Raw genomic sequence first — 279,195 nt, forward strand, 5'->3', positions numbered from 1 at the left:
TGGGATGTAATGATTCTGCCACTCAGGCCTGCCAGCACAGTCATGTCCAAGCAGCTACCTGTCCTCCACACACTGAAGGAGGAAGAGCAAAAAACTGGAACCAGTATAAGACAATAGGCTCCCTGTGTGATTTAGAATCCTATACAATTAAGGTTCAAAGTCACACAGCTAATTTCCACACATATACTCTAGTCAAGAATTTAACCTGAAAGTGCATGGGAATTAAAAGGTGGAAGTAATGTGAGGAACATAGCTGGCGCACACACACAAACACGCCACATCCCAACCCCAAGTGGGAGCAATGTATGGAAAACTTCTGCTTAAAGGTTGTAGCTGCATTCTGTTCCAGTGACGTGCATACACTCCTGGCAGGAAGCGGCAGCTGCCAGCAGGCGAGGTAACCCCTTATTTGGCCTTTTTGCTTAGAGGTAGAGCATAAGATCAAAGGGTTATTTCAGCCAATCCTAGTTATGATTAGGTAACTAGTATCCTATCTGTCTCTTTCACAACATACTATGTAATCATGCCAAGTAAATAAAAGAGCTCTCAGGGCATTGCCTGTAGGCTCCGCTGGCTCGGACATCCACTGTTGATTCCTTTGTTCTTTCTCTAAGGCAATTAGCCTTCCTTTGTTCCGTAATCACCCACATTTGGTGCCCGAACAGGGACATCGCCTGAGGCAATCAAAGCATCTCACCTTGCCTGACAAGGGCTCCAGACACATGTTCGCATCCTCTTTGGATCACGGTGACTATTACTAGTTAAAAATGGGAAACACTCTTACAGCACTTCAAACTCAACATAAAAGGGACTTGATTTATTTGCTCCATAAAGAAGGTCACCATGATGTATCTGCTTCAGTAGAGGATTTAATGAAAGAAATAAGTACTTATTGTCCATGGTATCTGGTAGGAGGTAGCTTTAAGCTTTCAGATTGGGATAACATTGGGAATAAACTTCATGAAGACCCTGTTGCTCCAGTTAAAGTCCTCCATACATGGCATTTTTGCTGGGATGTGATTTAAAAGATCATGAACACTTTGTTAGCCCAGTCTTTAGCTAACCTTCCAACAGCCCCTCAGATTTTGCCACACTCTAAGCCACCAGATCGCCATGAAAATAGAAACAATCATCTTTCCTATGCAGCTCCTGCTGCTCTTTCGATGGCCCCTTCTTCCCTTTCTCCTCCCCCCTCCTCCCCCCACTCATTCAGCTATGCAGCAGATGTTATCTGATGTTATGGCCCAAGGGAACCCAGAAGATGTTGCTGCCACCCTCCCCCTTATGTCTGCTTGTCCTGTGGTTCGTAACAATCAGGGACACCATGTTCATGTAAGTCTTCCCCTTGCCATGTTTAAAGAGTTGAAAAAAAGTGTAGTTGAAAACAGTCTCCATAGCAGTTTTACTCTTGGGTTGGTTGATGGCTTACGAGGAAATGGAAATCATATTCTAGCTGATTGGAAAGTCTTGGTTAAAGCAATGCTCACTCCTGTGCAATATGTATTATTCATGCAGGAATGGAGAGACACTGCTGCCGTTCTGGCCTTGAATAATTTACAAAACACTATTGCTGTGTCTGCAGATATGCTAAATGGAGATGGACTCTTTGTCACCATGGCACAGCAGATTACCATCCCTAAGAGGGGATTGGCACAAGTGGCTGACATTGTTAGAGGAGCCTGGTTAAAAATCCCAGACAAAGGTGCCCCTTTAGGGTCTTTTGCCAATTTGCACCAGGGTCCTACAGAGGACTATATGTCTTTCATTAATGAATTGCAAAGAGCGATTGAACGGCAGGTGGAGAATACTGAGGCTGCTGTTATTTTGATGAAACAGCTGGTGTTTAAAAATGCTAGCATGGATTGTAAAATGGCCCTTCAGGCTATTTACAATAAACCAGAGACTGACATTGCTGCCATGCTAGAATTATGTCAGAATATTGGGACAGAAACTCACAAGACACAGCTTTTGGCCACAGCCATGGCTACCTCCTTGAACCCCATCTGAGATTGTAAATGTTTTTCCTGTGGCAAGGAAGGGCACTTCAGACAGGAATGTAGATCAACCCCCCAAAATAATAAACACCCTTCTAAAAAATGCCCCCGGTGTCCGAAAGGTTATCACTGGGCAAGTCTGTTCTAACATCAGGAAACTCCAAGTCGGTTGGACCTCCATCCCCGGGTCAAGTGGGGGGAACTCAGTGAATTCTTCCCCAGTTCAAGAAATCCAACCTGCTACTGTTAAAAGTGCCAGTCATGATTTGATCACAGCCAAAGAGGTCGGCTATCAATTCCCTCTAGCTGTCTGCAAAGTCAAAACAGCACATCATGGACCGATACCCAAAGATACTGTGGGTCTCATTCTCCCCTGCTCTAGCATCTCTGCACGGGGTTTATTTGTTGTACCAGACGTCATTTATGGGTATTATGAAGGACCTCTAACAATTCAAACCTGGTCTAATATACCGCACGTCCTTCCTGCGGGTGATCTATCGCTCAATTGTTGTTGTTTCCATTAACACATATGGGTCCTTCTACTAGCCCTTGTAGTGGGTGTTTTGGTTCTACTCAAGTTGCTGACTTAACTACCATCAAACACTCACAGCCCCGATTCCCTCTTAAAATGGGATAGTTTGTCCTTAATAGCCTGATTGATATGGGAGCTGACGTTACCGTTACTGCAAAGAAAGACTGGCCAGAAAGCTATCCGACCCAGCCAGTGCATGACATTGGGGGAGTTGGAGGTTATGAGCAAGCCCAGAAAAGCATTCAGCCCATTGTTCTGGAAAGTCTAGGTGACTCTCCTAGACAAGTCACAATCATTCCTTACATTCTGCCTATTCCCTTTTCCATCTGGGGTCGGGATCTCTTGAAAAAGATTGATGCAAAATTGCAGACAACTTTATAATACAGACCTCTACGCAATCTGACACAGCCTTGTCATTAACATGGCTCCCTGGATCACCTATCTGGGTTGATCAATGGCCACTGTCTAAAGAAAAGCTCCACATAGTGGAGGCCTTAGTTAAGGAACAATTCGATCAAGGACATATAGAGTATTCCACCATAACAGAGTTGCGGGATTACCAGGATGCACTAGACCTCCCAAACCTGTCAATCTCCTCCAATTGTTGAATTCAGTTTTGTTTACACATATACATTCTTTAAATTGTTTTTTTAATATTTCACATTACATAATCTTCACATGCATATTCATTTCATTTCATTCCCAACATGTTACAAGCTCTTTCATGTTTTGTAGGTCCCAGTACCTTAGTTAAACTGTCTGCAATATTCTTTTCTGTTTCACAGTAAATCAGTTTAATCATTCCATTTTCAATACTTTGTTTTACATTTTGATATCGTATATCAGTGTGCTTAGACCTGTTTTTTTATATTCAGAGAAGTTGCCATCTGAATTACAGCTTGGTTATCCTCAAACACTGTTATTGGATCTTGTAAATCTATCCCTAGATCCTGTGCTAATTATTTATAGTAAACAAGGTCAGTACATAGTTCTGATAATGCAGCATATTCTGACTCAGCAGATGACAGTGATATAAACTTTTGTCTTGCTGTTTTCCAATTTACTAAACTTTCACCTAAATGAACTGTCATGCCTGATGTAGACCTTGTTATGATATCATTTCCATAATTTGCATCAGCGTATGCTGTTATAGTCAACTCTCCCTTTGGTTCTAAATATAACTGTTTGTTTTGTGTTTCTTTTAAATATCTTAATACTCTGTCAGCAGCTTGCCAATGTTTTTCGTTTGGCTTGCTTACATTTCTTGACAATAAATTTACTGCTATAGATATATCTGGTCTTGACCATCTACTTAGGTATAACAGACTACCTATCAAAGATCTATATAAATCAATATCACATTCAGGACGTTACATTTTCTTTTTCAAATTCCACATTCATTGGAGTGATGGCACCATGTTGTATTGCTTTAATAGCTTCATTATTTTATTTCTCTGAGCTATTTTGAATCCTTTTGCATATCTTTTTATTTCTACTCCTAAGTAGTTGCTATTATCACCCAAGTCCCTTAAATTAGAGTTTTTCTTTAGCATTTGGATTATGTTATTTGCAGATTTCTCATCCTTTGTAAATATGGCAATGTCATCAACAAATACCAATATAATAGCTTGTTCATCCCTTTTTATAAGTAGACATGGATCTACTTTCCCTTTTAAGAATCTATTATCTTTGAGTGTTTTAGATAAATGCTGATTCCATTCATATCCACTCTGCCTCAATCCATATAAACTCTTTTTCAATAGCCAACGGTTACCTTTTTTTTCCAATGCTAGGTGGTATCTTCATATATATTGTGTGTTGCAAATCAGCATATAGGTAAGCTGTTTCTATATCTATATGCCTAGAGACTAGGTTGTGTTTGGCAGCATATGTTAACACGAATCTCAAGGTTTCTGGCCTTAAAGCCAGGGCAAATACCTGATCGTAATCATTTGAAGTCTGAGAATATCCTTTTGCAACTAACCTTGCTCTATATCTTAAATTACCATCAGCATCAACTTTCTTCTTAAATATCCATCTGCACCCAATAATTTTACAGTTAGCAGGTTCCTCAATTTCCTCATATACTTTTAATTGCTTCAGAGATTTTAACTCCTTATCTAATGCTTCTTTCCATTTTTCTTGCTCAATCTTTGACATATTGCAAATATCTTCATAAGTTTCAGGCTCTGCTACGTTAAGACAATAATAAGTTTCTGGTTGATATCTATCTGGAGGTCTATGCTCCCTGGCTGATCTCCTAGGCAATTCTCTCTCCTCCTCAGGAGTTTCCCTCTCCTCTGAGGTAGAAGGGATTTCACTATCTGGCTGTGGTTCAACAGGTTCTGTCTCTTTCTTGATCACCTCTTCTGGCTGTGAGTTTTCCTCATCATCACCTTCCCCATTCTCCTGCATATCTGGTGTGTGGATGATGGTTTCTGGAGGTAAATTAATTTTGTCCCAATAAGCATGTTCATTAAATGAGGCACTGCTGCTAATTATTATTTTGTTTGTGTTGGGTAAACCAAATCTATATGCTTGTCTATTTTGTTGGTAACCCAAGAAATACATTAGCTTAGCCTTCCTATCACCTTTTCTTCTAGTCTATTTAGGGATATGTACCCATGCAGGTGACCCAAATACATGCAGAAATTTTAAATTTGGTTTTCTCCCTGTCCAGATAGTATATGGAATATTATTTATGCCACTGTGCCAAAGTATATTCAAATAAAGTTTGCACAAAGAATAGCCTTCAGAATATCGTTCTGAAAGTTTACTTCCTCTTATCATAGCCTCAGCCATGTTTTGAAGTGTTTGACCTCTTCTCTCTATGAATGCATTTTGTGTTGGAGTATAAGGAGCAGATTTCCTATGAGTAATCCCATGCTTTCTCAAAATTGACTGGAACTTTGCATTTGTAAATTCAGTTCCATTATCTGTCTGTATCTGCTTAACTTTTCTGCCTCTCTTTCTTTCCACAAACTTCAACCATTTTTCAAATTCAATGTGTGTTGAGCTTTTATCCTTCATTGAGTAGCAGAAACCAAATCTAGATTTCTGATCTTGGATTGAAAGGATATACTTTGCTCCTCCTAAAGATGCACGTTTAGGTCCTATTAAATCCATTGATACTAAGTCTAAAATATTGCCAACTTGTATATTACTGTGTTTTTTAGTAGGAGCACATTTACTTTTAGCTAATTGACAAGCTTGGCAGTTTATGTACTTATCACATTGCTTTAAATTTACTCCAATTGAGTTTTCTATTGTCTTACATAATGTCTTATAGTTAGCATGACGTAATCTCAAATGACACAAGTGAATACAATCCTTATGTGGGCATACATTTTCATAGACATTATTAGCATTTACACTGTTCAACCTATATAGATTGTTTCTAATATAGCAAGTCAGCTTTTCGTTATTTTCACTAGTAATTGCACATTTACTCTTATAGAATGTGCTAGTAAAGCCTTCTTTAGCTAATGAGCTAACTGATAGTAATTTATGTTTTAGCTTTGGCACATATATTACATCAATTGGCTGTTTTAAACACGGTAATTTTACTTTATCTTTGCCCATAATTTTGGCACTTATATCATCAGCCAAAAATACTTGCTGATTAAATACTGTTTGAAAATTGAATATCAGCTTCTTATCCTTACACATGTTTGCCGTTGCCCCTGAGTCAACAATCCATTCTTCATTGTGGTGTTTGGTGTTATAAATAGTCTCTGTCGGATGTGATGCATCTTTATCATGTTGTGGCTGTTTTCTTTCTCTCTTCTTAAATTTACAATTTTTAATCAGATGTCGTCTGGAACCACAGGCAAAGCATCACCTTCCAGGTTGAATATTTGCAGCTGTGACCTCTTCCTCCCCAATTTCTCTCAGCTTGTTTCTATGATTAGAAGGTTTGGAGTCACGTAGTTGCAAGTTATGTTTCCTATTCTATTCCTCCTCCATAAGCCTACTGGTTACAATCAATACTGTCAGTTCAGCTTGTGGAAGAACCTCTAAATTGGATACAAATTGGTCATATGTTTTGTCTAGTGAAGAGAGAATTATGAAAGCTTCTTGTAGCTCTGTAAAGACTATATTTTTCTCTCTTAAGTCCATGATCATTGTTTTCATTAGCTCTAAATGTTGTAACATACTCCCACCAGTTTGTAATCTGGTACGAAATAGCTTTCTTGCAATTTGGATTTGGCTTCCAACGCTGACTCTTACAAAGAGTCCCCTTAAATCCTCCTATGCTTGCTTTGCAGAAGTTTGGCCTCTAAGATGGATTAGGAGACGGTCTTCTAGAGTCAACCCAATTATTGCAAGTGCTTTACAATTCTGTACCTTGTTTTCATCATTTAGCACAGCTGGGGGATTCTCTACTATGTCCCACAATGACTCTTTCTGGAGAAGTAGTTGGACTTTCTGCTGCCAAGTGGAGTAGTTTTCTCCATTTAGTTTCTTAATACTCAGTCCTGACATTAATATTTCACTTGCTATTTTCATAGACTGTAGACAAAGCTGTTTTTACTCACTTCTGCTGCTTGTACTCTTCTTGGCTCCTTTCTTCTGGATTTTTCTCAGGTCAACAATCTCTTTACTAGCTTCCTGGGCATATACCTGGGTGTATACCTGGGCCCATAACCATTGACAGAGTTGCGGTATTACCAGGATGCATCAGGTGGCGCTAACCAAAAGAACTTCCCTGAGAGATGAAGACGCCAAGCAATAAAGCAGTGTTGATAGCAGAATAGTTGTATTATTTACAGGATATATACATACACATACAGCTTAGTCCTTATTTCCAGTCCCAAAGTCATACACAGCAGCTTCCACAGAGTTCAATGTATAAATCAGAGTCAAAGTCCTTATAAATTAGTTCAGCAGTCAAATACCATATGTTCAGTCCAGTAGCCAGAGTTCTTCTTCCAATATACAGCACAAAGACACAGCTTCTTCCAGGATACTCCAGCACAGCAACACAACGACACCAACCCATACCACCACAGTGTGTGTGTGCTAGGTCTGCTAGCTTTATCCCAGGGTTAGCCAATCCTGGGATTGCTCTCTCAGCTGTTACAATTTACTCAGCTGGATAAATTCTAGCTTTGCTTGTTTCTTTAGTAATGATCCTTACAAATACTTATTGAATAGTACAAAACTGTATTTAACAATTCCTCCAGGTTTCATCCAAACCTGTCACACCAGTCCATGGAAAACCCCCCATTTTCACCATCAAAAAGAAATCTGGGAAGTGAAATTTGCTACATGACCTTCGGAAGTTAACAAGCACATTCAGCCTATGGGCCCTTTACAATGCGGCTTACCTAATCCAAATTTGATACCCCAACACTACGAGTTAATGATAGTGGATCTCAAGGACTGTTTCTTCACTATTCCTCTAGCACCACAAGACAGGGAAAAAGTTCCCTTTACGGTCCCTGTGTACAACAATTCCCAACCTACTCAAAGATGTCAGTGCAAAGTCTTGCCTCAGGGAAAGTTGAATTCCCTGACTTTATGTCAACATTTTGTGGATCTAGCCCTACAGCAATTTCACTTGGAGCATCCTGAATTGCTTGTATATCATTACAGGAATGACATTTTGGTGGCTGAGCAATCCCTCCCCACTACTATTTTGATTCTCTAGCTAACTTAGAGAAAAAAGGCCTTCACATAGCTCCAGAAAAGATGCAAACCACACCTCAGTTTCTTTATCTAGGGCACAAACTGTTGCAAGCTACATCTTCTCCATTCTTACCAGAACTAAAAACTCCATCTCAATTTACATTAGTGCAGTTGCAACAGTTCCTTGGGCACTTAAATTGGGCTCATCCATTTTTCTGCTCATGAATTGCAACCTTTGTTTAATGCACTCCAGGGGCATCAATCTCCTGCTGACTCCATACCCATCACCAAGGTTATGAAACATGCCATACATCAAATTAATGCAGGCTTGCAATGTACCATGGCCAACCACATTCCTTCTTTTGCTTCCTTGCAGCTGGTTATCTTGAACACTCCCCAACTGCCTACTGGGTTGTTCTGTAGCCCGGAGTCTGACAAGGCCATTTCTGTAGCAGAATGGCTGTATTTATCCAACACTCCTCCCTGAAATGTTTATTCTAAATGTGATTACAGACCTTGTAATCAAAGAGCGCCATCATGTCAAACAACTCACAGGCTGGGATCTTCTGTGTTGTTACTTACCTATTTCCAAAGCTGACCATGATCATTTAATGACTACATCTTAAAGAATTGATGTGCTTCTGTCCTCAACTATAGCCAACCATTTTGGCACACAAGGCTTGACTGCCTTATTGGTTCACATGGGATTGGCAAACACACTGAAAGGATGAAAGAATGAAGAGGAAGGCCATATCAGTTCTGCACCCAGCCGTCTGTTTTGTGTTTTATTCTGCACTGGAGTAGACATAGGCGGTCAGAGGTGGTAAATGTGCTTGGACCAGGTGGGGTCACGGACTTCTAGCTGCAAATAATAACAGGTACGTTTGCATTCCTCCCACAGGAATTTTCAGTCCTCTTTATATTTCAGCACCCTGGGCCAAAGCCCTGGCTGTCCCACTCTAGTTGTGGCTCTACTTCTCTGGATCTCCAAGCAGGTTACAAATTTCAGTATAAACAGGACTGGAAGAGAATATTTTTTTTTGGCTTTAATATCTGGATGGTCACCCATCTCCCAAATGACATTGGGGCATCAGGGTGTTTGTACATGTACTGTGCTTGCTCTGGCTATATGTGGTGCATAATACTTGTTTAGGAAGAGGTGCACACAATCTACATTTGGTGTATGCAATCTACATTGTCACACATGTAATTTTCCAGTTGTTATACAAGGGGCCACTCTATGTGATGTCACAAGAATCCATCCCCTGTGACATCACAAGGATCTTTCCACCTCTGACCTCACGTTTTGGCCCTGCAACCCTGTACCTCTGATCTCATAATATAATAAGCAGTCCAATTTAAAGAGACATCTCCAAAGGACTGTCAGACTTGTAAATGAAGAGCCTAAAATCACCAAACTACTTTACTGCTCTTCTGCTGTTTGGATTGGAGCTTAGGTGTTTTGTTTGTTTGTTTGTCTTTTGTTTTAAAGTTTGGCTGAATCCCTGCATCTGCTTCTATGCAAAGGCAAGGAACCAAAAAAGTGACAGAAGCAACAAAGATTAGATAAAGTAGAAACATGATAGGCTGCATAGCTTTACTATGAACCATCCTTTCTTTGGTGTCCTCATTTTCTGTGCACAAGCCTAATTTGGATGAAGTCACTTGATCAAAGAAACGTTATGCATGAGAGACCATGCATATCACTATCCCTGTGATTTATAATATATGATCTCTACATGAAGGACTGTAAATAAGTAAGTGCAATATGAACTGGAATGCAAACAGGTTGCGGAGGAATAAATGAAAAAATTGGTTAAATTCATTACACACACACACACACACACACACACACTCTTACACAGTGGTGCCTCGCAGAGCGATTGCTCCATTTTACGATGAAATCGCTTTGCGATGGACTTTTTGCCATCACAAGAGCGATCGCTTTGCGATGGCCCCTATGGGGAAAATTTGCTTTGGGATGATCGCAAGGAAGCACTTCCCCGCGAGCAGCCCAAGGCCCCGCCGCTCAGCTGTTCCAAAAAGCGGGCTTTGGACTGATCGCGGAGAAGCGCTTCCCTGTGAGCAGCCCAAGGCCCCACCGATCAGGAGGGGGAAGCGGGGGTGCTCCAGATTGGCGCCTCGGGAGGAGGGAGGGAAGGAGGGGCGAAGGGCCTGGCCCCGATCCCCGCACGCACCCCCGGGGTGCTGAGCCAGAGAGCCCTTGCGGCGGGAGGCACTGCAAAGGAGGAGGTGCCCGACTGGGATCAGGGCAGCAGCGGCTGGACGGGGGGCGGTGTGCCAGAGACCCCCTCCTCACCCCATCTGCGCCCTGGGAGAGCCCCGCCAAGGAGACCGGGCATCTGGGGCTAGCTGGCTGGCGGTGGGTGGCGCGCCCCTTCCCGCCCAGGCAGCTGCCTGCCTCTGAGCCCTCCTCCTGCCACTCACTGTCCAAGGCAGACAAACCCTGGAGGCCTTCCTTGCTGCACTCAGGGAGCGTGGCCGCGTCCACATCGACCCGTCGGGCACCGCGGGCAGGAGGGGGGCGGAGGCAGAGGCCAGAGCCAAGTGCCTTGGGCAGCCGATGCCATCTGCGGGGCCGGCCCTGGAAAGGCTCACTCATCCGGGGCTGGCTGGCTGGTGGTGGAATTTTGCTTTGCCATGATCGGTTCCCTGCTTGGGGAATCGATCATAGCAAAGCAATGCTTTTTAAACAGTTGATCGGCAGTTTCAAAATGGCCACCCACTGTTTTCTGGGATGGATACCTCGCTTAAGAGGCACCAGAAATGGCCGCCCCATGGAGGTTCTTCACTTAAAGGTGAGGTTTTAGCCCATAGGAACGCATTAATCGCGTTTTAATGCATTTCTATGGGCTTTTTCTTTTCGCTTTCATATTGCACTTACTTATTTACAGACTATGGAGGAATTCAAATTCCAGCTCAAGACTGAAGAATTTAAAACCCTGGGCCTGAGTAAATAAATCTGTCAATTTTGGTTTCATTGACATTCACTTCTTTACAAATCTTTCCATCTTCAATATGATGGAACATCTGCAAGCCCTGTCTTTCTTGTGGTTTCTATCTATTATTCATTTAGCTTTAGCAACATTTATGACAGAAAGAGGTGTTGGATCTTTTAAAAAAAAACAATCACACTCAACCTTAAGTGTTGCACTTCTTAAAAGTTCCCATGAACATTCTGTTTTCTTTAAATGGTTGACTGAACGAGGTAATTGCTCTAGATAATATATTTAATCTGGATGCTTCTTGGGACTGGAATGACTCTACTGCAATCTTTGATTAATATACAGTGGTGCCTCGTAAGACAAAATTAATCTGTTCCATGGTTAACGCTGTCTTGCAAAAATTTTGTTTTGCAAAGCAAGTTTTCCCATAGGAATCCATTGAAATTTAATTAATGTGTTCCTATGGGGGAAAAAAGTCAGAAAAAGGTCACTTACCAGGTAGTAAGACCGAGTAGACCGAGTCCCGCTCCTCCTTGGTAGCCCCAGAACAGCCTCACACAGCTCACACAGTATGTGAGCAGAGCGCTGAACAGCTGACCATCGGGAACCAGCAAGAGGTGGCAGCCATTTTGGAGAGGCAGCAGCCATTTTGAGAGGCAGCAGCCATGTGGTCGCATCTCAAAATGGCTGCCATCTCTCCAAAATGGCTGCCACCTCTTTGCTGGTTCCCAAAGATCAGCTGTTCCATGCTAGAGTCTGGCTGTTCCCGGGCTACTGAGGAGGAGTGGGGCTCGGTCTACTCGGTCTTACTACCAGGTAAGTGACAATTTTCTGACTTTTCCCCCCATAGGAACTCATTAATTAAATTTCAATGGAAAACCCACCTCGCAAGACGAAAAATATTGCAAAAATATTGCAAAAATTGGGAGAGAGTGAGGAAACATTCCTGATGTGAGGTAGTGATCAAAGAAAGGATCCCGGTGTCCTCCCTCCCCCAGCAGATTTCCTCCGACAGATAACCCATTCTTGCTATCCCCATGTTGGTGTTCCAAAAGAAACATGGGATACCTGTGGGTCTGTATTTTTATTTCACATATATAGCATATGTCATCCTCTCTGTCCCTTGCTCCATTTTATCTTCACAACCAGCCCGTGATACTGGTTAGGCTGAGAGAGTATGCGACATGCCGAAGGTCACCAACAGAACTTCCCAGCTGAATGGGGATTTGCACCTGTATCTCTCAGGCCTTAGTCAGACACAATGACCACTCTGCCCCACTGGCTTACCTTAATGTCTAACTTTGGCCCTTAAAGGAAGCACACAAAAATGCATTCTTGCTCTGTGACAAAATCCCTTGCATGGCAGCTGTGTGCAATATAGAGGCTTGGCCCTCTCTGTAAGAAGCATTGTTTGTGTGGAGGAAGCAGAACCCATGGGTCCAGCTATCAATCCTGCAACAAGAGGAATGGATCAGTTGTGCAAATGCCTGGAAGAGAGGGCTTCACCCTCTATTCAGTGTGGCAAGGGTGATGAGAAAATCTGAACCATTGCTTACAGTGAAACCCATTACTTCCAGGCGAACTCCACTTGCAAATTAAAATGCAGAGGTTTGCAGTTAGGCATCTCCATCCTGTGGCCTACACAAGATGGCCGCCATCACCTCCACCGTCTCAAGACTTGCTCTTGGGCAAGTGGCTTGTTTTGCTACCAGTACCAGTGCATGGCGCATGAGCGTACGGGCAGCCTCCTGCTCTGCCCAGCCAATAAAAACAGATAATAGCATTGAGTGGTACATTAGATAACCCCTTATCCAAGCTCACACCCAAGATTCCTCAGAATATAGAATCTTTCAAAAGTTTGTCACGGGTTTTTATGTTTCAGTCAGTTAATAAATTCATCTTATAAAATGTGGAAACAGGGTGGTGTTTTGCATGTGTTAATTCATGGATGTTTTCTAGAGAATTTCTTTTCCCACCCGCCCTGCAAAGCTGGATTTATTTCCAGCTACTTCTGTTTTCCTTGAGGGAACTTTGAAACTCTATATTGCTACTTTTCATGTTTTTTTATTTGCCCTTTGGAACAATAAAAGCTCAAAGGTTCATAAATATGCATTCTGTAAATGTATTATGCTGACAAAGTGTTGCTCAGATAGCTGCTTTTTGCCTTCAGGGAATGAATAAGTTTACAGCATGCTTAAAAAAATGGAGGGAAGGAAAAAGGGGAAGGGAATGAGAGCTGTGTCAGCGCAGGGGTGGAAAATGGAGCAAAATTATCTCTTGGATGCACACAGAAGAGCCAAAAATAAAATTAAAAGGTTGATGTCAAGGCAATGCAAGGAGAACAGGTGTTATTTCCTAATGGTCTGGTGTCATGGTTGTTGTTTGTGCTTAACTACAAATTATTTCCATTCAAAGGCCCTACTCAGTTGAGTCATGATAAAAAAAAAGAATAACCACCCTAATTTAACATCTTTAATTTTCCCATGAAGTTTTCAGAAAACCTCCCTTTATCCCAGTCGGAGAACAGGTTTTCAAAAAACACTCGCAGTCATTAAGGTTCATTCCCCACAGACTGCAAACCAGTGCTTCCCCACTCAGTGTGGAGAATATGTCTCAGGGAACTTTGGGGAAGCTTGTCCTCATTGCAAGAGGATGTTGGGACAAATGGGAAGATAGGATTTCCTTTACCAGTCTCTTTCCATTCCCTCCCTAAAAGACTCCTAGCCTGAAATTACTGGTGTTCCTTGGTAATGAATGGCAAAGTGATGGTTGATTTCAGTGATCATATTCCTGATTACTGGGCAGTTAAAATGGATTATTATGCTGGAAATCTTTACAACATTATAATTCAGCTAAAAGCTGATTGGCTAGCTCAGTGAGTTAAGTATCCGGCTTCGGAGCCAGAGGTTAGGAGTTCATTTCTGCACTGTGCCTCCTGGGAGAAAAGCCAGCCTGTGTGGCTTTGGGCAAGCTGCATAGTCCCAGGAAATCCAGAAAAGTATTCTGGATTACAATCTACAAATCCCCTAGCCAGTATGGTCACTGAGTTTGTTGGCTGGGAGATTCTGGAACTTACAGTCCAAATAGTTTTTTCCTGACCTCTAGATAGATCAATGGGCTGATCTGATATAAACATACCACAGAACATTCGTACATTTGGTACAAATATACCATAAAAATAAAATATGATTGTTCTATTATGGTGTTAAGAGAACAGCATGTTCAGTAGGGATATGCAAGGGGAAAAACTTTTGCTTTCATTTCAGGTTTTTTTCAGGGAGGGTCCTCTTTCATTTTTTGATCCATTAGGGTACCTGGTCTTTCAATAAAACAAGAAAAAGCTGACTTTCATATGCTCTTGTTTCAGTGTTCCTCATTCAAATCTCTGGCATTTGACAGAGGTAAGCCCTAAAAAACCCTCAAAACGACTCCAAAGAATCAGGAACAAGGTAACAGACAATCCTTTACTCTGAAAGCAGGCAACCCAACAATAGTGCTTGAGAAACAAGAATCATCCTCAGACCTATGCAGGAAGTACTTTGCTTCACATATCATCCTAGTCATCATAATCAGCAAGAAACATTACAGATGAGAATGAGAAGCATCATCAGATTCATCAGATGTCATCATCATCATTCATCAGATCTATGACCTTCTAAATGAAGAAAAACAAATAAAACCCAGCGGTTTCATTATCCGCTCTTTAGGAATTTATTTATTTATTTATTTATTTATTTATTTATTTATTTATTTATTTATTTATTTATTTATTTATTTATTTACAATATTTTTTAGCCGCACCATTGCCAGTGGCTTCTAATCTCTTGCGTTTCTGAGTCTCTCTATCATAAAACCATGTTCTTGGTAAACAGATAAAAAGAACATCTGTGTTTTCCCTGTTCATGTTAACCAAAAGTCCCACCCTTAATGCTTAAGCCTTGCTTGGTCATGTTTAAAGCACAGAGAGCCCACACATGTTGAAGGGAGCACCACAAGCCCTGACCCTTTCCATCATCTCGTTAGTCACAGAAACATTACTGCCTGAAAAGGAGGAGGCTGGTATCCTCTTCATGTGAGCCAAATGTTCTTGCTAATCTGGATTGGCTACCTGGATTCAGCAGCCTCCCCATCTTCGGACAGTTACATTTCAGTGGCCAGTATCCTGGTCACTGAAATGCAACTATCTGAATGACACCACTGGCAGGAGCAGATTGCTTCTCATTAAAGGATTCCTTTTTTAAAAAAAAATTATGGGATGTATGTGACTTGTGTAAAATGAAACAAAGTTGATTACACCACAGATTGAAGGACTTCTTCAGTTAGAGGCAATCTGCTGCTACCAGTAGCATCACTTTCATTTTGCAGGTGGAGCACCACAACAGGACACTGGCTTGTTGGCCTATGGTTAAAGAGATAATGAAGGGGTTAACACACTCTCCTCAATATATGTGAGTTTCACATGCAGAAGCGTGACCAAATAGGATATCAAGGGGGTGCACCTAGTAACATTCCCCCTCACATGCGCTAATTGAGAAGTTTGAAGAAGTGAGGTTCCTGCTTATGCAGAGAACCTCCACATGAGAGAGAGAAAACCTAGAAAACTGGGTGTCTTGCTCACGTTGACCTTTTCCATTTTAGACTCCTTTGTAAATGTACATAAAAATTGGCAATGGAGGGAGGAGAACGAGGCACCCCCCCCCAAGCCTGTTGACAAACTGGAATCCTTTAACAACTGAATAAGGCTACTGTTAAGTTCATTTGGATGTTCTTTCATAACTATTGGGACTGCTTCACAAGATAAAAACTCAAAACCCCCAAAGAACCAGCAGATCGCACACATTCCAAAACTCTGTAATCATAAGATGTCCTCACAAGCCGAACATCTCTAGTCCAAGTCCTTTAGTGTATCTTCCTCCTTCTCCAACTGCTTAACAGCGTAATGTTGTACGCCGCCCAGAAGCCACTGGTAATGGTGCAGCTAAAAAATATTGTAAATAAAATAAATAAAATAAATAAATAACAATACAAAATTTAAAGAAATAAGGTTCCTGCTTTTGCAGAGAATCTCCACATGAGAGAGAGAAAACCTAGAAGCCACTGGTAATGGTGCGGCTAAAAAATATTGTAAATAAAATAAATTAAATAAATTAACAATACAAAGCTTCTTTCATATTTCTCCTCACTTTTGAGCACAGGTAGGAACTCTTTAGCAGCTGTGCAAAAATCATTTACTGGCATGTTTGCAAATTAGGGGATGTGAACTTAGATGTTTATCTGTAAACATAGCACACTAAAAGAGATGGAGAACACCTATTTCTTGGAGGTAATTAACAAATCTCTGTAACAAAAAAGGCAATCTGTGATACACACATAAACACATACAGAGGATAGGAAAGGGGAAATCGGTCATCTTCACATTCTCCCCCATTTTTTGCAAGATCCTGCTGTCTTAAATATAATATTTGCTAATTTTTGTAAATTCTTCAAAAATAAGGGGAATAAAAATGTTACCCATCAGTATTGGCTAGATTCTATAGACAGGACGAGTTAATTCCAACAGGGGTAGGTCCATATTGTAGTTACTTACCATATATCTATTAAAGATGAGGAGTCCCTCTGAAAAAAAGATGTGGCTATCCCAATTCAGCACTGATATGGTTGAATACACAAGAATTTGGGCAGAGATTTTTAAGAGTCAAGCCTTCTGAATAAACAGATTGTGAAGAGGACATAAGCCTGAACGCTCCTGTCACCGAGCTGTCATGCTCTGGCCCAGGGCCCAAAACTGCTTCCCAGCCAGTTCACTGCTGGAAAATAAACAGAGACAAGCCACTCTTAGGAGACCTGGACTGAAATAGAGGTTCTGCTGTTAGAGGTGGTAACAGAAATTCGGGGAGGGGGACATTAGGGGGGAGAAGAGAGGTGGTTTATCCCTGGCATCTGGCAGATATAAAAGCTGCCTTGCTGACAGTAGGGCAGAATCCCAAAGAGAGAAAATGCTGCAGGAATTTGGTGAATAGGTGACCGGGACACCTGGGGAAGAGGAAGACAGTCTAGAGAGGAAGGAGCCTGAGGTGACATTCAGGGACTGTTCTCCAGGACTTACTAGCAGAGAAGTTCACTGAGGAAGAACCAGTGCCCCCCGGGGAGTGCAGCCATATTTATAAGGAGGACCACTGGACAGGTGGAAAAGAGAGGAAAAAAATCAAGCGTAAGTCAATAAATATCTATGAACAAGCAACTGACTCTATGTTAAACAATCAATAAAAGTGGTATTTGACCTGGAATGTCCACTGCGAAACAATTACAAAGAACAAAACAAAATTATGTGGCTTGTGTGAACTGCAAGAGAGAGAGAACTTTTTCCATTCAGTTCCTTTCCAACACTGGCAACTCCATTTACATTAGATGCTGATCAGAATCCTGTTGTCTATGTATTCACCAAGCATTAAGTACAATGGCTTAAATCATTACTGCAAATTACTCCTAGCTAAGGTGTTGCCACTTGTATTTGTTGTTGCACAACTGGCATGTTATGCAAAACAAGGGCCAGCTCCTTAAATAGCAGCACTTCACTTTCTTGGTTTACACTGTTACATTCGTGTTGGCATACATAAGCAGTACAGATTCTGACCTGTGTTTCTCTTTTCATATCCTCACCCATTTGTCAGAAACACAGGAAGCTGTCTTATCCTGGCTTGGACCCAGGGACCCAGAGGTGCTTAGGATGGCAGAGATAATGAAATCTGACAGGGTATATTTGCTAACTTGTAAAATTGATAAGCACATAATTGGCTATATAAATAATACATGGTTTCATATTCCATTCCATGTTGTTATACTCAATGTCACAATTGTTTTAGGGATAAAATTAATAAATTGAGTAAATATGTTAAGGACCTGTTAAGTGACTGCAAAATGGATCTAAGGCTGGAGTGGATAAAGTGTAGCACTTCAAATACTGTCAGCTCCATCAGCCTTAGCCAGCTTAGCCAGCAATGAGGAAAGCTGGGAAACAGTGCAACAATGCCGCCTATATTTTGGGATTACCACAATTTGCGGACCCCTGCTATAAGCCTTTCTAAAACATGCTCTAGGAATATGTCTGTGAAGATCCTCAGTCATCCAGGTGAGGTTATCTGGAAGTTAAGTCATGGCAACTGGACTTCTTTCTTATTAGGTTGAAACATTTTGCTACTCATTCAAGTAGCTTCTTCAGTCTGAGGAGACTTGATAGGAAACCTCTCCTCAGACTGAAGAAGCTACCTGGATGAGCAGTGAAATGTTTCAGCCTAATAAGAAAGAAGTCCAGTTGCCATGACTTATAGATGCTCTACGAATGTGGTCCAGATATTCTGAGGAGAAAATGTGTAACGTGTGTATCCACCAAAGCTTAATGTATAAAGTCATCCAAGACCTGGACTTAGAGGAGGGCAATGACACTAAATAAAAGACCCAGGATGCAAAAAAAGAAAGAAAGAAAGAAAAGAAAAGAAAAAAGAAAGAAAGAAAGAAAGAAAGAAATAAGAAAAGAAAAGAAAAAGGCTTTCTTTTATGTAATTTGTTTTCTTTGTGCAATTGGCAAAAGAGAGCTTCTCTAACACAAATAAGCCACATGTAGAAAAGAGAAGTACCGCTTCTCAGCCTTTTGGCTAAGATCAAGTGTAGTATCTGTTCTTATTAGTTTAATATCTGATACACATTCTTCTGTACATAATAGTTATTCTAGAATAGATTTTTTATGTTCATATTGCAAAAATTAATTGCAAAAGTAGTAGATATGAATATTGATGTGATAAAAATAACGGATCACACACTGATGAAAGTAAAGAAAGACTATAGAGAAGCTAGAAGATGGAGAATAGACTCCAATATTTTTCAGTATACAGAGGTTGTGGATAGAGTTAAGAAAGAATGGCCGGATATATGGTCAATCAATGAAGCAGGTGGCAATAAAATAGGAGTGTTATGGGACACTATGAAAGTATTTATGAGAGGAATTGTAATAAGAGAATTCTGTAGTTTAAAAAAAGCAAGAGAAGAAAATATATATATATAAATAGAAGAATCATTAAAGGATTTAGAAAGTAAATATTTTAGAGATAGAATAAAAAATTGTTGGAGATTCAAGCAAAAAGAAAAGAATTAGAAAGTGTAGAGTTAGAAAAGCTCCAGAGGGACTTGATATATGCTAAGAGGAATTTATTTGAATATAGTAATAAAAATTCAAAACCTCTAGCTATAATATTCCAGACTAAAAGGTCAAAAAATATCGTTGGAGTGATTAGAGATAAAACGGAAAAGAAATGTAGCCTAATGAAAGAAAAAATAAAAAATGCTACAGGAATTCTATCAAAATTTATATAAAGGTAACAGTGCATCAAAAGAAGATATAGAAAATTATATTAATATTTGAGAATGTGGAATATGACAAGATGACTACAGAATTGATAACCAAGAAGAAGAAGAAGAAGAAGAAGAAGAAGAAGAAGAAGAAGAAGAAGAAGAAGAAGAAGAAGAAGAAGAAGAAGAATGCAGGAGGTCCCGTTTGTGGTGGTGGGGAACACAGTTAAACTATATTTTAGTTTCTGTGTTATATGTTTCTGTGTATAATTATAGAAAATAAAACAAATATTTAAAAAAAGAAAAGAGAAGTATACAAACATTTCATGCTACTTTTGTGTTCCCTTTTTTGTGAAAATTTTCAGTGCCCTTTCAGCTTGTCTGCCCAATTGCCTAAGAAATATTTTTACCCAAACTTGTCACGAGGGCCCTCAGCAGCCAGTCAGAATATCTCAGAGGAGCAGGAATTTTGAATCTGTAAAGGGCCTGAGATTGAGTGAGGAACACTCTCTGCAGGGCTGCTGCAGATTGATCCTGGTGGGCTGCCTTCATTTCTTTCTTTCTTTCTTTCTTTCTTTCTTTCTTTCTTTCTTTCTTTCTTTCTTTCTTTCTTTCTTTCTTTCTTTGCTGCTGCCTGCTGGAGTCAAAGAAGAGAAGGTATCAAGTGCTAAAGAGAAAATTCCCTGTATTCCAGTACTTTTGGTCAAGAGGAGGGCTTTGTATTTTTTGCCTTTATTTGCTTGGTTGCTTTCCCTGGTTTTTTTTTTGGGGGGGGGGAACCAGGCTGTATGCATGCATTTATTTTGCTCTTTTTCCCCCTGTGGGACAGGTGGTGCTTTTTCTGGTTGACTGACAATTTAAAAATTGTTATTTGCCATAAGTTAGAGCTCACCTGACCGCACCTGATAGTTATTTTGATTATTTGGTTTATTTACTTTGTATTTATTCTATTAAGGGCTATATTTTGTTAGGCTTGGTGGAAATTATTTTGTTACTTTCTTTGGAGGTTGTATGGGCCGGGGGTGTGTGGATTTTGTGATGCTGTCAGTGTGCCACTGGGCTATGTGGGTCAAGATTGTTATTGGTTGAGCACAGCTTGGATCCTTTCTCTCTTGGTGTTGTGCTGTTGTTGGCTGCTTTGGCAAGCAGGTATCCCTGTGTGCGAGACTATGAGTGCCTGCCTGCCTGCATGCTTCCTTATATTTTTTTTTTCCTACTGCGCTGCCCAAGCCTAAAGAGTCTGTTGTGTGTGCCAGGTGAATGGCACTGGTACTGAACTAAGACTGCTGTTTTCTCTTTTCTAATTTTTGGGGAGCTCGATTGCTTTTGGATTGAGGAATGGGGAAAATCAACAGGGAAATTCAAAAGAGGTTTCCCTTACATGTAAAATGGAAGAACTGGTAAACAAAAAATTAGAAAAATGAAGGGGGCATTCCCCCAAGAACCTGAAACGAAACCAATATGACTTCTTTTGTTTTTTAAACCAGTGAGATGGGAGATCTTAAATAAAAAGCGAAAGAAGCTCATCTGATTTACAGGGAGATGTGAGATTGAGATTGAGCTTCTGCCTTCCTGCAATCACTCATGCGTCATGTTCTCAGGAACTTCATGTTCATTTTTTAAATGGCATTTTTATTTACCATAGCAAAGTGCAGCAAGCTAGTGCTGAGCTTGTGGCTTTTAAACCACAGCAACTATTCTGGAAGCTCATGTTTAGGTAAAAATAGAAAAGTTGCATTTATTGCATCAGGAAATGTATCCAGAGGTCATGCAGAAGAAAAATCCCACACTTGATTTAAAAACTGCTTTCCACTAGTGAATGTATCCTTGTATGTCTTTTGGAAAATATAGTGGGGTCTTGACTTGAGAACTTAATCTGTATTGGAAGGTGGTTCTCAAGTCAAAAAGTCTGTAGGTCAAGTCTCCATTGACCTACAGTGCATTGAAAACCGATTAATCCCATAACAGGCCGTTTTTGTTCCATTTTGGTTTTTTTCTGGTCTGTAAGTCAAATCTCAGTCTGCAAGTCAAACCTAAATTTTGCGGCCAGAGAAGTCTGTAACTCAAAAAGTCTAAGTCAAGCCGTCTGTAAGTCAATCAAGGGTCCACTGTAGTTTCTGTGTCACCCAGTCCCTTGAACAAAACAGAAAGAAATCAATTTACATATTACTAAATGGTTATGTAGGGAAGACCAGGCAGCCAAATACCTAAACCACTGAGCTATACAACCAGCTAGCTGTAGGGAAAACAAGAGGGAACAATAGGCCGATGCCCTAGGACTATCTATATTTCTGTCACTCTCACTGAATTGAACTTACTTGTTGTCATGGTATAGATTATTAAGGTTAAAATGTGAATTACGAATGGGATATGTAGTTATGGAAAGTTGTACAAAGAATCCATAATGGTTCTGTGTTAGCATGATTTTGTGCCATGAGAATGTTTTCTCCACGAGGTGAATGGAAAGTTCCATGTAAGCAGCCTTGTCCTGAGATGATAAGGAACCAAGACACAACACTCTTGTTTGGATCAAGACCCAAGACAAGGAGATGGGAAAACAACACCTGTACTTCTCATGGGAATTGGAGGTGTGGTGAGAAGAGACTGTCCTTTACACCTATTGGTTAACATCTTGGAAGAACGAAGAAGAAGGGCGGTGCCAATAATGAAGAGAATGGAGGATGTGGACAGGAGAGATTTGATTTTAGACCTGAGAATTAGGAACTAGAATGGAGGATTGAGTTCCAGAAGCCAGTTTTTATTGTTTTGCTAAGATGTAGTTTAGAGAGAGTGTTACGCTTCTGGCGCAGAGTAAATGAAGACACTTTACCAGTTCTTCTTTGACGGTTATATTTACATATATGTACACTTATATACAGGCAGGTCTCTACAGCACATCTAGAAGTCTTCACACAGTCCGACAGCATGCGTGGCAGAAAATCACATCAGAAGAAGAGAACATATCACAGACACAGTCCATATTTATACATAATCTTGTCTCTGTCCAGTCCAATCGGGTTCCAAGTGACCTCATCTCTGCACCTGGGCTCTTTCTGGTTTCACCTCATTGCATCAGCTTAGGATGATTCAGCTTTTCTCTCATCTGCACATAATGGCAGCTCGTTAATGAAACATATATGGGTTCAGGCCTATAAAATTCTATACCCTGACAGAGAGAATAAAGGAGGAGGGCTATGCCTTGCCCGCATTCCAAGCAGCTTTTTAGAATTTTACAGTGGTGCCTCACTTAACAATTGCCCCGCTCTACAACGAAATCGCTTGAAGATTGATGTTTTAAATGGGTCTTTTTGTTTAACGATGATCGGTTCCCTGCTTCAGGAACCGATTTTCGCTTTACGATGATCAAAGACAGCTGATCGTCGGGTTTCAAAATGGCCGTCAGCTGCTTAAAATGGCTCTCCACTGTGTTTTTGGATGGATTCCTCGCTTTACAGGCAGCGAAAATGGCCGCCCCTATGGAGGATCTTCGCTGGACTGTGAGTTTTCAGCCCATTGGAATGCACTGAGGGGTTTTCAATGCATTTCAATGGGCTTTTTTATTTCGCTTTATGACGTTTTCGCTCTATAGCGATTTTGCTGGAATGAATTAATGTTGTTAAGCGAGGCACCACTGTATTTCATTTTTGCTAGATGGAATTAGTTAAGATTCTAACTGCAATATCTTATGGAAATGTAACTTATGCTTTGCTTATGCAACAAACTGAATATCTCTGAATACTTTATTTTTCTAATAAAACAATTATTCTTAAAATCTTAAGTTTGGTCTCTTGAACAGCAAATCTGCTGAGCCTGCTTCCAGAATAATAGTGAGGCCACAGAGTGCTACAGAGTCCTTTTTTACCTGAGCTTTGTTCATCCTGGCAGACTCCAAAGCTCATGATTTTATCTTTGTTTTTTCTCTCTTAATTACTTACAAGAACAGACTTGTGGAAAGGGGTTTGTATCACGTCCTGGTTGGATCACCCAGACTCTTCTCAGCTAATTAGGATATGCCTGGACTCTCTCTGTTCAGGCATCAAGAATCCTTTTAGGGGATCTTGGCGCTGACACTTGTTACCTGCATTGCTTCTTATCACATGGGGCTTCTTTTCTCTGGCCCGTGCAGAAAGAAGCATGGCACAGCACATCTTTCCAATTTGAAGGAGGGGGTTTGTAGTTTGTTCCGTCTGGAGAGGGGCAATTTCCAGAGGCCGTACACCCCTCATCTTGGATGCTGCAGCCCCTTCCATATCCTTCCCCCATCCCAAAATGTATTTTAAAAAATATTGAAAAAAGCTCCCTCACACCCTCGAGTGAACCCATGGAAAATTTTGCTTAGTTCTTTGTCGGCTTGCTGGTAAGTGTACAGCAAAATTGTCCTTGTTGTTTTGGGGGATTCTGGGAGGGTGTGGGGTGATGTACTTGGACAGTGGAGGAGTCGTATGCGATCTGTGCTTTCTCCACCCTTGGTTTAGTAGCCCCACTGTTAGTAGAGGAAACGGCTCAAAATGCACTAGCATCCTGCTGATGTCCCTCTGTGAGTCTCATGAGAAGAGCCAGCCTAACTGTGTAGACTCAGAACATATCCAGAAATGGTAAGCAATGTCTGAGTGCTCTATACATAGAAAACCTTGGAGACAGTTTTGTGGTCCATAATTATTTTTATTAGAATAGCCAAGACAGATCTAGGATATTTTGTGCTCCAGGCAAAGAACAGGATCGTGATCCCCTAAACACACACATTCCATATATCAAAGCTGACCAGGTTACTTATTTTGACACTGATGAAGCCACCTGCCCTTGTTAAGGGCAAACACCCACTTACAGAGTTCAGGACTTATTGTCTCCAGCGTCTTGTTACTACCACCCTTTACTGTGCCTAATAGTAGGGCCAACCCTGAGGGCAGCACTGTATTTAATCATGCAAACAGTCTAGAGTAGTACAGCCAAACTGAAGTTTACCACCTCTTCTCCTGTTCGCAAGAGTAAAACTAGACCTCTGTGCAGGCCCCCAGTTTGGTTCAGAGCCAGACTTGGGGCTTTGGAATAAATCTGATTTGTGTCCCATCCCATTTTACCTATGTCACAGATCTCAATTTATTTGTAGTTTTAGACCACCAGCCTCCAGTGGTCACTGTGCCAAATTTCAGACATTTTTTTTTAAAAAGAAAACTTGGAGCAATTTGTGCCCCGTCCAATCTGATTTTGTGCGAAATACAAATCCATTTGAAAATTCATTTCATATTTCGTCCATTCCACTTGGATGAAGACCTTCTACAAATCCATCCATGCGGATTTGATTAGTAGTTTGGGCTTCGGCTGAAGCTGCGCAGTCCAAAGTGATGTACAGTGGTGCCTCGCTTAACAATTGCCTCGTTGAACGACGAAACCACTATACGATGACTGTTTTGCAATCACTTTTGTGATCACAAAACCATGTTTTAATAGGCAAAATCCGCTTTGCGACGATTGGTTCCCTGCTTCGGGAACTGATTCTTCGCATTATGACATTTTTAAAACAGCTGATCAGCAGCTTCAAAATGGCTGCCCGCTGTGTAAAATGGCTCCCCGCTGTGTTTTGGGACGGATTCCTCGCTATACAGGCATCGAAAATGGCTGCCCCTGTGGAGGATCTTTGCTGGACGGTGAGTTTTTCAGCCCATTGAAACGCATTGAATGGGTTTTCAATGCGTTTCAATTGGGTTTTTTTATTTCACTTAACGAGGATTTCGCTCTACAGCGATTTCGCTGGAATGGATTATCCTTCTTAAGCGAAGCACCACTGTATATAATATGTGGTATGTGTGTTTTGTTGTTTAATAGTACTGAGCCCAGGAACCAGGAAGAGAACTCCAACTGTATACCCACTCTGTATCTCAAGAAAAATATTCTACCTCCTTCCTCAAACAGTGCTGTACTGCAGGAGAAAAACTGATACAAACACCCAAAAGTGGGCTTATGTTTGCAGCCTGACTGTATCCAGAATGGGATTTAAGGCTCCTTAATTCCTCTTGGCAAACTACTTGCATGAGCAAGTCACATTACAGGAATCTGACGTGAAAACATATTCATTTGGGAGCAAATGCTTTGGATGATTTTTAAAAATGTATCACTGATAAAGGGAAGTAAGTACACAGGTCTGCATGCCCGATCTTTTATGCCAATCTTGTCTAGCAAAGCACAATTGACAATCATTTTCCTTTCTTTTTATCCATTGTTAGGAATTTTTTTCCAACAGAATAAGTGTTTCTTAATCAAAAGAATGGGTTCCACGCAGCCCTTAACTTCAAAGGAGAGCTTTTCTCCCTCCCCCCCTCTTCTTTTTTTTAAAAAAACAATTACACTATCAAAGACTTATTCTCTGCCGAATCAAAGGTGAATCTCTGGAACAATCCTTCCGGGATTCAGATGAAAAATGGGGCCTATATGTTGGCCAGAAGAATCTGAAGCAATCAATTTTGGCTGTGTGAGGGGAGGAAAAGAAAACATTGGTCCACACAGACTTCCCTTGATGCACAAGCTCACAGATCTCAGTGTTCACTTTCCATTATCCGTTGGGCCTAGTAGACCAGTAAACCTAGGGATGTGACCAAGTTTTTGCTGAGGGGGAAGGGAACACTTGTCAGAGCTGATTAAGAAGGCATGGAAGGAAACAACCTTGTGTGTGCCCTGAATTCCTTTCTTAAGAGGCAAGGTGAGCCACGTAAATATTTGAAAGGAGTTTCGTTGTTTTATGGCAGTTAAAACAAGTGTAATAACAGTGACCAAGGCAAAAGTATCTGATGAGAATCTTAGGATGTCAAAGCTGGTTATTGAAGAGTTCCCTTCTGATCAACCTGCACGTGTTTGTCACAACTACACACTGGCATGATAGGGCTCTCCTCACCCACCCAAAAAGATGGCGGAGACCCTTCCAGGCATTTCCTTAAATAGCATGCATTGCATGAGTTGCAGGTTCCCATCCTAGAAGCTCGGTATACTTTCCCTTTGTAAGAGCTGAGACAGATTTTTACAAATACTATGGATGCAGGGAGATGAATATGTTTGGGGATCAGGAAAGGGGGAAAGAAGTTACAGAAACAAAAGGGCTGTATTAAACCCCAAATGCTAAGCTACTTGAATTGTATCTACAAACTGTTTTTATTTTTTTATCTTTTGCCATGTTATTTGAACATTTCTCTTTAGGTTAAAAGGGAGGGTTTACAATGCGCTCGTTATAAGCTGTTTATAGAAGCTGTTTTTAATGGTTTCAGAATGGGTTGTACATTTTGCTTTTTGCTTTTTCCCCCCTTTTTAAAGTATTCCTTGTGCACATTGGGCAATGTGCTTTAACATTAAAGCAGCCTTCTCCAGATTGATGTTCTTCAGATGCTGCTAAAGGACAGCTCCCATCATCCCCAACCAATTCGCCCAGGTTGGCTGAGGTTGATTTTAAAGAAAAATCTGCTTTAAAAGTACACATTTTCATATAAGCTACTCCTAATGCATACATTGTTAGACAAAGCCCACTGGCAGATAATGCCTCTGTCAGGATCCACTGTTGATGGACAAAATCTTTTTTTCGACAAAGAAGCACCAGCTTGCCCCCTCCCCAATGGGCTTTGGCATAGGTCAGGTGATATTTGCATGGCTGCTTGACTCAGCCAGCCCCCACTTCCTAAACTCTGACTACTGTATTTTTTTGGTTGCAGATTGCCGTTCTCTATGGCTATGTCTTTTGGATGCTGGTGCCTCTTCTGCCTCACTTTTTATAACATTGCCTGTTAGAGTCGGCTACAGAGCATGAAACCATGTTTATTTTGCTTACTTACTGTTGATTCTGAAAACAGTCTTTCCCATCTATGGGTTTTGCAGGTTCATTTTGTTTTACTCCTGCGGATCAACGAGGACTCATTGGGACATTTTTTTTTGTGTGTGTGAAGAGTCTTCTCTAATAGTATCTGGTTTTCCATATTGCTTCCAGTAATCTGCCTCCTTTGCAGTTTTTCGATTGGAGAACTGCAATGCAGCTCCTGGAAACCTCAAAGGAGTGGTGGTTCATTTGTTAAGTACATCACAGACCCCCCCCTTCCCAGCAACACACCCATATTGTTTAATGTTTCCAAAAGCCAGTTGTTAAAAACTGAAGTGGACTTCTAACTACTTCTGGATGCATTTTTGTGTTTCCTGGCACTTCTGTTGGTCTGTGCATCCTTCAGGCATCCTCAATTTTTCAGGGGGTAGAATACTGGTACCCCAGACCCACTCACGTTGCCCAAACTTTGATCGAGGCCACTAATTTCAGTCCTCAGCTCTAAAATGCCAGAATTTTAATCTTTATTAGTGCTGAATGTAGGTTGCTACCTTTTTATTTTTCCTAAGTAGTGCCTCTTTCTTTACAAATATAGAGTGGGCAGATATAATTTGGCATTCTCCATATTGATAATAGTTGTATCTACTGAGTTTGGACCGTGCAAATGCGTGAAAAAATGTGTTCTTGTTTGTTTTGGAAGAAACTGGGATGGAAAGAATCTGATGGTTGGGGTTTTTTTTAGAAATCAAACAAGGGAGAAAGTGAACCTGACAGATGTTTCTCTCTGTACTGACTGTCCAATCAGCTTCTCTATATGTACTGGTGGGAGGGGCACCATTTGCCTCCCACCTCTGGCAGCACTAGGTCTTGGGCCAGCCCTCTGTCCTAGTTAAAATCTTTCTATTCTTACTAAGAGCTGGGCATTTCTTTATATTCTTAGTAAGAGCTGAGCATTATGTTGATGAATAAGCTTGGGTGCCAGACCATTTTTAGAAGAAAGGAAACTCAGGCTTTTGATCTGTGCAGTAAACTGTATGTTCTGAGTTTAGACTGCAGGAAAATGTGCTATGATCTAAAGAAGCGCAGTCAGTAGATCAAAGTTGAACCTCAGCGATTCATTATGGACCAGCTCAAGTAATTCTCACCTCTTAAAGCTGTCTGGGCTTGGGACTACTGCTGGTTAAATTAGATCTGTAATCTATTTAGTTTTATTGCTGCTGACATTTTAAAAGAAGAAGGAGAAGGAGAAGAAGAAAGCAACCTTCCTAAACTGAAACAAGGCCAGTGAAAGCAAAAGTTCACCCCAGTCGGGTACAACCATTCAAACCCTTAGCTGACTGCCGCCGGTAATAAGTGTGTGCAGAGGGAGTCTTTACTAGTATTGTCTATGTAGGGGATTCCTTAATCTTGTAGGTAAAGTTGTAATTAGGAAAAGGACAATCTGAACAGATGGCGTTGTTTAATATACTCATTAATGATGTGGAAACAGAGGGTGAACAATTTGCAAGTGACATAATTATTTAGGATAGATATAATTAGATGAAAATGGGTCTTTAAAGCCAAATGAATGGTTGGATGGCATAATGGCCAATGTGGGGGTGGGAGAAGGAGATCATTATTAAATTAATTTAAAGTGGTGTATATTTAAAAAAATTAAGTTGAACTACTTGCAGGAAGTGCTGAGGGCTACACCCTTATGAAAGTAAAGACACAAACACTGTACCACTTGATTTTGTTTACTTTTAGGGCCAGTTTCAAATGGAACACTGGGAATTTTTTAAACATATGTGCAAAGTCTGGTAGTGCCTGCCAAGTAACCTAGACACCCTCTTTGGGGTATCTAGGTATACCTTTTTTTAAACATCTGGGATAAATCAAAGTTAAATAAGACCCTAACTTAAGATCTGTGATTTGGGTTGTTGTTGTTTAGTCAGTAAGTCATGTCCAACTCTTTGTGACCCCATGGACCAGAGCACGCCAGGCCCTCCTGTCTTCCACTGCCTATTGGAGTTTGGTCAAATTCATGTTGATAGCTTCTATGACACTGTCCAACCATCTCATCCTCTGTCGTCCCCTTCTCCTCTTTCCTTCACATTTTCCTAACATCAGGCTCTTTTCCAGGGACTCTTCTCTTCTCATGAGATGGCCAAAGTATTGGAGCTTCAGCTCCAGGATCTGTCCTTCCAGTGAGCACTCAGGGTTGATTTCCTTCAGAATTGATAGGTTTGATCTCCTTGCAGTCCAGGGGGACTCCCAAGAGTCTCCTCCAGCACCACAGTTCAAAAGCATCAATTCTTCGGCAGTCAGCCATCCTTAGAGTCCAGCTCTCACTACATCGCTACTGGAAAAACGATAGCTTTGACTGTGAGGACCTTTTGTTGGCAAGGTGATGTCTCTGCTTTTTAAGATGTTGTCTAGGTTTGTCATCGCTTTCCTCCTAAGAAGCAGGTGTCTTTTAATTCCGTGGCTGCTGTCACCATCTGCAGTGATCATGGAGCCCAGGAAAGTAAAATCTGTCACTGCCTCCATCTCTTCCACTTCTATTTGCCAGGAGGTGATGGGACCAGTGGCCATGATCTTAGGGTTTTTATTTTTTTGATATTGAGCTTCAGACTATTTTTTGCGCTCTCCTCTTTCACCCTCATTAAGAGGTTCTTTAATTCCTCCTCACTTTCTGCCATCAGAGTGGTATCATCTTCATATCTGAGGTTGTTGATATTTCTTCCGGCAATCTTGATTCTGGCTTGGGATTCATCTAGTCCAGCTTTTCACATGATGTATTCTCCATATAAATTAAATAAGCTGGGGGACAATTTACAGCCTTGTTGTACTCCTTTCCCAATTTTGAACCAATCAGTTGTTCCATATCCAGTTCTAACTGTTGCTTCCTGTCCCACGTATAGGTTTCTCAGGGGATAGATAAGGTGGTCAGGCACTCCCATTTCTTTAAGGACTTGCCATAGTTTGCTGTGGTCCACACAGTCAAAGGCTTTTGCATAGTCAATGAAGCAGAAGTAGATGTTTTTCGGGAACTCTCTGGCTTTCTCCATAATCCAGCGTGCTTTGTGTAGCAGCCATTAACACAGCAAATATTTGGAGACAGAACACACTACAGATGTACTGTACTCTAGTGTAAGTTATTCCCTCATATCAGTGAACATGTGATATGACAGTTTGGGAATGGAAACTAGTTCTATATAGATTCTTAAAATCTACGCTTTTCAGCATCCTGCCCCTGCCCCCAAACAAAACAAAACAAAACAAACAAAAAGAGCCATGAGCTCCTTGTGCAAAAGCCAAAATTGAGGGTAATACTAGACCAGTGGTTCTTAACCTTTGTTACTCGGATGCTTTTGAACTGCAACTCCCAGAAACCCCAGTCAGGACAGCTGGTGGTGAAGGCTTCTGGGAGTTGCAGTCCAAAACTCCTGAGTAACCCAAGGTTAAGAACCAGTGTACTAGACCACTGAAGCTTCAGAAAACAAGCTAGCTTTCAAGTTCTGTAGCTCTTTAAACCTTGGTGGAGGTGACATGGACAGAAAAGTCTTGAAATGAACAATGACATTTACATCCCCTGAGATGAAACCCAACACTTTAAGCTGGTACTGCAAGGCCACAGTCTCCATTTGGGGCTTTAAATATGAGACTGTACCCTTAATATCTATCCAAAATTATTTTCGATTTTTCTATTATTTTCCAATCTGAAGTTCTGCAATACCCAGCCTGATGAAATATCTTGTCCATTTTTGAGATTTTTGAGAGATCTAATAAAGGCATTACCCACCCTTGGTCTTAGAGTCTTTCTTATCAAACCACAAATTATGTTTTCATGGATATTTGTGGGGAAACTGTGACAGTCAAAATAGGTTATGCAGTCAATACATGCTCGCAGTGAATACATATATTCTTAGAGTTGGGATTTGCAGAAGGTAGGTCAAAATCTACTGGTAATCACTACATGGTTTTCTGCGATCAGCAAGGATTTCTGACTACCAGTTGTTCAGCAAAAGCTGAATGATTTCCTTTGCAGTGGAAATCTAAAAAAAAAATTACAAAATGGGGTGACTAGAAATAGATTTTTGGATAAAAGGACTGTGGATTCTGTTCAGTTCTAGTATGTTAGCCTCTTTAATTCTAAATGTATGTAATAATGGTTTAATTCTAAGCTCATTTCTTTTATTCCACTCCACAATTGGTAAATTTTAGACATCTAGTTAAAAAAAACCCATAGAGTGGATTTCATACATTTTGAGCCCACTCATGCCAGCATTAGAAAAGGATCCATTGACCTATATCGTGACTAGGGAGGCTGTTCCCCTTCAGATGTTGTTGGATTGCAATTCCCATTATCCCTAGTTATTTGTTGTATCAACTAGGGCTGACTGGAACTACAGTCAAACAGTGTCTGGAGGGCCACACTTGCCCCAGACCTTCTCTATGGTGGTGATATAGAATGAATCCTGTTCCACCAACATGAAAAAAAAGTGTTGCAGAGTTTTGAATTTCTGGTTAAATTCCTCTAGCGGTGAAGCAGAACTGCAGGGATTCACAGAGCAGAATAAGGTTCAAGTTCCCCAGATTAGTTCACTCATTTTTATCATCAACTGGCACTTACAGTCTCAATTAAAATAAATAAATAAATACATACATACATACATACATACATACATACATAAACTCACTCTGAGACATTAACAGCAGAAAAAAACATGTTTCATTTACTTACAGTTGAACATATCTACAGCAAAACTAACAAACATGACTGTTCTTAGCAACAGGCCTCATCAGACTCATGACTTCAACAGACTGATAGAGAGGGAATGAGGTCTTAGCAGAGAGGCATGGCTCCCTTTGAATTCAAAAGCTGGGAAGAAACAATTGGTTAGTGCTAGATAGATAGTTACTCCAGCCCAGAAATGTCCCTCTTAGCCACATCTACCAGAAGCAATGTGCGAGGAGAAACAGAAAACCTCCAACAACAAGCAGCTGCTGGATTCCTAAAATGTAAATAGAAAAAGGGTCACTTAGATAACAATAAGAAAACTTGATTAGTATAGGTAGCTGTTGTGGAGATAACAGCCAACTTTCCATTGTCTGTGAGAGCTGCCTAAGAAGAAAACACCTAGTATATCAAAGTTTATCTACCATGGAAATTTGAAACTATTTTGATTCTGGAACATTACTCTGATTGAGAATTCAGAGGAAAATAACTGAAGAGGCTCTTCCTTTGAAACAGGAGTAGTAACTTCTGTTTATTCAAACTTCTTTGAATAGCCCGAAACTGGTGAAGACTGGTGGAATGAACTTAAGGTTGCAGAAATGAGAAATTCTGTGAAACCAAAACTGTCATTCTTCCTTTTGTGGAAGTTTCTCCCTGAAAAGAGGGGCCAGCTGGGATCATGTCAGGGTTATGGGTCTTGCTACTTGGGTAACCTTGGGTAAGTTGCGCAATTCTAGAGCTCCACAGGAAGGAGGGACTGGTAAACAATCTGAAAGTTCTTTGTAGCTAGAGAACCTGGAGGGGGTTGCCAAACATCAGGAATGACTTGATTGCACCTAATTAATTAAAGCTGTGGATAAAGAATGAGGACCTCATTCTTTAAGTCCGGCTGCCAAGAGTGAGAGGGCTTAGTTGTGGACAATACCTGAAATATAACACATTTATTTCTTCATTAAAAGGTTTGTGTTTTTCCTTTGAGAAGCAACAGCACTCATTCTGCCAAAGCAGCTCATAAGATATCAGCTTTGAAGAGGCGACAACTAAGAAAACAAAATAAAAATCAAATGATTCTCCTCAAGTCAGCTTTCCTTCTGTTTGTAACCTTGAATACTGCAGGAAAAACAGAACAAAATAAAAATTTGCTCCCTCCCACCCTTATCAGACGGGAGCTGCAATTCAAAGGGCTGTTCTAAGCATTAGTGTAAAACTGAAAATAAAGCAGCACTATCCTGCCATCCCAGGCACAAGCTGGAGCAGAAGTTCTTGCTGTCCCTCCTGAATCTCTGGTGTGTCAACTGATTCTACAAGAAATCCTTTAATTAAGTCAATCATTCTTTTTTTTCTGCCCCTCTGTTGTTTGCCCATGTCCAATAGCACATGGTTATTAGTAGCATTATACCTTCTTTATGGGTAAATATCTGTATTTAGCAAGCCCCTCTGCTTTCTGTGTTCCTGTGAAGAGGAAAGCAATTGCCTTCTGAATTCCGCAAAGGCACGACTAAGAGGAAGCTAACAGGCCAATGCCTGGCTACAAATAAGGATGGAGGCAGGACCAGCAAGAGTGGGTGGGGAACAGGCAGAGCCCAGAGAATTAGTGACCCATTTGCCTTAATACATGAATCTCCACATATTTGCTTCTGAAACATTATCTCAATAGCTAGAATTCTAAATTATGTATGCTGGAGTAAGTCACATGGTGCAAATTCCTGCTAGTTAAGAAGTTGAGGCCTGTATCCCTAATTGCTGTATCCCTAGTTGCATGACATGGCACACGATGAAAGATACAGCAAGATCCTCATATCTGCTTGATCAATATCGACTGATTCACTTATCCACAGTCTGAAAATACTAACAATATTAAATGACAAAACCTACAAATACAGGTTTTTAAGATGTGATTATCATCCTGGCCACAAGAGGACACCAAACACTATGTTATACAGGTACGCTAATGTCATTTCATCCAGTTTCCCAGGAGCTCGAGGCAGCCTCCCTACAGAGTAGCGTTGTACTTGTACAACTCAGAGCTGGACTGGCTAGCGAGGCAGAGGGAGGGATGCTAACCTAAGTCAAACTGCGTCCTAGGAGAGGTTTCCCATCTCCTGCCATTCCTGACTTCTGTCTAGTCCCTTCTTCGACATTCCCAGGCAAACAAAGAAATGGATTCTTAATGGTCTTTGAAAAAAAGCTACAGAATCTTTGAGATTGCATGTGTGTGAGGTGGGGAGGGAAGGAGGAAGAGAGACAAAGGCGCTAGCTAGGTGTGAATGTTTCCGGGTTAGGTCTTCAGTCTTCAGCACAGAAATGAGAGAAGATTTAAACTTGGTTTGTTCTCATGGAGGTTCTGATACCCAGTAAAGATGAAACTACATTTTAGAACTGACAAGACACTACGAGAAAGTGCAGGCCTCAGAAAGACCTAACCCTGAAACATTCATTGTCGTCGTTTAGTCCTTTAGTCGTGTCTGACTCTTCGTGACCCCATGGACCAGAGCACGCCAGGCCCTCCTATCTTCCACTGCCTCCCAGAGTTGTGTCAAATTCATGTTGGTTGCTTCGCAGACACTGTCCAGCCATCTCATCCTCGGTCGTCCCCTTCTCCTCTTGCCATCACACTTTCCTAACATCAATGTTTTTTCCAAGGAGTCTTCTCTTCTCATGAGATGGCCAAAGTACTGGAGCCTCAGCTTCAGGATCTGTCCTTCCAGGGTTGATTTCCTTTAGAATTGATAGTGGAGAGTTCCGACTAAGCGTAATCCATCTGGAGTAGGAAATGGCAATGCCACTCCAGTATCTTTGCCAAGAACGCCCCATAATCAGAAACATTCATACCTAGCTCAAAAGTATTTATGGCTGACATAGAATAACAATGTAACGCTTCTCCTTTGCCCAACCAACTTTTTGATGTAACAAATGGCCCACCATTGGAATGCTTGTAGGAGGAAGCCAGCATTGATTGTTGTAACTTTCACAAGTGATTCACAGTACAGTGGTGCCTCGCTTAACAGGCACCCCGTTTAACGACGAAATTGCATACCGATGAACTTTTTGCGATCACTTTTGCGATCGCATTGCGATGTTTTAAATGGAGAAAACTCGCTTTGCGATGATCGGTACCCTGTTTTGCTTACCGATTATCGCAAAGCGATGATTTTCCCCCAGCTGATCGGCGGTTCCAAAATGGCCGCTGGGTAAAAAAAATGGCCGTCTGCTGTGTTTAGGGATGGATTCCTCGCTTACCGGGCAGCGAAAAGGGCCACCGTATGGATCTTCACTTAAAGGTCCGTTTTAAGCCCATAGGAATGCATTGAAGGGTTTCAATGCATTCCTATGGGCTTTTTAAAATTGCATAGCAATGAAATCTCTTTGCAGCGATTTTTGCTGCAACGATTAACGTCGCTATGCAAGGCACCACTGTATTGAAGGCCATATATCAGGGCCCAGGAAGAAGATACATCAACATACCAATAGATAAGGGGAAATGGATACTCTTGTCACCAGACTTTCAGGCACATCTAGGGCTCAGGTCAAGGAGAGATGGAGGCACAATTTGAATATCTACATGTAACCAATGGATTAGCATAGTTGGTAATTACCCAATGAGGGACTGGATCCAAAGTTGGGGTACAACTGACCAATGTAATTATAGCATTTTATGGCTCTTTGTCTGCATCATTATAAAATGTATGTACTCTATATGTTCGGGATCTTCTCTGCTTTTAAGGGAAGTCCCAACTGACCTTTCTTGTTCTTGGCTATCTAAAATAAAATTGGACCTTTGCTCCAGCTGTTGCGTCTATGCCTGATTCCTTGCCGGAAAACCGAAACCTAAAATTAGCCGGTAACAGTTCCATTGAGATAAAAATTATATGTACAGTGGAGTCCTGGGCCCAATAGATTATGTTAGATATAAACAATGCTTTTCTCTGTCTGCGGGGTCAGGTGGGGCTTGGAATTGATCCCCCGCAGTGGTAATTCATTCCAGCAATTGGCACTGTTGGACTTGTGTTGGCCTATGTAAGTAACATGATTCTGGCCAATAACTTAAACTTAAAATTCTGTAAGAAAGTCACTGTTATCCCCGTATTACAGATAGGAGGAATGAGGCTTGACACAAATGTCTCGTTCCAGTTAAAATGCGTAAAACAACCATGTCCTTCTTCACTTGAAAAGAGAAAGAGTACTTTACTTTTAGCACATTACTTGCCTTGCATAAATCTTCTGGTGGGTCCAGATCTACCTTCTGTCCATCCCTACTGTCTGATAGATCAGGATACAGTGCAAAACAAGCAAGCAAGCAAACAAAACAAAACAAAAATCACTATTGAGCCAATGATGTGAGTCAAGGCTTTTGAAGGTCAACCCAACCACCATGGCACTCAGATACTGTTCGTGGAAACCGAGGAGCCTTAGAAAGAGCCTCCGGTGCCAAATCATATGTTCCAACTAAAGCACCCTATGTTCCAGCACACTCCTCATGCATTTTGTGGATGCACTTATGTCTACCTCAATTAATGCTGTGCCTTCCAGATGAGTATGTTGGTAATGGATGATTGGAATTGTAGTCTAGCCATCTGAAGGTCCCCATCTTAAGACCACTCACTTAGGTACACACATAGACTTATGCTATACACACTTTTTATTTTGCTAATGACAATTATTTTAGGAGCATTTTAAAACAAGGCACAATTGTAGCATAGCAAAAAATGGTCCCACTATGCCTCCTGCAATGGACAGCCATCCTACCAGACACATAAATTGTTTCAAAGGAATAATGGATCTCCAAGGACTCTTTCATGGATTAAGTGTCGAGAATGAAATATTGTATTTTGACTTTGGTAGGAGATTAAATAATAGTGAATATAAAAGACAATAACTGTGATCTCTGAAAAATATCCAATTAATTTTACTGCCACCTCAACCTCCTAACCACTTTAAGCTGATTTCTATAGGACATTAGGATTTCAAACATACAATCAAACAAAATTTGAAACATATATATTAACTGTACAATTGCGCTTTAAGTGTATAGTAAAGGCAATAAAATCAGACTTGTTTTTTATTTGAAAGAAGTCCATTTATAGGAGTTTTAGGAGCAGAAAAATTATTTATCTTTTTGAGAGAGGGACTTGCAGGGGGCTGAAAGCCTACATTGGAGGGTTGCATCCTACTGTATTTTAATATAAACAAGTAAGATGACAGAAGTGCTATACATAAGAAGACAAAAACAGACAAAAAATTAAGGAAAGAATTGGAAGTACATGAAACAATGTAATCATACCGAAATAACTGAATGTTTGGATGCTTCTTAAAGGCAGGAGCAAATGTTTGCTATCAATTCATTCCAAGCAATGGGAGTTAAAGAGGGAGGGCAGGGCAGCTGAGAAAGACAAGTGGAAATCTGATGATTTGAGGCTGTGTTTTTATTGTTTTGCAGAAGCAATGAAAAAGGAAGCTTCTAGTCCTTAGGATTATGCATTTATGCATGAAAGTTCACGAATAGTGCCTGATGAAAATTCAGGGATCAAAGCATTAGAGCAGGGTGGAATCTTTTGCCCCTAAGTTGTTTTGCAAATACAACTTCCATATATGTGACCGGGCAAAGATTTACTACGCCAAGAGTAGCTTTTTAGTGCAATCCGTATAGGTCTTTGCAAAAGACATGACAATGTAAATGGATATACTGTAATCTATAAAAGTGACATCATTGGGAGTGGCGTAGAGTTTAAATTTGCTAGGTATAGAAATTAAAGTATATCTGTGAAGTATTATTTTCTTTATAATTCCCTTACCTTCCACAAGAAATGCAGCATTTTCAAGAGTAAGGTCCATCAGTGGCCATTAAAAAGGAAGGTTCATAATTTTTCCATATAGACCAATGTTGGGGATGACCAAAAATCTCAATGCCCTATTTGTGATCTCTCAGAGCCTCTTGGTTTTCTGCACTGGAAACAGAATGTTGGAAATGAAGCTCACATTCATTTGTGCACTTACCTGAGGGCAAATGGACAAGTGAATGCCCACTGGACTTACTTCTGAGTAGACATGCATCAGATTTTAGTGCAGATGGACTTCCATCTGATTCAGCAAGGTGGAGAATTTTAAGCACTGAAGGCACTTTTGTTTTGCATATTTTAATCTGCAGTATTTCCTCATCCCTTTCCCCTTTTTAAGAAAAAAAAGTCATGTATTTAGCTGAACTTCTTTTACACTATTAAGGGTGAAAACCTGCAATGTTTTGCATCTGAACAGTAGTGGGAAGCACAGCAAAGGCAACCAGTGGGCTTATTCACAGGTAAGCAGCGAGCTCATTTAGCATCAGTAAGAGAAACGTTGCTAATTATATCTGCCTTCAGTCTTCACGTTAGGCATCTTATCACAAAGAGCCTGAATTTATTCTATGGTTGGGATTTGATTTACAGGGCTAGCAGCGAGACTGACAATAGAAATCAAACTGCACATTGGTTTCTCAACACTCCAGGCAAGTGGGTCAATGCTTCCGATTGGTTGTCCCAAGAGAGAAGTAAAGCGTAGCAGGGGGAGGACTTATTGTGGTGTAGTACACCCGTGCTAGCAGTTGGATCAATAGCCTCTATCAGCAGGGCTCTATTTAATGAAGCCTGAACTGGAGGCACAGGCCTTGCTAACAGCTGCAAGTTAACACCGATACCAATAGAAACGGCCTGCAAGTCCAAATAATTGCTTCATTCTTTCCCCCTCCCCGCTCCAAAGAGATTTATGAAGATATTGTATTGTGTGCATAAGGCAACTGGCTGTAAAACTCTGAAGAACTTTAGGAGGAAACTCTCAGGTCATAGGAAGGCCAGCGAAATACAGCAACAAGGCAGCAGCCTAGCTGTGCCATTTTCCCCTTTTCCTTTCCATATAGTCAATAATCTTGTGAAGTTGTCAGGGACAATGTGATTCACGTTTATCTTCTAGGACACAATGCAGAGACTCACAAATATGGGAACAGCAGTTGTTAGTCTGGGACCCTTTCTTTGCTGGTGGTGGCCATTTCCTCCTAGAATGCCCCTGGAAGAAATAAATGCCTGGGTGTTCTGGAGAAAATGTTGGCTGCAAGGAAAGATGGCAGGTCAGTTCTTTTGACTGCTACCTCCGCTACAGATAGTGACCAAAATGTGTAAAAGTGAAAAGATTAACAAATAAGGAAGAACGTCATGAAATGGATGAAGCTCAAATGAAGAGGCATCAAAGAACAACCTGTTAAATAAATATCAGACTGAATTAACCTGTTTCAATTACTTACTTCAAATGACATGTGTGCCCATAGAACCTCTGAGGATCTCAGCTCTCAATCACATGCAATTAGTAGAAAAACCCAGCTTTGTATGGGGTCAGGAACTCTTCAGTTCCCTATCACAAAATGTTCTTTTCTCACCCTACCAGCACCTTTTTCTTTCATGTTAGTCTTTATCTTCCTCCACCATGGCGCTTATTCAGCCTTTCCCTCTGATCACTCCCTCCCTGTGATTTACTTAGTAGAAGTCATCTTTTTCTTTGTCTTAGCTGTTGGAGAGTTTGAGGATAGTGCAGAAGAAAGCACAGAAGAAAGCACTATCTGGAGCCGAGTAGGGACTACCTAGAGAAATTAATTTCCCACACCTGTCTACAATTTCATTCCTCTTCTGTTCAGATTTAGCACCTAGTGGCCAACAGTGGTACTAAAACTATATACAGATTTTAATTAACTGAAATAGATGAACATCTCCTAAATCCCCTTAGTGTTTGTGCCAGATTGTAGTTTTGGAGTTATGGCGGAAACACACACTCACAACATGTGTGTGCACACAGAAGCACTTTTTTCATTACAGGAAGCTTTTGCCAAGAAGTTGGGATAAAACAGTGTTGACAAAAATATTTTACCACCTTTTTTGTCAACATGAACAAAGGTGTGACTGAATATCTGAATGGGAGTGAATATCACCATCCACACACATCTGATGGGTACTGACTACTCTTTTATTTAGCAGCTGCTATATATGAAGATACAGTATTTCCTTGGATAAATGACAGTCATCTTAAAGGGATGATAGAAATGGATCTTTAAAATATATATGGTGCTCATTAATAACTCTAAATAATCAGCTTAACTTTCAGCTAAGCATATCTTTCAGCTAAGCACTTATGTAAACCTTGAAAAACAGAAAAAATCGGTAAAGCTTTTTAAATTTACTCTATATTTAATTTGTGCATCCTTTATATTATTGTACAACATAAAGAGTACAATCCTTGTGTACAGTGGGTACAGAAAGCACATATCAAAATAAAAAACTTCACAAAGATAGAAATATAACAGTGCTGCAATAATACTGAATATAAGTTGAAAGAAATTTATACATATTTTGGTTATTAAGCAATACATTCATTCCCAAGAATAAGCATTCTTAACATGAACAATGGTTTGGTTAAAATAAATATAGGAAATGTTGGCAGTAATATCTACACATAATGTGGAGCCTAGAATAGTACATTCCATTAGTGCCAAGCAAAAAATTAAGGCATTCATGAAGGAATAATTGTTACATACAAGTTTACACTGTTGGAAATGCTTGTCCTAAACGATACAGCAATCGAATGAGCAGTTGTTTCATTTTTAGCAGGAAGCATCATAGGTTCATGTTTTATTGGGATACTGCTTGCAGCTAGATAAAATAAAATCTCAGTGAAAAGATTCCCACTCCTGGTTTCTTTTGGTCTTCTTCCCCAACACTTCAACTTATTACTCTGGAAGGAAATAGATTAAATATCAACCCCAGCCCCTGACTGCCAACTAGCCCCTAAAATACTGTATGTTCATGTAATAATTATCATGGGGGGGGGAACACTTTGAGCACACATCAAGCTGGTTTGTAGGGGGAAAGTTATGGGATCCAAATTTCTTTTTAGCTTTACAGGATACATGCTAGGAGGAAAGGTGAAATATTGACTTGCAATTCATTCCACTTTCTACAGTAAGTACAAGTAGTCCCATGTTGCTCCACAGGTCTTTCAAAGTAGGAATTTCCCTAGGGCATGGGCAGGGAACATGTGGCCTTTCAGGTGGTGACCTGCAATTCCCCACAGTCCAACATCTGGAGGACCTCCCATTCTTCAGACCTGTCTTCAGAGATGCATGTTAGCAACTAAGGGGTAGTAATGCTGGCACGGAAAGCTCCCACTGTACCAACCTTGAATATACAATGTCATCCTATTTACATTATCAGACTGGTGCAGGAGGTAATGACTAATGAAGAAGATTATTGCTTTTCCAGCTTCACATCAGTGTGCAGTGGGACTTTTGTATCATCTCATGGGTGCTTCTGAGTCCTCAGAGAGGAAGGTTGTACTGGCAAGCAGAAGGGATGATTAGGCAGGACAAGATTCAGTACAATATGTTTCTGTTGTATAGCAAACCATTTGCCACTGCCTAATACCTGTGTGGCACTGATGCCTATTCTCTTCTTCCTGATAGGATATAAGCTAGCTTCATTTCCAGCCCCCCATTAGCACGTGTATGAAACAACAGTAAGATTCTTTTGCTTGTTTATGAACTCAGCTCAACTTATTAAACACTATATACATTATCAGGAGTGCATACATTCTTATAAAAGTACTTTTGCTTTGCATATAAATCATCTTAATAATCTTCAGAATTACAACTAACACCATCTCCTTCTAGAAATAACACTTTTGCAATAAGGGACAAATTGGATTTTTTTAAAAAATTCAGGAGTCATCCCTACAGAAGGTGTGTTGTTTACTTCCATGCTAAACATACAAAGGGCATGACTGCTGGAGTGCTTGATGGTGAAAATCATGCTCCTTTGTTCAGTTTATCAGCTTTCCTTCCAAAAACCTTTAAAATGCTGTAAACGAGGAAGGGTGTAGGGGAGTGGAGAAACGTTCACAATGACTTAAAAAACCACACCCCCACAGTAATATTAGGTAATGAAGGTTAAACCGTTACAGTTAAAAACATCTCACAAGTACTCCTTTTTATAATTAGAGTGCTTCTTAATAGCATCATTTACCTGGGAAACAAGCCTTCAGCCAACCAGTCATATCCCAACTGCAATTGGGATAAAGACACAGACAGATGGCACATTTCTGTCCTATTCTTGCTTTATAGAGCTAAGGGTTGTGAAGCCAGAAGGGTGAAATCAGCTACATATACCATGTTGACACAACCCTCTGCTGTGGAAGCTCTTGTACTAAGCAATCTTGGCAAGGAGGTTCTAGTTCTACTTGAGATCCCATATAGGTAGGGTAGGGCTGCAGTAGCCATAGTGCAACAGGCCAATAACAACATCAGCACCAGAGATTCATATGATTTTGCTTATACTGCATAATTTTATGATAAGGAATATAACATTAGAAAAACCTTAACATTCCAGGGGATTTGTGAAATCTGTTGTGATTAATATTTATGAAGAAATACTGACAGAGAGGGACACAGAGAGTGAAATTCAACTGCAGTTGCTGCTGAACTAAAATTCCCATCATCCGTCACCACTCAATGTACTGGCTGCAGCCAATGGGAGTTACAGTCCAAAACATATAGTTGGCTATGTTTCCCATCCCTGCTGAATGGTGCCTTTTAACTGTTACCTCTTTGCAGAAATTGGATGTAAGTTACTATCTCACACTCCCATTCATGGTCAACTTGCACACTTTTGACACTTCACAAAACCTGCAGAAATCTGACTAAACCTCTATGTACATCATTACTTAGAATTACAATATAAGGCTTTTCCATTCCAGAGTAAATATTATTTCAGGCCCAAGAAATGGAGAAGGATCTTGGGCGCCAGGACACATCATCCAACTGATAATGAATTTTACTTTGGGATATTTTAAACACTAACAGACACTACAAAAATGAGTGCCTCTTTTTGTACCCACAGCTAATTTTTTTCTAGAAACAAAACAAGTACAAAACATATAATGTATTATTCACGAAGCAAATGCAATACAGAAACTTATCAATGCCTGGCTGCCACATGGATTGTTTACTGCCAGGAGGCTTACCTGTGTGCAGTCACAACAAATTTTCTGCACCACCAGTGTGCATGAAGGTTAAAAGAAAAGCTATGTGCTGGGACTGATCCACAACATGCTATTAAACTGTCACACCTATGCAACTTCAAGCATCTTCCAAATGACAACCAGATTTATAAAGTGTGCTTCAGGCACAAATGCATTGTTCTCCCATAAACATCTAAACTGAACTAAGTCTCACACAGAAATTAATTCAGCAGGGCTTGTGTATAACACTATAGTCTATAATGGCTTGGCTATGAGCTATACTTGATGATAGGTATAGATTTGGGGAATAATCCAACAAGAGTCGAAGGCAATGTGCAAATCCAGCATTCTTTCCTACTCACCTAGTAAGTTAAAAAGCAAGGCACTACATAATACAAATTCTGAAAAACAAATTGCAAGGTTGAGTTAAGATAACTTACAAAGACATAGAAACAAACAGCTGGCCAATATATTTTTTCCAGTGTTGGATGATTTCCTACAAATAAAACTCAGAATTTTCACATTCAGCAACTGAATGTTCAGCAGCCAATGAAATATTTCTATCTACACTATCTTGACAATCAAAACTGTAACCTGTAAAACTCTTTTTTTAAAAAATGTATTAATTAATTGCCTTGGGAAGGGAGAAAGGCAAAAAATAAATTGGCTAATGGACAATAAACTCACTAATTGTGCTGATTCAGCACTGCTATAAATTATTAAAAACAAAGAACAAATTCAACAGTTTTGTTTATAGAAGTCTAACAGCTCTGTTCACAAATACATTTTCAACTGTGATATGTAGAACTAATTACTGAAAACATATAAAACATTAGAATTTTTTCTACATATATATTGCAAGTATTACCAGTTTCTATTCTACTTATAGTTTTTGAAAGTATTTTATTTTTTTAAAGTAAGTAGTATTAAATTATAAGCTCTGTGACAAAATTGTTCGATACATTCATTGCATGTAACTATATTTAAGGCAACAGGCAAACAGAAAAAATGTGGAGGAGTATTTATTTGTACAACAACACTTGAAAGTTTCCAGGGTGTTTATCTTCTTCTTGAGTTGCCAGGGTTTTTTTTAGCTAGTTGCAGTGTGTGCATGCATACGTTTAGCTAAATCATAAACGTAGGTAATATCTGGTCGCTTCTCCGGATCCGGGTTGATGCACATATTGACTAATTGCCGTAGCTAAAAAAAGAAAAGAAAAAAATTAACTAGAGAAAGAAAAGAAGGAAAAATGCACCCTATGGCAAAGTCTTTGCTCTTCCCACTTTTTAAACCATCAATACTGTAAAAGTACATTAGAGTGGCAGTAACAGTGTTCTCTGGGTCACAGAATTTACTACATCATTTGTTAGGTACCTTCAACCGGAGTAGTCTTAACTTGTCTCACTGAACTCTAGTATTTATCTAATGAGCTAAATATCTTCTAATAAACAAGTGCAAGATTCACACAAAGACCACAATCCAAAACAAGTTAATTGTGGTTTTTGTTGTGCTTAAGGACATCTAACTCTATGATAGCTTTGTATTTCAATCAGCTGATTTCCCCCTCCAATTCTCTTAGCAAGAATAAGCTATAATTGCATCATGTGATTGATCCAAATTATTTTACATATGGACAACACACACTGAACAAACACAGAAATTAGTTCCACTCTTAAATGGCAATGGTGTGCCTTTTTATTATTTATTTATTAATTAGAAATACTTATCAATTGCTTTTCCATTCAATAAGATTCACAAAGCAATGATTAAAAATAGATTTTTTAAAAAATTTAAAAGCCACTTTCAAGAACCAATGCCCGTAATAAGTAACACAAATGTTGGTTATTTGACAGAAGCTCATCAAGGATGAGCATGACTTCTCCTATAGAGAAACCCCCATCTCATGTACTCATCAACGTAGCACCTCAAGGGTAAAAATAGGACATGCAAGAAGGCTTCCATTGAAGGTTCCAAATTCTGTGCAGGCTCATAATTTCAATCATTTCGTAGTGTAATGTTGAAAGGGACTATTATACCTGCCTCTAAACAGTGGAGGAGGGATATCACATGGTTTTGGTACTACCCTGTGTTGTGGGAGAGGAAGTGAAGACAATTCATACAGGAGTGTGTGTTTGTATATATAAAATAAAACACATGAGACATAGGGAAATGTCAGAAGAGCTCTCTATTCCCCCCCCCAAAGTGAACAATATTTACTGTTTATTTATACATTTATACCAGCAGTATATACTATAATGAAGATGTCAAAGGTGCATCAGCAACAGAATGAAAATTGGTTCCTGATTGGGGTAGCCGATTTCTGCTGAGCAAACAGTACAGAGGAAAGGCAGATGAGAACTTTGCTCCTGTTTTTAATATCTTGCAAAAAGCACTACATAAAACCCAAGGATCACAGCTAAACTATTTCCTAGAAATGGAACAGAGATCTGGAGTGGAAGCCATGAACTTTCTCAGTAACTGAGTACAAAGCAGTGCATGCAGGCTCCTTGTAAATCTTTCTAAATAGCCTCTCTGAAGCTTTTTGCCAAAGTAAAATAATAGTCCCTTTCTTACCGTCCAAAGGCATGTTATCATCATGAAGCACTTTCTATGTACAAAACCCATAGTAGCAACATGTCATTTTGGAAGATGTGTGGTAAGACAACAAATGGCCTCTTGCTGAACGGGGTGATACAGGACTGCTTTCCTCACCTGTTGTCAGAACTATCTATTTCCACAAAGTGAGGAAACTGTCCTATTATCGTGGAGCTAGTAGCATTCATCACATATGCTTGATCTGGGGAGAGAGATGCTAATGTGAATTAGACTGAGCTGAGATGTCAGGATAACGCTATATTCTAGGTGGGATAGCAATATATTCCTGTCAGGTATGGGGTGAGCAGCATGCACTGCAGAAGGCAGTAGACTGGGACGGAACCTAAGTGGGAGAGTGTGCTCTTGTTCCATTCCCAAGCAACACACTCCTTCAGCTTTGCTTATTCTCCTTAACCTTCTCTGTGAACTTAGCACAATGACAGTATTTTGCCTGGAGCTTAGCCTGGCAGTGGGTAGCAGCAGGATGCTTTTCTTTTCCTTCCAACCCCCTTGCCTTTTTCTTACTAACAGGTTTGTCAATCTCCAAGTAGGGCAGAGGAAAGAAAAGTGTCCCTCAACTCATAAAGAGGGACCAAACACCCTCCAAACAAACATACCATAGTTATCCTTAGCGATGGAATTTTTGGATTTTATGGACTACAAAATACCATGATTCTCCATTATGGGAGTTCTATCTATCTTGTAGATACTTTACAAACATGAGTAAATTAATGTTTGTGAAAGCAAAGAACTCTTATTTAAAGCAGGAAGAAGCACTGCCCATTCCAAAGCAAGAAGTACTCATGTCACCTCATGTACTGTAATTCTTCATTTCCAGAAGTGCTGCATTGTAAACTTGCTAATAAGCAAAATGACCCAGTGATCCTTTCTGGACCACAAATTGTGGTAATTTCTAGTATTTTAATTTGTTTTTAATTTTTCCCCAAGCTCTTTTTAAAAGATGCTAATGAAAATCAACCCTGAGTGCTCACTGGAAGGACAGGTGCTGAAGCTGAGGCTCCAATACTTTGGCCATCTCATGAGAAGAGAAGACTCCCTGGAAAAGACCCTGATGTTGGGAAAGTGTGAAGGCAGGAGGAGAAGGGGACGACAGAGGACGAGATGGTTGGACAGTGTCATCGAAGCAAACAACATGAATTTGATCCAACTCCGGGAGGCAGTGGGAGACAGGAGGGCCTGGCGTGCTCTGGTCCATGGGGTCACGAAGAGCTGGACATGACTTAACAACTAAACAACAACAACAACAACATTGAAAATCTGGTGGCTTCATGAACATATGAAGCTAACTCCTTCTGAGCCACCCACCAGCCATCTAAGAACAGTATTGTCTCCTCCCCTGGTTCCCAACCTTGGGTAATCTAGGTGTTCTTGGACTGCAACTCCCAGAAACCCTTGCCAGCACAGCTGGTGGTGAAGGCTTCTGAGTGCAGGCCAAGAACACCCGTATTACCCAAGGTTGGGTACAACTGGTCTACTCCAAAGCCTTTTTGGGCGTAAAACTAAATTATATTCATACATATCCCAATGAGCAAACAGGCAAGGAAAGCAAATTGAGGAGGAGGAAAAAGCACTCCTGACCCCTTCTGTCTCTGGTTCTTCTGTCTTCCTGCCCATGGGGAATGATGAGTTTGAAGGAGAGAACCTTCTATTTTTTTGTGGATCCTGCCCATGTGAATTAGAACCCCATTTCCCCTCTGATTCACATGGAGACCCCTTGGATAAATAACAATACAATTCATTCATTTCCCTCCCAAGTGCAGGAAGATGCCAAAATGACCACGGAGGAGCAAGGACTTACCCTCCGCTTGTGTATTCGCTTAAAACAGCAAAAACAAAACAAACAAACAAAAAACACACATGCTACAACAGGGCTTCTGCCTTTCTAGACATGTTATGCCAGAACTAGAATGAATATGACTTCAGATCTGATAAATAGGCAGACAGACAATATGTAAAAAATTGTTTATAGTGATAAGTAAATAGATAGATCTAGATTCTGGATCTTTCCTATATCCCCATGTGGTATCCCCATCTCAGCTAGCTAGCTACTTTGCTGAGTCAGGTTCCTAGCAGCAGAGTCAAAGGTCATGGGCTGAATTTCCCACCAGGCCTCCTGGGCATAGAGTCAGTCTATATGGCTTTGGATAACTTACATGGCCGCAGAGCACCCCATGAAGATGAAAATGAGTTCTCTATATCAAGAAAACCATGGAAAGAGTCACCCTAGATCAGAATTGATTTGAAAGTACATAATCATTATTTTTAGGGATGGGATTTTTGCTGGACTACAAAAATGCCACAATTTTCAATTCCAGGAGTTCAACCTATCTAATAAACACCTGAATGTGATGCAACTGGAAGGAAGATCTGAATGGGAAGGTTTTAAGGTTTAGTTATACTTAGCTTTGCCCCATCCGTACTAGCTGCCAGCTTTCTTTCTGATCACCTGGACTTAACTAAGCCTCAAAGTTTTCCAGTTAGGCCTATCTTCCAAGTGCATCACCATTCAGGCATTTGTAAGGTGTCTGCAAGGCAGGTCAAACTCCCAGAATGAAGAATTATGATATCTGGAGTCCAGAAAATCTGAAAATTCCATCCCTAACTACTATCTCACTAGATTTCTCCAGAAACAGGGCTCGCCATACTTGAAATGAGAAAGCACTATGCCCCTTTCCTTCTTTGTGTCATTACTGAATGTGCTATATAGTGAGGGTCTGTGAGAGTGTGTGTGTGATTGTTATATTATTATAGTGATTCCTTTATTATTTATATTCTAGTGATTTACCATTCCTTTCGTTTGTATACAATAAACCTAAGTTTTTATTTTGAAATCATACTTTGGCCTGAAGCTTTATTTGAGGGAATGGTTGGTGGCAGTGGAAACGAAGAGTGATTGAGTGTGACGTAACGGCCCCTTTGTGAGGTAGCAGGAGGCTGTTACAGTTAGTATTTCCAAGCTTCATCAAAAACAAGCCTTACAATATCAGAATGCTTTATATAACTGGGTGCCAGTTATTGGCCACCACATAAACACCAGATATTGCTACCTCTCTTCTGTTCTGACAAGTATCGCTGTGTAAGATAGCAGTTAATGCTGAAGAATTCTGAGATATCCATTTTGAATTTTATTATACCGTATTTCAAATCGGAAGAACGTTTTGCTTCAAAGACTGAGCTGGACCAGCAACAAGAAGGTGAACTCCAAGGTAAATTTTGCATGGAAAAGGATCAGGCAGTAAAACTAGCAGTCCTGTAATACTGCAATACAAATCTATGGTACAACCATACCAGTGAGCATTCTCCTATACAATCCTCTTGAAGGGGATACTGCAGAGGCAGAAAAGGAAAAGAAAGGGAATCCCTTTTCCAATGAATAAACTTTACAACAGTGGTTCTTAACGTGGGCGATAATGCCCCCCAGGGGGCGATTTCATTTTTCAGGGGGGCGGTAGAACGAAAAGGGGCGGTGTGGGGGCGCTGGAGCAGAAAGGGGGCGGTAGGGGGGCGCTGGAGCGAGCCAAACCTGTGAAGATGGCTGCAGCCTTTTTACAGTGTCCATGAATATATATTTTCCTCCAATCTTAATTTAGTTTCAGAGTTTTCATCTTGAAATTTTTAGTTCCTGCATTTGTTTTTATGCCCTTTTAATATTTCTTTTTGCGACTTAAAATTCACTTGCAACTAAATCATTAAATGCTACCTTTTTTGGACATTTCATTTTCTTGCAATTGAATTTTGTTTTCAGGGGTCATTGGATTTAAGTGTCTTAAATAAATAAATAAATAAATAAATAAACAAACAAACAAATAAATAAATAAATATATCATCACTGCGGGGAGGGGGGGCAATGATAACTTCCTCAATGGCTCAAGGGGGCGTTTCTTTCAAAAAGGTTAAGAACCACTGCTTTACAACATTGGGAGCTTTATAGGTTTTCCTTGCTGCCAGGGCCAGGGGGAGGGGAAAGATGAGCAACGAGAGACATGATACAAGTTTGTTAAAGAGCATGCTGCATACAGTAAGGGAGGGCAAATTATGGGCATCCAGACACTGCTGGACTGCAGAGCCCATTGAGGGTACTGTTGGGAGTCGCAGTCAAATAACGTCCAAAGATCTGTACCCCAAAGATAGAGGGAATGGTTCCCTCCAGGGACCTCAGAGAAAGACACAAGTTGGGGCAATACAGTGAAACTCTACAATGGAAAAGCCTGAAAGATTTAAGGAAGTACACCTTCATGTGGCACATAATTAGCTTACAGAACTTTCTGCTGAAACTGTGGAGAGGGCATCACTTCAAAGGAGGCAACAACAAAAGAGAGGTACCTTCTTGAGCTAGTACAGCTCAGTGGGTTGGAGCATCTGGCTGAGGAGTAAGAGGCTAGGAGTTTGAATCCTCACGTGACTCCCAAATCACACAAACCATGCGTGGCAGGCAGGATTATATGCCCTGCCACTTGTGTGGCCTTGGACAAGCTGCACAGTTCCAGAGTGCCCCCAGAAGCCTGGCCAACCACTTTTTTAAAAATTCATTTTTTCTATTGGGCCAAAGAAAGGTCATAGGGAAGGGGATTTGGAATAAGGTACTGGGGTAAATTAAAAAATACAGAATTATGTACACTTTATGCCTAGAAAGGCTGAGATGGTTGCCATCAGTTGGAATCAACTTGACAATACATTATATTATCCTCATGTCTTGCCTGCAGGGGTCTCTGAATTCTTGACCTTAAGGGTTATCCAGTATTGTTATTTAATATAAGGATATCTATATTAATAATCAAGTGTTCTGCCTTGCAGAATTCAAAAGATCTCTTAAGTAGAAACCTACTTTAGTCTGCAGAACTGAAGTAATATGACTGATAGAAAGAATATTATAGCAAAAGAATGAGGAACAGCAAAAAATTGGGGGGGGGGGAATCTCATTATCATCCCATTCTTCTGCATCATCAGAAAAAAAAGGTCCTAGAGGGAACTGTTCCAGAGCCTTACGGTAAAGGAATTCTCATTTGGAATTGTGAGACAACTTTAAGATCTAGTATGTTTATGTGCTTTAAGTCTTTGCATAGCATCTGTACATTTATGGAGTCAGTGGCAGTTTTGGATAATGTTAATGCTTTTACTAAAATTATAATAAACGGACAAGAAACACCATATTACAGGTAACATATACATTTCCAGAACACTAACTTTATAATTTGTCATCTCATCATAGACATTTAAACAAAATCAAAATGAGAATACATACATGCAAACACCAATTTGGAGCTGTAGTACGAAATCTCTGTAGTAACTAACAACTTTTGTGTACTGAAATGCAACCTATTGAAGTGCTAGAGAAAGTTTAGAACATACTAAGTGTTCTGAAGCATTTCTGAAAACATTGCTACTACAAGAGGCAATGGCAAAAAACCCACAGAATTTGGATGGTGGAAAAGTTCAGAAAAAGGAAAATGCAGGGCCATCACAACCAAGAACAATGAATGTGACACATGAAGAGGGATTTGTGTACATCAAACAGGTGTATGAACATAGATATTTATTCTTATTCAAGTATATTTAAATGTGTTTACTCAATTCACTGCCAACCTAGCAGTTCGAAAGCATGTAAAAATGCAAGTAGATAAATAGGTATCACCTCAATGGGAAGGTAACGGCGTTCCGTGTCTAGTCGTGCTGGCCACGTGACCACGGAAACTGTCTTCGGACAAACACTGGCTCTATGGCTTGGAAACAGGGATGAGCACCGTGCCCTAGAGTCGGACACGACTGGACTAAATGTCAAGGGGAATCTTTACTCAATGCACGCAGAAAGAAGCATGTAAGCCCACACACCCCTAACACTGCTTCACAGGAAAAGCAACAGATGTGACAGAGCAACAGAAAAAACAACAGAGACATCTCTACTATGTTAAGTCTCATGATGCCTTGGAAAGACAGCTATGAAGGAAGCAGAAGATATCCTAAAAGTCCAAGGATGAATACACTATGGTATTTCCAATTACTATGTACAGATGTAAAAACTGGATAGTGAAGAAAGCTGACAGGAAAAGTTAATTTGAAATGTGATGTTGTAGAAGAGTTTTGAGGACACCATGTACCGCCAGAAATGCAAACAAATGGTTCAAATCAAGCTGGAACTCTCTCTAGAAGCACAAAAAGAGAGCTAAACTGAGGTTATGCGACTTTGTGCATATCAGGAGAAGACAAGACTCACTGGAAAAGACAATAATGTTGGGAAGAGTTGAAGATAGCAGAAACAAAGCAAGCCCAAATAAGAGATGAACTGACTCAATAAGACACAGACTTCAGTTTGCAAGAGCTGAGCAAGGCTCTTGATGATAGGATTTATTGGAGATCACTAATTCATAGAGTCACTGTAAATCAGAAGTGACTGGATGCCACACAACAACATTCACGTCGAACCTATATGTACCCAGTTCCCTATAATGCCAGTTCAAATGAAGAAAACAGTTCAAACAAAATCAATTTATAGTGAAATTATTCAAAAGCAAATAAAATTTATCTCAAGGGTACTATTTTGTGATGATGATTTTCATTTTCTTTTTTTTATAAGGGTCCAGTATGAAAATAGAAGCTCATGCAAAGCAATTTTATACCTTTATCAAATTTATTTGCATAACATTTTAAAACTGGATTTCATTGTTCATTGATCCTTGACTCAACTGCTCAACTGAATGCACTATTCAACCTGGATAATGGATATTTTCTCAGAGGAGTATTTGGGATGCTGCTGCAGTCTGTCAGATATACTTTAGACTATTTTTTTCTTTTGTAGCACTAAGATGGTTTAATACTTTCAAAATTAAAACTATATTGTTAGAGGCAAGAGGACAAAATAGTCAAATTAGTTTCCTTTGAAAAACCATTTTATACCAGATATGATTTCAGAGTGAGAAACTGTTCAAACCAACAATAAATTCTTTGTTATCACTACTTAATATGTCACTTCTTTCATTAAGAAAGGATTTTCATCCTTATAACAGATAACACAGTTTGCTCTTTGTACAGCTGCTGTATTGCAAAATGATTCTAAAAATAGCGGATGTTACAGTAAACCTGCTTGTGACTTTCTTCTGCCTTCTCCAAAATTTGAAACTATGCAGACAAAATTAATAAATAAAAAAGGTGCAATCTATTTCCTGTTGCCAGTACCAAGACCTTCTATTGGGGCTGGACTTTGATATTTGCCCCTTGGCTGAGAATCCATATATCCTACTTCACACTTAGCTGCAGTGAAGTAGCCCTCCAGGCAGGCCGACTTCAACGAACCACTAGTGGTATCATCATTAAAATCCTGCTGAAGGTCACCATGGCAACCGCCTGCTGAGGCTTCACTGCTGCACTCGGCATCTCCTAATCAGCTACCATGTGAAATGCAAATTCAGACAGTCTGAAAATTAGTCAAGAAGAATAGAGGATGAGGATGCAGATACGTGAAATATTCATGCGCTTTGCAGAAAAGGGAAGACAGCATGAATGACACAACAAAGAACGGCCCCTGACATTCTTGCTATCATTTTGCATTATTGTTCACACCCGACTGTATTCCTAGGCTCCCGGTTCTGAAGTGCCGTAGTTATATTGCACAAAAATGTAATAATTAAAAATGGCCACCGGGAAAAAAAAACACCAGTTAATTGGGAAAACTGTATTAAGGATATGTTACACACACTAGCAGATAACATTATCTCCACCTCATAACATCTTTCCAATCCTCCTAGAAAGCACAGACACACACATACAGAGTAGTTGAGCTGTCACCAGAACAAACAAACAAATACCCTACATGAATCGTCATACTATATGACAAAGACTTTTTTAAAGACCCAAAATTTCTGGACTGCAATCTTTTATTAATAATCAAAATCTTGAAAAGCAAGAGGATTCAAGGTTTCAAATTACACATTACTGTACTCTCCATTCTGTAAGCAGCGCAAGGCTTTAATACTTACAAAACGCATTTCAAAGAGGATGTTTACGTGCATTTCAACATAATATTTAATTCATGTACACTGAATTAGACTAAGTTGCTGTAGCCTCTTTGTTGGCTTGGAGCTGGCATATTTTTACCTTCTTCAAACTTTAGAATATTTCCCTACCTGATAAGCAAGTCACACATATTTGGACATATATGCACTCCCCTATATCAGAGAGACATGCATATACTCTCTGTATGTATTAATTAACAGGTATGTCTTTTATACACAGTTATTCAGCATTTGCTGTTCACACAATCTTCAGGACTGAAATAAAATGAATGATCACTAGAACAAGTCTGTCGCTGGAAGAACTGCAATATATTCTTTATATATTGAACCATGCACCATAACGTTTCCATGCAAGGGGCACAGTTTAATGATATGGAGTGGCCACTATAAATACTGGAATCCCATCTTCCTACCTTCTCCTTGTGCGCACACAGAGGTGAACAACAGCACTGCATCAAGAGATCCACAGAATGGGAGGGGCGAAGACTTCCTATTCCCTGTATAGCCCTCCTGTTTATCAAGGAACATGGGCTTGTATATCTGTGTATGCATCTGTGCAAACACACTGAGGAAAGAAGAGTTGCTATTCCTTAAGCATCTGGAGTTATGCCAGTGCAGAATGGATCATACTGGTAGTGTTCCTCCAATAAGGAAAACAATTTGCAACTGAATTCTCAGTTAGAAAAATCATGTTTTTAACATTTATTTATTTATTACGTTTACAACCTGCCTTTCCACTAAGAGACTGCACTCTAGATGGCTAGCAAACTTTTTAAAAAAACATATATCCTTTATTGGACAGAAGGGGGCACATAGAACCCTGGATTCTCTTCTTTCAGCTACCTTTGACTACACCCAAGCACTTTATCACAGTAAGGATAATTAGTTATCACAAGATCACAGAATTAACTCAGAGAACACCACACAGCTGTACATAAAATTCTATTTATTCTATAGCAAGGACAACTTTAAGCTATTCCTCACCTATATTACAGTTTGAATTTTAATCTCTAGCAAAAGATAGAAGCACTCTAAGTATGTATCACATCAGAACAGTTTCTTTCAAAACAAGTATATTTAAATATCTATGCATCAAACCTGCAGCCATACTGAAAAATAACAGATAAGATGCATACACTGCCGCACTGTTTAATCTTTGTACAAATAAGGAGAGCATGAGGAACTTCTCTTGCAGACATTGTGCTGGAATGCACCTGTATGGTGGATTGTGCCCCACGCCCCAATTTAAGTTGGCAGCTTGTTAACAAGAGAAGTCCCATTCACTGTGCAGCATCTGTTCTCATCTCTCTACTTTTACTTGGTCCAACAAAAGTGAAGTTACTTACTTCTTCTGAGTAGTGATCCGATGGAAGGGGTGGGTAGTCACACTGTTCTATTTTTTTACATAAGGAATACAAATTCATTTTGTCACCATAGAATGGACTCTGTAGTGCAGCCATCTATATACATGTGGAGAGAGGAAAATTACAAATATACTTTAGTGGGAGTGGGTGATGTTTCGTGTGTTTGTGTGTTTATGTGGAAGGGAAGGTATTAACTCAAGAAATTAAAAGTTCTACAATCTACCTTTCATTCAGGTAGGACCAAACTAAGGTACCATTTGCTTAGGCCGGAAGACAGATTACACAATACACAGCTGCCTAAATAAGCAGATAATCTCTTGTCCCAACTGCTTGTTTGCTGCTCTGTCCTCATAGTCACTGCACTTGCTCAAATGAAAAATCAAGTTTGCTCTTCTAAGTGATATATGCAGAATGTTTTCCTAATATTATAGTGAGTTTATAACTTATATGTGAAAATTAACCAAAAGTTATTTCTGCACTGATATTATTCTTCATACATTTTGGCTTTTTTGTATGTTTCAAATTCCCTACATTAAAAGAAACTAAGTATACTTCTGCACTAAATATTGTAAATAAAATAAAATGATCAGTGTCTAAAAAAGCGTGTACTACTTTGTCCTCTGCACTCTAGGTTTGCATTTCTCAATACAGTATCCCCCCCACCCAAAAGATATGGAAGTATTTCTGAAGTAAAGAGGAGCTTCAATCTGCATGGTAATCTTCTGCTTGAAGTAAAATATTATGGTTCTCATTGGGGTTGCACACTCGGGGTACCCCTGAAGTTGTTTCTTAGACCCTGCACATATTCATCCTAAATTTATTTATTTGGATATTTGCAAACTTCATCAAAGGGAATCAGATAGTAAACAATAAATAATATCAAAATTGGTCATATAGGCACAAGATGCAAAACATACAATGCAACACAACAGAACAGCATTAAAGGGGTCATTTATGTTTCCAGAGAGTGATACATGAAACATTAATATATGTACCACAAAAAGCCAACACAACATTTGTATTTGATACCATAAAACTACCTGTTTACTGCCCACCTTGCTTCCAGGACTTTGGGTGGCTCTGAATTTAAAAATGACACTTGTGGAAGAAACATCTATTGATGTACCACAAAAAATGTTTAAAGGTTGTATACATTTTCTCGTTACTTTGAATCTTTTTTTCTTGTTGCAGTTATTCTGAATCCCACCTGCTTTTCTAGAAACTAAAAGATGCTGAACAATTCATTTGACTGGATATGAAGCTGCTTTTCAGATCATTGGTCTACCTAGCTCAGCACTTTTTACAGTGACTGGCTGCAGTTCCTCATAGTTTCAGTCTTGGATGTTTTCCATTGCTACCTGAATCTGATGGGAACCTAACCTACATACTCCTATATGCCAAGTACATGATTCACCACAGAGTTACTGCCATTCCTAAGCAGATACTTTCCTTGATGGTATGATAGATTTTAGCATTTTCCTCACTGTGTCTAATCTTTCTGCTGATTTCAGAAATGTTTAATTCCTTCGGTTTACAAATATAAAGGTAAAGGTAAAGGTTCCCCTTGACAATTTTTTTTTTGTCCAGTCATGTCCGACTCTAGGGGGCGGCGCTCATCCCGCTCTTCAAGCCATAGAGCCAGCGCTTTGTCCGAAGACAATCTTTCCGTGGTCACATGGCCAGTGTGATTTAGACACGGAATGCTGTTTACCTTCCCACCGAGATGGTACCTATTTATCTACTCGCATTTGCATGCTTTCGAACCGCTAGGTTGGCGGGAGCTGGGACAAGCAACGGGCGCTCACTCCGTCGCGTGGATTCGATCTTACGACTGCCGGATCTTCTGACCCTGCAGCACAGGCTTCTGCGGTTTAGCCCACAGCGCCACCACAAATATACATTATTATTTTATACCATTTGACTTCTTAAAATTTATGGCCCATTCTCCTTCCATTTCACCATGTCCTTAGTGAAATATGAGAACATCAGTGACTAAATTCAAGGCAGACAACTGCCTCTTTAAAAGTGGACAGTGGCTGAAATTTTGCCCAGAAATGTGTGCACAACATCCAAATAAAATGAAACACATATAATGTATGTATTATTTGATAATTTTTTTAAAAAAAGCTTTAAAATATCATCAGTTCATGTTATGTTTATTTCAAGACAATGTTAGCAGCTGACATTTCAAAGGCAAACAAATATTGCAATGAGATTGGTAACTTTAAAAGGATTTGTAGAAAAATGCTCACACTGCCTCCCAAACTCCTTAAATCTCTGAACCAGAGCAGCATGAGCACTGCTTGGAGAGCAGCGCTGCCCCAAAGTCAGTCACCCTTTTCTACATGTGCTAATAAGTTTGATTTTGGAAGGACAATGTGTACATTCCCTAGACAGGCAGAGTGTGTGTGAAACACGCTAGTCCATGCTGTGCTACTCAGTGAGCTTCAGCAGGGACAGGACAAGCTGAAAATGGCTCTCATCTGTCTTGTGGTCTTCCAGATAGAACATTAACTCCTTCACCACTGAAAAGGCTATCCATTTCAGCAGTGCTATATCATTAAGAATCTGGAAAGGAAAATTTCAAAATAAATGCAGATGAATGCAGCAATTTTCTAGCAAGGATATCAAAAACCATCATAGTGGTACAGACTAATTGGATATCATAAATACTGTATTCTGTTATTAAAATCCCTAAGAGCATAGGGATTAAGCTTCTTAGAAAAAGCAGTTTTCCAATCCTATTGTTCCCCACATTAAATCTTGAAACAACGTAATTCATGCATTTTCCCCCTTTAAGCATGACCAAAATCAAAGCCAAAAATCCTAACAACAGAACCTCTACGCATGCAAAAAAATTCAAAATAAATGCAGAGATCGTCAGTGTTGGTACACTAGGTGTTCATTAAAAAGTACTTTTGTTTGAACGCTGCAGAGTGCTAAAGAAGAAAAAAAGAAAAAGAAAAGAAGGAAAAGCTGAATGTCCCCTAAGGAGTTAAAACAGGAATACTATATTTTCATGCATCTCCTGCTTTGACAGATGAAAAATGTCAACTGTCCTGTTTTTATTTTCAAGCTTTTGCACTATTCATCTGGTTCATTAGTGCATCTCGCTGCTGCCCCTGACAGCTGCTCGCCCTCTCCTCCCAGCAGCTGAATTTTTCAGGCTAATTTGATCCTCCACACTGAGACGATCGCTAGAATGATTGACTTGCTCCCTGACCTCCAGGGTCTGACTTTCCTGATTAGTATTCTGGGGGTGTCTGCGGGACGAAAGCCCACTGTCTGTCTTCAGGGCTGGTGGCAATGTGTGCTCTCTCCCTCGCTCACTCGCTCTTACTCACTCTCTTTTTTGGGGGGGAGGACTGTAAGCCACCAACCTACGACCCTGTACGGATGCAATTGCTCTGCTGAACAATAAAGGAAATGTGTAAAACCTACTTTTCCATGTTAAGGTCCATGTAGCAAAAGCATGGCATCTTGATTTTAATTAGTAGTCTACCTTGTTGCATATTAATTAAAACTATACTGATTAGAGAATGTTTGGGGTAGTTTTTTTAATAGCTTAGGAAGATTTGAAAGTCTAATTTCCTGACTATAAAATGAACCTTTAAAAAATTCCTAGTAGCAAGGAAAGCCAGTAACTGTTATTACATTGTAAATAATATGCCATAGCATAGCAAGGAATGGAAAAGATGGGATGGTAAGTGTAGTTGAAAATACCAGAAAATTACCAGAAATTAACAGTCAAATGAAATGTATACTGAAAGAAGATTTGCTGGAAAGGTCACATAGACTTTTATCTTGATCTCATGAACATGCTCCAAGTTTTCCTACCATTAATTTGAAGAGAATGAACAAATAGAAATAATATTAAGTTAATTACAACCTTTAAAAAAGCATTTTATGTTAAACACACTGAATTAAAAGTGAGAAGTAAAAATCCACTCCCTAGCATAGTTGATCTAAATTACTCATAGTTTGTGAGACACACTGTTTATTCACAAAAGTATAGGAGGTGAAATCCAAATTCCCCAGATTAACCAGTTATCAGGCCTACAAGTATTTTGTTTTTGTTAGAGATAACCAGGCCAACTAGATTATTTCAACGTTCAGGAGCAACAGATGAAAGAATTTCAAGGAAGCAAAATATGTAGACTGCCAAATAAAATTGGACAGAGTGTTCTTTAGTGATGGTAGTGGCGGTGGGGAATAGCTCCTTACAGCCAATAACCAAAACATTTGCACCATTTTATATGTCAATACAATTTTTGTGATTATTCTGTTGCCCAGCAAGTATGGTTGATAAGCCCAATCCTTGGCCTGTTTACTAAATAAGCATGCCTGAAGAGTGCTCTTAGTAGATATGAAACTTCACAGCAATGTAATACTTCTACTACAAAAAGACAAATTACATTTTATATGACCCAACAAATAAGTCTTAATTAATTGCAAAACACATTAATATCACATTTCAGTGTTAACTGACAAAAATAAAAAGTCACTTCTTATGACAAAGCATGATTGTTAACTGCATGGATTACACAATTTTGCTAACAGCAGTGCCATAAGATTCCATTCCACTAGTAATAACAGCATTAGGGGATTCAGAAAATTTCTAACTCAAGCTCTAAGGAATTCTATTTGCTAACAAAACAAAACTTGATAACTGTCTGAAAATTTATGTTCTACCAAATGTTGATGCAATCTACGGAGTTATTTCAGCCAAGAGATCTTCTGAATTCAAAATTTCACCATTTTAATTTGACAAATTTAGAGCTATTATAGATAAGAAATTTAAAGCACAAACATTTGAATTCAGGTACTTTCCTAACCTTTTGTATGCTGATTGTTTTAAAACTACATTAGTTTATGTGACTTAAAATATCAAATACCCTGTTTTCCCAAAAATAAGACCTAATGTGAAAATAAGCCCTAGTATGATTTTCAGAACGCTCGTAATATAAACCCTACCCCCAAAATAAGCCCCAGTTAAGTGAAATCCCGTCCTCCACCATTGTGCAGCAACTAGAAGATGACATGACTGTATTTAAATAAATGTAGATTGTTGAACATGAAAAAAAAAATAAAACATCCCCTGAAAATAAGCCCTAATGTGTTTTTTTTAGGGGGGGGGGCAAAAATTAATAGAAGATCCTGTCTTATTTTCAGGGAAACACAGTACACAAGTATACTTGCAAAGTCATTTCTTGATGTCTGCTAAGGAAGCAGTATTAGGTATTTCCTAATGAAGAACTGGGACTTAGTCCTGATTTTTTTTTTAAAAAAAGAAAAAGCAATCCAAGCGTTCACATGAAAATTTTAAATTTTAAAAAAAGGCAGCTAAAATTGCACCTGTTCTTAGGGTTAAAATACACCAAGCATCATCTCTGGGCTGCTAAAGGAGTGTGTATGAGATATATAATTTTGGCACTCTGCTGGTTTTTCTAAAAGCAGAAAGGAAATGTTTGTCTTGGGACATAAATAGGTAATTAAAAAAAACTCCCAGTCCTGCACTAGCAGGTGTTTATCCTGATGGAGAGCTTTGCTTAGTTCTGCTGGATCATGGAGGCAGGTGGTTTGTTACTTCACCTGGATGCTTTTGAGCTGAAAGATTCTCACTAGACAGCATTTGGGGAACTGCTGAAAAGCCCAATGGGTGAAACTTTAGAGCAGCTGCATACATCCTCTAGGATTTGGCTGAACTGGGTTATCTTCTTGATTTCTGTATAATTAACGTTCAGTCTATAGAACAGGGTGGCACCATAATTAGCACATACAAGAGCAAATGAAGGAATACCTGGTCACAGTATTATTTTCCCACAGTTCCGTCTGGAGGCAGGTTTGCTGGATACTAATTAATCCAACAGTGAACTTGTGTTTTTAAGAGTTGTAAACATTTTGACAGCTCCTTAAGCACTTCTTACAAAGCAGAACAGCACTTGTTTAATACTGGCCATCAATTTTAATCAGGAATTCTCAGCAAAGTTTCAGATTGCTATTTTTTTTAAGTCTCAGTGTTTTTAAATCATTACGAAGTCAGGAGCATAGCTGTTGTTAGTTCTGCTACAAACTTGGTATATTCAGTGATAATGTTTTTATTTAGACCTTTTGTTTTGAAAGAGCTAGCCTTGGTACTGAATGCACAGTACTAAGGCTGTGATCTCAGAACAGATACTTTCTACATAAGAGAATGATCTATTCTGAGGTGAAGTATCCAGCAAAGTTATCTCACAGATTTTAATCAAACTGGATTGTTCCCTGAGAAATAAGTGTATATTTTATCATGCACAGTTCTTAAAAGTCAAGCTTCTGTTTAACACAAATACACACCTAAGTGAACAACAGAACAAAAATTAGCAAGAAGATCTTCAGATAGTTACAGAAACACTTTGAAATAGAGTGCACACAAAAATTTAGGCTTTATGAAGTTGCTAATATTACCTCATACAATAGACATCCTAGGGACCAAATGTCAGATTTGAAGTTATATCCATTTTCATGGATTCTTTCTGGAGACATGTAATAAGGTGTTCCCACTATAACAAAAAGAAAGATAAACAAATACGTAAAACACAATATTTTCAATTAGAATACATTCAAATATTTGGACTGAAAGCTATGCAAGTGACAATTAGATCCAGGTATAAAATACAGAAATATGACCAAACATGGCAGTGTTTTATGTTCACATAAACTTGCACAACTTACAGCATTATTTCAAATATTTTGAGTTTTATTTTCTAACTTTAACTTTCACTCTGAATAGTTTAAAATAAAATAAAAAATTTAAACTTTCCAAAATTTCAAGTTTCATCTCACATGATTCAATCAGTAACTGAGAGAGTTATATTAAATACTGTGTTTCCCCCAAAATAAGACAGGGTCTTCTATTAATTTCTGCTCCAAAAACACATTAGGGGGTGTTTTTTTTTTTTTCATGTACAACAATCTACATTTATTCAAATACCATGTCATCTTCTTCTGGTTGCTGCACAATGGTGGAGGGCGGGGTTTCATTTAACTGGGGCTTATTTTTGGGGTAGGGCTTATATTACAAGCATCCTGAAAAATCATACTAGGGCTCATTTTCAGGGAAACAGTAACACTAATGTTGCAGTTATAAAATTGATAGAACATTTTACTTTACCAGCATACATAATACATCTACTCATTTGAGAATACAAATTATACCACAGCTGTATACCTCATTTACTGAAAATACACACAATACACTGTATACATGAGATACCCTATTCATTTTTTGTCTTCAAAGGCTTCATAGGTGATTATCAGTTAAGAAACAGCATGTGGATTTTATTATACTCAAGTGTTGCCTTTAAAGAAAAAGAGTAATGACTTACTCAATCTGCAGAATATTTAAATTCAGCAAAAACAAAAACAAAAATCTCAATAAGTTTTTAATATGAATTGTGTTTTTTCAAAAAAGTCTGGCACCATCATTTTATTAACTCAAAAGGTAATAAATAAAACAAAGAACACTTCCCCCGTCTAGAAGGAGGAAGTTATTCTTTTTTGAATGTTATGGGATAGGGCATTTCTTAAACATGTAATTACAAGTAATTGAAATAATGGGATCAAGGAGAGGTGCACTATGGAAAAGCAAACTTCAGTAAGGCCAACAGCAGCCCTATGGGCTTCTTCACATGGGGCAGTTTTCAATATAACATATAAATTATTTCTTTTGATGGGCTGCACACTTCAGATTCCTTATTCATGTGCTTACAGCAAAACAAACACTGCCACCATGTTTCAGAAGTGAAACTGTCTATATTTTCCTAAGTGGATTCCATCTCTGAATTCAAAGGATGACAGGCAGTAACTAACAAACAAATACATTCTTGTAGGTAGAACTCATTTCCAAGTAAATGAGTTTAGGACTGAAAAAAAAACCCTGAATAGCAGGGCTCAGTAGATTAGAACACAAAAACCTTACAGTAACAGACTGAAATTCTACTGAACAAAAATTCTATACATCTGTTTTAATATAGCTAACTCTTATATATGCTTTAATTTCACTCACAACCCAGTGTTCTCTTGTTTCTTCCTATAATCTGACATTTTTAAGCTTGTTTTTGTTTCTCCCAGTATCCCAGCACTCACTCAGCCCAGCATTCCTTCCTACCCATGGAAACTGAGTTTCCTATTGAGAACTTTGGAGGACAACGATTTCATAGTTACAGTTCGCTAAATTATTACAGTCCAAAGGAGAATTATTTCAGCCTATACTATTTCTAAGACTTGTTTATGTCAAAAGTATCATCAGCCAAACTAATTTCTGTGAATATTGATTAAAGTACATATTGTTGTATGATGAAATAAATGAAAGAAAGTTGACTGAAATCTAGTGGACAAAATCCAGATAAATTACTAAATCCACTGCCAGAGAGAGAGGAGCTCATAGCTGCAGTTTATCTGACTTTATCACAACAGAAGAATCCATCCAGAAGATCCACCTGGAGTTCTGGGAGAACCAATTCTGAAATATAATAAACCCAGTTATTTGAGTGGGGAAATCATTCATATTTGTGCAAAATTTCTAGTTCTCATCATTTCAGAAATCTTCTTGAACAAACAAACAATTATACAGGAAATTCAACCCTAAACTGCCCCTTTTATTTTCAAGTTCACATATAGCTTAAAAATTATAATGGCACAATCTTGCAAACATCAACTCAGAAATAAATCTCAAACGTTTATGGTGCTCACACCAAAGACGAATCTGCATCAGAAAAACAAAGCTATAATACTTTTTCTGCAGTTCTCCTATGCAAAGCAAGGCACAGAAGAGAAGGCTGCTGGATATACAGGCAGCAGTGGAAAAGTACAGGACTTCAGTGAAAACTCTGATCACGACCTGTGTTCAAACCCAGAGGATTCAGGTAGCTGATTCAGGGTTGACTCAGCCTTCCAACCTTCCAAGGTTGATAAAATGAGTATCTAGTTTGCTCGGGGTGTGGGGGTTTGCAATGTGTAATCTGCATAATTAAACTGTAAACCACCCAGAGAATGAATGCTTTAAGCACTATGGGGTGATATATAAGCAGAACACTTCGCTTTGCTTTAAGAGTTCTGAAAGTTTATAGTTCATCTAAAGCAAAGTACTGATACTTCTCAGAAACCTGCTGTTATATCAGGGGTTCGAGATGAGCATGAAAGAGTGGTGATTCAACAACAACAAAAAGATTAAATGTTTGTATTTCACAGAGTTTAGAGTAGCCTATCACCTTAACTATAGTAAAAAATGAAGCTTTCAATAATGTCCTTCTGACTTTATAAACAAATGAATGAAAGAACTGCTACATCCCACTAAGATCAGTTTAACAAGAAAGACTTAGTTCCTTTCAAAGGCCTTTTCTTTCACTATTCTCAAAACAACAGAACACAAGGGTCATCTAATCAAATTGGATGGCAAGAGCTAGTAGATGGATAAAAGCAACAACATCTTCATGAAGTGCCTAATTAACAAAGTAGTGTGTTGGATCTCATCATGGCCCCTACTATAAGTTATTTTTATAAGTTATTCTTATTCTTATTCTTATTCTTATTCTTATTCTTATTCTTATTCTTATTCTTATTCTTATTCTTATTCTTATTATTATTATTATATACATTCTTATATTTTGCACCCTTCCTCCCTCCCACCCTCCCATTCCTATGGCAAAGTCACATCAAAATTCTTATAAGTCTTTTCAGAGAAAATTATAAATATCTTCCAAGGATATTATAATGATCAATACAGTGGTGCCTTGACTTACGATCATCCCTAAAAACTGTTCTGGGTGTTTTTGCAGCGTGGTATTGAGCTGGGGGGGAGTTATGTTTCTGTGCTGTGATAGGTCTTGGGGGGTTTGTTTTGGGGGGTTTTCCTCCCATTTCCAATGGGTATTGGGGGATCTGGTTGCTTTTTTGGGGGTTCCCCATTTCTGATGGGTCTTGGGGGGGTTGTTTGTTTTTTTGTTTTTTTCCCTCCATTTCTGATGGGTCTTGGGGGGGTTGGTTGGTTTTTGGGGGTTTTTCCCATTTTCAATTGGTCTTGGGCAGTGTTTTTTTTTTGGGGGGTCCCGCAATTCCGATGGATCCTGCATGTTCCCTTGCTTTTTCCTTTGTTTTCTTCGCATTTCCAACCTGCCCCCTTTGTTCTCTGTGCATTTCCAATCTGTTTGTTTTCTGTACATTACCAATGGGTCTTGTATGCTTTATTGCTTTTCTCTCCCCCCCCCCTTTTCGGCTAGAAGGGATTAATTGCATTTCCAATGAGTCTTGCAGTGATTTTTTTCCTTTGGTGATTTTTTTCCCTTAGGCCAGAACGGATTAATTGCATTTCAATGCATTCCTATGCGAAATGGTGCTTCGACTTACGACCATTTTGAGTTATGTCCATCTTCTGGAATGGATTATGGTCTTAAGTGGATCATATTACCACTGCAATTTCTGTATACATCAAAGAGTCCATTATTATCCATTCTATTCATATAAACAATAAAAGTTTGCCAGTCAGTTGAAAAAGAATCAAAGTGTTTTCTCCCTTTAACTATATGCAATTTAGTGGTTAATTTTTCTTGCAGTGCTACCTGCCATACTCTTGAGTATCATGCTGCTACTGATACTCCCTGTGTGTTTTTCAACCCTTTTGCTATGGTCTGTCTTGCTGTAGTCAAAAGATGACCTATTAAAGTTTTGTATAAAATGGATTAATTTCCCCTAAGAAAAAGAATAAGAAGTGCTAATTCTGGAGATTTAATTATCAACTGGCTTGTAATTTTATTTATTTCATTAAACACTTCTTCCCAAAATTGGTCTACCTTTTTGCAATACCACCAAAAGTGTTGAAAAGAGCCCTTACACTTACAGCCTCTCCAACACATTGGTGACATCGCAGGGTTAATATGTGTGAGTCGAAGTGGGGTCAAATACCATTTTTGGAGTATTTTCAATGAAATCTCCCTGGCTGTGATAGAGATGCCTTTATATGGGAATTTTGTAAACATTCCTGACCATTTCTCTTCATCAATTTTAATATTCCAATCATGTTCCCATATCTCCCGCAACCCCGCTGATTATCCTAGATCTACCTCAATCAGCAACAAATAAAGTGTTGATACTGCTCCTTTATTTGTTTCAGCTAGAGGGAGGCGAAGATTTTCAAAAGGAGTGAGGCATGTTTGTGGCCTGCCTACTATAAGTTATTATCAACAATTTATTGGCCACAACAACCACAAAGGAAATGCTTGTGTCTTTGTATCGGAAAGGGCATAAACATCTGATCACCAAATGCTGAAAATAAACACAACAGAGAAGAGATGTCACTATTCTGCCACTTGTAAGCCTTTCAGGTATATCCGGTTGTTCACTGGACAGCATTGACTGCTAGATTCTTTATGGACATCATCAGCCACAGACTTTAATCTTTTCCTGTTCTCCCAACCATTACCTCAGGTTCTGAGGCTCCCTGAGGATCTCTTTCAACCTTTGGATCCTCGGGATGGGAGGCCTATCTCAAAGATCTCAGAGGCCTCTCCAGGTCGGAAGGATTCCCTAGGGAGTCTCAGAACCTGAGGAAAGGGAGGGGAAACTTTTAATTAAAGATTGAAGTCTATGGTTGATGACACCAACAGCTTTGTGTGCTGACTACGCATGGCTGTTCTTCCTCACTTCTTACACTAAGTCTTTACATTGGATTGATGCTAATCTAAGGAAAACAAAATGTTGACCCATGTTTGTCCTATTATCTACAGCATGTTTGCCTCACAAAAAAAAATTACCACTCTAATGAGGAAGAATTTCCAATGAAATTATATAGGATAAGAGGGAGAACCAAACATAAATGCCTTATACAGTATAAGCATAGAGGGAATAGTGCAATAGGCAATCAGCCTCTTAGCTTGTTAGCCAAAAGAGAAAGGGAAGAAGAGAAAGCAATGTGCCACCAAAAACCAAGAGTGAAGACAACAGCACTCCAAAACCACATGGATATAACAGGAATGCTTCTCAAAGCAGCAGTTAATCGTTAAAAACAATCCTTCTCAAAGACACTATTCCAATAAGCTCTATCACAAAGAGCTGACAAATGAATAAAGTGTAAGTGAGTATCCAAAGGCGAACATGTAACTTCACAATGAAATGCATTGTGCAAGCTATATGCTATGATGATTTTTTTTAATTTTTGGAAGACTATCATTAAAAAAACCTGTGGAACAGAAGATTTACATGCATCCACTCTGCATTCATGAAACTAATTCTTATATATCATTATAAAAATCTGACCTAATGAATGTGCAGCTGTGGTTTTGGAGCTGAAAAATCTTCCCAGTCCAAGATCTCCAAGTTTTACTACTCCGGTAGCTGTAATGAATACATTTGCAGGCTTGATATCTGCAGAAAGGAAAACAAATAATAAATAAAAATAATGAAGGAGCAGAACATAGTGTTTGTGATTTTTTTTTCATGTCATAATAACAGAACTTTGGACATTTTCCTTCTTAAATTTTTGTTTGTTTATTGGAAACAGATTGGCAGGCAGAAAGTCGCTTTAACAAGGGGATTATGTTATCTTTATAACCACCCCTAGTTAACAATCTGGCTGCAATATTTTGGACCTGCTGAAATTTCTAAACAATTTCCCAAGGCAGCCCCTTTTGTAGTAACCAAGACATTTCTGGAATTTGAGTCATGGCAACTGGACTTATTTCTTATTATGTTGAAATGTTCTGCTACTCATCCAAGTAGCTTCTTCAGTCTGAGGAAAGTTGGTAGAATACCCCTGATTTCTGACCACTGGCATGCTTGCTAGAGCTGGTGGGAGCTGAAGTTCAAAACATCTGGAGAGCACCAAGTTGAAGAAGTCTGATGCAGACTGACAGTGTTTTTTGAACGGTGTGAATTATGAAATATCAATCGGAACCTTGCCCACAACTTTGTTAATTTTGGCCTTTCAACAAAAAACTGGCTGGACTGAATCTGAGTAAGGGAGAAATGTCTGTTTCTAGAACAGCTAGGCTTCTATTTATTTTAAAATAAAGTCACTCAATCTACATGAAGAGAACTACTTTCTTCTTTCCACTTTGCCATTGTTGGAGATGGTGACTCAGTAACTTTTCATTGCTTTTTGTTCTCTTTCTTAACCAAAATTCACTATGAGTAGCCTCCCGTGTTAGAAATGGGAAAAGTCTGGATTTTCCAAACTTTAAAAAGTCCAGTTTTCATTATTTGGAGGCATATTTACCAAAGATGTGTGATTTAAAAAATCAAAACAGGGATATTTTGACTTTTTAAGTTCAGAATCTGAACATTTTATTTTGATCCAACAATAACTAAAACACATCCTTGGTATGTTGTACTACAGTGGCAGAACAGCAGGATTTGATAAGGAATTTGATTCCTGAATAAAATGCAATTATCAAAATGTGTTAGATCTATTGCATTTGCCTAAATTGACTTTTCTGACATGATTTTTCATATATAGCCAGGGCCCTTTGCTTGTATACAATGAGATTTTAATAAGCACTAATTGCTCTGGTATAATTCAGGCTTCCAAGGCTTATCAAAGCACATATCGCCCACCCATCTCTTCTTTATGCAAGCTGTTAAAGACAAGAGAAAATGTTGTTTCCTCATCATTTTGGGAGGGAAAACACTCTTCCTGAGTGATTTGGAACACTCTCCTATACTTCAAGCCTCATATAAAGGGATGTGGCTGTATGAGCTTGTATTTGATTTCTTATACCACTTTTTAATAATCATCTGTCATAGACATCATCTGCCGTCTCACAGGGCACTGGGTGAGAGACAGTGTTGCTGCTGCCGCCGGCTGCCAGCTTCTCCTGTGGGAGTTTGGTTCCTGACTCCTACTGCCCTGCAGGACTAGGTCATTGCATCCAGCTGCTTCCCACCGCATGGTCAACACTGGCCACCTGGCTCTAAGGGAGAAGGAGCCTGCATAAGCAGAGCCTGTCCCAGGGCCCTACTGGACCAGCATTCCTGCCTGCTGAGGAGTTGTCATCATCTGCTGTCTCACAGGGCACTGAGAGAGAGATAGTGTTGCTGCTGCTGCCGCCGCAGCTGGCTGCCAGCTTCCCCTGTGGGAGTTTGGCTCCAGACCCCTACTGCCTTGCAGGACTGGGCATGTGCATCTGGTTGCTCCCCATCCCTGGTCAGCACCAGCCACCTGGCTCTAGAGGAGAAGGGGCCTACATAAGCACAGCCTTCTCAAGAAATTGATAGATTGGTGGGGTGTTGGTTGTTTGGTTTAAGGACTGAAAAATAAGGGTGAGGTCCATTTTTCCTGCCTAGAGGGATAAATTTTTTATTTGCCTGCCTGTGGCAGTTGATCTGGGGTGGGAGGGATGTATCTTTTCAAATAAGGAGGCCAATGAGGGGGAGCAGGGAGCTGCCATTAGCATTATGCCGGGAAGGGGGAGACAATGGGTAGAGGAGACAAATGAATCATTGTAGGAGAGAGGGAGGGAACAGGATTCTAGTCACCCCCAAATTGTCTCCCAATTCAGACAGCCTGGGTAGCTGTGACAATAATCTCCCTGGGTTAAAAATGCTGCTCCTGAATGACAGGTCAGTACAGTGGACCCTCCACTTACGAAGGTCCCTACTTACGAAAATTTTGAGGCATGAAAAGCTCCGGCTGCAAAATTTTGGTTCGACTTGCGGCCGGAGCTTCGACCTACGAAAGGCAGAGGGAAAGGGTGGGAAATTCAAAGCCACCCCTGCTCCACGCCCGCTGCCGGCTTTCCAGGCTTCAAAACCCCCCTCTGCTGTCCTTTGTCTCCTGTCCACGGTGCCCTCTGCCTCCTGTCCGTGGGAACAGGACGCAGAGGGCACCAGAGATGGGAGACAGAGGGCAGTGGGGGCAGCTTTGGAAGTCCGGGAAGCTGAAAGCCGGCAGCAGGCGCAGAGCGGCTTCCGGCTTCCCAGGCTTCAAAACCCCCTCCGCTGCTCTCTAACCACTCCATGCATGCTGCTGGCTTTCGGCTTCCCAGGCTTCAAAACCCCCTCCACTGCCCTTTGTCTCCTGTCCACGGTGTCCTCTGCCTCCTGTGGGGACAGGAGACATAGGGCACTGTGGATGGGAGACAGAGGGCAGCGGAGGGGGGTTGGAAGCCCAGGAAGCCGAAAAACGGCACGGATTAAATGCTGGAATGGCCCTTTGTTTTTAATGCATTCCTATGGGAAAATGGACCCTCAACTTACGGACTTTTCGACCTGCGGCCACCATTCCAATATGGATTAATTCCATAAGTCGAGGGTCCACTGTAAAAGGGAAAACATCAGCCATCCCAGACCTGATCCTAGATGAGCATGCTGACCTGGCCTGTACAGTGGGGTCTCTACTTAAGAACGTCTCTACTTAAGAACAATCCAACTTAAGAACAGCTCCATTTGCTAAATTTTGCTTCTACTTGAGAACAGAAATCCAAGATAAGAACAGGGAAAAAAAACCTTTCCTGCTCTTTTTTTAGCCTTAGGTCATCTTAGGTTAAAAAAAATTCTCCCCCTAGTGGTAGAGTATGTATTAACCAGCTTTGCATTAGTTCCTATGGGAACTAATGCTTCAATGTACGAACGCACCTCTACATAACAAAAAAACATCCAGAACGGATTAATTGGTTTTCAGTCCATTCCTATGGGAAATTTTGCTTCAACTTAAGAATGTTTCAACTTAAGAACACCATTCCAAAACGGATTAAGTTCTTAAGTAGAGGTTCCACTGTAGTTTCTATGGACGGAAAAGAGCAGATACGGATTAAATGGTTTTCAATGCATTCCTATGGGAAATGCAGATTCAACATAAGAACTTTTCAACTTGAGAACCACCTTCCAATACGGATTAAGTTCTTAAGTAGAGACCCCACTGTATTACAGAGACCTGGCTGGATGAAGCTGGGGGAGTTAGTCTATTCCAGCTTTGCCCACCTGGGTTTTCTGTGCAGCAGCAGGCCAGACCTCGGGGGGCGGGGAGGGGAAGTGGAGCTGCAGTAGTCTATTGTGATTCCATCCCCCTCACCAAGTGCCTTGTCCCACAGCTTTCTGGGTTTGCGTGTGTATACTTAAAGGTGGGTGCCCGGGACAGAATAGGGATTCTTTTGGTGTATTGTCCACCCTCAACAGTTTCCCTTCCTGAGCTGACTGAGTTGGTATTGGAGGTGATGTTGGAGTCCTCTAGGCTGATAGTACTGGGGGACTTCAACGTCCATGCTGAGACCAATTTATTTGGAGCAGCTCAGGGCTTTATGTTCTTCATGACAACCATGGGTCTGTCCCAAGTGTTTTCTGGCCCCACACATATATAGCAGGGCACACTCTGGACCTTGTTTTTCATTCTGGACAGGATGATGGTGATCTGGGTGTGGATGAGCTCTCTGTAGTTCTGTTGTCATGGACAGATCACTACTAGGTGAGGTTTAGACTTACTGGAACCTCTTAATCTCTGCAGGGGTGGAGGACCTATTAGGATGATCCACCCCAGGAGACTGAGGGATCCAAGTGGTTCTCTGACGACTCTTGGGGAGTTTCCTGTTGCCTCCGCAGGCGATCCTGTTTAAACTCTGGCTGATCTTTGGAATGGGGAAATAGCCAGGACGGTGGGCACAATTGCTCCAAAGCATCCTTTCCCACGAAGTAGAGCCAGGCAAGCCCCCTGGGTCAACAGGGAGCTGGCAGTGATGAAACGAGTGGGACAGAGACTAGAGTTACGATGGCGGAAAACTCAGAGTGAATCTGACCAAACATGGGCTAGAGCCCATTTGAAGGCCTATTCCATGGTAGTGGCTGCAGCAAAGAAAAGGTTCTTTGCTGCTGCCATTGCATCTGTACAAAGTCATCCAGTGGAGTTTTTTTGAGTGGTACATGCCCCACCAAAAGAACAAAATATTGACCACTCCACAAACTGCTGTGAGGAATTTGCATGACACTTTGCAGATAAAGTCACTCAGATCCACTCTGACTTGGATGCTGTAATTGATACAGACCCAGAGGATGTAATTTTGGCCCTGGCTTGTCCTGTTTTAATGGATACTTTTCAGATGGTGCAACCTGATAATGTGGACAGGATTCTTGGAGAGGCAAATGCCACCACATGTGTCCTGGACTCATGCCCTTCCTGGCTCATAAAAGCAGCCAAAAGAAGAATGGCTGATTGGGTACGGGGAGTGGTAAATGCACCCTTGCAGCAGGGTAGGAGGCAGTAATAAGACAACTACTGAAGAAGCCCTCCATCCCAGTGTACTGGACAACTACCAGCCAGTCTCAAACATCCCATTTTTGGGCAAGCTACTGAAGCGTGTAGTGGTTTCTCAGCTCCAGGGATTCCTGGACAAAATGGATTATCTAGATCCATTTCAATCTGGTTTCAGGCCTGGCTATGGGACAGAGACAGCTTTGGTCACCTTGGTGGATGACCTATTCCAGGAACTGGACAGGAGGAGTGTGTCGCTATTGGTTCTGCTGGCCCTCTCAGCAGCTTTCAATACCATCAACCATGCTATCCTTCTGGGCCGTCTCTCTGGGATGGGACTCAGAGGCACTGTTTTACTGTGGCTCCAGTCCTTCCTGGAGGAGAGAACTCAGAAGATGGTGCTGGGTGACTCCTGCTCAATGCCCTGGCCATTGGCCTGTGGCATTCCCCAGGGTTCTGCTTTGTCACCCATGCATTTTAACATCTACATGAAACCGCTGGGGTCTGGAGTTTTGGGATGTAATGTCACCAGTATGAAGATGACACTCAACTTTATCTCTCCTTTCCACCTAATTCAAGGGAAGCTGTCTTGACTCTAAACCAGTGCTTGGCATCATTAATGGGCTAGATGAGGGCAAACAAACTGAAACTTAATCCAGACAAGACAGAGGTGCTCCTGGTTAGTTGGAAGGCAGATGAGGGAATAGGGATACTATCTGTGCTGGGTGGGGTTACAGTCCCCCTGAAAACTCAAGTCCGCAGCTTGGGTGTATTCCTGAATTCATCCCTAAGCTTGGATGTCCAGGTTTTGGCACTGACCAGGAGTGCATTTGCACAGTTGAAGTTGGTGCGCCAGCTGTGCCCATTTCTTGAGATGTTAGATCTGGCTACAGTGACACATGCAATAGTTATATCCTGTTTGGATTACTGTAACATGCTCTATGTGGGGCTTCCTTTGAAGACAGTTCAGAAACTCCAGCTGGTGCAAAACTCTGCAGCCAGATTACTGATTGGGGCCAGCTACAGGGAGCATATAATGCACCTGTTACAAGAACTGCACTGGCTACCAGTCCATTTCTGGGCCCAATTCAAAGTGCTGGTCATTACCTAAAAAGCCATATACAGGTTGGATCCAGGCTACCTGAAGGACCATATCTCCTTATATGTGCTTTATCAGCAGTTAAGATCAGCAGTGGAAGCCCTCCTCTTGGTCCCATTGCCAGCACAAGCACAGCTGATGGGGACACGGGAGAGGGCCTTCTCTGTGGAACTCCCAGGCTATGGAACAATCTCCCTCGGGAGATCAGGATGGCCCCTTCCCTTTTCTCCTTCTGAAAAAACCTAGAGACCCATCTCTTCAGGCAGGCTTTTAACAATTATAACTGAAGCCCTGAACCCCATTTTAGCAGATAATTTTAATCTTTTTTATGTTTTCATGTTTTAATCTTCTAATTGTATTTTAAATCATATATTGTTTAATTTATCTTTTAATATTTAACTTACTGTGTTTTTACATTTTGTGAATTTTAATGTTGTGATCTGCTTTGGGTCCCTTGTTGGAAGAAATGTGACATCATTATATTCTGTTGGTACTTTAGAAACATAGCATATGTGGGGAGTCCAAAGATTAGAGAGTAACAGGGAAGTCAGTGGCTTGCATCCCCCAGCAATAGTAACTATGAACTTACATAGTCTGTTAGGAAGATAATGCAAAGAGAAGACAACCTCTTGACCAGTGAAGATCAACTGAATGAGCTTGATTCCCCTTCTCCATTCAAAAAAAAACTCTTGAATATAGCCAGCAGTCACCAAGGACTACAGGATGAAAAGGGAAGCATGCTCTGGCACCATCCAACAGCATGAGGACCAAGAGCTGGTGAAAGTATGCACCTGTTTTGTCCAAGTCATGCTAAGAAATATGTCAAAATACGTAATGTTTTAAACAAGTGATTTATGAATAGCATGTGTTTGAGTAAAAATTAATATATTCCTCAATCTAGAGAATGTAATGTTTCAAAGATTTTTCTCCAAAGAAAGGAAGAATACTACTATATGTGCACACCATTTTAAAAATTATAAATTTTTCAAAACTGAAAATGGGACTTCTGTCTCCTTCCAGTTTTATTTTTCTACAGTTTTTGTTTTCACATTTTTTGCCATCACTATGGGACAAGGAGGATCTCAGGAGCCACTAAAGTTGCCCATCCCTGATTTACATTAACACATATAATCTCCCTTTGGAAACAACTATTTTCATTCACTTCCTATATTTACATTACATTAGTTAAGTTAAATGGAACAGAGTTACCTCGATGCATGACACGCCTTGAATGCATATGCTCCAAGGCACTGCACAGCTGAACAAAGTACTTCCACACTGTCCTTTCAGGAATCAGCCTCTTTTGCTTCTTAAAATGCTATAAAATAAGAAAAAATTGTATTAGTAATCTGGATTTATGAACAAAGTAATGCTGCAAAACAATAACTAGGTTAAACATTACTAAAATTATAAAGACTGTCAACATTCAAAACAAGAAATGACTAATGTCCTAGCCAGTTTTAAGCTTAAAAAGTGAGAAATTTGCATTAAGATGTTTTTCCCTTCCTTAAAAAACCCAAATCAGAAAAACCCAGTCAAATCCAAGGGAAAGCTGGCAAGCCAGCATCTGTCAGAAAACACCATAAGTTAAACTTAACCCACTATTTCAAGGTTAGGAAGTAGAGCTTTTGGCAATAATGCCACCCTCCTGCCATGACAAAATGTGCTTACAGAGTGGCCCAGTTTGGATACTACATTAAATCAAGATTAGTTGTAATGGAAATGAGCCCCCCAACCTGCCATGTCTCCTTCCTCTAATGTTGCCACAAGGAGATCAGAAGGAATTAGCTATCCCTTTTAACTGAACTATGGTTAAAATCAACTATGGTTAGTGTCGGTAAGCCAGTTTCACATTCCATGGCTCACGATGACTATTGTGTGTATTGTCATGTGGTGCCAAGTTGGACTTACATTGACGTATAGTGACATAAATAGGGATTTCAAGGTAAGCCAGATATCTAAGGAACTATTTAACCATTTCCACCCTGCTGCCCTTAAATTTCCATGGGCAAATGAGGATTTGAATCCAGGCCTCCTCAGTCCTAGTCAATCTGCCACTTCATAGTGAGAACACATGGTGGCTACGCAAACTAGCTTATAATCATGTTCTTAGCAAGATTTTGCTCCCATTTTAATACTACTAAATTAGTACCAAATCTGATGTCAATACTTGTATTGCAAATATTTTAATTTTGCCCTTACTTCCAATATATGAGCCTCACTGTAATCCTCTTAGCTGATACTGACAATGATATGAAACACTCTACATGCAACATGCCACAGTGACTCTTAATAAATACTATTCAGAACAACTGAATTGCAATTACTTTTATTCTGTGTGCCTGTGCACTCCTTCATAAACTGCAATTTGAGAATACACAACCAAGACACAAAACACAGTTCACTGTCTTGGGAGTCCTGGCTAGGGATCAACTTTTTTTTACACCATGCCTCCTGGTAGGGACCAACCAAAATCACCTGGAGCACACATGGCTAATGGGATCACAAATCTTGCTGTCTATACATTGGGCAACCTGCACAGTCCCAAAGTGACATGAGAAAAAGGGACTGGTCAACCACTTCTGATTGCTTTATACTTTGAAAACCCTGGGAGAGTCACTATAACTCAGAGTTGACTAAGTGGTGCATTACTAATTAAGAACCTATAACATTGCCAGCACTACAGCCTTGCAAGCTTGGCAGATAAAAGGCTGTTATTAGGTATGCAATCTAAAAAGAGAATTGTTATCCATAAATCTCTTGCTGATATATAATTTTTAAATGAAACATTCTTCTATTTTATGAAACAAAATGAAGTAGAGATAAAGAAAATGGGTTGAAAAAGATATTAGCAGCTGTACGTTGATCGAGCCAAACTATGTAAATAGAAGTTTCACAAACTACATTGCCACTAATGTCTGTAGTAAAGTATTGCAACCTTGTCGGCTGGCATACTGATGTTTTCCTTCAACATGTAGGTAAATATACACCTGTTAAACAGTCGGCATTTAACAGTGCAACTTTCCAGCTCTACACAATGTATTTTAATTTTAATTTAAGAATGCAGAAAATGGTATTGTCCTTCTGGATTATATAGTTTTTCACAGTTCTGAATGCTATTTTGCAAACATTTGTTCATCATAATCTGCACTCTGACGCATTTGGGAGGACTACACCATGAGATTGCTTAGACACTATTATTTGGTCCAATAAAGCATGGTTTGATGAACCAACTGCAAATACGCTCATGTGTGGATAAGTGACACCATGGATACTAATCCCATGGTCCCACTGTACAGACATAACAGTACTGGATCTTTTAACAGAAGTTCAGAAACTGGTACTTGGTCACAGCACTTACTTCCTTGCTTGTCAAGCACAAACTGCTTTGCAGCCATCTACTTATTTCTTAACCACAGTTAAATTAAAATGATGCTTGGTCCCAAAGCCATATTTCAAACCAGAGATTGAAGGTGACTGGAAAATCTAGTTAACTTAAGATATATCTGGTTATGTTTGACTGCATAAGGCATACCTGAGGGTCACATATGGCCCACAAGCCGCTCCTGTCCGGCCCACTGGACATCAAAACCATTTATAGCTTTTTGTCTAAAGTTGATCAGTTGCTTATTTTTAACATACCACAAAAAACCTCTTAAGTATTTGTTAAGATTAACAAGTGTAAAATAAAAATAATCATAACATCACTGTTTCATTTTATTTTTAAGTAAAGTTGATTTCGCCCCTGAACACAGTTCAGATTTTTCATGTGCCCCCCCATAGAAATTAATTGCCCACCCCTGGCATAAGCTTTACCCTCAATTAATGGTAGAGGGACAATGTTCACGAAGGGACATGGGAAGAAAGCCACAGTCCTATTCTCTCTCTCTCTCTCTCTCTCTCTCTCACACACACACACACACACACGCACAATAGGAAAAGGCATGTGGCCCTTGCACACAGCTCAAAAACAAGGGTGAGTGATACTTTTATTGACCACTAATTTTTCAAACAGAAGCTAGGTTTCATGAAGATATTAAACCTTCTACAAAATTCTTCATACTTTAGAGCTGAAGGTGCATGCAGAAGAAATTGAGAATTCCAAAAATCATAGCCAGACACAGGGTACAGGTCCTTCTGATTTAAAGCAACTTCCTAAATGGAGTCTGCAAGTTCTTAGACCAGCTAAGGGTAACAGCCTTCTGTTATTAGTCTCTTAACTGCAGCTAAAAAAAAGGGAAACATTAGGTAGGCACCAATCCTTTAAAAAAAAAGAGGAAGAAGAAGAGGAAGAAATACATAGTAAAATATACTACAATACATTTTATACAAATTTCTTCATTGTATTATTTTTAAGAGTTATTGTTTTTTAAAAAAATATTTAATTTTTTAAACAACTAGGGATAAGGTAAGGAGTACAAAAGGTAGAGGGGGATATGGGGGGAAGAGGGGGAAGGAGAACACAAAATGTATTGTCATCCAATCTGTTCATGTTGTGATATCAAGCTGACTTTTTGTCTTTCTACCATTTGATTGCCCTCCAGGTTTCAACTTACAGTTACATTTTAGTCTAATTCTCTGTTATTCAAGCACTATCTGGTGACTCAAGCTATTTATATAATAAATCCCATCGTTCAATTGACTTTTGTATTGGACAGTCTTTCAACACTTCTGACAGAATATCCCTTTCTGCTGCTTCCCATATATTCTTAATGAGTTCCTCTTGTTTCGATATCTCCTATTTCTTCCTATTCTTAGCATAAAGAATTCTGGCTGCAGTGACTATATAGATAAGTAGGTAGTTCTTTGTCTTATCTATATTATCTGGTATAATATTCAGTAAAAACAATTCTGGGATTAGTGGAACATTACAAAGCAGTATTTTTTGTAACAGAGTATGTACTGCTGTCCAGTACTGTTTCGCTACTCTACAAGTCCACCACATATGGTAAAACTGTTCCCTCTTGCGCTTCACACTTCCAACAAACATTTTACACCTCTGTATAAATCTCTAGGCCAGAAAAACAGGAAGTAGCTGAGCCAAGACATACCAGAGGCATGACAAGGAAAAAAACAGAAAGGTAATAACCAACAGCAAGATGAATGAAGATCATTTCAGTCAATATAAATAGCCTGAACTCACCTCAAAAACAGAAAAAGACATTTCTACAACTGCAGAAGCAGAAATCTGCATACAAGAAATATGTAATTTGCATACAAGAAACCCATATGAAAAGAGCAGATCAGAAACTGCTGGAATGTTCAAGGTTAAGAAAACTGTTTGCAGCTTCGGACATAAGTAAAAAGAAGAAAGGTGTGGCTATGTATATAAAGAAAGAACTGGAACCAAACTAATTTTTGTCTCAGACTACGGAAGGATATTAATGGTGGAAATACAAAGAGAATCAACAAAAATGCTAATTATTAATATTTATGTTCCAAATGGAAATCAAGATAATTTCTTTAAACAATTACAACTAGAAGTAACAAACAAAGATTATGATCACTAATGTGTGATAGATTTTAATGCTCTTTTTTTTGGGCAAAGTAATAGACATAAAATCAGATAAAATAACCAAAAAAGAGAGAGAGGAATGATCTCAAGAAATTTTCTACAACTGGCGGAAGAAGTAAATATCATAGATGCCTGGAGGACGTGTTACCCAAAGACAAAAGACTATACTTTTTACTCTAAAAGACATAAATCGTGGTCAAGAATCGATGCATGTTGGAACGCAACAAGCCTAATGAAATAATTGGAGTAAATAGATATTTTATCTAACACATTTGCAGACCCAGTCCAATTTCATTACAACTAGGTAGTAAATCAAGAGATTTAATTGGAAGCGCAATACTTCACATTTAAAAAATGAGGAGTTCATCAAGCAAATAAAAGAAGACATGACTTCTTCTTCAGACAGAACATGAGGCAAGAAACACCAATGACAATGGTTTGGGAGGCAAATAAGGCATTTTTAAAAAGGAGCAGCCATAAGATTTGCATCAAAACAAAAAAAGAGAAAGACAGAAAAAATGTAAGATTTTGGAAAATAGATTAGCCTCAGATGAACTACAGCTGAAAGAAAATCCATCAAATACAAAACTGAAAGAGAAGATAAAGTTGGTACAACACCAGATACATATATTGCTCACTGAGGAAACTGCAAAGAACCTTAAATTTGCAAAGCAAATTTTTTTTGAAAACGCAAATAAGCCAGGGAGGTGGTTAGCATATAAATTAAAGAAAGAGAAGGAAAAAAACAATAATACAAAAACTGAAAGATGAAACAGGGATGGAGAAATTTAAACAAGAAGAAATAAAAAAGATTGTTGAGGACTTTTACCGAAATTTATACAATAAAAAGGAAGTAGACGAAGAATCTCAGAAAGAATATAAATAAATAAATAAATAAATAAATAAATAAATAAATAAATAAATAAATAAATAAATAAATAAATAAATGTATTGTCATTGTAAGTCACTACATAGTGGACTACACATACAACGAAATTCACACAGACACCCAGAGACCAGACCCACATGCACACACATAAAAAAAATCCCCAAACACTCTCCCCCACTAAAAATACAAACATCTACACCGCAGGCTAAGTAACACTGTCCAACTGTTCACTACTGGTGGTCTTTAAGTTCATTATTAAGTGTAATTAGAGCTCCGGGATAAAAAACTATTCAGAAAATGTGTGGTCTGAGTCTTACTTGTTCTATATCTTCTGCAAGATGGCAACAGTTCAAAGAAGTTTTAAGCAGGACGGGAAAACTCTCTTAAGAATGTTGTGTGACTTCCTCAGACAGTGGGATATGAAGATGTTATCCAGGGTTGATAGCTGGAGCCCAATGACATTCTGGGCAAATGTAATGGTTCTCTGTAGAGCTTTTTTGTCCGCTACAGAGCTACTCCCAAACCATGCCAGAATGCCATAGGTTAGGACACTCTCAATGATGCTACGATAGTAGGACAGAAGTAAATGCTGTGATAAATTTAATTTCCCGAGCATTCTCAGAAAATACAGCCTCTCATGAAATATAGCCTCTTCTCTGCTTTCTTAACTAGCATGTTGGCATTTATAGTCCACGAGAGATCCTCTGAGATATAAGTGCCCAGAAATTAAAACTACCAACCCTCTCCACTTCCTTGCCATTTCTGTACAGTGATAAATGTACATTTATTTTCTTCCTAAAATCAATTATAAGTTCTTTAGTTTTTTATGTTAAGTGTAAGATTATTTTCTTTACACCAGAGTATCAACCCTTGTACTTCCTTTCTGTAAGCAGACTCTTTGTTCTTATTTATGAGCCCCATCACTGTCATATTGTCTGCAAATTTAATAACTGCATTGGTGTTATACAGTGGGGTGCAATCATGTGTGTACAGGGAATAGAGGAAGGGACCTAGCACACAGCCCTGGGGAGCTCCTGTACTTAGTACCAAAGTAGAAGAATGGTGAGATCCCATTCTTACTGACTATGGCCTATCTGTCAGAAAGTCTTTTACCCACACACAAATCTTCTGAGGTAATCCCTGGTTGATCATTTTAAAAAACAAGTAGAATGGTATTAAAAGCAGAGCTATAATCCACAAACAACAGCCTCACTTAAGTTCCCTGTTGTTATAAGTGTCTCAATACAGTATGGAGAACAATGGACATAACATCTTCAGTAGATCTATTTCTCCTGAATGCAAATTGCTATGGGTCCAAAGAAGGTGGAAGACTAGCTTAATGTAATCCAGCACCAATCTCTCAAAACATTTCATAATAACAGATGTTAAAGCGACTGGACTATAATCATGGAGAGATACCAAAGCTGACTGCTTGGGGACTGGCACTATTATAGATGTCTTCAGGCAAGTGGGGACAGAACACTACAACAAGGATAGATTGAAAATATCTGTTAAAAATGTAAAAACGTAAAAAAATGTACTGAAACACAGTAAAATAAAACTGATTAAAGATCAAATGCAGTCCTTAAATGAGCATTTAACATATGCAGAAATTATAGAAGCCCTCAAAAAAAATCACCAGGCCCAGATGGTCTTCCACCTGAATATTACAAAGAATTAGAAAATGTATTGCTTAAACCACATAAGAAACTTTTGGAATTTGTTGAAGAAAATGGAGAATTGCCACCAACGTGGTCCGAACTGATAATCTCTCTCATACATAAGGAAAACACAGAGGGTAAAGAAATAAAAAACTACAGACCGATCTCATTGCTTAACGTGGATTACAAAACAAATGCAACCATGTTGGCAACTAGATTGAAAAGAATCTTAATACAGACAATACATCAAGACCAATCAGGCTTCCTTCTAAAAAGGCAGATAAAAAATAATATAAGGATAATCTAAAATACTTTGGAATACTATGAAGCTATGATATTCTTGGATGCAGAGAAAGCTTTTGATAATCTGAACTGGAATTTTATACTACACCAATTGGAAGTGTTACAAGCTGGAGAAAGATTTTTGAAATTAATTAAAGCAACCTATATTCAGCTAAAGGCAAAAGTTAGAATCAATGGAGACCTGACGAAAGAAATATAAATACAGAAATGCACAAGACGGGGTGCCCACTCTCTCCATTGCTGTTCATTCTTACTCTAGAAATATTAACTGAGCAAATTCAAGATAAAAAGAAAATAGAAGGACTGAAAGTAAGAGGTCATACTTTTAAGCTCCAAGTTTTTGCAGATGATCTAGTTCTTATATAGGAGGATCCAATGGACTCAATTGAAGACCTGGTGGAGATGCTCATGAACTTTGGTGATATGGCAGGAATGAAAATAAACCAAAAGAAAACAAAAATGCTTGTTAAAAATATGAGAGATCAAGAATGACAGAAATTAATAGAAAAGACTAACTTTCAAGAAAAGAGTCAGATACTAAGGGATCCAAATCACAAAGAAAACAAGTACATTATTCAAAGACAATTATATGAAGTTGATTAAAGAGATACAGATTAGCTTGGAGAGATGGGATAAATTACAGCTATCGTTGATGGGTAGAATTTTGTTGTTCTTGTTTAGTCATGCCCGACTCTATGTGACCCCATGGACCAGAGCATGCCAGGCCCTCCTGTCTTCCACTGCCTCCCAGAGTTGGGTCAAATTCATGTTGGTTACTTTGATGACTCTGTCCAACCATCTCATCCTGTCATCCCCTTCTCCTCCTGCCTTCACACTTTCCCAACATCAGTGTCTTTTCCAGGGAGTCTTCTCTTCTCATGAGATGGCCAAAGTATTGGAGCCTCAGCTTCAGGATCTGTCCTTCCAGGGAGCACTCAGGCTTGATTTCCTTTAAAATGGATAGGTTTGTTCTCCTTGCAGTCCAGGGGACTCTCAAGAGTCTCCTCCAACACCACAATTCAAAAGCATAAATTCTTCGGTGGTCAGCTTTCTTTATGGTCCAGCTCTCACTTCCGTACATCACTACAGGGAAAACCATAGCTTTGAATATTCGGACTTTTGTTGGCAAGGTGATGTCTCTGCTTTTTAAGATGCTATCGAGGTTTGTCATTGCTTTCCTCCCAAGAAGCAGGTGCCTTTTAATTTCGTGGCTGCTGTCTCCATCTGCAGTGATCATGGAGCCCAGGAAAATAAAATCTGTCACTGCCTCCATGTCTTCCCCTTCTATTTCCCAGGAGGTGATGGGACCAGTGGCCATGATCTTCGTTTTTTTGATGTTGAGCTTCAGACCGTTTTTTGCACTCTCTTCTTTCACCCTCATTACAAGGTTCCTTAATTCCTCCTCACTTTCTGCCATCAGAGTGGTATCATCTGCATATCGGAGGTTGTTGATATTTCTTCTGGCAATCTTAATTCCGGCTTGGGATTCATCCAGTCCAGCTTTTCGCATGATGTATTCTCCATATAAGTTAAATAAGCAGGGAGACAATATACAGCCTTGTCATACTCGTTTCCCAATTTTGAACCAATCAGTGTTTCCATATCCAGTTCTGTTGCTTCCTGTCCCACGTATAGGTTCCTCAGGAGATAGATAAGGTGGTGAGGCACTCCCATTTCTTTAAGGACTTGCCATAGTTTGCTGTGGTCCACAGAAGACAAACTTTCTAAGGCCCACTTGACTTCACTCTCCAGGATGTCTGGCTCTAGATCAGCAACCACACTATCTGGGTTGTCTGGGATATCCAGATCTTTCTGGTATAGTTCCTCTGTGTATTCTTGCCACCTCTTCTTGATGTCTTCTGCTTCTGTGAGGTCCCTACCATTTTTGTCATTTATCATGTTCATCTTTGCACAAAATGTTCCTTTAATATCTCCGATTTTCCTGAACAGACCTCTGGTTTTTCCTTTTCTATAATTTTCCTCTGTTTCTTTGCATTGTTCATTTAAGAAGGCCATCTTGTCTCTCCTTGCTATTCTTTGGAAGTCTGCATTCAATTTTCTGTAACTTTCCTTATCCCCCTTGCATTTTGTTTCCCTTCTCTTCCCTGCTATTTGTAAGGCCTCGTTGGACAGCCACTTTGCTTTCTTGCATTTCCTTTTCTTTGGGATGGTTTTTGTTGCTGCCCCTTGTACAATGTTACGAGCCTCTATCCAAAGTTCTTCAGGCACTCTGTCCACCAAATCTAGTTCCTTAAATCTGTTCTTCACTTCCACTGTGTATTCATAAGGCATTTGGTTTAGATTATACCTGACTAGCCCAGGGGTTTTTCCTACTCTCTTCAGTTTAAGCTTGAATTTTGCTATGAGAAGCTGAAGTTTCAGGTCTTTTTTTGCTGACTGTATAGAGCCTCTCCATCTTTGGCTGCAGAGAATATAGTCAATCTGATTACGGTATTGTCCATCTGGTGATTTCCATGTGTAGAGTCACCTCTTGTGTTGTTGGAAAAGAGTGTTTGTGATGACCAGCTTGTTCTCTTGACAAAACTCTATTAGCCTTTGCCCTGCTTCATTCTGAACTCCAAGGCCAAACTTTCCTGTTGTTCCTTTTATCTCTTGACTCCCTACTTTAGCATTCCAATCCCCTAAAATGAGAAGAACAGCTTTCTTTGGTGTCAGTTTTAGAAATCGTTGTAAGTCTTTATAGAATTTGTCTATGATGGGTAGAATAGCAACCATTAAAATGAATGTTCTACCTAAAATTTTATTTTTATTTCAGACAATTCCCATAATATTAAAACAGCCATTTTTTCAAAAACTTACGACAATCATTAGATTTGTGTGGCAAGGTAAAAAACCAAGAATTAAAATCAGAGCAATGCAAGATGCCAAACAAAGAGCAGGTTTTGGTCTCCCAGATTGGGTATTGTATTATAGAGCCTGTGTATTAGTCTGGATAAAGGAATTGATAACTTTAAACAATGATAGATTACTCAAGTTGGAAGGACATGATGTACAGTTAGGTTGGCATGCTTTTCTATGTATAAAAAACATAAAAAGCAGAAAAATTTCAACTCACATATGGTAAGAACAGCCCTACCAGGTACTTGGAAAAAGATCAACCAGCAGATTTACAAAAAAACACCAGGCTGGGTATCACCCATAGAGGCCTTTACACAACCTAACCTCATGACAGAAGTACAAATTTTAAGATATCAAGGTCTGTTAAAAATGGTTGTGAGTTAAAGTCCAAAGAAGAGAAAGAAACACAAAACATATATCTAGACTGTTGATCCAGAGCACAAGTGGTACCTAGGTATAGAAAAAATAAAATAGAGGGTTTTTACACAGAACAAATGATATTCAATAAACTTCTGCTGGGCTCAAATGATAGAGTAATTAAGAAAATGTATGATTATTTGCTTGAAATTAAAATGCAAGATGAGATGATAAAAGAATGTATGATTAGGTGGGCACAAAATATAGGACATAATATTGATATTGATCAATGGTTTCAAATATGGAAAAATAACATAAAGCTCACAAAATTGGTAAATTTCAAGGAGAACATATATAAGATGTTTTATATGTGGCATATGACTCCAAAAAAATTGTCAAGAGTTATTGGTTGAATGCCAGTTCTTTAAATGCTGCCTCACTCAGACCAGGATAGCATTCAAACAAATTCTTGTGCATCTGTTCTCCCCATAGCTGGGATTTGCATATCAGATGATTGTTTGATGTCAACAAGCAGATAGAGATCACGTTTCTTTTCATTTAAAAACAAATACATAACTTCAAGAATATGCATACAGAAGCACACTTCTATTTTTCTAAATAATTTTGGGTTCATTTAACAGTGCAGTTTTAAGCAAACTTTCACAATGTTTGCTGCACTTAAATATCACACTCCTCTATCATCCCCAAATGCTCTTAATACTGTAATGTATTTCTGAGAACACAATATTCCTCAGATTTATTGAGTTATGGTTCTACATGGGAGCATTTCAAAAAACAAGAACAAACAATAGTTTGCTTGGGAACAGTAAAATTAGCAAATTACCTTGTATAAGTCTTTTTTAAACACAAACACACAACCACCACCAAACACTCAAGCCCTATATCATGCCTCCAGGACAACAGCAAAGACTCCAGTTCAAATCATACATAGCAAATAATCAGTCAGTATGATATCTGGCTGAAGATCCAGTAGTTGTGAATTCAATTCCCCACTGTGTGCCCCAATCCTAATTGCACAGTGTGTCCTCAGAAGGGAATATTTAATCACATCACACATAGATTTGAGAGTATGTAATTATTATACAACAATGAACAACACAGAAATACATCAGCTTTGCTATTTGCACTTGACTGCTCACTTGTTGAGGGCATCAATTGCTTCAGGTGAAGAAGAAGAAGAAGAATCTTATCTAGAGATGGGGATGAATTTCATTGTATGGGTATACTGTGTATATACTTACAATGACAATGACAATGACAATAAATAAACAAATAAACAAACAAACAAACAAACAAACAAACAAACAAATAAATAAAAACGGCAATTCATTTTGATTTGTGATTCGTCAAGGTTAATGAATCAATGAATACCAATTTACAAATCTTATTCAACAAATCGATGAATCAATTAATCTTCGCTCTAAAAGGCTATAGAACTGGCCCCCAAGCACCTACAGACACCAAATGTGTAGGGAAGCTTCCTTGGACGGTTTTCTACAAGTCCATTTTGGTGAACATTGGGTAATGGACCCCTGAGTTATATAGTTACAAGGAGGACACCCCCAGGAAAGCTCCCCCCAGGTCCTTAGAGAATCCAGAATCACACCGAAGCTTCTTATGTCTTTCCCCAACGCGCCTGCCAAGTTTGGTGAAGATTGGATATGAGACATCCGAGTTATTCACCCACAAATTGGGTCCCCTCATGCCATATGGCACAGAAGCCCATGGCATGGAGGGAGTCATATTTGGCCCCAGCAAAATGAAAGATCTCTGGAACTGAGGTAGCTTGGTTTGTCTCTGGCAGGCACACAGAGGCATGAGGCACTGAGTGTGCCTTCAGCAACATCACATTTGCCAGTGAAGCACTTAGCAGCAAAGTAGACCATGGCCCCATCTGGCACTGGGGAACATGGCAGAAATGTAGGCTTTTTGGCCCCATAGGGTACTGAGGAACATGCCAGCAAAGCAGGCTTTTTGGTCCCATCAGGCACTAAGCCACATGTCAGCAAAGTAGACAATCGGGCACTGGGGCAAAAGGCAGCAAATTAGACTGTGATCTCAGACACACATACAACCAAATCAGTTTGAGGGGAAAGGAAAATGGATTCCAGTCACACACCAAATTCACCCACTGTGCCTGAGGGACACACAAGCCTCCAAAAATAAAGTTTAAAAACTTAAAGCCCTTCCAAAGAAGTAGCCTAAGCTACCTGAAATCACTCCCCATATTCCCAGTAAACTTGATCATAATGAAAAAAATGAAAAAAAATTATAAGTGTTTGGTTGTCGTGGGTTTTTCGGGCTCTTTGGCGGTGTTCTGAAGGTTGTTCTTCCTAACGTTTCGCCAGTCTCTGTGGCCGGCATCTTCAGAGGACAGCACTGAAGATGCCAGCCACAGAGACTGGAGAAACATTAGGAAGAACAACCTTCAGAACACCGCCAAAGAGCCCGAAAAACCCACGACAACCATTAGATCCCAGCCATGAAAGCCTTCGTGAATATATAAGTGTTTGCTTTGCTGCCACAAAAAATTAAACCATAAGAATGGCACAAACACCAGCAAGCCAGCGGCAACTCCAGAGAGAATGAACAGAAGTGGGGAAAGGCTGGAGGGGAAAAGCTTATGAAACCTCTGTAAAAGTTAGTTACACCTTTCAGCAGCGCTGCTGCTGGACATGCCAATCCAGGATCTCTGTCCTGATTGACCAGAGCTTCTAATTGGCACCAACAAGCTCAGAGAGGCTCCAAAAAGGGTAACGGATACTACCGAATAGACGGATTGAGAAATAAAACCAAGAAAATATCTGTTGATCCATATTTGTCGTGACTTATAATTTGACGAATACGGATCATCAAATATATGATGAATCGGCTATATTTGCCGGGGAAAAAAGAGAGGTTACTTACCTGTAACCATGGTTCTTCAAGTGGTCATTCTGTGAATTCACACAATAAAGGGTTAAGTCAGCGCCTGCACGGGTCCCTCGGAACGTTCTCGAGCTCTGTAAAAGAAACATAATCAGGAGTGCCTATACTGCGCATGCTCTGCCCGCCCCAACCTCAGTTCCATTTATCCGCCAGTCAAAGCAATAATGACAGTACTAGTGCAGTGACGGATAGTGGGGAGGTCGGGCGGGCTTGTGTGAATTCACAGAATGACCACTTGAAGAACCATGGTTACAGGTAAGTAACCTCTCTTTCTTCAGCGTGGTCTTCTGTGAATGCACACAATAAAGGGTGACTAGCAAGCTTGCTTACCGGAAGGTGGGCCGTCACTGTAGGGCGGATGCCAAGACAGCTCTACCAAATCTTGTTTCCCTTTTAGCTCTCGTGTCCAGCCTGTAATGGGAGATGAATGTGGACAGTTTGGACCAGGTGGCCGTCCTGCATATGTCAGGTAAGTCAATCCCTCTTAAAAGCGCTGTTGAAGAAGCCACTGTCCTGGTGGAGTGGGCGCGAAGACCATCAGGAGGAGATTGCTGCTGAAGTTGATAGGCCAAAGCTATTGTAGTAACCAGCCAGCGGGATATTGAGGAGGGAGAGGCTGGAAGGCCTTTTTTACGACCAAAATAGCAGAGGAAGAGCCTTGGGGATAAGCGAAAGTCCTTGGTACGGGCAACATAAAAGGAAAGTGCCCTCCTGACGTCGAGGGTATGGAGCATGCGCTCGGTATCGTTGGTAGGCTGAGAGAATAACGTGGGAAGTATTAATGGTTGATTCAGGTGAAACTCGGAAACGACCTTGGGAAGAAAAGAAATATCGGTATGCAGGACAACTTTATCCTTGAAAAATTGTAGGAACGGTTGGTCAGCTCTGAGGGCAGCCACTTCGCTGGCTCTGCGGGCAGATGTGATGGCAACGAGAAACAAAACTTTAAGAGACAACAACTTAAGTGAGCAGGTAGCCAGAGGTTCAAATGGAGAACGCATAAGTGCATTTAGGACCAGGTGTAAGGACCACTGGGGTACTAAAGGTCTTATCAGTGGACGCAGGTGCGTAATTCCTCTGAGAAAGGTTTTAACTGTGGGAAGAGAAAAGAACCGAGAGGAAGGAGAATCTCTTGGCTGGAATGAAACAATAGCCGCTAAGTAAACTTTCAAAGTAGAGAGAGATAACTTGAGGTCAAATAAATGACGCAGGAACTGCAGCGTAGTGGAAAGAGACGCTGGTGAGGCTTGAAGTCCCCTGGACCTGGTAAATTTAAGGAAACTTTTCCATTTATGAGAATATAACGTGGAGGTGGACGGTTTTATGGAATTGTCTAATATCTCCCTGATCTCGGGGATATCCTCCATGCAGTGAGGTGTAGTGTGTTCAGGTCCGGATGGCAAACCTTGCCTGCATCCTGTGTGAGTAGAGCTGGAAAGTTGGGCAGCCTCATAGAGTCTATTGCCAAGTCCATGAGGGTTGGAAACCAGGGTTGTCGAGGCCAGAAAGGTGTCACCAGAATTGCTTCTGCCGACTGAAACTGTAGTTGAACCAAAGCTTTTTGAATCAGAGGGAATGGAGGAAACAGGTAAAGCAGACGGTGCCTCCATGAGACCATGAAGGCATCCCCTATTGAGTTCTGTTCCCTTCCTGCCCTGGACGCATACAGATGGCATTTGGCATTCCGATGGGTGGCAAATAAGTCTATTTCGGGAGTGCCCCATTGATGGCAAAGCTGGTGGAAGACTGAGTCGTGGAGCTCCCATTCGTGCATCTGGTTCACGGTCCGGCTCAGCTTGTCTGCAACTACGTTCTCGGTAGTCGATATGTGGACTGCTCTCAGGAATATGTGGTGCTTGTAGCACCATTCCCAGAGAGTTACTGTTAGGAACAGCAGGGACTGAGAACGCGTGCCTCCCTGTTTGTTTATGTAGTGGAGGGCCGTGGTGTTGTCGGTGACAATCTGGACTCCACGGCCCTGCACCAGGGGAAGAAAGGCTTTGAGCGCCTTGAAAACAGCCAATATTTCTAAATGATTGATATGTAGTGTTCGTTGTTGCGGTGACCAAAGAGCATGGACACGATGTGGACCACAATGCGCCCCCCAGCCGGTAGGGCTGGCGTCCGTGGTGACTTGAACAGTTAGGCGGAGAGGACGAAAAGGTCGTCCTATCTGTAGATGCGGCACATAGGTCCACCATTGAAGTTGTAACGCTAGTTCCCGTGTCACAAGGAGGCGTTTCTTGTGATGGTCCTGAAGAGGATTGAATAGAGACAGGAACCACGCTTGTAGGGACCTTAGCTTGAGACGTGCATGAGCCAACGCTGGAGTGGTTGATGACATAAGTCCCAGTAGATGTTGAGCAAGTTTGGCTGACACTGTGTGGCCGGGTTGAAACTTCGTTATTGCTCTGCGGATCTTCATAATTCTGTCCACTGGTAGGAAGATCCTTCCTTTGCGGGCATCTATTGTGGTACCGATATAATTTACTACCCTGGATGGCCTGAGATGTGACTTTTTGTAGTTCACCGTGAGACCCAGACTGTTTAGGACATGAAGGGTGAACTTTGCGTCCTGTATGGCTTTTTTGCTGGAAGACGAGACCACTAGCCAATCGTCTATGTAGGGGAAAACATGGACACCATTGAGCCTGAGGTATGCCGCCACCGGGGCCATGCACTTCGTAAAAGTGCAAGGTGCCGTTGCCAACCCAAATGGCAGGGCAAGGTACTGATAAATAGTGTCCTGGAAGATGAACCGGAGGAATTTGCGATGATCGCGGTGAATGGTGATATGATAATAAGCGTCCTTTAAATCGATGACTACAAACCAATCGTTCTCTTTTAATAGGTGAATAATGGATTCCAACGTTACCATCCGGAACCGTTGGGGATGCAGGTAAGTATTCAACTCTCTGAGATCGAGGATGGGTCTCATGCCTCCATCCTTTTTGGTTACTGCAAAATATCTTGAATAGAAGCCGTTTGCAATGTCCCTTTTTGGTACCTTTTGAATGGCATCCTTTCGTAGCAAAGAATGAACCTCCTCCTCTAGGACAGGGTTGAATGTCCTCTGCCCGTCCTAAAGGAGGATATTCTGTGAACTCTAGACGATACCCTAAAGAGACGATACTTAGAACCCAGGAGTCGGCTGTAATGGTGGACCACTTTGGAAAAAATGGCAGCAGTCTTGTATCTGGAGCGGAATTTGTCTGTGATACCTCTGAGTCAAAGATATTGCTTATGTTTTCTCGTAGGTTGCTTGAAAGACTGTCGACGTTGGGATGGCACGTGCGAACGGTAAGTAGACGTTGCAGAAGAGGCGGGGGGTGGTCTCGATTGTGGTTGGGTCTTGAATTGTCTGTATTGTTGAGCAGGCTGATTATATTGAGGGGAAGACTTCTTCCATTGGTATCTGCCAAATCTAGGTTGGGGTTGGATGTAATACGATTTGGCAGTTCTCTTAGCCTTATGGAGTTCTTCAAGATGACTATCTGTCTTTTCACTGAAAAGACCAGAACTGTCAAAGGGCAATCCCTCCACCTTAGCTTTCACATCTTCAAAAATATTTGCAGCACGCAACCAAGCGTGTCTGCGGAGAGTGACTGCTGTGACCAATATCCTTGCTGCTGCCTCAACTGAATGTCTAGTAGCAATCCTCTGATGCTTCGAGACAGTCTGCGCTTCCTCGTAGATGTTAAGGAAAGCCTGGCAGGCGTCCTCAGGTATCATTTTCAAACCTGAAACGGTCTTAAGCCATAACTGTTTTTGATAAGCTTCCAGTGCGGTTTGATGGTTAGCCACACGGAGAATGAAGGAGATCAGAGAGTAGAGTCGTCTGCCAATCATTTCCAATTTCTTGCCCTCCTTGTTGGTGGGGACAACGTGGGCCTTGCCGGATGGTCTTGTACAACTTGTCTCCACAATAAGAGAATTAGGGACTGGATGCTTAAGTAAAAATTTTGCATCATTCCCATTGATTTTGTACATATTCTCTGTGCGTTTTGCTAAAGGTGTGGAGGCTGAGGGGTGCTCCCATTGTTCTTTAACAATGTCCAACAAAGCTGGCAAAAAAGAGATACTAGGGGGCGGGGACCAGTCCTTATTAATATCACCGAAAATGAGATCCTCCTGAATAGGGGCCGGATCATCTACACGCAGCTTCAAAGTCTTAGCAAGGCACGACATCATTTGTGAATACGATGTAAAGTCCTCTGAGGGAGAGGGGTCGTGTGGGTCACCTGTGTCCGACCCCACAGTCTCCCCTTCTGGCAATTCCTGAGGCTCAGGTTGGGGAGTAGGCTCTGCCTCCGAGCTCGAAGATTGAGAAGAAAAAGAAACGTCCTCCTCCGATGAAGAAACATGACCCCTCTTTCGACGTGGAGATTGAACATGCGGTAATTTAGGAGTGGGGCGCTGTGGTGGGATGGGCGCACCCGACGTCGAAGGTGGGAGAGAAGGGTCGAGCGGAGGTTGCGGCAGTGATGGAGGCTTTTGAGGGTTAGCATCGGCGTCTCTGCGGTGTCGACGTCGATGCCTCCTGGGCGGAGTCGACGCGGAGGAGGTAGAGGAGACGTAGATGTATTTAATCTTACGCTGATGTCGATGGCATTCGGGTGACGTCGATGTCGAAGATGTGGATGAACGGCGCCTACGGCGATGTCTACGTCTCTTACGCCGGTCGGTGGAAGAGGAGTCATCCGACGTCGATCTATATCGACGTCGGGAACGTCGGTGTCTCCCAGCGCCATCCCTGTGAGGGGATCGATGGCGATCTCGGGAGCAGTGTCTCATCTTTCTCACCCGTTTCCTCGGTGGTGAAGGGTGGTGAGAAGACACTGGAGACACAGAGTGAGCCGGAGAGCCCCGCCCGCTGGATGCGGGGCTGACAGGGGCAAAACCCAAGCTTGTAGTGGCTTGTACAAGCTGACTTGGCGTCGGTGATGTAATGCCAAGGGGTAAAAGCGGCTCAACTTGTCGAGGGGGAAGTGGTGTAAACGCTTCAGACACCGAGTCCTTATCCCTCGAAGAGTCCTCCAAAATAGGAGATGGGAGGTTGGTGGCCACGGCGGGAATCTGAGGAGTGGGGTCCTTGGATTTAGCCGACCCCTTTGATTTTTCCTTCTTTCCAGGTTTTGCAGCGGCGGTTGTCTTAGGAGCGGGCTTCTTCTTAGGAGCGGACGACTTTTTGGTTATTTTTCAGCAGGTACATCCGCCGCTTTGGTTGTTAGTGACTGGGTTGCTGATCCTTCCGTATGGGAAGTAGAAGAAGAAGCAGGGAGCTCCATAGAGGACGGTGTAGAGGCTGAGAGAGCGGTGTTCCACAAATGTAATTTTAGCCGCTGCTGCCTCGCCTTTAAGGCGGCCCTGGTAAACGCCTGGCAATGCTCACAGTTTTGGGGAGAATGGGATTCCCCCAAACAAAAAAGACAAGTATCGTGCCCGTCCTGGAAAGGGATCTTTGCAGAGCAAAGAACACACCGACCGAAAGGGCCAGAGGGTGGAGGCGGCATAGACACCCTAGGGAAAATGGCCGGTAAAAAGGGCGGGAAAGGGGTAACGACTCACAAGTGAGTCGAGAAAAAATCGTAGACACCAGAAATAAGTCCGAAGGCTTAGAGAAGGTCCGTAACAGTCCAAGGTCAAAATCCGAGTTGACAATCCGAAAAAACAACAGAGTAAGCGAGAAATAGCAAGAGCTCAAGCCGAGAAGAACCACTTCACACGGCGGAGAAATGGAACTGAGGTTGGGGCGGGCAGAGCATGCGCAGTATAGGCACTCCTGATTATGTTTCTTTTACAGAGCTCGAGAACGTTCCGAGGGACCCGCGCAGGCTCTGACTTAACCCTTTATTGTGTGCATTCACAGAAGACCACGCTGAAGAACAATCTCTTTTTATATTCGTCCCCATCTCTAATCCTAGATGAACTGTCGTTTATTTATCCTGTATTATTTAATTGCAAACTACCCGTATTTTTCGCTCCATAAGACGCACCTTTCCATAAGACGCACCAATTTTTTAGGAGAAGAAAACAGGAAAATATGTTTTCTTCGCTCCATAAGACGCACAGACTTTCCACCCCCATTTTGTGGGAAAAAAGTGTGTCTTATGGTGCGAAAAATACGGTATGTTAAATGCATTCCATGCAGGTGAGACTATGTTTTTTCTCGTAAATTAGTGAAGCCGCCTAGAGTGGTCTTAATTGACTAGATAGGCGGGATATATATAAAATAAATAATAAAATAATAATAAAAGTCAGCGTGTGGGAATCTTACCTGTTTCCCCCTAATTGTGCCATTACAGAGTCTTCTTTTTTTAGCCACAAGGGGCTGGGGACCTGGAGTTCATTCTCATATGTGCACAAGTGCTGGTCCCAATCCAAATGTCTAAAGGAAGCCTACAAGAATGAAGTGCCTGCAATTGCACTTTGCATCCCATAACAACCAGAATTCAAAAATACACTCCCTTTGGTAGTTGCAGTAGTACACCGCTATCATGATTAGCAAGTCCTACCTTTCCTATTTCTCTAAAATACTTGACTCAGTTGGTGCTTAATAACAAATTTGAATGTTACAAACTAGGCCTGATATACCAAACACACTATCCCTTTTATCTATCTAGCACCCAAACACAACACAACACAAAGGAGTAGCAGAAGTCAGCACTTGTACCATATTGACATTGATCTTCCACCACTCAGTGCCCTTACCCTGTCTGTAACAATATAAAATCACTGTTGCAATTATATAGCAAAGGGGGTAAAGTCATTATTTGTTGAATTATAGCTGCAATGGAACACATATATATCTTAGTTACTAGAAAAATGAACGGAGGAAAACTAATTAAAAAGAATTTACTATAAGTTGTTGGTTTTTGTGGGTTTTTCGGGCTCTTTGGCTGTGTTCTGAAGGTTATTCTTCCTAACATTTCGCCAGTCTCTGTGGCTGACTTCTTCAGAGGACAGCACTCTGTGCTCTCGGTCCTCTGAAGATGCCGGCCACAGAGACTGGTGAAACATTAGGAAGAACAACCCTCGGAATACGGCCAAAGAGCCCGAAAAACCCACAACAACTATTAGATCCTGGCCATGAAAGCCTTTGCGAATACATTATTATAAGTTATTTATAACAAAACAAAGGAACAGAATAATTCTTTTTTCCAAGCTCTGGAAAGAACATATAAAAGAAAAATCATGCCCTAATGCAGTGGTTCTTAACGTGGGCGATAATGCCCCCCAGGGGGCGATTTCATTTTTCAGGGGGGCGGTAGAACGAAAAGGGGCGGCGTGGGGGCACTGGAGCAGAAGGGGGCGGTAGGGGGGCGCTGGAGAAAGCCAAACCTGTGAAGATGGCTGCAGCCTTTTTACAATGTGCATGAATATATATTTTCCTCCAATCTTAATTTAGTTTCAGAGTTTTCGTCTTGAAATTTTTAGTTCCTGCATTGCGGTTTGTTTTTATGCCCTTTTTATATTTCTTTTTGCGTCTTAAAATTTGCTTGCAACTAAATCATTAAATGTTACTTTTGGGGGGCATTTCATTTTCTTGGAATTGAATTTTGTTTTCATGGGTCATTGGATTTAAGTGTCTTAAATAAATAAATAAATAAATAAATAAATAAATAAATAAATAAATAAATAAATAAATATCATCACCGCGGGGAGGGGGGGCGATGATAACTTCCTCAAAGGCTCAAGGGGGCATTTCTTTCAAAAAGGTTAAGAACCATTGCCCTAATGTATGTTGTACCCAATTCCACACATTTCCCACAAAACATCCACATACCTTACCGTCTGCACCTCAACAAATGAAATGGTTATCTGTCTGAGATGTATGAGCATATAAACATGCTTTAAGTTGGGACAAACATCAACTCCTTTTTTTGCTGATTGGACTGTTTTAGTTGCAGGCTGATTGTAACCTGACTCTGGAAGATACCAATTACTGCAGGATCACAAACCTGTTCATATGCTATCGTGGCCTAGTCCAGCAGCGTTGTTGGTTGTTAATAAATTTAAGACTACTAACTCCTGGCCCCTGGTTACAAATCTCACACAGCTCCTGCCCCAAAAATTCACAGCTCTCAGGCTGGCTAGATAAAGACACTAGAACACACTGAAAGAGTTGATGATTTGGCCCCAATTTAAAAAAAAAACACATTACTTGAAAAATAAATATATTAAAAAATTGTGTAAAAAATTTGAAAATGAAAACTATGAAGATAAATAATTTTGACACAAAACAGGTATTACAGGTAGCATCAAAATCTGTAACAACAAACATGCATGTAGCAAGTTCAAAGCATTATTTTTTACTTCCTTTAGAAAGATTCTTAATAAAAAATAGATTAGCTTGAGTCTTTGTTCCATAATTAATATATTCAGTTTTACCGTTCCCTGGTATATCATTGAAAAAATATTGTTTAGAAGATTGAGAACAACTTTTAAAAACTAATAAAGAGAAAAACTCAGAGAAAAGTGACAGAATGGCATATATAATGTGCATCTTAGTGTTTGGATAAATAGTATATGGTATATATCAAAAGCACTTTCCAGCTGTCAATAGCAGGACACATCTTTACTCTAACTTATGAAAATATAAAAAAATCTGGCATTCAAAAAGTTACTGTGAAATAATATTAACATACTGACTTAAAAAAGGAGTAAAAGAAATTTGAGTTATGTTCGCAGTTTCACAGGTCTTTCCCAGGTTTTACAATCAAGAGCTTGGAAAATATACTTTTTGGCTGGCACATTCTTGGAGCTGTTGTCGAAAAAGTAACTTTATCTGGATCTCTTAACGGAGTAATTTTTTCCATGTTCACTTCAGAAGTCACCAGAAAGCAGGGATATGCAAAAGCACCAAAACTGAGATTCAGTATCACAGCCCTCAAAATTTGGAATTTCAAAAACTGAATTTCCAGACATTTGGAACTACATTGCAGGCAACATGAATACTGCATACTCCAGGGATCAGGGAACTTTTTTATCTTTTACCCCCCCCCCCAAATATATATACACCGACATTACCCCCTTGATTTGAAAGGAAGGAAATAATACATCATTTGAATTCAAAATACCATTGAATCTACACAGGCTGTGTACCAAACTAGCAGGATATATCCTCAGTATCAACGGCTGCCATACTATATACCGAACTAGCAGGATGCACCAAATTTAATAAAGATGTTCACTGTTTTTGCTGGAACACACTGCACTCCAGCCATGGGGAGGTATAGGGACTAGTAAGATGTCCAACATGCCTAGCAAGTTATATTAAATCTTTGCTAGCTCGCAGAGGATTTAATCATCAGTAGTGGCTGCCAAAGTGGTGCTAGCAATGATGTGCTTGCTAGAGACAACTAATGTAGAGTTGGGGGAGGGGCTTTTCCTACCACTTTAATCATTCTGTGTGTGGTGTGCAAAAAGGAACAAACCAGGCTAAAGGTCATGTCACCCAACCTGGTGCCACAGCCCAACATTAAAGGACCAGTGCACTATTTTTTTTTATCATCATCAATGGAAAACTCAGCAGTGGCCAGAGGACTGGAAAAGATCAGTCTTCATCCCAATCCCAAAGAAGAGCAGTGCCAAAGAATGCTCCAACTACCGAACAATTGCACTCATTTCACATGCTAGCAAGGTTATGCTCAAAATCCTACAAGGTAAGTTTCAGTAATATGTAGATCAAGAACTCCCAGAGGTACAAGCTGGATTTCGAAGGGGCAGAGGAATTAGAGACCAATTGCTAACATGCGCTGGATTATAGAGAAAGCCAGAGAGTTCCAGAAAAACATCTACTTCTGCTTCATTGACTACAGCTGTCAAACCTGCAGTTCAATGCTTTCCAATGGGGGGGGGGAATTCACCAAAAATTCACCAAAAATTAACGAAGAGTCAGAACAAAGCCAAATTAAGTTTGCAAAAGTTTTAGAAGGTGTACTAACGATCCCAAGCATTTAAAACCGTTTTTGAACCTTTTAAGACACACTTAAAATTGCAAAAACGGACATCGCAAAACCATTGGAATGCATTGAATAGGCTTTAATGCATTCAAATGGGGGATACATTGTTTCGCTTAGCGATGTTTCCTATGGCCATTATCGCTTAAGGACAGTAATCAGTTCCCAGTGGAACGGATTAACCAGTTTTAATGCATTCCTATGGGAAATGGTGTTTCGCTTTTGGGGACCCCTGCCCTAGGTGACAAGTAATCCAGGCACTTTTACATTTGCAGAAGGTCTATCTTGTGTTCTAAACTAGTTTTTGAATTCAACTGTTCTAATATATTTAATTTTAATTTGACTGTTTTTATTATGTATATATGCAAACATGAATTGAATCAGGGTTATTTCCAGAGTGACCGTGGGGCAAGAACCCCAGGTATTAATAGGAAGGAACTGCATCTAAGAAGTGGAGAAAGGAAAAGAAAAACTAAGGAAGACATTCTGCTGGGACCAATAGAGGAGGAGAGTATTCTCTTTACCTTAGAATTCCCTTGTCTTTCCTTGCAACGAATTCAATCACAAAAGCCTGTGCTTTGGCTGCAACACCTCTGATTTCACATCTAGAGAACAGGAACAGTAGAAACACAGAGAAAGTATGGAAAAGAGCAGGCTTTAAAAGAGCCATACATTGCCCTTTTAAAATGAATCATGCCCCGTGGGTGTGTAAATAAATTGGGGGGGGGGGGATGTGGGAAATTTTCATAATGTCAAAGAACTTTTGTCTGATCAAACAATTTTCTTTCCAACTTTCCTACCATAAAATGTGCCTTTCAAAATGTAGGCACTGCATGAATCAAGACAATAGATGAAGAACACTGCAGAGCTGAAAAACAAGACAGAAGCCATTGGGTTTTTTCCTCATTCAATTTTTGTCAAAAAAAGCAGCTGGGTAATGGTAAATGAGAGGCAGGGACCTGGAAGGATTTCTCCAAAAAGAAAATGGGGCTGTGATATGAAAAGCTTGAGAATTGGTGACCTACATACACTCAACAGTATTAGTTTCACCACTGAAAAAGAAAAGACTACAAATTATACAAGTGTGTTTATATACTTTACAGATGTGTGTACAGTGGTGCCTCGCTTAACGGGCGCCCCATTTAACGACGAATCCGCATAGCAAAGAAGATTTTGCGATCGCTTTTGCGATCGCATTGCAATGTTCCCTATGGGGAAAAGTTGCTTTGCGATTTCCCCCAGCTGACCGGTGGGGGCTTCGGACCTTCCGAAGCTCCCGCCAGTCAGCTGGGGGAAAATGCTGGCGGGCGCTGGGGAGGAGGGCGGGGGAGCCTTCCTCCACCCTCCTGGCCAAGCGCCGGCCGGTCAGCCAGCTGAAAAAGCGGGGGTACGCTCGGGAGGAGGAGCCGGCTGGTCAGCCTAGACTGATAATATGTGGCTCCACAATAGCTTGCAGTACAACCATGCATTCTGCTAACATTCCCACCATGATCAATTATGCCCTCTGAAAGAAGATCTGCCATCTCTGTGCAATTCTTGTGCAATTCCTGTTTTAGGAGGAAGGGGGGTGTTAAAGAAAAAGCTAGAAGTCAATGGCTGGCCACTTTCTGGTTCTGCCTAAAAATAAACTGCCAAATTGAGCCCTGTGGGGGGGGGGAACAGGGAGGGGATTCCATGAGGTTAGATTCGAGAGAAATCCTCTCAAAATCAGAGAAGAGGGCAAAACTGGCTACCTGATCGTCAGAAGTTGTCCACTTCATAATAGTTTACCTGAAGTGTCCTTCTCACATTATGTTTATGATTGTCAAGATGATGCTGTGCTGTGTTTTCCTCTTGCATTGCTCTGGTAGTAGAAAATGTTCCAGGCTACATGGGACAAGAAGTCAGCACCAGCTCCTTCCTATGTTAACAACCACTCTCTCCTCAGAAACTAGTATGGGTAGGAGCCACAACAGAGACGTCCTCCATGTGTCCCAAATCTTCCAAATGCTCCCACAGCAGTGCACAGAAGTACTTGTTGCACCATTTCCTATCCTTACGATATACCTCACAAATGCTTGCTTATATCAATCCCATATGCTGTCTCCAGGTGCTTTTGCCACCTGGGGTAAAATGAACAGTGACTAAAAGAGGGTCTTCTTGATCACAGTGTCTTGCTCTTGAAATTCAGTGAACTTTGCCCCAACAATGCTAGTTTTCAATACTAGGCAAAAATACTTCCTAATCTTCTCAAATGTTATTTTAATCATGTTGTAATCTATTGAGTTTTTGCAAACCAGCTTAGAACTATTGTGGAAGCACAGCATGCACAACTTTTAAAAAATAAAGTAAAGAAAATGGGACTTCATCTTGAGAAAGCAACCACAATGCAGCAGATTTACAATAGCAGTACTTTTCAAGTTGTTCTACAAGATACTCTTGTTAGTGCAGGTTCATTCAGACATCAACAAAGGTTTATATAAACAAGTTATCAAACACATGCATGCTGCTTTTCCTTATTCCACTTTGTTCTCCAACATTACCAGCTTTCTTATGGATTGAAACCTGCCTAGTTCTTCCTCTGAGGATAGAAAAGAGTTGTTTTAATGCAGGGGTCTCAAACATGTGGCCCGAGGGCCATTTGCGGCCCCCCAGATGATAGTTTGTGGTCCTCGCCTTGCCTGCCCCCCCCAAAACGCCCACACATCCTCTGCTGTCAAGAGTAAAAAAAAAAGCCTTGCCTTGCTCGCCGGCTCTCTCCCAAGACAGCACCTCTTGCACCCTCCATCCAGAACTGCAGCCTGCCAGCCAGCCCACCTGTCTGTCGGCTAAGGAAACTCCTGGGCGGCTTCCTTGGGCTCTTGATCCACTTGGCGGAAAATCTGATGCAGCCCAGACTCACCCAGCCTCTGCCTCTAGTGGCCCACAGGTAAACTGAGTTTAAAACCCCTGTTTTAATGTATACCTTACCATTGTGACAAATATAAGTGCTTTACAAATGTCCACAGTGGTTCTTTGTGGATTCCTCAATATAATCTGAGATTAACTCTGATTTCACTTTGTAATGCATATCCACACAAGGGTGTGTTAGATGCATTTTAAGATGCCTTTACATTTCCTGTAAAGTGAATCAATGGGTGATTTACACTCAACAGATCCCAAGCGGGATGCTCCCAGTGAGAAGAGAATGTATTCACAAAATACATACACTTCTTCTTTCCTTTGCAATGTTATTTCCTTCACATACAAACAGATCAATAGCAAACTGCAATATTGAATGCAACCATTTCAACTGTATAATCAAATTATAATTATGAAATCAACTTAATTATATAGTTTTACTTCATAAATTAATAAAGATGTGAAAAGGTTGGAAGGCAGAACTTTTGCAAACCATTGGCCTACAAGATTAAGTTAGTTCATAAAACTATCAACAACGTGGTTTCACCGTAGCACATCATCTATTTGTATGTTTTTATTCATATTTAATTTGTGCTCATTAGGGTAAGGCATTCTGCTGAAGCCTCACTCACATGTTCTCATGGCAGTAGGGGTGGGGGAGGGACAGTTACACACTATCCTTATAAGATTTCAAACATTTGACCCCTAAACCTAATTACAGTACTGTTTTCTTCCTGCTCCTATGACAAACACCATAAACTCAGAAGTAGTCCCATTCTTATACTGTGTTCAAACCACTATTTAGGAAAGAGCTGGGAGCGTAGTTCCCCCACCATTTTTATACCTAACATAAACTCATGCTGATCCCACAATAAGAACTATGCAAACGTGAGTATATTGTGACAGCTTATACATTTTTAATCATAGCCTGATAGGCTGTCATTAACTTCAAACAATAATCTGAGTTCACTACATTAAACACGATGCCTGCATTAAGAATCTATCATAAACTACTTTCAAAAAGGGAGATGGGAGAAATATGCAAAATGTACCAGAGCCAAACTCCACAACAGTCCCCACTAGACAACTTTTGAGTAGAAACTGCAAGGAAATGCACTTATTGGATTCACACAGCGATTCAGTGATAAAATCATTGTGGCCACATTGAAATGGTCAGTGTTTACTGAAACCATATTATAATTTGACCAAATATTCAAGATCTGATAGCATTACTATATTCTTTTTATATATATCTGAATTTAACAGTTCAAGAAGAATTGCTACCTTCATAAGATATTTACAGAATCATCACCAGAGTAAACTACGAAGATACTCACTTTTAAATGGATAAAAGCAAGTTAATTAAATTGTCTAAACAGGCCTAGGTAATATAAAGGCATCAGTAGGCCACAATGAAACCTGTCAGAGAAAGAGAGAGAGAGAGAGAGAGAGAAGGAGGAGGAGGAGGAGGAGAGGAGACCTCACATTAATAAGTGTTCTGTCAAATCCGAATATTCAGAAGAAAAAACAAAACCTTTATGTTGTAGGAAGTGTAAACCTACAGAATTATTAATTCATAAGTAAAACATATACAATTTAGTTATAAATATTAACAGGACATTGTCAATCACTGCAGAATATTTTCTCACTATCTTACTTAAACCTTGGGAAAGAAAATGCTTCAAAGCAAAAAGATAAATTTCCAATATTTTGTGGCAGAAAGCCCAATTAATATTCCTTTTATGAACCAAGCCATGTATGTATTTTGATGGCACAGGATGAGATGAGAGGTAAATAAAACACAGACATGTTTTATTATATCCTTGAAACAGCTGTGTTGCCTTTAAAAAAAAACACACCAATGAGATAGTTTAAACAAAAGTCTTCTGACAAGGACCTAATCTGAAAAACATACTGCCATGGAGTGGTCAAAGTACCAAAAAATATACAACTCTTGGAGCTGTCAACAAATTTACCTCAAAGAAATAAGAGTGACGGTGGCTTTGGGCAATGTTATATGCAGAACAACAACACTGAGCTGCTACATCCAAAGCGCAGGTAGCCAAGATGACATCCCATCAACTCTCCAATAAGAAAAGAACAAAAGAAGAAGTTTATGTATGTGTGCTTAAATGCTTACTGCTGGTTATGACTTAGCAAAAACAAATGACGCTTTGTAGTGGCCACTGCATTCCACATTTAAATGGAATAAGGCTATGGCATGATCAATTACAGCAATATTGGACCAATCCTATCAAATGTAGTAGTTTCAGTTAAGGACTTAGTTAAGTGTAAGGATGTATCACTGGAGATCAAGACAAAGATCATCCACACTTTTGTATTCCTGATCACTATGCACAGGTCAGAAAGCTGGATAGTGAAGAAAGTTGACAGGAAAAAGTTTTGATTGATTTGAAATATGGTGCTGGAGGACAGTTCTGCAGATATCCTGGACTGCTGGAAAGACAAACAAGTGGGTTCTAGCACAAATCAACTCTCTGGAAGCAAAAATGATGAAACTGAGGATATTATACTTTGGACACATCACAAGAAGATAGGATTCTCTGGCAAAGACAATAATGTTGGGAAAGACCCAATATGAGAGGGGCCGACTCCCTAAAGGAAGTCACACCCTGGAGTTTGCAAGAACTGAGTAGAGCTGTTTAGGACAGGTCATTTTGAAGATTGCTCATCCACAGGGTCATCATCAGTTAGAGGTGACTTGAGGGCATATAACATCTTTCTCTCCTATCCCCACAACTTAGGAAATGAAAACAGGGAGATAAACAGTGAAAATAGCTCTTCAGGAATTTTCTTGGGGGATCTGGAGAACACTGCTCTGAATTTGTCAGTGTTGTAATAATAATAGTAACACCAATACCTTCATCAGTAATGCAGTCAATTACTTTCCAAGACGACAGTAACTATAATGTTTTACCCAAGCCAGGTTATGATTAAAGTAAAAAAGTCTCCTTTTAAAGTAAAATTTCAAGTTTTGCTTGTGCACAGACATCAGCCTAAATTCTTTCTATTTTACAACTGTTTTCACAGGATCATCCCCATTGATAAGAAACCTGCAGCAACCTCAAGGACTCAAAAGTTTTCTTTGTTTGCTTTGTTTTTACAACTTCAAAGTAAGTATGTTCTTGAACCTTGACTACCAATATCAACATTTCATAAGTACTACAGTAAAGCTCTTGAAAGGAAGCATTTACAATAAAGAAGTAACGCCAAATCTGGAGAATAATGGTAATCTCTGGTCTCCGCCCACGGTTTCTTGCAATCATGTTCTGCATTTGTAAATAAGGTAGAAACGCTGGCAGCCAGTTATACATGTGGCAGTTTGAAATATTTTGAGATGGTTTACCCATTTGTAACTTGAAGTATCACTGGGACTCATTGCTCTTTGTGATACTTGAAGATCAGTTTTGATAGAAACTGAATAAATATGATTAAAATAAAACAAACAGAAGTATAAAAAAGAGAGGTTACTTACCTGTAACCATGGTTCGAGTAGTCCTCTGTGAATCCACACAAATCTACAGTGGTGCCTTGCTTAGCGATTGCCTCGTTTAATGATGTATTCACTTAGCGATGAGGTTTTAGGAGCGATCTTGCACTCCGTTTAGCGATGTTTCCAATGGGGGAATTTCGCATAGCAATGTTCGGGACCTTGCTTTGCTTAACGATGACAGTTTAGGTCCCCCTGTTTTGCTTAGTGATGTTTTTGACAGCTCCTTTTTTGCTATTTTTAAAAGGTATTAAATTGTTTAAAAAGGGTTTAGAGTGCTTGAAATCGTTAGTGCACTTAATAAACCCTTTGTTAACCAAATCTGGCTTCGTTCTGACTCTTTTTGAATTTTTGGTGATTTTTTTTTCTCCCCCATTGAAATGCATTGAAAATGGGGAACCACGTTTCACTTAGCGATGTTTCCTATGGCGATTTTCGCTTAAGGATGGCAATCCGTTCCCACTGGAACGGATTATCTGGTTTTCAATGCATCACTATGGTAAAACGTGTTTTGCTTAGCGATGTTTTCCCATAGCGATGAATTTTTTGGCACCAATTAAAATCGTTAAGCGAGGCACCACCATAGTAATCTGCGCCTGCGCAGGACCTCTCAGAAGTTTCTAGAGCTTAAAGACATGTCATTAGTGAATGTTCCCCCATGGAGCGCATGCTCTGCCTGCCTAACGTCCCCTCAGTTCCCAAGAAGTCTGCAGCTGTCAGAAAAATAGATGGAGACAACAATGTGACGGACAGAGGGGAGGATGGGCAGGATGTGTGGATTCACAGTGGACCACTCAAAGAATCATGTTGTAAGTAATGTCTCTTTCTTCTTCGTGGTCTCGGTGAATGCACACGAATGGGTGACTAGCAAGATGACTTACACTTACCGTACTCACGTCAGGAAGGAAGTCAGGACAGCTCTGCTGAAACTGGTTTTCTTTTTGGCTCTGACATCCAGTCGGTAATGTGAAACAAATGTTAAGGGGGTAGACCAGGTGACTTCTCGACAAATGCTGGAGACATCAATACCATGAAGTAATGTAGTAGATGTGGCCATAGCTCTGGTGGAGTGAGCTTGCCTGGTGAGGTTTTACCAGCCAACTGATATGCCAGAGTGATGGCATGGATTATCCATCTAGAGATTGTCTGCAAAGAGGCAGGAGAGCCCTTGTGTGGACCATGGTAAGCAGAGGAAGAGTTGAGGAGATTTACAGAAATCTTTTGTCCTGGAAATATAAAACACTAAGGAGCATCAAAAATCAAAGGAGTGGAGCATGCGCTCAACCTCAGACATCGGAGAAGGGAAGAGAGATGGAGGGATGAGAGGCAGATTAAGGTGGAAGTCTGAAACAACCCTGGGCAAGAAGGATATGTCAGGATAGAGAGTAACCTTGTCTGGATGAAACTGAATATAAGGAACTTGTGCACACAGAGCTGCTAACTCACCTGCTTGCCAAGCAGAGGTGATTGCAACCAAAAATAACGTCTTGAGGGAGAGAAGCTTAAGGTGAGTTGTTGCAAGAGGCTCGAAGAGAGGATGACTGAGAGCCTGGAGAACAAGATGAAGCAACCACAGTGGAAGCGGAGGCCGTTAAGGGGGCCAAATGCTTTGAAGGCCCCTGAGAAATCTCTTCAAGGTTGGGTGTGAAAAAGGAAGGAAGCCTCTGACCCAGCAGGTTGATGTGACATGATGGCCGAAATATAAACCTTCAAGGTTGAGTGAGCGAGACCTTGGTCAGACAGGTGGAGAAAAGTCAAAAGGGTATTCAACAAAACTGGAGACATGGCCAGGCCCCTAGAGGCAGCGAACGTAGAGAAGGCTCTCCATTTGTAAGAGTACAACAATTTAGTTGAAGGCTTTCCGGATCTGTCCAACACAGCTGCTATGGAGGGAGAATCCTCCACACTATGAGGTGAAGTGCATCCAGCTCAGGATGGAAGATCTTGCCATTGTCCTGAGTCAGGAGGTCCAGCTGATGAGGAAGCTGGAGGAAGTCGGACAACATGGCTCTGAGAGGGGTAAACCAGGGTTGGCGGGAAAATGGAAAAATAGATCTTAAGAAATTCCCTCAATTTAGAAAGGGTGATTGTCCTGAAGCATTCTTGATCTATTTTGAGCGCGCCTGCTGAGGTTTTAACAAAAAAGCAGAAGAATGTGTGGTTATATTGATGTCCCTGATAAGTGGGGATTTAGCGGACATTTATGCCCAAATGCCCTTAGATCAAGCCAGAGACTATGAGGCTTATAGAAAATTGGTTTTCTCAAGGTTTGGGATCAATGCTGAACATGAGGCGCAAATTTCGAGCATTGATTAAAAAGCCTGAGGAATCATATTCTCAATTGGGGGCAAATCTAGTCCGATACTTGGAGAAATGGCTAGAGCAGGCTAATGTCGAGTCAGAATAAGATACAAAAAATATAATAGGATTAGAACAATTTTATTCAGTTCTGCCTGGAGAACTAAGATATTTAGTCAGGGATGAACAGCCCAAAACAGTTCAGCAAGCAAGACAGCAGATTATATATCAGAAATTAAAAATCCAAAATTTTCTTAAATAAAATTTGGTGGTAGAAGCTGGGAGGACAGAAAGAAAGAGCCCAGAGATTACAACAAAAAAGACAGGTTACTTGCCTGTAACCATGGTTCTTCAAGTGGTCATTTGTGAATTCACAAAAAAGGGTTAACCCAGCACCAGCATTGGTCCTCTCGGAACATTCTCAAGCTTTAAAAGAAAAGTAACAAAGTTTAAGATTGCCTATACTGCGCATGCTCCGCCCGCCCTAGCCTCAGTTCCATTTATCTGCCACAGGTACCTGAGCATGAGCTAGATACAACCAGTGACAGATGGAGGGGAGGCCGGGTGGGATTGTGTGAATTCACAGATGACCACTTGAAGAACCATGGTTATAGGTAAGTAACCTGTCTTTCTTCATCGTGTTCTTCTGTGAATGCACACAAAAGGGTGATTAGCACGCTTACTCACCGGATGGTGGGCTGTCATTGGAGGACAGACGTCAACACAGCTCTCCCAAAACTTGTCTCCTTCTTGGCCCTCAGCTCTAGTCTGTAATGAGTGGTGAAGGTGGAGACATTCGACCAAGTGGCAGTTCTGCAGATGTCAGGCACATCAATGCCACGTAATAGGGCAGTAGAAGAAGCTACGGCTCTGGTGGAATGAGCCCAAAGTCCTTCAGGTGGAGTTTTACGCTGAAGCTCATAAGCAAGCGAAATTGTGGAGACAAGCCATCTGGAGAGCGTTGAAGACGATGCTGGGAGACCTTTCTTTTTCCCAAAGTAGCAGAGGAAAAGTCTATTGGGTGACCTAAAGTCCTTGGTTCTAGAAACATAGAAGGCCAGAGCCCTCCTGACATCCAGAGTGTGGAGCATGCGCTTGGTGTCATTTGCAGGCTCAGAGAACAGAGTGGGAAGCAACAAAGGCTGTTTGAGGTGAAAGTCCGAGACCACTTTTGGGAGAAAAGAGACATCCGTGTGCAACAGCACCTTATCCTTGAAAAACTGTAGGAAAGGTTGGTCAGAACGAAGGGCAGCAAGTTCACTTGCCCGTCTGGCAGAAGTGATGGCCACAAGAAACAACGACTGAAGAGATAACATTTTGAGGTCACACGTAGCCATTGGCTCAAATGGAGGACGAGTAAGGGCATGCAACACCAACTGAAGAGGCCACTGCGGAAATGGTGGTCGAACTGGGGGCCTCAGATTAGTGAGTTCTTTAAGAAAGGTTTTAACTGTAGGATGGGAGAAAAGGCGTGACGAGAGTGAGTCCTTAGGCTGGAAGGTGATAATCGCAGCAAGGTATTTATTTATTTATTTATTTATTTATTTTATTTATTTTATTTATATCCCGCCTATCTAGTCCCGCAGGACCACTCTAGGCGGCTTACAACAGACATATAACAATATAATTAAAACAATTTTAAATAAGGAGAAAAACGTTAGACAAGATGGGGCAAACACTAGGAGAGAAGAAAAGGGGAAGATCAGGAATTAGCTGAGGGGAAGGCCTGCCGAAACATCAGTGTTTTTAATTGATTTTTGAAAATACCCAGCGAGGGAGCCGCACGAATGTCAGGGGGAAGGTAAACTTTAATAGTGGAAAGAGACAACTTGAAATCAAACAAGTAATGTAAGTACTGTAACAAAGTAGAAAGAGATACAGGGAATGGTACAAGACCCCTGGCTTCAGTAAATTTTAGGAAACTTTTCCATTTATAACTGTACGCGGCCCCCATGCTGGGCACCTTTAAAACCCAATTAAAAACATGGCTGTTTATTCAGGCCTTCCCTCCAGCCAACTCTTGATTTTTTCTTACTTTTCCTTTTTATTTTTACTGCTGTTCTTGTTTGATTATTATGTATTTGTCTATGTTTTATTATTTGATTTTATATTTGGAAGCCGCCTAGAGTGGTCCGGTGGGCCAGATAGGCGGGTTATAAATTAATTAATTAAATAAATAAATAAATAAATAAATAAATACATAAATAAATAAATATACAGTAGTAAAGTGGACGGCTTTATGGCCCGATCTAGCACTTCCTTGATCTCGGGGAGATCCTCCACGCCGTCAGATGCAGTGTTTCTACATCTGGATGGAACACTCTGCCTGCATCCTGTGTCAAAAGACCGGGTAATGTTGGCAGTCTCTTGGACTCTGAGGACATCCTCATCAAAGTTGGAAACCATACTTGCCGAGGCCAGTATGGTGCTATAAAGATCACCCCGACAGGTGAGTAACGAAGCCTCACTAGAGATCTCTGTATTAAAGGAAGAGGAGGAAACATGTAGAGGAGTCCTTGATTCCATGGAACCATGAATGCATCCCCTAAGGAGTCCTTGCCTAGGCCGGCTCTGGATGCATACTCGGTGCACTTCGCATTGCGATGAGAGGCGAAGACGTCTACAGTTGGAGTCCCCCATAGGTGACAGAGATCTTGGAACACTTTGTTGTTTAGTTCCCACTCGTGTGTCTGACTTGTGAGATGACTCAGCTGGTCTGCCAATACATTCTCTGTCGTGGACACATGTATCGCTACAGGAAAGACATGCTGCTGGTAGCACCATTCCCAAAGGTGAATCACAAGGTAGAGAAGCGATCCTGAGCAAGTCCCTCCTTGTTTGTTGATATAGTACATGGCCGTGGTGTTGTCTGTCACCACGACCCTGCACCATGGGAAGGAAAGCTATGAAGGCTTTGATGACCACTATGATCTCCAGATGGTTTATGTGGAGGTTTCATTCCTGTGCAGACCAGAGAGCATGAACCTTGTGCTGTGCACAATGTGCTCCCCAACCTGTCGGACTGGCGTCTGTTGTCACTTGTACGGTGAGCCGAAGGGGTTGAAACGGTCTGCCTATCTGCAAGTGTGGGGGATAATTCCACCACTGGAGTTGTGTTGCAAGCTCTGGAGTTACACGAAGGCGTTTCCTCTGGCTGTCTCTCATGGGATTGAAGAGTGCCAGGAACCATGACTGCAGGGACCGCAGCTTGAGATGCGCATGGGCCAAAGCTGGAGTGGTTGAGGCCATAAGGCCTAACAGGTGTTGAACATGTTTCGCTCTCACGCGGCCCCTTGGTTGAAACTTCTTGAGAGCCCAGCGAATTTTTAGAATCCGATCTTTGGACAGAAAAATCCACCCTCTGGTATCATCTAGTCGTGTTCCTATGTAGTGTACTATCCTGGGAGGTTTGAGATGTGACTTTTTCATGTTGATGGTGAGGCCTAATTTTGGAAGCAACCGAAGAATGAATTTTGTATCTTTCAGAGCTTGAGTCTTGGACGGGGAGACTACCAACCAATCGTCTATGTAAGGGTAGACGTGGATGCCGTTGACCCGTAGGTAAGCTGCTATAGGTGCCATGACCTTTGTGAATGTCCTGGGGGCTGTTGAAAGTCCGAAAGGCAAAGCCAGGAATTGATAAATGGTTCCCTGGAAGAAGAACCGCAGGTACTTGCGATGATCTGGATTGATGGTCACATGGAAGTATGCATCCTTCAGATCCACCACCACAAACCAATTGTTTTTCTTTAACAGGGGCAGGATGGACTTCAGCGTCACCATCTGGAAGCGTCTTGGATGCAGGTAAGTGTTCAGGATTCTTAAATCGAGGATAAGTCTTATTCTTCCACCTTTCTTTGGCACGGTGAAGTACCGGGAGTAGAATCCATTTCTTAGATCTGTGATTGGGACAGGTTGAATGGCATCCTTTTCTAGAAGAGATAGAACATCCTCTTCTAGAGCTGGGTCGAAAGATGTGTGACTTACGTACCCCAAGGGAGGAAATTCTATAAATTCCAGTTGGTAGCCGAATTGGATGATTTTTAATGCCCATGAGTTGTTTGTGATGGTAGACCAGTTTGCCAGAAATGGCTGAAGGCGTGTGGTGATGTGATTTTCCTTTATATCTGTGACAGAGTCAAAGATATTGTTTGGATTTTTGGCAGGTGGCTTATAGGATTGCCGACGTTGAGACTGCTGAGGGCGATAGCTGGGAGCGGAGGAAAAAGCTTAAGAAGATCTTTGTTGCGGTAGGTTCTTATATGGTCTGTATTGCTGTGAAGATTGCTGATATTGTGAATAAGACTTTCTCCACTGAAATTTATTATATCTAGGGTAAGGTTGGATCGAGTAGGATTTTGCAGTCTTTTTTGCCTTATGCAGTTCCTCCAAATGATTATCAGTTTTGTCACTGAATAGCCCAGTGGCATCAAAGGCAAGATTTTCCACCTTGGTTTTGACATCCTCCAGGATAGTTGGCAGATCTCAGCCAAGCATGCATGCGCAGGGTGATTGCAGACATGAGAACTCTGGCAGCGGTCTCTGCTACATGCCGAGTCGACAACCTTTGATGTTTCGATACGGTTTGTGCTTCTTCATAGGAATTTAGGAAACCCTGTCTAACATCCTCTGGAGTCATTTTAAGACCAGGTAAAATCTTCAGCTGCTTCTGGTATGCTCCTAAAGCAGTTTGATAGTTTATGATCCGCAGGAGGAAAGAAATTAAAGAGTAAATTTTTCTCCCAATAATCTCCAATTTTTTACCCTCCTTATTTGTGGGGGTTACATGTGACTTTCCAGTGGGCTTAGTGCAACTGGTTTCTACAATGAGCGAGTTCGGTATAGGGTGCTTAAGAAGAAATTTCGTGTTGTTGCCATGGACACGATACAGGTTCTCAGTGTGGCGAGAAATAGAGGGAGAAGTATAAGGTTGCTGCCAAAACTCTTCAATAATCTCCATTATAACCGGTACAAATGTAAGGCTTGGAGGGGGAGACCTCTCCTGGTTGATGTCCCCAAAAATAAGGTCTTCAGCAGGAGGTGTAGGTTGGTCCATTTCTAACTTTAATGCCCATGCTAGATGTGACAACATTTGCAAATATGAAGAGAAGTCCTCTGAAGGGGAGGAAGCATGGGGGTCCCCGGTATCAGAATGCACCACATCACCCTCAGGAAGATCCCCTTGACAGGGCTGAGCTGGAAGGTCAGGATCAGAGTCTGAGGAACGATAAGAAGAAACTTCATCAGGGTCAGAGGAAAAGACATCTCTGTTCCTTTTACGTGACCTGCATTCGATGTCGTGCCTCTCCGAAATTGAAGAATGAGTCTGCTGAGAAGTCGAGGGGATATTCAGGTCAGGAGACGCAGGCACTGCTGTTAAGGACGCTGAAGCCTTAGGCACCTCGAGGTCGACCCGTCGGTGTAGACGATGATGACGGGGTCGAGGAGAGTCTGAAGAAGATAACACATAAATGTATTTAACTTTCCTGTGTTTCCGACGTCGGTCAGTCGAGGTTGAGGAGGAGGAATCGGAGCTCAAATCTCGTCAACGTCGATGGTGTTTCCATGATCGAACTCTTCCTGAGTCATCAGATGTGGAGGAATGGGCTCGACGTCGATGTTTGGATCAACGTCGAGTGGAGGAACGGTGTTTCCTCTTTGAAGAGCACTTCTTTCGAGGGGATCTCGACCTCGAGGGCGCTGAGGAGACTGAAAGAGCCGAAGACCCCTGCCCATGAGAAAATGGGCTATGCGGGGCAGAAGTCAACCCTGTGGTGGCTCCAGTTAGCTGACTCGGTGTCGGAGAAGAGACGCCCTCCGGGATAACTGGCTCAGATTGTTGAGGAGGCAGAGATGGTGCTGCCTCTGACAAGGATTCGCAATCTCTCGAAGATTCCTCCAATATAGGCGAGGGTAAAGATTCGGATATAGGAGGAAGCTGAATGGAAGGCTCCTTAGGTTTAACCGAAGCCTTTGCTTTTGTTTGCTTTGCAGGTTTGAGAGCCGGGGCAACAGAAGCATTCAACGTCGTAGCAGATTTCTTAGAGGAAACGGACTTTTTTGCGGCTTTGCCAGTCTTAGAAGCAGCCAGTTGAGGGGAAGCTGCAGATTCGGAACGAGGAGTAGCTGACGGTGAGGCAAGTTCCATGTCCGAGGGCTTGGTGGAAGACAGTATGGATTCCCACAGATGGCATTTTAGACATTGCTGCCTGGCTTTCAAAGCCGCCTTGGTAAAGACTTTACAGTGCTTGCAGGATTTTGCCTTTAAAAGGTGGGCTTCTCCCAGGCAAAAAAGGCAACGATCATGCCCGTCTTGGTGGGGTGTCTTCCTAGAACAAACCACACAACAGCTGAAAGGTCCTAAGGGGACATAAAAGCTAAGAAAGTCTTACAGGGAGCCGCTTACGAGGCGGAGAAAAAGGCGAAGTCCGAAGCAGCCAAGTTTGAGGGGAAACACTAAAGCAGAGTCCGTGAAAAGGGAGGTCCGCGTCAAGGGATATGACAGTTCTCATAGTCAGTACAGTCCGGTCGAAAAATACAAAAAAATTCCCAGAAAAAGGTTTTGAAAACAGCTCGAAGCGAGAGGTTCCAAGTCACTAGTTGGAAAAATGGAACTGAGGCTAGGGCAGGTGGAGCATGCGCGGTATAGACAGCCTTAAACTTTGTTACTTTTCTCTTAAAGCTCAAGAATGTTTCGAGAGGACCAACACTGGCACTGAGTTAACCCTTTTCTGTGCATTCACAGAAGACCACGATGAAGAATCAGCAGGCAACTGAAAGCCATTTTATGGACAAACTCTCAGAGCAAAGTCAACAGAGATACAAAAGCTTTGAAGGGAAGGGAGACAAGCACCCTTTATTTGAACAAAGGGCCCCAAAAACTTGCTACGGCTGTGGAGAAAAAGGGTACTTCATTTAGCAATGTCAAGCATCAAAGAATAAAGAGTTTGGTCAGCAGAAAATAAGAGGAAGTGTGCCAAAGAAAGTTTACTATGTCTAACAGCAGAAAGAGAATGTTGAGGCAGTTAAAAATGGCGCAGTAACTGACAGAACAGAGAGTCAGGAAAAACTTCCATCTCTAGCAGATATTGTACAATGCTACTTTATTGAAAGCAACATGGAGCTAATGCATTGTTCTGGTGAAAATATTTATATTAATAATACCAAATATCTAGCATTGAGAGACTCTTGTTCTCAAATAACTATCATACTGATATTGTCCCTCAGGGAGATATCATTCAAAATGAACAAATGACCATAAAAGGGATTGGGAAAGAATTAATTAATTTGTATTGAAGTAATTGATGAAAAAGGTTATAAGTAGAATAAATGGTTTAAATGTGTAAAGTAATAAGGTTAATTTGATCAAAAGAGAAACTGATAACAGAATACAGTGGTGCCCCGTACAGTGACGTTAATCCGTTCCAGGATTAACGTCGCTATACGGAAACATCGTAAAGCGAAATTTAAAAGCCCATTGAAACGCATTAAAACCTGGTTAATGCGTTCCAATGGACTAAAAACTGGCAGGGACAGGGTGGGTGGGGGATCCCGAAGGCTTCCACCCTGTCCCCGCTGCCCCGCGCTGCCTTCCCTAGCCGAGATCGGACTCCCAGGAGCCCGATCCAGGCTGGGGAAAGCAGCGAGTGGTGGCTGCCAGCGAAGGGGACAGGGTGGGGGGGATCCCAAAGCCTTTGGGACCCCTCCTCCCTGTCCCCGCCACCCCGCGCTGTCTTCCCTAGCCAAGATCGGACTCCCAGGAGCCCGATCCAGGCTGGGGAAAGCAGCGAGGGGTGGCTGCCAGCGAAGGGGACAGGGGGGGCGGATCCCGAAGCCTTCGGGACCCCTCCTCCCTGTCCCCGCCGCCCCGCGCTGCCTTCCCTAGCCGAGATCAGACTCCCAGGAGCCCGATCCAGGCTGGGGAAAGCAGCGAGGGGTGGCTGCCAGCGAAGGGGATAGGGTGGGGGGGATCCCGAAGCCTTCGGGACCCCTCCTCCCTGTCCCCGCCGCCCCGCGCTGCCTTCCCTAGCCGAGATCGGACTCCCAGGAGCCCGATCCAGGCTGGGGAAAGCAGCGAGGGGTGGCTGCCAGCGAAGGGGACAGGGGGGGATCCCGAAGCCTTTGGGACCCCTCCTCCCTGTCCCCGCCACCCCGCGCTGCCTTCCCTAGCCGAGATCGGACTCCCAGGAGCCCGATCCAGGCTGGGGAAAGCAGCGAGGGGTGGCTGCCAGCGAAGGGGACAGGGTGGGGCGGATCCCGAAGCCTTCGGGACCCCTCCTCCCTGTCCCCGCCACCCCGCGCTGCCTTCCCTAGCCGAGATCAGACTCCCAGGAGCCCGATCCAGGCTGGGGAAAGCAGCGAGGGGTGGCTGCCAGCGAAGGGGATAGGGTGGGGGGGGATCCCAAAGCCTTCGGGACCCCTCCTCCCTGTCCCCGCCGCCCCGCGCTGCCTTCCCTAGCCGAGATCGGACTCCCAGGAGCCCGATCCAGGATGGGGAAAGCAGCGAGGGGTGGCTGCCAGCGAAGGGGACAGGGGGGGGATCCCGAAGGCTTCCAGGCAGAAGCCTGGAAACCTTTGGGACCCCTCCACCCTGTCCCTGCCGCCCCGCGCTGCCGAGCCGAGGATGCCTGACAGGCATCGGGTATCCCCACCTTCCCCCCGCAGCTTGGATCCAGCTTGGATCCAACCCGCGGGGGCTACCCCGAGCATGGCTGGACTCTTGGGAGTCCAGCCATGGCAGGGCTAGCCCCCGCGGGTCCGATCCAAGGCGTGGGGGGAGGGTGGGAGAGCGGGGGGATCCGGATGCCTTTCAGGCATCCCGGGCTCGGATCCCACCCGCCGCCAAGGCTGGGTAACCGGCGGCGGGTGGGATCTGAGCCCAGGATGCCTGACAGGCATCTGATCTCCCCACCTTCCCCCCGCGGCTTGGATCGGACCCGCGGGGGCTAGCCCTGCCATGGCTGGACTCTTGGGAGTCCAGCCATGGTAGGGCTAGCCCCCACGGGTCCGATCCAAGCCGCGGGGTGAGGGTGGGAGAGCGGGGGGGATCTGGATGCCTTTCAGGCATCCCGGGCTCGGATCCCACCCGCCGCCGGTTACTCAAGGCTGGGTAACCGGCGGCGGGTGGGATCCAAGCCCAGGATGCTTGACAGACATCTGATCTCCCCACCTTCCCCCCGCGGCTTGGATCGGACCCGCGGGGGCTAGCCCTGCCATGGCTGGACTCTTGGGAGTCCAGCCATGGCAGGGCTAGCCCCCGTGGGTCCGATCCAAGCTGCGGGGTGAGGGTGGGAGAGCGGGGGGATCCGGATGCCTTTCAGGCATCCTGGGCTCGGATCCCACCCGCCGCCAGTTACCCAAGGCTGGGTAACCGGCGGCGGGTGGGATCCGAGCCCAGGATGCCTGACAGGCATCGGATCCCCCCACCATCCCCCCGCGGTGGCCTCAGAAGGACCCTTCGGAAAGGTCCTTCGAAGGCCACCGCAGGCATTTTCCCCCAGCTGAGTGGCGGGAGCGCTCCTTTGGAGGCTCCCGCCGCTCAGCTGGGGGAAAATGGTGTCTATGGGGAAAACATCGCAAAGCGATTTTTCCCCATAGGCACCTTCGTTATACGATCACAAAAGCGATGGCATTTTTGCGAATTCATCGTTAAACGGGGCACTCGTTATACGAGGCACCACTGTGTATGAATATATGCTATATAAAAGAAGTATATGTATGTAATACTGAACATAAAAGAGTGAAAATGTTCAATACACTACAGAAGTTTAACCACTGCGCCACAAGGCAAGAGCCTCATGGCGCAGTGGTTAAACTGCTGTACTGCAGCTAAAACTGTGCTCATGACCTGGGGTTCAATCCCAGATAGCCGGCTCAAGGTTAACTCAGCCTTCTAGGTCAATAAAATGAGTACCCAGCTCGCTGGGGCGGGGGGCAATGTGTAGCCTGCATAACTAACTTGTAAACTGCCCAGAGAGTGCTTAAAGCACTATGGGGAGGTATATAAGCAGCACGCTTTTGCTTTTAATTTGCTGTTGCGCTGTTCATGAAGGTAAACAAGATTTCCCCCATGAAACAAATTTTCCAAGGTGGGAGGTATGTGGCAGATGCCCAAGTTGCTCCTGTCAATCACAGCAGAACCTCATGTGCAGGAACCAATGAGCGGACAGGAGGGGCAGAGACAGAAGTTTTGTCAGTCACGTTAGAGAGGAGAAGGAGTGAGGTTTGCTGAGAGAGAGAGAGAGAGAGTCAGAGAGAGAATTATTACTAATAAATAGATGCTGGTTGAATTGAAAATAAACAAGAAGTGATCTAATGTGGAACATAAAATATGATATGATTGTGATCTAATGAACATGAACAAAGACCATCTGTGTTTCTGAGTTACCCTTTGATGCCTTTTAATAAAACTACCGTATTTTTCGCTCCATAAGACACACCTTTCCATAAGACACACCAATTTTTAGGAGAAGAAAACAGGAAAATATAATCTGTTTTCTTCGCTCCATAAGACGGACAGACTTTCCACCCCCCTGTTTTGTGGGGGAAAAGTGTGTCTTATGGTGCGAAAAATACGGTAATTCTGTTATTGGCAGCAAGTGTGAGAGTAAAGTTCTTTACTGTGTGGATAAGAGAAATCCACTGGTGGCAGCGAGAGAGAAAGAAGGAACGTTGCCAGCGTGGACCTGGGTTGAGGGAAACAAATAGGGACACGGGGTGTACGTCACAACTACCAACTGCTTTGAGGGATAGTCGAAAACTGGGTCAAACAGGGTGTAGTGTTCTTTATTTATTAGGTCTATGGTTCTTGTTATATTATGTAATGGTTTATATTTGTTATGTAATAATGGTTCATGCATATTCATGTTGCTGAGAGGCGGAGTCAAGAGAGATGCTATAAGAGGTAAAGTCAAAGAGTCAGAGGGGGAGATTAAGTGAGATTGAGTAAGGAAGAGAAATGTAAGAGCGAGGCAGTAGAGAGAAGTCAGAGAGAGTAATAGTGTAGTTTGGGAAATTCTGAGGTGTGATTAGCTACTGTAGATATTTATGAAGCAATCTCTATAATCAATAAACCAAAGTTTTATTTAAAAGAACTTGAAGAGTGAACCTGATCTTTCTGAAGTAATGGTGATTTAGGGATCACTTGGTGGCAGCAGTGTTAAAGAGGAGAGTGTTTGCCTTCGTGTGCTCTGAGGCTTGAAGGTCAAGCAAAAGGAGCACGAGGGTGGACGCCACACAGGGATAGGTACCAAACCTAGAGAGTGTGTATTTTGAGTCTGGTGTGTTGAACTATGAACGTGGTCGAAGCCATGAGACCAAGGAGGTGCAGTGTCTGATGAGCGGAAACTTTCTTGAATGGCCGAAAAGGCCATATGGCCCATTTTAGCTTGAGAATTCTTTCGAGGGGGAGGAAAACTCTGGCTGTGACAGAGTCGAGGTGGGCCCTGATGTAATCCATAGTTTGTGAGGGCTCAAGGCAGAATTTCTTGAAACTGACTTTGAGGCCGAGATCCACCAAAGTTTGAAGAGTAAAAAAGAGCATCCCCTTGTGCTTTGTGGTAAGAACGTGCCACAATCAACCAATTGTCTATATACGGAAAGACTGTGATGTTGTGTAGACAAAGGTAGACCGCCACGAGGGCATGACATTTCGTAAAGGTTCTTGGAGTGATGGAGAGACCGAAGGGGAGGGATTGGAATTGGTAAGCTGAGTCCCTGAAAAAGAAGCAGAAATACCTGCAAGGATATGGGTGAATAGAGATATGGAAGTGTCTTGAAGGTCTATGACAATGAACCAGTCTCCTGGGGAAAGAAGAGGAATAACAGCGTCGAGGGTGACCATTCAAAAATGCCTTGGATGAATGTAAGAATTGAGAAGTCTCAGGTCTAGGATGGGACGGAGGCCTCCATCTCGTTTGCGAACCGTGGAGTAAAAACCTTTGACAATGTTGTGGGTAGGCACCCTCTGAATGGCATTCTTTTGGAGGAGGAAAGATGCCTCATCTCTGAGAGCAGGTGAGTAAGGAGTAGACCTGATGTGACTGGTAGGAGGGAGCTCCATGAATTCTAACAGGTAACTGTAGCGAATAATGGCTAATACCCAGCTGTCCTTGGTGATAAGGGACCATTAGCAGAAAAAGGGGGCTAGACGGGGGTGTTGAGAATCGAGCTGTAGACAAATATATTGTTTGTTTGTTTTAGCAGGGTGACAGAAAGGCTGGTGGCACTGGCCGGGAGCTTGGGATCAAAAAGCAGAGGCTGCAGAAGAAGACGGTGCAGGATTTGGCCTGTCAGCAAGAGGAGGTTTGTATGGGTGGTACAACTGCTGATATGATTGTTGAAAGGCAGAGGGATGGCACCCGTGGTAGCGTTGAAAACTGTATGGTTGCTGAGTAGAATAGGAATGGGCCGTTTTGCAAATTTTATGAAGGTTGTCCATCACCACATCAGTCTTATCATTAAAAAGGCCTACACCATCAAAAGGCAGGTCCTCTATGCCAGTTCTTGCATCATCAGTGATTCCAGCTAACCAAAGCCATGCATGTCTCCTAAGAACGATAGCTGAAGCTATAGCTTTTGACGCTGCATCAGCGGTGTGCCGGGAGGCTATACGTTGTTGTTTAGCCAAAGTAGAAGCATCGAGGTATGTATTGAGGGCACTGGCCCCAGAGTCCTCACAGGCAGCCTGGAGAACTGGAAGATTATTCCAGAGTTGCCTATGATAGGCCCCCAATGGCAGCCTGGTAGTTGGAAACTCTCATGACAAAGGAGGTGAGGGAGTAAAGACAACGGCCCAAAACGTCCAACTTCCCACCCTCCCTATTAGTGGGGTTGACTGTGGAACAGTTTCCAGCCTGTGACTGGTTAGATGGAACTATTATAGCATTAGGCAAAGGATGCTTTCCAAGGAAGGCAGTGTCACTACCATGGGTCCTGTAATGATTCTCCACATGTCTGGACATTTGTAATGAAGAAGATGGCTTATCCCAGGACTCCTTGAAAAGGTCTAACATAGCCATAATGAAGGCAAGGCTTAATGGAGGGGACTTTTCCTGATTGATGTAATCAAAGACGAGATCTTGTTTGGGAGGAGGTGGCTGCTCGATGTTGAACTCCAGAGACTTCACCATGCGGAGTATTAGTTGCAAATAAGAAGTAAAGTCCTCAGAGAGAGGGGGTGATTATTGGCTACATCCGAGTCAGGGGTCGGAAGATTTGAAGGAGGTGGATCCAATACGTCTAAGGCTGTCAATGCCGAGGAACCCCTAGAGGTGGAGATGGCGAGCGGTGATAAGACCTCGATGTGGAAGCTGCAGCCTGAGGGGCAGGAAGCAGAGCATCAGTTCCAGGTGGAGCAGGTCCTTTATAGGTAGTTGAGACCTGAAGAGATGATAAGCAGGATGTGAGAGAGGGTTGCACTTGGGTGCAATGCCGAAGCAGACAGTATGCTTTGATGAATGGTGCTCTGGCTGAGAAGCATACGATTGTGGTAAACGGCATTTGATAGAAGACTTAATACAGTAGCAGTACGACGGGATTGAGCTGAGGATAAGTATGATGCCGATGCTGAGGAAGAGACAAGGATGATGGAGATGAATCAGAAGAAGAGGCATAGGCATAATGCACTCTCTTAGGTTGCTCATAGTAGCAGGCCTCGTAGTATAGGTTGACATCGTCGTATCAGTATCGATGTCGATCCAACTCCTGATAATACGATTCTCAACAGTCCGGTAGAGGTTGATGTTGAGAAGGATGAGGTATGTAGATAACATCTCAATGGAGAGAAAAGATAGCAAAATGTGGCAGCACTTAGCCGAATGCTTATGTGGGGGAGACTGTCCTGCCGAGGCCTCAAAGTTTGAAAGTTGTATCACAGTTGCCCGCCTGACAGAAATAGGGCTAGAATGGGCTGAGGCTGGGCTGGAGAGAACATCAACCCTTGAATGGCCATGACTCAGGGAGAGGCTCGGTATTGACAACGGAGCCTGAGTTGGGGGAAGCGGTACCGGATCATCAGCTTCCAAAAGAGTCTGGATCAGGTAATTCCCTGGAGGACTACTTAAGGACCGGAGATGGAAGTGACATCTGGGTCAGAGGAGGCTCCCTATGCTGGTGAGCTTTGGTAACACGCTTTGCTTTCTTTTGTTTAGCAAGGTCTTTCTTTTTGTTAGGTGAACCAGTCGAAACAGAAGGTGACTTTGAGACTGACACAGGCCTCGGGACAGACGGTGGCTTCGACTTCGATGGCTTAGAAGTCGATTTTTGCTTGGGGGATGGTATGGTAGGAGCCAATGCCTGGTCTGCCAACTCAGATCAAGGAAGAGGTGTTGAGGTGGGTTCAATGATCTAGGCGGATCTCAAGTCGGAGGGTTTTAGGGATTTCTCCCAGAGAAAAGATTGAAAGCACTGCAAATGGAGTTTGAGGGCAGGCTTGGTCAGTCTCTTGCACTCGGGGCAGGAGTAGGTCTGGTGTTGTTCCCCCAGACCAAACAAGCTGCAACCCTTAAACGGGCCCAGTGGGGCCATTAAAAAGGGTGGGAAGAGATGGGGGAGAGAAAACAAAGAAAAAAGAAAAAACTCACAGGGAAGCGTCCAACAAGAAGAATGAAGAAGAGTCGAAAAGGTCAAGGACAGGATCCGAAGATCACAAAAAAATTAGAACATCCGAAGATCGCCAGTGAAGAATGCTCTAGTTGCAGGAGGAGTTTAAACTCAGTAATGGCTAAAAGGAACTGAGGGACAGTAGATGGGCGGAGCATGCGCTCCATGGGGGAACATCCTACTAATCACGTTTTTAAGCTCTAGAACGCTCCGAGGAGTCCTGCGCAGGCATTGATTAAGCCATTTGTGTGCATTCACAGAGACCACAAAGCAGAAACATTCTGTTCCAAAGAGGAATGTTTAAAGAACTCTACTAAAAGAAATAAATCATACCTTGATCATCCTAGAAAGGTCTCCAGCATCTGCTAATTCCAGCACTATATTTAGTTCATTGTCTTCAATAAATGATGCATAGTATTTTATTACATTTGGATGGTTCAATTGCTAGGAAAATAAACATAATATTTTAGTCTATTTCTCACTGTCCATGTTAAGTACAAATACTTTAAAATGATAACAAATGGCAAGTATTCTTCTCCATTTAAAACTAAATCTTAAAATTTAAAGGAACGCATTTCCTATATTACATTTCAATAACATTCACATACTAACAATTTTTAGTTTGCCTTTGGCACAGAGAATGAAAACCTTGCATTTAAAAATCAATCTGAAACTCTGAAGGCTGAAACAGCTGAATGAAATCTAAACCCAATCCCATTTTTTATTTATTCACCCAAATATATGAACATTACCTCAAATTAGCTCTTCTAATTGTCAGCACACACTGTTTTTTGTTTGTCTGTCTTTCTTCAATATCTGCTCCATAAGAAAATGCAAAAGGATTTGATTTTTCCCACCCTCTGTGATTAACTTTGCATAACATGTGTTCTTTTCCCAGACCTTAGCATTTAGTTTTGGGTTGTAATTGGGTTCAATTCTATTAGATGTGCCATTCAGATACAGAGTTCTTTGAGAGTAGTGATGAAAAATCTCTGGCCCATGTGTTGGATGCAACTCGTGGTACCTGGCTCACACTCTTCGGTCCTCATTCCCATCCCACACAACAACTAGACTTAGACAAAGTTGCCTTCCAGAATGTAATTTGCATTAGCCCCAAATGATATGACTGATAGCTAGAAAGAAAAAGGTTAAGACACTGCTATACAGGCAATTAAGCTTAGTGAAAAAATAGGCATCAGATTGGTTTTTAGACAATGGACAGTTAGAAGAATACGCAGAGCTTGAAAAATGTTAGAATGTCTCACCAGTCAATCAAAAATTTCACCAGACAGCATGACCGGACTATAGCCTTGCAATTTATTTGGATTGGGAAATCACTGATTTATACCCTCAGACTTGGGTTGTTTTATTACCTGTGTACCTGTGGGGTCATGAAGCTTGTATTTTGAATGTCTCCAGCAAAAATGAAACTGAAAGCAAAAGCATCTGGCCTCTTAAGGAGCCATGGTTCCCTCCCACCCCAGGATGTGTCCTCGTTCGGTTGAAATTGGGAGCAGGGAAAGTCCATATTCTTCAGCATGGGACTACTCCTGCAGAGCTATATCTCTATGTGCCACTCGAACTCTCTTCTCATGAGAAGAGGGCAGTTTTCCTTTTGCAATGGGAGGGGGAGGGGAGGACTGCAGGATTAGAGAGAGAGAGAGAGAGAGAGACAGACAGACAGACAGACAGACAGACAGACAGACAGAGGGGAAAGGAGGCAGGGAGGGAGGGAGCTGTGACTCATCCAGCAGCATTTTTCACTCATCACAGACGAGTGCATTTTTCAGTCCCTGAGAATATGCAAGTTAGAATGGGTACAGATTTGAGAAAGTGACAGGGGAAGAGTGAGGTGTGAAAAGATGAATGGTGTATGTGGCGGTGGTGGTGGGAGATTGCACTGACCCCACCAACCACTAGTATTTAGATCTGGACAGATAATTCTTGAGCCAATGTGGTCCAAGGGGAATGTTCCCACCTATCCCATCTCATACATAAATATCCATATGCTTTCATTTTTGTTCTGTTTTTCATGATTTTGCCATTTTTGTAGCTGGCTGGACATCTCAGCAAGTCAAGGCACATGGCTGTAGAGGCAGAGGATAGAACTTTGATTCTCCATTGTATCTTGTGTAACCTCAAGCAAGACTACCCTGAGGAAAAGAGAATAGTAAACTACTTCCGAGTACTGTATAGCTGGGAAATCTTGAATAGCGTCATTATGACTCTGAATCAACTTCATCAAATGTTATCATCATCACATCATCATCATTTATCATCATTATTATCTGTCATGTTTATAGACTGCTTCAGTAACTCTCTAAAGCGGCGTTCCCCAACCTTTTTAGTAGTGCGGACTGGTGGAGCCTCTGAGGGAGGTGGGGCGGCCCTTTGTGCTTGTGCTCTCCAACGCACACGCAAAGTGGTTGGGGAGCGCACACGGCATAGGCATGCGCACATGCGTTCCCCCACGGCTTCATGCATGCGCAGGAGTGCCTGCCCACCCGCACGCCCATCCCACCCCTGAACAAGGGTGCATGCTTGAAGGGGTGAGGGAGTGTGTGCTAGTGGTGGCAGCAGCCTGGGAGTATTTTTTAAAAAAAATTTACTAAACATTTTTTATTTTACTCCTTGCTGCCCTCTGTGGGAAATTCAAATGCTGCCGCTGGTGCTGGTTCCAGAGCTGGAGGCACCAGCGGCAGCATCAGCCTGCTAACGGCGTTGAGAAGCGCCGACCCCGGTCTCTTTGGAGCCCGCCAGGAGGCCTGCAGCCAGAGCACCCAGCCATGCTTTGCCTCCTGGCTCTTGACCACCCCCACCCTGCTGCCCCCGCTGTGAGGCCAGCAGCCAGAGCACCCAGTCATGCTGTGCCTCCCGGCTCTTGCCCACCCCATCGCCTCAGCCACCGGGCCGCATACAGACCTCCCGCTGCCCCCTGCACGCACTCCCCTCCCCACAGCTGCTTTGTGCACGCATCCACTTGTGTGAAGGGGTGAGGGAGCGCTCCCGCCAACACTGGCACACGAACGTGCAAGGAAGCTGTGGGGAGGGGAGTGAGTGCAGGGGGGCAGCGGGTGGTCTGTCTTCGCAGCCTGGTCGGGCTCAAGCCATGGACCGGCAATGGGCCTTGGACCGGGGGTTGACAACCTCTGCTCTAAAGTACAGAGGTGCCCCACATGACGACGATAATCCATTCCAGGAAAATCGCTGTTAAGCGATATCGTCGTCATGCAAAAAAACAATTCCCCATTGGAATGCATTGAAACCCATTTAATGAGTTCCAATGGGGAAATTACCTCGTCATCCAGCAAAGATCGCCCATAGGAAAAGCCATTTTCCGAGCGCCAATCAGCTGTTAAAATGGCTGCCCTGCGAAGCATGGGTCAGGGAAACGCAGGGCAGCCATTTCGCGGAGCTAGAAAAATTGTCATTTTGTGAACAAACGGTTCACAAAGCAAGGACCTAATCATCGTCAAATGAAAATCCCCCATAGGAAACATAGTTCTGCGATCACTATAGCGATTGCAAAAAAAGTCAGTCATGCGATTTCGTTGTTCTGCGGGGTCGTCATCATGCGGGGCACCACTGTACTCAATATAATGTATTTCATAATTAAATACACATTTCATGACTTTATAGTTTACTAAACGTCTGCTTTTCAGTTTCCAGGTATGCCCTGGGTTTGTTACAGGGTTTGGAGCAGACAGAAGACGTGGAAAAAAGGGGCTCCTTAATTACAGAGGAGTGAGATTAGAAAACCACTTCCCCCATGACTCCCTACTAGGTGAGTCATACAAACAGGCCAGGTCACATGCTATTAAATAACACAATTTATCATGATGTAATTTTAAGAGAACAGCCCCATTACCAACCAATGGCCATTATAAAAGTAAGTGAAACCTTAAAAGATTCTGACTGGACATCAGTCTACATTTCTAATTGTCTCTATAAAGTAAAATGTAACAACAGCCACACTGCTATTAGAAACTCCAAAATACATATTATAGCAAAACCTCTATTAGATCAATGTCAAGGTCACAAAATAACATGAGTTTATGAGTTCTCCAGAAATGTCAGCCAGGCAAGAGAGTAAATGAAGCAAAAATGAAAAAGAATTGGCTTGTATCTAAGCCATGAAGTTCACATCCGGTTACAGTCTTAAGCTGAAAAATGAAACAAGGCCAAAGACATCCAAACTAGACTTTACTAGGTGCTGTAATGGTTTCAAGTTGTTCCTAGGAGTCTCCAAAAGGCCACCAGGATGAGAAACAAAACAAACAATGGTTTCTCCCTCATTTTTGAAAATGTCATATCCAAGTATTCTCTAAAAGTCTCATCATTCTTAGGTAAAAAGTACAGGATACTTGGAAAGAGGGAAACAAAATCAGAATGAAACTAGAATCTTTCAGTATTAATGAATTATTTTAGATGATACTCTAAATCAGAGGTCCCCAACCCCCGGTGTGCGGCCTGAGCCAGATTGGGTTGTGAAGACAGACCTCCCGCCCCACCCCCCCACGCACTCACCCCGCAAAGGCCATTTGTGCCTGTGTGTGCGCTTCTGTGCATGCGTGAATGCACATGTGCAAATGGCGCTGGTGCCGTTTGCGCATGTGCAAGAGCCCGCACAAGCACCGTGCCACCGTTCACACATGCGTGTGAGCACGGGGGGTGCCCCACCTTCCTCAGCTAGTCCGGAGACCGAAAAAGGTTGGGGACCGCTGCTCTAAATGATAGAAAATGATTTTTTAAAAAATAATCTCCATTAATAATTAAGTGAATGATCAAAATCCTATTGTGTATTTCCGATTGTCCAATGGGAGTGACATCGCTCACAATGGCAGACTGACACTAATTAATGTTTCTGCTTCAATTTTGAGTTTTACCTAATGTTGTCTCATCATGCACATCATACAGAACCCAAAATTAAAACAGGAACTCTTAATTAACAGCAATCTGGTGCTGGTGGTGACATCACTCCTGTTGTGCTACCAGAGTTATGGACAGGATACTGGCCATCAGTCTATTAAATTGTGGGCATAGTACTTCATCCTATTCTCAGTGGATTTTCTTTCCTTTTCTGTGTCAGGAGCACTACAATACAATTAATAGGCTGTAATATAAAATTAGGGAACAGCTTGCATATAAACACACATAAAATACAAAGTGGATTACAAAAATTGTAACACTTAGATAAATATATCAGATAAGTTTTCCCCAATAGCAGACCATGTCAAGTGCATCTGGTGGAGCTAACACCAGATAAAGATACTCCTGATCCCCAAACATATTAGCCAGATTAATGTAAAAGACCAGCCCAAGGTAAGAGCCTGAGTCTTGCGCTATACCTGGGCAGCAGAACGAAATCCTGCAGTGGAAAAAGATTTCTATGTACCTTTGTAGAAAGGAATGACTCACACAATCATGCTTCAATAATTGTGCAAATTACTTGCAGACACAGATCCTTATGTAACTAATCAAGTAGCTGTATTGGCTACTGCTGCCAAAAAGATTTCTGCAAAGTCTTTAAAGCTATTGTTCTAAGTTATACATAGGATGAGTTCATTTGATCAGTATGTTTTATCTTTTCTTTCCTCGGTAAAACTGTTAAAACCAAAGGTTATACACATGAACAGCAACGTATGTGGCTTCTCCTTCGCAGACTCTTGCAATCAACGCCAGTGTACTAAAGACTTACGAAGCAGTTATGTTCCTAAAGCAAAACATTTTAAAAGTATTTTTCCATGAAGTCAAGTTTATATTTTTCAGGCTTATCAGATGCCACATGGGTTTTACAGTAATTCATACTGGAATGTTAGTACTTCTCACTTATGCAGACTGCTGTTTCCACTTGGTCACATGTCTGCCAAAAGCTGATACCTGCGTTTTGCTGCACTATTTGAATGTTATTTTATTATGAGCAAAATTTTTATGAGTTTGTCCACAATCCCTTCAGGAGCAACACAGCTCCATACAATGGACTAAGAATATATATAAAGAGACAGACCTACACACTAGAAGTAAATTCTGCTCTGGATCGTCAATATAGAAGTCTGAAATCCAGTGTCTTCCACTAAAGCTTATTATTATGTCTGTCAAGTCAATTCTGATACGGTGAGCCTTCTCACTGTTTTCTAGGTATAGACTACTCAGAAGTGGTTTACTATTCCATTCTTCTGGGGCACTCTGAGACTGTGCAGTTTGCCCTAGGCCACACAAGCTGGGTCTTCTCTCCAAAGACACAATGAGGAATTGAACTTTCAAACTCTAGTTCCACAGCCAGACATTTAACTTACTGAGCTATCATCACTGAAGTCTATTTGAGATATACCATTTATGCTCAGACTGTACAGTAGTTAAAACAGATATATGGCTCTATATCATCCCAGTTACCAAATCCATGGTTACTCAATTTTTTAGAATCAGCAGGGAAATAAAATGGAAAACAAACAATTTTCATTTCTGACATACTGTACACAAGAGCTAGATTATAACCAATCACTGCCAATTTCATAGGTTTCTCTAATTATCATCTTCAACAAAATTGATATTTACCTTGAGAAGATCTATTTCTTTGATACAATCTGCACGGGCTTTGGCATCCATTAAATCAAATATCTGTGTAAAGAAAAGGTTGTAATCACTAAGCAAAAATAAATGTATATGGTATACATCTTCAATTGTGCTTTAAACTGAGACTGCCATAAAGGTAAAACAATCTATCACATGAAAAAGAAATTCCCGTTGCTCAAATGTACAACCCACTGGTTTCATCTCCACCAGCTTTTCGGTGAACAAGGAGGCCAGTTTGGCTCTACTTTGAAGGAGGAGACATTTAGGAACAATCATGTTGATGGTTTTTGCCACTTCCTCATTCCGGAGATCAACCAAAAAATCCCCAAGGGTAGCCGCAAAACCATCTTGATCCATCAACCTTCTGGGGTGGATTTTCTTAGTCTGACCTCCACCCCTCCAAAGGCTCTGAGTTCCAGTGAGTCCAAATCACACCAGATAATGGTCTCTGTCCATGACAATGGACACAACGTTCCTCTACACCCAGATCACCAACATCTACACTGGTACAGAAGACCAGGTCTAAAGTGTGGCATGTGGCATGAATGGAAGCAGATACTATGGTCACTGTGGAAGTCATGAAGTCTTGAGACAGCCTTGGCAGAGCTCCCTCGACATGGATATTGAAGTCCCCCAGCATGACAAGCCAAGGGAACTCCTACACTACCCCCGATACCAGCTCAGCTCTGGAAGTGCTGTGTCCTGCTGTGCCATGGGGTGGGTGGTACATCAAGAGAATACCTATTTTATTCCGGGTTCATACTTTCATAAGCATACATTATGAAAGGGAACTGGAGAATGTGACATATGGTGAGAGGGATGGAATAAAATTAGACCATCCCTACTCCACGTCCCCGCCCCCCCTGGTCCTGCCTGCTGTTTCACAGAGAATTCTGGCAGACAAAGGTGAATGAGATTAAAAAACCCAGCCTCATCCAACCAAGTCTCTGTAGTGCAACTGAGGTCAGCATGTTTATACAGGATCAGGTCCTGAATGGCTGTTATTTTCCCATTCACTGACTTAGCATTTAATAGCAGTATTTTCAATCTGAAATAGATGGCCACATCTTCCTAAAACAAAGGCTGCTACAGAAATACCAAAATGAGAGCACTGTGAATCTCACACCCAACAGTCTATTTCTCTGTTATTCAAGACCTCTCTAACCCTACTATAACACAGTGGTCCTTCTCAATCATTTCCTCTTTATATAAACCTTCTGCAAGTTATCTGGCAGGAATAGGGCATTTCTAATAGTCAAAAGGACACTGGGATGAGATTCAAAGATCATGAATAATCACTGGTCTTCAATGAGCAATGCCCACCCATTTGTCCTCTTCCAAATTCCTTCAGTACACACACACACAAAACAAGGGAGAGCAAAAGCAAGTAGCCTTTGGCAGCAGGCGTTGAGTGAATTTTGCTGTGCACACATCTCATGGGAAACATACTAGATGTAAATTTTGAACTGATCAAATTGCTTAGGAAGGCAAAAAGAAGAACTGTAGGAAGAACACACCTCAGAATTCTCTCACCTTTATATCTCACAAACGTTAGAATGATAGAAAGCACACCCTCTGGGATTTAAGGTATGATTCAGAAAGCAGACTGAATGGCAGAGCAGAATGACAGCAAGATAAGGCATAGGAATAGAATTTAAGGCAAAACAACAACAGCAACAACAGACTAACAGAGAGGAGGGAAGAAAATCTAGCATTGTATGTTTAGGGTATTTTCCACTAAAATACTAAAAGGCAAGCTAGTGTTGACGGAAAACACAGAAGCAAAAGTTTACAGCTTAGGGTTTACTTTAGAACAGGCTTGTCCAACCTGCGGCCCAAGGGCCGCATGCGGCCCAGGTTGGCTCATAATGCGGCCCAGTGCAATTTTTTATTTTTAAAGAAATTCCAAAGTTTCAAGTTACACTGCCGGTGCTTGCGGCCGGAATGAGGCTGGGGGATGTCACAACGGTAGGGGGGAGAGAGGGAAGGAAGGAAGGAGTGGGAGGGGAGGGGACAGGGGGGCTGTGTGACTGCATTGTGCTGTCCCCATCAATAGGTGGACCCCCTCCCGGCCCCATAAAGCCACCGGAGTCGAAGCTGGCAGCCTCTGCTGTCTGAGATCGCTGCTGCCGGTAAGCACGCTTGGAGTGGGGCTGCGGAGGATGGCTAGGGCTGCCCCCCCATGCAGCCCAAACCAAATTTATGTGCGGCCCAAACCAAATTTTCATCTTCTAATGTGGCCCAGGGAAGGTGAAAGGTTGGACACCCCTGCTTTAGAACATGCCTGGCAAAACACAAATACTGCAGTCTGCAGTTGCTTTAAGTCTCAGTCAGTATTAAAAACACATACTATTGCTTAGATCAGCAGTCCCCAACCTTTTTGGGGCCACAGACCGGCTGGGGGGAGCGAGCTCCATGTGCGGGGGGGGCTGGGGGCACATCATGCTTGCGTGATGGAAGTGTTGCGCTCACGGGGGGCATGTCGCGCTCACGTGTGAGCACGACATGCCCAAGCGTGACACGCCCCCGCGTGAGCATGACATGCCCACCGTGCCTGTGTGCGGGGGTGGGTGGATAGAGATCCATATCTGCTGCCCAGTTCCAGACTGGCACCGGGCCGCAGACCAGGGGTTGATGACCCCTAGCTTAGATAACTTTGGCATTAAAATCCCAAAGCTTGCCCCATATGCTCAGCTACAAAGAATGTGATTACCTTTCGTTCAGTCAGCATTTATCAGCAAGATGTCTCAACCAACTATGACACCCAAGCTCTTCTTCTGTGTTGTGCCTCCACTTCACTGATTATTTATTTATTCACATTTATTTTAAATATTTTTATCCCGCCTTTCTCCTTTAAAAGGACACAATTATCAAATGCTATGTAAAGAAAAAGTTGTATATCTTTTACAATATTTTGTAAGACACAAATAGCTAATCTTCAATTTAATGCATTTCTTTCTACACAGTCATATTTCTAAAGCCCTGATCAATCCCGGGGGGGGGGGGTATCAGAGGTGTTGGAAGTCAGAGAATCCAGTTCAACTAATGATGATGAAGCCTGAATGAGAAGGTACCTGTTTCCCCCACTGGATAAGGAGACAAAGAAGCTACGTGTGAGAGACCTCCCCACCCTCCAGTTGTGATGCCACTATCTGAAACAGTAACTGAGCTAAACTCAGTAACAGAGTGCCAGATATGAGAAAATATCTTTCAACAGCAAAGAGCTGGTAGGATTCAGGGAGGAAAAGGATATTTCAGAAAACACAATTCACACCAGGTTCCTATCCAGTCCTTCCTGCACCTGTTTTTTGTTAAAAACAGAAATGTGGCAAGTCCTTGTAATCACATTTCTAACTGGTATGCTTAATGCACTTTGGCCTCTACCCAAGAAAGAACAGGACAGACAGGAGCCTTACATGGAAAGGGAGACAAGTAAGTAGTTAAGGACCTGTAAATCAAAGTAGGTTTCTAAGAAATAGCCATCTATTCCCTAATACGAATAGAGAATTTTGTTGCAGCAGGAAGTGGCTCACACACCAAACACAGTTGTAACAATTGTAATTGGAGACCCATCATAGAATCAGAGAATAATTGAGTTGGAATAGGGCCATTGAGTCCAGCCCCCTGCTCAATGCAGGAATCTAAATCAAAGCAAGTCGGGCAGATGGTTGTCTAACTGTCTATATTTTAAATTGTTTTTATCTTGTATGTTGTGAGCCGCCCAGAGTAGACTATGTCTAGAGGGGCGGCATATAAATGCAATAAATAAATAAATAAATAAATAATTTACTCTTGAATGCCTCCAGCATTTGAGCACTCACCATCTCTGCTGAGGCACAATTCAGTACTCTGGATTAGTAAACACTTGTTAGCAAAAGGGATGTTTAATCCAGAAGTTCTGTGCTCCCTTTTTAAAACTATAATTAATTATAAACTTTATACTCATACTGCAGAAGCAATGACTAACTGGTGGTCCCGCTAGAATTCTTTGCCTTAATACCAAGACGTTGCGCAAGGCACCCATCCTGGAATTCAATTAACATTTCTAATAAAGAAGACTCTATATCTATTCTTTTCAGAATTCAAACACAGAAACCCCGGTGTTGCACCTATGGTCAATGGCTTCTAAATGGCATGCAGCCAATTCATAAGAGGCTCACTACAGAAACAGCAAAAATGTCTTGGACAACATCCATAATGATTCAGCCAGCTGCAATGCTTTTAAGCTGCAGAACTACTGTTATATTGGACTATGGGGTAATTCACAAGATAAGAAGAGACAGTCGGTACTGAGTGACAAGCTTGCAAGCCATTAATGCAGGGCTGGGCAATTAATTTCTATAAGGGGTCCACATGAAATATCTGAACTGTGTTCGGGGGCTGAACCAACTTTAGTTAAAAATAAAATGAAACGGTGATGTTATGATTGTTTTTATTTTAAACTTGTTAATCTTCACAAATACTTAAGAGGTTTTTTGCGGTATGTTAAAGATAAGCAACTGATCAACTTTAGACAAAAAGCTATACAGTAAATGGTTTTGATGTTCAAAACTGTCTGGGGCCCAGACAGGAGCGGCTCGCGGGCCATATGTGGCCCTCAGGCCACACTTTGCCCAGGTCTGCACTAATGGATGTTGGGTGCTTGTCATATGAGATCCCTACCAACAAACTGCTGGCTGTGCGAACCACTCTTTGTCTAAGCATAAGAGCCGCATTATGCCATGGTTTGATAACTCCCTCAGTTTTTTTGGGGGGGGGGACGGACTCTCGCAGCGAAGAGTGAGGTTTGCAGCTTGGGAGTACACCTGGACCTGGCACTCACCATGGAAACCCAGGTGGCATCAGTGGACCGTTCCACCAATTACCATCTGTGGTGGATTGCCCCGCTGCATCCCTATCTGGATGGTGGGGCCCTCACCACTCTGGTCCACACGCCTGTAATCGCAAGATTAGACCACTGTAATGCGCTCTACATGGGGCTACCTTTGAGATTAATGCGGAAGCTTCAAATAGTGCAGAATGCGGCAGCCAGATTACTTAGTGGAGCGAGAAAATTCCATCATATCTCTCCCATTCTCGCTGCTTTGCATTGGCTGCCCATTCATTTCCGCATCAACTTCCAAGTGTTAATGATGACTTATAAAGCCCTAAACCAGGCTTGTCCAACCCATGGCCCGAGGGCCGCATGCAGCCCAGGTCAGCTCGTAATACGGCCCAGTGCAATTTTTTATTTTTAAAGAAATTCCAAAGTTTCAAGATACACTGCCAGCGCTTGCGGCCAGAATGTGGCCGGGGCATGTCACAACAGCAGAGGGGGAGAGAGGGAAGGAAGGAGTTGGAGGGGAGGGGACAGGGGGGCTGCGTGACTGCATTGCGCCGTCCTCGTCAATAGGTGGAACCCCCTCCCGGCCCCGTAAAGCTGCCGGAGTAGAAGATGGCAGCCTCTGCTGCCTGAGATCGCAGCTGCCAGTAAGCGCGCTTGGAGCGGGGCTTCGGAGGACGGCTAGGGCTGCCCCCCATGCCAAAGGCTGCCCCCAAACCAAATGTATGTGCAGCCCAAACAAAAATTTTCATCTTCTAATGTGGCCCAGGGAAGGTGAAAGGTTGGACACCCCTGCCCTAAATGATTTAGGACCTCGATATATGGCAGAACGCCTTCTCCCACCTAGATCTACTCAAGTCACTTGGCAGAGCCAAGAAAGATGGCTCAGGGGCCTGACGCCGAGAGAGGCCCAAAAAGAAAGAACAAGAAATCGGGCTTTCTTGGCAGCGGCCCCTCGACTTTGGAACAGGTTGCCACCAGAGATCTGCCTGGCACTCTCGCTGGGTGTCTTTAAGAGTCAATTAAAAACTTGGCTCTTTAGGCAGGCCTTCCCTCCCGCCAATTCTTGATTGTATTTTCTTGCTTTTGTTGTTTATCCTCCCATCTTGCTATTATTATTGTAGTTTTTAACTGTTGTTTTTATTTGTTTGATGTTGTGAGCTGCCCTGAGTAGACTTTTGTCTAGAAGGGCAGGATATAAATCCAATAATAAATAAATAAATAAATAAATAAATAAATAAATAAATAAATAAATAAATAGATAGATAGATAGATAGATAGATAGATAGATAGATAGATAGATAGATAGATAGATAGATAGATAAATAAACAAATAAATAAATAAATCTGGTTTCTCAAGATGACAGAAAGAAGACATGCTCAAGACATTTTTTGCCAATCCAACTGCTTCCTAAGCTTCTCTTCTGTGTAACCCTTCTTCTGCTTACAAATTGATTAAAACATACAAATGTACCACAGGCTTAAAAGGTATAATACACTTCCTCAGTATAACAGGGCACCCACTAATTCAGGTAGCACTGGATTCTGCCTATGCAATGTCCAGTGCTCAACATCCATTGTCAATATTCATAAAACTGTAATGTTAATGTCATAAAGAACAGATATTACTGTTTGCTAATTTGTGACAGAGACCAGGATTATCACCTAAAGAGGAGTACCGCTTGCTCTCCCTTGGCCAGCAGAATTTTTTTTATTATTTATGTATTTAAAATATTTTTACCCCACCTTTCTCCTTAAAAAATATCCAAGGCAGTTTGCAACATTAAAAGGGCAATATTTAAAAGCTAAAAAACAGTAAAATATGCAAATATAAAAAAAGAATTAAACAAGTGTCCTATTAAAACAGTAAATAAAATCAATACTAAAAAGACATTTAAAAGCAACAGAGCACAACCAATCTGAAAAACTGGTCTTTGCCTGCTTGTGGAAGGACAGCAAAGATGGGGCCAGCCTGGCTTCCCATGGGAGGGCACTCCAGAATCTGGAAGCAGCAACAGAGCAAGCCCTCTCCCATGACCTCACCAAGTGTGCTTGTGAGGGTGGTGGGGGTGAGAGAAAAGCCTCCCCTGATGACTTCAGTGCCCAGGCAGGCTCATAGAGGGAAACTGGGTCTGTTAGATAGCTTGCACCCAAGTTGTTTAGGTTAAAACCAGCACTTTGAATTGTGCCCGGAAACAGTTTGGTAGCCAGTGGAGCTGCTGCAACAAGGGTGTTGTATGTTCCCTGTAACCAGCCCCATTTAACAATATGGTTGTGGCATTTTGGACTCTCTGAAGTTTCCAAAATCTTTCTATTGGCAGCCCCACATAGCATTATAGTAATCCAGCTGAGAAGTAACTAAGCCATGTGTCCGAGGATCCCTCTAAGGCAAGGGTCTCCAAACCATGGCCCGTGTTGCCATTATGTCTGGCCCATTCCCTCCAGCCCAAGCACGGGTGGGGGGGCATGCATCCATGTGTGTGGGCAGCCAACTGGCCATGCAGGTGTGTGTATGTGTGTGTGTGCGCGCGTGCATTCAGGGAGCAGGCGGGGATATGCATATGTGTGTGTGTGTGTGTGCACACATGGCCATATACACACATTCCTGTTCCTTCAGCCCTCAAAAACTGAAAATATCCGGTGTGGCCCTCACTGTAAAACATTTGGAGACCCCTGCTCTAATGCAATATTATATTTTCCCAATTTCATGTATTTTCCACATTTTCGAGGGTCAAAGGAACATGCACATACGCCTGCCCGCCCACACCAAACTCTTGAGACCAAACCCTAAAACTCCGGACAACCTCTCCCAGTGGTTTCATGTAGACATTAAACAGCATACGAGACAAAACAGAAGCCCTTAGGAACACCACAGTCCATTAGCCAGGGTGTCAAGCAGGAGTCCCCCAGCATCACCTTTTGAGTCCTCCCCTCCAGAAAGGACTGGAGCCACTGCAAGACAATGTCTCCTAGTCCTATCCCAGGGAGACAGACCAAAAGGATACTATGGTTGATGGTATTGAAAGCCGCTGAGAGGTCCAACAGAACCAGCAGGGACATACTCCCCCTGTCCAGTTCCTGGCATAGGTCATCCACCATGGTGACCAAAGCAGTCTCTGTCCCATAACCAGGCCTGAAGCCAGATTGAAATGGATCTAGGTAATCTGTCTCATCTAGGAATCCCTACAGCTGAGAAGCCACAATCCAGCTCAGCACTGTGGTAAATAATGGGTATTAGAGACTGTTTGGTAACTATCCAATACCATGTGGTCCAAGGATGGGGTTTTTTTTTCTATAGTGGTCTTACTACTGCCTCCTTTAAACATGCTGGGATTCTACCCTGTTGCATGGAGTCATTCACCACCTCTTGGACCCACTTGGCCAGTTCCTCTCTGGCCACTTTTCATAAGCCAGGTGGGGCAAGAGTCCAGGAGGGGTCCACCTGCAAGTTATATCACAATTCAAGTTCTAAGCCCAGAAGGTACAAAAGCAATTTTTAGTGTACAGGATAGGCGCTGTTGTAGGAGGGGGGAAAATCTCCCGTTGATACAAACAAGAGGTTCAGTGCATACAGAAACTTCACCAAACTGTAACTAATGTTACAGGAAATCAAATGTCACATTCTAAACAAGACAAAAAGAACGAGAACAACTATTTTCTACCAAAAGATTTCAAAACCAAACCAAACCATAATAAATACAAACCCACTCCCTAAAAAAAAAAAAAAAAAAACACCACCCGAAAGACTACAGCAGTAGTTCCCAATCTTGGGTAACCCAGGTTTCTTGGAATGCAGTTCCCAGAAGCCCTGCCAGAACAGCTGGTGCTGAAGGCTTCTGGGAGTTTTAGTCCAAGAACATCTGGGTTGCACAAGTTTGGGAACCACTGCTCTACAACAATACAATAAACTTGAAAACCAACCGAAAAAGAAGGACTAAAACTACATAGATATTTAAACTTTATATTTATCACCACTACCACACGCATCACCCACAAGACTGTAATTCTAAAACACTATTTTACACCAAGGGTTGTCAGGTCACAACTTAAGAGATACATCTTGTCCTTTCTTCTACTCTGTTCCTACTCCAGACCTTTCAAATTTTCTTTCTCCCAAACCTGCCATATAGTGTAGGACTTTAGGTTCGACCTACAATATAAAGATGAAGAAAGAGAGTACAGATGAAAGGAATCTGCCTTCTCTCATCTCAGCACTTCTACAAACATTTCCAGATTGCCATCTGGCAAGATCATCGGGGGAGGGGAGATGGCACTTCCAGGTAAACCAGGACTAAAACCAGGCTATTTCCTAACTTCTTATATCAGATGAATCTGCAGGCACTGGAAGATCTTGCAAGAGACACTAAACAACCTCTTCATTCCTTGTCCCAGGATGACTGCAGCCTATGCACTGCACACTGCCAAGCCAATGTTCTTCCCGGGCTGTAAAGTGTAAAGTTTCCTGCATGTGGCTGAACATGGACTGTAGGGTAACCCTATCAGGTTCAGCAGCCTCTTCACAATCCCTCCCCCTCTACCATATTTCAAACAAAACAGCAAAGCAGCAGTGGAAAGGGGCTACAGAGGCTGTTTTTTTTTCTTTTCTTTTTTTACTGCCCAGATGTCCTCTAGCCTTCAGCTGAGCAGCACAGTACACGGAAAACAGCATATGGTAGGTGAAATGTAAACTTTACTTTTCTTGTGCACTCCCTCAGCTACTAGTTGATCACCTGAAAACACCTGAAAAGTTCAGGGGAGAAGGTTGCTGAGAGGTAAGTTTCAACATTCAACTTCCTTGGAAACTCCCCCTGCCCCTAGCACTGTTCTGCAGAAAGCAGGAAAGCAGAAGAAAAGAGAGATGGTTTTCTCCCTTTTCTCACACATAAACAACTCTTGCCTCTCATGTTTTATGTCCACATTTCTGTCCCCCCCCCCCCCGATACCTACCCAGTTGCTATACGTATTTAATATGGTCACATATTTAATGCCTCATCTATTTTTGCCTCAAGGGTCACCAGTGGAGCATTGGCAACTTCCAGCACAACATCTAGCTCCTGCTAGGTACTTAGATTTTCACTGAAACATGCATATTGTGACTGATCCAGTAAAACGTATCTTACCATTTTTAGCAAGAACACATATTACAGATTACTTAACAGAAATTTATTATTTATTAGCAATAAAGAGATCCAAATACTCTTGCTTATATATCCATAGGCAAGGATTTTTTTAAATATCTAGAAGTAAAATCATCATACCTGTGACCCACAAAATACTTTGCCTGATTGATCTTTTCCTAAGCCATGTTTATGAATAACCATTATGCTTATTTAATTTATATTTATTTGTTTTGGTCTGGTCAGACTTCAGTTTTGTGAAAGACATGATCTACACCAAATCCTGCCCAGTAAACTCATATATTTTTTCTAACAATTGAAGGTCCGGAACTAAAATTATCACAGGAGGTAGAAGCATTTTGTGCAGTATTCTTTCAAGTTTGTCCAACAACACATAACACCTGGTAGTGATTACAATGATTGCCTTAGGAGAATTCCAGAAGGCCGGCCAGATTACGATTTAAGAGAAGTTGGTCTCTGTTTGTGGTTTACTGTGGAAGAGCCCATTAACACACTATTAATAAGATTGTGTTACTATTTCCTTCCACAATTCTTAACTATTGCAAGCTAGCAATTTTATGGCCAATGCATTCATTCTCTTTGGCTAACATCAACCAGAAAAGATCTTCAAATGTTCGGTACTGAAATCAAATACCCTTAAACTGGGTGTCATACTACTCAGTGCCTGTTATTTTCCACAGGGGCTTTGTAATTATAAGTACTGTTTAAACAAACTGACATACTCCACTTAGCATCTACACCTTAAATTCTTCTGAAAACAAATATTCAGGTACTAATAAAGGGGGTGGGAGTCACAAAGACTTTTTAAAAATTCTTAAAGCAATAGAATGAGAGAGGGGGGAAAAAGACACAATTCCACTGCAGATGTGTGCTCGATGGAGCCTTCCTAATACGCCGTTATCTGCAATGGATTAGCCACTCCTGGCAGAAGGCAAGATGACAAGCCTCTGTGCCAGGTCGCAGAGTGGCTAATCCACTGCAGACAATGGTGTGATAGGAAGGTTCCGTCCAATGAGCATCCGTGGCGGAATGGTGAGTGGACCCTCGTTATCTCCACCTTAGGGGGGATATTCGTACATAAATGCGAATATCCCCATTTCTACTCCAGAACCTTACTTAGCATTTTACCTAACTAGCTAGCTAATGCTATTTTTAAACATAATTTCAAATACATTCCTGGAGTTAGCCTATACAGTTTTAAGATTAATATAATTTACATGTACTGTATAATTCCACACTAAAATTAGTAACATAAAACAATATTACAGCTCAAAAATTAAAATGTAAATGTTAAAAGCTCAGTCTTCACCTTGTGTCCAAATGATATCTATTTATGCTTCAGATGAGCTCTTAGGAGCTTCAGCTCTTCACGCAGAAGGCTACTCAAGTTCTCTTACTCTCTTCCACCCCACAAATAAAACAAGATCCTTCCAGCCAAACCAGAAACTCTTTTGCAAGTCACAATGCACCAACACATGTTCACAGACCTTAGGTATCTTCAGCACCTCAGTTCAAAGCCTGGATAGCATTATCAAGCCAAGCCTAAGCTACTGAATGGATGGCAACTGTGAAGAAAGGAGGAGCAGCACAATGCCAACCCCAGAGCATCTATCTATGGACAAAAAAAGGAGGGGGTGAGGAGCCGAAGATAATGGTACTAGAACAGAGGACAAATCTCCAGGGACAAACAGGGCAAAAAGCTTCCCAAAAGGACAGCAAAAAAGTTTTTAAAGCAAAATGAAACAGCAACTGGAGCTTTAGGGCATAAGAAGATGGGACCATGATATTTCACACGTTCATACAGAAGGCAAAAATCAGCACAGTGGATCTGATGACTTCCATGTTGAAAAATGAGGAAATGTTAGTTACCTGCAGCGCTAAAACTATAGTGATGGGATTACAAAGAAGAGCCAAGTAGGGAGTTGCACCAAGCCTCTTAGGAATCAATGCTAACTTCCCAATTTAGTATTTATTTCTCTTAATCCAACAACTAAATTTAAAGCTGCACTTTTGAAGTCTTATAAAGTCAGACAGTTAACTTTAAAGGATACTTTAAAAAAACACCCTAACTACAAGAGATTCTGTTCCTTTTTCTGCAAAATTTAATGCTTCACTGGTGTTTGATCTCACAGAGCAATAGCCTTTTATTCAGAATGCATGAATCACAATGTTATCTTTTGGATCTTAAAACTGAATGTTTTAAATGTAGAGTATTTAAGCAATATACCACAACAGCTATGGGCCAACAGCTATGGCCAAACAAACCTGTGGATTACCTACAAATATGTAAGGAAGAAAATGCTAGTCAACCAGAAAAACAAAGTGGTCAGTCATAGTTTTATATAGCAGGAAACTGGAACTTTCTTCCTTAAAATTAATTAGTTTTAATTTAATCCTCAAGAGGCAATTCACTGACAACGCACAATGAATAATTAATCCATGTGCCAGATAAAAGGAATCCTTCTATGATCTTCTAACACAAGGTATTAAGTACTGAAATGAAAGGGGAAAAGATGGAACTACTTAAGGCTCAAAATGTAATAAAGGTTCTGCAGAAAATTCTGGCAAAGAATTTCATTCTAATTCCTAAACAGAACAGACTGGCTAAATATTATGTAGTTTTACAAAGAGCACAATACATTCTTACAGAATAAAAAGAACTACTGTTGCTGGGCAATTCAAAACCCTATTACACTCTTAAGTTTAAAAATAGTTCAGTAAAAAAACTACAGGCTTTATTTACTTGTGCTCTGCATGACATTTTATGTTGTGATTTAACTATGCCCTGCCTCCTTCTTTGCCTGTCTCCTCTCCTACCATTTCCCTCGAACCATAATAAATAAAGCCTGCATTTACATCCATTATATAACTTTCAGAAAAAGAAGAAAAGACAGAAATACAGGATTTTTTGAAACATGAACAAGCCCAATCAAGTAAGCATTTGCTTTCCTATTCTTTGGGCTTTCAAACAAACACAAACAAACATAAACAATTTGAAGTTTTGAATAATTCTTGTTAAATACATGACACAGCTTGAATGCCCAGTTGTAACTGGCCACATAAACGCACTTTGGATGGGATGCAAAAACCACCACTCTGAGATGTGCTAATGTGCAGCAGAATCATAAGCCAGCCCTGGCTGTCTTGCCAGAGGACAGGATGGATTAGCATCAGTACAGGATGGCAGCAGGACTGGGGAATGATGGCACACAAGTATCAACTTGTGCAGGGACTTCCACTGTTGTAAAAGTACTTTCTGAAAGTTACTGTAAAACTGCACACAGAAATCCAAGGGACAAAAATAACCCAAAGAAATGAGGCAATGTTTACAACACAACCCAATTATTAAATAGGAAAAGAGAGGGGGAAAAAAAGAAAAAACACTTGTTAACAAGGAAAAATAGTCAACCTACTTGGAATGCAAAATACCGAAGATGCCCTTTACTGCTGCTCTTACAGATGTAGGGGATGTTCTTCAAGGGCCTCATGCCCATTTCCCTCTCTCGGAGGACATAAATTAATGTACCACACTGCCTATCCTCACCTGCTAATGACCTGCTACCTCTGGTGGGGTTTCATGTCAGTATTAAAGCAATATTTAATAGAGATGGAATACTTGTATTCGTCTCCTGACAGATACTAATACTGTACAAATATCACCACCACAGGTGGCTGGGTCGTTTGGACTCTCCCCCCAGAACTGGCTGGTCCATCTACTTCTTGCAACATGGTGCATGAGGCCATCGTTGTTCACATTGCATCAAGTGCAGAAGTAGCCCAGCCGGTGCTTCCCTGCCTCACTGTGCTGCTGACCACTCAAGCACTGAGCAGGGAGACTCATCAACCCATCTCCTCATTGAAGCGGTCAGTATTGCAGGGAGGCGAGGGAGACCCGGTTGGACTACTTCCGCAACTAGCACAGTGCAAACAACAACGGCCGTGTGAACCGCAAGCAGCAAGTGGACCAGTTAATTCTGGAGGGGTGGTCCAAAGGGCCCAGACACCTGTGATGGCAATTTTCACATTCCTCTCACCCAGGAGTTGAATACAAATACCCCAGGTCTAATATTTAACTATCTGCCCAATTAGCTTCTTTATGTGAAACAGAAAGGGTGCTGTTTTGTCCAAAATATCTTGAGTTGGCATCATTTCCTGGCCAAATGAAGGTGGACATGCAGGTCCTGATGAAGTAATGAGACTCCAGCAGCTGCCTGTTGATAGTGCATACTAGTGTCAGATTTGTCTTTAGGTTGATCTTCTTTGCACTATCAACATTATCCTCATCAGACTGTGTTTCCGTAACCTGGACTTTATGGATGCTTCTGGAATAATAGTTTATCTCACATTTGTACCAATACATAAAATTTAATACATTTAACATTTACTAATGCATTAAAACAAACAATAATATATTTAAAATACTGTTAAAATGAATTTAAACAACCATTCCAAAATCAGAAGCTAAGCTCTTCATATCAGACTGCTTGAGATATCCTTACCTGCACCTTTTTTAAAGCTACTGGGACACCATCCAGCAAGCATGTAGCTCTGTATACTTCACTAAACTGTCCACGGCCAATCTTTTTTTCTATTCGAAAGTTGGCTAGAGTATTGTAGCCCATGTCAGGTCGTAAGGCTTTCTGTAGTCAAAAAAATAAGAAAACAATTTGACAATATAAAATATACATCAAGTATTGGCATATGCTCAACTGCCTTTTCTTCCTCCCAAGACCCATTTGTTCATACCACGAGCTTTAATAAAATGAATCTAAGAGAAAATAGACTTACATGTGCTGCCGATCTAAGGCAATGCTTAAGCCTTTCTTGCCAACTGTACCTAGTCACCGTGTTTGAAAAAACAGGATGGGTGTATTTGTTTTGAGCTTTCTCATGCTCAATTTAAAACAGAATTATTTTCCTACTGCTATGACTTTCTAGATGTCCTGTTTAAAGTACATTAAAGTGCTAATTAGTACCAAGAACTCCAGAGTCCAGTCATTAATACTGAAGGTGGCTGGGTAACGTTCATGCCTCCAGATGGTGGTGGAGTGCAACTCCCTATAGTGGCTGTGCTGACCCGGGATGATGGAAGCTGCAATCCAGCAACCTTTGGATGGCTGTACTTTGCTCACACTACTCTGGGACATCATCACACACTTCTATGCCAACACTCCACCAGACTGTAAAACATCTCAGAAACCCTCCATAAGCTGGATCAGGACTTTCAAGATAGGTGGATTGGCTATTCAGATCGTATTGCCTGGTACATGGATGCTTGCCTGCTTTCAAGTAAACTGTGAAGGTAGTTTTATATAAAATGACTTTTTTCAAATAACAGCTGTTATCTGCTGCTACTTGATTCTATCATTTTAGTTGCTTTTATGTTATATTTGGCTTCAAATGTCTTGCTGACTCCTTGTATGTGTCATCTCATGAGCTTTCTTGTAAAAGGATGGGATAAAAGTGAATAAATTTATAATTATACTTTGGACACAAAATGTGAATTAGAAACCCTTCAAAATTAAAGATGTAAATAAACAAGCACAATTTGAATCTGTTGTTTTTATTCTTTTGTTGTTTTCTTTTGTCATTTTAAATCAGAGTGAATTTTGAAACATCAACTGTTTTAAAAAGTGGATTTTTAAAGGCAGTTTTCAAAGTTTAAATAGTTCATTTATTAAATGCTTTTACAAATTCTGTGTGGTATAGTTTTAATGGAAAATGTTACAAAGGTTTTACTATTAAATACATTTTATTTATTTAAAATATTTTCCCTTCCCTTCTCCTTAAAAGGATCCAAAATGGCTTACAATTAAAATACAACATTTAAAAGCTAAAAACAGTGAGTCTACAAATATTTAAAAAGAATTAAACAAGTATTATGTTTGAAATGGTCACTAAAATCAGTAAAATTATAATTCTACATTATGTTTAATATTCTTTTTAAAAGACTTGTAAGTAGAGTCTAACACTTCTTAGGTGGGAGCCTCAATTTCATACGTTTCTATATAGATTCTTTATGTTAACCTTTCTATATACTAATACTACTCAGCCTAGTATATATGATCAGAAAAATTGCAATTCTCAAACTGGGTGTATGTTTTCAGAGATACATACTTGTGAAGAGCAATATAGGGAGAGGAGAAAGAGCAGATATCATCAAACAGATTTTCCAGCTCTGAAGTTATAATGTTGGAAATTCTTGAAAGCCTTATTAAAATCTCCAGGATTGCTTTCAACAGTTTATTTTACAGATGCTTATTCCCTTTTAGATTAGCAACCTAGGCTAAAGCCTCTCTGTGAAGACAAAAGCAAACACTTCCCACTCTCTCTCCAAATATGCCTATTTCCATACACTAGAAGAGTCAATAAAGAGATAATTATTGTAGGCAAAATCATTAGGACAAAGAGATGCAAAACATATGTGTGGCGGAATGCCCACGTCACTCCTGTCCATCATATGGAGCTCAAGGGCCTATGATAGGACAGGAGGGGTGGAGTAAGAGTGACATTTGGGGAGTTAGAGAGACAGAGAAGAGATAGGGAATGGAAGTGAGAGAGTTAGGACAGTGAATTGAGAGAGTTAAGACAGAAATTGGACAGTTGAAGTGTTATAGAGAATTAGGAAATAGTTAAAAGGAATAGAGGATAGATGATTAAAGAATATTGTTAAAGAGGTCACTGTGAATAAAAACACATACAAGTAAGGTAAAGGAAAAGGTTCCCCTTGACATTTTTAGTCAGTCGTGTCCGACTCTAGGGGGCGATGCTCATCCCCGTTTCCAAGCCATAGAGCCAGCGTTTGTCCATAATCAGTTTCCGTGGTCACATGGCCAGCGTGGCTATACACGAAACACTGTTTACCTTCCCACTGAGATGGTACCTATTTATCTACTTGCATCTGCATGCTTTCAAACTGCTAGGTTGGCGAGGAGCTGGGACAAAGCGACGGGAGCTCACTCCGTCGTGTGGATTCGATCTTACGACTGCTGGTCTTCTGACCCTGCAGCACACAAAGGCTTCTGCGGTTTAGCCCGCAGTGCCACCATGTCCCACTACAAGTAAACGTGTAATCAAATCCAATTTAATGAACGATCCTCAACAACTGTGATTTACATCTGTGATTTACATACCAACTAAATGATCAATAAAACCTGTTGTATTGGCAGCACTTGTCTGAGATACATTTGGTATATTGTGGACTAGATCCACTGGTGGCAGTGTAGAAAGAGGAAATGCATCCAGAGGGTGGACCTGCGTTTGGGGAGAACAAACAAGGGACACTAGGGGGACGTGACAATCTGTATTAAAATTACTGCAAACAAGAGTGTATTTTTGGTGGGGGAGGAAGCATGTGACTAATCAGTGATTTTAATCATGACTTAAATCAGCTGGAATCTTTTCAATGTTTGCATAAGTTGTTGCATATAACAGTGGCTAACTGGCAAGGAGCCAGATAATGTTTTGGTTTTACAACTGGGTGTGTGATCAGGCACCTCGGCAGCTACCATATTTTTCTGTGTATATGACCCCTCAATGTATACAACAACCCCCTAATTTGGTCCCTTGCTGGAGGTGGAGGAGCAGTCAATGGGCAGCCATGAGAGACAGCCGAGTGCAGCTGCTCCTTTGCGACCACCTCCTTCTGTGTACAAAATGACCCTCAATGTTTCCTCTAATGATTTTAGGAAAAAGTGTCATTTTATACACGGAAAAATACGGTAGTTATGACAAGATAGACAAACCTTAAGTGAACACTGATAGGATTCTGATCTCTTTGATCCAAATCAAATCCACCCTGTTCTAAATTGTTTTTTTTCCCCAACAACTCTGTTGTTTTATACCTTTAAGTCAGAACCAACTTAGAGCAACCCTAACAAGGTTTTCAAGGTAAGTGTTTTTACCAGTTCCACTCCCAGTGAGTTTCCATGACTAAGTACAGTAGTAATTGGAACCCAGGCCTCTTGAGTCCTAGTCCGTCACTCTATACTCTACACCAGTGGTTCTCAAACTTGGGTCCCCAGATCTTCTTGCACTACAACTCCCAGAAATCCTGGCCAGCACAACAAGTGCTGAAGACATCTGGGAAATGCAATCCAATAACATCTGAGAAACCCAGTTTGAGAACCACTGCACTACACCACACTTGGTATCTTAACATTTGCAGAAATTGTTTATCTTGAACAGCCAGTTGTGAATATCCATGAAAGCAGGAAGGTACAGTCCCACTCAGTCCTGTGTGGTCCCCAATGCTGGAAGGATACCTATCTCTGATGTAAGTAAACGTGTTAACAGAGCAAGCCGGGACCCATGTCCCACTGGCAGGAACCCAGACGGCTCCACATAAATCTGATCCCATCCTTATCAAATGGACTTCCACCGGAGATATGCCAGGCCACCTCCCTTCAAATCTTTTAGAAATTAGGTGCTGTTCAAAGTGCCCTTCAGTAGCATTCTTTCTGTGAATAACTCTTAACTCTTAAGAACTCTTAGCATCTATCAGTTCTTAAATTTTTTAAGATATCTTTCTTAGTTTTTTTTCTTTCTGTACATTTTACAATCATCATTATTGTTTGATGTTCTCTATATGAAGTTTTAAATCAATTTAACTGGATTGCTGTTATAATGCTGTCATATTTTATTTGTAAACTGTTCACTAAGTTGGACAATACAGTGGTGCCTCGCTTAACGATTGCCTCGTTTAGCGATGTTTTTGCTTAACGATGGTTTTTTAAAAGAATTCTATGCATCATTTAACCATGTTTCCTATGGGCGATTTGCGCTTAGCGATTTTGGGACCATGCTTCGCATAGCGAATGCATTTTAGGTCCCCTGTTTCGCTTAACGTTTTTTCAATTTTAAAAGTGTCTTAAAATGTTCAAAAATGTTTTAAATGCTTGGAATCATTAGTGCACCTTCTAAAACATGTGCGAACTTAATTTGGCTTTGATCTGACTTTTTGTTAATTTTTTGTGAATTTTTTCCTCCCCCATAGGAAACAATGGAGCCCAACTTTTGACAGCTCTATTGTTTCCTATGGGGGAGAAAAAAATTCACAATAAATGAACGAAGACTCAGAAACTGTTTTAAATGCTTGGATTCGTTAGAGCACCTTGCAAAACCTGTGCAACCTTAGTTTGGCTTCGTTCTGAGTCTTCGTTAATTTTCTGTTAATTTTTTTCTCCCCCATAGGAAAGCATGGAGCTGTCAAATTTTGACAGCTGTCAAAAGTTGGTGGGGGGGAAAAATCAGCAAAAATTAACAAAAAGTCAGATCAAAGCCAAATTAAGTTTGCACCCATTTTAGAAGGTGCACTAACGATTCCAAGTATTTAAAACAGTTTTTGAACCTTTTAAAGACACACTTAAATTTGCAAAAATGGACATCGCAAAACCATTGAAATGCATTGAATAGGCTTCAATGCATTCCAATGGAGGAAACACTGTATTGCTTAACGATGTTTCCTATGGGTTTTTTCGCTTAAGGACGGCAATCCGTGCCTATTGGAACGGATTAACCGGTTTTCAATGCATCTCTATGGGAAAACACGTTTCGCTTACCGATGTTTTCCCATAGCGATGTTTTTTTTGAACCAATTAACATCGTTAAGCGAGGCACCACTGTATACAAATTCCATAAATAAAATAATGAATATCTGAGCTCTGTGATTACACAGGGCAGGTGTCTTATGAAATAAATCCTTCAATCACTTCTATTAATTCCTGGAAACTCCCTCTATGATCTATTTACCAGGCCTGACTGCATTTACTCAAATATTATCCAATTACTATAAAATGCAAACATTTCCCAACCCACAAACTAGACTATTTAAAAGAGTGCTTACATGGCTTTGTTTTCCCACACACACACACTTTTTCACTCGGTGCTAAATATAGGATATTAATATTGCTCTAAGCCAGTCTTCCCTTAGTTGGCACCTTTCTGGGTGTGACAGACTACAACTTCTATTATACCTAGTTAGGTAAAGGTGAAGGGAGTAACAGCTGGATACATCTTGAAGGCACCAGCTGGGGAAAGGCTGTCTTAAGTAATCTTAAGACAGCATTTTGAAAAGAAACATTACTACTCCATAGAATTTCTCGAAACTAAAAAGCCCTATTCAGGTTCTGTATAATGAGTCTACCCATGAAATTAACACCTCAATAGCATTATGAAGGCCTATGTAGCTACTTCTATTACATAGGCTAATGTATTACAGGACTATAGCCTGTCATTTCTGGACAAAGTGCCTCAAGAGTATGGCAGGAGGAGTCATTTGAACAGCAGCTAAACATATCCCTGAACAGGGCACTGTGGAAGGTAAGTGGAAATGCAGCTCTACCTGATTAGTCACTAATTCCATTCACACCTTCTCACAAGTGATACTTTCCATAGCATACAACCAAGTTATAAAAAAGAAGCAAAAAGGTAAGAAGGAAACACTTCTTAAATCAGAGTTAATACAGATAATACAGATGGTTCTTCATTCTGTATCCTGAGAATTTTCTATTGCAAAGTTTTAAATACTGTTTTGTTACATGCAAAACCCAAATACATCCATTAACAAAAGCTCTAGAAAACAGGATCATTTCCTGCCTTTGCATAAGATGTTTAAAGCACAAATAGAAGTGATTTAAGATGAGTGAAATACATGACTAGTTTTCTTTCGGATTCCAGCACATACAAAAAATTGATTTAGACTTTTTTCTCTCTGACAGGGATTCGTCATGCAGTCAAAAATAAATTAATATCCACTAGAAGCACCAATATCCAAATATGGAATTGCTTTGGTACAAAACAGCACTGTAACCATGTACTGTATATTCAAAAAGCACCTATACACATTTAATGAGGTTAGCTGCAGCATTTAGAGCAAAAACAGTGAAACCTGTAGTATTCTCTTCCTTATTATTCAAACACTCACGTTACCAAGAAGCAGAAAGCAGCTTCATTAAGCTTGGATTCTTTTTGTGCGTGGTTGTTTAACTGGCATATATTTCAAAAATTTGAATTGGGAATTGCATCCTCCGTCTGCACAGTAACTTGACAAACATTAGCGTGAACTACTAAGGCAGTGTGACAACCGCATGCTGAGAGCAAAGTCTCACTAATGTGTTTTGGCATGCAGGTTTGTAATCACACATTTACATATGCAATGACCTACATTTGCATGTCAGATCACACACTGTCTGGCTTTATTAAGACCGGGCACCTCCCTGTGTTTGGCGACCAGAGTGGCGAGAGAGGGCCAGAGGGCGGCGTTTTCTTTGGCAGTTGAGGGATGAACTGCCACCAAGGATTAGACTGATATGGCCTGAGCATTAGACACTTCATTAGAGGTAATCTGTTTAACAGTGGGCAGTGTATGTAAACTTCACAGCCCATTTGCAGCACCTTCCCGCCCACCCCCACCCCCAATGGCCTTCCTTCAAAGGGCAGCCCATCTGACTGACAGCTTGTCTCATCTGCTCCCTTGTCCTGTCATACAATTTAGACGTGGAGACCTGACATGAGAAGCAACATAGCTGCACATCTCCCAACTATCACCCAGGTCTCCCTTCCAGTCACAGTGTAATTTGGAAAAAGAATATACTTGTGCACTGGAGGAGGGGGCATCAACTAGGCAGAGAACATATTACATACATTTCAGTAATGCTCACTGGCACACACGGGTGGCTGATGCTTTTTAAGCCAGCAAGGATTTCTCCTGTTCCAAGAGATGTGTTTTTTATTTCATTCTAAATTGTAACCCAGATACAGAACTAGGTTTTCATTGTCATGCCTTAATTCACTCCCGCATTCAGGATAAGTATAGTGTGGGCTTCTTCCAAACCAGAAGGCAGCTAAATGAACACTTTCCTTTTCCAGCATGAATTCCTCTACTACCTTTCCATCTCAGCTTAAATCAAGGCTTGGACTTATAAAAGATTCATCCAAGCCTGTATGGACATCTATATTAACAAACCTTTCAATCATGATCTGCAGCAGATCATCAAGCCTTGAAATAGTGCCCTTCCCCCATATTTTACTACTTGCAACACCTAAAGTGGGAAATGCACACATGTAAATCCAGTGACTTGTACAGTGGTCACAGACTACAGAGGGACAATTCACTAAACAACACATGTCCACTGTGTGTTTCGAAGCACATACCTCTCCAACTCACTTTATTCATAAAGGCAACAAAAAACCAACTACTATGTAAAGCATGAATAGACTCAGGTTCCAAAGCAACTGCTGTGATGAAATCAATAAACATCTTTCAAGTCCCTACTTTAAAAATGATGTTACACATCAGGCCAAATTTTAATTGTTTTTCCATAAAATCTTGGGCATGACGGTTACATGTTTTTTTGGAAATTACACAAGGATAACCTCTCCTTCCTTTTCTCTCTCAAAGACATGTTGTGATTTCCAAAATAGTCAGGACAACTTTGAAACAGTTCTTTCACCTATTTGCAACTGCATCATTTGAACAGACTTTTATCATAGACGGAATAAAAGACATTCTTTCTTCCACCACCATATCACCCCCACCCACAAAACTGCAACATTCTCCTCACAAAACTACACAAAAATATACGTTCCAGGTATTTGAGTTATACTAAAATTAAAACTAATCATGTGCCATTATGTTGTTTCTCTGATGGAGGCCCTCACAGGGTTTTTGAGGTACCAACTCCTCAGAAATGGATTCTAAGTCCCTCCCCTGGTGATGCCCTGGGACAATGATGCTCACCCAAGGCTGCACAGGTACTAGGGCACCCAACCCCATCAGCCACACATACTACTGGTGATCTCTGTTGGAACAGAAGGTTCAGTAGGATGCATACTCCTGGCTTCCTACACCACAGTCAGGCACTCCAACCCACTAAGCTATACCAGCTCATTCTGAGCTATACTAGCACAATCATAACCCCCAAAAAATCATTTTGCATATAAATCTTCATTCCTCCCCATCATCGGATTATGATGCTTCACTTCCATATACTTCAGATCCCAACCTACTTCCATCTCTATATTAGATAAGACATATGCGCCTTTATAACTTTGTGGGAGCTCCAGCATATGGTTGACACAAGTTCAATCAGGGATCAGCAAGACAGAACAGGTTTCAAGAATTATCAAATGTAACTTTCTGCTTTGTAGCAAGAGTCACTAGGACCAAGTAATCCCTGACAAATGTTTAATCAGCATCTTTCTCAAAACCTCATGCACCTGGTTTCCTGAGTCTCTGGTTGGATTGTTTCCTAGAACTTTGCTTTGGCTTCTGATCTTCATTCTGGACTCCACTCACTGAACCTTTCTGTTCTATTTGTACCTCCGCCTGCCACAACCTTGTCTTTGGGATCTTTCTTAAGAGTTTGACAATTGCTTGGAAAAAAACTTGTAATTTATGTTATTAAGACAAAGCTACTATTGGAGTCATTAGCATTCATCTGTATGCACTGTCCTTCCCCCCCACCCTGGAAAACTCCCACTCACCCCCAATCACCTTTATCTTGCAATGGTGAACATAGTAGCTTTTTTCTTACAGGAGAATTGTTTACAATAAAACCCTTCAACACAACCAATGTCCTGGAACAGAGACTATTTAAATATGTAGTGTGAATATGCTAGTAAGTCTTAAATCTAACAAGTAAAAGAAAAATGAAATAAATAAAATCTGTATCACCATTTTGCAACTGCAATATGTAGCATGAATGAGAAACAAAAACATGCTGGAGAACAGGTTCCTTAGTATGAATGTTATTTCACATTACATACATGCAGACCTTAATAACACATAATACATTATCATACCTGTGGCTGAAACTGAGGAACAGGAGGACCTGGCATGCCTTGAGACTGTTCATCCATTTTTCAAATCACAGCACTTTTGATAACCTGTAGAACAATGGATAGGATAACTTTATTACTGTCAAAGACCAGCAAGATAACCTGTAGAAGAGTACAACATAATAAGCCATATACTTATATGTGTATGTTCTTCTTTGTATTATTTATATACATTATCACTGGTGATTTACAAGCTGGTGTAAAAGACAGAAGTGTTTGCCCTTACGAGTTTACAATCTCAATTCTAACCTAAGAAGAGACCACACAGAAAAGAGAAAACAAGAGAAAAATACGTGCAAAACTAGCTATATTTACTTTCTTTACCATGGGCTGGGTGAGGATTAAGAGGCCTGGCTATGCTGCCCTCATGCATTCAGTGTCAATTATATGTCATGAAAACAGTGATGAACATTCTAAGACAAGTTCACATAAGAAACTCATCAATCAATGGAAGAAACACTGAAGAATCATTTGTCATCTGATCAATATTTTTCAGCCTCTTGGGATCCAGAGTCTACCTCTGAGTCAGACATAGTTCTTATCTTTGTATTATTTATTTATTTGGCATCTTTCTCCCAATGAAGGGATACAACTAAAATAATACACAATTTTAAAAAAATAAGACAACAGTAAGCAATTAAACATTGAGTAGTATAAAAAATTGCTGTTTGAAAACACTTAAAATGGTACAAGCTTATGATCAATGGAAATATATATACAGTAAGTACGCACAATCTGACAATAACTCTTACTTATTCAAATCAATTAAGAACTTTCCTTATAAAGGAGAGGTTTGCCTACTGGCAAACGTACAAGAGGACAACAGTCAATCAGGATTCCTGGAGCAGTATATTCTACAATATGGGAGAAGACACCGAAAAGACCCTCTCTTACGTCCTCATCAAATGAAACTATCAGGGTAGTAGGACCAAGAGAAGAGCTTCTCCTAAAAATCCTAAAAACTGGGGAAACTCAAATTTATTATACATCCATATGGTATTAACAACAGCTTAACAAAATTACCATCTGTTTCCATGTATAAGATGCTGCTTTTTCCTAAAATAGTTACAGTAAAAATTGAGGGAAGTAAGCTGAACTTATGGCACACATGCCACAGCCGGCACGCGAGCCATACCGATCCTACTGCTCATGCCAGCCTGGTGCAGGGCATGGAACAGCTCGCTGCCAGGGCTCAGCTTGAGCTCACGCTGCCGCCTTGTCCCCCGCCCAAAGGGAGTCTGTGGGTGGCACTGGAAACGGTGATCAGGTGGTGACAGGAGGAGGAGTCAAAGGCGGAGCTGCGCCCAGCCGCCCCAGCGCAAAATTGCTGCTGCCCACTGACAGTGACTCCGGTGCCGCAGGAGACGAGCAAGCGAGCAGATTGGGGCACAGTGAAGCAAGAGTGGGCAAAGGCCCTGCCTATATTTGGGGAGGAGGGGATAAGGTGTCCCCTGGCCACCCTCTGGAGGACATGACGGCCTGGAGGTTGCCTGCTGATTTGGGCACTTGGGCTCAAAAAGGTCAAAATTTGGTGGGGGTCTTATACATGGGGTGTTTTATAAAGACAAATACATGTATAACTACAACTAATTTTTTTACTACAACCCCCAGAATCTTTCAGCCACTTATGTGACCCAGCAATGGATCTGAGCCACAAGTCAAAAGACTGGTGCAACAGACACAATACCACACAGAAAGAAATTTCTAATCATATTTCATTTATTTCAAATACTAGAATTTTCAGTGCAGACAGTTTGCATTTTCAGGGATGGGTGATGGAGTTGGAAAACACAAGCACAGTGTGAATCAGCCTGCAATTTGACATAGTTCAGTGGTTTAGGCCACTGGCTGAGAAACCAAACATTGGGAGTTCAGTTTCCACCGTGCTTCCTTGTCAAGGGCTGGACTTGATGATCCACAGGATCCCGTCCAGCTCTGCAGTTCTAAGGTTATTATTCATATTACAAAATATTTGCATAGTGCTATTTGGGGAAAAAATTGACCAAACTCCAGGAGGTAGTGTAAGACAGGAGCGTGTGGCGTGCTCTGGTCCATGGGGTCACGAAGAGTCAGACATAACGACTAAACAACAACAACAATTTGAAAAAAATTAAACACCAGCTGACAAGAGTGTTGCTATCAGTTTAAAACATCAATTTCTCCCACATAGAAAGTAGCCTTTATGGATAATGACTTAGATTGTTTTGTATCCCAGCCCCAGTAAAGGTTGTTTGATGTAGCACTGAAGCTGCCAGCTGTTACAGCAGCTCCACTGGCTCCAATCTGTTTCCAGATACAATTCAAAGTGCTTGTTTTAACCTATAAAGCTGTCTCAAAGACCGCGTCTCCATTTATGAGCCTTCCTGGGTGATAAGACCATTACAGGAGGCCTTTCTCTTAGTCCCACCATTTGTACTGGTACATTTGATAGGAACATGGAGAAGGTCTTCTCTATCACTGTTCCAAGACTCTAGAACTCCCCCCCATAGGAGGTCAGGCTGGCCCCAACTTTGCTTTCCTTCCACATGTAGTTACATACTTTTCTCTTTAAGCAGACTGTCTAAGAGGGTTTTTTTAACAAAATGTTTTATATTTTTACATCTGTTTTAATAAGGCTTTTATCTAACATTTTAATGTTTATTTCTTCAATATTTGAATAACTTACCATTTTCAGCTTTCAAATATTGTCTTTTTTAATGATGTATTTTATTTATTTATTTATTTATTTATTCTACTTATATCCCACCTATCTGGTCTTGCGACCACTCTAGGTGGCTTACAGACACATAAAACAGCAAATAAATATAAACAAAAAGAAATTATTACATCCAATGACCAGTTCTCCAAGATGGCAAAGAGAAAATAAAAAATAAACAAAAGAGAAAAGAGAAAAGAATCAGATAATAACTGGAGGGAAGGCCTGCCTGCATTGGGTCCAATGTAAGCTGCATTGGGTCCTTTTTAAAGAAAAAGGCAGGAAAACAATATTTTTTAAAAAAATAAATAGAAAGGGAAATAAAATTTTCACTATTTCCCTTTTATAATGCACACCCTTTCCATAGGGTCTCCAAACTCTAAGGAAAAGATGTTTAGCTAGCACAGAGAGATGCAGGGGAAACAACTAGGCAAAACACACATACCTATCCTAACTACCACTAGCAGGAGCATCCCATTAATGCAGGGGTCCCCAACCCCCAGTCCACAACCCGGTGCCGGTCCATGGGCTGCGCAGGACTGGGCCGCAGAAAAAGATCTCCCGCCCCGCTGCAAAGTGGGTGTGGCATGCTTGCACACATGCGTGGGTGAACAGGCATGTTCACAGATGGGTGTGGCACATTTGCAGGTGGGTAAGTCTGGTGCGTGAGCGTGTCCCACCCATCCACCATTTGCGCTCTGCTCACCTGCGAGCATACCACACCCACCTGTGCATGCGTACAAGCATGCCACACCCACCTGTGAACACGGGGCGCCCCCACCCTCCAATGCACAAACCCCACCACCACCAGTGCGTGTTTCTGAAAAGTTTGGGGACCACTGCATCAATGCATTTCATCTCATGGAAACTCCAAATCCAGGCCAGTGACACTATAACCTTTTCCATCAAGAATAATCATTCTAAGGTAAAGGAACTGGCTGCAGAGGAAATGAAGACATACATTACTGCCACATAATTTGAATAAGAATCCAATCCTATTCACATGCACTTGGGAGTCCATTTACTATAAAGTTGCAAATCTCTACCAGACATGTTTATTCCTTGTTACTTGGGCACAAAATGCTCACAAAACATGGTTTAGTACTGCCTAATCATTTGCAGACTTACACAGATGGAAATCTTACTGGGTTCAATAGTGGTTACATCCATAATGGTGTAAACAGTATCACACCCTACAAAATATAGTATTTTTTATAAAATGTTGAGCGGCCCTCATTTTAAATGACTGTCCTTATCAATTTATTACCTGTTTCTTATAAAACCATAAAATCCTTTTAAAAAAGCATTTTAGTCAAATGCATACTTCCTAGAATCAAACAAAATTTAGGATCCATGTTAACTGCTTTAAAAAAAAACACCCTAATACATTCTGTTTGCTTTCACGTTCTCCAAGCGTTGGTGCTTCAGTTCATGTAGGCTGAAGACAGAATCAAATGCAAAAGCATCCGGATCAATATTCTTAAGAAGTCAGTTGCAAAGAACAAAAAATGTTTTCTACATATCAGTATTACAACCAAGCCAGAAATGCAAATATATTTAACCTAGAAACACTTAAGGAGCCTACTCAGCTGGGAAATATCATCAAAAAGAAAGCACTTCTAACAGACTGGCTGGGGGGGGGGGATTAAATCTCTTCCTAATCTGAAGTTTTGGCAGTGGTATTAATTATCCTCAAGTATCAGTTTCATATTTTTCCTCTTTTTGAGAATTTTTAAACTGCTGAAATCATTCAGAAATAATGGCAACATTAGTCTTTTCACCTTATAACTCTTAAACCAGAAACAAACATTTTTAAAGAGCAATTCTTACTGGTCTTTGCGCTTTGCTTTAATAGTGGTAATAAAACTGCTCCATAGTAGGTACTATTTCCTTTCTACTTCGCATCACTGCACAACTGTCATGGGGGCTAGCAATCGTTTGTTAATATGACTAACACACATTTTAAAACAACACTTCATGCAGAAGCTGAATTTAACATCTGTGTAGCTCAACTATTTCATCTATTCTTTCTGCCCAGTTTAACTCACATACTGTAATGATTTTTTAATTCAGTTAACAAAACTGTTGCTTACTCTTTTTTTGGTTCCTTCTTTTAAAAAACACGTTTACACTAGTGGCTTTTTTAAAAAATCCACTAAAGTTCCCCAGAAATGTACAATACATCCTTCAATAAAACTTCTTTCAAGAGATTAAACATTTTAAAAGGAGAACATGTCATCCTGCTCCCCTGTAATCTGCAGAGCTTGCAAAAGTTATATTTTTAGACTACAACCCTTACAATCCACAGGCCAGCAAACATGTGCAAAGTAACTTTTGTACCCCAGAGGTGTTTTGAAACACATGATCACTCTGTCAATCACTAAGGGCACCACTAAGGCCCCACAAACCTGGCTAAACTGCAATAAAGTAAGGAATGGATGTGAGAAAAAAAAACAGAGCAATTGCACACTTGTGCCATAAAGAAGCAGGAATTTGCTTCTGCATTTGCTTTGAATACCAGAGCTAAAAGAAGTGACGGAATGTTTTCAGATGTGCTTGCTAAATAATGTCTATATCAGGAGTGCTTAGATCTGAATTTCCAGGTGCTGTTGTGCTATAACTCTTGGCATTCCTCATTATCTATCCTGAGCAAGGTTGGTGGAAGTTCAAAACCATCTGAATGGACACACCTTCCCCACATCTATTCTAAACAGAGAGTGGATCATTAGGCCTGCCATGCAACAGTTCTAGGCTTAGAATACAGTACTTAACATTTACTTTGAAAATATCTGTGACTTCTAGTTTAAAACACCCCCAGAAATTACTCTTAATCAAAATTCAGCCTATTTACATCCTCTGATGAATTTACAAATATGAGTGTTTTGACCACGGCTGTCCTTGTATTCATGAATTCCTAGCTGGCAGGGGCACTGACAAGTCAGCAGGATACCTGAAAACTTATTTTAAAAGGGAAAGGGAAATGAAACCGAAACATAACAACTGATTCCTCTCTTTCTCTCTCTCTGGTTATTTTGGATACGCGATGAGGTCAGTGTTGGCAAACCCTTCGTTAGGGTCCCAACACCGTTTTCCCACAGAAACGCTCCCAAACCCAAAGACTCAAGTGTTGGGGCAATTAAGGTTTTTCGAGGGAAAAAGTACACCTCCGCCTGGGCAAGCCTACGAGAGCAGGGCGCCAAGGCTCGTGTCATCATCCTGCAGAGGGCTTTGAAGCTCAAGGCTGCCTGACAAGAAAGAGGAGGCTGTCAATAAGATACAGGGCCGTATCCAGGATGCGGCCAGGCCCCAAACTGGGGCGGTGGTGGCGGCGGCGGGGGGGGGGGGTTAGAGAAGACTCGGGTCTCGCCTCAAAGCAGGAATCCTTTTTGCGGGGTGCGAAGGGAGCCGCTCCCTTCCTTACTCACGAGGTGACGAAGGGCTGGTTGCTGGCCGGAAGCAAAACAAACTCCCCCGACCAGGCTCACTCCGCTTTTTTTTTTCCTCCTCTCTCTCTCTCTCTCTCTCCCCGTCCAACTTTGGCGGCCCTGCTTGCAGGAAGTCCGGCCACTTCCTGCAAGTGTTGCCGGCTGGGACTCTCTTAAGGCTGGAGAGAGAGAGAGTGTGTGTGTGTGTCTTCTGTGGCGGCGCCGCATGAGACGCTTCTCTCCCTACCCCACCCGCCACCCCCGGCAAGCGAGCAGACCAGCCCCCCCGGCACCGAGGGGAGCAACCGGGAAGTGTCTCCTCCCCACTACCAGCCACCCCTCCCCAACCCCTCTCGCTTTCTCTTTCTCCGACGGGCGAGCGAGCGAAGCAAACTCTCTACCTACCGCCCGACGCGCGTCTGAAGGCGAGAGAGGGACGCCTCTTCCCTGAGGAGGACCTGCCGGGAGCGCCCACGTGACGGGAGGCCGGGAAGAAGGCGCGTCAGCGGAGGCGGCGTCCCTTCTCAGGCGGCCTCGGCCCCGGGCGGGATGGATGGAGGGGAAGGGAAGGGGACGCCTCTCCTCTACCGAGGCAAAAATAGCAAAATTCCTGAGAGGGAACTGAGGAGGAGTGCGTTGCGGGTGGGGTTCCGAGGCAGGCTAGTTGACGGCAAGTTGCGGGTCTTGGTTTATGCACTTTATCTCTACACGTTTATGTGTACTTACTCTTTACCAAGGTTGTTTTTTTTTTTCCTGGTGGAACTCCCCAAACTGAGTCTTTCTTCTTTTAATTTTTCTTCCGTTAATTACATGCCAAAACTTGATTTCTTCATCTTTTTCTGAAAAATATCTCAGTATTTCTATCCTTTTCCTGTATGAAAAGTTCTCAGCTTGAGAGTAACAGTGAAGCGATTTGGGGAAAAAAAGGATAATTCAGAACGACTAGATTAAAACGAAGTGATTCAAAGCAATTTGGGGCAGTTTAGAGTGACTGACGTAAGTTCAGAGGTGATATTTTGGAGTGCTTCACTTCCAGGCAGAGGGCTTGTGGGCTTGATGCAACTATTCTCTCTCCTCCACACCCTTAACAAGTTTTTCTGGTAGAAAACAAATGATGAGAAAGCATAGAAGCATTAGATAAGTGATCACATCTGGATCTCAGTGAAATTCTATAAACAAGCCAGGCCAATTGCACAGTAAGACTTTTACCTGGGACCACTTGTTTTTCTTAACTTTGCCTACAATAGTTGATATGAAATATTGTTGCACCCCCTTTTTTTTCCCTAGGGAGGAGGCTGGGGCAGAGGGTTAGGTATGTTTGGGTGGACATTTTAGTGGGATATTTTTTTCTAGGCTGTCCATTGTTCTCTCTCACTGCATGGTCTAAGGGGGTGGGGTTTCTCTGATTCTATTTTTGACCCTAATCTGGTAAATAGGAAAGCCAATTAACAATGCATACACCTGGAGTGCAGGAAAGTTTTAAGGGTCCGATCATCCTTCCACACTATTTGAGAGCAAGCCAGGTAGGCAAGGCTTGTCAGCCTTGGAAGGCAGCCCATCTAGGAGAAGGAAAATTCTGATTTCAAACCTCCACTGCCTTGTGGCTATATCCACTGATGGAAAAGGCTTCAGGAGTTAACCTCGAGGCAAAATCTGGAGCTGGAGTCCCGGAGGCAGTTCATGTCATTCTGTCAACTCCTGCGACGTCGCTGGAACCAGTTGTATTGGCTCTTGCCTTTCCATTGGACTACTTCAGCAATGTGGAGAAGGGGGATTTGCTGCTTGGGTAACAGCCTATCCTCCATATTATTTTATCCAGGCTTCATGCTCTAGAGCCCACCTTAAACTGGGCAGTCCCCAACCAGTAAGGTGCTACCTTGCCACAGTCTGTTAACCTCATGGGGTGCATGGGGTTTAGGGTGAAAGATGACAAGCAGATCAATAACTCTGCACCATGCAACAATCATAAGAAAACTTCTGCCCTAAAGTTGGGCACCTGGAATGTTTGGACAATGACCCCCGGCTTTCCTGACGATGGCTTTTCTGACGACCTGCAGAAAATAGGTGACATGCACAAGACAGCAGTCATTGACATGGAACTGAGTAAACTGCAGATGGACATTGTTGCGCTGCAAGAGACGAGATTGCCAGACTCGGGATCTGTCAAAGAAAAAAAAACTTCTCATTCTTCTGGCAGGGAAAACCAATGAGACCAGGGAACATGGTGTTGGCTTTGCGGTCAGAAATAGTCTGCTGAGATCCATTGTTCCACCTACTGTGGAGAGTGAAAGAATCCTGTCTCTGCAGCTCCACTCATCAGCAGGACCAGTAACCCTCATTACTGCATATGCACCAACACTGTTGTCCAGAACAGAAGTGAAAGACAAATTCTATGACAATCTGGCAGCTACTATTAAAAAAGTCCCTGAGAGAGAGCCACTGTTCATTCTCAGAGACTTTAACGCTAGAGTTGGTGCTGATAACAATTCTTGGCCCACTTGTCTAGGCCATTTTGGCATTGGAAAGATGAAAGAAAATGGCCAACACTTGCTGGAGTTTTGCTGTTATTATGGTCTTTGACTCAGCAACACAATCTTTAATATGAAGCTTCAACACAGAGTTTCCTGGAGACATCCAAGATCCAAGCATTGGCATCAGCTTGATTTGATCCTCACTAGACATTCTAGCCTTCCTAGTATTACGATCACACACAGTTACCAGAGTGCTGATTGCGATACTGATCACTCCCTGGTGTGTAGTAGAGTAAAACTGCGAACAAAGGGATTGTATCAAACGAAAAAGGAAGGAAGACCACGTATTGACATCAGCAAGACTCGCAACCAAAGAAAAGTGGAGGAATTTGCCCAATTGCTTGAGGAAACCTTTCCAGGCCCGGCTGATGGAAATGCACCTGAACGATGGGAACATTTCAAGAACGCTGTTTATAATACCGCCTTGTCCACATTTGGCAAAAAGACCAAAAAGACAGCCGACTGGTTCAAAGCCCATTCTGAGGAGTTGATGCCAGCCATCGATAATAAGAGAAGAGCTCTAGCAGCATATAAAGCCTGTCCTAGTGAGTACAACTTGCAGGCTCTTCGAGCTGCTCGTAGTCAAGCCCAACAGGCTGTCAGGAGATGTCCAAACGATTATTGGCTCTCAGATACAGATAGCAGCGGACACAGGTAACATCAAAGGAATGTATGACAATATCAAAAAGGCTTTAGGTCCAATACAGAAGAAATCTGCTCCCTTGAAGTTTGCTACAGGCATGATCATCCAGGACCAAACACAGCAGATGGACTGCTGGGTGCAGCACTACTCTGAGCTATATTCTAGAGAGAATGTAGTAACGGAAGAATCATTAAATAACATTGAGTGCCTGCCTGTCTTAGAAGAATTGGACAGCAAACCAACTTTAGCAGAAATAAAAGCAGCTTTGGATTCCCTCGCCTCCGTCAAGGCACCTGGAAAGGATAACATCCCTGTTGAAATGCTGTAAAGAGATCATCACTACCAAACTGTATGAAGTCTTTTGTCTTTGCTGGAGGGAAGGTGGAGTACCACAAGACATGAAGGACACAAACATTGTCACATTGTATAAGAACAAAGGACACAGGGGCGACTGCAATAACTACCATGGCATTTTTCTCAGCGTTGTAGGGCAGCTGCTTGCCTGTGTTGTACTGAAGAGACTTCAGGTGCTTACAAACAGAGTCTATCCAAAATCACAGTGTGGATTCTGAGCTAATAGATCCACCACTGACATGGTATTCTCCCTCAGACAGTTGCAGGAGAAATGTAGGGAACAACAACAGCCACTCTTTGTGGCCTTCATAGATCTCACAAAGACAAAGCCTGCCAAGACTTTGGGTTAACAATCAGCCTGAATAAAACACAAGTCATGGGCCAGGGTGTGGACTCACCTCCCTCTATTACCATCTTCACGCAAGAATTGGAAGTTATTCATGACTTTGTGTACCCTGGCTCAACAATCTCTGACACTCTGTCCCTAGATGTTGAGCTGGATAAGCGCATTGGCAAAGCAGCTACCATGTGCTCCAAACTCACAAAGAGAGTATGGCTTAATAGGAAGCTGACAGCATATACCAAGATCCAGGTATATAAAGCCTGTGTCCTGAGCACACTCCTGTACTGCAGTGAGTCCTGGACCCTTTGTGCACGGCAGGAGAGGAAGCTGAACATATGCGTTCTCTCTGACACATTTTTGGTATCACCTGGCAGGACAATGTTTCAAATAGAGTAGTCCTAGAACAAGCTGGAATTTTTAGCATGTATACATTACTGAAACAGCGACGTCTATGTTGGCTTGGGCATGTTGTGAGAATGACTGATGGTCGGATTCCAAAAGATCTCCTGTATGGAGAATTAGTGCTGGGAAATCGCCCCAGAGGGAGAGCACAGCTGCGATACAAGGATATCTGCAAGCGGGATCTGAAGGCCTTAGGAATGGACTTCAACAAATGGGAAACCCTGACATCGGAGTGTTCAGCCTGGAGGCAGGCGGTGCATCACGGCCTCTCCCAGTTTGAAGAGACCCTTGTCCAGCAGGCCGAGGCAAAGAGGCAGTCCCAGAAGCAGCAAAATCAGGGAGCTGGACAGGGGACAGATTGTATTTGTCTTCAGTGTGGAAGGGATTGTCACTCTCAAATTGGCCTTCTCAGCCACACTAGATGCTGTTCCAAGTCCTCCATACAGATCACGTTACTATCGTCTCTCGAGACTGAAGGATGCCTATTTTTAGTGCAGAAAAGTATGCCATATCTGACAAAACAGAAGAAATTTAAGACAAAAATGTTGCAGCACCTTAAAGACTGTTATATTTTAATGAAAACTTTTGTGGATCAAGTCCACTTCCTCAGAAATTAGAGTTACACTATATGGTTAACATATTGTATATAGCCTCATTGACCCAGTTGAAGATACAGATAATGGACAAAGTGACAATAGTACAATTATACTTTGAAAAGTTTATCAACATGTTAGTGAATGTACCTGAAGGTATCCTGGTAATAAATTCACAATATGTGTTGCCATATATTGTCACAATATATTAACTGCTTGTATTTGAGGAATAAATAATTATAAATAGCCATAAAAATAGGATCAAAGACGTTTCAATATACCCTTATATAATATATATGATATGAGTTGCTCTCTCCACATCAGGCTCTCCTGTAAGCTACACGCAATCTCAGAATACCTTCCCCTGAAAATATAAGTGGATGCCAAAATCTTAAAGGAAGACTTATTGGTTGTTTTTCTAGCAACAGAATGTTGTGAAATATCCTGAATGTGTCACCCAACCCCTAGAATGCTTCACATGTGAGATTTGAGAGCCAAAAGTTGTAGTAACACTTCCTGTGAATCTGTTTTTTATGTAGGATTGCTCACCTGTAATTTATGATGGCAAAGCTCTATTTTACTGCTCTTGCTGTACATTTCAAACATTTTATTGTATTATGTTGCATTATGTGTGTATTTTAGTAATGTTGCCAACAAGTGCTAACTGGTACATAACTATTCTAGTTAATTAGATAAATCTGGGCATTCTGTCCAGCCAATTTCTGCCTTCTGTATGATGGACACAGTCACAAGTTTTTATTTGGTTTTTGAAGATTAGAATCATAGAATAGTGAAGTTGGAAGGGGGCTATAAGGCCATCAAATCCAACCCACTGCTCGATGCAGGAATACAAATCAAAGGATATCTTCCAGGTGGTTGTCTGAGTTTCTCTTGAATGTCTCCAGTGTTGGAGCACTCACCACTTCTCAAGGTAATTGGTTCCACTGTCTTACTGCTCTAACAATTAGGAAGTTTTTCCTGATATTCAGTGAAAATCTGGCTTCCTGCAACTTGAGCTCATTGTTGCATGTCCTGCATTCTGGAATAATCGAGAACGGATCCTGCCCCTCCTCTGTATGATAGCCTTTCAAGTATTTGAAAAGTTTTATCATATCACCCCTCTGTCTTCTTTTCTGAAGGCTAAGCATGCCCAGTTCTGTCAGTCTTTCCTCATAGGGCTTGGTTTCCAGCCCCCTGATCATCCTCGTCACCCTTCTCTGAACTTGTTCTAATTTGTCAGCATTCTTCTTGAAGTGTGGTGTCCAGAACTGGACGTAATACTCAAGGTGAGTCCTAACCAGTGCTGCATAGAGGGGAACTAGCACCTTGCAGGATTTGGAAACTATACTTCTGTTAATGCACCCTAAAATAGCATTTGTAAATGTTGGAAATTGCTATTTTATATTAATTGTTTTTGTTCTGTGTTTTGTGAGCCACCCAGAGTATTTACTGGCATATAAGCTCAGTAAATAAATAAATAAATAAATAAATACATACATACATACATACATACATACATACATACATACATACATACATACATACATACATACATACATACTGTACATACATACATACATACGCCTTTTTTGTAGCCGCATCGCACTGTTGGCCCCTATTCGGCTTGTGATCTACAATGATTCCAAAGATCCTTCTCACTTACAGTATTGCTGAGCCAGGTATCCCCCATCTTGTAACTGCATTTGGTTTTTTCCCCTGAAATTGCAGTACTTTGCACTTATCCCTTTTGAATTTCTTTTGTTGTTTAGTCTTTGTAGTTCGCAAAATATTTAGTTCACATTGTCTTTCACTGATTATGAATATTAGAGGGAGAGGATTTGCTCATAAAAATCCTAATTTATGGTGATATTTGTATGGCAAGAACAGAAGCAAGCTGGGACTGGGAAAAGTTATTAATACTTTTTGTGTGCTACAGTCCGTTAAAGCTTATGCTAAATAAAACTTGTTAGTCTAGATGCTAAATGAGTGTTGTCTTTTTATTGTAACAGATGAACATGGTTACACCTTGAAAATGTGTACATCTTGTTTTACATTTGGAGTAGATTCAAAAAAACAAGTAATATGCACGGAGTGGAGTCCAATTGAACAAGATCCAAAATTAACACTCTATTAAAAGGCAATCCTACCAACACAATGCAAAATCATCATTTATACAAAATCAGTCACTTTCTATCTTACATGACTCACTAACATCACCAATAACTAGCAGTTTGAAGGCAGCCATGCCTCCCTACTACTGCAGAATGAGGTTCTCATTAAAATCACAGACTGCTCATATGTCATCAGGAATGAGACTTTCCTGGGGATCCACGCATTTTAAGAACTGAGTAGGGTTTTTTGTACACATAGTGGAAACGTGGGGAGACACAGGAGGGTCCTTCCTGAAGAATGTGAACACATTTGGGCACCCCCTAGGCAACGATAGCACCTTCCACTCCAGAAGCACCAACATGAAGTGACTGTACAAACACCATTGAATGAGAGACTATATGACTTTGACCTTTCTGAGTGTGGGTCTAGTTATTTTTAAATCATTGTGCTGTGCCATAATGGTGACAGTGCTGAGATTTTGGGAAAGCATGATGGTGTCCAAAGATATATGCAAATGGTAGGTGGGAGCTGCCTTTCTGTTTCCGTCACCAGCTGCACCTCATAATGATATACATTTGTTTCAAAACAAACCTGGCTGGAAACTTCTTTCTACGAATACTGGTATAAATTTGCTAGAAAGCATTGTGTTAGTCCATGTCGTTCAAGCAGTCACTGAAACGTCCTTTGTGGGAAAGGTGAGCAGCTTTTTTGGATGTTGCTATTGTTCATCTGTCAAGACTGTTGAAAAAAGAATAGGTGTTCTGCATTATTTTGCAAAACCAACAACATAAACTCTCATATCACCAGTAGGCCTCCAACTGCAGCATTATGGAGCTCTGTTTCACTCCTTTCTGTCTGTTCTGCAGTCTGATGGAATGGCTGGTGCCAGATGACAGTTGGAGAGAGCCAAAGGCAGCTGGTCTCTCAGCAGAGGCCGTGGAATAGCCTTGCTTCTCTTCTCCCCTCTCTCCTCCGCAACCTAATAGAAGAGCTGCAGTATATTTCCCCCCCACTTCCCATGATTGACAGTTGTGACATTATTAAAGGCAACCCTAGGATTATCCAAGTACTCATCACTGATGTTTCTATTTTTGGAATGACACAGGGGTGGCCAAATTCAGTGAGTCCAGGAGCAAATTTCTGCCCACCTCCCCCAGCCCTCTAGGGACTTCAGAGACTGCAAGAAAAGAAGTCCCAAATGAGAAAATATATACTGTATAGCTTCTCACATGTTTCCATTTGTGGCATGGTGCAGACTTTCTTTGACAGTGACTGGAAGTTCACTTACCATTTTAATGTATATATAATGTGCACACCGTGCTACATATTTGAATAATCTCAGAAATGCAGAGCTGGAAGGGTCCCCGTGGATCATCAAGTCCAGCCCCTGTCAAGAGGCACAGTGGGGAATCAAACTCCCAATCTCTGGCCAGATACCTAAACCACTGAGCTATCCAGCCATATTTGAATAGCAGTGAACTATCCAACAAGCAGCTGTAGTAGTGTTTTTTTCTATCCTACCAAAATAATATTTAACTACATTGCTCTGCAGCTATGTCCCCCAACCTTTTTTCAAGTCATGACCTGCTTTTATAATAGCCGAGTAACCTGTGATCCCCAGCACCTTACTTGCATAAAAAGGTGCTTTAATGGCATAAAGAAAACACATTAAAATTGTTTTTCCTCAGAATATAATTCTAACCTAATATATTAATATTAATGCAATAACACATAATTATGTGGGGAGGTGTAAATCTCCCTTTACCAGATAAAATTTGAGAAGGGAAAAAAAGCAATACACGTCGAGTTTAATTTACTTTTTGGAGTGTGGAAATGACCCTCCCTTCATATCTTCTCTCTCTGCCTCAGTGAAGAGCCCCTCCTCCTCAAGCCCAGATAAACACCTCCCCCACGGCTCCCAATGCCCCCGTCCCTGGTTCTTCACCCTCACCTTTTTGCCCCTCTTGCCTTCCTCCTCCATGACTCAAGCAGGGTCCAGAGGCATCTCCCTGCCCAGGTTCCCTCTCCCTTCACTGTGCCACTATCACTGTACCTGGAAGAGCATAAGACTCAGGCAGAGTGGAAGGCACCACTGCCATAGCAGCAACAATTTTTCAATCCTGCCACCATCATAGGTGCCAGTAGTCCCAACATGCAGCATGCGCTCACCTCATTTAGGCTCTTTTTGAATCAGGATAGTGTTTTTTCATATGACATTTGTTTGTTGATTTCCTATTTCTATACTCACCATTGTTAGCGTTAAGCACTGACTTTTAATGATGCAAGCTGCTTTAGGTCCTTTCTAAGGAGAAAGTTGGGGCAAAAATATTTTAAATAAAATAATAAATGAAGACCTTCTTAGTCTGACCTGTCCCACAGGAGTGTTGCAATAAAGTAAGGAAAACCTAGGTGAAATCCAAGGAAATCCCATAGTCCAAGAAAAAAGATGGGATAAAAATTGAACAAAATACATAAGCCTTGTGATATTACAGGGCTATCACCAATTAAAGAAACTGTTGTCTATATGTCCACAGTATTATTAATGCTATTCCAAGGTGGGTTTTTAAAAAACTTTAGCTGAAGACAAAACAACAACAACAAAACACCTTGCACTGGCACAGTAGTCAACAAAATCTTCCTGTTGAGCAGTATTCTTAACAGGTGGAGTTGACTTCTGTGTTTATGCTAGGGATTAAAATGAATATTTGAACTAGAACAACTAAACCTGTTAACTCCATTATTTTACATCATTTTGCATATTAATGTAACACCTATATAAAGGAGATATATTCTGTTGTAGTGATACAGACTGTTAAATTTTAGCAAAACAAATGTAGCAAGTAAGGAATTGTTAATTCCTTCACCATTTTAGTGGGTGCTAGCAGGAGGGCACTTTGTATTTATAGCATTCCACTGGCTAATGACAACACATATTTTATTACCGCTGTTCTGCTTTTATTTCTGTAAGCCACTGGCTCTCAAACTTAATAGATTCTCCTTTGGAATATACACTGAGCACGAGACATACCTTCTGTGCAACAGCTTTGGCCATCTCCCTATGCAGCAAATGTATTTCTGTAATCAGCCCTCCTGATCTTGTAGGGGAGTGTGTTAAGAGACCCCTTTTCCAAGAAATATTGCTTTTCTCCTGTTTAAACAAATGTGTGGATATACCTTAAAGAATTGGTGCATACTCATCTGAGTGATTAAAAGGGGGCATGTTGGCTCACATTTTAAATTGCATCCTTGTAGATGATGTGGGGGTTAAAGTCATTCAGATCAGTCATTCTAGGCCTTTTTTTGACCACAGCTATGAATAGAATAGGAAAGAAATATAAGCCAGATCAGGTTTGTATAAGTCGCATAACAAGTCAATAAGGTAGTGTGTGAAGAATTGTTTCCAATCTGTGGCACCCTTCAAATGTGCCAGGGCCCCTTGGAGGCCATATGGCCCCCTGTTGAGAATGACTGATTTAGAGAACAATCCTTTATATGTCTACTGAAATGTAAGTTCCACTGACTTCAATGAGGCTATTTCTAGGTAGATGGATATACAGTGGTGCCCCGCTTGATGACGATAATCAATTCCAGGAAAATCGCTGTTAAACAAAATCATTGTCAAGTAAAAAAAAACCCATTGGAATGCATTGAAAACCGGTTAATGCGTTTCAATGAGGAAATACCTCATCGTCCAGCAAAGATCACCCATAGAGAACCTCCAATCAGCTGTTTAAAATCACTGTCTTCTAAAGCTTCTGTTCGGAAAACAGCCATTTTGCGAAGCGAAGCCATTTTGCGGAGCCAGAAAAAAACATCGTTTTGCGAACAAACAGTTCACAAAGCGGGCACCTAATTGACGTAAAGCGTAAAAATACCATAGGAACCATCGTTTTGCAATCGCTATAGCGATCGCAAAAAACTCATCATCAAGCAATTTTGTTGTCAAGCAGGGTCATCGTTAAGCGGGGCACCACTGTGCTGTAGAAGCCTTAATGAACTAAGGTATTCAGTAATGGTGGCTGGGAGTCTAATACAGAATACAAGGGCATAAGCAAATATTATCAGTGCCAGGATTTAACTCTGCCATGGCATATTATTATTATTATTATTGTTGTTGTCGTTGTTGTTGTTGTTGTTGTTGTTGTTGTTGTTAAAGAGAAAACGTTTTAAAGACTGGTTTCAACTCCTCACATCTGTGCTATGCCTTGTCTTTAAGAAAAATACACAAAGCAAAAATATAAAATAAGAACTGTGCGACCTGATACAGACGTTTGTAGAAAAGAGTCAGATTCTATGGTTTAAAATAGTCCAACCATGCAATCCCACACATGGTTCTCAATACCAATTTCTTCTATATCCAGTGGATTACACTCCCAGGTATGTGGCTATAGGATTGCAGTTTAAGGGTGTAGCTACATTGAAGAGACAAAGTGGAACAACTTCACTAGGGTTTGACTTGATACGAAGCCTGTATTAAATTTTTATGAGTCTGGACTCTTGTGGGGTAAAGTGCAGTTCTGCAGCCAAAACTCTGCTCATAACCCTGGTTCAATCCAAGGTAAGCAACCTGAGATTCACTCAGCCCTCCATCCTTCCAACATTGGTAAACTGAGTACCCAGCTTGCTGGGGGGGGGCAGCAATGTGTAGCTTGCACAATTAAATTGTAAACTGCCCAGAGAGTGCTCTAAGCACTATGAGGTAAAGGTAAAGGTTCCCCTTGGCATTTTTTTGTCCAGCCGTGTTCGACTCTAGGGGGCAGTGCTCATCCCCGTTTCCAAGCCATAGAGCTAGCGTTCTGTCTGAAGACAATCTTCTGTGGTCACATGGCCAGTGCGACTTAGACACGGAACGCTGTTACCTTCCCACCAAGGTGGTCCTTATTTATCTACTTAAATAGGAGGAGTTGGGACAAAGTGACGGGCGCTCACACCGTCGCGTGGATTCGATCTTACGACTGCTTGGTCTTCTGACCTTGCAGCACAGGCTTCTGAGGTTTAGCCCACAGCGCCACCACGTCCCAATAAGCACAATGAGGTAATATATAAACAGTACACTTTGCTTTGCTTTGTTCTCCTCCTTCCTCTTCCTCCTGCCAATCGACTCCAGCATTTAATGAACACTGCTCTGCTCCTTTTCACATATATCCATATGACAGAAACAAGCACACATACAGTATCCAAACACAACACATGCACAAACAAGCAAGCAAGCGTCTTCCCACAGCCCTCCCTATGCAATAAAGGCATTAAAGGCACCGAGTGGTGCGGTAGCTTCTTTTCTTTCCCTCTTGCTCCCTTTTCCCCCTCAACACTCTCCCTGCTCTCTTTCCATGTCTCCCTCCCTCACACTCCCTTTCCCCCCCCAGCTGACACACCTTCTTAAACTCTACCCCCCCTTCTTCCTCCTCTACAGACTGACCCCATCCCCATTCTCACAGAAAAAAGCCTTTTGAGATCCTTCCAACAACAAAAAAGTAGAAGCCTACTCAAGCTAGGGGAGGAAAAACCCACTTTGTAAGCAAAATGCCCTGAATAGATTCAATTCAGCCTTTATATCATGTAGGCAAGAAAAAAATACTTCAAATTAATCCATTTTATAAGTGGAGCAAATCTCAATGTATCTAATGGTTTGGTTGGACTATAAGTGTTGTCTAGCTGCAGCCTCCTCTTTTCCACACAAATAAGTACTGTATTATGTTGTAAAATAAATATACTTAGAGGAAAATAACATATTTTGAGAAAAGACTGAAGATCTCGAATTAGTACTTAAAATAGATCCAAACCTAAGAGTAAGAAAATTTTACAATTGGCTTCTGATTGGCCTAAGTTTGCGTTGTTAAACAAATGCAATTCCATGAACAGTCTTCCTGGGATTTAGTCTCACTGAACACTGTGCAGTTCACCGTGAAGAACTTAAATGAATGAATCCAAACGTGATAACCTTTGTTACGCAATTAACCTTATGGTGTAAGGTTAAAAATTTTTTAAACTCGCTGGTGATAAGGATGCTTTGGAAGTAGGTGGTGGAAACTGCAATATTAGTTAGTGCAAGTCCTTTCCAGTCACTTTGCCCTTACAGAGAGCTTTTCACAAAGAGGAGCCACAGACTCATGCAGGCTCAAAAGCTCCTCCTTTTCTCATAGAAATAAGCTAGTCTGAAAACACCTCTCATGTGTATACAGGAGTGTGAAGCATACTGCCCTGGAATAAACTAATAAAACAGCCTTTGTCTACAATAAACATGGATGTTGTTACAAAGAAACAAGAATTGCAGTGACAGCAAATGTATATGAATGTGCATTATCTTTATTCTTTATTTGTTTTACCCAAACATTGAAAAAGTTACTTCTGGTGGTTATTAGGCCCAGTGTTTTCTAGCCAGTGGAATTCTGGGAGTTGCGGTCCAAAACAATAACTTTTCCAACTTCATACTAGGTAATTTGAATCATTTCTCCTTACAATATTTCTGTAAAGCCAGAAAATACGACTATCCTTCCTTTTTCAAGTATGAGGACGAGATATAGTGGGGGGGGGAAAGCCCCAATGGGAGCCAGGAAGGCAGCTGTGAATGCAATTCTTGATACGTTCTGTACAGAGCTACCTCCTGCCCGTCAGTTTCTTTCATTGCACAAAGATTTTCCCCCAAAATTGCCTCTCATTCTGTATTCCTATACAATCACCCCATTAGCTGATTAGTAGATTGTCTTACCAGTTTCCCAGAAAGGATCTTCTCAGCAAGCAGCGGTTCACCAACCAGACATCATTTCCCTTCTGCTGAGAAGTTTATCTGGTTCCAGAGGTTAAGCAAACCGCTTCTGTTTGGCAGGCAGTCTTGTTTCTCCATCTCTTCAGTAACACTAAATTGGTTTGACCTTGACCAGTTGCTCAGGGCCAAGTTAGTGAACTATGGGCTGAGAGGATATGCAATCAGAAAAGTGCTGTGAGCATATTTTGTTGTGAGCATATTTTGGATTGCAAAGGGGTGAAATATTCATATGAAATCTGTTGAACTCTTACTCTTGAATGATAAGTTGATATTTTCACTGATCTGTCATAGCAATTTAAGTTTTTATTCCATATTGTTTTAGTACAATCAGTTTGCTGAATATGGCATTAGATCAAAAATTCATACAGAATATGGTATAAGTCCAGAAACAGCATTCTTAGTTGGAGGGGATACATAATTATTGAATAAGTGAGATGTTTTCTAGAAAATAACTCCTTATAGCTGGCCATTCAATTCATCATCTTCCCTATAACTCATTAAATTAATTAATTAAATTTAAAAATATTTCCATAATGTTAGAATCTTTAAATATTTTTTCTTTCTCATTCCCTTTCATAGCAAAATGGTAGGACCTAAGCAACTTTTTAAAAATCAAGCAAATGTGCCGTTTAAGCCTGTGCATAATCAGTATCTGGAATATATTTTCCCATTTCTTTCAAAATGATCGCTTCTTTCAAAAAGTTGCTCTTGATGGGCCAATTGATCATAGACATCCTGTTGGAGATGGAGAACTAGAGCCACAGTTTTACCGATCCTCTCTTTGCAACCTAGCTACGAAGTTAGAATTCAGATTTAAGCAAGTGCAGTATTATTCATTCCAGTGAAACTAAACAGTCATTAAATATTACTAATTATGCAACTTTTCATGATTAGCTGTTTATTTTTAAAACTTAATGAAAAGAGTCATTTGACTTAATTTCAAGATTGATCAATCTCTCCTAGAATGCATCTCTTCCTCTGCCCTTTTCTGTCAGGTACATCTGAAGAGTGAAAAGAAAAGACATTCTCTTTGGTTCACAAGACAAAACACGAGCAAATAATGATTTTATGTCACTCAGACATGTCAGAGCTATGAACTACACATTCTGAGAAGCAAGGTCTACCTTCAGAAAAAAAGAGGCTTGATTTTATTTATCAGTGTATCTAGTAAGTGAGAAAGGAGTGAAAATACCCAGGATTTTTCTTCCTTTGCCAAAATGTCTCCAAATATTCATGTGTACACACTCTGAGATGACATGCTGTGGTCACACAGGAAACATGTTTGGTGGGGATAGAGAAAAGAAATACTAAGCCAAGGAAGAGAGAATTCTAGCACAACACATGCCTAATACAACAGCTAGTACATGCCCAGGAGTGAAAATACAAAAAGTGATGGATGAAACCATATGGAAAGGAAATACCTTTGTTAGATTCACAAACTTGTGATGGTGTGCAACACAAGCAAGGCATGGAACAAACAAGTGGACTACCAGTGCAGTGTGGATTTGCCGATATGCTATCAGTTTATATCTAAACTCTTACTAAAAGGTACTTCTACTAATAATTTTAATAGATACAAGTGAACTAAATTTCCCCGGTATGTATGTGTATTGTGTAACATACTTCAAACACAGTTTTGGATACATAGCAAAGATCCAGATCAAATGTTTAGAGTTTAACTCATTTTTTAATTTTCTCGCATAGTTGCTTCTTAGAGTTATCTGGTCTCCGTGTACCAGCAGAAATCTGGGGAATTCCCTTGTTCTTTGAATCCTCAGGCAGGTAGACAGAGTCAGCAGAGCTGGAGGAGGAAAAATTTGATTTGTGTGTGTAAGATGTCTTTAACAGCTGGGTACTCATCTCCACCAATTCCTAGCTGGCACCTGGCCTATTGGCTCAGTATGAAGCGTTGGTATGCATGCCATACTTGCACCATTTCACCACATAAAATTCCAGGAACAAAGGAAGGGGACTGGGGAGAGAAAGGGTAAATGTATGCACTCCAGACCCTTGTGCTCTTTGGAGCAAGGCAGGGAGTGGAGTACCAGTACCATGACTCATGAGTCCTCTTGTTGGACAAGATGCAGCAGCCGTGGTGCAGGGCCTGGAATGAAAAAAGAACTGCCCATATGCTGGTGGTGAGCCCTCAAGAAGTCCCATAAAATGTTTATTATTATGCAGTCACAGACCCAAATTAAAACAGTACAACAATAAGAACAAATAATGGATAAACATATGCATATTTTGGAAAAGCGGTCAATTAAATTAATAAAGTCTTTTTACAAGATCTTACAACAGAGAACAAAAACAGACTCTGTGATTCTTTGGTTTATACCAGCCAACAAATACTCCAGATATGTGAAATATTTATTGCTGCATCACTTCATCAATGCATTTGGCATTACAGCCACCTACCACATTCTCTCCATTTGGCCAACGAGGGACCGGGAAGAGCAGCAGAAGACCAGGAGGTGCAGAGCGGGCGTGTCTAGACATGAAAGACAGTCTGCAGACCAGGAAAATTGCTCTGCAAAGCAATTGGAAGCCTCCCGTCCATTCTCAATTTTTTCATCATTGATCAGCTGGGGTCACCTCTCCAGTGTGTCTGCCGCCTCCATGGTTTCTAGAGACTATTATGATACCAGGTGGCACCTGCTAGACACTCAGTTTATCGATGTATCACTTGCCTTTTTTAAAAAATTCAAAACCTTTTAAGAACAGCATGCTCCTAAAATAGGAAGGAAATGAGTTGATTACAGCAGTGTAGATGCCAAAACTGGTTTAAATCACAAGAAATAAATTGATTTCCATTCAGTGCAAGTGAATGCGGCCACCAGTTTAAATGCCACGTAACTTGAATCTGATTTTTTTTTTTTTAAAAAAAAAATCTGAGCAGATCAAATCAATTCAAATTGTCAGTGTGACCACAGCCCGACTTCTCCACCAACATACCGAGGTCCAAACTTTTCTCTTCGGGGAGGAATAAACTGCAATCTTGCCTTCCAAATGTAGTCAACACATGAAATCTGTTATGCAAAACATGTTAATTATCTGCAAAAAAGAGGCATGCAAATTAGCTGCAACCACCCTTTGGTCCCTGATGTATTTACAAAGTGGCCCTCAGCAGAGAAGAATTTTGCTGCCTCTTTAGCTGAAGCATAGCAAAGAATGTATTTTCACCACCCATTCCAAATTTGTTTACAGTAGGTCTGGGCAACTTCTTTTGCACCCAAGGGCTACAATGAAAAACAACACCATAAAACCAGATCCCTTTGGCTAGTACACACACATCATTAAAACCAGATCCCCACAGCTAATGTGTACATGAAATTAACATCAGCACAGAATTTCAATCCCTTGCTTTAATTTGCTGAATGCCAGACTGCTACTAATGGCTGCCGCCTGCTTGTTCTTTGGGAATATTCTCGCTGCAGGGAGTGTGTGTGTGTGCGAATGATCTCAAATCACCTTCTCGGAATGATGAAAACATTTCTCTTTATTTGTTTTGTTCCTGAGATTTTAACTGTTACTGGCTAAAATTCCGCTGTCTAAGGTGAGGAAAGTTGTAGATTTCAGTCCATATCTCGCCGGTAAATAAGGTGCCTCCACCATAATTCTTGGGGGCATGCACACACACACACTCCAGTCAGCAGGATTTTTGCTGCTGTCACCAAAATTTGCTAGCAAATGTGTTGTTGTTATTGTTACATGCCATCAAATCTCTTCTGACTTATGGTGAACCTATGGATGAGTGATCTCCAAAACGTCCTATCCTCAACAGCCCTGCTATGCTCTTGTAGATTCAAGCTTTTTTTAGAGAGTCAGTTCATCATGTATTTGGTCTTCCTCTTTTCATGCTGCCTTCCACCTTTCCCAGCATTATTGTCTTTCCCAGAAAATCCTATCTGCTCATGATGTGGCTAGAGTATGGCAGCCTCTCGATATAGCAACGAGTTCTTTTGCTTCTCAGGCCAGAAACAGATGTTAGAGATAGCCACTGACTGGAAAAAGGAAATTCTTCACTAATATGAGCATCTCCATTTCACAGAATTAGGTTCTTCCACCTCTGGTATTATGTAGATTAGTTTGCTTTTTTTATTCCTTCATAGTCTGATTTCACAAAATGCAAACAGTGTCTCAGTCATTTCTCTGCAACATTAACTTGTTGAGACCAGACAGGGTGCTTGGATCCGTTCATTCTATCACCACTCCACTCGACCCTTGCCCATCTTTTGACCTTTTCGCATGTCCACTACATATGATAATAAGTTCCTGCATTTTTTTTTACACAGGGAGTGATCTTAGTTTTAATCTGGCATGCTGTACTACAGATGTCATGGATGCCATGAGTCCCAGGAGATGCTGGACATGGTGGGCTGTAACTAGAGAGAGCTCAAGGTCGGAACGGACAAACTGCTTTCTTTAGTTTTTTTCATTCTCTCCACTGGAATGAATGCCCTGGCTCGTACTGAGTCAATGAGTGCTCCAATGTAGGTGATTGCTTGAGATGATTGCAGATGAGATTTTGCATAATTTATCCTTAGCCCAAGTTTGTGGAGAGTGTAATGTTTATTGCTCTTATGGCATCGTGGCATGACTTTGCGACTATCAACCAGTTGTCGATATATGGGTAGATGTTTATGCCCTGCAGGTGAAGGTACGCCTCAACTGGCACCATGCACTTTGTGAAAATCCTGGGTGCAGTTGAAAGCCCAAATGGTAGGGAGCAGAATTGGTATGGGGAATTGTTGTAATGAAGTCTGAGGAATTTTTGATGAGACAGGTGGATCGATATGTGGAAGTAAGAATCCTAGAGATCGATTACTACGAACCAGTCTCCATGTGAAAGAAGAGGAATAATGGTGTCGAGAGTCAGCATTCTGAATTTTCAGGGTTGAATAAATTTGTTAATCTCTCTGAGATCAAGAATGGGACAGAGGCCTCCATCCTTTTTGGGCACTGTAAAATATTTAGAATAGAAACCATTATACAAGTCTGATGTTGGCACTCGAATTATGGCCTATTTGTCCAGAAGAGTGGAGATCTCTTCTTGGAGAGTTTCAGAATAAGAAGTGTGTTTTAAATCTCCTAGAGGGAGGATCGTGTTGAATTCTATGTGGTAACCAGAAGTAATAATGGTAAGGACCCAGTGTTCATTTGTAATATCTTGCCAGAAAGGAAGGTAGGGTTGGAGTCTTGTATGAAAAGGGCTGACAGAATTGATTGAGTACACAGAAAGGTGATTAGTATTGTTGGTATGTCTTACCCTTCTTTTGTGGTTTGCGAAAGGTTTTGGCATTGTTGCTGCTGATTTTGGGGTCAAGTGGACGATGTCAATGGTCCTAGGCCCGAGTATGATCTTTCTGATGATTGAGGACAAAATTGTCTATAAGGTTGGTATTGTTGACATGGTTGGAATGGTTGTGTATAGAATTGTGATTATTTATATTGAGGTCTTGGATAATGAAAGGACTGTTGGTTTGTATATGACTTTGCTCTTTTTCTTATTTTATGGAGATTTTCCATTGTTTCATCAGTCTTTATATTGAAGAGACCGGACCCATCAAAAGGCAATTCTTCAATTCTAGTCTTGGTGTCATCGGTTAAGCCAGTCGATCTTAGCCAGGCAGGTCTCCGGATCAATATAGAGGATGCCAGGGTCATTGAAGCTGCCTCAGCTGCATGTCTGGCAACAATCCTTTGTTGTTTAGCCAGAAATGTAGCCTGAGCATGGGCTTTGATTAATTCAGTTTTAATGGATTCTGGAGCAGATTCTAAGATTGGTAAGATTTTTGACCATAGCTCGCATTGGTAGGCCCCATCACCTGGTAATTGGCCACCCTAAGTAAGAAAGACTGAAGTGAAAAGATCCTTTGTCCAATCATGTCAATTTTTCTGCCTTCTTTGTTGGTAGGTGCCACTGAAGATTTGTTTCTTGATTTAGATAAATTTGACTCTACAATAATCAAATTAGGGTTAGGGTGCTTAGCCAAAAATTCTGTGTCTGTACTGTGCGTTCTGTACACGTTCTCTGTCTACCTGGAAATCTGCAAGTTAGAAGGTGGCTTGTCCCAAGCATCCTTTATTAGCTTCAGTATAGAGGGTATAAAGGCCAAGTTAAGCAGAGGTAGTCATTCCCGGTTGATGTCATCGAATATGAAATTGGTCTCCGGAGAAGGGAGTTCTTCTACGTGTAAATTTAGTGCCTTAGCCATATGAGAGATCAATTGTGTGTAGGAGGTGAAGTCTTCTGAAGGGGATGGTGGATGATTGTTAATTGCATCGGAAGACAGGGTAGGAATATTAGATGGTGATTCATCAGACGAGTCCATTTCCAAGCCATGATCAGATGCAGATGATGAAGGCTAAGTTGATGCATCATCCAGCATGGGAGGTTGTGAATGAGCGGGAGGCTGCAAAGCATAGGAAGCTTGGTAAGTTGCAGGAGATGGACCGGAGTATGCTGTGGTAGTATGGAGGGCTTGTTGGTCTTTAGATGAATGTCTGGCCCGTTTAGATTGTTTGGCATGATGGGATGATGCCGAACGTTGCTTAGACAAAGTTGATGTCAACGTCAAGGCTGGAGCCAGTTTCTGTAATTGATGTTTATGCTTAGACTGATCATGTTGAGGAAGTCCTGGATGGGCTTCCATGTGATATGGCATAGCATAAGGCAGGATTCCTTCCATGCAGAATTGTGAAAAACCAGAAAAGAAGGGAAACTGGTAGAACTGTCCATGTGGAGGCATGAAAGCAGGAGGTGATATATGCTTTCTTTTCGCCTTCTATTTTTTGGGAGATTGTGGAGGTGGCTCTGGTTCTAAAGGTTCACTCTCAGAAACCCGCCCTGATGTAGGGCTCGAATGGGCCATGGCCAAACTAGACCATGGCGCATTCACAAAATGGCCAGTTGGACAGGGTACCAATCGGTCCCAGAGCCTGTGTGGATTTGCACTTTCTCCTCTTCAGATATTTTCAAGTGCCGCTCTCGAGGACTCCTTCAAAATTGGAGATGGTAGTAGTTCTCTAGGAGGATCGAGACTTACTGCCTTGGTTTTCTTTGATTTTTTTAATGATCGATTTCTCCTTCTTTTTCTTAGTTGTCTCCTGCCCTCAACGCCAACCATGTCTAGATGGGTGGCATATAAATGCAATAAATAAATAAATAAATAAATAAACAAACAAACAAACAAACAAACAAACAAACCAACCAACCATCCAACCAACCAACCAACCAACCAACCAACCAACCAACCAACCAACCAACCAACCAACCAACCAACCAACCAACCAACCAACCAACCAACCAACCAACCTAGATTTGGATGACATTTTTGCCTTTTCTGATCCATCCGTGGAATGAGGGGATGGGGTCATCTGGCCGGGAGCTGACGAGGATGATGGTTGTCGCTCGACTGGTGTCTCTGGTGATTGTACGACCAGAACAGTTTAAGTTGCCGGAGTCATTGCAACTTCCCAGAGGTGAGACCCGAGTCCCTGGAGCCTTTGCTTGAGTGCGGGCTTAGTAAGTTTTTTGCAGGCTGCACACAACTGGGTCTGATGTTGTTCACCCAGGCAGAAAAGGCACTTTTTGTGACCGTCTGAATAAGATATCTATCTTTATATTGCAGTCGATGCACCGTTAAAAAGGTGCTGAAGAGGCCATAAATGGTGGGGAAAAGGAAGGGGAAAATGGTTGAAGGGGGGGGGTGGCAAGCCAAAACTGGGAAGCGAAAAAACGGGGGATCGTAGATAAAATGATTAGAAAAAATGAGAAGTATTCAATTAGCTGAAATGAGAAAGGGAAGTTTTTGATAATCGCTTCAATAAACTCTAAAGTCGCTCTATTTCTCCTGAGACCCAAACAGCTTGGCAGAAAAAAGGAACTGAGGGGAAGCTTGGGTGGGAGTAGCATGTGCCTCATGGGGGGATCATCCCACAAAATTGTTACTTTTAGCTCTAGAATCTTCCAAGAACATCAACACAGGTGCAGACAATACCCATATGTGTGCATTCACAGAGGCAACAAAGAACAAGGAAGCCTTATGAGGAAAGACTGAATGAACTGGGCATATTTGGCCTTGAGAACAGAAGACTGAGGGGAGATATGCATGAAAGGCTGTCATACGGAGGAGGGGCAGGATCTGTTCTTGATCATCCCAGAGTGCAGGGCACATACTAATGAGCTCAAGTTACAGGAAGCCAGATTTTATTTGAATATCAGAAAAATCATCCTATCTGTTAAAGCAGTATGATAATGGATCCAGTTACCTCAGGAGGTAGTGAGCACTCTGACACTGGAGGCATTCAAGGAAAAATTGGACAACCATCTGTCAGATCTGCTTTGATTTAGATTCCTGCATTGAACAAGGGGTTGGACTCAGTGGCCTTATAGAGACCTTCTATTATTCTGTGGTTCTATCATCTTGTTTTAAAAAGTCTAGGTTATTTGTAGTAAAAATGGAATCTCCAGATTTTGGAGTCTGGCCAAATCATATACTTTCTTCACCTGCTATTCACAACTGCTTCAGAATGTCTGAAGCAGTCACACTCATGAAAATCTTTTCTTCTGTTTATACTGCCTCTTAATAGGTAGGTAGGTGCTTGCTTTGACACAAGTTCCAACAAGACCACACTAATATCCACAATTATTTTTACAGAACAGCCCATCCTTCACTCTAACTAACAGCATCAACTCTAACACACTTACTGCATTCAACTCAAAAATGTGTCTCGTAACTAATTCTCCCACACATGCACCCATACAAAACAACATCTCTCCAGCCAGGAATCATACCAGCCAATGAACTCACAATTTCATTCACACCTCTCAACTGTTATAAGTGATTCCTGATACAGAATATATAAATGTCAATAAAACCACAGTCACTTACAATGCATGACAATACAAACCTATATAAAAATATACATTTATTGAGTGACATTGCCACAGCAGTTCCTCCAGTAGCTAGCTGAATACACAGCAGAGTTTGGAAAATTACCTAGAAAAGTAAATAGTTGCAGTTAAAGTTCCAATTTCCAAAAGGAAAAGAAGAAAACCAAATGTGAAATTGACTACCTAAAGGAAAAAAGTCTACAAGTTGAAGACAGGACATTTTGGAGATTTCTCATTCATAGGGTTGCCATAAGTTGGAGGCAATATGACATAACAAGAAGAACAAAGTCAGAAGTGAAGAAATCTGGATTTTTCTACTCAGAAGTAAAATGTACTGGATTACCTTTTGCAGACACATTGTCCTGTTTTAGCTCTAGATTCTCAGGAGCAAAGTGAATGAAATTGTGAAGGTTATATGAATGCAAAATGAAAGGGAGGAGAGATCAACACGAAAACACTCATTTAATAGCACATTTTGCCATCTCAGCAACACACCACATTGCACATTGAAGAAGAGTAAAGCAAAGGGCCGAGGTCATCTCTAATGTAAAACAAAATCTATGCAAGCAACCAAAGAGTTTCAGCTGTACTGCAGACGTTCTCCTTCGTTAATTTACAATCATGATGTAGTTTATTGTGGAGTTAAGGATACAAGTCTTAATAATTCAACCATTTTTAACAGTTAACATTTGAGCTAGCATGAACTGCTACTTTGCCCACCAGTTGCCATTCTGACGGGCATGGGAAGCAAAGGGTGCAGGGACTTGGATGGGTGATCCAAGCACCAGAGATTCCACTCATTCTGCAGTGAGATGCCTTGCCAAGTGAGTTCGGGGGGGGAGGGGAGGATGCTCCCCTCCAAATATCCACCTCTGTTCATGAGGCACCTACATGCCTGTGCCTCCCCCAAGGGGAGGAGAAAGGAGCAAGGCGAACCGAACAGTGGCCTGGAGGAGCATCTCCTGAGGCATCATCCTCTTATGTCCCCTCTCATTTCTGAGGCGGGAAGGCTTGTGGGAGAACAGAAGAGCACCTCATGGCCTAAGAGCCAGACACTTGACCAGGCAGCTGTCAGACCTACTTCAGCTCACAGTCTGAAAGTCCACAATTTCTGATTTAAACAGAAGAATTAAATACAAGGAAAAACATGACACTTATGCCAGTATCTGTTTTATCCCGCACTTGTGTCCCTTTTTTCCCCTCCATCTTGCCATGCATTTGTTTTATTAATATGAAGTAAGTATCTCGTATAAGGAAAGTATATTACAAGGGATCAGTCCTAATTCTTATGTTGTGAGAAATTCTGGATCAGAATTTCAGAGAAGATCTCTTCTTAAAACAAATGCAATCCCCAAATCAGCTATCCCTTGCTACTGATCTCACCTTCAACTTTGGACTGACTCACAGAGGAAGAGAATAGAATAGAGTTCAGAGAAGTCGGGTGCAGCTAGAAAACATTGAGGGCAGAGGGCTTGGAAAAATTACTTTTTTGGACTATAGTTTCCAGAATGCCCCAGCCTTTCTGACTAGAGGTTTCTGCGAGTAGTTATCCAAAAAAAGTAATGTTTTCAGGCTATGCCCAAGAGTATGGTAGGTAGGTGCATAAAGCCTAAGTTGTAAACAAGGACAAGAAATGAGAGTTCTAAAATATGTTTATTGCTAAGAAGTTAAGACAGGTGTGCTAACATCATGTCCATGGTTTCTGGCACCTGCATAGATTTGGAAGCCTTTCATCTTTTGTTTTAAAACCAAAGCGCATTCCTCCTACCCCTACCAAGTAACTGCTTGCTCGTATTCAAGCTTGCCAGTTGTGACCTGCAGAAATGCTTAGCCCACACGGATGGTCAATTTACTATAATTTTATCTAGGCTGCCCTAAGAAAAGGGTATGTTGTTTTTGGACTTAGCAGTGGTTTCAAACAAAGGTGTACAGTCACACACACACACACACACACACACAGAGAGAGAGAGAGAGAGAGAGAGAGAGAGAGAGAGAGAGAGAGAGAGAGATTATTTCTGGATCTTCCAAACCATACTGCATCCTGCAGACTGTTTACTTGTTTACTTCAGGCACCCACAATCTCTAACTATAAAGCTAAGTATGCCCCACCTGCCATATGTGAGGGTGTCCCACAAGGGGCTTGACAAACCTGCTTTTGCTGTCTGTTTGGGACAACAAATGGCACCAGAGATGGGGGTGTGGTTGTCAGGCAGCTGTCAGACCACAAGCGGCACACTCTGTTAAGGCATGGTAAGGGGGAACATAAGTTAACCAGGTGTCATTTAATCTATTAATCTATTCTACAACCCTTTGTAATGGATGTGGTGCTGCTGCGGGTTAAACCACAGAAGCCTCTGTGCTACAAGGCCAGAAGACCAGCAGTCATAAGTCCCAGCTCCTGCCAACCTAGCAGTTTGAAAGCATGTGAAAATGCAAGTAGATAAATAGGTACCACCTCGGTGGGAAGGTAATGGTGTTCCGTGTCTAGTCGCACTGGCCACGTGACCACGGAAACTGTCTACAGACAAACGCTGGCTCTACAGCTTGGAGACGGGGATGAGCACCATGGCCTAGAGTCGGACATGACTGGACCTTGCAACCATTTGCATGTTAATCAAGGGCTGTGGAATGTCCTTCAGACACTCTTTCTTTTCAAGCTTCCTCAGGAAATCAAACTTTCTTCCTGCTGCAGATACTGGCAATAAGAAAGAGAAATATAATGGAAAGACTTGTCTTTGTTTTCTCACCAAGAATACAGATATTGTGGGGAATAAATGACCTTGGGGGCAGAAAGGAAAAAACATGAGGAACAATAGGTGGAAAACTCATTAGCTGAACTAAAAAAAGGCTGAACCGTATTCCTGCTATGTATCAAAACTTTCTGGAGCATCCAACTGGAGCATACATCATCATCATCATATATCAGAAGTTCAGCAAAAGCTAAGATGCTGAAGAGGGTTATTAGTAAGATCTGTTAATAGATGCAGTATGGTCAAGCTATCAGTAAAATGAATAGCTACTATTTAAATGGGTACCGGTTCTAGGAGACAGAAGTTTCAACCATGTTGCAGAGTATTGAAAATCATCAATAAACATATTCGTTAGCTTATTTATGGTAACAAGTAAACAAAATATAAAACCACATTTATGTCCAATGCTCAGTCATTAGCATCTTCTAATGTGACTAGAGCTTCACTGTAATAAAATCATAATTGTAAGGAAAATATTATTTGTTTCTGAAAAAGCAATAAGTGATGGGCTGATTAAAGTTGATTAATGGGCTTGTGCTTCAATATTTCCTCTGTCTTCTTTTTTTAAAAGTCTCCCCTCCAACGAAATTTATCATGTCAAAAAAAGGTTCAGTGGCATAACAATTGAGTAATTGGATAAAAAATAATACTGTTGCCACACAAAGAAATCTGGCAGCACATGACTTATTATAAGGAATTCAGCATTTTGAGGATATTTGAAGAACTGGAAGACTGCACTATAATTTTAAAATTTATTTAAATACTTCCTTTGAAGGGTTCCCCCTTTCAGTTGTACATCCAAATATAATTAATGATAGCTGAAAATTCATAAATGGCCAAAGATATACACACATACACACACACACACACACACACACACACACATTTGTGTTTGGTATTCTTGACTGAAGTGGCACAATAAAGATTGCAGTCCTATATAATTAGGTATGATTGAAATTTCTTGGTTTCAGGTTTTGAATCCTACACATTACTACTGAGAAGTAAACCGTACTGAGGTCTATGAGGGATACTCAGACGTAACATCTCCACCTTATTGGAGCCTTAAACATCTAACTCTGCAGCAGAGATTGGAAGTAACACAATGTTGTAAGTAACATGTTTCCTTTTTGGGGTAGAGAGGGCATTTTGTAAGAGTCATAATAGATATTAACATCATTCGTTGTGGCGCAATGGTTAAACTGCAGTACTGCAGCAAAAACTGTGTTCAGACCCAGGATTCTATCCCAGGTAGGCAGCTCTAGGTTGACTCAGCCTTTTATCCTTCCGAGGTCGGTAAAATGAGTACACAGCTTGCTTGGGGAACAATGTGTAGCCTGCATAATTACAGTGCTGCCTCGCTTAGCAGTCGCTCCCTTGAGCGATGAAATCGCTTTGTGATGGACTTTTGGCCATCGCTGAAGCGATCGCTTAGCAATGTCCTCTATGGCTAAAATTCGCTTTGCGATTATCGCGGGGAAGCGATCATGGCAAAGCGAACTTTTTTAAACAGCTGATTGGCAGTTCCAAAATGGCCGCCACAAAAAAATGGCTGCTGCTGTTTTGCCTCGCTGTAGAGGCACCCAAAATGGCCGCCACTATGGAGGAATTTCGCTTTAAGGTAAGTTTTTAGCCCTTAGGAACGTATTAAACACATTTTAATACGTTCCTATGGGCTTTTTAAAATCACTTAGCAATGAAATCACTTAGCGATGTTTTTTCTGGAACGGATTAACATCGCTAAGTGGGGCACCACTGTAATTGTAAACTGCCCAGACAGTGCTTTAAGTGCTATGGGGCGGTATATAAGCAGCATACTTTGTTTTTTTGCTTTGCTTATGTAATGAGCAAGGGATGTGGTGGCGCTGCGGGCTAAACCGCAGAAGCCTGTGCTGCAGGGTCAGAAGACCAAGCAGTCGTAAGATCGAATCCACGTGACGGAGTGAGCTCCTGTTGCTTGTCCCAGCTCCCGCCAACCTAGCGGTTCGAAACCATGCAAATGGAAGTAGATAAATAGGGACCACTTCGGTGGGAAGGTAACAGCATTCCGTGTCTAAGTCGCACTGGCTATGTGACCATGGAAGATTGTCTTCGGACAAACGCTGGCTCTATGGCTTGGAAACGGGGATGAGCACCTTCCCCTAGGGTCGAACACGACTGGACAAAAAATTGTCAAGGGGAACCTTTACCTTTACCTATGTAATGAGCAACATTTGTTTCTTACTTGAGGGGATCTAAAATGCTATCACAGGGTACTCTGAGAAGATCTTTCAAATTTTAGACCATCTCTTACTTTTTAAGAAAGCTATTTTTAAAGAAGTGGAAAAGGAGAAGTAACACAATGAGCTACTTTGCAATTCACAGGATAATAATAGCAACAAGCTACTCTCGGGGTTCTGTAATGCTAATAAAGAATTACTTTTAAAAAGCAATTTTCCAATCTGTGCTCTGCAAAGGATCAGACTGTATATAAACTAGGTGAAAGGGCTAACGGAAATATTGGATTGGGTCCCTTCCATGACTGGAAATCTACCTTCCATTTGTGGAATGGTCAGTTAAAGGCTGCCTGCTGGAGAAGTGGAGATAACAGGATTTTTTTCAATGACTTCCCAGTTCCTCCTACAGCAGAACCCATAGCACTCAGTGGGACATTCTGCAATTGTAGTCCAGAGATGGAAAATTGCTCAGTTCTGCGCATAGGTGTGATCCTAAAAACACAGTTTGCTTAATAATTTTTAATTACCTTTTCAGAGTTAAATGTACTCAACAAACCACTCAATCCTGTGTATGCTTGTTTACTCAGAAGCCCCATAGAAACTAAGCCAGAAATACTATGTGCACACACTTGGCAGTAAATCATGTTCAGTTTAGTAGAAACCAAGCTCTGAATGAAAATGAATTCTACCAAGCTGTATGTCTTTTTGGTGCCTGTTACAAATATTTATTCCTTCTATAGTTCCAGCCTTCCCACACTTACATCATAATTCTTTGCAGATATTTCTGCTTTTCTTCTCTGCCTTTTTCTAGCTAAACAGGAAGTTCTGGAAGGCTCATCTCTTACCAACAATGAAGGGATGTGATGTCCCTGGAAGATCCATTAATCAGGACAAGAATCCAACAGACTGAAGTGAGGAAGAGCCCACAGTTTTAAAAAGTGGCAGAAATGGATTAGAAAAACAGTGGTGGGGGGAAAGGTGCAAGAAATCCTACCTTTTGCCTCTATTGTTAGTGAAGTTAACATACAAAAGTCCTTCCTAAATTAGAGCAAGAAGCGAGCCTTGGGGCAACCTGCATAACACTGCTGAATTTTAGGAATAGAGTCAGTTCTCTTGTAAGAGGGTTGCCATACTCCAGTTCCCCAAATCTGCCTAATGTGCATATTATGCAATCAAGCACTCTCCTTTGCATAATATGCATACTGATGTTTTTTTACATTATGTAAATCAAATACATCCATTGATGCATTGTTTTGTGCCAATATACTTCAGCCTTGGCACCTTTCAGGGAGTACCCACTGATCTGAGGGTGATGGCATAGAGCAATCTTTAGAGCATTACAATTGGAAAAGGGAGAGCCAAGTTCAAATTCTTGCTTAGAGTATGACTACACTGGCAATTTATCCAATTGGCCATAGTTAAATTCAAAGTATTTACCTGAAACTACACAACAAAAACTAGGAGTGGGGAAGCCTGGTCATTTCCCATGATGAAAAGTTTCTTTTTGTTCAGGCAGCTAGGAGAAGGGAGATTTATTCTGCTCTGATTCTAAAAACATTGCTTTTCTCCATTTTCTGGCATGTGTGATTGCCTATCCCAATGCAAAAGAGCTGGTGAAACGTCAGGAAGAACAACCTTCAGAACACGGCCAAAGAGCCCGAAAAAACAACCATTAGATCCCGGCCGTGAAAGCCTTCGCGAATACATTGAACGTCTCTGGGGATAATTAATCATTTCCTGTGTGAACAACAAACAGCCATTCAGCGGCAGAAACTGCAAGGGACTTGGGACAAAAAACTTTGAATCAACCACATCAACTTCCCTTTGTAACCCAAGCCTTAGTCACAAAGCTTACATGCTATCCTAGGGCCAGTTGGTACTTCTTCGTTAAATTCACCTTACAGTGTAATTCTTGGAATGCAGCAGGGAAAGAAACCATGTACATTCATGATACATACAAAGAAATGACATTAAACAATACACATGGTGTTGCACTGATATTCTCATAAGACAGCAGTTGTTTTTTACCATAAGTTTTTATCATTGGTAAATAAACCTACTACACTCCTATCAGAATACTACAAGAATCCTCTGTGAGTAGCACAATGTCCTCTTATTTGCATGTAATGATGGAGAGGCCAGAAATCAGGGGGGAAACAGAGTGTAATTTCCTTCAGAGATTCACATTGAGTAATTTATTTTAACTTTAAAAATAGCTTAATTTTCTTTGCCATATAGAATCCCCCAGCCAGAACAGTCACTGGCAATGGCAACATTAGCTGAGGAGTTTTGGAGGTACAATCCAAGTAATCTCTACTTCCAAACAGATACAGATATATTCATTTCCAATGCACATGTACTGAGATGTAAGGCTTCTTTGTACCCAGTGTGATGTACTGGACAGAGTGGCAGACTAGGGCTCTGGAGACCAGGAAACTCACTGGCGGAAGGAAGTGGTTAAACAACTTCTTAAATACACCTTGATAGCCCTACTAGGGTAGCTATAAGTAGGTTCTGACTTGATGGTGCATAACTGAAACTTCTTTAAGTTAGTAGAATATGCATATGATTAAGTAATTCAAAGAGCCATGCAACTATAAAATGCATAGCATTATTTCTTCAAAAGGACATTGCCATTTTCCTATCATTGCAGAAACCACTGTCCTATAATTTAAGATCCACAACTATGTATGATTTCAACAAGAATAATAATAACAAACAGAAGCTTATAATCATTTTCTCACTCCTTTTTTTTCTTTTTAATGCCAGCTCTTCTTTTCCTCAGGGCCAAAAAGCTCTAATGCAGGGGTCTCAAACATGCAGCCCTGGGGCCATTTGCAGCCCACCAGATGATAGTTTGTGGCCCCTGTGTTGCCTGCCCCCCGAAGTGCCCATGCGTCCTCTGCTGTCAAGAGTAAAAAAAAAAAAGCCTCGCCTTGCTCACCGGCACTCTCCCAAGACAGCGCCTCTTGCACCCTCCAACTGGAACTGCAGCCTGCCAGCTAGCCTGCCTGTCTGCTGGCTGGCAGGATGCAGTTCTGGATGGAAGGTGCAAGAGATGCTGTCTTGAGAGACAGCTGGCGAGCGAGGCGTGCTGCTGGCCCTTTTCCCCGAGCCACCACCGAGCAATGCCTGAGAGCGGAGCTCGCTCCCAGCCTGTCCTCAAAGAGCGCCTTCAAGCCACCAACAGCAGCTGCCGCCACCACCACCTCTTCCAGGAAAGCGGCTCCCTGGCTCTCTTTCTCTCTTGGCAGCACCAGCCTGGCCAGAGGCTGCCTCAGCACCCAACGGTGCTTCCTCCTCCTCCTCCTCATCCTGTTTCAGCTGCCTCAGCTCTGGAGGCTGCCTGGGCTCGCCTCGCAAAGTTTGCTCCTCTGTCGGGATGGGGGTAGCTGCTGCTGCTGCTGCTGAGTGTGCCTCTTTTTTTGAGGGGGCCCTCAGAGGAAGGTTGCCGGACCTCCATATGTGTGTGTGCGTGCATGTGCACATGCCCCTGTGGCAGGGGTCTCAAACTCAATTTACCTAGGTGTCCGCTGGAGGCAGAGGCTGGGTGAGGCTGGGCCGCAAGTGGACCAAGAGCCCGAGGAAGCCACCCAGGAGTTTCCTTAGCCTGGCTGGGGCTCTGAGGAGGGGGGGGCGTGTGAGCCTTGTTGCCAGCAACAGCCCCCTCCGGCTCCTTCTTCACTACTACCACCACCACCACTACCACCAGCAGGACGAAGAAGCGGAGAAAGGAGGGAGCGCCAGCAACCGCCTGGGGGGGGGAGGGCAGGACATAAAATATTTTTTAAACCCTCACTGAATCGCCTTGCCAAAGGAGAAAAGCCCCCATCAATACCCCAAAAATTAAACAGAACAGAGTGGGCCCCCCTGCAGGGCTTAGGAAGTGGATAAAGCAGCCATGAAAAGGCTTCAGGACCAAAGGGCTGTGATCGTGCAGCCTTTACCTGAAGGGAGCCTTTCCTTCCTTTTTGCTAAACCCCGTGGCTTCGCAAAAGGCAAGGAAAAGTGGCGGTCAAAGGGAGCCCTCTGATCCCTACTTTTCCCTTCCTTTTGCTAAGTTCCATGGCTTAGCAAAAGGAAGGGAAAAGCAGGGACCAAATTTTATAATTTGGGGTTAGAAAAGGGGGGGGGGGTTATCTTATACATTGGGTCATCTTATAAACGGAAAAATACGGTATTTATGAGAGTTGAAATGGGCTGTGGTGCTAAATGTAAAGAGTCCCAGAGTTTGCATGGTAAACAGATGAAGCTAGTTGCACTTTCCTGTTTACCACAATAGCATTTTTATCTGTGACAATGTACAGTCATGAATTTTTCTTAAGCCCAAAGAGTTTAAAGCAGTAGGATTGAGTATATGATAGCTGATTTGTGCATTACATGCTTTTCTTGTATATGTGTGTTACGTAATACTCTCCTCCTCTTCAGAAATTCAGAAGTGTAATCAATATTTATTTCAGAATGTACATTCTGAATCATATCAGGTTAGACATTGCTTGCGATCTCTTTTGGAATTGAGTTTATAAGAACTGACTTGCCATAGTACTATTCTCTGGGTGAGAGAGTCAAGTTTGAATCTGCAAAAGCATATAGAGAAAGCAATATCACATGGGGCAACATGGACTAAAATCCTGGCATTTAATGAGCCAGTGAGCATCGGGGACCTCCTAATATAGTCCCCAGTGGGCATGTATTTCATTCCAGAAAGTTCTACCCCATCTGGTTCAGCAGCTGGTGATTGACTAGCTAATCCAGTGCTGCATGGCGCTGCAAAGGCCACTCAGCATGGTGCTGCAAGATGGAGGTTCCCTACCACTGCACTCCCAAACAGCAGGCAGCAAACCAGGCCACTGGTAATCTGAGCAGGAACCAACAATTTTTAGAAGAAGATGGGGAAGCTGTTACATGGATATCACCACTGTGAATCTGTGAAACAAACAGGTCAAACAGAGACATGCTGGAAGAAATTAAATAGGAAGCACACAGATTCCTTCTCATAACAACTGCATTGAAAGGCAAGGTAACCCATCATCACTATCCCTCAGGCAAAAGGTGCACCCCACCTTAACAAGAGAGTTTTGCAACATGGCACCATCCTTTTTTTCCATTTTATTTCTGGCAAGTTCTTATTTTTAAATTATTTAATATATTATGTATTTAATTGTTCCTTAATGTTGCAACCGTTAGGGTTATTTCAACTTCGCTTTCTGCCTCTTTAGGTTTAGCTGGGAGGGACTTTTCTGAGCGGACTCTCAAGCAAACCAGTAGCAGCCAATTGTTCCTCCCTGTCTCTGATTCTGAACAGAGCCACTCTTCTCTGCTTAAGTGTCTTTTTCCTTCTCTTTTAAGTCTGCTGGCAGTTATTCAGTTACAGTGCCATTATGCGAATGTAGTCTGCAGGAGCCTGCTTCCAGCAGGCTGTGAATCTGTTGAGGCTTGTTGCTGAAAGTCTGTAAGAACTCTCTCTTTTTTACAGTATGCTGTTTTGATCTAGTCAGCTGTGAGTAAATGAAACTTTTTTATTCTTTCTCTTACCATTGTTTCAGAGTTTGAGACTGCACCAGTTGAAGAGATAGTCCACCGGGAGCTAATTATGCTTCTGTAAGTCCCTGCACTTCTGCTGCACAGCTAGTTTTTTTAAAAAACCAAAATTCAAAACTCTGCAACAATAACTTTTGCGTTTTTAATTGTACTTATTTTAACTATTGGCGAGCCACCTTTAGCTCAAATTAGAAATTTGAAAAAAACCAAAGAAATAAATGGTTCTAACTTGTTTATTAAGTTTACACAAGTATTACTATACACCCAACTTCATTTCCTGTAGTTCTGATCACGCCTTTTCATTTTGCTCAAAGGACCCTCTCAGGACCTGCTCGTAGAAGAGTCTGCAGGAGGAAATTGTAAAAAAACAAAAAAAAACCCACAAATTTTAATTCCTAATGAAAATTTAATTGGCACCACAAATTCTCCACATTTCTCCCTGAAGTCAAGGGAGGATAAATAAAATTGAAATAAATGGCAAATGAAACAATATAATTTTTGCGATAAGCAATTTTTTCCCCATTAGAGAAAATATATTTTAGCTCTAGAAGACAACAACTGAAATGTTACTTAAGCAGGTTTGCACAGACATGAATGTATGGGTATCTTTCGATACTGAGATGAGATTTATCTCTTGCTTATTCTAATGAAAATATCCCCCCTGGCCCCCACAGAAACGTCTCTAGTTTTTAGTTCAGCTATTTATGCAGTATAGGCAATGATACCTCTAACGAAGGCCCTGAGGAAATTACTAAGTCAGTCAGTCTCCCCTCTCAGAGTTACCAGAATCATCAATAATTCAGGAAACGTTCTGTTTAATATTGCATTTTGGTAATTGGGAACGTTCAGCCAAAAAGAACAGGGTTAAATAAGTTAGAAAGAGCTGTTGTTATGGTTGTGGAATTGGACTTTCCACAACAGTGTGAAAAGAGGTTGAGCCTCAACTGAAGTACTGTACATGATTCCAGAAGTAGACTTCCCAAACTGAATGTAATTGATACAAAGAAAGGTAGCCCAATGTGCAGGAGCTAACTGTGCTTCCATTATACTTTGCAAAGAACTCAAAATGGCAGATCCTATGCTGAGACAAAACTAACAGCACCAGTCAGTTACACCAGCCTAATGCAGTGCTAGAAATCACAGAAGTGAGTTATTGCTAGTTAATAAGTTGCCATTTGTATCCCTCCTTATGCACCAATACACATAACTAGTGCTCGAGAAGGGTTACAATAGCAATTTGTTAATGAACCACAATCCACTGCTACAATTTCCATTATTGTGCTTACACCAGTGTAACTAATCAGTAGGATTCTGGCTGCTACATTTCCCCCCAGCAATGATTAGCCTTTGGTAACAAGCATTAACGTTCTCATTCAAAAATATATATCGTGATTTTTTGTAAATTTAAATCTGCCAGAAGCATAACTTTGGCTGCATCGCCATTAGTTTATTTCAGTTCTGTGTGCATAAAATATTTATGTATTTTTCCAAATATAGAATGGAGACATTTCAGATCGGTGAAGCAATTTTCATAAGTTAGGAAAGAAATGTAATGAGCATGATCTGTGAATATTTTGTTTTTTTTTTCTGTACAGAGCTACATCCTAAGCAAATGCTAGGTGCAGTTCACATCTCATTATCACGCGGAGCGATCCTATTTATTTTAAGCTCACAAGCAAACAAATAGGGATGTCAGCAATGCATTATGGGAAATAGTCAGTAGTCTTGTTGATAGACCACCTGAAATATCAGTGCATGTTGTAGGACACGGTCTTAAACATAGGTCTGTGTTGACACCAACAACAAAAGCTCCAGCAGCAACAACCTTAGAACTGCAGAGCTGGAACGGCCCCTGAGGACCATCAAATCCAGCCCTGTCAGGAAGGCACAGTGGGGAACTGAATCCCCAATCTCTGGCTCCACAGCAGATACCACTGAGCTATGAATATGCTTGGGTCCCCAGAATGCTCCACTTACCCAGAGAAAAATAATGGTTTTAGAAAAGTCTTCTGTCAGATCTGTGAGATTTCTGTGATGCATGAGTGATGGGTAGATCAACATAGTATTGTTAATCATTTGTCTAATTTATATTCTGTCTTCCCTCCAGTAAGTTCAAGGTAGGGTACCTGGCTCTCCTCCTTATTATCCTTCACAACAACCCTGTGAAGAAGTTTTCAACTGAAAACAACTGACTGCCTCAAGGACTATGGGTGAGTTTCATGCCTTGTTGCAAATGGGATATCTCTGGTCCCTGTACACATTCTGTTTTGTTGTTGTTGTTTAGTTGTTAAGACATGTCCGCCTCTTCGTGACCCCATGGACCAGAGCACATCAGGCCCTCCTATCTTCCACTGCCTCCTGGAGTTGGGGCAAATTCATGTTGCTAGCTTTGATGATACTGTCCAACCATCTCATCCTCTGTCTCCCCCTTCTCCTCTTCCCTTCACATTTCCCCAACATCAGGGTCTTTTCCAGGGAGTCTTCTCTTCTCATGAGATGGCCAAAGTATTGGAGCCTCAGCTTCAGGATCTGTCCTTCCAGTGAGAACTCAGGTTTGATTTCCTTTAGAATCGATAGGTTTGTTCTCTTTGCAGTCCAGGGGACTCTCAAGAGTCTCCTCCAGCACCACAATTCAAAAGCATCAATTCTTTAGTGATCAGCCTTCTTTATGGTCCAGCTCTCAGTTCCATACATCACTACAGGAAAAAACATAGCTTTGACTATGTAGACCTTGTTGGCAAGATGATGTCTCTGCTTTTTAAGATGTTGTCTAGGTTTGTCATTGCTTTCCTCCCAAGAAGCAGGGGTCTTTTAATTTTGTGGTTGCTGTCACCATATGCAGTGATCATGAAGCTCAAGAAAGTAAAATCTGTCACTGCCTCCATATCTTCCCCTTCTATTTGCAAGGAGGTGATAGAACCAGCGGCCATGATCTTAGTTTTTTTTAAATGTTGAGCTTCAGACCATTTTTGGCACTCTCCTCTTTCACCCTCATTAAAAAGTTCTTTAATTCTTCCTCACTTTCTGCCATCAGAGTGGTATCATCTGCATATCTGAGGTTGTTGATATTTCTTCCGGGAATCTTAATTCTGGCTTGGGATTCCTCCAGTCCAGCCTTTCGCATTATGTATTCTGCATATAAGTTAAACAAGCAGGGAGACAATATACAGCCTTGTCGTACTCCTTCCCCAATTTTGAACCAGTCAGTTGTTCCATATCCAGTTCTAACTGTTGCTTCCTGTCCAACTGTTATGCTACATATATTTTATGCTTAGGAAAAGCTACAAGCATCAGTGGCAGGCAAAACCTGCAATTTCAGCTCTTACCAATAGAAAGCAACCTGGCAGCTATTTAAACATCTTCCTCTCCTCTGTTGCTCCTGTTTCTGAACTCACCTTTTTCTCACTTTCATCCTTTCTTTCACCTTTTCTTTATCTCCCCCCCCCCCTTTCACTGACCTGTCACAACATCTCCAGCTTTTGTTCCCATTTCAGAAGTTGCTAAGCAAGCGCTCAGCCGGCTTCAAGTTGAGAAGGAAGAACAGTACTGTTACATAACAGCACTGATGTTACCTGTCTGTCATGGGTTTGGAGGGAAAGTTCCATCCTATGGGGAGTGGAAGGCGGGACATCAGGAGGAGGGGCTGTACTGTATAAATATGTGATGCCTGTGTGGTGAAGAGGAGATGCTGAGACAGACTGTGAGACACTGGGTTGGGACGAAGCAGCAGCTGGGGAAGAAGAAGCTGTTGTGGGAGTCTGGGTGTCTGACAGGGTACTACTGTGTGTCAGAGTACCAACCTGATAAGTTCAGGTGTCTGTGGGTTAGCCAGAACTGATGGGTTCAGGGTCTGTGCTTTAAGTTAAAGGTTCTAGGTGAACCAAACTGTATGCTTGTGTGTGTGAGAATAAGCCACGTTACTTTATTTTATTCACCTGATTGTTTTATTTACCCTGTTTGTATTTAAAATAAACCTTATTCTTTTATTGTTTAAAAATCCATCCCTGGTCTGTGTGACTTATTATAGGGAATGGTTGGTGGCAGCTTAGTAACTGTGTGATAGATCCCAGTAGGTCTGGGTTTGTCACATTGATTGGTGTCCAGCGTGTGGGATACGACTGGTCCAGTTGTCCAGCGGTCCAGCAAAGCCTTGGCAAGTGTGCCCAGAGCAAGGGGGGTCTAGTCAGGGACAGTCTGAGGCGCGTAGGTAATCTTCTAGGTGTACCTCACGGGGAGGTGCGCTAGTAGAAGAACGTGCCAACTGGGGAGACTTAGATTAAGGTGCTCTGAGGCAGCCTAGTTTTGGCGGGAAAACGCTGAGGCAAAACTGCATAGCAACAGCGAGCTAGCTTGCCAGCTGAGAGGCCCAGCAGAGGGGGGTAGGCTCTGACTCGATACTGTTGCAATTTAGTGCTGAAGAACAGCAGCAATCTCTAGGGAGAGCTGGTTCTGAGGCAAAAAGGAAAAAAAAGTGGTCGTTTTATTCTGAGGCTTGACTTTTTAAAGCAGCCTGTTCTGAGGGGGGATTATGCCCTTGACTCGAAGCCAGATAGCAGACATGAGTGAAGTGAAAGACCCCCAGATTGACCAAGGTTCTGAGGATGAATTTGGCTCAGTGCAAGGTGACAGCACAGGAGAGCAGGACCCAGAACTCAGAAAATTGCTCATAGCCCAACAGCATGAACTGAGGATGAGGCAATTGGAAAAAGAAGAAAGATTAGAGAGAGAGAAAATTGCTCTGGAAAAAGAAAGAATGGCGTTTGAATTAAGAAAACTGGAAATGATGAACCAGAACAATAATAACAATAAGGATTCTGAGGGAGGCCAATTGTCTAAGGCTGACCTGAAGAAATTCCCTGTGTACCACAAGGGAGATTGTCCTGAGGTGTTCTTTTCCTTAGTGGAAAGAGCGTTTGTGGACTTCTCAGTGAGGGAAACTGAGAAGATGACCATCATGCGATCTTTAATCAGTGGTAGCCTTGCTGAAGTTTATGCCGAGATGCCTGAGGAACTGATGAAAGATTTTGCAGAGTTTAAAAAACTGGTGTTTGCCAGACATGAAACAAAGACCTCAGATTTTGGAGGGAAAACCAAAACATGATGAGAGGGAATCAAAATACACCAGAAAATGTTATTTCTGTCAGGGAAAGGGTCATCTAATCTCAGATTGTGAGAAATTAAAGAAGCTAAAAGGAATGGTGCCTCAGGAGTCTAGTGGAACCAAGCCAAAAGCTGTGTTCTGTGTCCAGAAAGAGCAAAGCTCATTGTCACAGAGGGAGCCTGTTGCCATGACTACTCAGTCTGGAACAGCTACCTATGCTGATCAGGCTGAGGAAAATGGTCCTCTTGGGGAGGTAAAGCGCTGCTTGCTGGTAAAAACAGATTCTCAGTTGTTTGAGACAGCCGGGGTGGACGTAGGAATACTTGACCGTCAGTATAGGGGGCTGCGGGACACTTGTTCCCAGGTAACCCTGTGCCATCCAGATATTATTCCTAGGGAGTTTATAATCCCAAATGAGAGCATGAAGGTGGCAGGGATTGAGGGGCAGATAATCTCTCTGCCAGTAGCAGAGGTACCTGTCAACTTTCAAGGCTGGAGGGGAGATTGGCGGATAGCGATTTCATCGACTCTGCCAGCAGCCGTGCTCGTGGGAAATGACCTGGCTGAACATGTGAAACGGGTGCTAGTGATTACACGCTCACAAGCCACCACAGGGACAGTTCAGGGGGGTAATGATGAGCCAGAGACGGAAGCAGGTGGGGGAAGTTCAGAAGCTGTGGTGGAAACCTTAACCACAGACAGCAGATTTGGACAGGAGCAAAAGGCAGACGCCACTCTCCAAAAGTGTTTTGAACAGGTGACTGACGCCCAGCTAACACCTAAGACCCCAGTGAGATTTCTGGAGAAAAAGGGGATTTTATATAGAGAAACCCTGAGGAATATCTCAAAAGGGGGAGATGGGATCAGAAGTCAGCTGGTGGTACCTGAAAAGTATCGCCCCATGATCTTACAAAGGGGGCACTCTGACATGTATGCTGCACACTTAGGGGTGAAAGGGCCCCTTGATTTGATCAAACAAAATTGGGAGCAGGTCACCCAGGATGACCCACAAGACGTTGTGACTTACATAGACACCTTGACGAATGACCTAAGGAGAAATCTAGAGCTGGCAGCAGAAAACCTGCAAGCTCAGAAGGTCAGACAGAAAACATGGTATGACCACAAAGCTAGAGAGAGACACTTTGACCCAGGGGAGGAAGTGCTTTGGCTTAGGCCCTGCAGAGAGAATAAACTGCAGCTCAAATGGGCAGGACCATATAGGGTCATTTCCAAGATGTCAGACCTGAACTACCTAATAGAGCAGGAGGAGAACCAAGCAAGGAGGGTAGTTCATGTGAATGCCCTAAAACCCTACTACAGAGGGGAACAGAGGGTTTTATTCGCGATAAAAGCAGCTGAGAGTGAGGAAGCTGAATTACCCTTCTGGGAGGGTAGAGGGGAAGTAAAATACAACCCAGAGGAGGTAAAGATCAGTCCTGCACTCACCCAAGACCAGCAGCAAGAACTAAAAATGCTGCTTAGTAAATATCAACAGGTGTTTTCCAACAAGCCGGGGATAGTGAAGGGAGTGATGCATCGGATCCACACAGGGGATGCACCCCCGCAGGCAGTATCCCCATACCGAGTAACGGGACCCTATAGGGACAAGGTGCGGAAGGAGCTGGACGAGATGCTGAGGGAGAACATAATCGTCCCCTCTTCTAGCCCTTGGTCCTCTCCGATAGTCCTTGTGGACAAGCCTGATGGGAGCATTAGGTTTTGTGTTGATTGCAGGAAATTAAACCGTGTAACCACTCCTGATGCCTACCCAATGCCCAGGCTAGACAACCTGATTGAAACCATAGGGGGTTGTCGGTTCATCTCATCATTGGACCTGGTAAAGGGATATTGGCAATTAAGAATTGATCCCAGGGATCAAGAAAAGACTGCCTTTTGCAGCCCTTTTGGTCTCTATGAGTTTCGAGTCCTGAGCTTTGGTCTCAGAAATGCACCAGCCACATTCCAAAGGCTGATGGACCAGACCTTGGCAGGGCTCAGTGACTTTACAGTGGCCTACATTGACGACATAGGGATCTTCAGTAATACCTGGGAAGATCACCTGTTACACCTGGAGTTAGTGCTGCAGAGGTTAAGTGCAGCAGGGCTAACAGTAAAGGCCAGCAAGTGTCAGCTGGGTAGCCCAGAAATAAAATATTTGGGTCATATGGTAGGGGGAGGAATGATAAAACCCCTGGAGGCCAAAATAGAAGCTGTTCGTGATTGGCCCAGACCCAACACCAAGAAAAAAGTCAAATCATTTCTTGGGTTGGTGGGCTACTACAGAAAGTTCATCCCGAGGTTTGGCGAGATTGCGGCTCCGCTGACCGATCTGACGAGGAAGAAGACTGATGACAGCATCCCGTGGACCAGCGACTGTGAGGCGGCGTTCCAGAGGTTGAAGAAGGCGTTAATCAACTATCCTGTCCTGCGTGCTCCAGACTTCGACCGGGAGTTCATCATCTACACCGATGCGTCTAACAGCGGGGTAGGAGCAGTTCTGTGCCAGGAGGATGAGAATGGTGACCAGCATCCAGTGTCCTACCTGAGTAGGAAACTTCAAAAAGGTGAGAGACATTTGGCAACCGTGGAGAAGGAGTGTTTGGCCATAGTCTACGCGATCCAAGCCTTACATCTGGGGAAGACATTTTGTTCTGTGTACTGACCATTCACCATTGCAATGGTTAAAGACAATGAAAACCCACAATAGCAAACTTATGAGGTGGGCTTTGAACTTACAGGACTATGACTTTGAAGTGAAGGTGGTCAGAGGGTCAGTGAACTGTGTTGCTGACGCCTTATCAAGAAGACCTGAAGACTGAAGACGGCGAAAGAACATGGACTATATGTATATAATGAAAACAAAAAGTTAAAATGTACCTGGTTTTAAATTGGTTTGTATTAATAAAGGTAAATTGATGTAATGTATATGGTAAATGTTTAAATGCCTATTTGAAATGTTTAACTTAGAATGTAAGTAAGTATAATATGGTAGGTATAATTGGTGTTGTGTATTTTATGCAGGTTGTTTTTTGGTGAAAAGCACTTTTAGCTTTCCCCCTACAAAACAACTTTTAAAGAGGGGAGGTGTTACATAACAGCACTGATGTTACCTGTCTGTCATGGGTTTGGAGGGAAAGTTCCATCCTATGGGGAGTGGAAGGCGGGACATCAGGAGGAGGGGCTGTACTGTATAAATATGTGATGCCTGTGTGGTGAAGAGGAGATGCTGAGACAGACTGTGAGACACTGGGTTGGGACGAAGCAGCAGCTGGGGAAGAAGAAGCTGTTGTGGGAGTCTGGGTGTCTGACAGGGTACTACTGTGTGTCAGAGTACCAACCTGATAAGTTCAGGTGTCTGTGGGTTAGCCAGAACTGATGGGTTCAGGGTCTGTGCTTTAAGTTAAAGGTTCTAGGTGAACCAAACTGTATGCTTGTGTGTGTGAGAATAAGCCACGTTACTTTATTTTATTCACCTGATTGTTTTATTTACCCTGTTTGTATTTAAAATAAACCTTATTCTTTTATTGTTTAAAAATCCATCCCTGGTCTGTGTGACTTATTATAGGGAATGGTTGGTGGCAGCTTAGTAACTGTGTGATAGATCCCAGTAGGTCTGGGTTTGTCACAAGTACCTGTGCAGCACGTGCTGAAAACTTGGGTTTGTTGAGTCACATCCCGTAGGTTATAGTCCGTAGCTCCACAATTAAATGAGTAATTACTCTGAAAGTAATTGCATACAAGGTGCCCACGTGTGCCCTTTAATTTAATTTATTCATTTAATGTATTTTAGTTGCCTTTCAAGACTGCAGCCTTTCCAAGGCAGCTGACTGTATAAAATGCACAATTGCAGATCAGTTAAATGAGTCACAAAATGATCAATTAATGTTAATGTTCCCATTTAAAATGAACCAGTAACAAAAGCAACATATGCAATAAGTTTAACAAGAAACACAAAACAAACAAGAACAAAAAAATTGTAGTACCTTCAAGAATAACTGCTCTATTTTAATGTAAGCTTTTGTGGAACATTGTCCACTTCTTCAGAAATATGGGTTAGAATATAGAGAGTACATGATAAAACATTCATCCAAGGCTCTAAGATAAAGTGACAGCGATGTTTGGTTGCATTTCACACCTAGTAATGATTTATAACCCCTGTTTCATATTCATTTCTTTTGAAGCTTGATTTTGTAAACAGCAACGTGAATAAAGGAAATACCAGAGAAACAACATGTGGTAATTTAGAAAATAGCAGACTTTATTTTTCAGTCTTGTTCTGAAAAGATAGGTCTGGTATTTGGGAAGGAAAATAACAGTGGATAACAACTTAATGATGACACTTGGTAATGATTTCAAAAACATTGGCTAATATTTAATCCATTGATATGGGTGTCTAACATGTACATATATTTTACCTCAGCTGTTTTCCTCTGGATTTTTGTTCTATAGTTTTTCCTTTGCGGAATAGCAACTTACATATCTTGTGAAGAGGGAGAAAGAACATTGATTCCCACCCAGCCAATCTGAGGCCCTGAAACATGACACTTTCTCATCCTCTGGGACAATCCTGTGACTTGGGCAATATTTCAGAGGAGGCAGAGGCTAAAGAAAGAAACAATAGAAACCAACATGCCAATTGCCACAGAAACTTTTAGTTTACCTTATTAAGTAGACTCATAGCTCTGTTACTCCCCAAGTGTTCTGTCTGTTCCAAAGTCCTGCTTTGAAGACTTTCAGAGAATGGACTGGTTGCTTTAGGAGTCCTGCAGAATGGGGAGATGGCTGAGCTTTCCATTCCTTTGGTCCTCCCCACACCCACAAGGTCTCCCAAATCAGCCAGCAAGGCTGTAGCTAGGGTAGAGCCACTGACTTTGCCCCAGGGCACCAGCATGTATTGGACACCAATATAGGGAGTGGGATCTTTTGGTGAGTCATAGGAAAATAAACAGCAACACCTCCTGGCCCTATGCACTTTCCTTTCAGGATGGGTGAGTGCACCACATTTTTCTCCTCTTCCCCTTTTATGGATGATTTGTGCCTGTTCCTCAGAGTAGCCTGAGAGAGAAATCCGCACTTCCTCTGAGTGCCAAAATCATCTGTCACCAGTCCAGTTCCTGGTTTTCAAAACAGAGCTTTGGCATGACAGCCCACTTTGACACTGGCAGAGTTATTACTATACTTAATATTGTTAGAGTTTCAGTATAATTTTGGAAGAAAGGAACAGCTGAGTTAACAGAGGCAAAGATCCCAAGGTCAATTGTGGTCTTCAGGTGGGACAGAGTGCCTTTCCCCGAAACTGTGGTGTATAGGTTTTCCTGGTCAGTACAGAAAGTTCTGAGACTGGTGGGCTAAAGATCTGACTTGGAAGAGTGCAGATTCTGATGTTCCAAGATTCTTGCTTTTGTCCTTGGCTGCCGGCATCGCCTCATGGCCTCTGGCTGACAAAAAAAATCAACTTGGCCAGTTGTGTCTCCTAGTGAATAGTTCTACTCCTGGATCTCTTTTTGTTCAAGCTAAGGAAGAATTTGGAAATGTATCGTTTATTTGTTTAAATATTTACACGCTGCCTCTTAGGGCAGATGCCCTCACAAGCTGGCTTCCATAAAAGTTTAAAATGTAAGTATAAATCCAAATAGCGAATGCATTACCCAAGTCATTATGGAATACTAAAAGACACCAACCATAAAAGTAACCATGGTAATAAAGCTACTGCATTATACCATTTGTATATTTATTACAGTTTTGGACCACCCAATAAAGGGAAATCTCTTGGTGGCGTACAGGCCAGTGTTTTTTTAAAAAATAAAGTACAAAACAACAAACAATGATAAAAACAGCATACGATAAAACCAGCAGCAAGGCATAAAAACTGAACAGCCCATAAAACCAAAGTAAAACCAGCAGCAAAATAAGAGAGTGCAAAGATCTTGCAGCACTAAGTTTAAAAGCAGCTAAGCCTTAAAACTATTTAAATACCACTTAAAACCAATGGGACCTTGCCTTTTCTTTGACAGTGTCTTTTAATAGCCCCCAAAGTTTGCCTCTAAGCCCAGCTTGAGAGAATTTCACTAGCACTCCAAATACATTTAACGTATTGTACAGATTTCTTAAAAGGCACTGCATACAAGCAGTCCTTAGTTTCAATTAGAGCCTCCTGAGCACATGGGCTCCTAGCTCTACTAGCAGCTCACTATGCCTGCCCTGGGACTGGCAAGCTGGGCATTTTTGTCTGAGCGGTTACTCTGGCCTAGAGGACGTCAGCTGTTCTTTTTTTGACAGCACTTTTGTGTTCCTTGGACAGAGAATAGGAAGGCCCATTAGATTGTGTGTCTCTTTATTTCCTGGTGGAGAAAAACCCATATGTGATTTGGTACAGTACAATCTACATTTTGTCATCCCTGCCTAGAAGATTAGACAAAAAGGAATATATCAAAGAGCTGTACCAGTTCTTATGGGGAGGACTGTATTTTATTTATACTGCAGAATCATTTGAATGGACCAATGTCAGTTTATTTGTATTTTAAGTTTGCATTTGAGTACTATGCTTTTAATCTACATATCTACTGCTTGCTTATATGATTGCTTCTGTTACAAAGGTCACCAGCAAAAGCAATTGCCGTAAGCGTTGGTTTAGCAATAAATTTTTAAGTGCAGCCATTTGTTACAACACCCCCTGTAGCAACAGAGGAGAGTCCAGTACAGTGGTTGTATTGGACAACCTCAGAAGTCTAGTTCTAACAGTTTCCTTCTCCAATATAAAGCACAGTTTTATGAAAGAGGGTTTGACATAGAATCTTTTGGGTCTTAATTGCCTAGTTGAGCTATTTCTATAAGGATAGCTCACAATTAGAGATGGAGTATTTGCATATGAATACAAATATCCCTGCACTGGTGGAAATAACGATGGTTTGACCCCATGGGTCCGGACTGTCCACTCACAATTTTGCCACTGGGTCTGCAGAGCCTTCCTATCATGCTGTTGTCCACAATCGATTACCCACTCCTGGCAGGAGGCGGGATGACAAGCCTCTCTGCTAGGTCGCAGAGTGGCTAACCCATTGCAGGTAATGGCGTGATAGGAAGGCTCTGTGGAGCTGGCGGCAGCAGCAAAATCATGAGTGGACAATCCGCCCCATGGGACTGGACTCTAGTTATTTCCACCTGTGTGGGGATATTCGTATACAAATATGAATTCCCCCATCTCTACTCACAATAGTAAACCATTGGGCATGTCAGGGCCTTCTGCAATTGCTATAAATTTTATAACTAAACACATAGGAAACAGTGGAGACTTAGTGAGAATGGAATTTCCAGTTATGTCATTTTTTTCTACTAATTTAAAAGCCAGAGCATCCTGACTTTCTGAAATCTTGTTTTACCCCTTGTAAACTGCCTCACATCTTTCCTGGGGCCCATCTGCTACCTGACTTGGTAGCACTGCTTAGAAACATGTTGCCTGCAGATTTTCCTTGCTTTGCACTGTTTATCCCCTTCAGACTGATCCAATGCCATTTGCTTGGTACTCAAACATACATTTCAGGTTGTAAGACCACTAATTCAAATGGATGAAAAAGAATATCCAAAAATAAATCTGTCAGTTGTGAGAAGCATCAACAAAAATCGGAAAGTGATGCAGTTTACATTGTCATGTGAATATCAGACTGAACACAAGTTTAGAGAAGAAGTCAAATTACAGATAATCAAATCTGCTGTTATTGCTGAGCAAACCATCCGTTTGGAAGCACCAATACAATGAATGAATTGTCTTTTTTTCAACTGTTACAGTTGGGATTCTATCATTGAGTGGTTAGATGGTCTTTAACATACACATCTTCTCCATCTGTTCCCTCTCCTTTCTGCCCCAGGAAACTGAGAGATGTGAAGATAACCTTGGACGCCAAGATATTTTTGAACTAAAACTCCCAGAAGCCTTTGCCACTAGCTGTGCTGGCCAGGATTTCTGTGAGTTGTTGTCTAAGAACATCTGGGGACCCAAGATTGGAAGGCACTGTATCAGAGAGACAAATCAAGAAGAATATAGATTGTGGGTGGGTACGTTTGCAAGGGCTACTCTGAAATGCCTTGACTATGCACAGTGGAAGCTGTAATAGTCATAGCATTATATTTAATATTTATATAAGCCTTTGGAGCATTCACTGTACTTCCCAGAAGTTCTGGTCTTAATCTAAGAACATCTGGCTATGGCTGGCCAGTACTACCATCAATCATCACCAGGTTGCAAACGGAGGTGAGAAGCAGTGGTTTGGCTAAAAAACCTTTGTCATGAAGTGAGTTGCTAGCAGATCTCAACCCCTCTCTGTCTGGCTCACAGCTCCATTTCTTGTGGAGCAATCCAGTGGGAGTGGAGCTGCTGCTTCACGGTGAGCCCTGCCAAGTCAGAGCAGCCAAAGGCAGAGACATTGGGGGTCAGGGTACCTTCTTTCCCTCAGCAATGCTTGGTTTTCTCTGTCCTCCTTCCAGTTTCAGACAAGCATAGCTGCAGTGCTGGATATCAGGTCTTGGAAGTACTGTAACATATAACAATAACTGCATTGTCTCTAACAAGCTGCCTTTTGAGGTAACAAAAGGATAGCAGTGCTCCTTTCATTGATCTCACATAATGACTAGCAAATATTATTACTTATTTTGCATAATAGCTATTTTTTTGTCCTTGTTATAGTATTTGTTGCTTTAAAGATGGAGGATTACTGCTTATCAGCTATATGAAATGGCTGGGGTATGTGTTATACACACATACTAATATTTACCTAGAAACAACAATCTCTCATTACTCATAGCAACACAAGACTCTGCTGTTTTCAGTCTCACCCACAGTTCAGAATAACGCAGAAGTCTCAAAATGCTTTAGAAAGTGTTGGAAAAGCAGCAGGCTTTGGGAGCAGCAGATTTAAGGCTGTTTGCAACATTTCCCATGCATACTCCATTCTGGGGATTATCATTGGGGAAAACTTCGCCAGTTGCCCTCCTATACAGATGTACCTGCCTGTGTGAGTTTAGGAATGTTCTGCTACTGTTATGTTGACTTAGCTGTCAAGATCAACAGCAGGCAGGGAGAAGAGACAAAGGTCTAGAAACAACTTAAACTTGGAACAAACATAATTAGAATTAAGCTCTTCAGTTCATCCTACTCATGGTTCAGTGCAAGATCAATTTAAACATAGTCCCACTAGGTCATCAGATATCAAAACAGATACAACTGGGAATGAAGACTGGATATCCTGCATGGACATATTCAGTTTCCAAAGAAGGTAGATTCTCGCACATTGAGTAGACAAATTAAAAGGAAGCTGAAAATATATTTTTTCTTTTTTTGATGTTCCTCTTCTTTCAGAGGTTGGGTGTCATCATCATGACTATTCTGAAATTAAATGCAGCAGCTGTAAACAGGTAGTGTTACATCCAACCACTCTGTGACAGGCAATAAATTCTCCTTCCGGAACCTCTTTTCCCATTTTTTTCTAAAATAACATTTAAGAGAATCATATTTCCTTGAGAAATTATATTTATATGCTATAGATATGCTATAGATAACCACAGCAAGGAAATAATAATAATTATAGGGGGAAAATCAACTACATAAGCAGCTCCAGGTTTTGTTTTTGTTGGTTTTTTTGGTGGGTGGGTAATTCCCACTGTAAAGGTAAAAGCAACGAACGTTTGCTAAAACTTAAGAGAAGGAGAGCTTTCCTCCTCAATCTTGGCACATTTGCTTTGGATTCCCAATGCCTGCCCTTGCTAGCCAGACTTATTATGACATTACATTTCAAGCCTCAGATACAAACAGTTTAATCTCAAAGGCACCAATGCCCATTTTGCTTGACTGATTAGGTAGCAGGTGTGTGGCAGAATAGCAAAGTCAGCACTTATATCCTCCATATGACTAACCATGTAACTTCCATGGTGTGATCAGCGATGTGAAACCTTGAGCCTATTCCTAAATGAGAATCTTCCCATTTGAAGTAACAAGGCACAGGGACAGTGCCGAGGAGCAGCTGAAGTCTCAACATCCTATGCCCTGATCATCAGGGAGTGAGTTGGCGGGGTGGGGGGCGGGAAGCAGTTCTATAGCAATGCTATAGCTAAGTAAACTTTGCTGGAGACGAGCTCATATAGAGATGGAGGAAACTGACCTTTTTTCTTTCTCCCACATTGGAATTCTTTGAGCCTGAAGGTTTTTTCCACTCTCAGTTAGCAAGTTCATAAATGTTGATCCATTCCTCAAAAGGAAACTGAAGAAATGTTTCACTCCATCTGCGCAGGAGAAATTCAATAGACAGAAGTACTCCTAGCATAGAGAAGATCATATTGTACACGTAATCCTGCATTAATCCTCAGTGTGTTTCTAAAGGAGCCATTTTCCCAGACTTGGACTGGATTGCTCAGAGATGATGATAATTTAAAATAATTAATACCCAGAGTGAACTGTAGCAGTAGACTTCATCCATCCCCTTTTAAAATACAAATGGTATATGTATATATACATACACTTTTGCAGTTGTCTGAGAGGGAGAATGTGTTAACCATGTCACGTTGTGAAGTATGCCAAGATAGACTGCCTTTGTCCCTGAAATGCAAACAATTACTTGTTTGAAAGGAGTCTGAGCAAAACCAGTTTGCATTGACATTTAGATCATTTCTATGGTTACAATTTTTTTTTAAAAAAAGCTCACATCACTTGCTGTATCTGACAGTGCCCATTTAAACATACAATCCCATCTTCAAAAATCAGCAATTGTAAGATGTTTTCATATCAAAAGGACTTCTTACAATAGTAAAATGGAGGTTTTAAATGTCACTACTTACTGTCCTCACCAGGCCAGGCATATTTCTATGAAGGAATTTGCATTTTATGAGATGACACAGCATGAAGAAAGCTTAGCTAAATCCGCAACAACATCTCCTCGCCCGTGGCATTAAGCAAAACTATATACTTGATTCCTTTAATGAGGAGGCTACTGAAGCAAATGCAGTCTGATGTTGCCTTATTTACAGTTGGACTGGTTGCCAACATATGGTATACTCAATTAACTTAGCCACATTTCTGTACACTGTACCTGCATTAGTCCTTTTGGCTACAGTGAGTAAAATCCAAATGAATTTTCCATATGGAAATGGAACTCTTTGGAATATATTGAATAAAAACGAACCCAAAATAGGACAGTTGTGTCAGATTGTTTATTCCTTTACAAGAATGTCAACAAAGATGATCAGGTTTCTCCTTCCCTTGTGGTAATATTCTTGCAGAAACGTTACATGCCTTTTCCCTTTTGAGCAGTGAAGGAGCTGCATAACATTCCTAATTTTACCTTGCCCTGTAACAGGTTGCTTCTTTGGTCTGCAGTTCCCAAAGTCCTCCAGCCAGCATGGTCCTCAGTCATGCTAGCTAAGAGAATCTGGGAGTTGTAGTCAAATCAGCAGCAGCAGCAATTCCAAGCTCTAGGTGGTACATCATGCCAATCATTCACACATTTATGCTTATACAATATATCCCACACACGCAACGCACATGGCCTTCCATCCTAGTTGGCCAACTACAGTTTTCCTGCAAGAATTCAAATGCTGAATTAGATGTGAAGATAGGTTTGTCAGATCAGCCGCATCCCATACCCTCAGAAACGTAGGGTGGGAGCCTGAGACCTAAGGGACTGGGACCGGTTAAGTCTCTGGGAAGGGACCTTTCAATGACAGCTGCTGAGTGATGTGTGTATGATAGATATGGGCAATGCAGAGATTATATAATGAATGTAAAGACTAAGATGTCTATTTCAGCAACAGCTTTAGGCTGGGCAAGATAAAGATGATAAAGGTGCTTCTGAGCTTGTCTAAATGTCATATTATGCTTTGAGAATGAACCCCAAAACCTAAGGTCCCCGGGTTAGGAACATCCTGTGTCCAAAACCTGAGACTTGTAAAACAGATCCCAAAACCTTAGCTTCAGGGCCAGAAGTTGAGACCTATTGATCTTAGGAGATACATATAAAATTCCCACAACATAACTCCTTGTTATATTGAAGTAGCTTTAAGAGCAGTTAGGACTGAGTAGGAGAATGGTAAGGTCCTTGTAGGTTTAACTGTTTCCTACAAATATTCTTTTTCTGCTTCATATTATCCCTTTACTGTGGTTTTCTCTCTAATGTGTGCATCTCTAAGGAGAAAACTCACATATGAAATTGTAACCTACCCTTTTTTCCTGGTGCTACTTCAGTTTCTTTGCAATAATGGAAACAGGTGTGTCATATCTACACCAAGTATTTGCATAAAGCTTCTATGCTGTTTTTCCTGGAAAAATCCCAGTACATCCCAGACCTGAGTGGTTTACAGTAAATTTAAACTCCTCTCTCTCTCTCTCTCTCTCTCTCTCTCCCCAAAAGCAAACAAATCATGTTAACAGGAAAATCCTCAGGATGTTCTTAAAGGCCTCTTTGAAAAGCTCAGCTTTAGGACACTCCCTGAAGGTCAAGAGGGAGAGAGCCTGGCGTACATTCAGAGGCAACATGTTCCAAAGGGTTGCGGACACCACCAAAAAGGCCTAGTTCCTGGGGGGTCATTTTCCGGGCCTCCCTTGGAGTGTCCACCCACAACAGTGACACCTGGGAAGAATGGGTAGATGATCTTAAAGAAAGAGACTGGAGAGGTCCTGAACTGTTAAGGGTCTTATAGGTTTGTGCTGTACTAGCATTTTGACTATGGCAAGGATTAGGGATAGATGCTCCTTTCTGTCTATCTCTCCCTCCCTCTTCCTAAACTGAAATTTGACAATCACAGCTGCTTCTTAAGGATTCCTCTATTTACTGGGCTGAACAAAACAACCTATAGGGGGTTACACCTCAAAACACCAACTTAACAGATAAAAAGTCCTAGATCCAACCTGGAGTGGCTGCGTTGAGGCAGGCCTGTTCTTCCTTTGGTTGGAAGATTCGTCTCTTTGTTCCTATTTGTCATAAAGTTCCAATCTACCCAGTTGTGGGTAGAGTAGCTTGTGTCGGTCCGTTTCATTGGCTGTTTCTCCACCTTCCTATTTCCCCACGGATAAGAAAAAGATCTTCCATTTTCTATTTCTCTGTGAATCTTTTCTCTCTTCTCAGCCTCTTCTGAAGGTAAGATTAGGGTCCCCTTTCCTTTCCTCAGACCATATGCTCCAGTCAAGTGCACGTTCAGCTATCTGGATTAGGAATCAGATTGTCCTATCCATATATTTTCTAAATAAATTTTAGTAACTATTTTTACTTAAAGCTCAGCCTCTGTTTGGCTTATCCCTCCAGAGAATAGAGAAATGAAAGTGGGTTTAAATGTCTACAAAAAATACCACTGCAGCTACTCTATTGATACAAAGGGATCTCCTACCAGGGACCTCCCCTGTCCCCCCAAAAAGCTTTAAATAGCTGCATAAAAGAAGGAATTTCAGCAGGTATTAATTGTGATGGAAACTACATCTGCTGTGATTCTCTGTTTTACACAGCTATTCAATGAGCAGGATGTGTGCATTTTTCATGTGGCCACCACAACTGATCCCTCACATCTCTAGGTAACTCTAGATGGGCACCTGCCAAAATCTTGTAGAGAATTTGCCCAGTCACTGTAGATCAATTGGAAGAACCCTCTTTTAGTTCACAGGCGGAACCAAATTTTAGAGGAGTTCTCAGGAGCCACATTCTAGGGCACCAAAGAAATATATGCCAGCATATGTATATTACATTAAAGCTCTTACTGTAAGCATCAAGGCCTTTCAACTTTTCAAAACAGGAAACATCCCATAAAGAATCTGGGAAACCTTCATGAGGTAGGAGGCATGGCTATCTGAGGAATACCAGAGGGTAACTCCAAGGCCTCTGGGGTTGCTCCCAGGCTGTGGAATGCGATCCACTGAGAGGTTAGATGCCCCCTTCCTTTTATCCTTCCATCAACAGTTGAAGACCTAGGTTTTCAGGCAAGCTTTCAATAACCATCCTTGGATGCTGGTTTTTAGTTGGATAAGTTTGTTTTTAAAAATTTTAAAGTTTTTAATCATTCAGTGTATTTTAATTACTATTATAGTTTAATTTGTTTTAAATGTATAATTTATTGTGTTTGTAATTTAATTTTTTTTACACAGTGTCCTCTCCTTGGAGGAAATAAGACAAATAAAATAAAATAAAATAAAATAAAATAAAATAAGGTTTTCTCCGGTACAAACAATCTATCAGTCATCTGACACAGTTTAAGGCATGTTCCTATGGTCCTCTCAATTTGGACAAGACAACAACATCTAATGCTATTCAATAATATAATGTTCAGTTCCTTGTGAATTAACAGCATTAGAATCTGGAAATCTTGCTACTCAAAATTTTGCCACATTAAGGAGAGATACAGTGGAAATGTCAGAGCTTATTGTCATTGTTGCTTACACCTTAGACATGGTGCTACCAAGCTTAGCCAAAGACATTTTGCTGCCTAAAGCACAGTGGCAAATGATGCCTCCACCACCAAATTATAGTGTATACCCAAGGCCAGTGAAGTTATTTCGGCACCTGAGTCTGAAAATTGCAAGTGCCTTTCCCTCCTCCCAGGAGTAGAAGCACAAGAATAATAAATTAATAACTAACCGTCTGCTGCTTTTCTGTGAAACTAAAATAGCTGCTTCATTCTGTCTAACGGCAAGGCCAGCTCCCAATGCAGCTTTAGCATTATTGTTACAACTCAGGTCATGGTCCTGCAACAACAGCTGGAGCGATCCCCATAAAACTGTCCTAGTGATGACTCCCCTTCCATTGTCATTCTCCCTCCCTTTATGGCCTCCTACCAGTTTGGTACTCCATAGGCAATGTAGATAACAATTCCCCATTATGAGACAGCCTTTATTCCCCCCCCCCAGCCTACCAATATTGTCACCCAAACATTATTTCAGTCAGCAGATTGCTCACAAATGTTTTCCTGCTCATGTTGCTTTGAGCATTTGAGATGTGCCACTTGTTTTTTTCATAATTCATTACTGAAAAAAGAAAAAAAGGGGGGAGGGGAGAATTCCTGTGGCTGAGTAGCTAATGAGTTGAGATCCTGACATCGCAACTCTTTGAACATACAAATTGCTATGGAAATATCAATACAGACTATAAAAAGTTGGGGAGAGGGAGAGCAAGAGCCAAATATATTAATTAGGTCAGCATTCAGGGTAAGATTAATACATTGCTGGGAATTTAGGAGTGCTGGAGAAGTGGCTGACATGGAGGAGAGGGCCTTATTTTCCCTCCAAACCCTGCCTACATGAGATGTGTGTATGTCCCACATACAGTACATAGCTAGAAGACATGGACACCATCTCATATCCTGTATGTGAGTGTAAGCAAACACACACAAAGAACATTCATCTACTGAAAGCTCAAAGTGCTGCTAGTCTGGTTTAAATTAGTGTCTGTTTGCCTAGGCTTTCTGGGCAAAGTGGCCTCTGAGCCTCGTTCGGTTGATCAGGATTGTGAGCAGTGTCCCATTCCCTGAGCTGGCATGGGTAAAACTTGAAACCAGAGGACAAGGCCTTATGCTGTCACAGAGAGGGACAAGACAAGACTTAGGGAGAAAGCAAGCACAAGGCATATAAGAATAACTTTATAGTAAGTCATGAGGATTCCAAAAGATCTCCTGTATGGGAAAGCATCCCAGAGGGAGACCACAGCTGCAATAGAAGGATATCTGCAAGTGGGATCTGAAGGCCTTAGGAATGGACCACAACAGATGGGAAACCTTGACATCTGAGCACTCAGCCTGGAGGCAAGTGGTGAGCATGGCCTCTCCCAATTTGAAGAGACACTTGTCCAGCAGGCCGAGGCGAAGAGGCAGTCCCGAAACCAGGAAAATCAGGTTGCTGAACAGGTGACAAATTGTATTTGTTTCAGTGTGGAAGGGATTGTCACTTTCTTTTTTTCTTTTTTTTTATTTTTTTTTTTATATAAAATCCATTCATGCTGATTTAACATCATGCCACCTGGGTACAGCTTATAATCATTAATTAAAACAACTACAATACACATTACGCTCCTAATCTATACAACGTCCTTCTAACCATTGATAGAACAAGTCCCATGTTTAATAATATTTTGTAGCTTCTTTTCCTTTGATTTTCAGTGTTAATCTATCCATTTCAGCGCAGTCCAATATCTTTTTAATTATTTCTTGATCTGTAGGTGTTTCTTAATTTTTCAGTACTGTACAAATAAAATCCTCGCCGCTGTTAGAATATGCAGTATTAAATATACATTTTGTTTATCAACACTTTCTGGTATTATACCTAACAGAAAGAGCTCTGGCCCAAAATCTACATACTTTTTGATTATTTTAACAAGCCATGTATGTATTTTGTTCCAAACCTTTTTTGCTTTATCACAAGTCCACCAGAGGTGATAATAGATTCCAGTTTTTTTATGACATTTCCAGCATTTACTTGACCTATTAGAATACATCTTAGCCAATCTGCCGGAAGGTAAATGCCATCTATAAAACATTTTATATAAATTCTCTTTATAAGATGTTGCCATTGTCATCTTACAGTTTCTAGACCACAGCTCTTGCCATTTTTCAAAGTCAATATTGTATCCAAAATTTTTTGCCCATTGAACCATCGTTTCTTTGACCTGTTCGTTCTCCATTTTCCAGTTTAAAAGGAATTTATATATTTTCCTAATTAATTTATCATCTGATATTAACATTATTTGGTCAAAAGTTATCTTTATAAAAATCATACATTTTAAGTCCCTTTCATATCTTGATTGTATTTGCATTATAGACCACCACAATGCTTCTAATCCCTGGTCTATATGATCTTGTTTTGGCTTTAAACTCCTATCTATATCTAAGATATCTGTATAGGTCAAAAACATTTCAAAATTCAAAAGGTTAGGATGAACAAATGCTTCTATGGGTGAAACCCATCCTGGTATTTTTGTGTACATTTTCATTTTTATTTTTTCCCAGATTATATACAAAGAGTTTCTAATGGTTTTGGAAATACCTATGAGTTTTAGCTTTATGATACCATAAAAAGGCATGTCAACCCAACTGAAGATCATGTCCTTCTAAATACATAAGTCTTTTGTTTTTCAGGCTAATCCATTCTTTCAGCCAAGTTAGAACAGATGATTGGTAATATAAGGCCCAGTCCGGTAAACCAAATCCTCCATTTTCCTTGGATTCTTGGAGCATTTTTAATTTGATTCTGGCTTTCTTCCTTTGCCAAATATATTTTAATATCACTTTGTTTAGATTGTCAAAGTATTTCTTCTCTGTTTTCACTGGCACTGTTTGAAACAAAAAGAGTAGCTTTGGCAAAATGTTCATTTTGATTGTTGCAATTCTTCCTAATAGTGATAGTTGTAGGCTTTTCCATTTTTCTAGGGATTGTCACTTTCAAATTAGTCTTCTCAGCCACACTAGATGCTGTTCCAAGACCTCTATTCAGAGCATGTTACCATAGTCTCTTGAGACTGAAGGATGCCTACACACAAGTCATGAGGCTTATTGAGAACTTATGAAGATAGGTGCCCTGACTTTAAAGCCACCTTCTCTCGGGTCATGCTGAGATATGTCACTCAACTTGGAGAGTTGGAAAAACACAGCAGGTCCCTAAGACTTCATCCCTGAGACCTGAAAACCCTTTGTTGACAGACCCTGGTGAAGATATCTGAGAGCAGTGCCAAAAAGCAGCAGTATTGCTACACCCATATTCTGACATGAAGGGAACTAAGAGAGCATAAACTCTGTGCTGTAGGTCAACATTGTAATCCAGTGTGCTTGCATATTGGCTTTTTTTTTTAGTGGGGGTGAAGTTCAATATTAAGTTGGTAGGAATGGAGGGTTGGGGGCCATTAATTGGTTTTCTGCCAGTAGAAGGAAGCATGGGGTTTTTGTATATAGTAGTTTTGATCACAAAAACAGCCTGTAAGAAAAATGGTAAACATCCCTCCTTCCTCACACTGCTTCTGCAATCAACTTTGCACCATCCAGTCCTAAGGACATTTTCCATTTTATAAAAACATCTTGAGCTGTGTGTAGTTTAACCTTGGAAGTGTTCAGAGGTGTTTTAAAATGTCACAGTACAAATTATTACCACTTCTCCTATCACTTTTTGCCAATAGGTGTTTCCTGCCATCAGCATCCCTTCCTCGGGTCACAATACCAGCCAGTGTGTTCCAGCCCTCTTCTTCCCCCTCCCATTCCATCTCAGCCCCAATTCAGTGCTGAATTGCCATTGCCACAGTTTTGCAGGACAGGGTTCTGAAAATAGGGAGTCTTATCTTTTGAGGTAGGAAAAAGTTAGGCTTGCCTTGTGGGGTGCAGGTGGCATATTCCGAAGGAGACCCATTTAGTATTGATTAATCCATCCCTGTTTAAGGTAAGTTTCTGGTTCCAATCCCAAGTTTTTCACCTCCTTTTAATGCCAAATCTTATTTCTTCATCCCAGGAAAATCCTAAACTCTTTTCTTTTTTCTTTCCAATGACAGAGCTCATTCCACACCAAAGTACCTCCAGCTTCCTATTCTGTTTCCCAAATACCTCTGAGGACAAAAGGGAGACTCATAGTTTATGTTCCAAAAGGACAATTGAAACATTTGCAATTAAATTTGCTATCACTACACTCTTGTACATCTCTCCTTAGCAACAAGTTGCACCGAATTCAGATAAATATTATCCAAGACATGTATGTGTACTCTATCAACAAAGGCTGGACCATTAGAGCAAAATTAAGGACTGTTTCACCTCAGGCTACACCCAACCAGCCCACATCTGCCTGCCCATTTCCCAAGGCCTCTGGTCTGACTTCCGCCTCCAGTCCCTTCCAGCTAAAATCCTAGTCTCTTTGTGAGTTGGGAGGGGAGAGAGAATAAGTGAGTAAATGTTAAGTGAACCAGCCAGCTGCACAGCTCTGGGACCAAACATTAGAGAGAAGCATTAACAAGCAAGAACCATTCTTTCTTGGGAGCGTTCTTCTCCTCAGCTGAAATGCAGAACGAATCAGCGGGGTGGAGGCAAGGGAGTGCCTGCATGAACGTTTGTCTGCCTCTTTCAGGAGCTATGTGTGAATGCTTGATGGGAAAATGATTGCTTCCTTGCTTACCGACCTCTCCCTCTCTCTGCCTATTTTCACCCACAGCTCAGCCTGTCACACCCCCACCCATTATTGGGTGCTGTACCTTCTGCTACATAAACCCAAAATGCCTTCTACTGCACCAACCCAATTTGCAGGGCTACAATATTTTACAGGATGGCAGCCAAATGGTACTATCCTATACCCTACAATCCCAAATGTAGTCCAAAGAAGTAAATTTGCTGAAGTCTGATCATGCTGAATGTGTCTATACTAGAGATGGACACGAATCAAAGTGGTGATTCATTTTGATTCATGATTCATCAAGATCAATGATTTGCAAATTACAAATTTACATTTTTTTTCCTGATGAATCAACAAATTGATTTATCAACTTGTTTTGACTTAAAACCTATGAAACACCCCCCCAAGCACCCACAAAGTGGGTCCCCTCAGGAAAGTGCCCTTTAGCAGCTGGCTTGAGGAAACCCAGACTTCACCAAATTTGGAGATATTGTAGGGCTGAGTCAGTAGAAGCTTCTCTGTAATTTTTGTGTCCTCAGTATTCTCTTTGTGGGTATGTAACTCAGACATCTGAAAACCAATGTTCACCCAACCTGGAGGGCTTGTAGATAAGAGTCAGAGGAAGCTTCCCTGCAATATTGATGTTTTAAGCGGCATTTTATAGCCAAATGAACTGATGGATCAAAAATCACTCAAAATTCATTGATTTGTATTCATCAGGGGCATTGATTCATACGAATGCAAATTGACAAATTAATGATTTTTTGAATGAATTTGGTGATTCGTTTTTTAATTCATGCCCATCTCTAGGAGTAAGCACAATAGAGCTAATGGGATGTTCCTCTGGGAAGCCATTCATAAGTTTATGCTGAGAAGGGTAGGTTTAGGATGGGCAGTTCATATACCAATCAAGGGATGTGCCTCATCCCAAAATTTCAAGGAGTGTCCCCTTCCTCCAGTCATGTATTACACATAAGCATTAATATCAGAGCGATATTTAGATACCACTCTAAAAAGGAAATGCCAGTCTATGAAAAGAGAACATTATGGAACAGAACTGCTGGATAGCTCAATGATTTAGGTATCTGGACCAAGGTTGGGAGTTTGATTCTCTACTGCATCTCCTTGACAGGGGCTGGACTCAGTCCATAGGGTCCCTTCCAGCTCTGCAGTTCTACGGTTGTTATGAAATTTCCATGCAAAAGGAAAGCAGGTCTGAAGGATTCTGAAAACTTTGTAACTGAGATGAGAGTAAGTAGGAGGTCAAATGCAAGAGAGGAGAGGGTTCCTGTATCAATAAGAAGGATGTAGAAGAAGGTATTCTAGCAAATGTAATCTGCATAATGACAAGCTACAATTGCTGACATTCCTCTTTTACACACCTATTAACTGTTTAGAAGCTCTGTTCTCTTTTGTGTCTGGTCACCCTTGTTCATAGCTACTTGGGAAATCTACAGGAGAAGTTGCTCAATCTTTCCCCACCTCATTACATAATTAGCAGATAATATGCAAATTGAGCTTGCCAGCTGGTTTGGGTAGAAAGCAATATGGCAGCTCTAAACTGCTTCAGCGTTACAATATTCACCATGACAGTGCCTTGTAGGTACGCTCCACTGGAGTGGAAACATGTGGAAGGGACATTCCCACCATCAGCCACTATTTGAATTCAGGAACTTTGAGACTTTTATGTCCAAGTTAAATACAGAAGTTGTTGGAAATGCACCCAGATCAGTTCACAGAACTTCCTGGGATTTTGATCTCATGAGGCTCATCAAGGCAAAGAAGTTATACAAATTAAATTTTAATATGTTATTTTTATTTTCTTTTACTGCATTGTAAGCACAACCCTCTAGCCTTTCCATTGACCCCTTTTAAAATCTTCAAGGAGAATATTTGACTCTCCAGGTTTTTTCTCCTGTCTCCTCCCAAAAAAGCTCTCTGAAGCTATTGCTGAAGGTTGTAACGATGAAACAAGATGATAAAGAAACACAGTCATTACTCTTGCAGCCCTTTTTTCTTCAATTAGTATTTCTAATCACATTAGACATGTTTTCAGTATCCAGAGAGGATGCCTGATCCCTACAGCTATCGTGAACCATTAACTTTAATTAAAATTTACAAGTCTAATGTTGTTACATCTGCTAAAAGCATTAACTGCCATGTTAATTACCAAAATGTTAATGTTGCGTTAAAATATGAATGTTCCCTTTTGACAGATCATCTCTGGTTTCCTCCACCCCCACCTTGCTGGAATGTGTCCTAAAAACTGCAAAGTCTGAAGGGGAGAAATAGCATGGGTAGAAATTGAAATAAGGAACAATATCAGCCAAACTTTTAAGTACGTAGGAAGTATCCCAATTCAGTTTGCCTGATCCATCAAAGAACTTGCAGAGGTCAAAATCTACAATAAATCTGCAAAGCTTTTTTCATGTGTGATGGATTATTTCACAGTTACACAATTTCCTCTAAATATTTGCCCATATGTCTGGTAATAAAGTTGTTCCCAAGAGACAATGCATACATATATTGCTTATTCCCGTAATATGGGTGTTTTTGTTTTATTTTACAGCTTCATTTCTGTACAAAGCATTGTATAAAATACAAATGTCTGGGTTTTTCATTCTTTTTATCCTTCAGAATATTCAGTTGTGGAAGGAAAGAAAGATAAATAAAATGAGATTTAATCAAGAGTTAGAACAGGGCCATTGAAATCAGAGGCCACTAAAACATTAGTCACTACTAAATTAAGTCTCATTTATTTCAATAGATTCAGTCCACATACAATGACCACAGTGAACCTAATTTAAAGAATATGACCATGAACTAATTTAACCACTAGAACAAGCACATTCTGTCAGCAGAAATCCCCTTTGGCTGGGACAGTCTTCTTTCTTTGGCTGACTACAGAGATCTGCTGAAAAAATAATCAGATGTCTCTGATCCTGCAAACCAAAGAATCAAAAATGATATGGAGAAGGGACGGGACAGGAAAGGAGCTCAGCTACTCCAGGTTCAAACCTCCTCCAACTTATGGAAATAGATGCAATGCTGGCCCAAAGTTAAGTCAAGTTGAGGGCGGTCCTTAAAAAGGCAAGTCTAGATGGGATTTTGACTCAGTGCAACTTCAGAGGGTTGACTCAACTGGCCATTGGCCCATCAGAAATGCACATTTGTCTGGATCTGGCCAGTTGTCTTCCTTTATTTCAATCATTTGGGGATGGATTTCCGAATTCCTTCCTGAATGAATGATACCACATTCATGAAAACTTGGGCCAAATAACACTTGTTAGCCTTTAGAGTTCTTTGCTGTTTTTGCTGCAACAGACCAACAGGGATACTACATTGGAAATGATCACATTCTTTGTCTGAGATATAAAGAAAAATAGGCATTTATAAAATGCATTATCATGGATGACTTGTCCAAAGAGGGCCTTTCAATAATTATGCATGATCCTTCCCTCTTACACTGCGCTACAATTCCATAAACAAACTTACTGTGGGTATGTTGTTAATGAGACAAACCATCCCTTCTTCTGTTATCATTAATAGGGGCTCTGTGCATTTCCCTTGTTGGCACAATTCCCACAATGCAACCCTAATACAAGGATTGCCAAAGGTGATGAGAAGTAGCAGAAAAACACTGTGTCAAATGTTACATAAGGACATGGCAAGCTGTCTTATATTGAGTCAGATTACTGGTCTATCTAGCCCAACACTGTTGACATTGAGAGACAGTAATGAGTCTCTGTGTTTCAGACAGGTATCTTTCCTAGCCTTGCCAGGAGTTGGAGGGACTGAAGCTGGGACATTCTGCATTCAGAGCAGGTGCTCTTCTACTGACTTATAGCCCTCTTTCAAAGAACATTGTAGCTGCATATTCATACATTCAAGCCCACAATGGCTGACCTGCATGCATCCTTTTAATGATCCGATAATATTCTTGGAGCAGAGTGTGTGAGGAATTGAGTGTGGCTTAATAAAAATGACTAAAGCTTCTTCTAATCATGCAGCAGATAAAATGGTTCAGGTAGGCACCTACAGAGCAGACAAAGGTAGAAGTCTCCCTCAGTAGACCACCCCTTATTTAGTTTACCTTAACTGGCACTTAAAGTCTCAGTTCTTCACTCAGAGACACTGGTAATGAAACAGAATAAAATGTTCCATTTACTTACAGTTCTTCATAGATAAAAACAAACAGATTGTATAGAAATATTAACTGGTTACATTACTGAGCTTAACCGGTTAACTAGTTTCATTACTGATCAACTGCCTGGTTACATAGCTGACAGAACAAATCACCCTAACTATCCACTTCTGAGAGACTCCATTGCTAACACTCTAATACTGACTGTCAAAAGGTGGGGGAAAGAATCTGAAGTAGCCTGTATGTAGGCTGCCACATATTCTACAAATTCTGCATTCAGGGCAGCTGCTCTTCTGACTTATGGCCCTTTCCCAAAGGACATGGCTGTGAGTATTTATACATTCAAGCCCACAATGGCTGACCTGCCTGCGTCCTTTTAATGATCTGATAATAGTTTGTAAACCAATAGAGCTTGGTGGTTCCAATATCAATGGGCCAGTGTATTTGCTCTGGATTTTAGACTGAACTTTAAAGCAGTTACCTAAGGTGCTGAGTCTCTTTTGGAGATAGGTTTCAGCTCCTCCAGTTCCTCTTGTTAATTCCGGACTAAGACTCAGACTCAAAGGGGATCCTTTACCCCACTAACCGCAGCCCCATCAGCCTCCACTATTGCAAATAATAAAAAAGATAACCTCATTTGAAAACAGCCAAGGAAGCCTGGCCATTTCCAAGTGAGTGCAGTGCATGAGTTTTTCTAAGGATTTGAGTGATATTTTCATTATGATGCATGATAAGCCAACTCCAATCATAATCCAAATGTGTGATCTTTATTTCCCCCAAAGAACAATAAGCCTGTCATAATGTAGCTGTTAAAATTAAACAATCAAGATAAAAGGACTCTGAAGTACACGCATCTGACAAGCAGCGCAGAAGATCTACAGGCAAAATTAAGGTTTGCCCCAGTAAATTTAGAAGATAGGATATGGCATGGAGTTTAACAGTACTTAGTTGAGAAATTAGGGGGCATACTGTTAACTTCAGTCATTAAAATAATTATTCAACTTAGTAGAGATGCAACACAATTATATGCTAATTATGGGACTTGCAACAATCTTTGGCAAAGTTCAAAGATGGGACAGCTTCAGGAAACTAAACTCACATATTTTACACCCTCCAACAAACCTTACACAAAGGCCACATATTCTATTTATTGCAAGAAGTCATTCTTTTGGAAAGGTTTCTAAATTCTGTGTTTTGGGTATATTCAGAACATTCCATTGCACAAAAGTAGAGTTGCTAGAGGGAATTGTGAGATACCTCCAACAGTCTCTAATTTTAAAGAAGCAGAATGACAGAAGCCTTTGAGGCTCTACTGATGAGCTTGAGGTTATGTTCCCAAAGTTTGCTGGTCTCCCAGAACTGGTCTGGTTGGAGTTTTATCCCACACCTGTCTTAGGAGAAGGACCTGCACAGATCCAGCAAACCCACATGCTGGTCACTGTAAGAGGGGTTGTCTAGAACACTGGTTCTCAGACTTTGGATTCTGAGATCCCAACAATCATTTTATCAAAGAACCTCTGTCGCTCCAAGCTGGCTGTGTAACTCAGTGGTTTAGGCACCTGGTTGTAGAGCCAGAGGTTGGCAGTTTGATTCCCCACTGTGCCTCCTAGGGGAAGAGCCAGTTTATGTGGCCTCTGGAAGCTGCACAGTCCCAGGATGCCCACAGAAGAAGGGAACAGTAAACCATTTCTAAATACTGTCTCCCTAGAAAACCCTAGAAAGGATTGCCATAAATCAGAATTGACTTGATGCCATGAAATAATAATAATAATAATAATAATAATAATAATAATAATAATAATAATAATAATAATAATAATAATAATAATAATAATAATAATAATAATAATAATAATAATAATAATAATAATAATAATGAAGGAGAAGAAGAAGAAGAAGAAGAAGAAGAAGAAGAAGAAGAAGAAGAAGAAGAAGAAGAAAAATTTGCTTCTCAAGAAGGACGTTCAGATGGTTATAGCATTTCATTATCATGTTTATCAGTTGTAGATAAACTGATGGCCAAGGTGGGGTTGGGGTGGGGAGAATGGACCAGAAGAAACAATAAATGTCCAAAGTAACTGTTAGCATATTAAGACATAAGACATAAGACATAAGAAATTTATTTGTCATTGCACTCACAAGTGGGTGCAACGAAATGAGGTGCTCTTCCCCAAGGTAAAACTGGACAACACTACAAAAAAAAGTTAAAATATACACAACTTTCACCATCCAAATATAGATACCCCATTTTCTCTCAGCAATTAAAATCCACCAAAAACCTATGGCCCCACATTTAAACTCAATACTGCACTTGGGTAAAAACTGTTCTTGAATCTGCTTGTCCTTGCTTTCAATACCCTGAATCTCCTTCCTGATGGTAATAGTTTAAAGAGCTGATATCCCGGATGAGAGGAGTCTTTCAGTATGTTAGATATCTTCCTCTTACATCTGTTCTTATACAATTCTTCCAAAGAGGGGAGTGAACAGCCAATGATGTTTTGGGCCGTCTTGATCACCCCTTGAATTGCCTTTTTCTCTGCCACTGTGCAGCTCGTGAACCATACACAGAGACAGTAGGATAATATGCTCTCAATCGAACTCCGATAGAAGGTGATTAACAAACTCTCAGTCAATTGTTGCTTTCTAAGAATCCTTAGAAAATACAACCGTTGTTGTTGTGCCTTCCTGATTAACGCAGCGGTGTTTGCACTCCAAGTCAGGTCATTTGTTATGATAGTCCCAAGAAACTTACATTCAACCACCTGTTCCACACAAACTCCATCTATATACAGTGGCTGAATGTCTGCTCTTTTTTTCCTATAGTCCACTATGAATTCCTTGGTTTTTTGGATGTTAAATAAAAGATTGGGTTTTTTGCACCAGCGGGATAGCTGTAATACCTCGTCCCGATACGCAGACTCATCATCCCCAGAGATAAGTCCTACTAGTGTAGTATCGTCTGCAAATTTGATAATCCTATTACTGGGATGGTTATTGGTGCAATCCGATGAATAAATGGAGAACAGTAGTGGACTAGGGACACAGCCTTGTGGAGTGCCAGTGCTGAGTATCTTGTCAGTAGAGATGTAGTCATTCAGTTTAACCCTTTGTGGATGATTTGTTAAAAAATCCAAAATCCACAGACAGATAGAATCTGGAAAATCAAGATCTTTAAGTTTGTCTATTAATCTCTGGGGTATAATATATTAAAGGCCACAAATGAATAATATATGACACTAGGAGATAGGACATCACCATTGCTGGTGGACATTGGGATTGAAGGAGAACAAATGTTATGAGGACCATGTTTCCCATCAGCTGAAAGCCACTGGTCTAGACAAAGGGAGGGCAGGAAACACATCTCAGCACTTAGGGATTTGGGAACAAACATTTGCTAATATAGGGCCTACCAGGATTGCTCTGATGACTGAAACAGTTCTGTCAATAGAGTTTGGGAAAGCTGTTCTCTCACTTGGCTCTGGGCACCTAAGAAACCCTCAAGAGCAAATATACTGGGGGTTTCCTCAGGTCACAGCTATCAGATTGGAGAGGAGGGGAGGAAAGTCATGTCAAAGCTAAGATGTAGGACAAGGCATCAGCATCTCCTAAGTGTCCATTTGTCCCATTTAGTATCTTTTTTAAAAATCACCTCCACATCCCACAATACCAGTTTGGAGAATAAACCAAATTGGGAGTGCATAATTGGATAAGCAGATACTGTATCCTATTATATACCCCTCCAGATAAGGGACACCTTCATACAGAGGACAGATCTCTCAGATTCAATTCCACAAAAAAACTATTCTCTATAAAGTAGGACACCTGGCTGCTCCGTAATACAAGTTAGAATTTTCTGAGCACATAAATGGCATTTATTCATTTTGCTCCCAATTAGTTCTGCCTCTAGCCTACCGCAAATCTACTTGGCTTCCTTGTTCTCCTTTCTCCCAGAAACTGTATTTTTCACCCTGTGAAACCTTCATCATTTGATTGCAAGGAGCAATAAACACCCAAAGCTACTGAGCAGTGTGGCCATTTTCCAAGTCTTGTCTGCAAGGTCTGTGTCCCCTGGGAGCCTGTGAACTGCTTTGCCAAGTTCCTAATTTCACCAGTGAAATGGCAAACACAAGCTCAAATGGCTAGCAAACGGCAGTATTCATATGCTGGCAGACGCTTCCCTTCATGGGCATAAATGAAAAATATTATGTCATCTTTTCTTCAGCTCTTCTCCAGTATGAACTCAGCTCCTGCCCTTTAACTGTTTAAGATCTCTGAGACAGAGCCTGTTTGTCTACTTGGCTCATTTTCTACAGTACCATTTCTGTTGTGGAGTTTCTTCTCAAATGAAGCCCACATTATCTCTTCTGCTAAACATTTAGAAGGCACGTCTGAACTTTCTCAGGTGGGCAACCACTGAAGGAATTCACAAAGGCTACATTAGACACTCTAGAGGAAAGAAGGAAGGAAGAGCTTAATACAAAACATCCTTTGTTTACACCCTGTATCAGCTGTAGTTTCTCCACAGGAATCAGTCATTCTTACATACTGTGCAGAATCAAGGCTTTAAAACAGTGGTTCCCAATGTTGGATCCCCAGTTGTTCTGGACTATAACTCCCAGAAATTCTGGCCAGCACAGCTAGTAGTGAAAGCTTCTGGGAATTTTAGTCCAAGAACACCACTGCTCTATACCTAATGCAAAAGAGTTAGTCTGGCGACCCAAGCTTGGGAAACACTGCTATAGAGGAGGGAACACTGAATTTAAGACAGTCCTAAGATACAAGAACAGAAGTACTTTAAGGGTGTGACTCAGTGTTACTAGCCTGAAGATGAAAAAGATAAATTTTATTTGTTTATTTATTTATTTGATTTTTACCCCGCCCCTCTATACCATGTCTACTCGGGTGGTATCATCTGCACATCTGAGGTTGTTGATATTTCTTCCAGCTATCTTAATTCCAGAGTGGGATTCCTCCAATCTGGCCTTTCGCATGATGTATTCTGCATATACAGTGTTGCCTCGCATAGCGATCACTTAGTTTTACGATGAATTCGCTTTGTGATGCATTTTTTGCGATCGCAAAAGTGATTGCTTTGCGATGTTCCCTATGGGAGAATTTCGCTTTGTGATCATTAGCTGATCGGCGGTTTCAAAATGGCCACCGGGTAAACAAAATGGCCGGCCGCTGTGTTTAGGGACGGATTCCTCACTTACCAGGCAGCGAAAATGGCTGCGCTATGGAGGATCTTCGCTGAAGAGGTTTCAATGAGTTTCTATGGGCTTTTTAATATCGCATAGCGACGTTTTTATTCTGCAGCGATTTTTGCGGAACGAATTAATGTTGCTATGCGAGGCACCACTGTAAGTTGAATAAGTAGGGGGACAAGATACAGCCATGTCGTACTCCTTTCCCAATTTTGAACCAATCAGCTGTTCCATATCCAGGTCTAACTGTTGCTTCCTGTCCCACGTATAGGTTTCTCAGGAAAGGTGATAAGGTGATCAGGCACTCCCATTTCTTTAAGGGCTTGCCATAGTTTGCTGTGGTCCACACAGTCAAAGGCTTTTGCATAGTCAATGAAGCAGAAGTAGATGTTTTTCTGGAACTCTCTGGCTTTCTCCATAATCCAGCACATATTAGCAATTTGGTCTCTAGTTCCTTTGCCCCTTCAAAATCCAGCTTGTACTTCTGGGAGTTCTCGGTCCACATACTGCTGAAGCCTACCTTGGAGGATTTTGGGCATAACCTTGCTAGCATGTGAAATTAGTGCAATTGTACGGTAGTTGGAGCATTCTTTGACACTGCCCTTCTTTGGGATTGGAATGTAGACTGATCTTTTCCAGTCCTCTGGCCACTACTGAGTTTTCGAGACTTCCTGGCATATTGAGTGTAGCACCTTAACAGCATCATCTTTTAAGGTTTTAAATAGTTCCACTGGAATGCCATCACCTCCACTGGCCTTGTTTTTAGCCCTGCTTTCTAAGGCCCACTTGACTTCACTCTCCAGGATGTCTGGCTCAAGGTCAGCAACCACAACATCTGGGTTGTCTGGGACATCCAAATCTTTCTGGTATAATTCCTCTGTGTATTCTTGCCACTTCTTCTTGATGTCTTCTGCTTCTGTGAGGTCCCTACCATTTTTGTCCTTTATCATCTCCATCTGTCTAACATAGGTGTGTTCAAATAGAGGAGTGTCCTCTGTGAAGTAGGATACATAACAATACTATTGGATAGCTTAATGATTTAGGCATCTGGCTGCAGAGCCAGAAGTTGGGATTTCGATTACTCCTTGACAGGGACTGGACTCATTGATCCATAGAGTCCTTTCCAGTTCTGCAGTTCTATGATGATTATGATAAAACCCTGAGTGGGCAACCACCAAGGCCTTTTCCATGGTAGGATTATAAAATTCTTCCTATAATATTCATCTGGTAACTTTTGGATACCAGGCTAAATCTTTTTCCCCTTCTTTTTGTATATTTGGAATTTTGCTTTCTGTATTCTGTTCCCCCCCATTTATATGGATATTTTTATGGAGATGAATTGGTGGGAAGAGACACTTTTAAACAAATCTGAAACACTTTGTGGGTTTTTTTTTCCTGTAAAAGGAAAGCATTCTTTTCATGTTTCCTGCATATGTATGCAAATGCATCCTCACTGATTCACTTGCTGATCAGAACACTTCTTGAAAAAAAAAATAGTTTGGGAATGAAAAGATAGCTGAGACATCATTAGAGGGACAAATATTTAATCTCTTCCATATACAATCACAATATACTTTGACTGAGAGCTGGTGAAACATTGCATCTACAATATTTAATAATCTGAAATGTGGTAGTTATAGTTTCAGGCAACATGAAAATGGGACCCCTTTAGTTTTCTTCTTTGAAATGAATGCTGTGTTCAGTCCAGCTTTGTCGTATATGGAATTTACATACAAGGGGGCAAGCAATATACCTTCTGTCACATCTTTAGTCACAGAAATGCAACTTTCTGAAGAGGGAGAGGCTGATGTAACCACATAGCATCTTTGGATGAGCCAAAATACCTGTTTTATCCCTCTTGCACTGACTGAATAGTTCAGTGGTTTAGGTACCTGATTACAGAGTGAGAACTTGGAAGTTTGATTCCCCACAGTGCCTCCAGCACATAGAGCTAGCCTATGTGGCCTTGGGCAAACTGCATGGGTCCATGGTGGCCCCAGCATAAGGGAACCACGTTTGAGTATTCTCTACCTAGAAAACCCTGGAAAAGTGTCACCATAAGTCAGAATTGACTTGATGGCACATAATGATAATGATGATGTTCTAGAGGGTACAAGCATTGCATAATACAAATAGAAACATCAGCTTGGTATATGTATGATTCTGTACTCCCCATCTAATAGGAAAGCTTCAAAAAGTGAGAGGTATGACTATATCTCTTACTTAAAACTAAAAATATGAACTTTGTGCTAGAAGGTATTCTAGACTTGGAGAAAAATAGAGAAAAGTTTATGAAACAAGGTAAAGCCAGCACTTTTTCAGAAGGACAGAGACAAGACACATCAGGCCTAGACACATCCAGGGACAAAATGTGACTCTGAGAGAAATCCATATCCTATTCACACCCTTCAGGCTTTAGATCCACAGGGTGGGGGAAGCATTAAAATGGAGTTGAAGCTCAACTTCAGTTTAGATTTTAAATTTGAAAATGCCATAGGACAGATGAAATGTCCCCATGTTATCATCTCTCCAGCTGAGGAATGGAAGATTTGCAGGGTCAAAGGAGAGTAAGCTGCTTCTATATAACAAGCTGTAGTTCCTTGTAAGGACCCTTCAGAGGAGTCCAAGCAACCTCATGCCTGCTGTTAGAAGTAGCGCTGGCCAGGTCATCAGTATCCCATTCCTTGAAATTTTAGAACCAAAGTCTGAGACCTAGGATGGTCCCTGTTATGCCACAGAGATACGATGTCACAGAGTGAAGTCTTTAACGGCAACTGCAAAACATTGAATGTCTGATGGTGGAAGAGACACATTATATAAAGGCTTTATAAAAGGCTTTATAACGAATTCAGAGACTGCATGTGTGAATTCCAACAGCAGTACCAGTATCAAAAACAATCCAATATTTAAAAAACAAGCACAGAGTTCCAACCTAGTTATCTGGCGGCAGAGCCAGAGGTTGAGATTTCGATTCCCCACTATGCCTCTTTGGCAGAGGCTGGACTGAATGATCCGTTGATCCCTTCCAGCTCTGCAGTTCTAAGATGATGGTGATGATTGTATAAGTATACGTACTTCTAACTGCCTCTTCTCCATTTTTCTTGACAAGAATATTTCAATGAACCAATTATTGCCAAGAGGTATCTTTACTTGTAACCAAATGGAATCTTTGTCTGGGCTTTACGCAACAGATTTCGAACTGAAAATGATACCAACACCAATATTACAATATTTTTAAAAAGGAATATGTCCTTGGAAGCTGTTTTCTTACCACATGCCTGAAACCACCTCCCCTCCTGGGCTTTGGTTAGCTTGTGTAGCCTTTTGTGCCTGCAGCAATTTGTGCAACATTGTGTTTTGGAAAAAGAAAACTGGTCCCTCACAAGACTAATATAGAGAGATGACTCACCACTTACCTGGGACCAACTCGTACATTGGGCACAAAGGTCTGTAAACATAGTGAACTAACAGTAAAATCCTAAACAGACCTGCTACAGGATAAGATCCATTCATGCTATGGGAATTGTGTGTCAGCATGCTTGAGATTGTGAGACAAGGATGACTTTGATTTAAAAGGCTCATCTTTGGATACAAGCTCTACCAATAACCTGAGAAAGCCTGACAGAAATTAATGGGGAATGGAAAAAAAAATAAGACTGTTTTCACATTGCCCCTGAACTTCATGGATGCAGTTCCGTGATGTAGTTCCATATGATAGCCCTCGTGCATACTTGCCATAATTTCATAGATGAAAACAGAGATATGGTTCTTCTAATCCACATGCTAAGGCTCTCTGCCCAAACTTCCTTCTGAATGCTGCAGACATTCTAATATTCTACCTGCCTTTAGCTATATTCATTTAATCTTCAATAACCTGATTCCAGGAGAAATGGAAACTATTAGAACTGCTTCCTTGCTATAGATCAGCACAGCTGCCTGAGTTTTTGGACTCCTCTTGTTACCGGCTGGGCCAATGTGAGGGCGCGGGTAAGGTCTCAAGTCTGTAGTGGAAGGGCTTGTACCTCAACCGTATGAGTACTTTTAGGCAAAGGGTGGCAGAAGGGTGGCAGAGTTCAAACACGTACTCATAATGAGTTAGTGGCTCCAGGCTAACCAGAAGTAAAGTCAGAGGGCCCCCCTTTTGGCTCCAGCACCGGACTGTTACCAGCACTCCCATAGATAATCAGCATGCCTCCTTTATGAGAAAGACAGCAGCTGCCACAGCTTGTAAACATGAGCGCCAGCCCTTGGTCACTATGTCCAACTTTTGAGAGATAAGCTACAGGCCTTCGCCAGTTGCCAATCATCTGCATGTGGACTCCCAGTGCCATGAACAAATAAGTGGCTGTTCTGTGTCAGGCAGCCCGTTCTGGGGCAGAGAGTAGCCTCTGCTTCAGGAGCTGGAAAGCCTTCATCATGCATGGAGTCTCCTCTTAACCCTTTAAGTGCCTCATAGAGAGAGGAGGCCCAAACAGGAAAATTTGAAATCCAGATATACATTTATTTCAGAATCCCACTATGCCTAGAAATGCACACCAGCCCCGTTTAGTATCTGGGGGGGGGGGGGACTTGGGAAATAGAAGAAAAAAAAATTCCAGATAACTCACCTCTGTCATTTCAACTTGCGCTTCCCAACTCTGAAGCCTTCCTTTCCCAAAAAGCTGAGGTCAATAAAGGCTCTCAAACACGTACTCTGCCAAGAATCCACATACTGCATCTTTCATTGTCCTGCATGTTCCTGTGGGATTCCTCAAGGGCTCTTCTGAGGCTGCTGCTGAGGAGGAGGAGGGAGGGGAAGTCCCCATGCCTCTCCTGTTACTGAGTCTGGCAAGTTTTTTTCTTCCTTTTCTATCTCACCTGCTTTGTCTTATTCTGTTTCCTTATCTTTGTTAGGACCTGCCACTAAAACTTTATACTTGCAGGTCGGTGGGGGGGCGGCTACATAATCCATAGAACCATACAGGATGTTGTTGGTCTCAGAGGGACTAACTTTAAGTTTCCCTTGTATCTTTTCGGGCTGGACTGATACTGAAGCAAAACAGCCTACTATCTCAGATGATTTTCCTTCCCCCCTTTGTTGCATCCTCTGCCAGAAACTGCAGTAGGTAAAATTTGAGTGCATAATTTGATCTTGCGTCTCTTTATAAGCTCCACTCTCCTGCCCACAAGCCCTCTCCAATTATTTCAAACACAGCTCAAAGACGTCTCTTTCTATTGCTGTGCCTTGCTGGCGCAGAGAACCATGTTCCGTACCCAGCCAGTTTCCCTTATTGCCCGGCCAGGTCTTCTCAGAGCGCATGGGGACACTCACACCAAGCCCCGATGAGCTTGCCCTGATGAGCTCTCAAACAGTCTCTCACTCGTATCACACACAAGCCCCGTTCACTATACACTTGCGTTTATAGTGAAGGGTGGCTGCCATGCGCTTTCCCCAGGCCTCGCGGGAATACCGTCTTTCAGGATTATCCCATGGAGAGCGAGTGGTGGACAGGAAAGAGGGTAGCCTGTGTCCTCCGTTGAGGAGCTAAAGCTCACCGGAGATTCCCGGCCAACGCACCATGTGTTACCAGCCAAATCTGAAGTCAGATTAGACCAGTACTGGGTTCAGGTTCTCTGGCAAGGATCACAGGCTAAGACACAAGACAGCTGAACAAGCCAATTTTATTAAAGTACAAAAGTTCAGCTGGGCCTCCCATCTTAAAAGCAGAGGGAGACCCCGAGGTGATGCATTACATGCATTTTTATAATGGTACAAACAAAGAGCCATAAAAGGACTACATTGCTATTGGTCATCTGTCGCCCAACTTTTGGATCTTGGCTGTGATTGGACTTCAGGTGTTTCTGCAGTTGACCTATTGGTCCCTCTTCTCTATTTTTCTTTCTTTCTCTTTCTCTCTTCTTTTTTTATTTTTTTTTTCTTGTCCCCCTCCTCTCCCCCTCTTTGCCTGGGGTCTCTCTTCGGCGTCTCCCAACGCTAAAATCCATCGGGAGAACTGTGGAGCGTGGGGCTGCGCTGCTTGGACCCTTGTATGCGAGGCGGCTGCGGCTCGAGACGCGGAGCAGCTGCGAGCTCGAGGAGAGGAGGTGGTGGAGCCACAGTAGATCGCAGCCGGTTTGTCGCTGGAGGGTTCAGGAGCTGGGAACCCCTGCTGATTCTGTTTGTGGAGCCGGTCTTGGAGAGTGGCTGGAGCGGACACAGTTCAACGGACCGACGGAGGCCAGTAGCGCCCAGGTTTCGCGGGGGTAGCCGCAGGCTGAGGCTTCTGTTTTGTTTCTCTCGGCTCTGGAGGACTGGTGGAGCCTCCTTGCGAGATCTGAAGGCCGGCGGGATCCCGGACGAGTGGAGGAGAAGGGGGATCGGAGCCGGCTGTAGCCAGGAGAATACAACGTCTTGGGAGCTAGGGAGAACTGGGGTCTTGCTAGGACGCTGAGCCCCTGCGAGCCGGCGCCATGTTGGCGGTTCTCCCTCCTGTATTCAGCTGCCCCGCTTGTTATTTTACATCTAACAAAGGTCCTCATCAAACTGTCCCTCAAGAGCCGGTTTCGGAAGAGACTAAACTTTTATCACCTCGGCTTCTGGTGCTTCAGCCCGAGCCTGAAAATATCATCTACTTGGGCTCAGAAATTCGACCTAAGAACTGTAAATCTCACCCCATGAACAAGAACTATAAATCAGCCCCACCACTGAGACTAACGACAAGGCTAAAGGGTGGAAGACTGAAAAATCTGATCATATGGGGGGGATAGTTATTTGAGTCTTTTTTATTAATATGTTTGATTGATTTATTTATTTTCTTTATATTTTATTATTTTGATTATTATTTTGATTATTTCTGATTACTTTATTTAATTACTGTTATGTTTGATATTCTTGGTTTAAATGTTCCTTATTGATGTATTTTTACTTTAATTTATGTATTGTATAATTGTATAATCTTTAGTATATTTGTATTAAGTTATTAATTTTCTCTCTTTTTTTCTTTTCTTTTCTTTTTTTTCTTTCTTCTATCGTCATGGAATGGGGGGCCTGCCCACCCAGCGAGGGGCCACAAAACATCTCTGTGATTACGGGTAGAGGGCGATATGGCGTTGACTTCGTCCCAACTCGTGTTAGAAGAACTTTGAACAGATGTTTAAAGGCTGTTCCTTGTTCTGAGACGGAGATCAACCCCCAGTATCGAGGTAGCCAGACCAGCCAGCCCTCTACTCTACGCCTGGTCTTGTTGAATGCCAGGTCTGTATCTAATAAAACCCAATTGATTTACGATCTCATTTTGGAGGAAGAGGCAGATCTGGCCTGCATAACCGAAACATGGATTGGCGGAGAGGGGGGTCCCCCTCTAGCTCTCATCTGTCCGCCCGGTTATGCTGTCCAACACCAGGGTAGACTGGAGGGACGGGGGGGGAGTAGCCATCATTTATAAGTCCACCTTAGAGGTAGTTAGGCGCTCCTCAGTGGTAAAGCCGGGTCTTGAGGCCCTCCACGTGTGGATTGGGGCTAGGGACGGTATTGGGATCTTGCTAGGTTACTGTGCTCCCCGCGACCCAGCCATTTCCCTACCGGAGCTGGCGGACTTTGTCTCCGCGGCACTGTTGGGTTCCCCGAGGCTACTGGTACTGGGGGACTTCAATGTGCATGCGGGGGCAGGGACTTCCGGTCCAGCTCTTGAGTTCTTGGAGACCATGGCCTTCTTGAACATGTCCCAACATGTCAACGGCCCTACACACGTGGGCGGCCATACATTAGACTTGGTCTTCTCCACCAATGGGAGCGAGAGTGGTCCGATGGTGACTGACCTTGAGTCGGTACCTCTGTCATGGTCGGACCACCACCTAATAAAATGTACCATCAAGATGGCTCTCCCCCCTCGCAGGGAGCAGGGACCTATTATCATGGTCCGCCCTCGAAGGCTACTGGATCCGATTGGATTCCAGGATGCCATGAGAGGGGTTACGGCTGACCTGGCTAGCGCTCCTGTCGAGGCTCTGGTCGATGCCTGGTTCACTGCCGCGGCTAGTGCCGTAGACACGATCGCGCCTAAACGCCCTCTCCGCCGCAGAGATCGCCCGGCGCCCTGGTTTACCCAGGATCTCCGGACATTGAAGCGGGTCAGGAGACGGCTAGAGCGCAAATGGAGAAAGGACCCGACGGTTTTCAATCGTATAGCTGTTAAGGTCGCTACTAACCTTTACCAAGCCAAGGTAAAGGCTGCAAGACGAACATACCTCGCGAACTGGATAAGCGAGACATCCAATCAGCAGGCGGAATTATTCCGTATAGTACGTGACCTATCCGGAATCGGCCTGGGTGATAGGCCTCCCCCTAGTTTTACACCGGACCAATTTGCAGCATTTTTTAAATCTAAAGTGGAGGCCATCCGCCGGGACCTTTCCCCCTTTTTGAATACAGTGAGTTGAGCAGAGATGTCCAGCGCTCCATCTTGCCCGGTTATTTTTGATTCCTTTCAGCCTGCTTCGCCCGATACTGTGGCCAGGACGCTTGATCGCTGTCGTGCCACCACCTCCTCTTTGGACCCTTGTCCGGCCTGGCTAATCAAGGCAGCCAGGCCTTTAACAACGGAATGGGCTACTGTAATAATTAATGCGTCTTTCCTTGAGGGCAGATTTCCTTCTGCCCTCAAGGATACACTCATTAGGCCCATAAGAAAGAAACCTAGTTTGGCGGCGGACGAAATTGGCAACTACAGGCCCGTCGCCAATGTTTCTTTCTTAAGCAAGGTAGTCGAGAGGGTGGTGGCCGATCAGCTTCAGGCGTTCCTGGATGAAACTGATGCCCTGGATCAATTCCAGTCGGGCTTCAGGCCGCGCCATGGAACAGAAACGGCATTGGTCGCCCTGTGTGATGATCTATTGAGGGAGGCCGACAGGGGCAAAGTGTCTCTGCTGGTCCTCCTCGATATCTCAGCGGCCTTTGATACCATTGACCACGGTATCCTCCTGGGGAGGCTCGCCGAGTTAGGAATAGGTGGCCGGGCATTTGCTTGGCTCCGTTCCTTCTTGGAGGACCATCCCCAGAGAGTACAGCTTGGGGAGAATGTCTCGGCCCCGTGGAGCCTCAATTGTGGGGTCCCACAGGGGTCGATCATCTCCCCAATGCTGTTTAACATCTACATGAGGCCGCTGGGGGGGTCATCAGGGGGTGTGGGGCTCTGTGCCATTAATATGCTGATGACACGCAGCTCTACATCTCCTTTTCACCAACTACAGGAGATGCCGTTCTGTCCCTTCAGCGCTGCCTGGAGACTGTACGGGAATGGATGCAGGAGAACGGGCTGAGGCTGAACCCGGACAAGACGGAGGTACTGAGGGTGGGCACTCCCACAGCTGGGGATTTGGGAAACTCCCTCATTTTTGGGGGGGTGACCCTGCCTGCCAGCAATGGGGTTCGCAGCTTAGGGATTCATCTGGACCCGGCGCTCACCATGGAATCTCAGGTGGCGTCTGTGGTCCGTACCGCATTTTTCCATCTTAGGCGGATAGCCCAGCTGCGACCCTATCTTGACGTGGGGGCTCTCACTACTTTGGTACATGCGCTTGTAATCTCAAGATTAGACCACTGCAATGCGCTCTACGTGGGGCTACCTTTGAGGCTGCTGCGGAAACTACAGGTGGTGCAGAATGCTGCGGCCAGATTACTTAGTGGAGTGAGAAGATACCAACATATCTCCCCCACCCTGGCCGCATTGCATTGGCTGCCCATCCGATTCCGCATCGACTTCAAAGTATTGATGCTTACTTATAAAGCCCTAAACGGTTTAGGACCTCAATACCTGGCGGAACGCCTTCTCCCACCAAGATCTACCCGGGTCACTCGTGCGAGCCAGGAGGTGAGGCTGAGGAGCCTGACGCCGAGAGAGGCCCGGAATGAGAAGACCAGAAATCGGGCCTTCTCGGCGGTGGCTCCTCGCCTATGGAACAACTTACCTCCTGAGATTCGCGCCGCTCCCTCGCTGGGCATTTTCAAGAAACAATTAAAAACACTTATGTATAGGCAGGCCTTCCCAACAGCTAACCCCTGACGATCTTTTTCTTTCTATATTATTTTGACCTTTATCTTTGTTAATTTATAATGCTTTTAGAATTTATTGTTGTTGATTTGTAAGCCGCCTAGAGTGGTCGAATAAGACCAGATAGGCGGGATAGAAATAAAATAAATAAATAAATAAATCTGTACCCCAACCTTGGATCCTGCTCCTCATTGGATTTGAGATGCTAACTTAGCCAATCAGAAACCAGAAGAAAATATCAGTTTTATGCCCTGATGTTTCTTTGACCTGTGCCCAAGATGCTGCCTGAAAGTCTCTGGGAACAGGAGTATCCATTATCATCACTGCCTTCCTCCCCTGACATTCCAGTGCCACTTTGGGCAGGATATAGAAGTCCCTTTTGTTATTCCAAGTGTAGCCACCTGGCCATCCTTTACCACAATGTCAATTCCTGGTGCAGGATGGGGATTTCTTTGTTTATTTGGATGGGCCATAAATGCTTATCAGCAGTGCTACCATCTGCAGTGCTATCACTGCAGATGGAGACAGCAGCCCTGAAATTAAAAGGCGCCTTCTTCTTGGGAGGAAAGCGATGACAAATCTGGACAGCATCTTGAAAAGCAGAGACATCACCTTGCCAACAAAAGTCCGAATAGTCAAAGCTATGGTTTTTCCTGTCGTGATGTATGGAAGTGAGAGCTGGACCATAAAGAAAGCAGACCGCCGAAGAATTGATGCCTTTGAATTGTGGTGCTGGAGGAGGCTCTTGAGAATCCCCTGGACTGCAAGGAGAACAAACCTATCAGTTCTAAAGGAAATCAACCCTGAGTGCTCACTGGAAGGACAGATCCTGAAGCTGAGGCTCCAGTACTTTGGCCATCTAATGAGAAGAAAAGACTCCCTGGAAAAGACCCTGATGTTGGGAAAGTGTGATGGCAAGAGGAGAAGGGGACGACCGAGGATGAGATGGCTGGACAGTGTCTGCGAAGCAACCAACATGAACCTGACACAACTCCGGGAGGCAGTAGAAGACAGGAGGGCCTGGCGTGCTCTGGTCCATGGGGTCACGAAGAGTCGGACACGACTAAACGACTAAACACACATCAGCTAAGTGTGAATGGTCTTTGTTGTTCCCAGCTCTGGGTTGAGGCAGAGTTAAAACAGAATGGAGTTTGTAAAACAAATGTGACCATTTGGGAGGGCATACATTCTAGGCGTTGCAGAAATACAAAATATAGAGGAGTACAAATATAAAGTACATTTGGGATAAGATACAGTTGTTGTGGTATAGATACAGAGCATAGATATAAATGTATACTAAAATAAACAATAAATGCATAGTACATTACAAAATAGCATAATCAGTGCAGGAAATAGTGTTATTCAAAGTACTCTGCTTGTGTTACATTATAATTCAATAAGGGCCTGGTCTCAACTACAAGGGCATTATAACAGAATATGTAATCTTATGGCATGGAAAGGTTACAAGGTATTTTGATTACAGACTACATAACCCATACAGTGCTTAAGACTCATTACAGAAAAATCTATTATAAAAATATACACCAAGCATTAACTAAGAATGAGAATGAAACATAAAAGAATAAAGCATAATATTGCTTGTTAAAATAAGGTTTCATCTTGGCCTACTCACACTCTTAGTGGTGGGACTGTATGGACTCTCACGATGAGTGCTTGCACTTCAGCCTTTACCACTACATCCTTGCTTAAGAACCAGAAAGAGGGGGGAAGAAATCTCAGTTTGATGTCATTTTAATTGTCATGACACAGTCCTATGGGATTATGGGATTTGTAGTACGATTAGGTGTTTAGCGTTCTCAGCTAGAAAACTGGTGCACTCCTCTGAGCTACCCACTCACACTTGCAAGAAAGGCCAGCTGAACTCATCGTCTCCAAAGCATAGGCAGCACAGCGCTTGTTTCCATGTTTTCCTCATTACAAAGGGTAAGTGCCTGTGAACCGACTCAATGAAAAGGCAACTGCATTTACAGGAACAAAATGAAACCTTACAAACCTCATAATTTCTAATTGCAAACATTCCCTCGAAATATATACCACATCCTTCATGTTTTGGTTTCTGTGTACAGTCACTTCCCCCACTTACACCCCGCCCCTAGTCCTCATTCTGGCACACCCGACTGACTTAAAAGCAAAGGAGAAATGGCTTTTGTTTTCAGCAGCTGGCAGGCAGGGGACAGGAGGCAGACTGGATGTCAGAATGAAACTGCGGCGGCAGCCGAATGAAACAGTTGGAGCAGCACAGTTTACCATCCACTGGAGAACCACATTACTACCTTGTAAAACAGCGAAGACTCCCTATTACTGGTTAATTAAAAGGCCAAAGCAAGGACACACTTTTATGGCCTCTTTTAAGCTATGTTCCCAGTGCATGTCATCAGGAAGGACATCAAAGGGCAGTGAAGCCTCCTATAGAACCATTAATTTGGGAGGAACAAAAATGGTTAGAGTCAGTGACCATCTTCGGGCACCAAACACCCCACTTTCCCAACCTTGGAAACTAACAAAACTATTTTTGTAAAAAATATTAAAAGTCATGTTTTTTTTTTTTAATTGTAAATGGAGCCAATGCACCAACAATCTTGATATTTTACCCATTGTCCACATGGTGAGAGGCCAAAACTGGCATCATCAACATCAAACTGGGACAAAAAGCCTTTGTTTCTGAGGAGATTTAAATGCCGTAAGCAAACAGTGGTGTAATTTTTTTTAATTCCATAGTGTTTCAATTTACACACAGATCTTAGAACCACATTGATCCATGCTCATCCATGCTGTCTGTGGGTATATCTCACATGACATTTACTTCTAGGTATGTTTCCACTGGTCACCTCTGTGACTGAAAGATGAAAAGGAGCTCTCGTGTGTCACAACTGGACAAGAAATGCCTAAAAACAGTGGTGCATGTGTTGGTAATCTCCAAAACGGAGTATTGGAATGCTCTATGTAGGGCAGCCCTTGAAGTCAGTATAGAAACTTCAGCAGGTCCAAATTTTGGTGGTCATGCCGATTACAGGTACCAGCAGATATGGACACATATTCTCAGTCTTGGCACACCTTCATTGCTCTCTGTTATTTTCCATGCTCAATTTAAGGTGCTGGTCATGATCCAAGCCCTTAATGGTTTAGGACCTTGATATTTGGCAGAACGTTTCTCCCAAAAAATAGTAATCCTTCCCACATGCTCCTTGCAGTTCTTGATGTTAAGAACTGTAACAACTAAGGAGGCCAAAAACGTCAACACAACGAACCAAACTTTCTTGTTTATGGCCCCTGTCCTCTGGAACAAGCTTCCTACAAAGATTCACCAGGCATCTTGAGATACTTAAATGGGTTTTAATGTGTGTATTTTATTTAAAAGAAGCTTCACCTAGTGAAAAGGTTCAATTGTATTTTATTGTATTTTTTGTATTTACTGTATTGTGTTGTTATATTTTATTGCATATTATAAATTGCCCCAAAAGTGGCAGCACTAATGGGGCAGTATAGAAGTGGAAGACAAGACGGACAAGATGGAGGTCCTGAGGGTGGGTGGCCCCTCCATTGGTGGTTTGGGAAACTCCCTCTTTTTGGGGGGGGGGGAGTGACTCTCACCACAAAGAGTGAGGTTTGCAGCTTTGGGGTCCATCTGGATCCAGTGCTCACCATGGAAACCCAGGTGGTGTCAGTGGTCCTCTCCACCTATTTCCATCTTTGGCAGATTGCCCAGCTGCATCACTATCTTGATGTTGGGGCGCTCACCACTTTGGTCCATGCACTTGTAATCTCAAGATTAGACTACTGCGATGCACTCTACATGGGGCTACCTTTGAGATTGATGCAGAAGCTTCAAATGGTGCAGAATGCGGTGGCCAGACTTCTCAGTAGGACAAGAAAATATCAGCATATTTCCCCCACTCTGGCTGCCTTGCATTGGCTGCCCGTTCGTTTCTGCATTGATTTCAAAGAGTTAATGATGACATATAAAGCCCTAAACAGTTTCGGGCCTCGATATCTAGCGGAATGCCTCCTCCCACCTAGATCTACCCAAATCACTTGTTCTAGCCAGGAAGGGCAGCTGAGGGGCCTAATGCCAAGGGAGGCCCAGAGAGAAAGAACAAGAAACCGGGCCTTCTCGGCAGTGTCCCCTCACCTTTGGAACAGTCTGCCCTTAGAGATCTGTCTGGCTCCTTCACTGGAAGTTTTTAAGAGCCAACTTAAGACCTGGCTCTTTAGGCAGGCTTTCCTTCCTGTCATCCCTTGATTATTTTTATTTTTCCCCATTTTGAACCATATTACTATTGGTGCTTTTTATTTTATTATACTGTTTTTATTCCATTTTTATTGTTAGCCGCCCAGAGTAGACTTGTGTCTAGATGGGCAGGGTATAAATTTAATAAATAAATAAAAAATAAAATAAAATAAAATAAGGAAGGAAGGAAGGAAGGAAGGAAGGAAGGAAGGAAGGAAGGAAGGAAGGAAGGAAGGAAGGAATGAAGGAAGGAAGGAAGGAAGGAACTAGTTCTGACCAATTTATGTTTGAGCCTCTTTCTGTACTGGTTCCATCTACTACTGACTGAATCGATGTCAAGCAAAAAAAAAAAACATAGAAAAAGTCATTGTACAGCGATTTCTTCACCTAGCGGGGTCATTGTTAAGCTGGGCACCACTGTAGTTAAGTTAAATATACAGTTGACCCCACTGGCCAAAATTCTGTTACTTAATAAATTGCACTCGAATAGGTCATGTGATTTAGTACACTAAGTAACAGGATTTTTGCCAAAAAGACCTCTCCTACACCTTGAAATATAGCAGCCACATGAGAAATGAATCCTCCTTTATGCCACACAAAGGGGATATGTCAGTAGTTTTCCACCCTACCATACTATCAATTTAAAGGACACATCACTCTAGCAAAGCTGGTCTTCACAACAGTAGGCCATCTTTGGTTACTATTTTCAAGTGCGGAATATTTTCAAGCACAAGCCAGTTTAAGCATTTGTATACATACAGTACTTCAACCTGACCCCAATCCAGGTCCCAGCTGAACCTTTTGGTCCAGCTGTAGGGCTTCTACTTTTTGGGCCTGGGCTGGAGCAATTCCCCAGCAGACTGAAGGATCACTTTAAGGGCAACACTTTTCCCCACTCCTCCAATCTTCTTCTAAGGAACCTGAGAGTCCTTGAGTTTGAAATTGACTTTTTGAAAATCTCCAGCATTATATGTGGAAAGGTTTACCTTATTAACTGAGATGAAATAGGTTTGGCTGTAATGTCCTAGATGAAGCTGTTTGTTCCTTATGATGTTATTTCTATTAAAGGACCACGAACTAGCCCTTTCCGCAACAAGCATATGCTCTGGCCCATGAACTCAGTCACTCATCCTGGATCTCTCCCAAGAAGACTACAGTCAGTATAAGAAAAGTTAAAAGGCTGATAGAAAATCAAATATTTGCATGCATCTGCATAAATAAAAATTAGCATTCCCTCAAAGCTTTTTCTTCTTCTGATAGTTAATAATGATTGTTAATGAGGCTGACATTTGCATTTCACGATGAGCTTCTGTTCCACGAAACTTACAGGATAATTAACATGACTTTGAGTTGCTTCAGATTTTATGAATTTCCTGCTTGGGAAGAAGAAGCAAGGAGCTGCATGCAATGACCATACATACCTGTAACTTTAAAAAAGAAGCTTTAAATCTGGCGGCTAGGTTTGCCATCATGATTGTTCATTTCATAATTCTCTACCTCCATTAAAAGAAAAACTTTCTGGTTAACTGATCTGGACTATGATGTAGGTTAAGAACTTAATCCACTGTAAAGAAGCTTCTGACTTTTTCCCTGTATCTGTATCGTCACATTATCCAAGGGCATCCATAGGAACTGGATTGGGATTACATGGTGGTCTTCTATGTGCTGTCATGTCAAAAGAGATTTGCAGCAACCCTAATAGGGCTTTCAAGGTAAATGAGATATTTAAGGAAGTTTTTACCAGTTCCATGCCCCCAGTGAGTTTCCATAACCAAGTAGGAATTTGAACTCTGATCTCCAGAGTCCTAGTCCATCATTCTATCCACTGTACCACACTGGGTACCTACATAGTGGAAGGTCAGCATTATTTACATGGATAGCACACACCACTACAACACTACACATCTATCTGTGTACATTAAAATAACACATACTGTATTTTTCCATGTATAAGACACCCCCACACTTTTCTAACCCAGAATCAAGAAATCTAAGCGGGGCTTAACAAGTGGAGGCACAAAGGGATCAAAGCAATCCTGAGGCTGCATGGCCGCTTTGATCCCTTTCCCCCTCGTGCAGCAGTGGGATTGCTTTGCTCCCTTTCCCCCGCCACTTGCTAAGCCCCACAGGCATGGGATTGCTTTGATCCTTTTCCCAATCCACTTGCTTTCTCTCCTCAGCTTACATCTGTGTATAAGATGACCCTCAATTTTAGTCTAAATATTTTTGACAAAAGTATAGTCTTATACATGGGAAAATATGGTAAATTTAGGATTTATGGTAAGCTCATCTTCCTCCTCCATCCCTACCCTGGGCATTAATAATTTAATTCCAAATACTGCAGTAGACATGGTACTGCTGCCTTCGTTCACCATATTCCAGTTATTTTGCAGTGGTGATATATCTTCTCTAAAAAGAAACTTCTTACTTTTACTAAGGATTTACTGAGATGGGTATACTGTTTGGTCTTCTTTTTCTGGCAAACACATGACAAAATTTCTGGAGTGAATCAGCCTGTCCTGGAATGTTCTTAACCACACCTTTCTGTGTGCCTGTCTGGAGCTGCTACTTTTTTGGGTGCAGATATGATCACACTGTTTTGGTTCATTTCCAGTGCATGTGGTCAAAACACACACCTGAGAATAGCAAAGTCATGTGGCTGAGTTCCCCCATCCACCATCTCACCAATGTCTTGCAGAATGCACCATCAGAGATAGCTTTCTCACTCTTTCCAGTGGCAAGGTCGGCTCTCCGGAATACAGATGTACTAGAGGCATTTTTCAAGGAGCAGACTTGGGAAGTGTGCAGCAAAGAAGCAATTGTTAGGGTGGTGGGAAATGTGAGAAGCAACTACAATGGAATATTCATTGTTTCTGGACAAACTCTGGAAGGTATAATTGTTGGACATCAGCTAGGATCCCGAGACTGGCAAAGCATCCATCATTCCAGCATTTTTGTCACTCTCACTTTGCATAGAGAAGATGTTCAGAGGTGTCATAGATGGCATGGAGGAATGCCCCATCTTTTTAAGAGGAAGGGGCCTTCATAAACCCTCGTGGCATGTATAATTATAGCAGTTTTGAGCTACTTGAAATGCTATGGTTCCATCATAAGGAATCCTGGGGTTTACGGTTTGGTGGGGTACTTTCAATTCTCTGCAAGAGGACTGTAGTGCATACCCTTGCAACATTTGAGCTCTGTAGGAAAGAATCCTAAGTACTGTACCCAACTACAAATCCCAGCATACTTTAGACAGGAGCCAGTGCAATTAAAGTGGCATCAGACCATTATAACTGTGTAGGGTGCCCGTACTACTCATCTCAAGGACAAATGAGACACTGGCATTAACATGTCATTAGAAGAAGAAGTAAAAAACATGTTTGTATTGCAACCACACAACTTATCTGAGTAATTAGAATGCAAAATAAGCTGGTGATTAACTCCTGATCCTCAGTTGAGAAACAAGCTAATGTTCTCTGTAGCACACTGTCCAAATTAGAGATGGACATGATCTGAACAGTGAACTAGAAAAATTGACAAACTGGGCTGGTTGGTGGTTAGACACATGACCTGGTTCAGGGATCCCATTTTGCCAAAACAAAATGCTAAAACTTATTTCACTTTGGCACTTTGTGTTGCTTCAGTAAAAGTGGGTGGCCTGCCCCCTTCTTGTTGCCCTGGCCATCTGGCCTACCTTCTCTTGCGGTGCTACCAGCACCTCCCCAGGTGCCGGGTGCCATGCTCCAGGGCAGCCACCGGGCTCCTTTCAGGGAAGCTAGTTATTGCCTCTGCACTTGCACCCACTTCCCAGCTGATTGACCTGATCAGCTGGGAGGCGGCTGCACACACAGAGGCAGTGGCCAGCTTCCCTGCAAGGAGCTCAATCACTGCCTTGAAACATGGCACCCCGGGGAGAAGCAGGAGGTGACAGCACAACGACAGTGACAGTGGCGTGATGACAGCGATGGCGTGACAGGAGCAGATAGGTCATTGTCACAAACCCCAAAACAAATTCTGAACCATTTGGTTTTCCAGTTGTTTCCTGGTTAATGATGAGCCACCACAAGCCACCATTTTTCAAGTTCGTGTCCATCTCTAGTCCAAGCCTAAGGGCTGTCACAGTTCTAGGGGCAACATGGAGCATGAAGAGAGCTTGTGGCACAATAGCAGAGCACATTCTTTGGCATCTTGTTTCTTCTGAAAGGTAAGGCAATAACAGGCTATAGGCAAGGCCTTGGAACCCTGGAGAAGCAACACCTGTTGGAGTAAACAAAGGCAGTGGTTGGGGAGGGACTGTGGCGGGCTGGGTGCACATCCCCACTTGGTCACGAAGCTCACTGGACAACCTTGGGCCAGTCACTATGTCTTGGCCTGAATTACCTCCCCGGCTGCTGGGAGGATGAAGGTTGTGGCATGCAGGCTCAAGCCGCATGGAATCAAGGCAGGATATGATGAGAATTACTAAAATATTTGGCTACATGGACAGCCTGTCCTGACATGAGACATGTTCTTGTGGATGTTACACTGATGCTTAGGGTGCAGAGACGTCGTTAGTGCTATGTCTATTTTGCTGTAAGTAATGCATTCTCAGATTTTACTAGGGTTACTTTGACTGTGATTTGGGTGCCAGGAAAAAAAAAGGGAAGGAAAGGAAAGAAAAACAAGGAAAGAAAAGGAAAATAATGTGCTGTCAGGACTTTTGCAGTGCAAAGTTTGGTTTTTCTTTAATGATTTTTTAATGTGCTGTTGACAGGCATACGAAAATGAGTGCAAAATGCAGAGACAGTAACACATCACTGCAAGATTTACATAAATGGGGGTGGGGGCAGAGAGAGAGAGAGATCATCTCCTACAGGAGAAAAGACAACGTAAGCACAGAGCAGATTTTGGTAGAATTATTTTTGCAAAACACAGCCTTGTTTCTCATGTTTGGTTTCTAATATGATGTTGTAAATCAAAGCTCAGAAGAAACACTTATTTCTAATTCAGGCATGGAATTGGAGGAGGAAGAAAAGAGCAATGTGTAATCCTGGTGAGTATGTGGGTTTCTGAAACAACTCTACCGTTGTTTGCCAACCCACGTGTCTGACAAATTCCCTGTGTGCTGCTGGTTCAACTCTTTCAAACATATGCAATCCCACTCTGTCTGCATGTGTGTGTATGTGAGTGTACATGTGTGTGCCTGAATGCAAATCATTTTCATCAACAATAAATGACAACTCCTTAAGAAGCAAACTTCTGGTTTCTGTCAAACAGCCAAAATTCTGAATCAGGACTTCTTGACCTATTGCGAGCAATGTTGCTCATTCAAACTGCCCTCCTTACGTTTGTTTTTATATTGTGGTCACCCAACTGTCATGGCTCATCTGCTACTGGCTTGGAAATATATACAGCATTTTTACAGGATATATTTGGGGGGGGGAATAAATTTGGGAGAGGGGTCATAGTTCAGTGGCAGTGCTTGCTTGCTTGTCAAAAGGTCTCATATGTGTTTTGTGCCATTAAGTGGCATCTGACTTACAACAGCTCTAATAAGGTTTACCAAGCACATGAGATATTTGAGGAATGGTTTTACCAGTGCTACCCATCCCCATGAGTCTTCATGACTGAGTAAGGATTTCAGCCCAGCTCTCCTATTCTGTCACAGTACATCACACCGGGTCTCAAAGGTCTCACATTCAATCTCAGATGCCCAAGACTGTCTGGGACCAACTCCTGTCCAGAGAAAATGAAAACGTCACTCTGACAGACTTACCTAAGTACAGTGGTGCCTTGCCTGACAACGTTAATTCGTTCCAGTGAAATCGCTGTAGAGCGAAAACGTCGTCAAACAAAATTTTTAAAAAACCCATTGAAACACGTTGAAAACTGTTTGATGCGTTCCAATGGGCTGAATACCTGCTCGTCCAGCGAAGATCCTCCATATGGCAGCCATTTTCTGGTGCCTGTTAAGTGAAAAATCAGTCCTAAAAACAGTGAGGGGCCATTTTCTTCAGCCGGTGGCCATTTTGCTGATCGTCATAAAGCAAAATGAAAAAAAACATTTAAACCATCATTTTGCGATCGCAAAAGCGATCACAAAACTTCAACGTTAAGCGGATTCGTTGTAGAGCGGGTTAATCATCCAGCAGGGCACGACTGTATTGGGAAGTAATGTTGACTGAACATTACCAGATATCCATAAGAGTATTCTGAAGATGGAACCAGTTAGATTGGGAGAAGGTGGGCTCTGTTCAATTGCAGCTGGCCAGTCACGTATCAGAGATACTCTGAATTTCCTGGATTGACCAGAATGGGAAGGCCTACAAAGCCCTTGCTACAGCAGTGTTTTATGTTCCTATACTATGATAGAAACACAACCCCTTTTGAATAATGGTATCAGCTCCACCTCCAGATGATGGAGGGAGATGAGGAGAGGTTTGCATCAGGTAGAGCTTTTCTGGTCTGTTGGACTGCTGAATGCTGGCAGTGCCTATAATAGTCACAAAATCATGGAGAGGTTTGTGTTGGTGCACACCTTGATAGCTAGCAATGGTTTAAAACACAAAAGATTTTTTAAACAAAATTGTTGGTCTTATACCCAGAACTTGGAGAAGTTGCTTTTTTGGGACAATAACACTGAAAAATATACAGCTAATAAGAGGAGTTGCCATTCTGGGAACTGTAATCTAAGGATGCAATCAGATGGGAATTCAGCCTGCTGTTCGGATCACTGTGGGGGTGGGTTGATTCCATTATTGTGATCACAGGACATAATTGCAAGAGCAAACCAAATCGTTCCCAGAGTGTTCCTACATACACCTTTCTGGCCCCTGTGGGTGGGATCACTTTGGTTTGGTCCATTTCCAGGGTATGTGATTGCTGGAAATGGACCAAAAGTGAGTCTTCCCCTGATTTGCCAATATCATGAAGTGACTTAAGAAGAGAGCAAAGGAAAGCTTCCAGGATAAAGTTTTCCATTTGTCTTTTATTGTTTAAGTGGTGCAGCAAACAGTTATGGCTGAATACACACTGGAGGGAAAAATTTGCAAATCACAATAGGGTTGCTTGAGGTCCATATACTATTTGGATGCAAGGATGACACCAAATGGCAAACCTTATTGACCATATTTAGCCCAATCCAGCCTGCTCCTTTCTGACTGTATAGACAAGCCCTAAAAAAAAGCTATGATTTTCATCTCTGCTCACATCCCTTGTTACATTCTTCTTTATCCTTCCCTATAAACACCACCTGCCCATGTCAATGGTCAAGCTTCTTTAAAAGCAAATATTTGTAGAATTTTAAAAGACTCAAAAATCTAACTTCTGAATTGTTATCCCCTTAGAAAGGCCTAGCTAGACACTACATACTACTGTATGTAACCATCTACCAGTGGGCCCCTTTTTCTGCCCTCAAGGTGGGAAAAAAGCAACTAGGAATTAGTTGCGTAATAAAGTGATTACCCATTTCTGTGTTTTCTGCTTCGTTTCTCCAAATTGCCCCCAGAAATATTCTTTACCAATACCACAACACAGTATACATTTCACTAAGCATTATCAACTATATGATACTAATTTAAAATTAAAGAACAGTTCTTTCAGAGTCACTGCCCTGCTTCCATGCAGAACTATGGCCTGGCAACTTTTTTTTAAAATTAAGCACTTCTACAACTCTTCAGAATGGATTCCCAAAAGGTATTTTGGTTATGGGTTTTCTCATCCTTCAAAACGGCACATAACACACAGAGAGAAGCACACATCTTTAAAAGTTAATTTTTGAAAGTAAGTAGTCACCGTTCCAACCAAGCTTCTCCAAAGTCATTATTCTTGCAGTTAGTTTTCAGAACTAATTCTTTGCTTTTCTATTTCTCAAAAGTAACAGCAATAGTAAAATCAGCGACCTTTTAACAATCTCAATGTTATAGGCCACTGGCTTGTCTTAGGAAATGCATGCTGCTCCCATCTACGCCATCATAACCTCAATGTCAGCAGCAGAGCAAAAGGCAGCACTTTTACCACATGATAAGCCTCCTCTACCACTGAATCAGGCCACACATCAGAAACCATTTAAGTAACTAAAAAGTTACAGTTACAGTACAAAAGGGTGACATTATTGCTTATTAAGTTATAATAGCAAAGTCTCTGAAAAAATGGAAAAAAAGAACTAATTATAATGAATTAGTAATTTGCAACTAATTACTTCCAAGCTCCAGAGAGTGGAGCAAAAATCTGCACTTATGACAGAACTGCAGATTATTTTGCTATTTCTAATTTAAATAATCTGTTTTGCTCCTCCATTCAATGAGACAATTGGTTTTACCAGGAACTTTGGATATACATAAACATGGGCAGTTCAAAAAACTCACTATGATCCACTGAAATTATTTACAACCACAGTCATTCACACTGTTTTGGACTGAAACATCCAAAAGGTTTATACATTGCCACTTTCTTCTGTCCATTATCTCTTTATTTGGTTAACTTCTGCCTCTTCAACCTGCTGCCCTCACTCCCTGAAGGGGTTGTTCTAATTATGTAATAACATTCAATTAGAGGTATTATTGCCATGTTCAATTAGGCATGCTAGTTTACCAGCTATGGTTTCTATTAAAATAAACACAGACACACATGAGAACAGTGTCATAGTCTGACAGTGTTACACGGTATATGTATTAACCACTTAGAATGTCATCTGTAACTTTTCATGCAGTAATTTCAGCTTCTCATTGCCTTTCAGCTACAAAGCAATGCTACCCCTTGAGATAGGGAGACAGGGTTAAAGGCATTATGGTTATAAAGAGATATTCTCTGTAGATGGCAGCACCTTTAAAGAGCAGCGCTTTCTACTCTTCTGTTGTGTTAGAACTGGACAAAGTTTAAAATGCACATTTCTCCATAGCTGTATCACTTAAGAGCTGGCAGGATAGCTCAGTGGTTTCGGAGCCAGAGTTTGGGAGTTCGATTCCCCACTGTATCTCTTGTGAGCAGAACCAGCCTGTGTGGCCTTGGGCAAGGTGCAGTCTCAAAAGAAGACTCAGAAGAAGGGAATGGTAAACCAGTATTTATCTGAAAAACTCTGGAAAGGGTCGCCGGAAGTGAGAATTGACTTGATGGCAGATGATCATTTATTATTATACCAGTGAAGACCTTCATTATGAAGCAAGTGCAGTCTACTCTTGTTACTTGTACCACTGTCCAGTGAAAAGCCTAAAGGTAAATAAAGCAAGTATGAAGCATTCTGTACTAGTCGATTCCATTCAATACTCTTATTTTATTCATGTCCCATCTGTGCATTGCAAAAGATACTTAAGCTAGCAAACAATAATCAAATGTATATTTAAAAAACCCCACCACAACAAAAGAGAGAGCCAGTACCAATATAGATAGACCATTCAACAGTAGAGCAGCTTGCGTTATAGAAGTCTGGCTGAATGAAAATGTGTTTGTCTGACAAAAGGAAGGAAGGAAGGAAGGAAGGAAGGAAGGAAGGAAGGAAGGAAGGAAGGAAGGAAGGAAGGAAGGAAGGAAGGAAGGAAGGAAGGAAGGAAGGAAGAGGGAGTCAATCTAGTCAAAACTGTACTATATTTTTGTAAATTTAGGGGTCTTTGAAATGGAACAGTGGCTCTCAATATGTGAACCTTCAGAAGCTTTGAACTTCAGCTGCCAGAAATCCTGAGCATTGTCTGCAATGGGTGGGGCTGCTGGGAGTTGAGGTGCAAAAAATATGATGGGCTAAAGCTTGAAAACAATAGGTCTCAAAAACAGCCGTTGTCAGTTATGAAAATTGTATCAGCCCTATTTGACTTGCTTTAGATTAATTAAATGCTGCTTACTCAGTTTCAACTTCAGGAAGCCCTTCCCAAGATTTTCCAGATAAAAAGTATTCAGAGGTACTTCACCATTTCCTTCTTCAGGTGGGGGGTGGGGTGGGGGTGCTCTAGAATGCTGCAGCTTGCCCAAGGCTGCTGAGGTTAGGTGTTCTCCCAGGAGGCACAATGGAAAATAAAACTCCCAACCTCTGGCTCCACAGCCAGTAATCATTGAGCTATCCAGCAAGCTATTCAACCTGCTTGCTGAGGGGTTTTGAGAAAAGGGAGTGGGGAAAGAATATTATAGCAACTTGGGGAAGGATCACAGGATGGGAAGAAATTCCTACATGAATGCGATGATTCCAGAGCTGATTCCTACTTCACTTCATCTATTGTTGCTATTTTAAACATTGGAGGGGGAACATGAATATAAGGCAAGGAGACTCATTATCCTTGTAGGGCATTGTGACGTAGCAGGCCACTCTGATGTCACTGCCAACTCAGGCCTCTCAGAATGCCCACCACACTACTTCACACTCGCTGCCACCAATTGTAATGACTATTTAAGAAGGACAAAGGTTTCCTTCAAAACAAAACAGGTTTATTGAAATAACAAAATAAAATATGTAAATCACAATTAGCTAATCAAGATGTCAATCACTGTATCTTATTTAATCAATCACAGACTTTCTCTCACTGAATACATAGGCACACAGGCCTCTAAACAAGCTCTCTCTCACACTCCTGATCTGAACTATCACCCCCTCTTCACACCTCTTTTTCTTCCAGCTCCTCCCTCTTCAGCCCCACCCTCCGTCACCCCATTGGCTGATGATTCACTGCCCAGCTGTGACGGACAGGTAAGGTCAGGGCTGCCTGTTACATTACCTCCCCCCTTAATAAGTTGTTTCATGGGAGAAAGCTAATGTGCTTTCTTCTCATGAACACAGAGCACAACAACAATACATCATATCAATTAAACAATTAATATATCAAACAATTGCATAACCCTTAAATAAACCTCTTACCTGCATTATATTTTACACTTACTTACTTTACCATTTCCAACGTTCCTTAATGCATATTATTAACATTTAGGTACAACATTTAACCATTTGCTCATATAACCAATAGCTATTTTACCTGGTACAAGCCCCTCAAACTTTTATTATATAAATCATATTAAAAGTCCAATTATTTCTTTTTCTCTTCAATCCTCGGGTCTTCTGAAAAGGGCATCTGCAGCACAGTTCTGAGTCCCTTTGACCACTCAAACCTCAAAGTCAAAGTCCTGCACAATCAAAGCCCACCTCATCAGTTTGTTGTTGTTGGCTTTGATAGTCCTTAGCCACAATAGTGGGGAATGGTCAGTACACAGGACAAAATGTCTTCCCCACACATAGGGTCCAAGCTTGCGAAGAGAATGAAGGATTGCAAGACACTCTCCCTCACCACTCAAAAGCTGATTCTCGCCCACTTGACTTCACTCTCCAGGATGTCTGACTCAAGGTCAGCAACCACACTATTTGGGGTTCCTCTGTGTATTCTTGCCACCTCTTCTTGATGTCTTTGGCTTCTGTTAGGTCCCTCCCATTTTTGTCCTCCATCATGTTCATCTTTGCACAAAATGTTCCTTTAGTATCTCCGATTTTCCTGAACAGATCTCTGATTTTTCCTTTTCTATTATTTTCCTCTATTTCTTTGCATTGTTCATTTAAGAAGGTCCTCTTGTCTATCCTTGCTATTCTTTGGAATTCTGCATTCCATTTTCTGTGACTTTCCCTGTCTCCCTTGCATTTTGTTTCCCTTCTTCTCTCTGCTGTTTGTAAGACCTCATTGGACAGCCACTTTGCTTTCTTGCATTTCCTTTTTGGGGGGAATGGTTTTTGTTGCTCCCTCCTGTACAATGTTACAAGCCTCCATCCATAGTTCTTCAGGCACTTTGTCCACCAAATCTAGTTCCTTAAATCTGTTCTTCACTTCCACTGTGTATTTATAAGGGATTAGATTATACCTGACTAGCCCAGTGGTTTTTCCTACTCTCTTCAGTTTAAGTTTGAATTTTGCTATGAGAAGCTGATCAGAACCACAATAAGCTCCAGGTCTTGTTTTTGCTGACTGTATAGGGCTTCTCCATCTTTGGCTGCAGAGAATATAATCAATCTGATTACGGTATTGCCCACCTGGTGATTTCCATGTGTAGAGTCACCTCTTGTGTTGTTGGAAAAGAGTGTTTGTGATGACCAGCTTGTTCTCTTGACAAAACACTATTAGCTTTTGCCCTGCTTAATTTTGAACTCCAACGTGAAACTTACCTGTTGTTCCTTTTATCTCTTGACTCCCTAATTTAGCATTCCAATCCCCTAGAATAAAAAGAACTTTTCTTTGGTGTCAGTTCTAGAAGGTGTTGTACGTCTTCATTGAATTGGTCAATTTCAGTCTGCTCAGCATTGGTGGTTGGTGCGTAAACTTGGATTACTGTGATGTTGAAAGGTCTGCCTTGGATTCGTATTGAAATCATTCTATCATTTTTGAGATGATATCCCATTACAGCTTTTCCCACTCTTTTATTGACTATGAGGGCTACTCCATTCTTCTACGGGCTTCTTGACCACAATAGTATTTGCCCATTTGAATTTGCCCACAATTGTATTTGCCCACAATGGAATTTGCCCATTTTGGTCCATTTTATTTCACTGATGCCCAGGATGACAACGTTTATTCTTGCCATCTCCTGTTTGACCACATCCACCTTACCAAGGTTCATAGATCTTACATTCTGTCATGAGTTCAGCTGAAGATCCAGAACCTGAGGGGTTAACTGTAGCTGAGGAGAATGCTGAGCAATTAGAAACACAAACAGATCAATTACCCCCAGATTCTCCTCCCCCAGTAGACAGAGTGAGGGCCAGGCTTCGGCAAAGATTCATGATGCAAAGGTCAAAGGATCACCTGAAGGCTGCCCGCAGAAACATCCATTCAACTAGTCCTGAGTTCTGACAGGATGAAAAGGCTTCCAGCAGTTCAATGACTGTTTTTACTATATAAGCAGCTCCCAGACGCCTGGAAGTTCGTGGAAGCAACAAGTCAAACCTCTGGCTTGCATCCATGCTCCTGGCTACCTTGTTCTTTGGACCCTTGGCTTTGGCCTCTGACTCTGGACTACATTGTGTGATTTGGCTTTGGTATTTGGATATCAGCTCTGCATTCTCTGAACTTCTGACCTAGGACTCTGCTGTTGTAACCCCTGGGAATGTGACACATTCCAGGTTCCTATGGAGTATTTTTCTTTGCAGCATTGGACTTTCCTTTCACTTCCAGGCATGTCCACAGCTCAGCATCCTTTCAGCTTTGGCCCAACCCCTTCATTAACTCTGGAGTTACTTGTACTTGTCCTCCGCTCTTCCTCAGTAACATGTTGGACACCTTCCAACCTGAGGGGCCTGTCTTCCAGTGTCATATCTTTTAGCCTTTTGTTTCTGTTTGTGTTCTTGGCAAAGATACTGAAGTGGCTTGCCAATTCCTCGTCCAGGCGGATTGCATTTAGTCAGAACTCTCCACTATGACCTGTCCATCTTGGGTGTCCCTGCACGGAATAGCCCATGGCTTCTCTGAATTACTAAAGCCCCTTTGCCACTACAAGGCAGCAATCCATGATAGATAGATAGATAGATAGATAGATAGATAGATAGATAGATAGATAGATAGATAGATAGATAGATAGATAGATAGATAGATAGATAGATAGATAGATAGATAGATAGATAGATAGATAGATAGATAGATAGATATGCCCTATAGTGAGATCCAATATTTAATTGGATTAAAAGTTGAGATTAATATATATAAATTAGATTTTCATTATATATGTATTGAATATATACAGATGCTCCTCATTTAATGACTGAGTTCCGTTCCTATGACTAGATTATTAAGTGAATTGGTTGATAAGCAAGGAGCAGTACAGGAGTAGTAAGTAAAGTGCCATTGAGAAGGGGTGTGGCAAAGACACAATGATGCATTTACGAAGGGGTTGAGATGGGCATAAGTCCGAGTGCTTGTTAAACAAATAGGTTGTTAAGTGAGGCGTGCCTATGCCCCCCCCCCGTGTGTGTATATGTGTGTGACTATGGGGCATAGATGTGATGCATCCCACTAGTGCTAAATCTTTTTGTTGAAAGAGGTCACATCCAAAGTATGTAAAATACATTTGGTTTGTTCCACCTGCTGATGTGTAGGGAACCTCCAACCTTTTTGAGAATTCATCTTAAAAATAACCATGACAATTTGTCATGATGATATGTAGACTCATAAAAAAATCCTCCCCTCTGCCTTAATCTTGTTCATGTGGCTCAAAACAAAATTGACTTCTGCAATTTCAAATATCTCAGAAAATCAGTTTTTACATAGTGTGATATTACTTTTCTAACTAAACATTGTATGAGGAGTCTAGAAATTCCATGAGAACCAGTGTAGTGTAGAAGACAGCATGTCAGACTTGGAGTCAGCTAGACGTATAGTCCCCCTTGGCCAGGGAAACTCACTTGGGCTGATGGCACTAGTAAAACTACTCCTTAAATATCTTACATACCTTGAAAATCTTATTAGGATCACTCACAAACCTAGCGGTTCGAAAGCATGCAAATACAAGTAGATAAATAGGGACCACCTCGGTGGGAAGGTAACAGCGTTCCGTGGCTAAGTCGCACTGGCCATGTGACCACAGAAGATTGTCTTCGGACAAACGTTGGCTCTATGGCTTGGAAACGGGGATGAGCAGCGCCCCCTAGAGTCAAACACGACTGGAGAATTGTCAAGGGGAACCTTTACCTTTACCTTTTTATAAGTCAGTTGGAACTTGACAGCACATAGAAAACAAATAATCACCCAAAAACTGGAATCTGAAGTTTGTTTGCTTGTTTGTTTATGCTTCTATACTACCTCGTTAGTGTTATCTCTTTTTTTGGTAGTTCGTAACATACAATAAAAAAACATGTAATAAGTACAATAAAGTTACAATAAAGTACAATAAGCCCTCTTGGAAGCTAAAAGAATGAATCTACCGTCAAATGGAAATACAGATCAATATTCACACCAGTAGAAGACATCTTTATATAATTCTGTCTTAATTCGCTTCCTAAAAACTGAGAGGGCATGGTGCCTGGAGAATCTCTGTAGGGAGCTTATTCCAGAAAGAAGGAGCTTTGGGGTGGCAGTATGAGTAAATTGACGCATATGTGGTGATTTTTTTTATTTTTAATTATTTAAATTGTTGGTGCTATATTTTTTTTATTATAACTCATTTCCTTTTTATCTTGCTTTTCCTTTAAGGAACTCAAGGTGGCACACAGCTTCTTCGCATACACCAGCTTTATCCAGACAACATCTCTGTGGTGAATGGAAAAAGACTGTATTATTCTAAGGTCACCCGGTGAAGATCAGAACCCTCACTTCCTGGGTTGTGATCTAACATCCTAGCCTACTGGAGAATCTGGATGTCCACCCCCACCCCCAGGACTCACCAGGGACTGTAAACAGACCACCATTGAAGTTAGGTGGCAAGATTGCACTAGAATAATTTTTTAAGGATAATTTTGCTTCTGGGTGTGCTATTCTCAAAACAACAACAGTGATAAATTACATGTCTTGTTTTTTTTCTAGAGCACAAGGGAGGAGGGTGGTTACCACTACAGCACTGTGAAACATTGATCATACAACAGAATAATCACCAGGAGAGCACTAAAACAGATGGGAAACACATTTTGTCCACCTTTGCTCTAATTACCATGTGGTTAAGCTGTTGCCTCCACTGCCAAGTGATTGTCAGCATTTGTTAAGCATTCCTTCACCCATTTCTCTGTCTTTCTGCCATTAACTTTTCCTTCCTATTTCCTTCAGGATGCCTTCATACGAGCGGTCGAGTGGTCAAAATTTTGGCTATGATCCAAAGAGCTATTTTCAATCAATTTTTGGTCATATCCCTCAGGGGTTTTAACTGGCATAGGAAGACTAGTTTTATAAACAGTAACATGCTTCAGAAAACCCCCTGATTTTGAAAAAAATTCTTCATGAGGAACGATAGACTGTGGCTTTCTGACACACAAGACCGTAGGGCTTTTGGACAGGCAGAACTACTTGCAAGTTTCTGTTTCTCTACACTGTAGAGTCATGGAGTGACCTAGCTGGTCATTCCTCAAAGTTCAAGGCACTTTGTTGTTATTAGTGGGCTTTATGTTAGTTCAAGAAAGTGACCCTGAGATAAGGAATGCCTAGCCTGTCTGCCATAGCACTGCTCACATATGCAGCAGGAGAGCCAAAGCTGAGGGAGTGACTTCACCCATTCAGTCTCATCTCTGCTTTGCCCACTTGCTCTTTCTGCAAAGGACTGTCCACTGTAACATAAAGCCTACAGCCTCTCTGCTGCTGGATCATTTATGATTCCATCACCAAGCAGAGGGTTGACCTCAATGGCCTTATAGCCCCTTTCCAACTCAATTATTCTACGATTCTGTGATATATGTTGGCTGAAATCCTATTGGTTCCATTTGCACTGAGTAAGGTTAATGGCATCATCACCCTACATTGATCTTTCAGAAAGAAAAAGCTTCCAGTTTCCCCCTCCCCAAAGGTCCTGAGGCTCCCATGGAATCCTCGTTGTCATGGGGAAGCCATTGGGGGCGGTGGGATGGGGAGGTCAATTTCTGGAAATTGCTGCCACAAGGATGATTTTACTGATTGTTGCAAATTTCAGAAATTATAAACTTCCCATCCCACAACCATCAAAGGTTTGTCCACGACAACAGAAATCCCATGGCAGTTAAAGCAACAGGATTTCAGTCGCTGTTATTTAGTATATTTCATAACCACCTTTTACAAACATCCTCTTCCAAAGGCAGCTTACTATAAAACTGAATAGCAACTAATTATAATAATAAACAGGAAAACAAAAATAGTCAAGTGTTTATAACGTTTTAATGGCTCAACAAAGTCATTTCCCCACCCAAAATTTTGGAACCATTTATTATATGCAGAGGCTCTAACGACTATGTACTTAGGGCTGAAGAGAGGTTTGCATGTTGTCACCCACAAAGAAACTTTTCCCCTTGTTGATAAACCTTCTATTGTGGGTATTCACAGATGTTTTCCATTCTCAGAGCCAAAAGTTCCAGCTTGTTCCGTATTATCTGATGTATGGTCAAAGCACAGGTGAGAACGCATGCATGTTCTATGACATACCTGTAAGGAGTCATTGTACCACAGTAATAATGCATTGTAACAAGAGTTGGTCAAATTACATTCACCATCTTAGCGAGCTTCATGGTCTTAGAACTGCAGAGCCGGAAAGAATCCAATCATTGAGTCCCACCTCTGTCAAGGAGACATAGCGGGGAATCAAGCTCCCAACCTCTGACTCCACAGCTAGATAACTAAAACACCGAGCTGTTGAACAGACCAGTTTCATTGGGCATGCCAGAATTTAAATAAGTTCACCCAGGGCTGCAGCATTTGTAAGCTCTCTCTATGTGTATATATGTGAGTTTTCCCCTCATATGGAAATAACTTACACAAAGCACAACCTTCCCCTCGCTCATTTAGCATCATCTCCAGAGTATCAGATGAATCCTTTTGCAACCATCCTTGAAAATGCCAGAGATAGAACCTGAGACTTCTGCATGCAAAGTGTATGTTCCACTATTGAGATGTCCAGGTCCCCCTTTCTCATTTGTGAAACACCTTGCTTGAAGTTGCTGTATAAATAATAATTTAAAAAATGAAGTCACAGATGTGAAACTTTCCAACTGAATTAAAAAAAAAAAAGATGCCTCACCACCTCATAGGCAGTAAACATGGTTCCTCTATTGAGTTAGCCAAAATCTGACAGGGGAAAAGGGCCAAGGGAGTGCTGACAGTTTTGGTAAATGGTTTCATAGTAATCGTGTCTCCTGCCTTCTTCTCTTTGCTTTTGTTTCTTGGAACATGTCAGGAAACATTAACGTTGGTTATGCCACCACCGCCCCACCCCCAAAATTGAAACTTAAAAATAAATTTATAATCTCTTGTCGAACTCCATCGTGGCTACTTTCAAAAGAAGGAAGAAAATCATTAAACCACTGTCCTTTCATCCCTGTTGCCTCAATTAGCTGCTTGCTGTCAGTAGGCAAAGCGCTTTTTCCTGTGGCTAAAAGAAGATTTGGATTTCATATTTTTTTTTAAAAAAAATCTCTTCTAATGAAGCAAGTAGGAACAGTAAGAGGATTATCTTCTTCAGATCTAATACAGAGAGGCTGAAGGGCACTGGGTTTATTTTTTCCAAAGGCCTTCAACTTTCAGTGCCTGAAAACATTGTTTTGACTTATTATTTCTGGTAGCAACAGCAGGCCATGACCAGATCCTGTGCTCCATTAATAAATGAGAAAGGGGAAGAGGAAAAAAGAAAAACACACCTTCCTCATAATCATAATTGTCTATCCTTTGAGAACAAATCCCACTGAATAGTTTGATTCTAAGAACTTACCTTGTGCATTCCTTAAAATTAAAAAAAGCACCAAAAGAGAAGCTACTTCTGTATTTCCACCATTTATTTCCACAGTTCTTAAGGTGAATAATACAAGACTCCTTTGTGAAGAGGTCCACAGTTTGCCTCTGCTTTGAAATAACACCTGTTGCTCTTCCTTGGATGAGGTCCGGGGGTAAAGCTGATGGATATGAAAGACAATGAAGTAACCCCTCTCGCAGCCTGTTGTTCTTCAATGAAAATATCTCAGTCAAATATCCAGGGCAGGGAATGACAGAAAACATTTTCCTCCTTTGTCAAAGGTGAGCATCATTGTGCAATCTTCATCCCCAGGTCCTCTTCTGGAACTTGATGCCTGTAACAACCAATGAGGCAAAGACCCCAAGGGACGTCATCAAAAAGTTGTCCACCAGATGGAGATGTCAAAAAAGTCAGATTTTTACAGATAGCCATCTAGAATGTTTATAAAAATGTCTAATAGAGGGGAATCCATCAACTTCCTAAATAATTCAGTTTCTCTATGTAAGAGCTCTTACCACCAGGAAGTTGTTTGCTATGTTTATCTGGAATCTCCTTTTTTGTATTTCAGTCTATTGCTTTGGGCCCTACCCTCTAGAGCAAGGGAAAACAAACTTGCATCTTTTTTCATGTAACAACCTTCCAGCTATCTGAAGATGATTATCATGTTGCTTCTCAGGCTTTTCTTCTCCAGGCTAACCTTGCCAACCTCCTTCAGCCATTTCCCACAAGATTTGATTTTCAGATCCTTTAGACTGCTGATTGCTTTGGACACATTCCAGCTCATCAATATCCTTCTTAAAATGTGGTGCCCAGGACTGAATAGAATATTTCTAAGTTAGCTTCCAGGACTGCCAAATCACAATGGCACTGACTTCCTGCATTTCTGATGCATTTTCTGTGCATCCCACCCAGAAAGACCAGACCTCTAATTCAAAGACGAGTCAAGATCCTTCTCCAGAGAAAAGGTGTGTTTTTCATTGTGTTACTTCATAATTCATTGGCTAAAAACACTGAAACGCTACAGGGGCAGACCGCTTGTTTAAAAATAACTGGGCCCAACAAATCCTGACTTCTGAGTGGAACTGGCCTAATTCAGACTAGTTTGTATGGTCAAAGTGGAACAGCCAATTTAGTTTGCCAAGACATCGACTTTACAAATGTACAAATGGATTGAGATCCAGGACACAAATTAGACCAGATAAGGCCAAAACAAAACAAAACCCTCCAGATTGAATTGGAATACTGGCCTCCAGATTGCATATGTGGCTATTTATTCTTTTCTCATATGAAAGTTGAAAAACTGAGGAGTATGCCTCACATGGAGAGATTGCTTCCATGCCACCACCCTTGGATGGACCCTTATTAATACAGAGATGCCCGGTTAGACCCAGCAGTGCTTTAGGGCCAATAGAATCCTGTTAACTTCTTATGAACCTTAACAGATTAGTAGCTGTAAAGCCATTCTTTACTCACCACAATACAGCAAGAAAAAGAGTCATTGAAGAGCTGCAACAGTGGCATGAGAAAGAAGTCCCCTTGGGTCCCCAGTTTCAGTTCCCTCATGCATCACACTCTTCGGTCAAGCTCTAAATCACAACTGTGCTACCCATCTGGGTGCAAAGATGGCACCGAGAGTCCAAGGAGGAAGTTTTTATTAATGCAGAGATAGAGACATTCCAGTCTTACCAGTACTGTGTGATACAACAACTAGCCAAGATGGAAATGGGTGAGAAGAAAAGAGGTTGGTCATTGCCCATAACAAGGGTCTATGGAATCTGAGGCTTTCCAGATGTTATTAGATTGCAACTCCAATCAGACATAGCCAACATAGTCAATGGTGAGGGAAAGCGACAAGCTAACAACTTCTAAAGGGCCACATGCTCCACATCCCTGTCCCAAAGGCTGCTTTATGCCACTCCCTGGACCCTCAGCTGGTTATAGGAATATCAGGTTACCAATTATGTTGGATGGGAAGTTCCCATTGCCAATGCTTTCAAGCAGGGATGGACAGAACAGCCTTTATGCATGGTCATCATGTACACAGAAAGAAAGAGCTTTAATTGCCAACAGAGCTATCCAATAAGTCTCACCAAAGTTACAACAAGGATGCAACTTGTTTCTCGACGAGGGCTTTCATTCAGCCGGCACTAATAACCAGTTGCTATGACATGCATGGTGTCATTTGATGGTTGGCATTGAATCTCTAGGTCCAGTCACAATTCGGAATGGACAGAGTGAAAATAGGACACTCTTCTTATTTGGTTGCTGAGCAAGATGAAGAGTGACACTTCTTGAAGCCCCATACCACAATTTCATAGGGAGCTGGTGTTTTGTTAATAGTATAAGTAATTATTATTCAATTTTCTCTTTTGCGGTATCTAGAGAGATCAGAGCTGCTGGTGCTGGAGGCAGCTAAGGATAACAGCAACTCAGCACTGGCCTTTCTGCATGGATATTTTTATGGAAATAATCCCCCTTTGCTTCAGTGGGATTGTTTTGTCATTAAATATACATGCAAGACCGAGCCGCTTCCTTGATTAGACAAGGCTATTTAACATTACCGTTCTTCAGTGTGAAGATACGAGGCTCAGCACTTTATCCGGCCCCACATTGTGATCAAACAACAGATGTAAAAAATTAAGGGCCTTGACCAGGTATTTGAGCTTTTTCCTCTCGTCTGCCGAGCTTTAATTTTCTCTTTCAAAAACAGCCCCACCATCTCTTAGTTTTGAAAACCAGCATGAAATAGTCCCGCTGTCATTTTGCCCTCCCCTCATGCTTACCTTGGACCAGCGAGAATTGCGAACAGACAATGCTGCACTGCCACTCGTATGCTTGCAGGTCTCTGATTCTGCCCCACAGCCCAATTTTTTGATGTTGTTAGCGTTTTTCACATTAGGTAATGAGTGAGCCTCATCTCAAAGAACAGCCACAGAATCAGAAAAAGGTCTGTCACTATCATCATTACTGTTGTCACCAGCTCTGGTTCTACAATGCTCTGTAGTAGGATCTTATCTATGATCTTATTCTGGAGGAGGATGCAGACCTGGCGTGCATAACCGAAACGTGGATAGGTGAAGAAGGGGTCTTCCCCTAACACTCACCTGTCTGCCAGGTTATGCTGTCCAGCACCAGGGTAGACTGGAGGGGCGGGGGGGGGAGTAGCCATTGTTTATAAATCCAGCTTGGAGGTTACTAGGTGCTCCTCGGTGGTAAAGCCGGGTCTGGAGGCCCTCCATGTGTGTATAGGAGCCAGGGATGGTATTGGGATCTTTCTGGGTTACCGCACTCCCTACAACCCAGCCATTTCCTTACCGGAGCTGTCGGACTTTGTCTCCACGGCACTGTTGAGGTTTCCGAAGCTATTGGTTTTGAGTGACTTCAACATTCACACGGAGGCAGAGACTTCTGGGCCGGCTCTTGAGTTCTTGGAAACCATGGCTTCCTTGAACATGTCCCAACATATCAACGGCCCCACCCACGTGGGTGGCCATATGTTAGACCTGTTTTTTCCACCAATTGGAGTGAGTGTGGTCTGATGGTGACTGACCTCGTGTCAGTCCCCTTGTCATGCACAAATCACCACCTAATAAAATGTAACCTCTCAGTGACTCTCCCCCCTCGCAGGGAGCAGGGATCTATTTTTATGGTCCACCCTCGAAGGCTACTGGATCCTGTAGGATTCCAGGATGCCATGAGAAGTGTTTCAGATGATCTGGCTGGTTCTCCTGTCAAGGCTCTGGTTGATGGCTGGTTTACTGCCGCCACCAGGGCTGTAGACACAATTGCTCCTAAACGCCATCTCTGGTGCAGAGCTCGGCCTGCATCCTGGTTTAATCAGGACCTACGAGTGATGAAGCAATTTAGGAGAAGGCTAGAGTGCAAGTGGAGAAAGAATCCGGCGGATTATAATTGGATAGCTGTCAAGGTCGTGACTAACCTTTACCTTGCCAAGGTAAAGGCTGCTAGCTGAACACATCTCACTAACTGGATAAGCAAAGCTTCAAACCAGGAGGCTGAGCTTTTCCGTATAGTGTGCGACCTATCCGGAATTGGTCAAAGTGATGGGCCGCCCTCTAGTAAAGTGGAGACCATCCGCTGGGAGCTCTCTCCTTTTTTGGACACAGTGGATCGAGCAGAGATGTCCAGCGCTCCGCCTTGCCTGGTGATTATTGATCTTTTTCAACCTGTGATGCCAGAAATTGCCGACAAAGCACTTGATCACTGTCGGGCCATGACCTCATCCCTTGACCCTTGCCCAGCCTGGCTAATCAAAGCAGCCAGGCCTATAACAATTGAATGGGCCACAGCAATAATTAATGGGTCTTTCCATGAGGGCAGGGTACCTCTTGCCCTCAAGGAGACACTCATTAGGCCCATAAGGAAGAAAGCTAGTTTGGCAGTGGACAAAATTGGCAATTATAGGCCCGTCGCCAATATTTCTTTCATTAGCAAAGTGGTGGAGAGGATGGTGGCCAATCAGCTTCAGTTCATTTGGATGAAACAAATGCCCTGGATCTGTTCCAGTCGGGTTTCATGCCATGCCATGGTACAGAAACGGCACTGGTTGCCCTGTATGATGACCTATTGAGGGAGGCTGACAGGAGTAAAATGTCCTTGTTGGTCCTCCTCGATATCTCAGCTGCCTTTGATACCGTCGACCATGGTATCCTCCTGAGGAGGCTCTCCGAGTTGAGAATTGGTGGCCTGGCACTTGCTTGGCTCCGATCCTTCCTGGAGGACCGTCCTGAGAGAGTACAATTTGGGGAGAGAGTCTCAGCCCCGTGGAGTCTCAATTGTGGGGTGCCGCAGGGCTCGATTATCTCCCCAATGCTGCTTAATATCTACATGAGGCTGCTGGGTGGGGTCATCAGGGGGTGTGGGGCATTGTGCCATCAGTACGCTGATGACACCCAGCTCTACATCTCCTTTTCATCAACTGCAGAGGATGCCGTTCTGTTCCTTCAGCACTGCTTGGAGGCTGTACTGCAATGGATGCAGGAAAATGGGCTGAGGTTGAATCCGGACAAGACGGAGGTCCTGAGGGTCGGTGGCCCCACCGTCAGCGGTTTGGGAAACTCCCTCTCATTTGGGGGGGGGTGACCCTCACCACGACGAGTGAGGTTCACAGCTTGGGGATCCATCTGGACCCGGAGCTCACCATGGAAATGCAGGTGGCGTCAGTGGTCCGTTCCAACTGTTTTCACCTTTGGCGGATTGCCCAGCTGCATCCCTATCTTGATGTTGGGGCACTCACCACTTTGGTACATGTGCTTGTAATCTCGAGATTAGACCACTGTAATGTGCTCTATGTGGGGCTACCTTTGAGGTTGATGCGGAAGCTTCAAATGGTGCAGAATGCGGTGGCCAGACTCCTTAGTGGGGTGAGAAAATACCATCATATCTCTCCCATTCTGGCCACTTTGCATTGGCTGCCTGTTTGGTTCCACATTGATTTCAAAGTTTTAATGCTTATGTACAGGGCCTTGATATTTGTCGGAACGTCTGCTTCCACCAAAAGCCACCAAAATCTACCAGTATCACTCAATATAGTCAGGAGGTAAGGTTGAGGAGCCTAACGCCGAGGGAGGCCCGGAAGGAAAAAACAAGAAACTGGGCCTTCTCGGCAGTGGCTCCTCGCCTTTGGAATAAACTCCCCCTGAAATCTGTATGGCCCCTTCGCTGGGCATTTTCAAAAGCCCATTGAAAACCTGGCTGTTTAAGCAGGTCTTCCCTCCAGCCACTATTTGATTTATCTTTTCTTTTTTCTTTTCCATCTTGAGCAATAAAATATATTATTGTTATATTTTAAATTGTTTTATCTTTATCTGTTGTCAGCCGCCCAGAGTGGTCGATTGACCAAATGGGCAGGATATAAATAAATAAATAAATAGATAAATAGATAAATAGATAAATAAATAGATAGATAAATAGATAAATAGATAAATAAATAAATAGTACCTCTCTCCCCTCCCCTCCCCACCACTGGCAGTTCCTGTATGTGGTACTGGGAGAGTCCTGACTGACAGCTTGTTGAGAGTAGAGCAAGAGTTGGAGAAGCCTGAGACCTTTGAAATGTTGGATGAGGAGTTGTATCCAGTCCACTCAGTATGGGAAATAGCCAGGGATTATGGGATTTAGATTCCTTCACCACCTGGAAAATGCTAGGTTTCCCCACCTATGTGATACTCCACCAAGTCCCATTTTATCCCCATACGTTTAAAAATCTAGGTGAAAATTTGGGGAAAGGATATCCACATTGCCCAAAATTGTTTCCCCAGTTCATCAGTTTACAGGAAAACTACTAAGATTTTGAACTGATTCTTAAAGCCATGAATGGATTGGCTGGAGGTAATTATAAACTTAATCTGGACAAAACAGAGGTACACCTAATTGGTAGGCCACCTGATGTAGAGATAGAGGTTTAATTTAAATGGATTGAGGAGTTATCCCTTGCCTTGATGATACAGTTTTGAGGTTGGGGAGTCTTCTCAATGTCTATTTGATGGCCATGGCCAGGAATATCTTTGCAGAAGTTAGGCTGGTGTGACAGCTGTGCCGATTTACAGAAAAACCCATCAGACCATGATGATGCATGGTGCACTTCCTTCAGAACTAGACTACACTTCTCCCTTCAACAATGCTGGGGTTAGGGGCACCAGACCCCTGTCTAGCTCAATATCCATGTATAACTCTTCTAGCCTAAAAAAGATAATTACAGAACATAAACAATGGATTCACAGAGAGTGAGAGAACAGTTCTGTCTATTGGGATTCTTCTCCATAGCTTTGACAATCCTTTCCATATGTTACCATGTGTAATGACCCTTAAAGGTCTTTATGACCCCCCGATCTTGACTGAATTAGAGATGTTGTGTTGGGGGGGGGGAGTAGAACACTTTAGTGCCTTTAGTGGTGAACTCCTGTCCCTAGTTCTGGGTGGCCAGAGACACTGTATTTATTGAATATTTATTTATTTATTGAAATATTGATTGATTGATTGAAAAAAATCTATGTATAACCAGTACTGTGCTGCTCAGACCCATCCAATTCAAGGGAGAAGTGTGTTGTACTGCACTCTCCATGAGACTAAGGGCTCAATTGGATGGGCATTTGTTACGCTGCAGGGTGGATTGGTTCGTTCTCTTTATCAGCAATCAGAAAACCTTATCACTACAGTGAACCAATCCACCCCCAGAGAACCCCTAACCATAGCTTTTTGAGCGCCTTTCACTTTTTTGATGTGGATAGGTGTGCTCTAGTTTGGTCCATTTCCAATGTGTGTGATCACTGGGAATGGAGCAAAGCTGAAGTGTCCAGAAACTCCAGTTACCTCAAAGAATTGTATCCCATTTGTGAACTGGATCTCATTATTGGAACCATAACCATTTGTGATCTTCACAAGCCCTGACGTGTTCAATGGGACATATTTCCTCTGTTGTCTTACCCATAAATTCCAGATGAGGAAGTTGAACCATAAAAGGTTTTATTGGAACTCGGGGGGGGGGGACTCAACCGTTCTGTAACACACTTAAAATCCTCCAACTTAGTTAAGCCCACCCCAGAGGTCTGCCAAACCCACTTTGTAACAAAATAAATGGCATACAGATTAGGGCCAATCCAGCCTGCAGCCTTTAAGAGACATTTTCACCTACTCTGTTGATGCCTCATTACATTATCTGTGCATTCCTGGTTAAAAAAGAAAGAGAGCAAAACTCAGATTCCCACAAAGGAGGGGGAAATGCATACTGCTATGACTGGAGGTGAGGGCTATGTAGTCCCCTAATTATGTTACCTATCCACTCAAAGCCCATGCAGCAATCTTCCTTCCACAGTCTCATACACACTCAATTTTAATAGTGCAATAATGTTTCAGTTAAGGTTAGCAAATTGAGCTGAGTGAGAGAATGCAGAAAAATATTCCAGAATGCAAACAGGCTGTCTCAATAGGGATACAGTACAGGTCTTTCTCTTGTCCTACAGCTTTGTCAAATGGCTCAAAGAATGGCTGCAAGTGGATATATATTCCATGGAGCTACCTTGGTCTGAACCCTCCCATGCTCCTCAGGGATTGGAGTACCCAGGGAATCTTGTGCTTTATGGCCTTATGCCACTTGCCCTTTCCTTTGATACTAGAAGCTCAAGACTACTGTGTAGCTTTCACTTTTCTCTTTCCTTAATTTAAATCATGGATCATTTTTTAAACCTCTAAGTGGGGCATGGTGGTCCATTGTGAAGCTACTCGGCTATAGGGGTAAAGAGTGTTCACCCTGGAGTTTCACTGGAATTTGCACAATCCTAGATTCAATCCAGTTTTGCATTTTTACTGCAAACCATTGCTTACGTACCTGGAAGTCAGTTCACTTAAGATAATGCATTGAATTAACATATATGGCATAGGAGCTGCATATGTACTCTAGACCAGTGGTCCCCAACCTTGGGCCTCCAGATGTTTTTGAACTACAACTCTCAGAAGCCTTCACCACCACCTCTGCTGGCCAGGATTTCTGGGAGGTGAAGTCCAAGAACATCTGGAGGCCCAAGGTTGGGGACCACTGCTCTAGACAATGAATTCCAGAATATGGCACAGCAACAAAGAGAAATATATCTTGCTTCCTGAGGAAGGCTAGTATCTCTGGAGGACCTGATTAAGCAGGTGTGCTCATTCAGGAAGACGGCCCTTTAGATCTTTTGGTGCATTGCTATTTAAAAACTTTACATAAAGAAAGAAAGAAAGAAAGAAAGAAAGAAAGAAAGAAAGAAAGAAAGAAAGAAAGAAAGAAAGAAAGAAAGAAAGAAAGAAAGAAAGAAAGAAAGAAAGAAAGAAAGAGAACCCTTTCAAACACTTGGAAGTGGGCCCAAGAAATAAAACAGAAGCCGATATGGCTTTGGTGTAATAGGAGGGTGTGAAGAGTACAGTGGTGTGAGCACCCTTTTTGATGGTCCAGGCCAGGGCCTGACACACCTACCAGGCTAGCAATAGAATTCACCAAAGGACTGGAAGATGTGGCATGTGGGAAGGTGGACCCAGAAAGGGAAGAGGGAGCCCACTCCCAGGACAGTGAATCAAAAACCAAAGTTCAGTGCATAGAAGTGGTGGCAGAGGCCTGGGGAAAGAAAGAGGAGTCTGGATACAGAGTGGGTTGGGAAGGCGTCTCTGTATGCTATTAGTTTGCAGGTTAATATTACCTTCTTATGTACGTTTACTCTAAAAGTAAATTTACTCAAAAGTAAATGTCAGTGTATTCAATGGGATTTATTCACAGGTAAGTAGAAACAGGAACACTGTATGTACCTGTTTGTACCAGTGTAAGCCTGTATTTGTATAATCAGGATAAAACCTTGTTGAACACACCAGGATTTCCTCTCTGAGTACAAGATTCCAGGCCATGGTTGGCTTCATAAGGAAGACAACCATATCTGTTGCCAAAACAGATAGCTAATATACTAAACTAGATCACAATCATGTGATGAAAGACTCAGTGATACACAGAGGCAGTTTGTAAAGAATATTTGAATGAGAAGGTGCTAATCCTAGTTTACCACTTGAGATTTTTTCCCCCATGAAAAGTGCAATTAATGGGGAAAACAGAAATATAAAAGAATAGGGGGAGTCATTTTTTAAAACCACATAAAATAGGCTTGTCATTTCTTCTAGGGAATGATTGGGAACCAGACAAAAATAAGTTAAGTTTGATCTGTTTTGCTGTACTGTTTCATCTGAAAAACGCAGACTGAAATCTTGCTGACAGATTCAGGGCACACCTTCCAGCAGTTAAAAGTGGTGAGTACTCCGCTATGATTCTTCCTATTTTCTTCCGTGCAGTTAACGACTTTCCTGACCTCTCTGTCTACACCTCCCAAAAAAGGATTCCAGGACACCTCAAGATCCTAACCAAACAGGCGGTTTCCCAGTGCCCCTCTGTTTTAATGGTGCTTCTGCTCAAACTTTCCTCCATTTCTTTTTATTGCCTCTTAATTTGTTTCCCAGTCTCTAATCCTGCTTTGCTTGTTCCTCCCTCCTCTCTTGAAAATCTTGAAGCACCCCCTCCCCCAACACCAGGGCGCTGACTGATTGCTTTGCTTTGTCTCTTTCTTGCCTGCTTTCAAACCTGGGAGATGAAATGGACATTTTCATGAAAATATATGTAGATGTACACCTGATAATGTTCTCCAGTCACCAGCTAATTTAACTCTGTAAACTGAGGATAACAAACAGAACACGTCCAAAACAGATGGATCGTGCGTGAGTCCTCAGTGTCTTCTCTCTAGAGCAGTAATTCCCAAGCAGCATGTTGTGAGAACATTGCTTGCATGCTGTGAAAAAGGAAACAAAGAAAACATCACACGGTGTCAATGCCAGCATAATACTGTCCCTCAATCATATTCAGCTGAAAGGCCACTGTATCAAGCAGTTTTTCGTTAAGCCACCAAGTGGTATTTCATTTTCCTGTCTCCTGAAAACCAAACCAAGGAACTTCCTGATTCTGAACAAGGCCATAGTTATTCATGCAATACACTATTCTAACCTTTGCACACGCACACACACACACACACACACACAAAGGTTGAAGGATCTCCCACCATGGTGCTGTTTTTGGGGCATCCATCAGTGTGTTTTTGGTCTCACAGATTTCACGAGAAATTACTTTGGTGAAGCAGGGAGTTATTGTTTTTACGGAAACCTCTCCCTGGAGCGTGGAGGTGTGTTATCATATCTGAAAGAAACCCTTGAATAACACAGTTAATGGGTCATTGGCTGGGGGATGCTCGGATCTGAGGACAGAAGGCAAAGAGGGAATGGCCAGCTTGGCTTCTCTGAGCAGTGCATCCGAAAGCCTGGGAGTAGTCACTGAGAAGACCCTCTCTCGAATCCTCTCCCATTCTCCTTGACACCAAGCAAAATAAATATATACCAACGTATCAATCCAAAGAACAGCAATTCAGGGCAATGTTTGTTGCAGGCCTTCTAGCCAGAGGCCATCCTGTGCTCTGCAGCACTGTTCAGACATACTTTAAAATACAACCTATGTCATGAGAAAATACTTTAACAGAAAGGGTCACCTAGGACAGTGGTTCTTAACCTTTGTTACTTGGATGTTTTTGAACTGCAACTCCCAGAAACCCCAGTCAGGACAGCTGGTGGTGAAGGCTTCTGGGAGTTGCAGTCCAAAACTCCTGAGTAACCCAAGGTTAAGAACCAGTGACCTAGGATGCTGTGTTGTGTTCTGTGGCTTCTTTTCACACTGACGGGGAGTGGCAAACAGGAAACCTCCAGTTTTGGAAATGGGAAGTACAAATCTTAACTTGCCCTGTTTGTATCATGATTTTTTTTTTAAAAAAAAAAAAGTTAAAAGATTTAGATGGCATCTCACACTCACTATTGTACATCTGGACTATGTTCTATAATAGTGTTGTGGCGGATTTCCCCCCCCCCCCCATTAAGGATTCAAATTTGATAGGAAATAAATTTTTGAGAAATGTTCATGGATGACAACGTAGATTCGTGTATTTCCTTATTTTACAAGATGGTTAAGAAATATGACTCACTTCTTGTCTTTCATTGTATAACTCTTTTTGGGACAGGCAGTCAGAAACCCCTCTGGCTTCCCATGGGAAGATGTCGTTACATAAAATACAGTGGTGCCTCGCATAACAAGCGCTTCATTTAACAACAAATTCGCTTAGCAATGGCTTTTTCGGAGCGATCTTGCGCTCCGTTTAACAATGTTTCCTATGGGCGAGTTTCACACAGCGATGTTTGGGACCTTGCTTTGCATAGCAATGACAGTTTGGGTCCCCCTGTTTCGCTTAACGATGGTTTTGACAGCCTCGTTTTAGCTGTTTTTTAAATGTTTAAGAATGTTTAAAAATGTTTAGAATGCTTGAAATCATAAGTGCACTTAATAAACTGTTTGTTAAACTAATTTGACTTTGTTCTGACTCTTTTTAAATTCGTTGTAATTTCCCCCCCCCCATTGAAATGCATTGAATAGGTTTCAATACATTTCCATTGGGGAACCGCATTTCGCTTAGCAATGTTTCCTATGGTGATTTTTGCTTAAGGACGGCAATCCGTTCCCATTGGAATGGATTATCCGGTTTTCAGTGCATTTCTATGGGAAAACGCGTTTCAGTTAGCGATGTTTTCCCATAGCAATGTGTTTTTTTGGCACCAATTAAAATTGTTAAGCGAGGCACCACTGTAACTTCTTCCAAGGGACTTTTTCAGGAATGGTGGGCAGCCTGACAGTCAAGCAGCTATGACAGTTGCACAGTATTCAAGACATATCTAACAGAAAGAAATAAAACGTGATTGGCCATCTTTTAATATTCCAGTAAATAATATATACAGTGGTGCCTTGCATAGTGAGGTTAATTCGTTCTAAAAAAAACATCGCTATGGGAAAACATTGTTAAGTGAAACGAGTTTTCCCATAGAGATGCATTGAAAACTGGATAATCCGTTCTAATAGGAACGGATTATCTGGTTTTCTCCCTCCCTCCGTGGCTTGGATCTGACCCACGGCAGCTACCTCAGCCATGGCTGGACTCCCTAGAGTCTGGCCATGGCTGGGGTAGCCGCCGCGGCTCGGATCCAAGCCACGGGGGAAAGTGGGGGGTCCGGATGCCTTTCAGGCATCCCGGGCTTGGATCCCACCCCTTGCTGGTTACCCAAACCATGGGTAACCAGCGGCGGGTGGGATCCAAGCCCGGGATGCCTGAAAGGCATCCAGATCCCACCACCCTACCCCCGCGGCTCAGATCCAAGCCGTGGGGGGAGGGTCGGAAGCATAGCCGGACTGTTTGGCAGCCGCCGCAGCTCGGATCTGAGCCCCGGCGACTGCTGAACAGTCTGCTCCCAGCCTCCCCCCACGGCTTGGATTCAAGCCGTGGGGGGAGGGTCGGAAGCATAGCCGGACTTCAGCCGGCTGATAGGCTGGCGATCGGGCAGGAGGAGGTGGGAAGATTCCCCCGCTTCCTCCCGAGTGAACGCTGCGTTTTCAGCCGGCTGACAGGCCAGCGATCGGGCAGGAGGAGGTGGGAAAATTCCCCCGCCTCCTCCCGAGCGAACGCTGCATTTTCAGCCAGCTGACAGGCCGGCGATCGGGCACGAGGAGGTGCTATTAACACTGCAGTTTTGCCACTCCATTTAAAAAAATTCCTTTTAAAAAGATTTAGTGATTTATTGCTTAGTGCGCTGTACATCATTTCATCAATACCGTATTTTTGCTCTATAAGATGCACCAAATTTTTAGGGGAAGAAAACAGGAAAAAAATAATCTGGGAATTTTGGCCTGCTGGACCAGTGGGGGTGAGGGTAGGGGAAGCTTCGAAAGGGTCCGAGAGTGCATTCCAGGACCCTTCAGAGGTTCCCCCGCGGGGCCAGTGGGGGCAAAATCGCCAGCTTCCAGGACCCTCCTGAGGCTTGGGAAGCTTCAGAAGGGTCCCAGAAGATGGCGATTTCACCCCTGCTGGCCCCATGGGGAGCCGGGGGTAGCCTCCAAAGGGTCCTAGGGTGCATTCCAGGACCCTTCCAAGGCTCCCACTGTCCCGCCCCCGCAGGGCTAGAAGCAACAAAATCACCACCTTCTGGGACTCTTTTAAGGCTTGGGAAGCTTCAGAAGAGCCCCAGAAGGTGGCAATTTTGTCCCCTCTGGCCCCATGGGGAGGCAGGGTGAGCTTCCAAAGGGTCCTGGAATGCATCCTAGGACCCTTTGGAGGCTCCCCCAGCCCCCCCCCGTAGGGCCAGAGTGGGTGAGATCACCACCTTCCGGGACTCTTCTGAGGCTTCCCAAGCCTTAAAAGTCCCGGAAGGTGGTGATTTCATTGCCGCTGGCCCCGGGGGGGGCTGGGGGAGCCTCCAAAGGGTCCTAGTGTGCTTTCCGGGACCCTTCTGAGCTCAGCCCATCCCACCCCCGCAGGGCCCTGGGGAACACTGGTTTACCTTATTCGCTCCATAAGATACACAAATTCCCCCCCACTTTTTTGGGGGGGAAGTGCATCTTATGGAGTGAAAAATATGGGTACATTCTGTATTACATCCATCGTTCTCATTTGCTTCTTTTTGGTGATGAAACTTTATTATTTTAACTTGTATTTTCCTCTAAGGTGCACCTTTTGTTCTTCAAATTATATGACATCAGTTGGCACCTCATTTAATGTTTAGAATAATTTCTCTCATGAATCAATTTAGTGATATATCACTTTAAAAAAAGAGCCAAAAGTGTACAAACAGCATGCTCCTAAAAAAGAAAGGAAATGAGTCAATTTCATCTTTGTAGCTGCAAAAAAAAACTGTTTTAATTACTAGAAATAAACTAAATTGATTTCAAAGTGAATGCAGCTATTGATTTATATGCCCTGTGACTTAACACCAATATATCAAAAAAAATCAGAATGGGAATTGATTCAAATTGGTACTGGTACCACACTGGAGGGCAGCACAACAAAAAACATTTTTGGTGGGGGAATAAACTGTGGATGTGATATCCTGTTTAATGTTTATGTGTATGAAACATTAAATAAATACTTTAACTGTGGAAACAGGTGCAGCAGTCTAATGAGGTGCTGGTTGTGTGCCCTGTCTTGTGCAACCAGTACCTCATCATCTCGCTGCTTCTGCAGTTGGAGCCCTGCATACGTGTATACAGTATACTGAAGTGGACACTGGCCTGGGGAAATTGGAGAATAAATTATGGCATGCATTGGCTTCTTCTTTTTCTTGGAGCTGGAAACAACTCTGCCCTTTCTAGAGGACTTACAGAGAAAGAGATATCTTAGAAGCGTCTGTAGCAGAGGCAGAATGTATCTAGAACTCCTGTTCCGAAATGAAAATTGTAGAGGCCTTGGAGGAGGTACTGAGGCTTGAAAAATGGGAAGTGGTATGCCCCCCCAAAAAAAGAATATTTTTCTTTTTTCTGAGAGGCATTCTGAGATTCGCTTTTTCCTACAACTCTAGAAGCAGAGGTTGTTTGTTTGTTTGTTTGTTTGTTTGTTTGTTTGTTTGTTTGTTTGTTTGTTTGTTTGTTTGTTTGTTTGTTTGTTTGTTTGTTTGTTTGTTTGTTTGTTTGTTTGTTTGTTTGTTTGTTTGAGCTCTCCACCATTTTTTGGTCGTTACCTTTCCACCACCATAATGAACAATGTGATAGAATAGTAGTAAGCAGCAAAATCAAACTGGTGGCCAGCACATTTTTTTTTATATTGCTGCTTACAGCTGCTGTAGAAAAAAAAGAAAATTATTTCAGTGGAGAAGAACAATATGGTGCAACAATCACTGCTTACATTTCAACCTTCTCAGTTTCTCCTTCCATGGCAAAATCTGATGAAATTGCCCACAGCCACCTTTTAAACCACTGTGTTCCCTAAAATGGGGACCGCTGTTGCTAATCCTCCAACCTTCAGGTGGTGTTTCCATGACTTTAATCCTTAGCCAAAGTTAAAAATAAAGTACTGTATCTTGTCTTTTTTTCATCTGTCTTGAGCACATATCTGAGAAGAGGAGATTTATGCTGCAGGGGGCTGTAGCTCAGGAGCTCATGGTCTGGCTGGACAACATTTCATATTCGACATCTTGCACTTCCAGGTGAGACCTGAGGTCTTCAAGCTTATGATAGCCTTCCTCTGCCTGGTGGCTTCCAGAAGTATTGGTGTCCAGCTCCCAATATCCCTAGTCACTGGCTATTCCAGGTGGGCATGGTGAGAGCTGTAGTCCAATACAGGGTGGAGAAGGAATAAGATATAGGGCAAAAGCATGGTCTTTCTACTCCCCTTGGAGTAGGTCTTTCCAGCACTGCTAGACGTTCACCCAGGAAAAGCAAAGGGCATCAAGCATTCTGCTCTTCGTTGCTTAAGATCACTCCATCTCTATTGATACTTTTCCACAATCAGCCTCAGGGATTGTTCTGACTCTCCCTTGGGGGAGAAGAAATCTGACCACCAACAGAATGTATATCTCTCTGATACCTTTGGAGGGCCTCTGCCTTCCTTCTGCATTGCTCAGTGCATGGTCTTACCCAGCCTGACACCACTTTTTAGAGATATGTGAGTAGAGATGGCAGCTAGCATGGGACCAGTTAGAGCTCTTCCTTGCTTCAGATGTGGCTGTCAGCACAGAGATGAAAGTGCTACTCATGGTCCCCGAAACCACCCCTAGATAACGAGGGAGCAAACTAACTCAAAACACAGGGTTGTGTTTTTTTTTTAATCAAGGGGGAAAAACCACACTTTAAGAAAAAACAGTTGCATGCCCATTCTAAAAGGCATGTACAGTGGCATTTCCATGAAGGATGTAGATGTCACTGAAATGAACAGTTCAAGTGCAGTGTTTGTGTGATGTGCTATAGACTGGCCAGCCTTCAGAGTAAATTATTTGTTTTTAAGGCTGAGCGTGTCACCCAGGACTAACATCTAACCAGCAGCTAAGAAGTGTCTAAGAAATCAGAAGGGCAGCAAAGAAAGCAGAAGCTCAAAGACAAGCGAAGAGGAACAGAGACACAGACATGGCATGTCAACCACAAGGTTTTGATTCCATCTAGTTTATTGTATTATGGAATATAAGCTGTTTGCGCGAGACAAGTCAGAAAGACCATGCTTTTGCCCTATATCTTATTCCTGCTAATTATTTTGATGTGCATCACTTTTTCTCTTTTTTTGACACAATGGACACAATGGAATGTAGTGCATAGTGGATAGGCATAAAAGTTTTAATCACAACATCTCATGGGCATAATGGCAAAGGGGCTGCAACATAATTAATCAAACCAAAGGAAGTATGCAATAAATAAAACTATGGGCACTTGATTTTAAATTGCCACCTGCCCAAATTTAGAATTCGGCTCCCAGTTGATCCACATTCTATACCTAGAAAAACTGGATTGTAGATTTCTCTAATTAATCTGAGTTTATATAATTTATTTATATTTTCACTACCAGGAATAATTGGTTCTGGGTTTGTTAGAGGGAAAGCAAGGAGTTTACACAAGCTGCTGAAACCACATTGCTAACAACCTGAAATTTTATAGAGAAAAAGAGATGAACACAAATTAGCTTCTGAGATTTTAAGATGCCATCTCTCAAATATGAAAGCCTGAAGGCCTGGGTTCAAATCCCAGCTTAGCTATGGAAACTGATTGGGGGTGTGGAATGGGGAAAACCACTCATTAAATATTCACTTACCTTGCAGTCACTGTAAATCATTTCCATCTTGACGGTACATAACAACAATTTTTTTCACCCATGCAGGACTAGAAACTTGTCATTATTAAGATACATTTTTCACAAGCTATATTCTGCATCTAGGTCCCCACACTATACTAACTTGAATTGCAGCATATAACATACACGACAATCCAAACAGATGTGCGATAACCACACTGTCACATTCTATATGGCAGTTGCAGCACAATCCATGCATCATTGTGGGCGATAATGCCATTTTTCTGTTACCGAATAAGGGGGTTGCTGCCAAAATTGTGAGAGTTGCAGAAACAATGCCATGCAGAAAGCTGTTTTTGTCCAATGCAACGTGTTTGCGAATCTGGAAAAAGTGATCTCATAGAAAGGGAATTGCAGCAGACAAGAAACTCTGAGTAATGTTACAAAGATATAAGCACCTGGTTAGCGATGTCAAAAGGTGGGCTTATGCTGCGATCATGGGGGAAACTTGACAAAATGTTAATGAGACCTGAAAAGACAAGTCCTCGATGAACAAGGCTATTGCAGGTTTTTGTTTTTAACAGCTCTTCCAGGACCCTCTCTCCTTTCAGCCGGAGACAGAACAGTAGCTGTTCCTCTGATATATGTCAGAACTGGTGCAGCAAGGAAAGCAGTGATGTGACTTACTAGCATATGTACCCACAGAGTTGTTCTAACCACACTTGATATCTGGAATTACTTGACACTCGCCCCTGCAGGAAGTAATTTACAAACTGGGCTAGGTACGGCGGAGGTACACTAAGAAATGTTTGTCTCATTCCATCCTGCGAGGACCTTGCCCCTTTTTGCTTGTCAAACGTCAACACTGGTCTTCTTTTGATGGCAGAAATGGCAAAAATTAATTAATACATAAAAAACATCATACACCTCCGGCTACCCACATGGCTATATAGAGCTTGGTTTAAAATATTTAATATCAGCTATTAATCACACCTAATATTGGAATCGAAGCAGGATTAGACCTTCTTACCCTGTTTTCCCAAAAATAAGACCTAACCTGAAAATAAGCCGTACTATGATTTTTCAAGATGCTCATAATATAAGCCCTACCCCCCCAAAAGCCCCAATTAAGTGAAACCCTGCCCTCCACCATTGTGCAGCAACCAGAAGATGACATGACTGTATTTGGATAAATGTACATGTTGTACATGGAAAAAAAGTAACACATCCCCTGAAAATAAGCCCTACTGCCTTTTTTTGGAGCAAAAATTAACATAAGACCCTGTCTTATTTTCTGGGAAACACGGTAATACTTGGGTGAGGGAAACTACCAAATAGTACTTAGGACCTCCAGGGAGGGCAAGGAAAGACTCCTGCCTGAAACCCTGGACAAGTTCCACCAACCAAGACTCAGCAATGCTGGGCCAGCACTACTGATCTGAGCCATAACTAGTCCTGTGGGTACCTCGGGCAAGCTGCCCTTTCTCCCACCCACTCCATCCTGAGGTACAAGCATGGGCTCTCCATGAAAAAGGAGGAGGAGGAGAATGTGCTATCCCTCAAAAGAAAGAGAAAGCTTATGAGTTCCAAAAGGAAAAAAGAAGAGGGAGGTGAATAGAGCCAGGAACACATTCCAAGAGCTTCACCTCTACTAGGTTTCAGTATCCCCTAAATTTTGGTGCTCTGAGGCCAAGCCCCAGTTGTTCCATCCTAGTTACAGCCCTGCTTCTTACGTTCCTACATCACAGTAAAAATGAGCTATGGACAAATACGCTTGTCAATTACCAGTTATTACCACCAATCTCACTGATGAAACTTCGTTCTGCCCAATAACCAGAATAGGAGGTCAGCAAATTCAGAGCACACTTGACAAGGTTTTGCATTTCATCCCTCTTCCCAACTCTAAATCCCAACAGTTCTACCCCTGAGCGAGCCAATGGCTTCTCCTAGTTTTCAACTCGTGGCCCTGAAACTACTCCTGATCCATTCTATTCCCCCCCATCTAAATGCCATTTCTTAGGCAGGAAATTCTTACACAGGTTTTGTCCCCCTCCTGCCTGGTCATATCTGGCAAAGGGATCATACATCAGAGGCAGCACACACACTTTGCCCGCGGAAGGTTCCCCGATGCAATCTCTGGCATATTCAGTTAAAAGTTTCAGAGAGCAGTTGATTGAAATGACCTCTGCACTGGAGAGCTGCTGCCAGTCAGAGCCGACAATACTAGGCCTGGCAGCGCAGAACTCTTAGTACAATTTAGCTTCCCCTGTTTCTCCCTGGCTCTGTCTATGGATCTCTGTCTATGGATCTTAGTAACTTTTGCCATCAAGATAGTGAGCCTTTTGGCATGCCATGCTAGTCCAGGAGTCCAACAGTATTTTCCAGTTAGCAACCCAATCACAATGTACACTCTCATTTGTATCAATTTCTAAAATAAGAATCCATAAAAGGGAAGGCTGGCTCTCCATCTCATTTGTTTCATACACATCAATGATGAGAGCTAGAACAGTACCATTTCTTTTTTAAATGCTTCTAACATATTCTAAGGACTCAGCTATCTCATGGCTGGCTTGACATTTAAAAAAACAACATGTCATTCGTCTTTGAAAGAGAAAACCATGCTTTGAGCAACCCACAAAGAAAATGTTAGCATAGTAAAGCAACAAAACACATCAAAGTCACTTCTGAATTTGGAGGGTGGGGTGAAGGAGTAAATTATTCTGGCAAGAATGGAAAGCCTAGGTAACTTTCAAGGTGGCATCAAAACTGGCTAAATAAGGTGCAAACCTTTGCATTACTCTCTCCTTCAATGTGCTTGCTCAAAAGTTTCATCATAAGCCATTACGTTCAAGGAAAAAGTCTTACCCCAGTGAGTTTGATACAGTGGCAACAAACATTAAAAACGAACCTCTTATGCCAAAGATGGCCTTTCAGCAGGGTCATTTTTAATTTAATACCTGCAGATTTTGGGTGCAATATGCTTCATTGTCCCGAATTCAGCCACCCACACATTTATTTTAGGCAGAGACATATCAAATGCCTGTGCTCAGATTACCAGGCCCTGCCTACTTAACTCTTGTCCTCCATGGTTTTTAGATTTGATTATCCACTCTTTCTGCCATGATTTCAGACTTTGTGCATCCTATTCCTTCAAGGGACAGCCCAAGACATCCGGTTGCCTGAGCTGAAGGACAAGTTTTTCTCATGCCATTTATGCTAGTAAGGGACAGCATCTTCCACTTCACCCAAAGGTGGCAGAATAGCTTGAAGCATGTAAGGTTGTCTGTAACACACAGCTTCTCCTTCAGAGAAAGAGCAGGAAGCTGGTGGCAGTGCCCACTATACATTACCAAGCATCTATTGTCTGAGGCAAATGCCCAGTTTTGGTTTTAGTTCCTCCTAATCTCCATAGCCATGGCTACCTCATGATATGACCTAAATCCCATTGCAGATACTGCTGAATTTTCCCCATGGATGACACTCAAAAAGGGCTACACCTCACCTCTCTAGCCCACTGGACTGGAAGGAAGCAGGGAAGCCTTCCACTTTCCCCCATGAGTCACGTTCAGGTAACAATAGGCTATAGGCTTATAAAGACATGAAGGTGGCCATGTTTGGCTACTGCCTACATTTCAACAGGGAGTGACAGCCAGTTCTGTCTCTTTGACATGTGTGATACACATTTTATTGTATACATTTGTTGATTGTGGTTTACTTTTTTAGCTATACACTTTTAAAATCTGAGGGGTTCTACGTGATGTTTCTCTGCAACTTCTGGAACATTAACGTAGATGGTTTTTGTTTGCCAGGCATTTAAATTGGAGGATTCAGTCCATTTCATTGGATGGACTTTTTTCTTTTTCTTTCTTCTTCCTTTTCTTTTTGCTGCTTTTCCTTTTAATGGGCTTCTTTGGAGTTTGCCATCGTATAATGATATCAGGTTGGTTTAAGTGCATATGCAAACCACTCTGAGGGTTCATAAAGACTTAAGGCCTCAGGGGAACTGCTCCAATAAATAAATCAAATAAGAATGAAAAACAAAGAAGTAATGTGAAAATCTCCCTTGTGGGAGCTGCAATGCTCCAGTGTGGCCTCTGGAGTGTGAACACCATCGAACAGTGTTCAGGGATATTGCTGCGAAAGTAACATATAAGTGTTTAATGAATTGGAAACACCCTTTGAAATGGAAGTCAGCATATCTTTAGATTTTCAGAGTTTATGGATTGATTCGTGTGAATTAAGCATTGATGCATTGCATTTCACAGGGACCTAAGCTCGGGGTTCATTTTTAAAAGTGATCGCTTGTTGACGAAATGTAACAAGTGATCCCAACTCTGTGCACTTATAAAACTGTGCAGTTTCCCACCCACCCCTTCTTGATGCAAAGGAATGTGCATGGAACAACTAGCATTGTGATGAGTGACAATAGAGCCATTTCAAAAAGGTCAACATCACTAATCAGTTATTTGACATGAAAGAGGGAAAGAAAGGTGGAATCTAGCCCCAAGTTCTATTTCAAACACCCAGTCAGTAAAACTTACATGGTGGCTGTAACCCCTGTATAGTTAATTGTCTATGACAGATTTTCATATTATCTCCTCTGTAGAAAAGGATGATAAAGGCAGAGTTTTTCTTCTCTTTGGCCACCTTCTTTCTTATAACTATCATTCATGAGGCTGCAGCACTGCCTCTAAATCCTATCACCTTCTGAAAGCTTGTAGGCTCTCCTCTTTGTGAATAAGTTGTGTCTTTCTTAGTAATGCATCTAGAATTGATTGGGAGATGTTGGTCTGCTTAAACATTGAGTCGAAACTGCATTATGTTGCTATTGACTGCTTGGTTTGTTCATACGGCAACATTGAAAAATGTTCTCCTGCCTTAAAGAGAGGAAAGGTAGACTTTCTGCTCCCAAAACTGATGTGTATGTGCTTCTACATTTCAAAAGCAGAAAATTCTCCAAAAAAGTGCAGGCGCATTCACTTTAAAGGCACAATTTATGAAGCTCCAACCTCAAAGGCAAGGAACAGATTCTGACCACAGAGCAGGTTCCTCCTTCCTCACTCAAAACTTGCATTGATGTGCTCTTCTTGTACCTTAACTTTCACCCCAAGTAAAATTAAGATGGAAACACCATTCATCGATTCCCTAAGGGGAGTATCAGCCTCCATTTT

At 41.8% G+C, this 279,195-nt stretch overlaps 1 protein-coding gene and 1 pseudogene across 4 annotated transcripts; one reads left to right on the forward strand and one right to left on the reverse strand.

Moving 5' to 3' along the window:
* Positions 1-18,755: 18,755 nt before the first annotated feature.
* Positions 18,756-18,864, forward strand: LOC140707194 (U2 spliceosomal RNA; annotated as a pseudogene).
* Positions 18,865-40,160: 21,296 nt separating this feature from the next.
* NEK7 (NIMA related kinase 7) lies at positions 40,161-158,129 on the reverse strand. 4 transcript variants are annotated; one of them, XM_020784663.3, is made up of 10 exons: positions 157,984-158,129; positions 151,423-151,506; positions 142,119-142,259; positions 127,642-127,704; positions 121,420-121,530; positions 74,511-74,619; positions 67,282-67,389; positions 61,438-61,532; positions 54,976-55,089; positions 40,161-44,207 (listed from the first exon to the last, which is right to left on the reverse strand). In XM_020784663.3, exons 2-10 carry the CDS (start codon positions 151,477-151,479, stop codon positions 44,097-44,099), a joined length of 909 nt encoding a protein of 302 aa, XP_020640322.1. In that variant the 5' UTR covers positions 151,480-151,506; positions 157,984-158,129; the 3' UTR covers positions 40,161-44,096. The 4 variants fall into 4 exon arrangements, with proteins under 4 accessions (XP_020640322.1, XP_020640323.1, XP_072854169.1 ...); XM_020784664.3 differs by lacking the exon at positions 157,984-158,129 and adding an exon at positions 157,579-157,812; XM_072998068.2 differs by lacking the exon at positions 121,420-121,530 and having other exon boundaries at positions 157,984-158,128.
* Positions 158,130-279,195: the final 121,066 nt, after the last annotated feature.

Source organism: Pogona vitticeps, chromosome 4, assembly GCF_051106095.1.
Source record: "Pogona vitticeps strain Pit_001003342236 chromosome 4, PviZW2.1, whole genome shotgun sequence".
Taxonomy (NCBI): domain Eukaryota; kingdom Metazoa; phylum Chordata; class Lepidosauria; order Squamata; family Agamidae; genus Pogona; species Pogona vitticeps.

Bases quoted from the DNA above. Each gene is read 5' to 3' on its own strand.
- NEK7 (XM_020784663.3), bottom strand. From the start codon at position 151,479: ATGGATGAACAGTCTCAAGGCATGCCAGGTCCTCCTGTTCCTCAGTTT. The intron at 142,260-151,422 runs GTATGATAATGT...TTTTGACTACAG, and splicing joins TTCCTCAGTTTCAGCCACAG to AAAGCCTTACGACCTGACAT. The intron at 67,390-74,510 runs GTAACTCTGTTC...TCCTTTCTGCAG, and splicing joins AAGGCGTGTCATGCATCGAG to ATATCAAGCCTGCAAATGTA.